At 51.8% G+C, this 286560-nt stretch overlaps 2 protein-coding genes across 2 annotated transcripts; one reads left to right on the top strand and one right to left on the bottom strand.

Annotated features, from left to right (window-relative positions):
* The first annotated feature begins 45909 nt into the window (after positions 1 to 45909).
* Positions 45910 to 274414, top strand: LOC149331039 (uncharacterized). The gene is made up of 5 exons (XM_089561761.1): positions 45910 to 46853; positions 179434 to 179598; positions 183610 to 183859; positions 245124 to 245304; positions 267792 to 274414. The coding sequence occupies exons 2-5, from the start codon at positions 179469 to 179471 to the stop codon at positions 268923 to 268925; spliced, it is 1695 nt and encodes a 564-aa protein (XP_089417887.1). The 5' UTR covers positions 45910 to 46853; positions 179434 to 179468; the 3' UTR covers positions 268926 to 274414.
* On the bottom strand, positions 138861 to 146780 carry LOC149331040 (uncharacterized). Its single transcript, XM_089559543.1, has 3 exons — positions 146696 to 146780; positions 142359 to 142452; positions 138861 to 140115 (listed from the first exon to the last, which is right to left on the bottom strand). Exons 1-3 carry the CDS (start codon positions 146778 to 146780, stop codon positions 138861 to 138863), a joined length of 1434 nt encoding a protein of 477 aa, XP_089415669.1.
* Positions 274415 to 286560: the final 12146 nt, after the last annotated feature.

Genomic DNA, 286560 nt, shown 5'->3' with positions numbered 1-286560 from the left:
AACATGTATTTCCCGTTCGTCACAGCGCGTGACACAAGAAGAAACTTCAAAATTCTTTTTATGGTCTGTCAGTTGGCTGAACGATGTATGAGCACTTCTTCGAGTATTGGAGCATATGCTGTGCTGGTTCGCGAAACAATTAAGAGCTGATGGACACAGCCGTCCTGTCTTGTGCATTCCTTTTTTTTTTTCTTACCCATGTTTGTTGGTGCTCGTTTTCGTTCATCAAGTTCCGCAATGAATCAACTAGCCCTCACTGGTACTTTAATTCAGGCTCAGATCATGCATTCAGCCATTCTCGCCCGAATGGATCCAGCAGTGTGCTTGCATCGAACGCGCTCGATAATCGGTGCTCGCTCGACGCCATTCTTCGCAGCGTTCGATTCCGGCGCGAGTCGCGGTCGGGTGCCGAGGGTCCGGAACTGCTTCATTAGGCTCTTCGCCGTTGCGCGGCGCTGGCTCTCGCGCCGAATCGGGCGCGTCATTCATCATTGAGCGATCGCGTCTGCGGGGCCCGTCCTCCCGCGGGAGCCTGGCAGGCAGCGAGGAGCGCGCTTATTCGCGTCTTCCTCCGCTAATCGCGTTCCATGATCGGCGGTAATTGCAACGAATCAGCCTCAATTTGCCCAACTTTTTTCTCTTTCCCCTCGCGGCGCACAACACGCGTCGAATCTTCCCCGATGAATTCGTCACGGCGCTCTTGTTTCATCGTTGTTTTGCAGCTAGCTCCCAAACGGACGGATTGTAGTATAAGCGTCCCCTTGGCAGGGCCTCACTTACTGCCTTAGAGCAATAGGCAGTGATAGTAATAGGCGTCCCAGTTTGCTACATCGTTATAGTAGCAGTTATTCTGGTATGCGTTTGTCCTTCAGTGTCATAAATTCAGAACACGTGGAAAAGAGAAAAACGTCTCAAGGTTAGGTTAGAGCGGGTTGAAGGTGCCGCGGGGTTTGCTGCATCCTCCGGACATGTTTATGTGGCATGCCAGCACGCCCAAATCTTGATAAGGCGCCAAGCAACATAGGAGGAACGGCGACTGAAACAAAGTTGCCAAATGAAGGGTTTTACTTCCCTCTCTCTCTCTCACAATGCCATAAAATCATCTACGGCAGCACTCTCTGGGGAACCTTACTTCCCGTACGCGCACTTTTTGTCGATCCTCGGCACAGGGAAGGGGTGACTCTGGTAACAGCGTTTCGCAGAATCCGCACACGTCGTCGTCAGGGCCAGCCTGACCAGACCCGTTGCCGTGGTGAAGATCCCGCTTGTCTCGGCATATGTTCTCGCCTGCTTCTTTACTACTCCCCGGACTCTTTGCTTAAGCTTAGACCAGAGTCGTTCAATACATTTTAACCGGTCACGAAGCTTCGCCGGGGGATCCGAGCGGAGCCAGCGGTAGATGGCACGTGTCGCAGCTGAGACACAAGCTTGTAATACATGCGGCTGCCCATAGCGTCATCCAAGTGAGATTGCGTGCAAGGGGTTCGTGTGGGACAGATATTTCAGTTCGACTTGGCGGCAAAATCAAACCTTAGAGGTAAGTTTGACGACAGCAAACGGATGCTATTTCTGTTGTGTGGTATAGCGGCGCCGTAAAGGGATGTGTTTCTTCAGCTGCATATTGTCAATATTTTATCACCTGACTACCATGCATCCGAGTTACCTCGCAGCGGCAGCAGTCACGCTGAAATAGTGCGTCCGATACCTGTACTCGGCTGGTCTCCTGGCCGCCCTTCTCAAGCGCTCTGGAGAAATCTTGTAAGGGTGAAGCCGCTATCAAAAAGCCCTAGGTGAAAACCAGTATAGAAACATTATGCGAACGGAACCAGTGCGTACGGAACCAGTATGCGCAAACGTTCTGGCATAACTCTGTAGCTGCACTAGCGAGCAGCAATCGCCACTAGTGAGCACGCATCTCACGCTTTTCTTCTCTCAACTTCGGCGTTTTTCACGAGCTGAGTTTGGCGGAATCTGATTGATTGGTGTCCAGCCTGTCTCGAGTAACGCAAGGCGTTACAGTGACACCCAGCTTTCTGCCCATCGCGTGGTCATTGATGCCTGAATGTACCATTTCGCGGGCGCTTAAAAAGAAAGGTTCCAACTAACCTGAGGTGTCTCAGCTTATATGGAGCGACTTGCTCTGTTCAGTTTGGGCATGTAAGTCGTCCTTTATACCAAGGTAACTAGCTGCTTTCTTAATTCAGTTTATTTCAGGCCCATATATGAGCGGTTTAAATTTCCAGCTACCATCCGAACTAGCATACCTGTCAAATCCCAATCACTCACGTTTATTTTCAGTCCGCAGGGGTATTTAGTGTCACATACGCAAGCTAAAAAAAAACATCAAAAAACGCTCCCACACTTTAGGCATTTCCCTTAGCATATGATTCCAGGATATGTGTAATACACCGGCACTACATCGCAATTCACCCACTCCCTCGTGGCACACTTCATTGCATTACGTTTCTGGACCACCCACTCTCTCCTCGCTACCGAATTTTCACGTTGGCATTGAATCGTTTTCAGAAGTGACAAAAAAAATGCTTCCTTCTGCGTTTAAACTACCCACTCAATGTCTCTATACAGCTGCGGTTTTATTATCAGCTTCGTGACTTAATTCAAGCCGACGATAGACGCGAGATAGTGTGCTGTTTGTGCTAGTCACATGTGAAGTAATGGTTGGTCTTTTTTAAGGACAGCTGTGCACTCAGCCATGAAATTGACGCCCATCAATGCTTCCCCTCCATGAGCGGGAATGTGCGCAGCTTTGCTACTCGTTCCCTGCATTCGCAACACCAATTGCAACAGCTAGCTGCTGATGTGGTATACAGGCTCACGTAAAAGATCGGTACAATACCAGCTGCCTTGCGGTAGGCAGCTTGATGCCTCTTGGCAACGTTCTCGCTGTGTTAATTATCGACCAACATCTCGATTTCGAGTCGGCAAATAGGCCGGGGAGGCCGTCGAATAACCGTGGTTCTGCATTCGGCTTGAGCTTCGGTATCCAGCGCTGCGTCATGACAACGTCTCATTGACGCCGTTTATTGACAGGAACAACGTTGACACTGACGTCAAAGTCGTTTCACAAACATCGACATGCGAAGAGTTGAACGCAAAAGCTCCGGTTTCTACCATGCTATGGACCGCTTCCACATTTCGAGCCATTCAGTGTCCCTTAGCAAACAAAACACATTTTAGTGCGCTCCTCTATAGCCGGAACGGCAGCCAGGTGTACAGTAGGTGTTCGGCGCCCTTGACGGCACTCAAACGCAGCATAATTGCCGTAGCACGAGGAATGAACGGCAAAAACTTAACGCGAATCCGCTTGCTGACAACGCCGGCCACCTTCTCTGCCGTCTGCTCGGTGCTCTGCAGGGCATTTAGGCTCTATATCGTCATACCATTAAAGGGGTCGTGAAACATTTTCCGAAAATTTTGAACGACGTGTGTATTTGGAATTCTGACCCTTCATTCAAATGTATACCTAGGTTCGTTTCATCGGCTGGGTTGATTGAATAGCGAAAAAAACTAAATTTCGGTTTCCCAGCGCGCGTCCCCCTCAACTCACAGCAAACGTCATTTTAAGAAGCCAATCAGAGGCTTCTGTCGTCAACACAACATGGCGGCTTAGCGAGGCCTGTTTAGCCATAGTTGACCGAGGTTACAGCACACATATTGACTCGAATGTGGCACTGTCGTCTGCTCAGAATGGAGTCTGCTAGCTGGCAAGCTGACATATGTGCGAAAACTTGGCCGGCGCGCCGCACCAGTCGCCGCTTGCGAACGGCCGCCTACTGTAAGCAGGGACACGGAGCGGAAAGCATCTTTGCGCCGCTAGACTCATGCCCGGGCCACATCCGGTGTAACACTTTGCCACCGCACACCAGCGCCTGCGCGCTGCTTGGCTACTGAAGTTCGCACCAGAAAAGACAAAATAGCGATGTTATCAGAAAGTATGCGGGCTGTACTCGGGCGGCGACAAAGCATGCCTGCCCACGTAGCGCGCTTTCGGCAACGGCGCTGGACGCGGGCACGCCGGGCGACGAACTGCACTGCTCTCTGGCTGCCCTGGTCGTCGCTAGGCCTGTTTCACACATCGAAGCCGCGGTGGACAGCGCTTCGGAAGTAGCCTGGGTTATAATAAAATGCCTGCTTTTGGCATCGCTTTACTGTCAACAGCATCGTCTCACAACAAAAAATATGGTCATTGTTGCGGTGCGCTCGGCAGCGGAGCTATATAGCGGACGCCAGGCGCGCAAGCCGGACCGCAACGGCCGGGCAGCGGCAGCTGAGCGGCGGCTGTGGCAAGAAATTTGCTCGTATTACAGTTGCTGCTTCTACCAGCAACTCGGCATTATTCAACGATCCTCAAAAATGATCTATTTTATACACTTCTTGCTCCCACAGTTTATTATTTACTTGAATAAAAATCTTTAGCTCATTTTTATGACGCCAGCGGACGGGATCCACGCTTGCCGGCCGGCCTGCAGACTCGCTGTATTTTACATTCGCACCAGAAATGACAAAACAGCCATGCTATCAGAAAGGCTGCCTGTGATGTTCGAGCAGTGGCAGCATGTAGAGCTTTCTGCAACGACGCCGCCTGCGGACGCGCCGGGCGATGAACTGCGAGGCTTGCCGGCGGCCCTGGTCGTCGCTAAGCCTACCTGGTTTTGCATCGATACTATCGATACCGCAGCTGAGGGAGCTTGGGAACTGGTCAGCGCTGTAAAAGGTACTACTCTCGTCACCCCTTGAACTGTGAACCTGTCCCATAATAAAATAAAGATATGCTCGATTTCCGCGACGCCAGCGGAGCAAGCAAATGCCAGCTATGCGAGCGGCGACCAGGCAGTAAATAAAGCGGTCATGAGATGAAATTTGCTTGTATCGCCGAATTAAATACTGCCAGCAACTCGGCATCAGCCAACGATCCTCAAAAATGATTCATTTTTGGCATTCATCTATTCCAGGGCTTGTTATGAGCGTGAACAAATAATACTAGCGTGTTTTTCTGACGCCGGCGGCCGGCATCCAGGCTGGCAGGCCGGCCCCGAGAAACGCGCCCCCGCGTCATTATGATGCTGGCGCTGTGCATACGTCGGCACCATGAGCGGTGGCTCAATCACACTCGCACTCATGACCACTCGCACTCACTACTACTCACACACACTCACACTCTTGTTCATTCACACTCACAACCACTCACTCACACTCGCACTCATGACCACTCACACTCACAACCACTCACTCAAACTCGCACTCATGACCACTCGCACTCACAACCACTCACTCGCACTCACACTCATGACCACTCGCACTCACAACCACTCACACGCACTCACACTCATGTCCACTCACACTCACAGCCACTCACTCACACTCGCACTCATGACAAGTCACACTCACAACCACTCACTCGCACTCATGTCCACTCACACTCACAACCACTCACTCGCACTCATGACCACTCGCACTCACAACCACTCACTCACACTCATTTCCACTCACACTCATACTCATGTCCGCTCACTCGCATTTTCGTTCAGTGTACTGTTTCCTTGTTTGCTGACAACGGAGGGGATGAGAGATTTACTGTCGCGGCGACTGCCCTCGTAGCTCCCCTAACATTATCCTGAGTCGCAAAGATGTGGCGGTGAGCTGCCCAGGCTTTGTCGGGCTATTTGGCCAATTTGCACAGTTTCGATGCTCGAAGAAAGTAGTCACTCATCACGCATATTCCATGCACCGAATGCAACGCACCTGTGCTCCTGCGCTTGCTGCTGAGACGATGATTGCCTGTATAGCGTCAGCAGCTGAGATGCTTAGAGAAGTTTTTGAACAGTGTCCATAGGCGTGCGCAGTGTTCTCCATGAGAATGAGCCAAGTTTTAGCGCAGTGCCCCCCCACCCCCCTCCTCCCCGCCCCCCACCCCAACCACCTCTCACCTAGGCCCCTGCCGCCAAAACGGAGAGCAAATATGAGGAATGATTATAAAACATTTATTTCCATGTGATGGAATTGCTAAATATACAGGATATTATAGAGGTGTAGTTTTTTATTTTAATCTGTAGCATCGGCAGAGGAATATAGGGTATAGAGAGGATAAGCGGCTGGTTTTTTTGACGCTCAAAATGTGAACAAGTGAGGGGAAAGATTTACAGTATTGCCAGCGTCTCCACAAGAGGTCTTGTCTCCACCCAGACGAAGACAGTCCTCTTGTTGAAACGTTCGCAAACACCCTGAGGCTTTCCCTCCCTTGTTCACCACGTGAGTACCGGCAGAGGAAGGCAGTCATTGCGTCGCTGAGGCATTGTTGTAGCATCGCGCTTCCGGAGTAATTTCCGTTCTCTCTAGACCACAGACACTATGACAGATTTGTTTTTTGGTTACTGTCACAGCAAAAAAGAAACTGAAAAGATTGCCTCCAAAATGACCTGGCAAGTAAACAGTTCTTGGAACGCAACATCAGAGGTCTTTGGCCGTTAAAAAACCTGCTTGGCGGTAGCACTGCACTGTAAACAATGACCGAATAGGTCCGACAGATTAAATGTATGGGGCAGACTTGGCGATTAGGGGGTAAGGGGGGGGCGCACCTCCTTCCCTTGTGCGTGTGCCTACGACGGTGTGCAAGTAATAATAATGAGTTTGCCTTGACAATATTCTTGGATGGTGTCTAATTACCAAGATTTGGTCTTCCTTGACAATGACGTGTCCGTGACTCTGCATCAACTCATTGGATGTAAGCGACGATTATGAATACTTTTCGCGGCATGGAAAATGGAGCGTGTTTTTCAAAAGATCGAGTGATTTCCTGACGCAAAGGAAAATGGCTGGAATGGGTCGCAAGTAGAGGATTTCCCCGCGTAATAACGATGCTAGGGGAGGTTGCCATTATCAATCCATTTACAAAACCTACTAAGCTTACTATGTGTGACCGATATGTGTACTGTACATATCTGCAGGCAGTACGTTTTCTGTATTGCCCATAATCCCTGTCTGAAGGAAGTTGTACAAACCAACGCGGTGTTTTTGAGGCCAGTGCATGCGGAGACCACATGCGCATCCGCGTGGTAATAGGGGGTGCTTACTTTGCACCCGATTATTCTCCAACGTCGTTCTCGGAAGAATGCATATGCAGCTAACTTGTTAGCCAATTTGAGCCATGAAATGATATGACTTTTTTGGGAAAAAGCGCTATCCAGAAGTTCTTGGTGGAAATCATAGTGTCTGCTTCAAATGAGGCCTCATGCTGTCCAGATATCAGTTAGGGTAAGATTGCTGAAATCGGTGCGTGCCAACAGAAGTTAATCCCCTTGCTGTACACGAAAAATGAACAAAATCGCATTTCACGAGCTCATTTCGGTTTCACTCGCCAAATGCCGAAGATTAGGCAGCACAAATGAGAACCAAGCCTCGCATACATGCAGCGGAAGCTTGTATGCAGTTGTTGACTTGTTAGGAGAAGGTAAGTGACGCCAACCAAGTAAAATACAGAAAAAACAGAAAAAACACCACGTTTCGGGACCGGCTCGGCCCCTTCTTCATGGTGTGACTACGGGCGAGCGCAGCTTGGCTTTTGAAGCCCCTGCGTGGAGGACCTCCGGGTCAATGGCCGCAGCCCATGGACATAGGATGAGGGGAGAGTCCCCAGGGAACGATTAACATTCTCTCGTGTTTGCTGAATGTGCCACGAGTCAAGTAGACGCCTCCTGCGTGGGTTAGCTTCCGTTTCCAATACAATGGTGCTGTCGAAGTCAATTGGATGGTCACACCCTTCGCAGTGTTCGGCCACGGCGCTGCGTTGACGATTGATGTGACGGACGTCCGCTTTGTGTTGGCTCATCCTTTCCGCGAAGTTCTTCGTTTCCCCTATGTACGACGCCGGGCAGACGGAACACGGAATTTTGTACACGACGCCCTGGGCCTTTTCTCTGGGCTGCCGGTTTTTTGGGCGGGGGAGAAGGCGACCGATAGAGCTGGTCGGTTTGCGTGGTGCCAGCACCCCTTCTGCCAGCACCCCAACCAGACAGACTTCTGTCGAATGTTTTCTTTTGAGTTGTTGACTTGCCAGGGCAGCCCCCACCTGCTCATATTGCCAACGGCGTAGTTCTGCTTACATGACGCTGACGGAAGCCTATTCATGACCAAAGAAAAAACATTTTTTTTTGGACTCCGGGGAGAGCGTGGGGGAGCTTAATATTCAACTCTTTCCTGTGCTGCGAGCACAGTCCAGAGTCGAATATGTCGGCACACTTCGAACTGTTTGTGAAAAGCTCCTGGCCCCCCTTCCGCCCGCCGCCCTCAGTTTTCTGTTCTCTTCTGGTCACATTTTTGGCTGTGGCGTCGTATGTTTTTTTCTTCAGTGCCTTAGCAGCACTCGCTTGCACAATACTTTTAAGCCAAACGAAAAGTGTCGCCCTAGCTTGATTCTTATTAACTTTCAGTCGCGTGTACTGCTTTTCTTCTGTAGTTTTTTTTTTCTCGAGCGAAACGGTGACAATACTAAGACACATTGTATTTTATATCCCTTTCCCGAGTACATAAAAATTAATTTCGAACTGTACGTCCAACCAATCAAAAAAGGTCCGGCAATTTGGTTGCCACCTCATATCCACTTCCGAAAATCGCCGCAACGTTTTATCACAGTTGAGTTTCCCTCTCAATCTTGTAGAGGTGAATTACGTTGATGATGATTATTGAAGGGTGCTTGACGTCTTGCAGATTCGATATTGCTCGATCACGTTGCCAGAGGACACTTCTGGAGAGGTTAACTTTTTATTACCAATTAATAAAACAAAGAAAGATGCAAGCAAGGAGAAAACTTGTTTACATTTGACTGACCAGTAGCTTTACGTGACGAAACCAGCCCTTCCCGCCCAAACACTTGATTTTAAACCCTATTACCCTGCCGTCGGTGGAGACAGTAACCAATTAGGTAACTCCACAAACATCAACGCAATAAATCATTGGGGAAAGGAAAACGTCGCTAATCAACAACTGTAAAAGGACAACACAGCCAATCAGTGATTTTGGAAAGAAGATAACTCACCTCCACAAACACTGCACAAATATGTACATTTTCCACCATCATGATTTCGGAGGTTTCTCCCTTCGTCCCGCGAGCTTCGCAAACATTCTCGATTTCCCACGGTGCAGGTTGTTTCAACCTCTGGTAAACTCAGGTTCGGGGAAAGTCACCTCAAGGCCCATCTGTTCAGTACCGTCACTTACAAACTGTCTTCAAGCCTGTAGCTAGCGTCGCAATGTCCTGTTGACCGCGCCTCAAGTTGTCAACGCGTGCTGCCATAGACATGGGACAAAAGCTACACGACGAGGATCCGCCTTTCCGCAAGAACGTGCCCAGTGAAATGCGACCTGACGTATATATTCCCGGCGGGTGTTTGACCTTTCCCTTATTCTCGGAATCCGTCGCTATCCCGCTCCCCTTATACCGCTGTGCAGCCAGTGTGACTCATCTCCCTCCCTGCAGTTGTGCGGAGGGCAGAAAAAACAAACTCAATGGACATTCCTTTATCGCGAACCCGGACGCGACAAACAATGCACAGGACCGCGAACTTCACTACCACCATCAGCACGAAACAATAATTTCTGGCGCAAATTAAAACATAAAATATTGCCGCTTTGGATATCTCCTTGGGCGTCAAAGACATTACCATGCCTGATGCTATGCATACAAAAAAAGAAATAAATTATAAAAGCCACATGCTGGATTTCCGACGCTGGGCTCTTTAAAGTACATGATAGAAACAAGAATCCTCTGGCGTTACCGAAAAGCGCACTTGGTTTTCGCGTCGTTTCCGGGCTTGAGCCGGGTTTGTGCAGTTCAAGGCCTGGGATAAAGGAGGTCGGGTTACCGCATGGGTCAGAGCCTATGAAAAAATTACGGCCAGATGAGAGCTCTGCAATGCGCACACCTGGGCAAAGAAAAAAAACCTAAGTCCACTGCAGCACCCGAGGTCCCAACTTACGGTAGTTATTGCCGAGCAGCGGACAGTCGTTGTTTCAGCAGTAAGCATTGTAACTCATATGTATACGAGATCGAGCCATGCGGGGAGCGTGGCAAGAGACATATATCTATATTTTCAGGACTGGCAATGCGAAATTCGATAAAGGGTCTCAAAAAAACTTGTAGCGGCTCTCTGCATGCGCGAAGGGCCTGCGCCCGTGCCAACGGTGAACTACAAAAGCAACGAAAGATTGCCGTTCCCGTGCCAGCGGAATCCTTTCCTTCGGCTGTCCAAAGACACCGGCATGATGCCTTATGCTGCCTCGAGCGTCTTCAGTAGTGAATATCTGCTTCCCGCAGCTGTCAACAACATGAAAATAGCTAAGCGGGCATCAGCGTCACGAAACATGGGCGACCGACTTCACTGTCGCTTCCACCCACCACTCACATCCACTCATTGCCACTCACGTCCATTCACAACCACTCATTGCCACTCACGTCCATTCACAACCACTCATTGCCACTCACGTCCACTCACAACCACTCATTGCCACTCACGCCCACTCACATCCACTCATCAATCATACCCACTAACCTCTAATCACGCTCACATCCACTCAATCGCATTCGCACTCATGTCCACTCACACTCACGTCCACTCACACTCACGACCATTCACTCACATTCACACTCATGATAACCCACACTCATATCCACTCACTCGCACTCACACTCACGTCCACTCGCACTCACGACCACTCACTCGCAATCACACTCAGACCACGCACACTCACATCCACTCACTCGCACTCACACTCATGATTACCGAAACTCATATCCACTCACTCGCACTCACACTCACGTCCACTCGCACTCACGACCACTCACTCACACTCACACTCACAGACGTGAGTGTGAGTGTGAGTGAGGCGATATGAGTGCACTCATGAGTGAGTGTGCCGACCTATGGCGCTGTGCGCGCTTGCATTCTGCCCCTTGTGAGTGCGACGCGCCGCGTGCGGCCTGTCATTGACATCGGTTGGGCGCAGGCGGCGAGCTGCTGTCAGTCGTTGTTACGCCGCTCGCAACGGCACGTCGCGCGCCCGGCAATTGTAGCAGTCATGCCGAGAGCCCGTGACATCTCTGCCTGCGGGAGCCCCGACCGTGAACCTCCGAACCCGGTCGTGGACTCGAGTCTTCATCTCTATCGCAAGGGGTGGGTTGACTCGCAGCCCCGTCTGCAAATTATGCCTAACCCTCTTCACGCTTCTGGAATATATTTTTCTGCAGGAAAGAAGAGAAGCGCGGAGCCGATGCGCGCCACGATAGCTGACTCGTTCGTATCGAGTTCATGTAAACAGAGAGTCGTCGAGATGGACTGACCTTGCTCAGCTCGATTCTCTGACTCAAACCACCGCTGTCAAGGAACACCGCCTAGATAGGTTCACGTAAGCAAGGCTATATCGAACCGCTGATACTTAAGCCAAGGAGGATGGAGAAGCAGAACCGAAACCGAAACTGGTCCCAGGTCAGTGATTGATGTATGACCACGCGCTGCAGTTTAACAGAGTGTAATTACGCGTGCAAATAATTGGAAAACATTGTTTCACTTTCTGAATTTCTCATAAAGCTATTATTTTAGGGCAAACGAAAGTTGAAGATATCCGTACGTTTCTGAAGTTCTTAAAATGACGTAGTCGAGTAGTGCGTGTTCCACCCGACGGCGGCGCATGGTCGTTTCATGAGCACAAAAAGGGAGCGATTTCGAACGGGCTTTATTAAATGCAGACTCAATATTGAGTCGAAATATTTCGGAATCAGCATTTCTAATGTTTATGGAAGCAGTAAAAATTAAAACCGGGCAGCTTCATTTTCTTTTCACAACCCCTTTAAGCTCCATACCATTAAGCTCTCCATAGGTTGTAGGTCTAGTTTCATGACCAGTAAAAGTATTGAAGGATCTATCAACGAGCCCAGTTGTCCTTAATAAATCAACTGCTTTTGTGAGCGGCAGGACCAGTCTGCGGTATTTATCCCCGTGTTATAGTATGCCAAGCTTGAGGCCAAATATTCACTGCAACTCTATTGTCATTTACTGTCCCCGTCCGAATCTGAAGCAAATATTATGAGTGGAATAATTCGAATATGCCACTACCTATGAAGAAACGCTCTGAGCTGGAGGGGTATCCCAAGCACAGGTACAGGAGAAGAGGCTAATTATGATGAAAACGCACTCTTGAGGCGCCAACAATGTTTCTTGGAGATGACAAACGCAATCTGAAAACTTATGACATGGTGGATGACGTCACGTGAGAACAGAGAGCATTCTGACTCCCGCGTTGAGTGCAGTCTCGTACATGTTACTCCCTCTTTCCTCCACGTGTGTTTCGCATTCCTCACACGGAGTTTCTCCCAATTAGAAAAATTCGGAGTGCGGGCTGTATGCCGGTAAGTCAAAAAGACTGCCGTGGAGACCTTCAGAAGCCGGCAAAAAGCCCTTCTGATCCTTCAATATAGTCGGATACAACGCAAGACGAAGCGGCAGATGGCTCTCAAAGGTGACCGTCTGGCCAACGGCGTCGACTGATTCTCTTGACGTTGGGCTCAATCCCCTTAGACTTGCTAGAGTGGTATCGCAGGGGTTCACTGATTAAAGGGAATTAACCAATGCTTAATTGGATCAACCGCGACGTCATTAAAATTGGTCCACACCATTGGCTGGAGCGCCTGCTCTGAGGGGCATCGGCTGGTTCGTTCTTGATTTGCATCGGTCTGTAGTATCCAATTGCGGGCAACCTGCGGGCTTCTTTCTTTCTCTACCTTGCCCTCTCACAGGACGGACCCGCTCGTAACACCCGGAAACTTTGTATCACGCAACCCCACATCCGGTCAGCGGCCGGGCTCCAGGTCGCGCAAATGACCATCGATCAAAACGGACACGCACAAAGGACGGCGACCCGCTTCTCCCTCTCGAAGCGTAACGCGGCTGAAGAAAGACCGAATCGGCGCTTAGGCTCGAACACATGTGCGGCTGTTCCGCCTTCCGGAGGCATCGAGTGTCGGCACGTCTCTTGCTCGAGTCGTCACCCCGAGCGCGCACAATGAAATTGCTTCCCCGCTCGCTTGTCCCCGATAATCAAGGCGCGCTTTCTTTTTGCACACGCCGCGGGCTCCTGTCCCAGTTCCTCCGCCGGATACAACGGCACCTCGCGGACGGTCATGCATTGAAAGACTCCGCGATACCTCGTCGTCTTGTACACGAATGGCCCAAGGGGTCCCGTCACACTTCCTCTTCAGGCATTCACTGCCTCGCCAGGCTGAGGTGCCCGGGAATGGCAACAATGGCAGCCGGCGGGGGATTGCCGTGCTCTGAGCCTCGCCAGGCTTCTCGAAGCCGTAGTTACTCTCGCTACCACCCTTCTCAGTGCCGCTCTGCTTTATTTTTTTTTTGTCCTCATCAGAAGGCACCCGCTGATAGTTATTTCTGCTACTTCCCTGTGTGTGCACCCGCAATTCACCGCTTGGGCGATGTGACTGGGGACGGGGGTCGACCGCAGTGGAAGACCGCAGAGGAGGCCCCAGGCAGCACAAACCGTTGGCCCAATATTGGGAGTCTGTTGGCTATGTGTGGCCCTATACAGGACCAATGTTGCCTTCATTGTCCCCATATTGGCACTGCCACAATGTGCCATTTCCAACATTGGCCCTACTTGTCCGATGTTTTCCCCATATTGGCAATGCCGCTTAGTTACACCTCCAACGATGGCCCTACTTGTCCGATGTTTTCCCCGTATTGGCAATGCCACTTAGTTACACCTCCAACGATGGCCCTAAATGTCCGCTGTCGTCCCCATATTGGCAGTGCCGCCTCATTACACCCGCTATGATGGCGCTACTTGTCCGCTGTTTTCCCTGTATTGGCAGTGCCGCTCCACGACACACCAAATGATGTCCCTGTGATTATATGTGGTTATTTCTCTCAATCCGTGTTTTTTAATATTCGGACTTGTTTATTTCTTTATTTTTTATGACCAACAACAGCGCTAGCGTCGAACTCTGACGCGAAATTACAATAAAAAGCGCGATGTAATTGATTGCGCGAAAGTGAGCAGAGGTCAGATTCATTCACGATGGTATACGAATTTTGAAAAGCGGCGTCTTTTGTAATTATGGTATGCAAAAATAAAAGAAAGAGAGAAAGAGGTGCCACAATCAAGAAAATGAAATTTCGATTCGAGGAATGATATAATAACGCACTAGTTAACGTACTGCCTCGCATATCTCTCGCATACCTCGCATACCACAGCCCCCGATTATAGGTTGCCGGTTCAAATTCGTGTCTCAAGATATAGGCTCAACTTAACTAATAAGTTTATGCTGCACGAAACGCTGAATCGTATTACACAATCCGGAATACAATGCCTCACCCACAGGATGCTCACCCTAGAAAAAAAACAAATAAATCGCTTTTTCCACTAGGTCACAAATTATTGCGTGGCGCATTTTGAGAGAAGAAACGATGTGAGTAAAACGGGATTTTGGTTTTATCGTAAATAAACAGTTGACGTGAACAACTTGCTGCGCATTTACTGCGTGAAGAAGCAGCAGACGAGAAAGAAAATGTAGATGTATGCATGGGCGTCCGGAGGGGGGGGCAAGGGGGGGCGGCTGCACCCCCCTGGAAAATCACTCACTCGAACCGTGAGTGATGGCCGCACGTCAGGGGCGGCGGTGCGCTCAGCCAAAAGAGTAAAAGCGGCCCTGCTTCCACGCTTTGGGTCACATCTGCAAAGTGCCGCGTCCGGGGACGCGTCGTTGCAGACATACAGCGGCACCGGCGAGCATGTGTTTCGAGCCGTCTTGAGATGTGTGCCTGTTTCTTTGATCTCTAGAGAGATAGCGACACGGAGGCAGACAGTGCACACCCCGGCCACCGATGAATTCTTCAGGAGGGAGGGACAAATCAGCCGTGTCCATCCCCGCTTTGTCGGACTGCTCAGGGGCAAGCGGGCGATGAGTTGGCGCCGCCGCCGCTCGCTGTCTCCTCCGATCCACGGGAGAGCGCAGTTCGGTACAAGCGCCGCTTTCAGAATTTTCGGCAAAGGGGATTAGCTGCTTTTGTTCACGGCGACGCAGTCTCCAGAGGCGCCCCCACACCAGCGTTCCTTGCGTCTTCTCCGGAAACCAGCGCCTTTGGTCAAGGCAGCCCGATGGCGCCTGCCTGGCTCGCCTGTCACCTCTGGCTGGGCCTCAAATCCCAACAGCGCCCATGTACTGTGCGATGTCAGTGCATGGTAAAGAGACCGTCCGTCCCTCATAGCCTGAGTCGTTTTGGGGCTCTGAACCTCATAAAAACACACAAAACAAATTTTCCGACCGGAGTGGCGAGTGTCCCTTCCCCTCGGAAGTCGCGCGGCGTTCCTTGCGTGTGCGCGCCTCTTTGTTTGTGCTTCGGTGTTTTTAGTGGCCGGTTGTCAACGAAGCTGAGAACAACCAAGACAGCGGACGAGAAAACGACGAGCGGCGAGTAGTGTGTGTGCAAATACTCGACTGTGCGGTTGCGCGAGCAAGATGGAGCGAGGTGTATGAAGCTGCGAGCGTGCATTTATCTTGTAAATAAGTTTTCGCTGCATACATAGTCATTTTTTGTTTTCAACGTACGCATTCAACCGTTTTTCCAATCAATGTGTATATATTTTTAACACTACCAACCCCGAGGAACTCCATAGCCAGCTTTGTCTCGCGCGGTCCCGAATGATGGATATTCGACGCTTCTTCAAGCGTCAGCGGTTGTCTGACGAAGCATTATCCAAATGCGCCCCTGCAGATTCTGGTGTGACATGTGACAACGGTGTAGCATTTGAACAGAGTGATGCAAGCTTTTATCACCGGACAGTAGCTGATGTCGTCGACTCCATGGAAGGGACTCTGTCAACAGTGAGTTCAGGTGATGCAGCAGGCCGAGATGATTCCATTTCTCCTTTCTTGGGATTCAAGTCCGGATTTGACCAGAGCGATGCAACCTTTCATCACCGGACAATAGCCGGCGTCGTCGTCTCCATGGAAGGAACTCCACCAGCGAGCTCCGGTCACGCAGTAAGCCGAAACGATTCCCTTTCTCCTTGCTTGGGATCGAAGTCCGGAGACAACATCAAGAAAACAAATAACTTGCCTCAAGAATATGACTTAGGAGAGTTTCTAGGCAAAGCTAAACTCACTGGCATACCGGACTTTTTGAAGTTACGTCTTCTTACTAAGCCATGGTCGCCAAATGTCACATATGATTTTAAGAAGGATGTAACACCTGGAAAGAGGCCTTTTCGACATCAGTGGCTGGGAGATTACGCCCCCTGGCTTGCGTACTCAGCGACAGCGAAAGGCGCCTTTTGTCGTTTTTGCGTCATTTTTCCTCCGCGTGTTCACCGGGGTACTCAAGGTAGTTTTATCGTGCGCGCTTTCAGTAACTACAGAAAAATGCACGAGGCGTGCAGGGATCACGTAAAATCCCAATGGCACCAGGAGGCAATGACGGCCTCACAGAACTTTATGGATGTGATGAAAGGCAAGCAGCTACCCGTTGTACAGCAGCTGAACAGAGCACTGCACGCGCAAGTTGAAAGGAACCGTGAGAAACTATTTCCAATAGTTTCCACCATTGTCTTTTGCGCGACGCATGACTTGCCGATTCGCGGCAAGCAGTCCGATAGTGGAGTCTTCAATGATCTGCTTGACTTTCGTGTAGAAGCTGGAGATACTCTACTTCAGGAGCACTTCGCTTCTTCTGCTGGCAATGCCAAGTACACTTCTGTCCGCGTCCAGAACGAGATCATCACAATCTGTGGCGACATCCTGAGAGAGCAGATAGTTACCGAAACTAACAAAGCGTTTGCTTTTTCCGTTCTTGCTGACGAAACTGCAGATATTTCAGGAAAAGAGCAGATGTCTATAGGCGTTCGCTTTATTGACAAGGCGGAAGTCGAAGTGTGCGTTCGAGAGCAGTTTTTGGGATTTGTAGAGCTGGAGCAATTAAACTCCGCTTGCATCGCCGCGGCAATCTTGAAGCTTTTGACGAATGTCGGACTGATTCTTTCGAACCTCGTTGGACAGGGGTACGATGGATGCTCTACAATGGCTGGAAAAGAAGCTGGAGTGAACAAAATTATACAAAAACAGTTCCCGAAGGCACTATTTTTCCACTGTGCAAGTCACAAACTAAATCTCGTCATCAACGATTTGAACGACGTCTCTGAAATTCGAAACACAATTGGGATAATCAAATAAACCATAAACTTCTTCCGCGAGAGCGTGCTCCGGAGAAAATTGGTGCCCAACATTCCGATGCTGTGTGAGACAAGATGGTCTGCAAAGTACAAGTCTATTAGGATCTTCTCTCAGCATTACGTGGCCATAGTCGAAGCACTCGAGCAGCTCGCGTCCACGGAATCATGCTCGAACGCTGCAACTAGACAACGAGCTCACATCCTCTACTGCGCAACAACAAGCTCATCTTTCATCGTCTGCTTGCATATTGTAGCGAAGTACAGCGCTCGGCTCGAACCAGCTACGAACATTCTGCAAGGTGTATCCATGGACTTCCATTCTGTGCATGGCCACATCACTGAGCTACAACGTATTTTTCGCGGCCACCGGACAAACGCTGTAGAGGAGTTCTCTAACATCATGAATGCAGCAAGGGAGGCAGCCAATCACTTAAATGTGGTGATATCTGTACCAAGACAAGTCTCTCGTCAGGCCCACCGAGACAACTACGTGATTCAGTCGCCAGAGGAATACTACCGTGTGGCAATATATGTGCCGTACTTGGACTCCCTCACTGCTTCTTTAGCTCGGCGCTTTTCTGAAAGCAATGAGAGGAGCTTCAAACTTCTCCAGCTGCATCCATCAAAAATGAAGCACTTGAGCCGTGTTGAGTTCGCTGTTCTCGCCGAAGAACTCCAGTGCTTTTACGGCATCGACAACTTCAAGGAAGAGGCCATCTCTTGGTACGAGATGTGGTGCAACAAAACTGGGGACCCATCAGAAATAACTAACTGCGAGCTTCTACATCAGGCCAAGACATTCTTCCCTGGTGTCGCAAAAGCCATTGAGGTGGCTCTGGCTTTGCCAGTTACTACCTGTACGGTCGAACGCTCCTTCAGTACAATGAGGAGAGTGAAAACGTGGCTACGCTCAACGATGACAAACGACAGACTGGACGGCCTTTGTATGATGAGTGTGCACCGAGAGCGTGTAATGAAGCACAGAAATGAATTTATCACCAGTGTCATCACGCAATTCGCCCAGAAAAATCCGAGGCGTCCACAGTTTCTGTTCAAGGAAGACTGACTGAGTGACTGTCGTTGGGTGTTTGTGAACATATTGTGCTGTGTGCTGGTCATCAATCCGGGTGTGTCGAGAACCCGTATGCAGCAAGACTGAGCACTCTTCTCCACGAAGTGATAGTATCTTTTTGCATTTTTATTGATTTTAATTGTTTCTTCGTTGATAAACTCCAATGTATCTCTCCTAGCCTCGCTTTAATTTGCTGTTTGTAATTTTTCTTTCATGTGTGTATTTTACTTATTTATTTTATTTGTATATAAATAAATAAATTTACTCCGCAAATAGTGCCTTTTTGCTACGAACATACCCCCCCCCCCCTCCGGCGCCAACAACCAATGGGGCCCCCCCCTGCAAAAAATTCTGCGGACGCCCTTGGATGTATGTTAAATTAAAAAAAAGAAATAATAAGCGAACAAACGGCTCTGCTTCCTGAAGCCGCGAAGCTAAGGTGGCTAGGTTTTTTTAATGTCGCAAATTGTTTTGTTATTCTGCTGTGCTTTTTGGGTATTCTATAACGACGGCTCTAGCATACGTTTTTGCTTTAAATTATCACGTTTATCAAATTAAAGATCGGAACTTTTTCCCGGTCGCATTTCCACTAGTTTTTTTTTTGCCTTTTCTTTGCGCGTATCCTTAATACCAATGAGCCATAACAGGTGCATAGCTGATTAGCGCGCCGCGTCATTTCGAGCTAGCGCAGACACGCACGGGTGGGCCGCATGACGGCTTAGACTGACCTGCCTACACTGGTGTGTATAAAATGTAGGGTATTCGTCGCTCTAGAAGCGAATCATTGGATTATATTGATGAATGGTGTTGCTTGGACGTATGTCATCCTACTTTGTCCGCCACAAGTATCATATATGAAACACTCAAAGAACACGCATTGTTCCCGCTAATTTTATTTATTGTTTTATATTTCCGGTATTTTCATAGTAACACGTTTATCTCAGCTTCAACCAAAGAGGCACACGACCGCAGAGATTACGCTAATGTTTGGAGCCGTTTTGACGAAATTCATGCCCAAGCTCCACGTTTCCACTTCCAACATCTCCGCATTGTCGTTTCCTTGCCGCTTTTCACGTGCTCAACGCCTATGGCGCACCCTCCGGACATTCCGGAATTCTTTCACTCATTTCACCCCCCCCCCCCCTCTCCACCCCCTTTTTGAAGTCCCATACAGCCGCCTTTTGCCGGGCCGAGCCTCTTTGTTGGAAGAGCGCTGGCCCTCACCATGCTAGGAGTTTTTTTTTTCTTTGTGATTTTAGGTACACTGACCTTCTCTAACCTGTTTTCCCCTCGCGCCCAACTAAGCGCAACGCCGCTCATCCACCCTGCCTAGATTTTCTTCTACCCCTTTTCCAGCTGCCGTTTCTCTTGCTGCAGCAAATTCTCCGAAAAATATAAGAAACCTGTCCCATCGTGGTCTCCTCCTTTCCCGAACACTCGCCCAACGAGTATCGCCTGTAGCTAGCAAGGCGGCGAAAAGCCACACAACCAGCGTGCCGACGAAGCATGCGCGCTCAAGCTGACGCCGTTCGTTGTCGAGAATCCGCACCCGATACGATTTGACAATTATGACGGAATTCAGTAGCCTGGCCTGCAAGATTCTATTTGTGAGTACCACCATACTTTTATATTGAAATGTGTTCGGAAATGAATATGGTTCTTGGCGTAATTGCCGCTTTGAATCAGCGCCGACCTTTTTTTTCTCCGGCAGGAAACGAGAAAGCGACAAAGCACTGGCGCCAACTTCTGAATGGCAACTTTCACAGCGAAATGTCTAGCGCAAAGGCATGCACAGAATGGTGAGAACTTTATTTTTCAGCTTTGAAAAAATGGATTTACCGAACGTTGACTATCTCTTCAATCACCGTGGCGGAGTGTCGTGTGGCCCGACTCATGTTGCGTTCATTACGACTCTGGTTGTCTATCGTTTGTGCAAGATGAGTACCAGAAGCGCTTATTCTTTCACTGCAGCAGTTTTCTGGCCGCGTGTAATATTCCCGTGCCGGGTGCCCTTGTCTTGGCCAGTTGCAGGCGTACGAGAAAAAGCGGAATTCCTGGTCCCAGCGAACTTTATCCTTGTTGTCTCGGAATTAATCACCCATGGACTAACGGAAGAGTGATTTCGTGTGGTTTTCAAGTAAGATTTCCGTCTGCCCCGTTACATGCATGCCAAGCGGCATCGATAATCTGCTTACTTTAAAAAAAGTGTATTCGGTCTCCTGCGTTCAGCGCATTTCGCAAAACTGTGCAAGCCGTCTTTGCATGGAATATTATATTTCATAGCGAAAAAAAAATTGCTCACAGCTGTTCGATAGGGAGGAGCTGCTACCACCTGTGCCATACTTTGCTGGAACAAAAAGGCAAACCAGCTCGCAATAGACATATAATTTTGATAGGAAATATAAAAATAGATTGATTTGTATTAAACACTATATTTATCTCTTTTTGTGACTTTTAATATGTATTTGAGGGTGTGACACGGCAAATTGGGATTAGAAATTAGCAATACGGTGGGAAAAAATTGTTAAATTCAATTCAACATTTTGCTATTAGTGTGGGGATTTATATTAAGAGTCATTTAGAAATTATACTTTCAACATATGTTGCGAGTACCTTCTCGCACACTGCGCGCCACTAAGATCAATGTGTTATTTTATTTCTTGTCTTTTTTCTGCGATGGTTGTACTTACACTCATGATCACATCATGCACCTCTTTGCAGCTGCGATGTACAGCCAGGTCATCGTGCAAGAGCTTGGCGAGGAATTTGTTTCAAGGCACAGCAAAAGTTCTCTTACAAGAGGAGTGCAACGATTAGTGCCGATATGACTCATCGATTCAGCGGCTCCGGCACAATGCATTTCACGATGTACTGGCACCGTAGATGCAATAAATTTTGTTCTTTGAATCCGTTCTTTCTTTTTTGTATGTCTGCTGACTGCTCATATGTAAAATGTTACACATACAAGCTCCGGCTGGTGGAAAACAAGCGGTATATGTCTGCATTGTTGCTGGCCAGCAAGAGGTGTGGTACAAAACTAGGTGGGACCCCCGATCGCGTACAATTTCCCACTGGCCTTGCAATTGATATGCCACCTATAAAAGTTAGATCAAGGGTGGAAAAGTGGGCACAAGTCGGAGCAAACCTGGGCTATTATTGATACTGGCGGAATGTGGGCATACTATTGGCGCGAATTTCGGGCCATTATTGACAGAGCGACTGAATGTGGGCATACTATTGGCGTGAGATTGGCTGAATATGGGCATAGTATTGGCACGAATGTCGGGCCATAATTAATAGATTGGCTGAACATGGGCATAGTCTTGGCACGAACGTTGGCCATTTGTGGATAGACTGGCTGAATGTTGGGTCAATGCTGGCAGCTAGACTGGCTGAGTATAGGCACAATCTTGGCATGAATGAAGGGCCATTGTTGGAAAAAGTCTCGGATTGCTCAAATGCCAGTGTAGGACCAATATTCATGCCAATTTCCGCCACTCTTTTGCCACTGTTGGACCAATCAATTTGTGCTGCTTGGGGCCATAATCCCCTGTTGACGTCCGTTTTTTTATCCTCCTCACAACTGGCCAAGCACTCCTGCTTTCTTTCTACATCTTATTTCATATCTTTATCTTTATTTTTTTTTTTTCATTTTCCGTTCGGAAGCTCTCCGTGCAATGCGACTTGCTCTTATGTCGCGTTCGAATACCGACGAAAAAACTTGAGAAATAACTAAAGTAATGGGCTGGTCCACTGCGTACCGGAATCCTCGAGACTGAAATAGATTTGAAGTACCGGATAATTACTCATTAACTTCAGGCGAAGCATAGCCACGCGGCTACGAAGTCATGCCGGCTTTCAGAGAACCTTCCTAATTCAAGAAAGATCCATCTTGGTGCGGGGATCGAAACCGAAATCATCACCTTTCCAGGGCACGCAGTCACTCAATAACATCTGAGTTGCACGAGTTGAACCACGAGTGCTTACAGCTGTGGAAACAAAACCGGAAATTATTATGTGCCTGGTTTTTTTAATGTATTTAGAGTAACTATGTGTGATACAAACTTGTGATATAAAATGATGAAAGAAGTAAGCAAGCGGGGTTCAACTCCATTGGTAATGTATGAGTTCTCATTTGGCTTCATTTACTGAATGGAACACAACATTTCTTCCTTCTGTGTGAATTTAGTTCTCGAATTTGTGCGGTATTTTTACAATTGTATAGAGCTTCATATCTTTCTCAAAAGATCTGTCACGCACTGCTTTAATTAATTAATTAATTGGTTCCAGCGTAACATACAAGGGAACTCGCAGCTGGCAGGGAGTGGCCGAATTGATCTACAACCTAAAGTAGAGAGTTCTAGATGGTGGAAAACATTTAATCAGGAAATGACAGTGTGCGGGCTCAAAAAGGACCTTTTACTTGAGTGGAGTCCTGAGTCCGGGACACCGCTGGACAAAGCCGCCGCCCTTGCTCACTTGGCCACGGGAACCCCTCAGTGTACAGTATACGTATTTATAATAACAGAGCAGTTTATAATTATAGCATCCACCCAAGTGCACCCATTCTGCTACACAGGCTATAAAGCTGCTTTGCATTTCTTTGTAGATGTACGGCTGCGCTTCTGTCCGGTGCTGGTGATAAATTATCCTCTGTTTCGACGTTAATGAACGCTTCACTCATAGCACCGTCCTCATTCGTATTATGCCTGTGACAGCATAAAAACTGGCTACGGAAATTTCCCGTCTATTGACCGTCAACAGACAGTCTTTAAACAGTCTGTCGACAGCCTAGATACTGTTTAAAGCCTGTCGGACAAAAGGAAATTGATAGGGGCGCAAAGACTCCTTCGACGTACGTTATGCAGTGAGAACATCACCTCGAGGACATAAGCCCCTTGAACAACTCTTCCGGGTGTAGATAACGATTTGCTAAACATGTACGAAGGGAAGTCCGTACGCAAAAGTTTGTAGCGTCTGCCAGGGATATGGAGGCATGACGGGCATTGCTTTCCGTAGCTTCCGTTTGTCAAAGCTCGTAATGAAAGCAGAGAGCCCAGGCCCTCGCAGCAGCCAGAATGCATTAGCTATACCGCTCCGCACCGAATGACTGAAAGCTCGCACACGGCACCCGCTAAAGAGAAACCGAGCTGCGGGAGGCCCAGTGCAGCTGAGGCACGGGAGCGTCGCACGAAATTCGCTCTATATTTCTCCATGCGATGTAGCGATCCCTTGCTGAGAGCGGAAAGCAAAAAAAAAAAAAACGAGAGAGCTGCAAAAGAACGAACCACACAGACGGGGCGGCGGTTGCAGCCCGAGATATGTTGCGATCCGAAACTCCCACACCATGCAGATTTGAACAACCGACAAGCGTGCGTCCCGCCCCTGTACACTGCCAACGCAAACACACGGAGTACATTTGCCGACGCCTATGCGGCGATGTATAAAAAGAAGGAAAAGCGAATAGACCGAATCAACGACAGCGGCAAAAGAATGGGCCTACAAAACTGTCACGCGCCGGGTGTCGGCTTACATGGCGGTACAAAACTGCGCATGCGCCGAGAAGAATGGAGTTGCGTTTGCCCGTTCGGGTCACCAGGCGGGGGAGAACATTTGTGTCTCGCGGGTGTCGCGGCGGCGTCGTTTCTTTTCACGTCTCGGCCATTTTTTTTATTCTTTTGTTCGTCATTTGTAGCTCACGTGTCGCTTTGAAGTACAGGGGTTTTGGAGCACGCATTTTCAGACGCGTTTCTCTCTCTCTCTCTATCACACGCCCGGCCTTGAACGCTGCACCCTGCCGAGAAGATGGTGCCGGCGTGCCGTCATGGTACTATGTGCAGACATGGAGCGGATGTCGGGTCTACGGGCTGGGAAAACTGTGCTGAATAAGCATGGCTGAAAGCGCGAGAAATGTCGGCGAGAGCTTGTGTTTGAATGGTGGCCTGCCATGTTTTGCTTCCTTTTCCTTGTATGTTCATTGCGCAAGCCCCGCTGGAAAAGAAACAGAACTGCGGAGTCCATCCCTTCTGTTTCCACAGCGGCACATCGTTTTCAACAATGACGGCCAGAATTAGAAGAAGAAAACAGGGTGCTAATAACGTTCAGGCGCAAATACCATGAGAGCGATGAAGTGCTGTTCTATGGAGTTATCATACGCTCGTGGTACTCTTTACAATCCTCTTCGACGTCAAGTGGTAAACCACTGTTAAAAGCTTGTCAATGACAGAGAAATGTGTTTTGTTCTTGTTCAGGTCACGTAGGAGTCGAATGGTCTATGAGGTGATTAGTTTGAGAACAGAACATTTGGATATCTTAGTGCACACGAAGCCACTATCCAGCCCAGTAGTTAGTTGGTAGTTGAACGCTACATTCATACTTTGGTGTCGCACGGGACGACCTTTCGCAATGCTCCCACTACGCTTTCCTACCAAATGTGTTCCTCAATGGTAACGAAGATCCCAGGAAGTTCCGCTACGCCTCCTTCCCATCCAGTCAGGTTGTGGCAAAATGTCGCAACCCTGCCTCGTCTAGGACAAAGAAGCCAGCGTATGCGCCGCAGTCGCAGCCGAAGCCGCAGCCACAGCGGCAGCAGCAGCAGACGACGACGCAGACGCGGACTGGCAGCATCAAGATAACAGAGAGAGGCAGACCCCGAACTCCGCGCGAGATCGTTGCAGCCCTTGCAGTGGCCATTATTCTTCCAGTCGAGACAGCTGTTTTGCGAGCTGGCGAAACAAATTTCAAGCGGCGCGCGATTTTGTCGCGGCGTTGCGACACAAGGGGGCGCCATTGTTGGCGTCTGGAGTAGTCTACGATCGGCGCGGTATGCCGCTAACCCGTATGCGGAGCTGCCTGCGACACCAGGGACTCTCTGCTTCCCTTCGCCCCCTTCTGACAATGCGGTTTCAGAAGTTATTTCCAATGAGTCTGCTGGTTGTTGCCCCCGTCTGCGACACAATGCCAGAAGCTGTGTCGCTACTGGGACACCACGTCTCTTACTTGTTTTTGTTTGTTATGGCTGCCCCTACTGGGCATGCGCGTGCAGCAGAATTCGCAAGCGAGCCGAAACTGCGGCAGTTCGATATGAAGTGTTAATATTACAGTATAAGCACTCCACCCACGTCAATGCCCTTTCTTTAGAAAAAAAGCAGTCCAGCTTTTTTTATTTATTTATTTGGTCATACTGTTAACCCTCAAATGAGAGTCGTTACAGGGAGGGAACAAAAACAAATACATTTCATAAGCACTTCAATGAACAATCATGAGTCAGAGCTTTCCTTTTGCGAGGCCGTACAAGTTCGAAGGATAAGCCTCCATAGGTGAAAAGTATTGCAAAATGCCTTGATGCTATCAGCTCACAAAGCCGCACAGTAGTTGCCATTCCAAGACCCATGCACTCACAGGAGTACTTTCACGTCCGATCGACACGATCCAATCGAATGAAGGAGACTTTGTGATTGTAATCATAGTTTTTCTGTAATTTCAAAACTGTGCTTCCTTATGTGCACATTAGGCCTGTCTTTTCATGGCCTTCAGCTCATTTGGTACCTCGTTTCGCTGCACCTTTTGCTTTGCTGGTTTGCGCAGATTAGTTACTGTCTAAAACTTACAGTTGTAAGTTGTTTTTGCGCTTTTAAAGACGTAATAGCTCCCGTCTCAAATATAAACAAACACCGACGTCTCAAGTTTTGCATCGTTGTCGACGAAATTAAAAGTGAAGGATTGAAGTTACAAGCGCATTTTGAGAACGGAAGACATTATTGAATGACAGACCCTATTCAGGTTTTTAACTGTATCTCGACAAGTGGCATTTTGGTATGCATTCACTGAAAGTGAATGTATCATTGTGAATGTTTTCCTGATGTGAATAAAGCCCTTTTTTTTTTCTTTTCAGTTCCCTTAATATAACTGATGTGAGCTAACATTAACATCACCCGTCCTGAAAAATGCTGCTTGCGCGATTTTATATTGTACACGATCAAAAACAAGCTTAAGCGGCTGCTAAACCAGCAATCAGAATCATTGCAATTTGCGGACTGCGCGAACAAAGCTTTAGCGTAAACTTGTTATTGTGTAAATAAAACATTACTGAAAGCATAAAGTCTTTTCTCAGCCACAATTGTGCTCGTGTTTCGCATTACGAAGTCAGCACCATGTTCAGTGCACCATTGTTCAAATAAATGGGCGGCCACTGAGTCTTCAAATGAGAATCAGGAGTCTGTGTTTCGTTGGGCTGATGTCTTACGCCCTGCCCACTTTGAGTTGCAGCAGTGGTCAATTATTGCTGAGAGTTTGCTCCAATACAAAACGAACACATCACTTAAATTGGTCGACAGTGTTCCACGGAGTGATTAGGATGATATCCCCACTGGATAATTGGCGCACTGTATCCAATTAACAGATCTCCTGGAATATTTTAGTCTGCATTATAAAAAACCCCGGCACTTGAGCACGTCGTGAAGCAGGAGAGAGACAGTTCGCAACGGGATTTTATGGTCGGCAGATTATTTGGAAACTTTAAGACATCTATTTTATTATCAGAAGCTGAGAAACGTGGACTCGGCCTATGCCACCCGGATGCATTGCAGCTTTAGACGGCCTCGTGATGGCAGAATGAAAGCAGCCATACGAACACAGAAAAGGCACACATGACGGAATGGAGCAGTGGTAAAGAATTTTGGCTTGCCAAACAAAAACTCTTTATTTTCGCTGTCCATAGTACAATGCCAGCACCACCAACCCAGGTAACCACGTGCCGAACGGGCAGCAGTCGAACCAATGACTTCGTAGCAAAAATGCCGCCAGCCAGTGACATGATAAGTAATCATATATGTACACTCGTCGTAAAAAGTAAATGGAAGGCGATTTTGTCCCAAAAAATTAATATAATATATTTAAATCTAAAGCATAATGGTCCATTTTTGTTGGTGCACAGTGCAATTCGCAAATTCACAATTAGGCTGCACATATGTATTCAAGGATGCATGAGTTGGGGGGGGGGGGGCAATGATTAAATTTTTTCGTTAATATTGCCTTCTTTTTACTTTCGACGGCACCTGTACAGTAAGGGACAGTGTGATTATTTCGCGGCTGATTTTAGTGGCCGTAATTCAGAAGCTGCAGTTCAATAGCAAAATAGTTTCATGCAGTTGTTTGTGTTGAACATTTTTAGCACTTTCAAAAAACATCCACGAAACTTGTTCCGTCGGTTGTTCGGACGAGCCCGTATTAATCATCGGCTGATCATTGACTCGCAGGACGGACTCTCTCCAACCGGTAAGTGACAGACAGAGATAGTTCCAGTAAACTGAGCATTAATGAACAGATTTTGATTATGAATGAGGCACGCACACACGCACGCACTCAACCGTGGTGCATCCAGCATGCGTTGTCACACATAGCTGGCTCGTTTCTGCACAAACCTAACTCTCCAAGCGGGGTAAGACGCATGGTGGCAGCGCCCCAAGAAGAGTGAACGTAGAAGCGAGCGCGGTATACAGACATATTAAAAACAGCGACTGAAAGGACGAATAGGAAACACAACACAAGAGTACACGACCAGCCCAAATTCAAAACTAACACGGGGTGCAGACGTCGGCTAGTGCCGCATTTTTCAGCACTGTAGACGCAGATCCCGTGTACGTGGCACGTGCAGCGGCGTATACGCAGGTGAACTGAGCGTGTCGCCGTCTCCTAATCCAATTCCGCGTTGCTAGCTGGATTCAATAGACATGTGCAAGTCCGCCAGAGCACTGCTGACAAAACCGCGTACGGGAACATTACAGTTCTTATCTTTTCTAGATGCGGATCCGCCACTGCCTCAGCCGCAGCGAACTTCATGCATTTGTCCTCTCGAAGGAGGCGAGGTAGAGCTACAGGCTTTTTCTCGTATGAGGGCGTATTCTTGAAGCATAAAAGACATAGGATGGAGGCGAATACAGAAGTGTATGTGTGTAAGAACCCTGATTTGCTTGCCTACGTGAGCAAGAGTCAAGTAAACCAAAAATTATTTTGTATATGTTTTGTATATCGATGGAGATGGAACGTAAAAGGTGTCTTATGTGTGCTGCTCGAAGTCAGCGCACGTTAAGGATCCTCAGGTTGTTTAAATTAATCCGAAGTCCTACTATACAACGTCCCTCATAGCCCGTGCACCACTTCGGCACTTCAACAGAATTTATTTTTATTTTTACCCTCTACATATTGATCCCTTGCATCCAATCTTTCCAGCCCCACGTCGCAGTACTTGCAGCTCTTTGGCGCGCGCTCAAACTCTTGCGATTTTATTATAACCTGCGCTGCTGGCACCGATTTAAGTTCAGTGAAGTAATCCGCACTGCACCTTAATTACCTTAGACAAATCCATTTGTCAAACGTAATCAGCCACGATAGCACGCCGAAGCAAACGCCGCTGGCATTTCGTCTCCACGTCTTCAGCAGGCTGCAGCAGGTGGCGCCACTGGCCTGAAGAAAAAACCAGCGCGAAACTCGAATAGGTGTCTTTGGAAACATTCATTTTTTTAACATAGAAGTAGGGGTTGGAATGAAAGGTTTAAATTGAAACAAATTAATAAACTTTCGCCAAATTCATTTCTTTACATTCACTTCAAGTGTACTCCACAGCTGGCTGGCTAATGAGCAAGAGGTACAATCGCTCACAAGACAGATTTAAGAAGGCGCGGAAGCTAGGAGCCAGGTGAGACAACGGAATCGTCGAATTCAGTACGCAGTTGTGCGTTTTTAGGAATTCCTCCGCTACTTTAGAAACAAACCGAATGCAGACCGAGATCCTCCAACACATCATCGGGCTTGGTATAATAGCACAGGGCCTTCTGCGCACAGATTGTCATAACCTTATCAGAATTGACTGTTTCTTTGTTCAAGACGCATATAAGGACATCGCCAACGTTTGTACCCGTTGCAAGCCACTGTCTGCGCGAAACCACGCGAAAGCGCCTCCAAACATTGTCTGGTTTCCGTGACATTTCAGCTGCACTGCCATCGATGCCGTCTTTATGTGGGCCACATAATCCACAGCCCTCTAGCTCCCGATTTTCCGCTGCGGTCGCTTTTTCTTTCTTTCCAATACCAGGCTTTGCTCCTGCTATGCGTTTGCTGCTTTCTGATTTCATAGTTCGTTTCGTTTGTGATGGAGTGGGCAGTGTGCCGCAGGCACCAATGTGTAACCAGCCGGAGGAACGACGCTTACAGCAGCATGGTCAGTGCAAGAATGAACCACTGTTTATTGAAGGCACAGCTTTTATAGGCACCAGCAAGAGCGCTGTACCGGAGGGACGCGCTTGCCGGCGTTCTGGGCCAGCCGAGTGGGACGCGCGCCGGCGTTCTGGGCGAGCCGAGCGGGACGCGTGGCGGCGTTCTGGGCAAGCCGAGCGGGACGCGCGCCGGCGTTCTGGGCGAGCCGAGCGGGACGCTGTAACACGACACGAACACGAACACGACACGTGTCCGTTACATCCTCCCTCGGGAAAGAACAAAATGAGACACTTCAATATAACAGTCACAGTTAGGGCACTTGATTAAAGTGTTCGTCATAGCGTAGCCTCTGTGGGGGCCGGGAGGTCCGAGTTGATCTTCTCACGGTGGGCGACGATGGGATGCTCGACGGAGAATTGTATCCACTTGCTGGTCGAGAAGATTCCTCACCGTTTGTAGCAGAGGCCACTATAGAGGATTGTGCACCTGATTCAGCTGGTGTCGTAGGTTGCTGTGTACGGGGCTGAGAACCCGAACAAGTGTCGTCGTCGCTTTCACTGGTGTACTGCTCCGCCGTCCTAAGCAGATGCCGGCGGTTCCGCCGCAGCATACGTTGATGTTTGGTTTGTACCAAGTAGGATCTTGGAGCGCTTTCAGCAACGACCTTCGCTTTACGCGACCAACCAGCAGCATCCTGAAGTCGCACCGTTGAGCCTCTGTGAAGTGCTGCCAAAGGCTGTCCAGCCCTGGCTTGGTGGCGTTTCCTTACTGTAGTACGAGTCACCCTGCCGAAGTCGGGAAGGTTAGAACGAAGTCGCCTTCGCTGAAGAAGCTCACCCGGAGAATGCCCATCTTCCAGCGGTGTAGAGCGATATGCAAGAAGACCAAGCCAGAAGTCCTCCCGGGCGTCGAGGGTCTTTTTCAGGATCCTCTTCACGATCTGCACTCCTTTTTCCGCCAAGCCGTTCGACTGCGGATAACGGGGGCTCGATGTTATATGATGAAAGTCATATGCTCTGGCAAACGTGGCAAATTCATGGCTCGAGAACTGGGGTCCGTTATCCGTGCATACTTCCACTGGTATACCATACCGGGCGAACATGGCGCTAAGGGCTGCGATCGTGGTTTCCGCAGTTGTGTTGTCGAGCGTGGCGACCTCGGGAAAATTTGAAAATGCATCATACGCAACCACGTACGACTTGCCCGCATAGGAAAAGATATCTACTCCAACCCTGTACCAAGCACATTTTGGAACGGGTCGCATTAGCAAGGGTTCTTCTGGCTGCCTGTACGCGTATTTTCTGCACGTTGCACAGCTTTCCACACGGGCAGTGATGTCGCCATTCAGACCAGGCCAAAAAATAAGTTTCCGAGCCCTCTCCTTACATTTTTGCATCCCAAGGTGGCCCGCATGAATTCTTTCCAACATGGTTCGTCGCATACTTTTCGGTATGACGACTTTAGTGCCTTTCAGCACTACTCCATTAACGACAGAGAGTTCGTGCGAAAATGGCTTGAGTTCACCTGTCACTGGCTGCCCGTCCACCAAGCATGCTATCACAGTCTGGAGGTAGCAGTCCCGTGCAGTTTCCAGCTGTAGCGACCGCAGCGTTTCGGAGGTGACCATGTAGCCCAAGGACTGGACGGCGTGAACCTCAACGTCGTGTGTTGCGCCAACTTTTACTTCGCCCTGATCCTTTGTTGAGCGTGACAACATGTCAGCGAGAACCAGATGTTTTCCTGGAATGTACTGCAAGACAAAGTCATATTTTAGCAAGCGCAAAAAGAATCGTTGCACTCGTGGTGGCATGTCAGCAATTTCTTTTCGTGCTATCGCTACCAGCGGTTTGTGGTCCGTTTCGATAAGCACGTTTCTACCGTACACGAACTCGTGAAACCTTTCGCAGCCAAAACATATCCCAAGTGCTTCCTTCTCAATTTGGGCATAATTCTTCTCGGCTTGCGTTAAAACACGAGATGCGTATGCTACGGGCCTCCACTCACCACTGTAGTCTTGCAGTAATGCTGCACCAACGCCGTCTTTTGATGCGTCACAGGTAATCTTGGATTTTCGTTGCGGATCAAAGATTGCAAGAAGGGGGGCGGTGGTCAGGATTTGTGTTAGTTTTTTCCACTCCTGCGCATGGTTATCTGTCCATTGGAATTCTGAGCGCGTCTTGATAAGCTCACGTAGAAGCGTTGTTCGCTCGGACAGTCGTGGGACAAATTTACCAAAGTAATTAAGTACACCCAGCATTCGCTGAACGTCACTCTTGGACGTTGGTGTTGGTATATTCACCAAGTTTTTGATCAGCTTGGGGTCAGGCGATATGCCCGTTCGGCCTATGATATCGCCAAGGAATCTGACTTCTTTCACCCTAAACTTGCACTTCTGGATGTTGAAAGTCAAGCCGGCTTTCTCGGCGGCTTTTAGCGCTGCTATCAACCGCTCATCGTGTTCTTGTCTACTGGAACCCCATACTAAAATATCGTCAATATATACCAGTACGCCGGGTAGGCCATCAAAGACTTGGCTCATACTCTGTTGAAATACCTCTGGTGCGGAAGAAATGCCAAAGGGCAGCCGGAGAAAACGGTATCTCCCGAACGGCGAAGAAAAAGTGCAGATCCTCGAAGTCCGCTCATCAAGCGGTATCTGATGATAGCCCGAATTTGCATCAAGGCAGCTGAAGTACTGGGCATTTGTTAAACGGGCTTCCAAATCTTCTCGCCTAGGAAGCGGGAAATGCTGCCTCTTTATGTACTTGTTTATAGCCCTGGGATCCATACACACCCTTAGCGTGCCATCTTTCTTCTTTGCCAAAACTAGGGGGCTGACCCAGTCGGTAGGTTCGTTCACCCTCACAATGATGCCAGCACGTACCATTCGGTCAAGTTCATTTTTAAGGGGTTCTTCTAGCGCCACCGGAACTCGTCGCGCTGGTTGCACTACTGGTATCGCTTCAGGTGACAAGACCATACTGTACGCCTGCTGCAAACATCCAAGGCCCTGGAATATGTGCCCGAAATTTTTCAGAAGGTCATCAGTTGCGGTCTTGTCTACGGCACATACCCTACGCTGGACTAGCCCCAGAGCTTCACTCGCTTCTAGCCCAAGTATGGCTTGACGCCCATTTTTCACCACAAAGAACTTCACTGTGGCAGAAGTGTTCCCAAGACGGACTTCAAGCGTACACGTTCCAAAACACGTTATGATGCCTCCGTTATACGCCCGCAGGATCGAATTAGTCGGCTTCAGTTCTTCTGCCCCCCGCAGTTTTTGGTAAATCGACATAGGAAACAAGCTTGCTTGCGATCCGGTGTCCACTTTAAAACGGATCGCACAGTTACGAACTTGAGCCTTGACCATCCAATCCCTCTCGCGCTTTGCCGTGGTGACTTCTAGGATGTCAAAGTCCGCGTCTTGCTGTTCTCGCACTTCACTGACCCCGGCTGACGCGCAGCAATTTGCGAAATGGTTCAGCTTGTGACACAAACGACACTTCTTTCCAAAAGCTGGGCATTGCTTAGGTTTGTGCCAGCGGTTGCACTTACGACAACGAAACTGTTTTTTTGCTTCTTTCCCCTCTTTCGAGGGAGCCGCGCGCCTCGAAATCGCGTCGACACTGTCGTCCCCTCTGTGCCAAACTTCATTCCGCTGTGCTAGCGTCTCTGCTGCTCTGCACATTTCCTCTGCTTTTTTCAACGTCAGCTGGTTGTCCCGCAGCATCTTCTCACGTAGTCGAGGATTACACGTGCCAAATACAATCTGGTCCCTTATCATCGATTCTTGCAGCGTGCCAAAGTTGCACTGTGCCGCTTGCTTTTTCAAGTCACGAACAAATTTTTCAAAAGGTTCTCCCTCCGCTTGTTTTCTTGAACGGAATACGTATCTTTCATGTACTTCATTGCTAACTTCGGCACAATAAGCATCAAACTTGCTCACCAAGGTGCTGTAGTTCGTCTTGTCTTCATTGTCGCCAAACTGGAAGTTGTTGAAGACGTCCAAAGCGTCGTCGCCAGCGATGCTCAACAGGAGTGCCGCCTTGGATGCATCCGATCTGGGCTGGTCCTTAGTGTCCGTCGCCTGCAGAAATAACTCGAATTTCTGCTTAAAACGCTTCCAGTTTTCTGTTACGTTACCAGTCAGCCGCAATGGCTCTGGTGTCTTCAGCAGGTCCATAGCACGCCGGACGCAGGGTCGATTTCCATAGGCCTCAAAGGGCCACTTCTGACACCATGTAACCAGCCGGAGGAACGACGCTTACAGCAGCATGGTCAGTGCAAGAATGAACCACTATTTATTGAAGGCACAGCTTTTATAGGCACCAGCAAGAGCGCTGTACCGGAGGGACGCGCTTGCCGGCGTTCTGGGCCAGCCGAGTGGGACGCGCGCCGGCGTTCTGGGCGAGCCGAGCGGGACGCGTGGCGGCGTTCTGGGCAAGCCGAGCGGGACGCGCGCCGGCGTTCTGGGCGAGCCGAGCGGGACGCTGTAACACGACACGAACACGAACACGACACGTGTCCGTTACACCAATGTACTCTTGCATTTTTCACAACCAGACACTAGACAGTTATAGGTTATTGTGATTCGCGTTCCCTAACGTGACCTGCTTCCGCGGGGCGCCATTTCGCACAGTGTCTGTCTCACTTATCTATAAGGAAGAGACGCCGTAGTGGAGGTCTCCGGAATAATTTCCACCAGCTGGGGATCTTTATAGCGTGCACTGACATCGCACAGCACACGGGCGCATTTTGCGTTCCGCCTCCATCGAAAGGTGGCCTCCACAGCCGGGCTCGAACACGGGAGCAGCCAAGCGCCCTAACCAATGAGCCACCGCGGCAGATCTTAGAGAGTAATTGAATTACATTTCTGATTACGCTAATCAAAACTGCGCAAGTGTAATTTAACGACATTACCAATTACTGCACAGAAAAATCATTAAATCACAATTACTTACGTAAACTAATGCAAATTGCTTTTTAATTTTCGTGAATACGAAAAACACACTGGATGCAGTAACAGTCAATTCAGAAGTGTCAATCAACTTCATTGCGAGAGCAGCTGAGCTTCAAACAGGGCGTAGAAATTTTTGCACTTCTTTGGTGATAGGGTGCCTACTCCGCACTGATTAGCGGTTCTACTGATGCATTTTAGGGCAACCCTTTCTTGTGCATGACGTAAAACTTTCCCAGGTTTCGGTACGTGAAAAAATTGCAAAATGCCGTGTCTGTCTATGTGTATTGGTCGCCAGAGACTATGAAGCATTCCCTTTTCCCAGTTCCAAGGGGGCGGCTAAGGCATGCGCGCGCATCACCTCTCATTCGCACGCGCAGCTTCGCTGCACTGTAAGCATGTATACACGATTCTTGGCAAGAGCGGTAATGATAAGGCAAGGCTCGTTTTAGAAGCTTATTATATCAGAAAGCTGTCCGAACGTTGTGTCAGTGACACGTCGGTACACATATACTCATCTGAATGTGCTTTTTTAGATTCGTTTTTTGATTAACTCGTTTGCTTGACGGATGTGCATTATCTGTACCTCGCTACGCGCATGCTCTTCATTCCCTTCCTATATATCCCCAGTACTTCAGCATGAATAAACAGTTGGTAGTTAGCGCTCGTGAACGTCTCAGTGTGTCTCTCTTTGTCCCTTGTCTGTATTTTTGCGCTGAATTCAGTTTAACATGCTTCACCTACTAGCCCGGCAGCTTGCTCTCCTGAAGCACGTATACGCCTATATGAAAGTAAAAAGAGGCTTATTCTCTTTTTACTCCGTTCTGCTTATGTTGTAGCTTGCTGGCCTAGGGTTTCACGCGTCGCTCCTATGCTAGAGGTGCCCTAGCAGGCAAATGGGAGGCCAAATATTTGCTGGCAGGGAGTAATTAGTTTTTCTGCTTAAACTGCCGAGAGTAAATCATTGCATTGTAAATTACCTGATCAGAAAAACAATTACATTGCAAGTTACCGGGAAAAGTAATTCGATTGCCGTAATTATTTTACTGGCATGTCTATTCTCTACCGTACTCACGCCAGAGTGGTGCCGACTTAGGCCGTGTGAGATTAGTGTTCCTGTACACGTGAGGTATACAGGGTGTTTCGCGCGAGGTTTTCCACAATTTTTAAAAATAGGCTTTTCAGTTATAATAGCGCTTTCTTGCCGTAGAAATACCAGTGGTGTGTGTAGTACATCAGAATGCAGCTAAGACGTGCTAACTAGCAGGCTGGTTAACTAATGTTTAATAGTTAACCTTCTAACTAGTACTGTTATGCTCTTTAATTATTGAGAGGCGTGCAGCAGTAATACTCATATCAGTTTTTTAGAATTTCGAAAACGCGGTTACCCTCAAGCCCTGTGACCCTGCAAATTTTGGCTATTTCGACGATTTTCGCGGACTGGAGAGATTGCTTTGCCTGCAAGCTTCTCGAAAGCGCATGTCATTTGGCGCGATGTAGGAAAAATTTGTTGGGCCACCGCGCCGAAAATAACCGCGTTTTCGGAATTCTAAAATCTCATATGGATATTACTGCTACACGCCTCTCAATATTTTTTCTTTCTTTATTTTATTTACAATCTCGTGCAGGCACACCAAAGCCACAAGAGGGCTTGTAGGGCGTCGTCCGGCAGCAGCGACAATCCAAGTACACAATTTATACAATAGCGAACGAAACACACAAAAAAAGAATATATACCTATGTACACGTGCACTGAACTTGTGCACTAAAATAAAGAATGATTTGATTATAGATACCAGAGTAAACAACAAGGAAACGAAAAGATTAAAGAGCCTAACAGAATAGTTAAAAGTTAAGTATTCAATATTAGCTAACGAACCTGCTGTTAGCACGTCTTTGCTGTATTGTGATGTAGTACTCTGCTACAATGCTATACCGAAAAAAGCGCTCTTCTAACTGAAATAAGCGTGTTTTTTTTTTCTACTATCTTAGGCGCGCCCTGTATACGTAGCGATCCCTTGCAGTCTGCTCTGTGAATCACCACGTGGTTCCATCTGACCGGCTTGCGAAAGGTTGGGCGTTTCTCGAAATGGAAGCCTGTAACTCGCCGTTATTACGCGAGTTATATATGAATTTCAGAGAAGAACGCACCAGCACCGACATCCCTCCATGGTGGGAGCCCGGCGTTAGGGAGGGAAAGTTGCGCAAAAATGCGCACTTAAAAGGTTGAGCGCCAGAATCACTAAGCTGGGCGGCAGAGCGAAAAAGAGCGCGAATACGGTCTCCCTAAAGTCCTCGAAATGCGTAACTCGTTTCCCCTTGCTTCTTCTTTTCCGAACGTCTGGTGCTCAGCCATCCGCTCTCGCAACTGCGCGCCATGCCTTCCATCTGTAGCTCCTCGGCGGAGGCTGGTTGGGTGGAGGGCGTTCGATGGCCCCGCTCATAGTTTCTTTTCTTTCGACGGGTATAGCTTAGTGGCCCGCGAGACTCGTACAAGCTGTTTCGCAACTCCACAGGCGGCGTTCCTTAATCCGGCGCTTTACGCAAGCGCACATTTTCTTGGGGCTGTGACCCAACGCCCGGAGCCGTGGTCAGCGATCGACACACTTTGACGCGTGAAATGGCTCGGACAGGTTGTCCATGCATCGGCGGGCACAGTTCTCCTGGGGCCCTGTTGCGCACAGCGTTGGGGCAGAGTCTTGGCGCGCTTATTGCGGGAGTTCTCCGTACGGCAATGCATGTCGGGAAGCGGGCAGCCCTTGCAGAAACGCGCACGGAGAGGGCTCAATGTACGTTTTTTTCGGGGTTAATACGGGTCAGTGGAAAGGCATGTAGCTCCTAAACCAGTTGAGGTCCGGCAGCCATACTGACCGCGTACTCGCACCAGGCATGGCCAGTATGGAAATATGTGCATCTCTAATAGTATCTTTCGGCACATTTTATGTATCGATATTAGGTATCCCTTGCCAAAAATGAAAGTATCGGAGTATCGTGCCGAAAATACGTTTTAAGTGCATCGGGTATATTAACGACACTGTAGATACTAAACAAAAAAGACCTGTCATTGTTTATAATATGTCTTCATTTTACGTCATTAGGTAATATGAATACTTATAGTATATTTTTGTATTTTAGTTAGCATTTTATTTTTTTTAATTCTGAATTGTATGCTTTGTTGAGCGTTATGTCGCCAGTTCCAGTGTTTTTCTTCCATTATGTCGAAAGGAATAGCCTGCGCCATAGTCCGGCACCGACGTCTCTCTGTATGTCCGTGTCAATAAAAAAAAACTGCGCCGCAGATTTTGAGACTGCTGTTATACTTTGGGCCGGCGGCGCTAGCTCAGGCGGTAGAGCACTGAAGAAAAAGGAAGAATTAGGAAGAGACGATGTCGGTGTCGTTGGCGCGGTGAATCGTGTTTCTTTCTACGTTCGTTGTCTTGCAGACAGACTACAGATATGTTGCTCTTCTGCCCTCTCGGTGACAGAAGAAACGGCGAGACAGGCTCACCGTTATGGTAGAAACAGCACCTCTTCGCCGCTATTTCACGTTGCGGTGGTTGCCAACATAAATGGAAGGCTTTCGCCGTCGTGCTCAGGAGCTTACAGAAAAGTTGTTGCTTACTTTGTTAGCACGATAAGGGTCACGCACGGGTCAGTGGGGTCTTCAGCGCCGAAAGCCTCAGATACATCATCTAGAGCATCCATTTCGTTCGAAGAAGCAAGCGCTACAACAAGCCATAGTTCTCAAGAGGCGCTAGTGAAACTTGAGTTTCTTAACTATGCCGCCAGGATCCTTGAGTGTTGGTCCAATATTTAGGGGAAACTCCCAAGGTGGAGTGGATGCCAATGAGTAATTTGCTCCCTTATTACAATCTTCCACAACACTGTTCCTACTTCGGGTTATTGATCAATTCGCTCTCGCCATAAAATAAGCTTGCCGTCCCGTTTAGCTCAGTATAGAGCGACTGCTCCGGTGAAGCGGTGGTGCCGGGTTCGTACCCCGCACCAGGACGAATTTTTCTTGCGAAGTTTATGTGGCAGCTGTATAGCTTTCCTCTGTAGCTGTATGGCTGCGCTTGGCAGATGTCAATTTGCTCCCTTATTACAGGATCTATGAGTCGACGTGAATATACGCTTCACTTATCCATTGATAAAAGGCATCTTCATAAAATAAAACGCAGCAACTTGAGCGTCTGCTCCTGTATAGAGGTTTTTTCCAGTTGCTTCACTTATAGCATGGTCGCATCGCGGACTCTTTCGGACCAGTGGTTTGAGTAAATGCTGTTACGTAATAACGCTAAAATGACACCTAAATAACAGACGTTAGCAAGATATGTTCTGCCTAATAAACCATTCAGCTCTTTTATTTTTTTGGTCTTTCAATTCCAACTTTAAACGCGGAATGTTGAAGTTCAGACATCTCCTAAACACAGTGCTGTGGAAATAACAGCTCGGTTTTCCCTAGCGCACGGAGCTGGCACCTTTTAGCACAGGGAGTAGGCACAGGCAGCTCGTAATCCTCACCCGCGATCTTACCCGTGCGGAGGTTGCGCTTCGGAGGATCCGGGTCGGGGCTGGCTTCATTCCTGCCATCACTCGAAAGTGGCCCCAATTTCGAGACATATCCTCCCTCCGGGTGTCCACTCTGCAAATCCAAGAATACGTACTGCGGCCGATATCCGCCACTTGCTGCGGGTTTGCTCGACGCTGAAGCCGACGGGAATTCGGCACCTGGCGGCAGCGGGTCTCTCGCCGAACTGTCCTCGCCATATAACGCTTGGACGCAGGGTCAGCATCATCGCTCACCCCTCGACTTCATTAGATCGGCCATCCTATTATTGCGAAAGCAGTACTACTCCCAAGAACGGCCTTTCGCGTAGCGGCGGCCACGTGGCACGTTTGACCTTTAGAATGACCGCTGACGTCATACCATGCCTAGTGACGTCACAGCGTGACGAAATAAAAGGAGCGAGGGACGGGCTACCAACTCGGCTCGTCGGGTAACGGCGGCCGCTTGGCACGGCGCGCCGCGCTCCTCCCGCTAGAGGCGCTAGTGACGTTATGGCGTGACGTCATACCAGGAGCGAGAGACGGGCTACCCACTCGGCTCGTCGGTTAACGGCGGCCGCTTGGCACGGCGCGCCGCGCTCTTCCCACTAGAGGCGCTCCATATGCAGTATAAAACACCTGCTTTCGCAACCTACCGGGCTTAACTAAAGCTAAGCCCCCACCAGTTTTTTTTTTTTTTTCACTCATTTAACCATCATTTTCTATCACCACCATTGCATACCCGCTTTATGCCCTGAAGCAATAAATATCGCTTGGCGGTGGTAAAAACTTTATTGGATGCACTGGGGTGGGTTTTATGGGAGAGTGAAGGGTTTCACCACTCCCTTGCCTAGGTGGTAGTCCTTATTCCGGGAGACCACTGGCGGTAGCTGCTGCCCGCGCTTTTTGAACCAGAGCCCTCTGGGGGTCCAGGTCCAAACAGTCGGACAGGGTCGCCTCCCAGCCCTCTCTTGATGGCTGATTTACTATTCTCACCCATTTTTTTTTTCCTAGCAGGCCCATATATCATAGACATTCGTCTGCCATCATGTCATAAAACTTACAGTACCCCGAAAAAGTCCTGGCTATGTGTTTTAAAATCGTGGCGCTTAGAAATGACCCCTTTTCCATCCTTCTGAAGCTGCGAACGGGGGAAGCGCTCTGGGAACGCTTAAAAAAAAAAGTTTTATCATATGTAGGCAAGTGCTCACGGGCGGGTTCCCATGCAGAACAACAGCCTGAAAACAAGATTTCTTATGGAAGTTGTAGTTTCCATGTCACCCCAGCTTCATTCCATTGCTGAAGTTCCAACGAAACCGGCTGCGCCGACACTGGATTTTAAAGAAATTCGAGCATATATAAATCCGCGCGACCGGATTCGTCAAAACCGCTTCAAGAACATTGCGCTATATCGAATGCTCTAAAGATTTCAGAAATAACGGAGAAAGATCTTAACTTAGGTAGTCATATTACCGGCTTTATTAATAGTTGCGTTTTTTTAAGTGATGTATTGAAGTATTGATGGTACAGTGTCGAGTATCTGTATCGGAAATCAATTTCGCTTCTGCATCTTGTGTCGGTATCAGATATGCAATTTTCGAGGCTATCGGGTATGGATATCGAAGATACTTGTTTGAAGTATCGCGACCAGCCTTGACTCGAGCTAACCTTTGAGCTCTAACTGTAGTTTTTCAGACTGCAATCGTTCAGCACTGCTGCACTACATCAGTTCATATCGCATGAATCTTCCGTCGAAGAAAAAAAAATCGAGAATTTCGTTCTTAAATGAACACGAAAGAAGTCCGATGAATTTCCAAAAATAGAAACCGGAAACTCCAACACGTACATCATATACTAAACCAACGTTTTCATACCAAAATTCCTCTCTGCTTGCATGAAATAGCCGTGCACTTTAATAATAGACACTCAGCTTTCCGTTCACTCTACTCCGGCCATTTTTCTTCGCACCTGGTTTCCTTCTGTATCAAATAAAAGTAGTTTGGTTGAAATGACTTCACCACAACGCTTTCTCTGAAGAACGGCTCCATAAACACTTTTCGTGCCAGCTCCGCTGATACGAATGCCTCAGCACACTTCGTCCTCGCCAAGGTGTGGTATAAAACAAGCAGCACGATCGGAATAGCGATGAGCAGTTTGAAATGGCGTTTCAAGAGAAACTCAATGCTTTATGCGTCGCCCTTACTTGACTCCTTTCATTGGGACAATTTGAGCAAGATCACCTTCCGCTCTGCTAACTTAGTCGCTTCCATTTCACCTTTCCTGTCCTCTGTCAGCTTGGCTACCTTATTAGAAATCTCCCTTGATCCTCGCCCTTTCACAGGGGCCAAGATCCTCGGTCCGTGGCCGCAACAGCCGACTGCCATCAAGGCTCACAAGGCACTGTTTTGTTTTTTACGAGAGACTGCCTTCATTGACAGATTGTGACTGTGTTTCCCGTTCCTTCTCTCTTCCCTCTTTAATTCCCCTCATTCACTTCCCCTGTGCAGGGCAGCCAACCGGAAACTGTTCTGGTCAACATCCCTGCCTTTCCCCCTCTCTCTGTATCTCTCTCTCCCTGCATTTAACCTTCGAACTTTCGCATTGTGATGTATGAAACTTGGTTAGGGCACACGCGGATGAAATGCGTAGTTATTTCAAAGGAGTCGATTTGCGCAGTCGCTAACTGATTTTGTTAGAAGTACTTGTGCCACAAAGTTAAAGAGGCGAACGCGACGGCAGATAAAGAGCAAAACAGCCAGGTTGATACTGTTTCCGAGGTTGCCATGGCAGCGCGTTCTTCTTCTTTTCCATGTCCCAGGTTTAGTGAGGCTAGCGACCCAAGCTCCCTCGAGCGATATATAAGGCCATTAACGATGTTCGTGAGGAGCAGCATTCTTCGAGCGAGCAGATAAGAACCAAACGACTAGAGACGATTCAGGTCCCGCTGGCGGCAGTGTTTACGATGAGCGCTGATTATGAGCTCGTTTCGAAGTTAGCGAGAGCAGAGCACGAGAGAGGAGAGTGCACTGCACATCGCACCAGCGACAACAAGCGCGCCCGGCCGGGAAAATGTCGCAGCGCGACACGCGGGTATCTCCGGCGGAGCAAACAAGGCGACTTAAAGCGGGGGCGGCGCGGGTCGAAATCGGCGAAGTGAGACGGGAAGAGCTGTTCCCGTTTTCCCTCCAGCAAGGGGAAGGCGGCGATGGCGCAAATCGAAATGGGAATGTCGTGTAAAGGCATAATTTCCTCATTAGCTTCTGGAATCTCGACGACAGCGCGCAGGGAGGGAGGCGGGATGGGGGGTTGGGCGAGGGGGCGCAGTCTTTTCCGGCGTGGGATATGCGCGCTTTAATTACATTCAACTTCTGTACTGCGCTTTTTGACTTTCTTCGTGATTTCCCCGAACAATGTTTCGGTGCTGATTCCCATTTCCGGCTGTGCTGCCTGGCGACCGCTTTTTTGAGGCTCTTCTTTTGGCGGCGGGTCGACGACTGGGCGCAGCTCTAACTTCGTGCTGAGAGGGTTGAAATCGCTATTGATGGGGCTGTGATTCGCTCAAGTGAAGTTTGCCTAGACGTGCCCTCCCTTCTGCGCGCGTGCCGTGAGTTCAATGTAGTTACCGTGTGCTCAGTGTACTCGACACTAAAGGGAAGGCGAACCCCAGGTGGCAGGATCGAATCCTGGGTAGACGTGCAGGCTAGTTGGCGAACCATGATTCCTTAAAAAAGACAAGGACACAGATAGAAAAGACACCCACAGCGCTGTCGGCGGCGTCGGCGGCGGCGGCACTTCGTTCCTGGCGGAATGAGATGATGTCCGTGCTGTGCGATACCATTCAGGGGCAGTTTTAAGGTGTCGGGGCAAGCTTGAAAATTTCTATGGAAAACCATGCTGCAGCCCATTTGTCACGAAAAAAGATTAGTAAAAGAATACATGATTCAAGTGCAACTATACCCCTCCCCCACTCCCCGAAAGAGCGATCGACCCGTACCAATGATATACCTGATACCAGTGCACGTTGAAGAGCCACAAATGGTAGAAATTAATTCGAAGCTCTGCACTTCGGCTTCCCACAACTTATATGTTCGCAGGCAATCAAGCCGGACTAGCTTTTCGTGACTTTACTATTAAGTAGAACGCGGAGGGGAAAGGCCCTGCACTCTCCCAGCGCCTATGCTCCCAGCAAGTAGGCACCAGTAGGCGCCTGCAGTGGGAGCGCCGCGATAGCGGAGAGTAGCCGCTCTGGCGGCCTGTGAACTTTTGACCATCCCTGTATTTGGCAGGAGAAATGAAAGGTATAAAATAACAGTAAAAAATGTTATCAGTGGCCCAGCCAACCACACCATTCTTGGCACTTCCTGTACGAAGCACCAGTGGCAGTAGGAAAATAGATTCCGGGCTCAGGTTGGACACTAGCGACAGCGTGCATGCGGAGGTCATTATTGAATTCAATGAATACCCGGGGGCGAGGCCCGAACAGTACGCAGGCTTGGCCGCATTGCTTTCGATTACTTTGCAGCGGATAAGTAATTGACGCTCTCAAGCCGCTGCAATGTGTTAAAAAAAAAAAAAGAGACAGCAAAGACGGAACGCATGCGCTGCATCACCTGAAGGACACGCATTGACGCAAACCTTCAAAAAGGATCAACCGAAACTGGGAAATATTTAAGCTATACTTTCTTTTTTTTTACTGTGCACTAAGAGCCTACAGCGTCGCACTGTGTAGCCTCTTCTTGATGTGATGGCAATAAAAACCTCGCGGGGAAAAAATTGTTTAGGCGGTTATAAATTTCGCCATATGCGGGAGGGAAGGGACGCCACCTGACCGGACGTGATGACACCAGACCTGAAGTGTTGTCATCCGATTGGAAGTGACTTCAAAGCTGGTAAAGGCATCAAACGCTTGTAATGCTGTAGCATTGACAGCTAATGTAATTATGTGTTCCCACTAGGCTTTTGCATAGTATTCGCTCACATGTACCATTTTAACACGGATTTGGATTCAAGCTTCCTTCTCAGGCAGAACCCGCACCCTTTCTTCGAAAAACAATGACCACTGAGGTGCGGGAAAGACTGCAAGCCTCTCGTTTCAAGATCCATCATATTGGGAGCAGCAGCGTTAAACTCCAACTGTGCGTCAGACACTTTAGTTCGTCGTAACTTGCGTGGTTTGCATACAACGCCGCATTATTTTCGAGACAGGTACTTCTGTTCAAGAGGTCAGAATCCCAAATGGAATCTCGTGAGAACTGCTATCATGCTGATGAAAGGCCTCTTCTTTGTGAGACACAAATAGAAGAAATGGCAGAATGCCTGATGAAATCTCTTACAAAGTTTGGCACAACAATAATTTTGCTTAGATTTGCATAAATATTGTCCGTATTAGTAGCTTCCGGCAGAATAATTTCGAGAAAAGGCTACAGCACGAAAGCGAAAATATTAAGCGATATCAGATCAGAAAGTAAGCCCATACAAAAAAAAAAAGAACAGCAGATGTCGATTTCTATATTTCAAGCGCCACACCGTTCTGAGCCAAATCCGTTCCTTTTTCATCCATGAAAGTGGCACTGAATGCTATCAAGCGCCCTGTGCAACCAAAAAGGTATTGACCGAATGGGCTATTTCCTGTTAGGCTAAGGCAGAACGTATAAAAAAAAATCATAACTGGCGCGTGAAATGACCACATGGCCTGACGGCGACGCAGAAGACAAAAAAATGTACCTTTTCGCCGCACTTCGTGGTGTAGTAGCAATAACCAGTGGTTAAACCCTTTATTTGGACAGTCCGATAACAGCCCTTGCAGATTTCACGCTGTGTGGAGGGGCTTTCCCGCATTAGAGCTATGCTATGCGGTATCACCCATTATACAGACCGTGGTCGAAAAAAATCTGCGAAAAAAAAAGGTAGAATGAATAATCGCCCGTAAAAGTGAACTGAGTGGCTGGAATCGGCGGAATTCCACCTAGCAACAGCGAGCTAGAATGCACGAGGTTTAATCAAAATCGAAATGAAAACTGTGGCGGTAGAACGAGGTGCGATACTCGGCGAAAGCTTTGCGCATGATGCCTTTCCCCATATTACGTAAGAACTTTTTGACCGCCTCGCCTCATCCCATCTCCCTTCAGTCCGCCGACGCAGGGGGCAGAGCGCATCAGCATAGCAGGCCCATGGCTTGCTAGTAGCAAGGTGAAGCCGCCGCTGAAGGCCCGCGCCTGCCGGCGGAGAAAGACCGACCGAAACAATTTGTTTTCTTTCTTTCAACCCACAGCCTCCCCGGCTGCCTCGGTATTTCTTGGCGGGGAGAGTGACTCCTTCGTTGCGCGTGGTTTTATTCCCTAGCTATTTTTTTCTTTTCCCGCCGAACGTTCGAACGAGGGGCTAGAGGATAGGACTCCTCCCCTCCCACCTCACCTGCCAACCTCTTTCCTGTGCCTCTCTGATTTCATCTCGAGAAAGGAACGACCAACGGTTTGGTGGCGTCTCTTTTTTCCTTTCTGCTTCTCCTCTCTCTGCTCTTGATTACTCCCATTTACTCGCGCCGCCGCGGCTTGCTCTTCTTGGTGCTACGTCTTTCTCTCCACCCTCCTCCCTATCCCTGCTTCTCCCTCCGCACCAAGCAGCAGCCCGCTTCGGCCCGCGTTCGAGTGGGGGCGATTCGCGGCAGCCCTCGAGCACCACCTCTTCCCTCCGCGGGTGCCGCTGCCAGCGAGTGGACTGCGCCCTCTCAGAGCCGCCCGCCAAGCCCGCCACCAGACTTCCCTCGCACCCCCTGGAATCTCGGGAGGGGGAGCCAATGGACTCGTCCATTACTCCCCGACGCCAGCGCCCTCTCCCCCCTCCCTCCTCGCCAGTGGCAGCAGCAGCAGCGTGGAGTCGCTGCCATCGCCGTGTGCCCCGCCGCCGCGCTCCCGAACCGGCGGCTGACGCTGCTGCCGCCGCCGAGTATTGACCGCGCGAGCCCAGTTCGTCGTCGGCTGTGTGGGGCCGCGACCGTTGTGTGTTGTGCCGAGGATTGAGAGAAGCCTCCCCGGAGTTACGCTCACCGCCGAGATACGGGATACTTGTGATTCTTCGATTTGTTTCTCCGAGTGAGCTACGTTCTGTGTTCTTACTGTGAAAACGTTTTGGATTCCGCGCCCCTGCTTTCAACTGGGCATCGTTTTGACGCGCTCTGCCTGTGATTGTTCAGCTCCACAACAACCTCTCGTGCTGTGCAAACCGGAACTATTGCCGCTGTCCACCTACGCTTGTTCCCTTCTTCCGGCCAGCCCCAGCTTTTGCTCTTCACGGATACATTTGTGTTCCTCCTCTGAACGGTAGCGAGAAGGTGCGCTTTCGCTGCAAGCGGCTTCACCTAACAGCTCCTGCAAAGCGACGCCGGCTGGCTACTCGCTCCGCGTCTCCCTCCCTCTCCGGCGTGCGGCTTCGGAAACAACAAAGCGGTGCCCTGTTCTCGCGGCCGTTTGCACTGGGAGACCGTGAACAGAGGGCGAGTAACGCTGTCAGCAACCACGATCGACAGCGCGTTGTAACCGTTTCTCTACGAGAGGGAGTTTTTTTCGGCTGCAGTGTGTGCGTTCTTCTTACTACTACCTTTGTATTCTCGCCGTGGCAAGCTAGTTCGCTGCGCTCGCGGTGGGATTGAAAGTCGCCGGCGTGGTTCAACTTGACCGCAAAAGGATTTTGTGGCGGCACGCTGTTCTCTGGATTGCGCAAATGTTCTTTGGATACGAGGTCATCGCCACGGGATACACGGCTCGCCGTTGTTGGCGGCGGTTCTTCGGCGCCTGATGGATATACGCTAGGCAGGTGAGTCGCTGTTGGATGTAGCGCGTGCGCGCGTTGCGCCTCGCATCTTGTCGTCTGCCGAATTGAACGCAGCTACATCAACACCCTCTCTCGAACCGATATGGTTATTTACGTCTCACTACAGGGGGTACTATCTGCTCGGCGCTTGCCTGCTGATAGTCGCTGTTGGTAAGGCGAGTCGGAGGCGCTGCGACTACGTCCACAAATATACCCCGAAAATGCGGACTCGGTGGCCGCCCGATAACGCGCGTTTCATTAAGCCCTTCCCACATACCGCAGAGCAGACGAAAAGAAATTTAAAAGAAGAGGGGAAAGGGGAAAGCGATGGCTTTGTTCTGGCGCTTGGCTTTCTTTTCCCCTGTGTGTCGTGCGATGTAGCCTTACTACTTATTGAAAACGGTTTATAGGGCTGCGAACATTCCAACTGTTCCGTTAGGCACTGGAATTCCTTTTTGAGTACTTTTTCCCTTGAAGGCGTGATATCGATCGTGTGAGCTTAACGCATTCTTGGAATACTTGTCTGAAATAAAACGCCGAGCCCGCTTGCCTGCGACGAATTTTTTTCCCTTTTTCCTTGGGCCCGGGCTGCCTATTCGAACATGTTTCTTTGCGAGGTAGGATGAGTGCGAATAATGTTGAACCTATCTCATTCGGTTACAGTTGTAGCGCAAGGATCATCTACCCTGTGTGACCGGGAAAGAAAAAACAGAGTGATGAAGCCCCGGAACGTCGCCCTTCTCGAGAGGGTGCAGTTATTCACAATTTGTGGGAAGAGATTGGTATGATGTTGAATGATGACGTTGTTGACTATGAGCGATTGCTTGTAATCCCTTCTACGTTGTGGAATCTATTTGCAGCACCTCGCGACATTTTTTGAGCGGCTCATTCGGTGCTTGATGGTTTGCTTTCACATTGTAGACGAAAGGCAAATAGTGCAGCAAAACTGAGCATATTTGCAATCATGTGACGCTGTAAGTCAGGTCTGTTAGCGTAGTTCTGTAGTAATTTGCTCACTGTCAATTGCTGAGGTCCCCTAACCACTTGAGCCAGAGCTTTACAAGAAGGGGGGATATGTGGATTACCCGCATTCAAACGCTAGGTTGTCGTTGCCTTTTCTGACCATCGTCGATCCTGTGAACAATCCGGTGCCTCTTTCGGTAACACGGTCAACATCAAAGCAGAAACAAAAAACAACGGCATCTTTTATGTAGCACCTGAGAACACCCTCGAGAAGTGGATGAAATATTGTCTCTTAGTACAAGAACGGTAGGTAGTTTATTTAGAAGTTTCCAGGAAAAAGAGACTTTATTTTCCCCTAGTTTGTTGACAACCTACCTTGAAACCTTGCCGTAACTGCACTCCGAGGTGGCTGAGGTTAGGCGTGCTCGACTCAACGTGTGCCAAGATTTCTGCTCGAAATGCGCCCACTATGACGTCACCTCTTCGAGGGCGGCTCCGTTAAGGACTGCTTCAACAGCTGTGAGTCATGCTCCCCTGTGGTGACTGCCTATCGCCTGTGTCTTTCGTACTTGCCTGGTCTTCCTTTTGCGTCTGCTTTACTGCGGTGTTCCGGAAACCGCTTTGCACCTGTCTTTTGCGAAGCCTCGCTCTTAGAAACGTTGCCGAACACGGAGCAATGCATGTTCTTCAGCGCACAATCCGCCGCTGTGACTCAGATATTTACCCGCCGGGTAGCTGAGCGCAGCAGGCTGCAGGGCCATCACCGGAGGATATCTGGCGCAGAGAGATTTGCGTCTTCAAGGGCTGGTGGCAATTAGCTCGGGACGTTCAACTTTCTGCGGGCGCGGCATTGTGTACGCCGCGTTGTTCAGTACGCTGTTGTCAGCACAGTGTAAGAATGAAAGTTCGCAATGACGAAAGCCTGCAAGTTTGGTGGGCTGGCGTGTGTCGAAGGGAGCATTGTCGTCTTGAATCCTTTATTTATTTATTTTTTGATTTCCCTTGATTTCGCTGTCATCAGCAGTTAAGAATGCGCGTAGGATATTAGAAGTAAACATAGTACGCCTTTCGTAGGTGTACTCTTCGAGCTGCGCAAAGTGCTTGATTACACAATTTACCCGGTAGGACAGATGTGTCCTACCGGGTACAGAGAGACGTCTGTGATGACCGTTCCTTTTCTTACACTATTAAATAGCCCTTCACACTTGTGAGTGTCCGCCGCGGTGGCTCAGTGGTTATGGTGCTCGGCTGCTGACCCGAAAGACGCGGTTTCGATCCCGGCCGCGGCGGTCGAATTTCGATGGAGGCGAAATTCTAGAGGTCCGTGTTCTGTGCGATGTCAGTGCAAGTTAAAGAACCCCAGGTGGTCGAAATTTCCGGAATCCTTCACTACGGCTTCCCTCACAGCCTGAGTCGCTTTGGGACGTTAAACCCCCATAAACCAAATCAAACCAACCATACTTGTGAGCTTTTAAAGGATCGCCGAGGACGACTGCATCCAGTTTTTCTTCCTAGTAAACATTGGTTCTGTGGTTCATTTTGAATATATTTATGTTAGTCCGGAAGCAAAGGACGCCTTTATTGACGACAGGATTGGAGTTCAAAATTTTCCAGCCACTTGGGTAAAACTAGTGGCGTCTACACTATAAAGCACTCCGTGGTCAACGCTGGGAAGTGGACGGTGCTGTAGCTTATAGCGCCTGCGATCAGCGCCCCAAAAAACTTTGATTTCGGAATGAAATGCATGTGTTTCCGAAATTGGCTAGTGGTGGCGCTTATGCGTCATTTTTTTTTTCTTTTCTAGCTTGTAGAACCTCCATCTTCAGTGAAAGTAGCCTCTTTGTCCTTAGAATGAGGTAATGTACAGCTACAGGTGAAGTTCAAGTTATCGTCAGCATCCCTTTAAGGTAGAGACCACCGAAGAAAAAAGAGAGAGACCCTCTGGGACGTTACCACCTCATTTCCCTCAAAGAGAACGGACGAGGTCTACACCATAAATCGTGGATGCCTAATTAAAGGAAATAAAAAAAAAGTTGTATGATCCCGCAGATGCAAGAATGGCACCAGCTAAATAGCGACAAATTTGTTCACATGCGCGTTTCCAGATGATTCACTTCGCGTCGATGCAAAACCAGGCCGTAGCGTAACATTCATCTAAAGCGGCGGTGCAAGCCACTCATTTTCAATTCACGGTCACAAGACACGGCGGTAACGACCCTTTCGATCACTTAGTCGACAGCGTTCAGCCACCGCCCCCTGCGCGCACAGATGGCGAGAGTCGGTTCAACGCTCTTCTGCTGCAGCGCTTGTTTTGTTGCGTGTGGCGGCTCCGAAGGCATCTCTCTCTCCGAGTGGCGACGCATGCGCGGATGAGCGCAAACACGCGCACCCCGTGAGACACGAAACAAAACGGACTCTGCAGCTGTCAGCACCTCTGCCTGCTGCGGGCTGAGTCAGCGTTTCGTTTCGACTGACTTCTCCAAGGCGTGGTGATCACCATGTTGACTGTTTTCAATGTGCGCTTTGTTTGCCACGGGCAGAAACGAACGCCGCGGACCTCGGGAGTGGCTTCTTCAAAGAGGGAAAATGGAGACATATACTACCGACATGATAAGAAAATAGCGTATGCGGAAAGCAAACGAAGAGGAAATGGTGCGCGCTCTGTCAACGGCAACGCCAGGCTCCCTCCTTCGTTCTCATATGCGCGCTTCATTTTCTGGCTTCCCTTGTCTTCTGTTTTCTTGTCTTGTATGTCGGACTTGATGTTTTCTTTTTTTGTGGCTCCTTGTTTGGAGCGGGTCTTGAGGACTCTTATGCTGATTGCGCCCGAAGCGAGGGCGTCGTCGCGATGATTTGACAACTGTGTGACAGCGTCGTCTGCTGCGCGGCTTCCGCGTCTCGGGGCGATGTGGGATTCGCGTAGTCTGCATCGCTGCTGATGGCAGTAGAGCACGACGACGCCGAGGACAACAAAGCGGAATAATGGGGGCCCCGCCGCCCAGCCTCGTCGGCACGTCAGGAAGCTGCAGTTCATTTCATCCGGGCGCCCGCCGGTGATTGACAAGCTTAAGAACAAGAAGAGAGAGAGAGAGAGAAAAAAAAGAACTCGAAGACGAAAAGGATGTGCGCGCTGAGAATCGATCTCGTCTAGCTTGAGTGCTCCGTTGGTGTTCTGCTGTTGCTTTGGCCTTTCTGTATATATATTTTTTTCTTTTTGAGCTTCACGCCTGCAGCGATCTTTTTGTCTTCTCTTTGCCTGCCTCGTCGCGCTCATTCTCGAATCACGAAGACGACGAGCGTCAGGCACGGACGGATAATGCGAGCGCATCGCTTCGCTCCCCGCGCTGCCGCTGCTCCTGCTCTTTTGCGCGAGCCTCGTCGGAGCTGAGCCGCTCGGAGTCCTTGATTTGCATGCATTGGGGACAAAAGAGTCTTTGCTTCGCGTTTTGCTCGTCGCCGCGCACCGTTTGTTCGTTTTTTTTTCTCTTTCTCTTTGCGCGCTCGTCGGCGCTGTCGAGGCGGCGGTGCGTGTGGGAACATTGTCGTGATTACGCTTTGACGAGGCCAGCCTCGTCCTTTAGACCAGCTGCGAAGCCGACAAGCGGGTTAATCCCATTCTGTCCGCTTCTCACTGGACGCGTTGGAAAGCCGACACCGCTGCTGTCTTGGTCGGCGCCGTGCATACATTCGCGCGCGCTGCTGGCTGCTGCTTTTTTGCTTCTATCCGTTCGCCCCCGCTCCGGAGCCAGGTGCCTGCATTTGGACGTGCCCGGAGTCTTGTTTGCGGCGGTGTCGTGATGGCGGCGGCGGCTCACCCTCCCCTCTCCGCTTATGTATATCAGGGACGGCGTCTTTTGAAGGCGCCTCCGCCATTGTGGCAGCTTGGTGTGCAGAATCCGGCCGAAACCGATTGAGGGAGGGACGCGAGGCGACCTTCCTTCCCTCTCTCCCCATTTGACACGAACGGTGGTCCCCCCTGTCGCGCCGAATTCGGACAATCGCTAAGTGGCGTCCTCGACAGGACGGCGGCGTGAGTCGGCCATAAAAGCTACCGAATTATGAGGGCGGGGCGAACGTGAACGGAATGCATCGCTTGGCTCCGCCGCCGCAAACGATCACGACGTTGCCGCGTAGCATTGCTTCATCCCCCCCCCCCCCCCCCCCTCCTCTGCCGCTCGGTTTTGGCCCCCGGGCAGGCCGAAGAGCTAGCTAGCCGCGTCCGGTCGTCTTTTCTTCCCTTTCTCTGTCTTGTGCGTGCCTGTGTACGGAACTTTGTTTTTTTTTTTTTTTTTTCTGGTCGAAGAGCCATGGCTTAGAAGAGCGCGCCTGCTCTCCGTGACGGCTTTTTGCTAGGTTTAATGTGCAATCAGGACCAGTTTACCGCGTGTTTTTGTTTTGGCGCTTTGTTGATAGCGGCCTGATGAGATCTGTACTGTTAAACTATGCCTTGTGAATCGCGATTCAGTATTAAGCATGAAATGCTTTTAGCCCCCGTTGTCGGCAGTGTGGTGACGTCACGCTGAGACCTAGAGCCATCATCCGGGCACTGAAATCCACTCATCCGGGCACTGAAATCCACTCATCCGGGCACTGAATTCCCGTCATCCGGGCACTGAATTCCCGTCATCCGGGCACTGAAATCCACTCATCCGGGCACTGAAATCCACTCATCCGGGCACTGAATTCCAGTCATCCGGGCTCTGAAACGAGAACATCCGGGCACCGTACGAGACTTAACGAGATTTAACGAGACTCTCTAAGCCCTCCTACGCGACCGGCATGCAAGCACCGGTTGGTCTCCAAACGAGACAAAAAATAACTGCTGCCAGTGCCTTCTCAATGTTTATCAAGATATCAGTGGAGCTGTGGGTTTGATAATGCACGGAATTATAATTTCCGATTTCTAATAAGGCGTGCAAAAAGCACATAAATGCCACGTTACACTTCGTTGTCATACGTGATCCGGGGGAGAAGCGCTGCGTTCAAAGGGCAAGGCATCGCGCCGAACGGGTGGTGGCGTTCCTCCCTTCCTTTACGGTGCGGTTCGGGTGTCCACCGAGATGGCAGAGAATTACTGCGCCATTTCCTTTCCTCAAAAAACCTTGCGTTCAAATGGCAAGGCATCGCGCTGAACGGGTGGTGGCGTTCCTCCCTTCCTGTAGGTGCGGTTCGGGTGTCCACCGAGATGACATTAGGCCCGTAAACATTTCATGCTTACTCTACTCTCGTTTACGGGAGAGGCAGAGATTTTTTAAAACGGTCTATCCCAGGAAAGTGTTAAATTCATGCGAGCTTAAGCTGTTATTTCAGACTCTTCTGGCATATGTGCCGACCAAAATGGTTGCTCACGCCCAGCAGCACAGATTTACGGACTGTGTGTGTTCGGAAACAAATTTATTGTAGCACTGCCTCGCGAACCAAGCGCCTGTTATTGATGTCTGCGGAGAAGGTATGCACGTCCGGTCTTATTCGCTAAAATTCTGGGCAGTTCGCCCGCGTGCCAGCACCGAAATTATTTTTTTTTTCTGGCGCATCTGCATCTTGTAAACATCGTTGCCGACCCTGCATTCGACCAGTGGCGTTAACTTGGCGCCCGATTAAACTGTAGACGAATTCAGCCTTCTTTAACGCGCTGCTTCCGTTCTTCATTTCTACACGCTGCCGTTCCGCTGTGGAATGGTCTGGCTAACGTGTTGCTGAATGTTGCTAGCCGAGAACATTTGTGTGTTCATTTTATGTCAATGGTCAAAATTGAATTACCATTCTTTTGTCTTCATCCCTGATGTGCACAGTATGTGGCAAGAAAAAAAAGGTGAGTTACAAAAGAATTGCGCACGTAGTCACACGAGTTAATGGCTTTCGTGGTACTTGGTGTGTCGACCCTTCTACGGAATTAGCGAAACGGTAGGGCGACGGTGCGCTCACGATCAGTTTGAATGTCCAGGAATTCAAACACATGCACGCCAGGGCCGGAGTCCGCAGTTGATTGGTGTGCAGTGTCGCCTCTTCTCGGAGATGGCTACTCCGAGTAGTAATTTCTCTTTGTCTTGAAACCTTATTCAGTGATTGGCTGTTGTGTAGAGAGATACGAAAAGCGAAAAAATGCTTGCATTTCCTTTCCATAGAGCGTAATTGCCGAGTGCAGTGCACATTTAGAATACATACCTGCCGTGTATGCGCTCGTTTGAAGCCTATCCTGACGGTTTGTGCCGCATGGTTAGGTGTTATCTGTATATATATATAAGTAATATATGTGCATTCTGGGAGGCTTGCTTTGCTTGCTTTGGCTAGAATGAGGTCTGAAGTCCATCGCCCTTCTTCAGGCTCAAATTCATAACTTCTCATGGTCGTCATGTCGCTTGTTCAAGGTTCCAGCTCGAAACACAGTTCAATTGGTTAAGCTTTTCCGTCGTGAGTGCCAGTAATCTAACAGGCGACGCCTGTTAGATTCGTTGTACTCAGTCTACGAACCTCCCCCCGAGCGCCCTATAAGCCGATGGCTCGGGTCTCTCCACTTGCGCCGGCGTAGGGAACTCAATTTCCATCAGCGGGAGCAGAGTTTTCGATGTACAGCGCTATCCGTTTATTACTACGATGCCTTCCGGCAGCTCATTATGCGAATAAACTTCGCCCGGTCCGGGTGCCGGAGAGGCCAGACTCTCTCTCTCCCAAACACGCCGGAGGAGGAGGAAACCAGCATCGGCGGAACGAAGAGGTGTTCGACTTGACGGAGGCCGTTGGAAATGAAAAGGCGCTACGGTGTTCGGCCATGCGTTTTTTGCGCATTTAGTTTTGAAGAGCTGCGCCGTGCCGCGATCTCACAGGGGCGGAATTTCGCATTCATCGCTTTCCGGGCCCTGCGCTCTCTGGGCCCGGCGCTCTCCGGACTTCCGGGGCCCCCAGTCTCGACCGTTGCCGCATCGATCAGCGAGGGAACGGAATTCGCGTCCGGCTTGTGCCAGCGTAGCCGGCGATATCGGAGCACTGAAAAAAAAGGATAATAAATAAATAAACATAGATTAAGGGAACGTGACGCTCACCTCGAAGTAAAAGCTAAAAAAAAATGTAATCCCCTGAAAACCTATCCTAATTTATCCGAAACATGGCTTTCTTTTGAATTCATTCTCTGTGCGCTTTTTTTTTTTGGTTGGGGGGGGGGGAGGAGGGGAAGCCTCTCCCTAATCCCCTATTTTTCGTTCCTTCCTGCCCCTCTCTCCTAAAGGCGCCGGCTCGTCGCATTTGCATACAACCTTGCCATTCCCAGTTGGGCCCTTGGGCGTCTGTCGTTTCGGGAGCGAACGTGCACCCTGTGTGCCGTGCCCATTTTCCTCCCTCGTGCGAGAGGCTGAATTGAGGGGAGCGGCCGGCAGCCTCCCCGTGCGTCCCTTCTGGGGTCTCCGGGGATTGAGAAAGCCCGCCATGCACGCCGTTCGTGGTGCGATTGTGAAATACGCGCCAAACGAGGGCTCGACGGCGTCATGTACGGTGAAACATGCCATAACCGAGCTGAATGGATGGCCCGCTGTTACCGCTGGTTTATCACATCCATAGAAGGTTAGGTTACGTAAGGGGCCGTGGGAATTACGCCTTCGTTCCGGAGCGTTTCGTCATAACAGTGTTGGAGTACATGTTGACTTCACGTTTCAAACTTACGCGTTCCCAACGGCTTAGCTCATTTGATCAAGGTGAAGCTCAATGGCATAATTACAGTCAACATTCACTGAGTTCGGCCGCGGCCGTTGCCGCGTAATGGTGACGGGCATAATGCCTGGTGCGCATCTTTCTTGCTTTGTTTTCCGAGGAGTTCGTGTGCGCTGTCTCGCTTCTTCGTTCCAAAGGGAGAACGAGAACGTCTCTTTCTCTCGTTATCCGTGGAGAGGTGACGGGGAAGAGGGCAGCAAAAGATGTCGGCCGCGCCCTGGAACTGTGGGCCCGGTTTACGGCCTCTGCTGGCGATCATCCGGGACCGACTGCGGGCCACGTTTGCTGCTGCGCGTTGTCGATTTCGACGAGAGGACGAAGCGGGCTCTTCCCCCTCTGTCGCCGTGCCTCGGGCGGCGCAGTTGGGAGGAGTGGGATGAAATGCGGGAGAGTTGTAGGAAAACGGGAAGAAATCGCCGCGCACTGGGACGCCTTTCTCCCGAAACGAAGGAACGAAGTTGAACAGGCGAACGGCTGGCCGTCGCGTCTCGCTGCTCTCCGGCTCCGTGAAAAGGGGCAGAATTGAATACGTTGAACGGAAAATGCGCCGGGAGGCTGGGGAAGCCTCCCTATTCTTGGCAAGGGGGAAAGCAACTCCCTCCTGAGCGCAGAATGTCGCTTGGCTCTTCGCTCCCTGGAGGGCAAATACTTTTTTTTTCTATTGCTTGTTTGTTTTTCCACCGGAACACGGCGCCACACTGGCTGGGAGTCTGGGGCAAGTGCGAGAAGCTGGCCGAAGAGCGCTTCTCATGTTCCATGCAAATGAGGCGGGATTGCCGGCTTCCCTCCCGTTGCCACGGTGCGACGAGGGCTGCGGCGGCGCGCTTCGCTTTGAATTTATAGTCGCGTTCGCAGTTGCGCGCAGCGCTATACGAAAGATGGCGTTGCGATCTGGCCCGGATTGTGCCTGCGCAGAAGGAAGTAGTCCAGCTTCCAGCAAAACACTGAACGATGGAATATCCGTGGCGTGCTGACTTCAGCATACGAAACGTTGAAAGCCGCCTCTGCAGTCGAGACTTTTGCAAGAATGCCACGAAAGTAATTTCAGCGAAGGCTGTCGCAGGATGGCGGCGTAATGCCCGTGCTTGGTGCGTTTCCGCTGCTCTCTGGGCGAGGCGCTGCCCTGGCTTTCACAGGAATGCGCACACCTAGCGAGGAGCTGTATACACTGGAACTCCGGTCGAAGCGCCTCGCGACTGCGGGCGTCCGAGCGCTTGTTGTCCGCACCGTGACACGCGCGCTTCTTAATCGCAGGGGACACGTCTTCGTTGCTTCAGGCTGCCTCATCTCTTGTTGTGCTGCGAAGCTTGCTGGCTCCGTTTCCCTTGCCTGCATACATGGATGAAACGGAGTCTTCTGTATTTATTTATTTCATAAATACTGCCGACTGCCCTCAGGCGGTCAAGGCAGGAGTGCACAAAGTTAAAAAAGAAAATTACAAAGTAGTAACAAAATAACAGGAGCAAAGTGCGATTACTGTACGAGGACATAAATTCAGTAAGACCAACGGAAAGCAAAAAAAGTACAGGCAAATCATCCGACGTCAACGAGACTGAGTAAACAGAATAAAAACAAAAACCGAAATAAGGATCAAGGATAACAGGATAAGGAGCAAGGATGACAACTAAAAGGCAAGGTTTCATATTCATGGAAAGATGGTCGATGAGCTTGTGTAAGCGTCGCTCCAAATACTGCGTGGTGTGTATGTGTGAGAGAGAGAAAAACAAATGCTTTCCGCTCCATTGCGCAGGATGCACAAGCGCTTTGCCTACTGTCTTCTTTAGAAGCTGTACTGATACAGATTTGGCAGAGCCCACGATTGCCGTCATTCGTTTTAATATGCTGTCATTAAAAACTTCGTCGGGGGATAAAAAAAATGTTTCGTCGGTCATAAAAGTTTCCCATTGGAGGGAAGGGGTGTCACACTCGGTTAAGGCATCTGCAGCTTCTAATGCGATCGCTTTGCAGCACATAAGGTGTGCCTGTGATTTTTTTCTCTTTATCGCAGGTCGCGTGCTATGCTTGTTCCACTTTGCTAGCGCACACGGAACTGTCTTCATCCTCTCATAGTGGGCTGAAGTCGTGCCGCAGAGATTGTAATGAGTACCTGTTGCCATCTGCAAGGCTCTATTCTGTCAGCTGGAGAACCTTCTTAGCACTGGAAGCGCTGACGAGCATTATGTATATCGGGGACAAAAGTGGTATACTCCACGCGGCGGGAGCTGGAGCAACGGAAAACTGCGTTGCAACGCGCTCTACAGGCGCCATCTCGGACCCAGATAGCCAATCTGTGATCTTTATTATAAGCAGGCCTGCCATTTGGCTCGTTTCAATGATTCAAAAATGCGCTGCTTACACGAAGTTGGCCACGCGCGCGCGGGCATTATTTGATCGCATCATGACGGTGCGCGCGCCGGCTCTCAAGCCGTATCTCGAGCGCGCGTTGAAAAAAAGAAGACACAAAATGAAAAGAGGGCCACCAGATTGCTACTGCTGCGGCGCCGCTCGGTATTTTGGCGAGCAAAAGCACGAAACATAGAAACGAGTCAAGCGACATGCCTGCTGATAATAAAGGTCACAGATTGGCTGTCTGGGTCCGAGATGCCGCCCTCAGATGGCGTTAAAACGCAGTTTTCCGTAGTTTGCCGTTGCTCCGGCTCCGGTCGCTTGGAGTATACCACTTTTGTCCCCGATAGTACAGTACATGTCGTATAGCGTCTATGTGACTGCAGCGCAGCGCACCTGTAAATTTCCATTTCCTTTCGAAGTTTCGAAGAATTCAGTTTTTTCTGCCGCTTCGTAGACGTTACCAACACACGTAATGCATTCGACTTCTCCAGAATTTCGTGGTGTTTGTTTTAATGCGACAACATTAAAAGCTCCGTCGGGAAAGAAATGTGTCGTCGGTCATAAAATTCGCTCATTGGCTAGTGGGAAGTGACGTCACTTCTGGTAACGACATCGGCAGCGTGCTATTTGCATTTCCGACAAATAATATAAGTGGGTGTCCCTATGAATTTTTTTCAGCACCATGAGTGTTTGTCGGACATCTGAAACTTGTGTCGATGTAGCCATGGAATCTGGAGGCGGACTGTCAGAGCACATGTTGGGTATGCGGCATAGAGCCGCCTTATAGCGTCAGTAATTGCCTTCTCGGCATTCAGCCATCAGGAAGTTCGCAGCAGTGGGCGAAGGGCTCCTCCCGGTGTAAAAATGCGCGTTGCTGTATAGCGCCCAATCTGCGCTTCTATCTCGGTTTTCACTTAGGCCCCAAGATAAACTGAAGCCCGGCCGGCTGGCACGCTCGAACGGCGAGCGCTGACGCCCTAATCACGAACAACGACGGCCCCGTTCGCCGCCAGCTCGGGCCGTGGCTTCCCAACCAGGGATAGTTAATCTTCGGCGCCGGGGCTTTGTCGCTAATCACCGAGCGGCAACTGTTTAACGGGACGCCGCCGAGCCGAGGAGGACACAGTGAATGAAGCACCGAGGGAACGGCGCCAGTCCAGACAAGACAAGAAAAAAAAATGCGCCCGAAGAAGAGCAGAACGGTGCCATCGGTTCATCGCGGGGCCGTTTTATCTTCCCGTTGGAGGTCGACGCTGCGAAAGAAACTCACTCGCCGGCGCTTTGCCGCGTCACTTGGGCTCAAAGGCGTCGCGTGCATTGGCCGCCATTGTTCGGGGAGGGGCTGCAGGACCTCGAAGCGAGTTGATAACGGCGGACAGCGTAATGGCCTGGAGTGTTGGAGAAAAGTGTTCGGAGCCGTGACTGGAGCACTGCGTGTATGTACACACCGTAGGCAAGCGCGAACTCTCCCAACTCTTTGTTCCGGTATCATCTATTGGCTGGCATTGTGTGAACTCCTGCGTTTCCTTCCATTTTAGCCAACACTCTCTCAATGGAAGCTAATGCTCTGTGGTGCATTATGATGAGTCGCTATAGCTTGACGCACTGGCTGGCGTCGTGCCTGCCCGTTTCCATTAGTGCAGTTAATGAGTCCTGCGTGTTTACCGGATCGGTTCAGAGAAAAGAAGCATCGGTGGCGTAGTCAGGAATCCGAAAGTGGTTGCTTGGTACAGCCCACTAATGTAGGGCGCAAGCTTGTCAGAGCTGAGTAGGCGATGTGTTGTGGGAGCAATGTACATCAGCTGTGTGCCGCTGCCAGTGCTCCAAAAGTAGCATAAAAAGAAAAAAAAATCCACTAGTTCAAAAAGCATAGAGAGTAGCCTAATGTGATTTAGCGAAAATGTGCGTAAATAGTGCTCTTTTTTTAATAACGAGAAATTTCGTTGCCGAAATAGTTTCGTTTGCCTCCGACAGGTGGCATTTCAGTTCTGGCTATATACGTGTATGTAGTTCGTGAATAGGTCCTACTGGTATTGGTCCCTTTTGAATCGAGGTGGTCACGAGCGCCTCTTTGTATAGTAAATTAGACTTATTGTCGGAGTCCTACTTTTTTTCTGAACTTTTAATCTTTCTTCTGTGTTGTTTTTTTCTGCCTATATTGTATGCTTTGCTACCTGTACTTCTGTGATGGCTACTGCAATTTTTTCAGTTTCTCTTTACTCCAGCCAGTACTCTAGTGTTCTATTTTTTTGCCACCTCTCTATCACATACGTGTTTTGTTTGTCAATAAACGTTCTCATTATTAAAGTGAAGCATTTCCATGAAAACCGCATCGGGCTATACTGCCTGTACTTTTCGAATGGCCGAACTTTTCTGTTACTTTTGGATCACGTGTAGTTTCGGCGTTCGCAGCACTTCCCGCTGCCTTGTGCACGTCCGCGTCTGAGAAAAATCTGGCTCCGCACGCCACCTCGCCAGCTGGCCGCTTTATCTCCCTCTCCGGAGTATATAGCCCCGCGCGCCCGCATTTTGTCTGCGCTGGACAGAGCGCGGTAACTCACGCTGGCGCACGCGAGCGACCAGAGAGAACACCTCCTCCGCAAGTGGCGGCGATAACCGGCGCGCGAAAGCGTTTACCTCGCCTCTTTGTTCCCGGCTATCCCGTGGCTGATATGCGCCTCGATTAGCGCACGGCCGGCGCGAATAAGCCGAGGCCAGTTTCTCTCTCTGCCTCCTTCCCTGGTTGGCTTTGTTGTGTCCTGCGGCCAGCGGTCGGTCAGAACGGCCAGGCAACAGTATATATGCACACACACTGGCGACGACGCCGGCCAGTCGTTGGGTAATTGCGCTCGGGTGCCGCGTTTTCTCGCATATAATACAGACGCTTGTTGTATCAGGGATGATCTGGAGGGCACACTAGCGACCAAGGTACTTCGGGGAAGAGAATCCCGCGAAAGTAGTGCGGTAGTCCTTACTGAAATAAGAGTAATAATAATGGTCTTGAAACCCGCGTAGCACGAAGTAAGGTCAGTGCACGGACACGTCTGCCGAACCGTCACCATGCGCCAACTTCTTGTCGCTCGCTGGAGCTTTTTTTCCGTGACGCGCTCTTTCCTCGTTCACTGAAGAACTTCGTGTTTGAAGGAGGCCGAAAATGGGAGACCAGTTCTAGCACTGTGCTCGACTGTTCTGCCTTCGTTGTTCGCGCCAAATTCCTCCGAGGAGCCGTTCTTTTGCTCGTTCCATAGTATGCGTACTTTGCTTCGTCCAGAATATTTATTATGAGGGTTCATTAAATAAACCTTGTCCTTGTAACAAACCGCGAGGTGAACGAACACATCGGATTCAGTGGATGTGGGAAGGGGTTTCTCACTCCCGTGTACTTCTTTCCGTTCCTGTGTTGACGAAAGGGTCAGGCTGGGAGATGCTTACAGCCGAGGAAACGCGGCAGCTGTGCAGACCGGAGTAGGAAGTGGGGGGGGAAGGGGGATAGCCGTGGCGCTGGTCGTCGTCGTCGGCGGCGCAATTGGGTCGTTGGCGGCCGTAAACGCCGGCACGTCGTCGAGTCATTGGGGTTAAGCGCGGGGCCGCCGCGCTGCTGCTGCACTGTTTGCGGACACGCCCCTCGACTGGGGCCCTTCTTCGCGCGACCCCAAACACTCGACGGCGCGGTCGTCCCGGCTTGCACCGACTCTCGCGGCGGAGTTGAGCGCGCTGCTGCAGCAAGCCTCTGGGGGTCGAGTGTCGTGCGAACTTCGTCGCTGCCCCGCTTCCTTATTTGATAGGTTTTCTCATTCTTTCTTTTCCCCCATATTTCGTGTTGTGCTGTATCGTTGACGATTATTCCCGCGTTCAACTATAATTCAACGACTGAAAGAAGAGAGGCGTGCCCAAACAGGGGACAAAATAATAACGGCTCAGCAGCAGGCGTTCGTTTCTCGTTTATGCGTACTCCCCGTATTGTCGCCTCGCAGTGTGTACTCTCGTTGTTACGGGGCGGCACTGACGTAAGCGCTTTAAAAGCGCGTGAGGATCGCTTCCCGACTCCCAGAGCGAACACTGTTCCCTCATCGCCCGGGATCGCACGTTCCGATATAGTCCAGCGAGCAAGCAGTCTGTCTTGTCCGTTGCCCGTGACGTCTCTCAGGGCACGACCGGTGGCGGGTCGCTGGGCGCCGTGTCCCTGTACGTGTACCAGCGCACCGTGTGTAGTGGGGGTGCAATCACGGCGTCGTTGTCACCACTTCGATCAATATGCTAAGCACCGGCGCACACCAGCCATGTACGCTCTCGTGGCGCCGTGCGGTGGGCGTGTCTGTAGCGGGGCCGGGGCGGACGTGGCTGCGATGCCACGCCGATAGCCGGACCTGCCCCGCGATTGAAAGCCTTTCGGGGAACGTACACTGCGGCCATTTGCCTGGCGGCTGCGCTCTTTCACTTTTCTTTTTGTTACGTTGTCTTTGGAGTATGGCCCATTTGGGATGTCTCAAACGCGCCGCGCTGTGGCGACCTGAAAGATTCTGGGCTTGACCCGTGGAAGCCGTTCTGAGCGCGACTGGGTACGGGTACGGACGCAGCTGCACCGTCACGCTGTGCGCGCAGCTCGTGAGCTGTAAAACGGATTACGAAATTAGGTACGGGCGGTGCATGCCAAGGTATAAAAGAAAGAAGTGTCAGGAAATCGCAGCGCCCCGCAACTCGTGCTTTCGCTTTCAGTTCATTCTAGGTCTGTGAGGCACTTTAGCACGGATATTGGCGGAGAGGGTGCTTTGTTCGGTGGTGCACGCTATAAGCTTGTGGGCAGCTAGATGATGGCTTGTTCCAGAAACGACGACTTGTTGCTCATCACTTACCCTCAGCGGACCACTTTATTGTCAGTGCAATGAGTGCAACATGTCGCAAGTTGGTCATAACGCTCACTACTGGGGCTCGGGGAAAAGTCAGCCTGAGCGTGGATGCTGGGCGCTGTTCCTCTCCACTGGGAAAAAGAGGAAGAAGGGAAGCAAGAGTGCGAAACGGAGAAAGATAACGAGTAGATGCTTACACACATACAGGGACGTTATTCTTGCTTCTACGCCTTAGTGCCTCCAACAAGGCATGCAAGCACGTGTGCGGCGGCCTTCGCGGCACAAACTTCACGCATAGTCATCTCGCGTTGTGAATGAAGGGGGCTAGGCTCCTCATCTGGCGAATCCCAGTCGCTGATCCGGAGCGTCGCTCGGAATCTGCAAAGAAGCTTAAGGGCTGGCGCGATGTATGATATCGACGATATAAACACTGGACGCGTTCCGCGCTGCGCTGCTATACTCCATCCCAATTGTCGTTTGCAGCGCTGTGGAGGCTATGGCGATCTGAAGTAATCAGAACGGCGCGCGCTGCAAGACGTGTTCCTCCGCTTCTCCCCCACCCCTGACTGGTGGCTCCATCACTGGGAAGGACAGAGCACCAGTGCTGCGCGCGGGAAACTCGGCCGACTCGGCGGACGCCGCATTTACGAACGGCTTCGCAGCACTTTGCAGCAGGCCTCCGCAGTGCTGGGTTCGTGCGGGCTTTCGCCCCTAATTTAGCCAGTGAACGAAACGCTCGCTGTACTTTCGAAGTGCCTCCCTGAATTACCTTTTCGATTAATGAAATAATTATTTGAGGAGTAGGCGCAACTTTTCAGATGTTTGGGGGACTATTTGAGGTCGTTCGTGGCCCTGATTGGACAAAACAGCTTTACCTTTCACAGTGCTAACGACATGCGAGATGAGTATAGCATTACCAGGCATTGGGGGCAGCGCACAGCCAGTGCTCCTAAGCCTAACGGCCTGTAGTGCTTCATTGACAGCCACTCGGTCATTCTCTTTCTTACGCCGAGGATCTTGTCAGTGCCCTCTGTTCGAATGTTCGAAGCCATGCGCCACGTGGTGGCTGCCAAGGGAAACGCTTGTCCCGAATTCCTGGTACTGGGTCCTTGGCAGGCGGGCGATGCTCTCAGATGCGTAAGTCGTGGGAAAGCGGAGGTGAGAAATCGAATTAGGGTACCGGCATGAGCTAAATATAGTGCGTGGAACTTGTCAGCTGTTCTTCAGCCGAAAAAAATAAAGTAAGTGTAAACATGTTTCGGTATCACACTGTTCGCAAGACGCGCTGTAGTTTTCAAGTCATTTCTCGTGATGGATAGAGGGGCTGTTCAAGGCACTTCTACCGGTTTTCGTTGGGCCTTGTGAGGTTAGTGATGAAGCCTGAGTCGTTCGGAAGCGCCCCTCTGTGGCTGTATCGAGGATAGAGCCACATGACTTAGCCGAGTGGGTACGATGGCCTGTGCTTCATTGCACAGGATGTCAAAGTCGTGAGCTGATTATACATTCCAAGTTTGATTCCTCGTGCACCGTCCGAGCAAATCACGCTTGGCCGCCGATGTCAAGTGCTGTGCACTTCACAGTGGTCGAGCGCTATATATACGTGTTGCGAAACTACATATCGCACATGCGCAGTGTCGCGACACCTGTGGACTGTAAGACGAATTGTGTTCGTTCTCTCCAAAATTGTAGCGCCTGTCAACAAAATTAGGGCAACATATATGCGGTGAGAAAGTGCATAGATATAACAGGCAGGGAGATAAATTTAGAGCTGCAACGGGCTACGCATTTCAGCGTTTCTGAAGTTAATATGGACGAGCAGCGAGAGTTTCTGTTTGCCACCCCCAGCTGGCACCTCTTGTCTGAGAGGCATGAACGGACACCAGCTTGCCCAGACGATAATTTTGATGCATGATGAAAGAGCTCCGGATTGTGGTGCATGATGTAAGCATAGAAAGGAGGGAGTAACCCTCCCTCCGCCCTTTAGCTTATAGACATACGGAAGGGGGGCGCAAATTTTGTACCGTATTGTTCCTTGCTGCCCAGATGGAGAGATAGTGCACGCCTATGGGTATAGCAATGCCTTATCGCAAAGAGCCCAATGTGTCCGTGCGAACTCGTCCGAGATCGAAATAGGTCCTATGGAAAGGATAGCCTAGGGTGCTATCAGGTCTTGCGTAGCCGCCCACGGGCTATTGTCGTCCCGTTTTCAGCGGTGCAGCCCTCGGCGGCAGGCCCGGTCAGTGGCGAAGCGCTCAGTCTCGTCCCTCTGTGCGGCGTGAAACGGGCCCTGTCAACTTAATTACCTCCCGGCTCTTCGATTACACGAGGAGGGAGGCTCGTCCGGCCACCATCGAGCGGACAATGAGCGCCTTGTCGTACGTAATACGCGCGGCGCGGCGCGCCGGCGTCGCTGCGCATATGCTTTGACAAAAGCACCCGCGCGCGCTTCGCCCACTTACGTCAGCCGGCGGCCAGCGACATCGGACTTTTGTTAAGCGTGATGGATGAGGCCGGGCCCGGCCACCATCGGCGGCCGCTAGGCTGTTGTTCATTGGCGCTTGCTTCTTCGCTTGTCTAGCGCGTTCTCTCGTCCGCCTGCCTGCCTTTCCAGGCGAAGGTCGTGCTTTGGCGGTGTCCCCACCCTTTCTCTGTGTGACTTAGCTTGCATAGTTCTCGCGTCATTGCTTATCGTAGGTTCCTTTTGTGGAGCGCGCGCGATAAGCCTTGTTGGCGGTCGTGATTACTACCTGTCTCCCCGGCGTGTTAGACCTAACGAGCCTCAGCGAGACCTCTCTCTCCCACTGCAGAGCTCAGCCGCGTTCCGGTTTTCGCCGATCTAGATCGGCCTTGCTTCTATGTTTGGAATTGGGCCGCGGGTACCCTCTCTCTCTCGTCTCTCTATTCATCGCTCCGAAAGGACGTTAATCGGCTGGCTTGTTTGATCGCGGTGTTTGCACAAGTGTTCCGCGATTAAACACAACAGAGGCGCACCGATTGGCCGAGCGCTTCTGCCCCTTTGAGGTGCTGTGTTGCGGACCCGTTCGTGCCCGTCTTGGAAGGCCGCATTCATCTCGTAGTCTTTAGCGTCCGCTATCTTAGGCCGCAGTGGTGTGGTCACGAGATGAGCGAGGTCTCCCTGCTCGTGCACACCCGTGTTGGGGAACCAGCATCGGGACGGAGGTGCTGTCATGCAGGTTTTCGCCCGGGGTGAGTGAAATAAACTTCTTTCAACCCGATGGCAGGAGCGCACGGCTACAGAAAAAAAAAAAAGAGAGGGAGGGGGGGGTCACTCGGGAAAAAGCCGCTGTGATGAGATTGACTGGCCGTTGGTTCCTTGAGATGCAGGCTCTAAAGGGCAAAGTTTAGAAGAGCAGTAACGGTGGAGATGTGCGAGCGCTGGGACCGATGCATGTCCGCGCATGCAACGCGCATCTGGTGTGACTGTACAGGTGCACACAAAGTTTTCGGAACCCCAAAATTAAAGCAAGGATGTGCGTTGAACTTCCCTGCGCGGCCTACATAGTGCGCCACTAATTACCTTGCGGGCACTCTGGTCGGCGAGGAAATTAGTTATTTTGTGGTTGCAGGCTTCCGAAAAGTTTTGTAGGCACCTGTACCACGGCCGCTAGATACAAAGCGTTTTGCGCTTTGCATCAAGCGGCCGTGCCTCTACCATAGCTCACCTTCGATTTTTTTGTTCAGCCTAGCTATGGTGAAACGGCTGAGAAGTGTAAAATGCTCCCAAAAATTTTGCGAGCGCTTTTAATTCTCTCCCTCTGTTCATTGAGAAACACACTGGATATTTGTTTCGGAAAATGGGTGAAGGCAGTGAAAGAGAGAGATTCTGTCGGTAGCACTAAAAAATTGGAGGGGACACTTAAGATCCTCCTTAATTAAAGCAGTAGGCCGTATGCGAAGTTGGTCATTCTCGACTTTACATTCATAGATCCCTCCGTGTCCTGGTACCCCTCCTGGCGCAGTGGTGCGGTGCCGCCACCGGTGGGGCTTGTGCGGCCCAGGTTGCTCTTCCCGAGCAACCTCTCGCGATCAGCTATTAATCAACTGCCACCTGGCAAGGGCGGACAGGTTGCTCACAGTCCGTTGAGCAGGTTGTGAGGACGCCACAAGGCCGCGTGACTTAAAGGGCAACTGAAGCGGTTTTAGAATTCGATGAGTTTAAGGTTGCCGAATGTGCAAAATGTGCTGGTAAAGCCTGCGAAATCGTTTCGCTCCAGCATTTGAAATGGGGCGTGATCGTGGAATAAATTCGTCGTCGGCGTTCAGCTTTTCTGAAGTGCACAGCGACGGGCAGAGGCCCCGATAATGACGTCACGTAAGACAGCACTACGTTTCCAGCGGAGAATTTATTCCGTGGATGAAAACCGACGCCATCGAAGGGGAAGCTCACAATGCATTGTTTGGCGCCATCTGACGACGCACAGCAGCATGCAGGCGTAGGAAGCGGACACCTGAAATTTCGGCAACAATGACGTCACTGACGAGTTTCCTCGCACTCCTCCCGCGTAGTGAGGAGAAGCCTAAACATCGTCGCGTTTTTAATCGACGATTATGTCACCATTTTAAATGCTAGTGCAAAAATAATTTGCATGCTGTATCTGGAAGCTTGATAGATTCGAATTCTTGAATAACCTCGAATTCTTCAAAAACCGTTTCAGCTCCCCTTTAAGTGGCCCGCTTCTCCGAGTATTTTTCGCTCACAGCGCAGACGACGACGCCGGGTTTTCTGCCGAACGGGAGCCTTAACGCTATTCCGTTAAAATGGGGAGTCATGGGTTGCGTGGGGAGAAGTAGAGAGAGGGGATGTACTTGAGAGTGTCGAGCTAGTGCGTCGAGATCGCGATCTCGCGGGCACAACAGAGACACATTTGGGAGCGGCAAAGTCCGCACCAGAGCTCTTCGCGAATAACCGCTGGCCTCTGTTCAACGCTCTCTGGTCCATGTAAACGACCTCCTGTTAACAGGCGTTGGCGGCATTCCAGTCTCGTCGTCGCTTGACCCCCTAGAAGAGGCTGTCCGTGCGCCGGGAATCGCTTGCATTTCTGTCCCGAGAGTAAAGATACCTGTTACGAGGGGAGCGTAAAAATGCGGCTTTATACTCTCACAGGGCCCGTCTCTGTGTGTAGTGGCCGCGCTTTCCGCCGTGCTCGCCCGAGCAGCTTCTACCTTTTCCTCAGCTGCCTGCGGTCACCTCGCCGTGCCCCGACCACTCTTGGTTTTGCTGCTCCGGCGGCACCGGTCGGTTAGGCGAGTCGTCGGCCGGCGCATCACTTACAGATTGCCTCCGCGCACACGTCACGGATGCACTCGTGCCGGTTCGTCCGAAAACATACACGAGGGGAGGCGACCTTGGCTCGCACGTGCACTGCTCCGGCAGCCCGGAGTTGCGTGCACCAGCGCCTTTGGGAGGCGTGGAGGGAGCGGCCCTGGCTAAAGTCATTCCAGAACTGGCTAAGGTCACCCTTGCATTGGCGCGCTTGACGTCACACCGAAAGATCCGCAATCTCAAGCCGAAGACGGTATACCTTGTTCGTTAGCATGGCTCTGCCGGACAGTGACTGCGCGTGGTTCTTCAGCGGTTGCGTCACTGGCCTGCTTTCTAACTGTGGCGCCAGTGGCCACGACGGAAAAGTAGAATAGTCTTCAGTGCACAAGTTTTGCGTTGACCCTGAAAAAGCTCGATACTTTCGTTATTCGGGAGCTGCGCTTTCAGGGGCTGCGCAAGCACTAAGAAAAGCGACGAACCAACGCGACGGGCTTAGCGTCAAGTATAATTCTGCTTCAGCTCCACGTGTCGCATTGTTTAGGCAGGCGTCGTTAGATTCAGGAGCGCAGTCCGTGGAGACGACGTGCGGCGTTCTCTGCCCGTGCCCGTCGCTAGTTCGCCTGCCGCCCGCTGGGCTGCGAATGTTCACCGGCCTGCGCGCCGCTCCGAGATAACTGCAGCTTGTTGCGAACTAGTGACAGCCGCTCTTACTGCGCGGCCTCAGCCATCGGCCGCAGTGCACCGAACAGTTGGACGCGGAGGGGGCCGGTATCTATGCATAACCCTGCCACCGCCGAGCGGCGCTGTTTGCGGCGGCGGCTTTGCAGCGCGCATAATCCCGCCGCAGCTGATGCCCGCTACGAGGAGGCAAATAAAAAACGAGTCGGAGACGAAGCGAGCCGTCGAGCGGACCGGACGCAGCGCCGTGCGGTGGAGAGCCCCTTCTTCCTGGCTGCTACGGCACAAGGTGCAGTGAAAACAAGCCCCGCAGCTCGCGAGACAGATGGGTTTGGTAATAACAATAATAGGCGGAACCGGTTCGTTGGCCCTGCGACGGCGGCCGCTTCTTCGCTCGCCTGTCCTCCTCTCCCTCTCTCTTCTGCTTCCCGCGAGCAAGAGCAGGAGGAGGAGGATAGACGTTCTCCGCCGACCGACCGGCGAAGTATCGAAAGTACACGAGAGAGAATGCGAGAAAAAAAGGAACAAGTGCAGAAAAGAACGCAGTCTGTTCTCGGGCAGCAGCGGAAAACCGAAGACGAAGAGAGGCAGTGCTTGGACCGGACGCCGCCGCTGCGACGCTCGCTGGCCGCAGAATGTTGTTGCTCCTGCGGCGGAGGACGCTTTTTTCCGCGTGCTGTGTGTGTGTGTGCGAGAGGAGGGAGTTGTGCTTTTCTGCGTCGTTTTGCTTTTAACGCGCGGGGCGGGCCGCTCTTTTTCTCTGCCGGCGCGTTCCGTCCGTGGCTGCGGGCGATCGTTCTCTCTCGGGATGCTCCGCTTGGAAATTGCCTCACGTTTCCGTGCTGCTCGCGATGCATGCGGGCGGTGTGCCGGCGTTTAGCGAGCACGCGTCACTCGCGGCTGACGGGCCGCAGCCAGCGGGCGCTGCTGTTGTAGTCTGTGCGTAGGGAATCTCGTCGCTAAATGGCCCGCTCGGCGACGCTCGCATTGAGAGTCCGCAGGCGGCTAATGAGATGGAGCAGGGCGCCGGGACTGATTTCGATACGAGGGGGGATGGGAGGGGGGATGCCGGGCGATAGCGGTGCTGTTCGTGCAGTGTTTTTCGAGCTCCCTGTTTTTGATGTGGGCGACGCGCAGTGGTGCTTAACTGCTGATTGTAACTGTCGGGGCATTGGGGGGGGGGGGGGGGGGGGGGGGGGGGGGGGGGGGGGGGGGGGGGGGGCTGGCTCGAGTAATGCTGGCTCTTAGGTTTTATTATTTAAAACTTGCGAATTAAGGGCGAGTTCTCGAGTAAAGCTGGCTCTTGCATCTTATTTAAAACGCGAATTAAGGGCGAGTTCTCGAGTAATGCTGGCTCTTAAGTCTTATCATTTCAAACGGGCGAATTAATGGCAACTGACCGCGGCGTTCCGTGAGTAGAACTTCACAGGAGCTTGTTCACCGAGTAAGACGGGAAGTTGTCCTACTTGGTACGTCATGTTGTGATAGAAAAGAGCGCAAAAGACACCGACAAGCAAGTAGCCGAGACGAGCGCTCACTGTCTCGTCTACTTGCTTGTCCGTATCTTTCGCGCTCTCTTGTTCTCTGACTCAGACTGTGAAGACAACTCTGCTATTTGCCCAGAACCGTCGGTGTGGTTTCCGAACGTCCCGGTGCCAGCCGACTTCTTTTGTGCGACGCGAATGGTTCGCTTGTTTCCGTCACTACGGTTGCTACTATAGTTTCGGCCCGTTCTTCGCTTGCATTCGTTTGCGCAGCCTTGAAGCGGTGGCGAGCTGCCGGAACGGAGTGCATCGGTCTCCGGTAAACGGGAGAAAGTACATGGGCTAGCATTCCGGCGGGCGTTTAGGAGGGCGTCGCCGCCGAATGCGGAGTAAACGCGGGCAGCTAGGCCCCTCGATGCTGCCTTTCGGTTTGGCCAGACTCGAGAAGGAGATGGGCGGCGGCGCTGTCGACCGGTTGCACCGCGCCGGTGTCGCCGCGCCGCAGAACCGCCGGCGCACGTCAGTCTTCTCTCGCGCATTAGCTGTCGCCGCAGTCGGCGAGGCCTGTGATTACGCGCGGCGTTGGAGGCCGCGGCTCCGGTCCTTGTCGGATTCTGCAAAAGCACCTCGCGCGTCGCCCGCAGCTGGCGCGCGGTCTCTCCGCTCGCCTCTCGCGCCGTTCGGTGTTCCCGCACTCGCCAATTCCATGCCGCGGGCGGCTGACAGAAAAGAGACGGGTCTGCGTGTCCTTCGCGTCCCGCTTCGAAGAAACACTTTTCCACTCTTTTTCCCCGTTCTCTCGAAAGGCACCCCCTCCCCGGAGCTATTCGTCGAGGAGACAGAGAAAACCTCGCTCTGCATCACGTGTTGCAGCAGGCCAGCATACATGCCTGTCGATGTCTGCTGTGACGCGTCGAACTCCGTGCGCGCACATATTTGCGTATACACCCGTTGGCTGTCGTGTAGCGTTAGGAGCGCTTGGTTCCCTCCTTTCTTTTTAACTTCGTGCCGAAAAAATAAGAAGAAGGTAAATGCGCCGCCGAGCGCAGCGCCGTATAGTTATGCGTGCGAGCGTGACGGCGGAGTTTCCGAAGGTGTCTTGAAGATGACGAAATACCCCCAAGAGAGGCAGGGTTGCGCCTCAAGGCGCACCGCGCGTTTCCCTTCGTTTCTTTTTTTTTTCTCGCTCTGTCGCTTTCTGGCTGAACCTTGGGATGCGGGCAGCAACTCAGCACTGAACGTTCTCGGCGCTTATGGCGACGCTAACAACATCTCCCGTCGAAGTCTCCCGTCGAGTATTGCGCTGTGCCTGTGCCAGTCGACCGCAGTGGCTCTCCTGCCAGTGGCCAACGAAGCCAGTGGAGGACAACGGTGGCCTTACCGTATTTTAAGGTTCTTCCTTCCGTCAGCGTAAACTTCAGGTCCAAAGTTTGGCTTAGGCTTGTGGGTTCATTGCAGTATACAGATGAAACCATCGCAACTGAAGGCGGGCATCGAAAATACACGTTTATAGAAGCACGTGCGTCTTGTTTAAGCGCATAAAACTTGGCTTATGGAATAAATTTCCGTAACACTAAGTGCTTAAATAGTACACGCTGTCTTTTATAGCGGAGATCCGTAGGTGGAACGAGCGGGCGACTCAGGGGAACTAATTTGTCACCCTCATTCATTTGTCTGGCCATTCTTTTGCCGCATTACTTGTGGCAGCCACATCCTATGACGTCAGGGTTCGTAGCCAGCTATATTCCACCTTAACTTTTCTTGGCAGTGCATCCAGAGATACAAAGCTCAAATACGCCTTCTTTTTGTGCACAGTGTTAATGTAGAGCCCTGTCGCCGTTAATAATCTCCTCTTAAAGCACAGTTTATTGGTAATTGTATCCATTTAACGTACTGGATATTTTGAGCTTAACTGAACACTTTAAAGGAGTCGCGGCAGTAATATTTTTTTTTTTTTTTTTGCTGCAGTTAATTGATTATTCCCGTCCGGTCACCAGAAGCGTCCATAGATGGCGCCAGCTATAATAGAGACAGAGCGAAGCAGCCTCGCAGACAGCAACCTGTCAGGTCATCGTCCTGGCGTCGAACTATCTGCTAAGGGACACACAGACACTCCGCCCCTGTAGCTTTCCTTTCGTAGCCAAAAAAAAAAAAAAAAAACCTCTTGAATCATGAGGCCGGCCTACCCAGCGACGGAGTGCCAAATGAATAGATAGATAGCGGAATCCTTATAAACCGGGGACGCAACATGCTTCCAGAGAAGCGTGCCTGCGGCCGTTCACAATCCCTTGTAGTACGTTCCCTTGCACTTCTGTTCGTGTTTGTCGCATTGCGTTCGTCACTCGCTTCATCGTGTCGTCAGTGGCATGGAATCCCTGGTCTCTCACTGATGTGCTCGTGAAATATCGATGGCGGGTTCGATTCCCGACCGTGGCTCCAGCATATCGATGGATACCAAATGTTGTCTCCCGTTGTTATTTGGCTCACGTTAACCGTAACCGGTTATCATCGTTAATCCGGAGCTCCCAACAACGGTGTGTCCGGCTGCGGTGAGAATCGATCAGAGTTAAGCCAATCCGAGACCGGTCAGCGCTGGACCGTTCTCCGGTGCACGGACCGTACACGTCGTGGAAGCTGCCAGCGCCCAGCGGCTCGGCTGCCTAGCGGTTCGGAACGGGTCGGCACCGTCTCGTGGCCTCCGGCAGGTCAGCCCCTTTGCAGGTGGGACGACGTTTCGGCTCTCTAGCCCACATTCGCAGTCTTTTCTTTCCCGTTCTTCGTTCCGCTTGCGCCGCTAATTGCAGGTTCCGTGTTGTGGCGGCCTCAGTGCTCGCGGAGCTTGACCGCCGTCGCCCGGAAGTGGGCGCCGATTGGAAACGAGGGAGAGGGGGAAATGCCTTTACAACTGACGGAAATGGCTCGCACGAACCCCCTTCCCTCTCCCTGCCGCGGTGAAGATGCAGGCCCAAGTCAACGCTAGAGCCTATGCTTGACCGCGCAGATGACTTTTGCTCTTTTTTTTCCCCCTCACCGCCTACATCCAGCATCTAGAGCTGCTCCTGTCACGCAGGTGTTTCTCTCCGCGACGGGAAATTCGGCCCCCATCCCCGCGGTTTCGACTCACCCCGGATTATTTTAGTTTCTGTTCAATCTCTGGAATTACCGCGCCGAAGCCTCTTCTGGTTTCCATGTTCTTCCACATCTTCGGCGGTGGCAGCCGTGCGGATATACTCCTCTGCGCGTCCGGTGTTATTTCGGCCGCGTCGGATTGCGCATTAGGTTAGGCGAGTCTGCCCGCGCAGATTGAGTATCGCACTTCCGTCTCCGAGACGAAGAACCCACGGGCTTGGGGTTTTTTTCGTGCTTGCCAATATTTTTTTTTCTCTTCCTCTCTTTTCGCTTTGCCTGTCTGCTTTGCCGTATGAGCTCATCCGGAAATTCCGGAAATCCTAGAGTCCGGTTCGTTCCCGTTGCTGTGCCTTTTCCAGCGCCCAGTCACAGGTGGTTGGACAGGTGTGATTTGTTGGGCGTAGATTTTGATCTGTCTGTGTTGCTCTTGCGGACCATGTTACCCTCACCTTTTCGCCGTAAGCCCTCTCGTGAGCCAACTATCAATGGATTTTTCTTTGGCCCCGAGTTCGTGATGGAACGGTAGCGTTGATATTTTAGCCATTTATGTGAGCCAACGCTATGTGCAGCAACACTTAAGTGGAGCAAGACTGAACACAGAGAACGCACAACGGAAACACACTGGATCACCACGAGACACAGGCGTTTGTGCCTTGTTGTGTTCGTGTGCCCAGTTCTTGTGTATTTAATGTGGCGCGAGGCCTGTAGACTTCATATGCCACACCAACCAGCCTGAATTGAAATGTTCTGCGGAACATTTAATGTGTTCTTTTATGACGAGGACATCGCTCTTCTCATGCGACCGATATTTTTCCCGAATCCCGGACATGCCCGCCACCAGTCGTTTATTAGGTTATGTCGGTTTATTTTCAACGCACGGAGTAATCTGTGTACAGTCGTAAGAAATATCAAAAGAAGGGGAGGAACGTTTTGCGCGAAATTTCGGATTTCCTGCTTATTTCTCCACTAAATTTGAGGGTCACTGTTGGTATATATTATACTCCAGGAGGAAAACCAGTTAGAAAGCAGAAAAAAAATTCGCTGTGGCTTAGCTTGGTTAAGCCCGGTAATTGCGAAAGCAATATCCGTACCTACGCCAGGGTACAGCTGGTAGTGTAGCTGGTGGTGGTGCTTGTGGTTAGACTTGTGGTGATGCATCGGTTATACAATCCAATCCAATCCATTCCAATTCAATCCAATCCACTCCTATCCAATCCAATCCAATGTAATCTAATGCAATCAAGGTCAAATGAAGGTCAATGGTGGTCACCGCCGCGGCACGGCAGAGGCGTGAAAGTGCAAGTAGTATTGCTTTCGCAATAAAACTGTTCTTGTCACACATAATTACGGAGTAATCAATAAGTGAACGCGCAAACCTTGTTCCGCCTCTCGTATTTGACACGTCTGTACCTGATCTCTGTCGGATGCTCGCCCTTGGGTAGAACACGAGCCGTATAACAGGAGCTTAGCATTCACTACTCGCTGCCGGGCCGAAGCAGCGAATTCTGGGGAGTGCGTGACGACGCAGCCGAGGGTTTTCAGAGCCGCCTTCCTTTCGTACTTCAAGGTTTCCCGGGTTCTCGTAGTAACAGCGGTACGGCACTCGACGCGTGTCGTCCTTCCTTTGAGGGACGAGGGGAGGGGATTACTACATGGCGGCGCGGCCCGGTGTCGCGTTGCTGGCCGAGCTGTCAGCGCTTCGTGAAGGAGTGGCAGCGGGGCCATCGATCTGTCTCGCTCCCTTGCTGGCCCCCGGGGGCTGACATCGATAATAACTAACTGCCTGACGATGTCCCTGATCGATATGCTAAATGCGCTATAAACTGCTGGCTTCGTTTGCATGCGTTTGTTGTTCTCGTCGTTTCCTCGAGCCTGCGGACTGCCTGCCGATGAGCTTGTCGCTTGCTTCGCAGTGCTGTATCCACGCTGTGTCGGCGATAACTGTGATGGCCCAGCGGTGTGACCAGGCTCTGCGGCGCTGTCGTGTTGCGGTGTGCAATTGCGGGCCGGACCACGACAGGCGGTGGAAGAGTGGACGGATATTGCGTGTGCCGCTGAATTAAGTTGTGTGGCTGCTGAGACACCGCTGGCTTCCACTTTGAAAAAAAAAAAGTAATACCACTGCATCGGGAAACCACTGCATCGGTAAACCACCTGGCTGAGCACTTTCACGAGCCTCGTCTGATGCACTTACTGTACCTTGTTCGCGGCCAGGTTGATAGTGTATGAGGTAGTGTCTGAGGTGTAGTTATTCTAGCGTTTTCTAGTGAATGAGGAGCTGGGGTCCTCAATATGTTCACACCGTTTTCGGAACGGTTGAGCTGCGCAGCGTTATTGACGTCTCTTCTGCCCTTGTGTACCGACATGTCTATGCGTGAGACTCGTGCCAGCACGTCTGTCTAGTTTGTTTCTTCTCTTCGAGCGCCGAAAGGCTTGTTTGTGTTTCGCCAGTCTTTCGCAATTGAATCGTTTCGTGCACGTGTTTGCTTTTCTTCGCCACCACTTGCGCATTCACCCTTTGTTTGCTGTTAGTTTTAATGGCGAGTGTATGGCCGCCGAAGCAGTGAGGCTTCCGTCTTGATCCAGCCTTGCCAGTGCCTCCCGGTGAGAATGCGAGCACCTTGGGTTCGCCGGCGTCGGGGGCCGGACAGCAGGCTCGGGCGTTCCCCCTGAAAGCTCTGAGACATGTTATAGCTCCCCTAGCGACGACGACGGGAAGCCTCGTGCAATAGCCTGCGTTGTTGTTGTTACTGAAATTTATTTACTCCGCTTATTTGACTATGTAAAAGGCTTCTACGTAATTCTAAAAAAAGTGAGAATGGTAGTGAAAAAATTGGCAGTGGTTTAGCTCTGGTTAAACCTGGAGGATTGTGAAAGCAACGAGGAGAGAGAGAGGCGACGGAGAGCGCGCGGTAGCGGCGGCGGCCCCGGCACGCTAGCTATGCGCCGCTACTGCGCATGCTTAATTGGCGAGCGCGGCGGCACCTCTGAGTCACCCGCGCAGCGACGGCGGCGGCGCGCCAGCTGTGCGCCGCGTGACGTCACTGCGCCTCGCGCATGCGCAGTATGGCCTTTCGTCAGCTCCGCGAAATGGCTCGGCGACTCGCGTAGTGTTGCTTTCGCAATAAATTCAGGTGCGCGTCCGTCAATCCGACTTCGAGCTTATAGCTGTCAACGCGAGAAGGCCACGGTGTGGTCTTCTTTGGCCACGTGTTTCGGCGAGCCGTGCGCCTGGCCAAGGAAGACGTCGTAAGCGTCGACCCGCTGATGCAGCCTCATCGTTATCATCATCATCCTCACCGTCTTTATTTTCGTGTGTTTATGTCGTTTTCAGTGTCGCCGCGTAGCGTTAGATTTCTACACTTCGCGCTTCTCAGTTCCTACATCCTCTCACTTCCTTCTCCTCTCCGGACGAGTGAGGCGTCGTTCACTTCACGGTGGCAGCTGCCAGCCTGTTCATTTTCTTCTCCATTCTCCTGCATGTATTGTTGCTGTTGTTGTCCTCAAGGGGTAAATGGCGCGTACCCACTGCGGGGAATTGGCCATGGCGCAGGCGGTGACTGGCAGATCGCTGCACAAAAACGTTTTTCAAATAAAAGAAATAATAAAGAATGCACATTAGGTGATTAAAATTTAGGCGAAAATGGTTGATGTGAGTTGGGCGACTGAAATTGGGAATAGGGCTATATATTCATGCCTTCGAGCAAATAGGAAGAAAAAGAAGGCGCAACAGAACTAGCTGTCCCAAAACTGTCTCCCAGAGGCGTTCTCGCAAGAGAGAGAACAATCTCTCAGTTTTGTATCTATGCATATTTTTAGGTTGAGGTATTTGGATTGGGTTGGCGAATATTTCCAGGCTCCCAATCATGCAGCCGCTCAACCAGTCGGCTACTGTGGTGCCGGTCTGTAGCACCTCCCAGGTGGTTGGGGTGTATAGGTGTTTAGGGGCAGCCTGACAGACCCGTGGTAAAGGGTGGGATAGGTGGCACAAAAGGAACATTGAGGCGTGCCACTGATGTTTTACATGGCCCCAAACACGGCACCCAAGGGCAAAGCTTGGGATGCAGGGGGACACGAGGGACGCGTTGACGCAAGCGAAGAAGCACTTTTTGTATGACGCCTGCTCTGGCTTTCCGAGCGTTGAGCTGCCTGAACGTGCAGTGCAGAGGCTTCGCAGACCCGGCTTACGTCGCGTTCTGTGGGAGCTAGGCGAACGTCGCCAGCGGCCGCAAGCCACGAGTATGTGCACCTGGTCGCGTATGCTCCTCTAACGCTGTGTATCTTATCACAGTTTTTCTCACTCGGCGTGTGCTCCATTCCACACGAGTTCTCGCAGCAGAGTCGAAGCTAGGCACGCGAGGCGGTGGCTTGGGTGAGTGTACTGTAGAAGCACACTTCTGGAAGGGATCGCCTCGCGCTCCTACATTTGACTCAGCTGCGAGAACTTGTTCCTTAAGGGTACGGCTGCAAACGGTACAAGCTCCGCAAAACAACGACAAAGAAACAGTCGGAAAAGGAAAAACGAATAATGAGAGCATTAGGCGCGTAAAAAAAAAAGGAAAGAAAAAGAAATGCTCGCGGTGCTGACTGGAGCGTTAAATGGTCCCCGCGAGGAAGGCCCAGGTGCAGCAGAGTTCGCAGTGAGGAATACGAGAAAAGGCGAAGCATGAGCAGCAGGAATGGCGTCCCAAGGCGCGCCCTAGCTCCTCAGTCAACGAAGCATTGCGGCCCACCGGAGACCTACGTTTGCCTAGCCACGTGTTTGTCGCTTTTCGTCTCCGTTTGATGCGCCGTGTCCATATTGCGGTTCATTACGCGGCCACTGCGTACCACTGCGGTGCTGCTGCTGCCATCCGGGCGTCCGCGAGGCACCCTGGTCCTCTCGCCTTTCCGTCTTTGCATTTGACTTCGAATGGGCGGGTTCTGGCTCTGGCCACTCTTTGTCCACGCGCAGTCAGGTTTCATCGATCGAGCTTTTCGCACGAGCAGCTTTACTTTGGCTGTTGTCGTGCCCTCCCCCTTTTGGTTTACTGTGACATTGAGGCCTGCTTCCCGAAGTTGTAGCCGAGGTTCCTTCGAGCGCCGTCCTTTGTCGCAGCCCCAGCGTGTCCCGTTTGGTCTCGAACCGGGCACGGGTGTGTTCCTCGCGACACGCGGCGCGGTTCCCGTGCCAGCGTGCCGCTTCGTGATTTAATTTCTCCGAACAAGTCTTGTACGTACGCCGGCGCACGCCCGTCTGCTGGAAGCCACTTTTTTTTTTCTCTCTCTGTTTGTTAGTTTCCGTCCCTGACGTCTCCTCTTTCGCGGCCCGCCTGTCTCTTGTTGGCGGTTCGCTTTTCCACCGCACTGACGTTGTCCGTGTGTCGTAACCCAACTTGGTAGATTGAGCCGGGTTCTCGGGTCGGAGCGGATTACGAAAGCCTGGCGGTCTTTGTTGCGTTGCTTTGTGGGCAGTTGCGCTTTGCTGAGCGAGACAGTGAAATGCGGAACGAATCGGTTGCTATCGACTGTTACGGCGCGAACTCTCAATTACAGGTGCGCTATAGGTACAAGAACCGTTTTTCGCTGTATTTGAAGCAAATAAGTTTTGAGCGTTAGCGTTGTCGAGACGTCGATAATCACGATATTATCGGCATGGTGCAGCCTCGTCTGATGCAAATTTCAGGCGGTGCACAGGGTACAGTCCTTGTCAAAGGTAACCGGGCTCCGTGGTTTGCTTCTCATTCGTATAACAGAGCCCTCACGGCTTCCCTAAAAATCAAAAAGTTCTTTGAAAGTGAGAAAAGGGGTTCTTCTTACCATACAGAGATTTAGAGCTCAAAGGCTGGCATAATAGCTTTAATATACAACTGAGAAGAAAAACGTGCAGCCTGGTTACTTTTGACAAAGACTGTACCTAAGTGACCTCCCTGACTTGTATGTGCAGTGAGAGCTTTGCGTTTTAAGACATTGCTGGCTCGCCTTGGCGATTTTATCTGCGCCGCAGTGACGACGTTAGCCAACGCCTGCACGACCGGCCTTATCTGAGAAATATCTGTGTCCGTGGTAAACTTCGCGGAACTGCGTATCTTGCGCTCGCTAAGCAGTCGTTCCGTTGTGTGTGAAGGGGCGCGTGAAAGCGAAGCTCCTATTCGGCTCAATAATGGAACGATCCAATAAGGAACCGCGATAAGCACGCTCAGAACGTATACGTGCGCTGTGACCCGGAAAGATAGCAGCGCGTGAATCGAAGCCGTGCTCGTGTGGCTTGGCCACGCGCACTGACAGAGGGCGAAAACCACACCGGCAAGAAGCGATGAAAATCGACGCGGACAGGCTGGAGGAATGCACAGCCTTTGTCAAAAGTAACCAGGCTGCATGGTTTGCCTCTCATTCGTACAGTGGAGCCCTTACAGCTTCCCGGAAGCTAAAATGGTCATTAAAGGTAAGGACTGGGGGTCTTCTTACCTTCCGACAACTTTTGGTCATTAGGAAAGTCACAAGGGCTCCATTATACAAGTTAGAAGCAAACCATGCAGCCTGGTTACTTTTCACAAAGACTGTACGTCGTGGCAAAGAAGTCAGGGAAGGAACGGCCATGAACGGTGCATAGTGAAGGAACTCAAAAAAAAAAACGTCGTCTCCACACGAAAATGGAGCGCACCTGATGGAATAGTATCTGGTCTAATGGAAATTGGGACTCACGCGCACGGAAGCACGAGAAGCGTCCCTGCGCACTTTACAGGCACGGCGGCCGTGTGCTGTCGCCGCGCAGTCTGCGCGCTCGAGATAACCCGCTTTTGGGCCTCAAATCCCTTTCATCTCGCCAGCTTTGCCGCACTAATCACGGCTCAAACCTTTAACTCGCGCCGTTGGCCTCTCGGCGTTTCCAGCACAGCCCAGGAAGGCAGCGGAGAAAGAGAAATGGCGACTCCGAGGCCGGCTGCTGCTTTCGATCAATAACGCCAAGGATGAACACACGCGGACTCCGGAAAGCAGCCCTAATTAAGACCAAGCCGGAGGCCCTGCTTTCTTTCTTCTTCTAACTCTCCTCTTTCTCTCCGAGCAGCCGCCAGAGCTCGCGTGTTGTGCGTGCTGGTCTTTTTTTTTCTATGATGAAAGTTTAATGAGCTCGCGAGCGGAGAACGTTCCTCGCGTGCGCTGGGCCTCTCCTTCTGCCGCTCGCGTGCTTTATTTCCCCGCGCGGCTCCGGTCCGTGCTCGCGGTGTCGTCTGCTCGGAGTGCGGACGATGCTTCTTAAGAAAACGCCTCCGGGTTTGCGTTTGCGTGTTCCTCTCGTTCGTCTTGACATTTCTGTCCGAAAGCGTGTGTGACGGCTCCGTGTTTTGTGCTCCGGAAGTGAAACCTTGCAGTCGGGTCGTTTTTTTAAGGCGAAAGCCTTTAATGCCTCATACTGTCGTTAGCAGACGCGTCGGCAGCCGTGTCGACAGACGTGTCGGCAGATTTGTCCGCCTTTCGGCGTCACTGCTTATAAAGAAACTGCGCCGAGGGTGGGAATCGAACCAGGGCCTTTGGCATTTGAAGAGGAGACGCTACCACTCCGCCACGAAGGCTCAAGGTTGAATAAAGGCGCATCTAGTGAATGGATAGGTTTCATAAATAAAATAAAAGGAATACAGTGAAGAAAAGGGAAATAAAAATAAGAAACAAAAATAAAAACAAAATAAAATATGGGAAAAATAAAAAAACAAGAAAAGGAGCAAACATAAACAAATATGAAAAAATAAAAAGTAAATAAAAACAGTGCGCCAGGAAACGCTTTCGCCTTGCAGCACTTTAGAGAGCCAAAGTGCCACCTGATTTTTTTTTTTTTATCGACTGCTTCTCAACCTCCGTATCTTCACCTCCGTGGTTCCGCCTTTGCCGGAAGGGCGCGCGCGGAGCGTGTGTTTTGCCGTCATACCCAACAATACTGGATAAAATCATTTTTGAGCTGGAAAGAGTTTATGAGCGCAATTTTTCGTATTTTGTAACATTTCACTATAACAATCGCTGTATCCGGAAATCTTCCGTCGACAGGATTGCATTTTTCTACTATTAAAGTTTTTGCGATGGATAGTACAAATACTATCCATCGTACTATTATCGCTGGAGCTATCTCCCTGAGTAGGCGCTGAATAAACTTTTTAAGAAATAGTGAAGGCATTCACTATTGTGTCTAAGCGCGGTTCGTTTTTTGTTAAGCCGGACATGTGCGGGGTTATTCGACCGCGCTATGCTCAGATTACGAATGTGTACCTTAAACGTTATTAAGTGCGGTATTGAAGCTTTTCTCCTTTTATGATGTCCCGACCAGACATATGTCGCTTATATGGGGCGACAGGAACAGCTGCGGAGGCCAAGTGGTCGACGGACTTCAGCGTGAAACTGTTGTGACATGTGACAGTGTACACCTTTTATACCAGCAAGCATGCTTGGGCAACAAACCAATATGAGCCCTGTAGGCCTACGTATAATGATTCAGGAAACAGAAATTGGGAATAACGTTAACCAGCATTTGGAGTTGCGTGTATCTTTCTAATCCTCTGCAGTCATATAGGGCATAATGAGAGTCCATATACGACGTTTTCGGTATGGGTCTCCTCTTCGTTTTTTTGTTTCTCACTGCTGACATCGCTTCCATTGTTTTCTGCCCGCAGCTTTTTCCGAAAGTGTGTTTCTCTAAGGAAGCTCCAAGTGCAAAGCCACCTTTGGCTCTGCGAAAGAAGACTTATATATATATATATATATATATATATATATATATATATATATATATATATATATATATATATATATATATATATATTGGGGGGGGGGGGGGGGGTTGTAACACTTAGGAGTTTTGACCTTCTCCGTCCTCTTTGCCGTGAAGTCCAAATAAAAAACGAACCACAAGACTAGTAATGCGAGCAGCTAGCTTTCAACGTTGGCACTGCGTCGGCTTCCCGAGCGTCGCAAAGAAAATTCCGGGTATCGTTTAGGGTCACATTAAGCAGAAAACCCGGCGTCGTCGTCGTGAGCGAAAAGTCCCGAGAGAAGCAATCTAGGTTGTAGAAAGGCCACCTAGGTCACGTTACTTTGTGATGTCATCGCAATCTGCCCAACGGACTGTGAGGTAACCGCCCGCTGTGGCAGTGAAATTAGTAGGTGATCGCGAGAGTTCGCTCGGGAGGAGCAACCTGCCATGGTTCGCACAATCCCCGCCGGTGGCAGCACCTACCGCCGCAGGGCAGTGGCGCATCGCGAGAGCTTTAATTCTTGACGTAATTTAACGCTGCATCGGAGCTACACGAAAGAGAAATATATATTGTTTCGGGCATATTTGCAGCGTACAGAAAAGAAAGAACGCGGCGTTTACACGAGAGTGCACATTACACGAAGACGGACGCAGCACTCATACGAGTTTTCACTGTGTGTATGGGAGAGTGCTTGCATCGTCACAAGTGACATCACTCTACTATCGAAGAAAACAAGTGCTGAAGAAGCAACAATATTATATTCACCAGTGTAACCCGACAGCTGTCGCCGATTCTGTGGTTACGCAGTTGTAATCGGCGTATTTTCTAGGTATACGCGCAACACAGAGGCGTGCTTCCTACCGGGAACAGTTGTGAGGACAGCATTCTCCCTTGCGCATAGCGTGGCCCGTTTTGTGAACGTCCTTTCACGCTCTAGTTATGACCGACAATCCCAACCAACTGGACGTATAGTGCTCGTTTCACTACGAAAGGGAAATCAGTGGTGTAACTGAATCGCTTCTGGAGCGCAATTTTGCACACGGAGCCGGTCACGTACACAGCGAGACGGGGCGTTTCTTGGTCGGCCGCGGAACGCGCCAACATATACAGGCACACACGCGTGCCTCGGCGGAGAGCGGCGATCAAAAGCGGTGAATTATTAAGAGAAGCGTTGCCGCAACTTGGCGTATCGGCCCTTCTAAATTGGAGCACGCGTTGCCGTGGAAACGAGCCCTGCGTGCCGCCACGCGTATGCGCACCTTCGGCAGCGACGGCATGCAAAACTTCGGGCTTTTTAATGTGGCGGCGTTCCTTTCCGTTACGCGCGCGGTACTGAAGCCTCGTTACGTCCGGGACACGCCCGGATGTTGCTGTGCGCGCATAGTTTCGCGTCCCTGTTTTGAAGACAAACTCTCCAGACTGCGCGCTCTCTGCGCTTACTCTGTTCTCATTTTCTTTCTTTTTTTTTGCTATGGTTTCCGGGAAAGCGGAGCAAGACGTCGGCGTGGTTCTTTGTATTTTTTTCTTCGTGTGAAGATTCTAAGGCGCTAGGAAAGCGGAAACTTCCTTTTCAGGACAGAAAAACAAAAACAAAAAACATGAAGACGAAATAAGGCAGGCGCATCTTTTAATCGCACGTCAGACATGACTGGTTCTTTCACGTCCGCCGTGCTGGTTTATTTTTTGTAAATTCGAGTCATCGTGGTTTGGTTAGGTTTAGTAATTGAAGCTTAGCGGGGCTAGGCTGTTATCGCTAGTGCATTTTTGTCCGTGCATTCTACCCGTACATAATTATCTCTGGTTAATTTGGGCTGGGCCAGAAGTTATGAAGGACGTGGCCGACGCATACCGTATAAAGCGTCTACCGAGAAGAAAGTGGCGCTGTAATGCACTGCAGCTTATCGTAAATTTGAGGGCGGCGTTATCGGGTGGCAGTCGGGAAGCCTGTTTCTTTGTTCGACCTTCAGCGTTAGGTGTTGAAACCTGTAGGTAGCCCTGCTTAGAAACATACGCCGGCTGCCCTTCACTGCGCGGGCCTTCACACCTCGGCGTCGGCTCTCTGGTTGCAACTTTACACGACACGTGACTTTTTGAAATCAAACCCGGACGGTGTCGCAGTTTCAAGCCTTCGGGATCGCTGGGCGACACATGCCTGCGTATCTGGAAAATCTTTGACGCTCGGAAGCAAGCAAAGAGATCGCTGGTTTAAAAGAAAGGGAGGAAGATGCGTCGTCAGCTGTGCCGACGGGCATGAAGCCACCCGATATCAATTAAGGGGGCAGAAGGCACGTGGGTATCCGCTATCTGTACTCTGTGCACGGTTTAGCTCACAGCGACGTAACCCGAGGAGAGACAAAGACATCTGCCCCCGTCCGACGCTGCTCTTGGGCTCTGGTTTCGCCGACGTCGGCGCCGGGCGGACAAATTGGAAGTGGGCGAGGCCGATGGGGCGGCGTTTGTCCTGCGCGACAGATGCGGCGCACACGTCGCTGGGCCGCTCTGCGATGGGACGACGTGCGGGAGGTTGCGGGGGCGTCTCGTTGAGCCTCGAGGCTGAACACGTACCGTGGAGGAGCCTGACGGCTAACGAGAAAGGAGAGTCAGAGAGAGAGAGAAAATAGAAACACGTGTGATCTTGGGTTGTAGATTTTCGCTGCAAAAGGAGCTGTTCGTCGAACACCCGTCGTGGCGTCTGCGCCCGGACTCAGTGCCAGCTTGAAGGTGTCCGCGCAGAATGGGGTTGTCTGGCGGTTTGTCTTGGCGTCTTGGGTGGCACGGACCTCGTCCGTGCTTTCATCAAGGGCCCCTAGTAGCTCGGAAAGGCATGTCAGAAGGTGGGGTCGTGCTCCTAGTTAACTGTAGCTCCGACGGGCGGTCCCCCTGTGCTGAAATGTGCTGGCCTTTGTGACGAGCAACCTTTCCCCGGGGGTGTGCAAAGCTGTGGAAGCAGTGCTCTGTTTCGGGAATTCGACTAGTTTATGCCCTCGGCGGTTCGTTCCTTTATGCACGTGTTCGCAATGTGTTCTCTGCCTAGCTGTCCCGCGTGTCCGCTTCCAGCAGGGTATACGGTACCGAACCGGAGGATCTTCTAGAGGCATGTTAAGTTCGCAGCCTTCCAGAGTCGCAACGTTGCACCCGAATGTTGCCCAACGTTGTCCACTGCGTGTAAAAAATGCTTCTTTGGCTCTCTCTTTCCTCCATTTACTGGGCATTTTTTTAGCCCCTCCCATCTCAAGGAACGTCCGGTCCCGCCAGATACTTTCCTTTCTTGTTCTTACTGGCCCCTCCCTCCGCCACCTCACGTGACGTCACGGGCGCCATCTTTGGGTACTGTGGCTAGCTTCCACAGGGTACGCGGGAACCAGTTTGCGATGGGCGGGTTAACAAAACGCCGAGGCTTTCGCTGCGCTTTCGGGACCCAGAGATGGCGGCCGCTATGACGTCGGTGAAAACTATGTATAGATATTTTCCATCGCCATCTTTGAATCCAGAAAGTGCGCCGAGAGCCTGGTCGATTTCCTAACCCGCTTGTCGACGACCGGTCCCTCTTACGCTGTGGAAGCTAGCCTGTGCACCAAAAGCTGGGCCGCCGCGGTTGCTCAGTGGTTATGGTGCTCGGCTGCATACCCGAAAGACGCGGGTTCGGTCCCGGCCGCGGCGGTCGAATTTCTTTGGAGGAGATATTCTAGAGGCCCGTGTACTGTGCGATGTCAGTGCGCGTTAAAGAACCCCAGGTGGCCGAAATTTCCGAAGCCCTCCACTACGGCGTCTCTCATAGCCTTAGTCGCTTTGGGACGTTAAACCCCATAAACTAAACCAAACCAAAAGATGGCGCCCGTCACGTCACGGGCTAACTATCTATTTCTCATCCCAAGAACGCAGTCCGGCGAGGATGTTGGACTGACAGCATCGAAGTCTGAGCTCAACCCAATGCGTTTGAAACTCGCCGCGCACTGGCCCGCCGGACGACGACTGCAGCGGCGACTGCTGCCGGTGTTCCGCGCAGCACGCGACCGCGCCGGGCATGCGTGACCGGCGCGAAACGACCGCGGCGGCGGTACTCGTTTCCCGCCGCCGTCCGTTTCGTGACACCGGTCAGTTTCTATCATAGCCTATGCACACCCCGAATCGTTCTCCTATTTATGCCCCCCCACCTCCGGCCCGTCTCGATGCGGTGCACATGCCTGATCGTCCGTCAAAGAAAACAACGCAGAAAGTGTTCCTCCCGGGTTTGTCGGTCTGTTTCTCTTTTTTTTTCTTTACTTTTTTTTTCAACCGACGCATGGTTTGCTCACCCGTCTGCTGCTTGTTGGTCGAAAAACGTTTCATGCACGCCCCGATGTCGAAGGGGGCGAACGCGGTACGTGACTTGGGGTGCAGGAAATGGCTTCTCTCTCACTCTCTCTCCGGCTTTTTATCCTTCTCTCTTCTTTTTCGGGTCTTCGTTCAGTTGGCTCTTTCTCTTTCCTGCTTTGTGTTTAAAAACCACGTAACGAACCCGAGGGGCGTTCTGGGACAGGTGAGGGGGACCTTTTTTTTTTGATGATGTCGAAGTTACGCGACCGAAAGGGAGCGAACGATTATGGCAGGCAGTTGAGAAGGAGAAGAATATATCTACACAGAGAGGGTGAGACCGACGCGAAGGCAGGATGGAAAAAAAAAATAAAAAAAAAACTAAGAGGAGAAAGGGACTCGGCCGGAGAAAAGCTTTATGGGAAGGAAACAAGACGACGGCGAATTGCTTCGAAACACCATGACGCATGGTCGACTGAGCTGGCCTCAGAAGAATGAGGCACCGCTAGACACCAAAGCGGGCAGTTGGCTGTCGTGTGTATCTCTCTTTTTTGCTTCTTTTTGCTGTGCCTGTATCTTCATGTTCAATTCAGGGCGCACCTGGATACGGGCTGAGTGGCCGCGACCAGCGGGGTCGGCGTGCCTCTCCGCCGTTTTGGAGAACACACGGAAGTACTATCGGATCCAAAAAAAAAAAAAAAAGCTGGATTGGTACAGCGAGAAAAGAAAGCAAAGGAATAGTAGAAAAGATCGTGGCTTCGAGGAGCAGGTGCGGTTTTGGGACGATGCGGGGATGTTCATTATTAATTCGCCTTCTTTTCAAGCGCTTGCCCCCTCGGTCAGCCGCTTATGTTCCTAAACGTCGCCGCCGACGGTATGCCTGCCTCCGGTGCCGGCTTTTGACGTGAGCGGCCGAACAACTCTCCATTATGCCTGGCAACATATTTTTCAAGTTTCTTTGGATACTTTCTTTCCATGGTCTACGTCGAAGAAAAGTGAACGCAAGAGGTATACGGCGGAAGCATTGTATAGCTCACCTTTTCGATTGGTTCCTGTTCGTCCTTTTCCATTTCATATTTTTTTTTTATTTCGCCGTTTTTCCATGGGATGTATGTAGACAGGCCGAGCGACGTATGGTAGCACGGAAGGCGGATGGAGGAATTTTTTCACGCGTGGAGTTTAATTACAGTGTGACCCAGTTGCGTTGCTTTGTGGCCGGTTTGTCTTTTGGGCGTTTGACTTCCGGCCTTGCGTGTTCGGATAGGCGCCTACGGTTGCACCTTAATTGCTACTGATGACGTTGCCCCCGGAGAGTCGTGAGTATCGCTTTGCCTCGCTTTATTGTTCCTATAGCTTCCTCATGCGCAACGCTGAGAACGTGCCGACGGCTTCGAAGTGTTCCCGGGGTGCTGTTTAACGATCGCCCTAGTTTTTGCTCCTGAACGCGCTTCAGTCGATGTGCTAAATGTGCTACAGCTTGATTACGCGTTAAGATTGGCAGTGCGTACGATTAAAATTTATTACTCTTTCTCCTAGTTGATAGTTTTTTATGCTGATACACTTCTTGTGTTTTGTTTTACCAGAGTTGATTAACTGAATTGTTGCATAACCACTAAAGTGGGTGTAGCAAGAAGACAAACATCGTAGTTGCCAGACGATTAACGGGTTATCGCTGGCCGTTGTCTAGCGCAGGCGGGACAGTTGGTTAGTTCATAATTTTTGAATTATAATAAAGCCTAATTATCAGCTCTTAAAACTAGAATCGTTGGAGAGCGCAGCCTCACAGCCACGATCGAAGCGACTTTTCAAGCTACAGCTTTGCTTGGAACGTGTCTTTTTTTTCTTTTCTTTTTAAGGACAGCGTTATTGGAACCGCCTTCTATTCACCGGCGAAATTAGTGGCCGGAGTTCTTCCGGGCCCCTGCAACGCATCTGACCCCCTTTCAGAAACACGAGTGATCCGTTCTTAATTTCTTCGGGCGGAAGAATGGCCTCTGTAGGGGGGAGCGCTGTCAGGCCGCGAAGGTTGAATGAAACCCTTTTCCTGCCATCGACTCCAAAGTCTTTCCCCGGGCCCTCTGGCTTACTCTGTCCCCTTCTGGCCCCGAGCTCTAGCGGCGTGCGTCTGTGGTGGAAAAAGTTGCCAGTGCGTCACACGGCGTGCCAGTGTCACGTCCGATGATTAACGAACAACGCCGCGCTCGTCTTCGGCGCTCCTTTCAACGCACCGCGTGCTGAAAAAAAAAAAAAAGAAAGAAAAAAGACCGCACTGTCTAGCGCTAAAACGGCGCAGCGTAGTGGAAGCTATAGTGATTTCGTTAGCGCCCGATTTGCAAAGTCTTTCGGAGGCAAAGATTATTCGCTGTTTGTAAGCCTAAATAAAGTTGTACAAAAAGGAACTAAAAAAAAAGTTAAGCTTCTGTAAAATGAGCTTTAGGCCGGCCTGCCTCTGCCAGTCACCATAACGGATGATAAGAGGGACTGGAGGCCAATCACGGACCGTTTTTCATCATTAAGCAGGTTAGCAAATTGAATAGCGCACTAGCATCACCAGCGCTGCACCCTTTTAAAGGGACAGAGCGGGCGGTAACGGCGGCGCAGCGTGACGCCATCCGGGAAAGGCGCCGGGGTGCAAGGGAGAGCCGTCCGGCGTTATACCGCCGCGCGCTTCATGCACGAAACTCGCTCTCTGCGCCTCGGTGAAAAGGCCTCGCGGAGGCGGAGCGGCATAGACATCAGGCGCAGTCGCTTCTCCTTTGGGCCGCCCTCCCCGGCGGACGATACAAAAGAGCGCGCTGGCGGCGGCGAGCATCTCCCGGTTCGGGCTTCTTTTTTGCTCTTTTTTTTGTTTTGTGTATTCATTATTTTTATGCGCGAGGTTCTTTCCGCGTCGTTCTCTTCGTGTGCGGCGAAGATCTCCTTTCACGTCGCTCTCCGCATCCATCTGGCCGGAGAAAAGAGGAGGCAGTGACGCCATATTGGATTGTGACAGTTATGGCCGCTGGCTGGCCCCGACGGCGATCAGATTAATGAAGCGCGCCCACGGCTCTTCAAAGGATCTGCCTGCGAGTCCTCCTCGCTTCTTCTGTATCCCTGCTGCGGCCGCTGCTGGGTGCGCTCGAGACTTTTTGCGCTCTTCTCTCTTGATGTGGGCACGAGGTGAAGTTTCCAGCTCGAAACTTGAAAACTTTCGAGAGGAGCGTATGCCGTTGCATCGGGTCGATATAGTGGATCCATACTTCGAGCCTCGCTTTTGAGTTCCCGCCAGCCGCTGGCTTATGCGCCTATAGCTCCTTTAGCACACTAGTGCGATCAAATTCATTCGCTCAGTCGTTGCCCAATCTGCGTGGCTATCCTGCGCTGAGCTTCGCCGAGAGCTCTCGCGGGAATGAAGGTTTCGTGAGCGTGTGTTCTGTTCGGCCGCGCACGTCGATGCGAAAAATAATCTACTTTCGTGTTCGTTTAAATTTTCGTCCAAAGCGAGAACCTGGCTTGGTGGAAACTTTGCGAGGCTAGCATAAATCGGGGCGCTCAAGCGCTCGTTAGCGCCAGCTCCGCCAAAACGCTGACCAAGTTTCTCTTCCGCACGGATGATTCTCGAGGATCGGCTGCGCATGCGAGCTCAGGAAAGTGCGGAGGGACAAAAGAACATGGACTGAGAGGAAAAGGTCGAAGAAAAGAAAGAAGGCAACTCTTGCTCTCCGAGGCAGCGAACGAAGGGTAAAAAGCGGGTCTAACCTCAGGAAATGCTTTGCCCACTTTCGGGGATACCGGCTCGGGTAATCTTTCACCTTACCCCAACATTCCTTCTTCCTTTACAGATTTTTATCCGCCCCGCGCGCTCCATTTTATCCAGAGACAAATAAACCTGCATTACGTTAGCTCATGGCAAAAAAAGAAAAAGTAAAGAAAGGGAAGAATGAAAACAGGACGAAAGATTTTGCAGTCAAACAAAAGGGAGCATACGATCCTCCGGGAGCAGAGATAAGAAAAAGTCTCAGCGGCCAGAGGCTGAGAAAAGGAGCAAACAAAAATAGTTATATCACCTGTACAAGCTTTTACGCGCTGACGCAACGTACAAATGCTGATACAAACGGCTTGGCGAAGCCGTCGGGTGGGGGGCTCTTAGTTGACCGCACCCGCAAACTCCCATTTTTCACGTCTCGGGGAGCAAAGGAAAAAGCACAAAAGTCCGCTCCGCTCCAGCCGCGTTCATTAACGCCGACTGACTCCGGGACTTTGTTTCTGAAGCTTGCTTTCATACCCTCGCTGGCTGCGCTCGTTGCCCTTTCCTTTCTTCCTCTGTTATTCTTTCTTCTTTCGTACCCGTCGGCTGCAGTTGCGCTTTCTTTCATGGCAAATCCTGCCTTTCTTCATTCACTCATTCATTCCATGTTACTGGTGGTTGGGCAAAAGAAAAAAAAAGTAATCTTTGAAACCTCCGCATGAATTAAAGTCCGAAAATTCTTTTTTTTTTTTAAACCCGAGGAGCGTACTCCTCTGTGGCGTATGCATATATAATATTGAAATGCTCACGACCGCGGCCTCAGAAACCTCCGCATAATGCGATGGGGGAAACTTTTCTCCCGTCCTTGCATACGCTTTCTTTCTGCGTGCATAAGCGGGGAGAGAGAGCGCGCGCTAATGCCTGCGTGGAACTCTCGGCTGGGTTTCGCACTGGCTGTAATATTTAGCGGCGGCCGTTCTGAGCCGACTTCTGCATTGTCGCAGTTTTATGGCCCGGAAATAACGCGCCCCAGCGAATCAGTCTGCTTTCTCCTCCTCCTCTGTCATCTGGTGTCGCTGCATGAAAGCCGGGATGAACTGCAGCGCTGCGGCGGCCCCTGATACGCGCCCACAAACGGGGCTGATCTGCACTGCCTCCTCTCTTACCGTTTCTTTCCCTCTTGTTTTTCCATCTTTCTCCCCGTTTTGACCCTAGAGTTTAGAGCTATATATTCGCCCTTGCTGCCGTGCTCATTCCCTGAAACTGCTTGTTCGTCCTCTCCTGACACTGTGAGGCCCTTTCTCTCGAACCTCACTGGCAGCGGACAGTGCAGTGTCTGCGCAGCTTCTCACGGCCGGCGATGCTTGAAAGAGGTCGCCGCAACGTTCGCAAGCGGCGTCGCCGTGTGGGTCTTCAAGCGCGTTGTCGTTAGAAAGTTTGAGGCAGCCTTTTCAGCGGAGCGCGCGGTGGACGTTGTTACGAGTAAAACTTTTTTTTTTCTGTGATGGTAAATTGCTATGACGAGGCGTCTTCATTAAGACGAGGCAGCACATATTGCCGCCTGCTCTTGCTGGAGTTTTTCTTTCTGTTATCAAAATGCAGGCCGGATACCGGCTTTGGGGTCGTCAGAACGAAGCACTGACTTTTAGGAAGCAGCCAACCTTTCAAAAGGGCAACGAGGAAAGCTCCATTCAGTTAATCTTCTCAGTAAAAATCGATGCTCCGCGTCCTTCTGGGTATGTTCACCTTTGTCCGGCGACAAAAGGCGCATTTAAGGGTGCAGAAATTGAATTTACAAAAATTTAAAAAATATTCCCAACTGTCTGCACGGAAAGGGACTCGTTGCCGCCGTTTTCATGTGAATGGCGTTGTAGCCTAGCCTCTGCGATCCGTACAGAAAAAAATATAGCTGTCGACGCATGCGTTTTACTTGCGAAATTGGCCGGTAATGGCGGCGCCTATGTTGCGCCATCAATGGCGACATGTCTGTTTGTTTTTGCGGTCTTTTCAAACTGAAATTTTAAAGGCTCCACTTTCGGTTAAAGTGTCCTCTTTTTAACCAGAACGCGGTAACCTGCCGGTAGACGCCGATGTCAGTTTTGTGCCCCTTTAAGATTGTGGTACTTTCCGGACTAATGTCGACTGGAAAAAAGAAAATTAATTTCGAAAACTTTCTGGTCACGTTTACTTTCGCCTTCCAAACTAGCAGCAGGTTGCAGAAATCGCTTCGTCTGTCTTTTTTTTCGAGCCAAGCCTTAGCAGCAATAGGCTAACGAAGGCTCTCAAATATCTTTCGATCACAAGTCGTTCCACGTCGTAACCAGATCCCTGACGCAGGAAGTCCCCATACGGATGAGTGGCCAGGCTATCTTCTCGCAGTTCAGCGGTGGCGTCTGGGGTTTCAGAGGTCAACGCCAACTCTGGCCTAAGCCGAGTCGCCCGGTGCGCCGCAATCGACAGTCGCACGCGCGCTGCGCCCCAAAAAAATAGGAAGAACAGGGCTCGGTCTGCGTGGGAGAAACTGTACTAACGTCAAATACGGTCGTCAAGAGCGGTAAAAGAATTGAGGAAGGAAGGCGAGAAGAAGGCCCCGCGCTCGAGTTATCCCCTCGCAAATCCATCAGGAACTGTAGCGCCGGTTGCCGGAAAATGGACCGGGGCGATGCGAACGGCATCTTCTGGTGCCATCCATCACCGCGCCTCTCTCCCCCTCCTTCATTGGCGGCGTAGAATTGTCCAAAGAGGAGCCCTTCTCTCTCTCGAGCCGGCAGGGAAGGCTGCTAAGCCGCATGCGTGCACCGGCAACAAGGGGCTGCCAGCTCGGCGTTGGCTGCGTGACGAGTCGGTGCGTGCGCGCACGGCTTTCTTTCGCCGTGCGCCGCTCTCTCCTGTGCGGAGAGAGCGCCGGTTGACTGGTCGATCCGTAGCTGTGGCTGCAGTGTAGCGTTCAGGAGAGGTCGCCATCGTCTGGAGCTGCGGCCTCTTTGCGTCCTCGGGAGACGCGCGAGGATGATCTGCCTGAGACGCCTCTTTGGCGATGGGCGCCTTGACGGGAGGAGTAGCGCGGAGCGGGAGAGGGCAGGATCGCGCTGTCGTCATCGCTGGTCACGCCTATCTCTCTCGTTGGTAGAGGAGCCCGTCCGCTGTTCGGTTTTTCTGCCTGCAGATCCCTTCGGAAGTTCACCGCGACGTGAGGCACCGAATTTGCATGGTACTTCCAGGACACAGTGCAGCAGCAGTGAGGGTATGCCGGAAATGAAACGCATATCGAAATGTGTGAATGAAATTAGTATATGCATTTGAGCAAGCCTTGTTGAACGTAGGCTTAACAGCCAATCACGGAAAAACAGTCGGCAGGTCACCTTTTCAGACTTGTCTGCAATACTGGCTTCCTTTCATTCTCTACAGCCCTACTGTTGACTGAGGACTTTCTTTCATGCCGTGGCGTTACATTAGGTGCTGGTGGAACTCGTCCGCCAGGACATACTGAGCCGTAGCCTGTGGCGTCGCGTGCCAGAACGGAGAACGTGGCAGGTAGTGGTCAAGTTTGCAGCAGGAAGTGTGCGCCTGGCATGCCATCTCTTCATGGAGGATACCGCACTGCGCCGTGCCAGCTAAGGTCGTAGGTCTTTGTCCTTCTTTCGGCGAATGCCACCATGCAGCCTTGCCCATGGGCAGTCTGCAGAGCAGTAATTCAAAGGATTCGCGCGTCGCTCACAATCGGTGGACGGTTCTCTGCGCGCCCAGTTTCTCCGAAGGCCTGTTTCACCGCAGCGCTGAGAAAAGGGCAAGTACGGGAATGCTGCGCGAGGGGATATTGCCGGACAGCGCACTGTTGTGACCCAGCTTGCATGGCCGGTGTCGGATGAGGAACGAATCGGCTGGAGTCGAACTGAGGCGGTAGCCAGTGTGTGCTGGAGGATTCTTCAATTTATTTTAAATATTTACAGCTGGGACTACAGTATCCCGTTAACACATCATCTCCGCGCTAAATGCCGTTTGTATTCCCCGTATCAATCGCTGGGGAATAAAGTTCTGTGAAAGCTGTCCATTGAGGTTGACAGTTGTGGACACGGGGGAAGGGGGGAGGGGGGGGGGGGGGAGGTACTGTTCACAGCAGGAGGTCGCGCTGATGCACTCTCGGAGCTCGGTCGATGGCAAAAGGGAAAAACCAAGTCATCGAACACTGTTGTGGTGGATATTTCATCATTATGGCAAGTCTTCCGTTCGGCTCCTCCGTGGGAACTTAATTTCATCCTGCCTCTCAGCAGTTGGACGAGTGACCGCGTTTTCCCCCGCAGAATGTCTGAAACAGATCTTGGTCATTTGATGCCGCCTCGTTGCAAGGAATTTTCACCAGGCTCCATTTCGCCGGTCTGAACACCGCCAACAAAGCGGAGATGCCCCGTCGGCGCGTCTGGCTGATGGCATCATTGCCAGCTCACGGGCCCCGCCTCATCTTTCCGGCGCTGCGAGTGGCACGATCAAAACAGCACTCGCTGTATATATGGGTGGGACTATTCGCTCCTTCAAACAATGTGAAGAAATATCAAGGCGAGCTTCCACGGCACTGCTTTAGTTCCAGTTCTTTTGGGCCGGCTTTCAGAATTGCGTATAATAGACCGTACGCCAGTCGCTCAGTTAATCGCAGTTCTGGCTTCTGGGTTTATGTCAGAGCTGTTGTCAGTTGAGCATCAGCCATAAACTGCTGGGACCCATGTCCTCTGCGGCAGCACTCTTGCTTGGTGAAAGCCGCAGTGAGTTGGGCGCATTCTCCAACCTTTCGACCGGACCAGGTATGTCTGTACTGAAACAAACGGGGCATGGTAGTCGGGGCATCAGAACGGTGCGCATCACTGAAACGCGCTGCGCCCCCCCCCCCCCCCCCCAGCTCGGCCCGATATGAATGTTATGTTTTCGTGTGCGTCGTTTATGGCAACGTCGCTCTCTGTACTTGCCAAGGCAATCATGGTTGTGCTCAAACAGTGGGAAAGTTGCGTCAAACGCTGACTGCCGGGCGGCCCGGGCTTTTCGATCATTCCGACTGGGGCCAGAAGCTCACTCATTCTTCTGGCCGGTCACACCGGCGTCGGGCCTTCGTCATCCGCGGCTAGCATCAGCGGATCGAAGACAGCGTTTGGCTGTTGCTTGCCCCCCAGCTTTTGCTGTTGAGCTTGTTGCCGATTTTCATTTCCTGCAGTACACCCCCCCACCTACTTCCTTGCGTCGGGCCGTCGGTTTGCGTGGTCAAGTTAGTCTTTGGCCGGTTATTTTACTTGAACAAGGGGCACCTGGTCATCGTGTAGAGCACGGTCCTCTCTGTGTCCCGTATTTGCTGATGCTGTCGCAGCACCAGCGGTGCGTCAATCGTCCAAGGCAAACAGCGGCCTGATTGTCCCGAGCTAATGATCTCTGCAGGTTTTCCACGGGTCGCGTTTTCTTGGCACTCTTCGAGCGTCGCTTCGCCGCGATGCTCTCTAAGGAAACCGTTGATCGCCATTGCTTGGGTTTGCCATAGGAAGGGATCGCCTTGAAACATTATTTAAAGGAAATTGCTTTTAAAGGTGCACTGAAGAGGATTCTGAACTTGTCTTTTTGCCGCGGGAACTCGATCTACACGTTCCTAGCATTCTTAGAAACTGCAACTTATTGCCCTGTATGGCCGATTTCCCTAATTAAATCGATTTAACGTCCGGCTCCCGCCCTTTCTTTTGAATTCTGCCTCGTACGATGGGCGGAGTCGACCAACGCGTGAAGTTCCTTTCAGCCAGCTCCGTGGAGGCTTTGCTTTCGCTTTATTTTGTTTTCTAGGTTTCCATGAATAAATAGTTTCATTCGCAGATAATATAGCCGCAAAATAAGCCCGCAGAAATAAAAATACGCGCGGACTATTTGCTACTACGGACTACTACGTATTACTCCGCCGATGGCAGAGCGGCAAGCCGCCACGGGACTGGGTGAAAGGCACTCCACGCGTTGGTCGAATCCGCCCACCGTACGAGGCAGAATTTAAAAAAAAGGGCGGGAGCCGGCCGTTAATTCGATTTAATTTGGGAACTCGGCCATGCAGGGCAATAAGTCGCAGTTTCTAAGAAAGCTCGGAACGTGTAGATCGAGTTCCCGCGGCAAAAAGACAAGTTCAGATTTCTCTTCAGTGCACCTTTAAGTGGTCAGTTTCTGAGGGATAAACTCACCACACGTTTTTTTCTAAGCAATGAATTGTTTCTGCGTCCTCGCTTAACTCCTTGGTCTTTAGTCGTGCACCCGTGCTTCTGGCGCGCTTAGGCAGCATGCAAATTTTGCGGTGAAACTTATTTCTCTGTCGCGGACCACTACTTGTTTGAAACGACCCAGTTTGAGGATCTGTGACTGGAGTGCATACTACTAACGGCGTTTTATATGATTTTAAGAACAGAATGTATTGACTGACACCTCATTTTGCAGGCCTAATCGCTATAGCAAAGAGAACAACTTTTGACTGAAGCACCACCACACCCACGAGCTTGGCTGGGCCCTGCTTTGTGAAAGAAAAGGGGGACGACATATGGCGCCCCTAATGAGCTGTGTGCGAAGGAACGGACATTTGCCACATGGCGACCCACATCAGAACGCGGGACGGCTCAAACGAGGGCCGGAGAGATACGTCTGTCAGTGCACTGACCCGCTTTGTTTGGGCAGCATGACGCTGTGACCCAGACGTTTGAGAGGACGCCTTATAGTATGCCTCGTACTTCATCTCCGCTCTCGTATATATGGCCGTTTCTCAGCAGTCGCGGCGGCTACGAATACCATTGTCCTGCTGAGCTTTGCGCTTAGGCCCACTGGATCAAACCTGACGCTTCACACAGGAATCGTCAGTCTGTTGCGACCTTGCCGTCATCAAGCAGAGGCGGGAACGTCGCCCTTGAAGCCGGGTCGGTGCGTGTGTATATAGATAGTATAGGCCTCTTCAGACGTCGCCTTACAGCCCGCTGGGCAACGCCTGGCGATGACTCCAAGCGCAGTTCGGGTACGAAAACACGCCCCCAAAGACACTGACCTTCTTTGTTCAGGCAGCTGGATCCCCAACCGCGATCTGGCGGTTGACCGTCCGTTCTTAAACGTTTGTAAGCTCGAGCACTCTGCCCGTGCGTGTGTGATGCTGCGGCAGAAGCGGCCGCAGCGATGCGCAGCAGCAGATGCACCCATTCAGGAAGGCGGTACGCGTCCATTTGAGCAGCGTGGGCGAGGAACCATTTTCCATGGCCGAGTCTGGGTCGTTGCGGAGCTGCCCTCGAAATCGACGACGGCGGCGGCGACGTTCGCGTCGCTCGCTTCTTCTTTATTGTTTTCACTTTGGCTTCCTCCCTTCTTTCGTTTCGAGAGCACCTTTTAACAATGGCCACTCAAAAGCGACGTTCGGGGACGGCCATTTCCGGAGGGGAGCAAAAAGCCCAGCAGCGATGCGAAGCGAGGAACGGCGCGCCACCGCGGATTTGTTTCTCGCCGGAGCAAAACGGGCGCCGTTCGTCGTCGTCGTCGGTTTGGGCCGTGAGAAAACTGAAGTTGACGGCGCGGGGCGTTTTTATGCTTGCGCCTGCCTTCAACCGTCGCCCTCCCCCCCCCGCCCCCAACTTCTCCAGAGTCCTTTCTTTTTCTTTTTTATTCGTGTGTTCCCGTTTTTTCCTGCGGTTTGTAGCGTGTTGATCGATCGCCGTTTTGTTTGTCCTTTCAGGAATCGAGAGAGCCAAACGGGGGGGGGGGGGGGGGGGGGGGGGAAGGAGGCGGAATGTTGTGACCGAGTGCCGTTGTTTGCGGGCATCGGAATGACTCTTCTACCCTTTCGGAGGCGCGAAACAAACGACATGCTTTTTATTTCGTGGTCTGTTTGTTTTTGCCTTCCTAGATTTCCATATGCATGTGGTTCGAGCTGGTGTGTGGCTTTTGCGATTCGCCTACTCAGACAAAAATCGGCATGGGTGTCTCGTGTAGCACGGTCCTCGTTTCTCACCCGATGTGCATTTTCGTGTTCTGGCGGGAAACCACGGCGGCATGAGCGCGGCGCGCGACTTTGCTCCCGTCCCTTTGGTGTTTTCATGCCTTCGACCCCGGAGTCTAGAGAGGTCTTATTCTTCGTACAAAAACTAGCGCAAAACACGACACACACAAGAAAGGTAGACAGGACAACGCGCTGTATTGGAAAGATACTCAAGTAACACTTGTTGCTGGGCTAGTTTACAAAAACTAGCGCAAAACACGACACACACAAGAAAGGTAGACAGGACAACGCGCTGTATTGGAAAGATACTCAAGTAACACTTGTTGCTGGGCTAGTTTACAAAAACTAGCGCAAAACACGACACACACAAGAAAGGTAGACAGGACAACGCGCTGTATTGGAAAGATACTCAAGTAACACTTGTTGCTGGGCTAGTTTTTGTACGAAGAATAATGCACCAACTAGCCCAGCAACAAGTGGTACTTGACTAGAGAGGGCATACGCCAGTTGTGGTTGGCCACCCTTTCCTTGCTGATGCGCCCACCACTGAGCGGGAAGGGGGGGCACGACAGTAATCGTGCGAGAGATCTAACGTGCCGTGAGAAACGGCGCGATATAAGCTGCGGCCGCTCACGACAGTTGCTCATCGATTTAACTCCTCAGCCGCGTGGCCGTCTCGCATCGAGGGCAGTTCTTCGTGCTGCTGCTTGCTGCGGCGACGGGGGCCCGTCGTAGCTGCGCCCCCCTCTCTTTCCCCGTGATTAAACGAGGGGAAAACAGGTCATGAGAATCGCTGCTTCCTTATCTGTCTCGATGTCTCTCGAGAGGAGGAGGCAGAGGTCTCCCCACGGTGGCCCCGACGCGTTGGACGACGTCTCGCCCGATGCCGTTGCTCGCCGAACGAGTTCTGATTGTCGGCGGCGGCGGCGTCCGCTCTTGGGCGCGCGTGTTTGGACTGGACAAGAGGGCTGTTCTCGGTGGGCTCTCGCCTCGCCTGCCACGTCTGCCGGTGGCCCCCAACGAGGAATGACGCGTGCGACTCTCGGTGCCCGGTCGTCTTTTCGGCAGCCGGCTGTCGTTAAAAAACGCGGCGCGGTTGTTTTAAAAGGCCCCAGCAGGGTCGAGCTCTCGTTGAGCCGTGCCGCGTCTGGCCGGCGCGCGACGTCTCCGAGAGTCCCGGAGAGATTCGTCTCGCCAGAGAAATGCAGATGCGGGCTTTGATGTTCCGCCGAGCTGACTGCGTGCACTGCTCTGGGGACTTCGCGGTGCGGTTTAAGGGGCGCCGGCGATTGGAAGAGCCGGCTTTGATTAGACCACCAACATTTCCCGAGGAACCTTTAGTACAACCTTTTTTTTTTTTTTTGGCCTGTTTTGTTTCCAGTGTTTCGGCTATCTACGGAAGAGCCGGTCCCGCAAATAGTCGAAGATTCGCTCTAACAGCGTCCATTAAAATTCGATTTTTATCGCGGGAAGTATATAGGTTTCCCCGACGAATTGCACTCGTCGATGCTGGTTTTTTTACACGTGTCGCGGTAGTAAAAGTAGATGGCTCGTAACTGGACGTTATCAGATGCCCAATTGGCGTCGTAAAATAAATGCAGCCCGTGGCAGCGTCGGGGCTCATTTAAGTGCGCTTAGCAGGAGGCCATCTTTTTTATGACCCTACGACGCCGGTCTTCTTTGGTTGGCTAAGATGAGGCAGTGGTCGATGCACATGCTCTGCAAATGACACTGATTTCCAGAAAGTGACATTGGCGCATTTGGAGAGGAGGGACGGGGTAGAGGGTCTGAAAGAAGGATTTCCTTGAGGAAACCTACATTGACGCCAATTGACTCCATGTACCTGTTTTTCCGTCAACTCTGTGAATTCTCGTGTTTTTCTTGTTGTGATATGCCTTGTAAATATTTACTTTAATTATGTCATTGCAAAAGTATGCACCTTCACATTGTATAATTATGTGTTACTTTTTTTGTAATGAGAATGTATGAAATCCTTGCTTCTTTTGCCGCTTGTCCTGAGCATTGTGTCGGGTGCTTGGGCCCCGTCAGGCAGAGTGCATCTGCCTTTTGCCCCTGTATTCGAGACCTTGCTGTCTGAAATAAAGATCTATCTATCTATATCTATCTATATTGAATCTATCCGATGAATCAAGTCCAAGAACTCAAGAAATCTATTGTGACACAAGCACCCTTCCCTGCCTCACCGCCTCCTTCAAGAGCGGCCTGTATATATCCGTCGTGCGGCCCGGACTGCGATTGTTAGAAATGTTCTCTTCTCCATACGTATTGTTGCGCCGATTAAAAAAAAAACGCCTTATTTGTACTCGGCCCAGTTATTCAAGTTGGAGTGGTGCGATAGCCGGGTATGCACATGCACTCGTAAAAAAAAAAAAAGTTAGTAAAAACGTAAGTGCAGCAGTCGAGCCAGTCGGCAGGCCCGTGCACTTTCCTTTTCATCCTTCTCTCACTCACAGCAACAACATGATTTCCCTACATGTGCACGCGCAGTACGCGAGTGCGACTCTTTCTGATTTGTGATTTTCCTGCATTCTGAATCATTGTGTGCGTACGGTAAGGTTGTTGATGCCATCACCTCGCATAATTTCTACATGTAATGCGCGGTAAGCTTAAACCTAAGTGTGATTTACGGCCAGCACGCCCTGATAGCTCTGTCTGGATTCCGGATTTAGTCAAATTGTCTGTGAAACTTTTTCATTTTTCGAGTACACATAAATTTGACAAGCCACGCCAACACACCGTACGATGAATCTAGCAGCATATGCGAGTTTCTATTGATATTCTTAGTAAATACATCTAGCTTCCCGTTACTCACTGCAGGTAGCAGCCGTTACTAAACCAATGGGTTAGTAACTGTTACTAACCTTCCCGTTACTAACTGCAGTTACTAATAAGGTAGTGACATATGTGACCTGTTACAAGTTGCAACTCAAAAGTTAGTTCTAGTACCTTTTTTCTGAGTGTGTAGATGCGGACAACCAGACTGCATCGCCCTCAGTAGCACTCCTCTCGACTTCGCCAGGTATTTACTATTGTGTGCTGCCACAGGTTTTCGGCCATGCGCGCGTTGACCGTTGGCAGTACTCAAACACTGCTGGGCATAACCGTTGTTGTTATCGTGCTCCACATTCTCCCCGTTTTCCTTCGTCTTCCCTCCTCCTCTAAAAGTTGTCCATTTTCTTTTTCTGTCAACGCCGGCATTAGCTGGAGACGTGCTAGCTTTATGCTGGGCACGTCACTTGGCTCGCTGCAACGACGCCCCCTTGCCCGCGCACCCTTTGCAACCCTGCTGGAGCAATTATGGCGGCGCCCGCAGTGCTTGAGGCGCACCGGACTCCTTTGTTGCAGCTCGCCTCTCGGCGTTGACCGACAGCTGCCGCGATGATCGCATTGTCTTGTCCACCGAGTGGCCGCTGACAGCGTGTGGAGAAAAATTGTGGGAACCCGCCGGCTGCTGCTGCGATGACGGGCCCCGGCCGCTTCCACGGAAGTGGAGACGACCCTTATTCGGCTGCTCGCATCGCTGAGCATCGGCCCAGTTTCGCTTCCTCCTCCTTGTGTGGCGTTGTTTGAGGAAGGGGCCTGTAGGTGCGCGGAAACGCCGACCTCAGTCACCACCTCTTTTCGTGAAAGCTCGGCTTTCTTCGGCTGTGTCTCGGTCGACTCCATGTGGGTCCCCTCTGAGGTGAATGTATACCCGACCCGCCGACTCTCAGTCAAACTGTCTACTTCATCGAAGTAGCATGGAGGGTTCCGGTACCGGTTATGCTGCATATCTGCGGCGCCATGGGCTTTATACGATTGGCGCGGGGACCGGCCGCCGCGGTGGCTCAGTGGCTATGGTGCTCGGCTGTTGACCCAAAAGACGTGGGTTCGATCCCGGCCGCGGCGGCTAGAATTTCTTTGGAGAAGAAATTCTACAGGCCCGTGTACTGTGCGATGTCAGTGCACGTTGTTATGTTTCTACCCCCCCCCCCCCCCCCTTAACTCTCTTTGTGTGTTCCCGTCACACCTGTGTCCACTCGGACCACGTGGGCCCGATCAAGCAGCTACCGTGAACAATCACCAAGGTCGACAACCTCGCGACGACCATGGGAAGTGAGATGCTTGGAATGCCCCTCCGAGCCTCAGCGGATTAGTGTAGCAGGAATGTCAAAGGCCATTGTCAGCAGTAATCCCAGCGAAATTCTTTGAGCAGTGTGCAGCGGCGACGAAGGCAGGCGAGGCCCAGGAGCTATTGTCCGAGCAACCACCGTGAATGCGGAGGCGACCTGGCGGCGCCGGTCACGCTGGCGGATAATTGAAGAATTCTGTGTCCCCGACTCGCGTTCTGGGCAATCGGCGGGGAGGCAAGTTCATTCCCCTGCTGGAGGACTTCGGGAGATTCCTTTCCCGCAGTGCTGGATGAGTCAGCATTCTCCCCCTCTCATCGGCCCAGCTGTGGGGAGAGTGGAAAAGCTCGCACCTGCCCAGCCGTGGGTGGTGACAAGAACGTCCCCTTCGGTCCATCCGATTGGACAGTGCTCGTCGACCATTATTCCCCAGCCAGGGATCTGGGGAAACCGAACGATATTTAACTCGGCCGTGAGTGTGGCCGAGAGAAGCCTGCTAGCTCCAGTCGACTACGGTTGACGAAGACGCTGCCCTTCCACTGAGAGCCATTCTCAGTCCCGCTCTATGTAAATAATGTAAATATGTGAATACAGTTTTTTCCTTCTCTTCCCCTACTCCCCGTCTCCGGCCCACGTTTCCTTCCTCCTTCGGCATTGCGGCGGTGATCCTGGATCCGATGCCTGGTGGGACACGCTTCTAGCATCGACAAATATATCAACGTTAAAGAACCCCAGGTGGTCGAAATTTCCGGAGCCCTCCACGTCTCTCATAGCCTTAGTCGCTTTGGGACGTTAAACCCCATAAACCAAACCAAACCAAACCGATTGGCGCGGGGACCGTATTACCGCCAAAGCTGCAATACACGAGTATAGGATGAAGAGAGCTTCCCCTCTGAAGCTGTGGACACGGTATTCGCCTGCGCTCAACGCAGTCTGCGCTCATGTGTTATGAAACCCCTGGCCTGAAAAGAAAAAAGTGCGCAATTGACTGTGCAAGTCAAGTACTGGCATAGTTGAGCGATTTCGATGAAGTAACGGATTGCGTTCCTTTGTGCTGCTTTATTTTCTTACCTTTTTCTGCCCTGGTATTCATCGCGTACAAGGTATATTCTGTTCAACGTGCTTTTATATAGGTCAACGATCAATCGGTTCATAGCACTGATAGCTACACGTCAATTTCAGCTGTATGCACTCTCCCTGTTCTAACCATGACCGAGCCGCTGCGTGTGATATCATTGGAGGTATATAGAGCTGAAGCTGTAAGGCGGGCGAAATCGTCTTGTACGAACATGGTTATATCGGGGCAGTCTGAGCCGTACTTGTTGCTAAAATGAACGAATATGCCGAGATGACTATCGAGAAACCCTAGTAATTTCGCTTAAATATTTATGTTCAATTCTCGCAGAAGCTCTATTTCGCCTGCCTATGACTTTACCGAGCGGACAGGTACCTCAGGTAAAGGCAGGTGCAGGCTAGAAAGAAACTAAAGGGCAAATAAACAGCGAAGCTTCTGCGCCACTCACCCCCCCCCCCCCCCCCCCCCCTTACTGCACTAAATGTTCTGTCACGTCCTGCCGCCATCCGCGCGCTGTCGTCGTGCCAGCGGCGCATTTGATTGCTGCTCATTACCCCGTGGGTCCGCATAGCGCCGTCGCCCGTGCTGCACATCGTTCGCTACTGCGCCACTACGGCCAGCTGATGAACCACTTTCGAAGCATGCTGTCTAGGGCATAGTCTGTGGCGCCCTCTGTGTGTACGCGTGTGACGCCGAGTGGAGCACGGGGAGTGTGTGCGCATACCTGTTGGCCCGGGTTTCGCCTTCCACGCTCGCGCGCACCTCACGCCCGGCGCGCATTGCAGCGGAGCGTCGATGCACGAACAGGCCCAGCCCCAGAAGAGAGCGCGCGCATAGCGTAATAAGGACGTCGCTATGGCGGTGCCCCCGCGTTAAGGAGCCTCCCCCCGACGACGACGACGCGGAGGCCGTGGTGTTGGCTGTTATTTTTAGCCTACCCGCCTGGCTGGCGCCGACGCGAAACGAGCTTCCCCCCGAAAGCAGCAGCAACACAAGCAGCAGCTGCAGAAGCACCCGGGTGCGCAACTTGGGAAGTAGTAGCGCACGAACCAGGGGGGTGGCCAGCGAGAAAGCCGCGACCGAGCAACAGCAGCAAGCGAGGATGCAGTGGCTGGTAGTGTTCGCCTCAGCGCCTTCGATTAGCTCCGCCAATTACAACCATCCCGGGCCGCCGGCCGGTGCAGCGCGCGCCGTGGTCGAGGCATGGCCGTCCTCGCTTGTCGGCGCCTGGAGAGATCTCTCGCGCGTGGGTCGCCCCTGCCCGGCCCGTTTGCGCGGCTCGGAACGTGACGGACCCCTGGCAGCTGCCGCTAACGACCGACCCGCCGCGTGCAGGCTTTCTTCTTTGGTCGCGCCCTGTGCGTAGCTACGACTTGCCCGGGCGGTTTTGCTTTCGCCCTTCCTCCGCCCCACTCTGCGAGCGAGACGGTTCGGGTTATGGTGGCACCCCCCAACCCGCTCGTGTCCCCCCCCCCCCCCCCCTCTCTCTCCGAGCTTGCATCCTGCTGGCCGCGGCCCCGACCCCGTGCGTCTGCGATTGCTTCTCGTTAGCTACGGTCCGGTTAATTGGGGAGGAGACTCCCTCTCAGTTCTGCCTTTTCTTCCAATTCTTCCGCTTCCAGGATCTCTAGCCCAGAGATAGGACAGGATGAAAGCAATGCGGGCTGCGAGGTTGCCAGAGTGCGTGCCAGGTTTCCCTGGCTGTAGGGAGTCGAGGTCCGTCTAGAAGAGCATGCCCCATGCACTTCACTGACCCATGAAGCAATCTGAGAAATGAGAGAAAGATGAAGGAGATTGCGTTTTGGGTAACCTGGCCTACGATTGGGGAAGGAGCACGGCTGGTTATAGGGAGCTTTCGAAATGGTGCTATTCTGGGACACAAAAGATTAGGTAAACAGCAACGGTGGAGGTTTTCCAAGGGTTGGCCGCTGTACATTGTGCACTCAGAAACAGCCGTTTCACTAGTCGGACGACGTACAATTGGTTAATGAACCTTGCTGTACGTTGCGAATCGTTTAAAGCTCATTTTATCTTAATTGAAAAATAAATAAAAAGTGGTAGTGGTTTAACGTAGCTTAACCGAGTAGACGCGCGAGAGCTTTAGGTTAGTGTCCAGGTATGCAGAATTGGTCCTTCTTTAACAATCATAGATCCCTCGGAGTCCTCATACCGCGCTACTGGCGCAGCGGTTAAGCGATGCGCCACTGCACTGGCAGGTGACAGCCACCGGTAGGGATTGTGCCACTCCTGCTCTTCCCGAGCAACCTCTCGCGATCAGTCATTAATTAACTTCCACCTGCCACGGTCGACAGAATGCTCACATTCCGGTGAGCAGGTTGTGATGACGCCGCAAGGTTACGTGCCGTGACGTCCTCCCTTTGGCTGCAGCTGGCGCGAAGCACCTCCGAACTTACCCGAGCTTCTTCCCATTGGCTGCAGCTTGTGCGACGCCCCTCCGAACTAGCCCGAGCTTACCCTGTGTGGTAGTTCGGGTAAGCTCGGGTGGTTAGCTCGGAGTAGAAGCCTCTCGTGCGGTGCTCTCTCGTGTGTGCTCTCATGCTCAAGACATTACAAAATTCTTGCTGATTGTTGGTACGTCTGTACTAGCGCTTTCGTAAAAAAAAAAAAAAAAAAAAGGCTGCATGACTATCGCAAAGAACGGAACTGCGCAAAACAAACGTGCACGAGAAGGGAACAGGACCGGCACGGCAGCGTGTTCGCCAAAAGCAGCCGGTACAACCAGCGATGACAGCGCCGCCCACCGGCAGGTAGCAGCCACATTAAGGCTGGTTATAAATATTCATTCAGAACGACGGCTCGACATCGCCGCTATGGCGCAGTGGATTAGAGGCACGTGTTGCGTATGGAAGGTCGGCCGTTCGACTCCGCTTTCTGTACTGTAATTTTATTGTTTTTTTAATTTCATTTTTTTCAATTTTTTCCCTTTTAGGTCGCAAATCGTGATGCTTAGTGGCACATAACGCCGTTTAAGAGGATTTATTATCCCTTTTAGGTAAGCCGTTGTGACAATCTTCAGTCACTGTGATCAATTCACCGTGGTTTCAAGCCTTGTGGCTGTACAGGCTGCAGTTGGCGAATACGCGGGGCCGCAGGTCAGTTCATTTTTTGTGACGACCGATTCGGCCAACAGCGTGCTGTATTAACCAGTACGACCCGGCCCCAGCCTGAAGTGTGGTAGCGGAAACCCGATGTGAACCTAAATCAACAGTCCCAGTCAGTTACTTTTCTTGCTTCGTGCTGTCCCGCGCTCGTTTTACCCTTAATTTGCCGTGGCAAGGCCGCCGACAGTAAGCATCCGTGCGTCGCTCAGGATCGGCGCTCGTTAACAACGGGAGTGGAACGAAAGAACGGTCGAATGTACGCCTGTGAAGCGTACACGCGTCGTCCACATGATAGCGACGGCACTGTATTAAAGGAGCATTACTGGGAGCGTGGTCGGAGTACTTTGGGGAGCGGGTCTCCCCTGTCTCGTCAATTAATCTTCAATAACACACCGCTGCGCTCCTGAAGGCATCGCGGCGCGCACCGCACGCTCGAATTTGTGGCCCGCCCGATCCCTGTCTCGAGATCCGCATGTCTTGCCCTCTGCTCTGCATTGCGGGGGTCGGTCGTTACCCGCTTCATTAGCGTCACTGCGCCCCGCTGCCGTAGGAGGGATCGCGGAGCAGTTACTTCTTCAATTAAGCGGATCTGTTGCGTCTCGCACGACGGCGCACGAAACGGGAGGTGCCTGCTTTTCTGTCAGGCGTGCACTACTGTTTCAACTTCGAGTTTCGTACTTTTGCTCTTGTTTTGTCAGCTTACAGCGCTCCTAGCTGTAACGTGCGCTTCGTCCACTCGTTGGCTGCAGCTTCTTGAGCGAAATTCGGTCGTGGTATGGTGGGGATGGCGTTCGCACGCAGCAAAACTGCGACGTGCGAAACGTCGAAACCATTATAGCCACATACGCGTACCACTGTGCGGGCGACCGTAGGCACGGTTATGACTCGAAGACGTTTAGCATAGCGTGTCCCGCTGCCGCTAACAGAATCCTGCGCGCTGACACTGCGCATGCGCGCGTCTTCCGTTGGGCACCAGACGGCTCCACGTGCCCCTCAGCTGCGCATACGCCTACCGGGTCGGCACCAGTCGCGGCGCACGGAGCGCGATGGGTATGGTAAGCTTTAGCGGTACGCGCCATGTTAAATGCCTCTAATTTCGCATCGGAAGAACAAACAGCGTAGGCTGGTCCGCTACGGTTGACACTACGCAGAGATGGAGCAGTGGGGTCTGAACGTGTGTCGTACTCTGTCGTCACAGTTTGTGCAACCATTGCACAGCCACTATAGTTGTTATAGTCACGTCTCGATCTGTGCTTAATCGTCTCTGCGTGTATACAGCCTTTGTCAAAAGTTTGGAGCCCAGGGGGTTTGCTTCTGAGCCACACTGTGTGGTTCGTAATGCATCTCCAGCGCTCCAAATTTCCTCTGGGTAAGAAGATTTGTAGTTCTGCATACTTCAATGGTATAGGGCTGCAACGAATGCTTCAGGAGTCACACTTCAAGGCTTAGAAGCAAACCCCCTGGGCTCTAAACTTTTGACATTGTACATTATTACAAAGAGGGCTTCTTTTGTCTTCATCATTATACGGCTGGCAATTGGTTTTGACTCTACATTTTCCGTACAAGAGGCCTCAGTAATGGCGTGCCTTTCTACACGGTGGTATCAGAGACAAATGAGTCCTCGAGCTGCGACCAGTGTCGTGCCGAGCGTGCTTCCTCTCTTCCGCGGCACATGCCACAGCCGCTTCCATGGCCGACCTCCGTCGCAGATATTCTCTCGTTGCCTCGGTTTGTTAATATTTGCCTCTTGTTGTTGTCGCCGCTTGTCTTAATACCGGCAGAATTGAATTACAATGTTTTCGTTCCCTGCAGCTGCGCCATAGCGCGCACGTTTAAAACCGGCTGACTGTACCAGACAGCTGCGTCACGCGCACGATTCGATTGAGTCGCCAGTAGTGTCGGCCATCCGAGCGGCGCATTCCTGCGCATCCGACGTGCTCGCGCGTCTGCTTGCTCGTATTGAATTTCGTGGCGGCGTATATCTAGTTTATACTTCCCTTTCCACGGCGGCACAGCGCGGCGCGTACTCTGGCGGCGGACCTTATTCCATGGTGGCGACGTCAGCAAACGCGCGGCGCCAACTTCTCGCCAGCGCTCATCCGAGCAGCGCAGCTCCCTGAGAACGTGTTGTCGCAGAAGACGGGGCCTGCCTCCTTCCTTGGCCGAGGTATATAGGACGGGGGCAGAAGAAGAAGTCGGGCGAGCAGAGATCAGGAGCATTGTTTTACGACGGCCATTGGGCGGGCTGTCAAAACCGTCTCGGTGCGCTTTTATTGCCCCGAGCGCAGCGCTTCTTCCTTTCTGGCGGCCCAGCTGTCAGGTCGAATCAGACTCCCACGAGGAGACCGTAAATCGCGGTCACGTTGGCCACACTGCCGGATGGGGACGCTCTTCACAGCGGGGCCTCATACTTCGCACCAAGACACACACGCGCTCCAGCCGAGTCCCTCCGCAGAAAGCGTGCCCTCGCTTCGACTTCTGCTCGCTGCGTCTACCATGCTTTGGGAAGGTAACAAGAGCAGCAGCAGCGGCTCACGCTGTGTGCATCGCCTGTCGGGGGACACCGGGCCAGTGGGCGCCTTGACGAGGCCAGTAGCTGCTGCAGCGGCAGCCATCTAACGAAGTGGACAGCCTCTCCCCCTCCTGTAAGCCTCCACGTGTGCGGGTCCAGTCATGGGATGACACCGGTGGTCTTCGCACACGCAGGTCACGTAGCGCAGAAGACAGGCGCACCGCCGCCGCCGCCAATGACGCGCCCCCGACGACCACTGCTGAAGTCACCGCCGTGCTCTTTCTGCTCTTCTTATTTGAGGCACGTACTTGTACTCGTCCCCCGGCTTTTTTTTTTGTTTCCTGTTTTGCTTTTTTTTTTTTAAAGAATGCTCCCACAGAAGAAGCCTTCTGCGGGAAGCATCTGCCAAGATCAGGCGGGGACCGGCTTACAGCTTCGGATTTGGTTTGGCTTTGACTCGGCTCTAGACGCCCCTGTCTCGGCGGGTCGGTCAATCTCGACTTCGTGGAAACTTCGGGCGCCGAAACGAGCAAGAAAACAACGAGACGAAAAAAAAAGAAAAAAAACAGCTCCTCAGGGCCCGTAAAATGGACGGATACAAACGACTTCGGGTGGAAAAAAAGAGCGGAGGCTGACAGTCCCTCCACGACGCCTCGTGTTGGGCTTCCGCTTCAAACATCTGGGGAATTTTTTTTCCCCGTCCTATCTTCTTTTTCTTCGTTCGACTTTTCGCGCGCTCTGATATGCTCTCGAGGTTCACAGTGATGAGTTTTCCTTTGCCTAAAATTGTGTTCTTCGGCACCCAGCTTCGCGGCCTTCACGATGGTTCTGCATGGCTGAAGGCTCTCTCCCCGCTTCTTCTCTCGCCACGACGAGAAAGCGTCGCGCCCTGGTACCACTCAGCCTGCTCGTCATTTCGCTTCGTTCGTCGTCGAGTTGCATTTAATTCCTTTTTCCAACCAATACTGAACGAAATATGACTCAGGCAGCATCTACACAACAGCGCAAAGTTCGATCGTATTCGTGTGAATCATGGGCGCTCGGCCGCCATATGCAATAGAACGCAATAGCGTGGCGCCGATATGGTGGTGAGATGGCTGGTGGCTGAGGCTTCATTCTTCAGACAGATAACACCGGCATTTTCGTCAAGTGCCTAAATTAGCACGGACGCGTAAAAGGGCAACTGCGACACTTTCAGAGAATTTCGCGATATTAAAGGATTGAAATCTGTAAGGCTTGTAGGTAAAGCATGACAAGTTTTTTTGCACTAGCTTTTAGAATAGTGACGTAATCGACGATTGAATTATGCGCTTCTCCTCAGAGCACCGGAGGTGTGCGGGGAAGTTCAGTGTGACGTCACGGAAGGTATGATTTCACATTACCGCTTCCGTCAGCCGCACCCTGCCGTGCCTCGTTGCATGCTGCCAAACAAAGTTCGGCGGGCTTTGCTTTCGATGGCGTTGCATTTTTTCCTTCAAAACAGGCGTTTGTGCGTTGGAAATATACAGATACTTCGATGACGTCATCATGCGCCCCAAACTTGGCGTTGTGCGCTGCGGAGAAGCTTGAAGGCCGCCGAAATTTTCATCGGCGATTACTTCACTATTTCAAATGCTAGCCCTAAAGGTATTCGCATGCTTACCTTCAGGTTTCACACATTCAACCCTTTCAGGCTCGTCGATTTCCAAGACCTATGCAGTTGCCCTTTAAGGAGCCCGTGTCGCACAGAGGCCGGCGTCGGCCTCGTTGTCCATGAGCGAAAAATTACGAAAAATCCCCAGGGAAGCTACCTAGGGGCGCTACCCAGGTCGTGTAACCTTGCTGTGTCATCGCAACCTGCCCACCGCATTGTGAGCAAACTGCCCAGCGTGGCAGGCGGCTGTTCAGTTAATGATTCCACACAAGAGGTTCCTCAGGAAGAGCAACCTGGGTGGCAGCACCTGCCATCCCATGACAGTGGTGCATAGTTTAACCGCTCTACCACTGCGCCAGGAGTCGTGTGAAGAATCCCAGACATCTATGAATGTAAGGCAGAGAGCAACCAGTTTCGCATATGCGGTCATTAACATATGAACGCTATGGCGTCATGGACACCTAATTTTTGGGTTCGTGCTTTCTTCTTTGTAATGACGCGTGAGGATATATGAATCAGCATGTGGTATTCGCCTGCGACCGCTAAATAATTTATGATCAAATTTCTATCTCATGCTGTTTCGGTTTCAACAGGCGGCTGTGACGTCAAAGCGGTGTTTGGGTGGTCGCTCGAGGCTTGAAAAACGCGCGATATAATCGCTGCTCGTCGTCTTTGATGAACTACTACACTAAATCCAGCCTGTCTCAATAGCCGGAATGACAACGAATGGAGAAGCAGCGATTATATTGCAATTTGTGCATGCCTAAACGCAACTTTGACGTCAGAGAGCGGTTGAATGAGAAACCAAAATAGCATGAGGAAAAAAATACGACTATAAATTATGAGGTGCTCATAGGCGCCTACTGCGTGGTCAACAATGTATAGTACTGTCTTACACAACACTTCAAAGAATAAAACATGCCACCAAAATGAGGTGCCTATGCTCCTTTAATCCCCTCCAGTTGTTGCGTTTCTCACAGTAAAACACAAGCGTGTTAGCTGTATTTAAAACTCGTATTAAAGATGTTTCATGGCGTTGGTACAACACTCCCCATTGGGTTCGAAGCATTTGACACCAAACTCTCTGCAGCGCAAAAAACAACAACAAAAAAACGCTAGTCCTTGAACGGAAGCTCTCACTCCTTGTAATGGTTTCTATTGGAATTTTCTTTCATTGCTGAAAATACATTGTTACCATGCCTTGCGTCTCGTGGCATGAATACGAAAGTCTCTTCGTATTTCTAATCTGCCTTTTGTTTTTATATTATTAACGTTACCAGACGCTGTCTAATCGTAAGCTTTACTCGTAGCACTGCGTGAATTGAATGGTAATGACTCGATGTTACTGCCGGCTGCAGTATTCCCAGGTCTAACTGCATAAATAGTTTACGCTTGAGAAGTTCAGCGCACTGCTATGCATATAACGAAAGGGAAGCGCTAATGTATTATCGCTGAGTGGAACCGGCTGCAGGCATGCTAGCCAATGACATCTCGAAACGACTATTGACGGCGCTCACTGTTGTCGCCAGATATTTTGCGCAGAAGCTCGTTGGGTTAGCGCTCCGAGACTTTGGTGGCAGTTGTTTCCGTGCCACCTTTATTGCATATGCGACCTTTAGAATATGGGCACCCTATCGATTAGGAGGATATATGGGAATAGAGGGGTGCCATTGCGCATGCGCTGTACAATAACCCGAGGGGATTATTGCTCCGTTCATGCGCACTGGCGCCCCGCTATTCGCCTACTACCTAACCGATAGGCTCCCTGTATTCTAAAACTCGCTATTAGGGAGTTTTCGAGTAGGGTGATCCAATCGGATATAAGGAAGTAAAGGGGCACCAGGGCGCATGCGCAGAACGGTAACGAGCCGTTTGGTTAACGTTCTGCGCATGCTGGCTGGTGCCCCGCTATTCGTCTCTCCACCCAATAGGTAGGATAACCTTATTCTAAAACTCGTTGATCTTTCTTAGGTAAACAGACGCCAAGGGAACCTCCCCAGACCTCGCTCCAAGAACGTTCTTGTGCTGGTTAACGCTAACATTTTACCGCGCCTTGTTTAATTCATGTCTTGGCCTCATCTCCGTTGTAAGCCTGATGACCTCCCTTGTTACCGTGGTATGAGTTGCGACGCAGTAATAACATCCTTCAGATATTTTGTCTCTCTTCGGGTGGCTTCAAAGCGCTTGTAAACGCTTCGGGAACTTTCCCTCGCCGACTTCGCTTGGTTCTTCAGCACCGCCGCTCCGCGCTCGTCGGTGCTCGGCTATTTTCGTACGCGCGTCGGCGTCAGCTTCGTTTGTAACAGTCTGAACGACTGTGGAGGAGACATCGCACGCATTGCTTCCTAACGTGCGCCCGTGTTTTGTGCGTTCGCACTCGCGCGTGAGGGGCGTCACATTCTTGGCGCAACCCGTGCTAGGCTCTAGTCGCCCTGACTTGCGTTCGCTTGAGCCTCAGCCCCGACATAAACTGTCAGACGCTACACGTTGCGTTATAGGTTCTCGAGGTATCGGTTGACAGAGTTTTCTGATTGGGTCTGTGGCTCGTTAAGCACTCAACTATCTGCGAGTATAGCGTATCACGCCTGATGCCGCATTTGGAGCTGGCGCTTATCGGCCGCAGCAAGATACGCCGAAATGTTTCGTGTGCTACTGATCAGTGTTTAGTCGCTCGTTCCCCTCCGCTTGCCGCCTATGGCCTTACGCGACATTAGGGGGCGTTGATTGGAGGCAGACTGCGCGGGCATTTTTTATACGGTATTGGAATCTGGCAAAGCGGGGCGCACAGTGGGACCATTTTTTTTAAATGACACATTACACCCTGAATATGTGAGTAAAAAGGGAATAAGCTGTCCTGCAGCGCACTACGTTTACAAGGGTGCACTGGATGACAGCTTCCTCTTTTTTACTCGTTCCTGTTTAGAGTGTTGGGCGGAACAACAAAAGAACGAAACTGGAGTGCGCACTGCCGGTCTCGTCCTTTTTTTGTCCGATCGTTTTGCGCCGTTATTATTTTTTAATGTACTTGAACCGAGTCACTCAAGTGTTCCACCCCACACTGATTGTGATCTCCGCGCAAGATTCCGTCGCTTTGGCAGTGAACAAACCAGCAGTTCCGGCATTGAGAGAGAGAGAGGGCAAGAAGAGATGCTGTCTGTACTAATTATGCAAGACCCTGCGGGCTGTGAAGCCAGCGAAAAAAAAATAAAAAGAGTGTCGCGACCGCAGCGCCGCCTACCAAGGCTAGGGCGCCGCTGCGTGCGCGCACGCTTTTGACTGTCCTGACCCCTGGCGGTGAAGAAGCGCGGTTCATTCTTGGGGCGTTTTCGTTCCTTTTATTCTCACCCCTCCGCCAGGTCTAACGCAAACCGCTTTTTTTCCCCTTCCACCGAGTGCGCGGCCAGCCGCCGCTCGGAACTCGCCTGCTTTCTTCCCTTCTTCGGCAGCAGCGCCACGAACCGGATTCGGCGGATACCTGCGCTGCAACCCGCCCTGTTGCGGCCATCGTTTTCATCCCCCTTCCCGGAAGACTGGCGACCGCTTGGCCCGCTGCTGTCGCATGCCGCGCCCTTTAAGCCTGCCCGCTCTGCTGCCCGCCAGAGCGGTATTCGCGAAGTTTTTGAATCTCCTGGCGAGACGAGGTGCCCGGAGGGGAGCATTGACGTCGCCGCAACGGCTGCAATGGAGGAAGGAACAAGCGCTCTGCTTATATTCTCAATTTTAGCCCCGATACTGATTTACTTGCGCCTAAGTAGAGGCCTCTCCGGTCCCTTGAATTGAGCGGAAATTCCGGCTGATAGTGGTAGCTTTCCTTCCTTCCTTCCTTCCTTCCTTCCTTCCTTCCTTCCTTCCTTCCTTCCTTCCTTCCTTCCTTCCTTCCTTCCTTCCTTCCTTTCTTTCTTTCTTTCTTTCTTTCTTTCTTTCTTTCTTTCTTTCTTTCTTTCTTTCTTTCTTTCTTTCTTTCTTACGTTTGCTCCGTTTCTTTCTCTCTGTCTTTCCTCCCCTTCGTTCCCGTTCAGTGGAGAAGCCGAGGCTTAAAACCAACTTTTGGACCACAGCATCCGTTCTAGAATTTCTCCTGCTGAAGGATGAGCTGCCGCGCACATGGACATATTGGCACGTCACGGCGGCTGGGGGCCCACACCCACGTGTTCGCGGTTACACCAAAGAATAAACGCGAGAGGTTAGGTTCTTCATTTCTGTCCACCGCGCCTACACACGGGCTCACTAAGGACGTTTCCCAGTCGCACAGCCTTGACCATGAGGCCCTCCTGCAGCCTCGGCACTCCCTTCCGTGTATCGGTTTATTCATCCCATCCCCGCGATCGCGTTTTGGAACGCACGACGACGGTGAATGTCAAGTTGTCCTCTGTGCGGACGCTACTGGAGCGTCTGGCCGTGCGTGGCAGCTTTCAGTCTCACGTTGTAAAAAAGAAGCGAAAAGAACCTGGCTGCTGGGGCTGGGTGGGCGGGGATCCTGCGGTGATGTCGAGTCGACTGTGGCGGGAGAGATTTCGACGGAGGCTCCGCCGCTGCTTCTAGCGTCCTCGCTGGCCTCCATCTGGCTCGCCTTCTCTTTTTTACGCCCGGTTGTAAAAAAGTTCCCCCTCGTCTCCTGCTGCGGGTGCGTCGGCCTCGGTTCCTCCCCCGTCTGCGCGGCGACAGACGCGGGGCTCCTTTCTTCTCGGCTCGTTCCTTATTCCGCCCGGCTTTTCTTCCGAAGCCACCCCTCGGTTCGTGTCCCTATATGGTCGGCGCGGCAAACCTCAGGGCTCTTTGTGCGTCCGTGTAAAGTTTCGTCTCAGCCAGTTCACTCGCCGCAGCAGTGGCTCACTGGGGACCCTCTGTGTACCGTCGGGCTATACGGGGTGCCCTCAAAATGGAAGGAGACCTCCGCATGTCCAGATAGCTCTTCAGCGAGGCGTTCAGCAGGCGCAGGAAGGCGTCTGTCGATGCCCGGTCTGGGCATATATGCCGCTTTGCTTTGGTACCTTGAAGCTGTGTCCCCAGTTCTTGTCTGGGTATTTCGTCGGTCTTTAACTTGTCCGGTATTCATAACGCCTCTAGCCCGACGGGGTCGCCCAGTGTCTATGGCGTTGTGCTGCTGAACACGTGGTTGCGGGGTTGAATCCTGGCCGCGGCATCCGCATTTTGGATGGGGCGAAATGAATGAACGCCTGCGTGCTGTGCGACGTCGTTGCACGTAGAAGAATTTCAGGTGGTCGAAGTCAGTCCCGGGCCCTCGATTATGGCGTTTCTCATGATCTGGGTGCACCTTCGGGACATTATCCCCGTCGTACCAAATACCACAAAACTGTCGCCGAAGACAGAAGCCGCGAGGACGCCGATTTGGATGTTGACCTCGGTCTCTGAGACGTTCTGCGCCGCAGGCGCTGATTACCTTGCCTTCGGTTGAAGTGCCACCGTATCTTTGGTGTAAGCGCCTTCTTTAGGCACCTTTTTCGAAATGCGCGAATGGTTGTGCCCACTGCGAGTCTCCGCGTGGCCCGTTCCCGGGCGTCGGCGCTTCGGTCAGCCGCTGGGCCTACTTGTCCTCGCCTGTGGGGCTCGTGGTACCCAACGCACCACATACGGCGCTTTGGAAGTGTGTTGCCCACTCGGGAAGCCCCTCTTCCCCAACAGCTACGCCACGACGAGAATAGCATCGGCGGCGGCAGCGGCGGCGCTGATCTGCTGGGTACACGCGCTCCGCCATGTGCTGGGAAGACTCGTGGATGAGCGCTCGAGGAGCGCTGGTTTGTTTGACCTGTGGATTTCGAGCGGTGCCAGGCGCCGGACGTCCCTCATGGTCTCTCTGCTGCCTCGGGCGGTGTGTACCTGCGGACAGGCGTCGTGTCGCGAGCAGCCTGCTGATCGCGCCTGAAGCGAGCAGGCACCTCACCGCAGGCATGCTGCTGAGACCAGGACGACTTTATTACTCTCCCATTGACGATGCTAGCTCCGAGCTGTGGGGCTCAGCAGGGTTAATTCCTCTTCATCAATTAATGTATTTAATTAAACTCGATCTTTGCATTGTCGGCTTTTTTGTAGTTTCATTTCGCTTATTAATTGTTTCTGTAGCCTGTTATCTTCCATTTGCAGAGTACCGTCTTTTCCAGTGTTGCCGCTCTTTTCTATTATCGGACACTTAGCTGACTGCAGGTCGCAAGTCTTATCACTGTGGTGCAGCTTCTGCGAGAACGGCGGCGTTTTCACCGTTACAAGGACGCCCTCTTGACGATGAGGGGTGGTGTTGTGTCCCTACGTGTTCCTTTCTTCTATGTCCCGTTCGTCGCGCTGTAATTATGGCACTTTGCGGCACCACAAAGCACTTTTGGCTGCTCTGAAAGCTGCTCCGAAGTGTCTTCGGCCAGTGACATCACTGGTAGCGTCCTGCAGGATGCTTACGTTTAGCGTAAGTAAGCCTTCATACGCTATTGTAAAACAACCTATTGGTTGCCCACCTACCCCTCTGTAATACTACCATGGCTGAAAGTAAGAGTTAAAATATAGACGCGCAACGCCCGTAAGCGTACACACACAGTCGCGCGCGGGGTTGAATAACCGCGCCAGCCCAAACACCGCATTCCTGGCGCAGCTGTCGGCAGAGAGGGGTCGGCCGCTTTTCTCTCTCCAGATCCCCGAGTGTCGGGTACACACGTCGTCCCCCGGAATGCTTCAATATGTTCTCGCGGCTCAGCTGCCTTCTCGGATGAAATTTCGTTCGGACGCTGTTTCCTCCGGGCCGTGTTTGTTCTGTGCCAGCGGCGTCACCTGCAAAGTCGAGGGTGATTGACGTGACCCACTTGGGCGCCTAATCCCTGCCCCTTGGAAGGGATTAGGCGTGCCGGAGGTGGCTCAAGTACTTTACTCCAGGGGTAGAAACTGAACTTCAGCGGCTCAAGCACCTCAGGGAACATAGAAACTATAAAACAAAAACCAAAATAGGACATTTCAAGCAAACAACAGGACGCTTAAGAACCCACTTCTTCTTTCCCCTTCGCGTGCCTAAAAGACGGGAGGCTTTAAAACAAAAACAATTAAATGAAAAGGGTTTTAAGAAACGGCTTCAGTGGCGACCTGGGTCACCTGGATACCTGTGCGTAGGAAGGTGCAAACAAGCTATAATGAGTGCTCGGCTGGAGCGTTTGGCGTTCGCAAAGCAGTAACGTAAACTTCGTTGAACTGACTCCTGGGTTGTGCACACCAGTGGTGTCACCGTCAGTTCAGTTCTTTAGCCTTTCTTTCAGCATCTTTGTGGTTTTTCCATTCAGAGCATATTTGTAGCGTCTGCACATTGTGTGCTTCCTAGGCGGCTCGATCTATGCTCATCCGGACAGCAGATGGGGCTCATCCTACACGGACCTAATGTTAGACGTGACTTACCTTGAAACTGCACGTCTTGTTATATTGCGGGCGGTCGTTTGTTAAAAAAATTCGCTGTGGCTTAGCTTGGTTAAGCCCGGTAATTGCGAAAGCAATATCCGTACCTACGCCATGGTACAGCTGGTAGTGTAGCTGGTGGTGGTGCTTGTGGTGATGCAATCCAATCCAATCCATTCCAATCCACTCCTATCCAATCCAGTGAAATCGAATCCAATCCAATGTAATCTACTCTAATCTAATGTAATCTAATCCAATCCTATCAAATCCAATCCAGTCGAGTCCAATCCAGTCCAATCCAATCTAATGTAATCCAATGTAATGCAATCTAATCCAACTAATACAATCAAGGTCAAATGAAGGTCAATAGTGGTAACCGCCGCGGCACGATGGTGGTCACCCTGGAAAGTGCAAGTAGTATTGCTTTCGCAATAAGAGCAGGTTCACCGTTTGGTAACTCACGCTGCAGACCTTGATTACCGTGCACAGATGTAAATAATGAATTTCGCTGTTTTGATATTTGTGCTAAGTAGGCCAGTGCTGTGGACCGTCAAACATATCCTAAGATGTTCACGTTAATTCGTTTTCGTAATTAATTTCGGAAAGAACGGGGCATACCTTATATTTAGCAACGACGGTGCGGGGTTGTTATAAACACAGTTCTGTCTGACGTAAATGCTCTTAGTGAGGTATTCAGTGTTTGATAAACAAAATGCCATGTTACCGATAAGTACTATATGCCGTATGCGCTGTTCTTCGTTTTGGAGGCTTCAAGACGGCGCTTTAAAGGTACGCGGGTTTACTGCTGCTACTCTCACCTGTCTTCGAGCCTTTCCGTCGGACACGTCGCAACTTGTCTACTTGTAGCATTTTAAAGGCGGCCATTACCTTTCTCGGTCTCGGCGCTCGACGAAACACAGCATTCGTTTTAGCCAGACGATTCTTTGTACGCACTAAAGTTTCCCCCCCGCAACATTTGCCTTGTGGCTCGACATCCGAGCATTACGACTTTCTTCCGCGCGTGGGGTCTCTGCGCACTCGTGTAATCTTGACGAGACGCGATGTGACAAGCCACTCTCGGTGTTCGGCGACGCCAACATCCGCGACGCATCTTGTGGTTCTCGCAAACGCCGCCAGGTGCGTAAGCGGCCGCCGCTCAACGCGCTCGGTGCCCATCGCCGCCGGCATACGCGATCGCGTGGATTGATAAGACCGCGACTGTGGACTGGACGCCTGGGACGGAACCAGTAGGAAAGGCATCGCCCGCCGCATCTCGGGACGGGCCGAAGACGGCGCCGTGACTCTAAATTACTCATTTTATGTTTTACGAGGGACACTAAAAACGTCACAGGGGAGGGGGGGTTATGCGTTGGTTCTCGGGCATCGGCCGATAGCGAGTTCGGCGTCGTCGTCCCTGCACGATGGACGACGGCGCTGCCGCAGATAACGCCGCGTTCTTTTACCGGCCAGGCCGTGAGCGGAAGGCAGGTCACGACGGACCGGGAGGAAGACGGGCATGGCGGCCAATAAAACCTGGGCCCGCGACAGGTTGCGGAGGGCCAAGTTTTAACGGGTGTACTGCGGACACGCCGGGCACACGGGGAGGGCGCAGCGTCGTTGTTAAACCGTAAAAGAACGCGCCGAGCAGCATCGGGAGCCGGGTGATTAGCGACGGCTCCTTCGAGCCGCGACGCCTTTGTTGCGCGGGCGTTTAGGCCGCCGGGCCTCGTGATGGAGTGGGGTCGAAGAGCTTCGTTTGTTTACAGTGGGCTCGTTATGATGAGCAAACTTGCGCCGTCCTTCCTTCCGCTTATGGTCGCGCTATTTGCGCAAGCTGTCGTCGATGGCTTGACGACCTTAAATCGCCGGGCGGTGCCCACGAAGCGTCCGGAAGGACGCCGACGTGTGATGACGCTAGGGTTCGGGAATATCTGGCGTTGGCGGGCGCTGTGACTTACGCTGGCTCGGGCGTGCATGCAGTGCCGCGTATTTTATTCTAGTTGAGCCGTGTAAAGGCGGTGCTTTTTGCTTGCTCGGGCTGTGCCATTCACTGAGGGGGTAATATCGAACGAGAAGACCCCTCCTACGACCCATTAGCGCGGTGGAAAACAACGCCGCTTTGGAGAGGCGAAAATCCCCCAGGGGAGCGAGAGGACAGCGGCTGAAGGAGAGAAAATAGGATGAGGAAAAAGGGAGACAATGCTCGCATTATGTGCATCTGCTCTCCTCCATCTTTGTGCTTCTTCTTCGCCCCGTCTCCCCTACTTTCTCTCCTTGGCGGAATAGGCTTGCCCTCTCTCCCACACAGCACGATGTCCAGGCTGCAGGAACTGCGCGCCGGGGTGGTGGCTCCCGGAGAAGAGCAGCAGCAGAGACGGATGGCTCCGTGGACGGATGTGGGCCTGCGTCGTGGCTTTCGGAGTGGAGGAGGGTCTCCTCCGCCTCGGCTTCCTTTTTACGCCGGCCAGCGCTCGTCCTCCTCCGGCAGGGGCTCGTCGTCGTCGTCATATACTTAGCCTGACAAGTTGAGCGCCCGAGACAAAGTGCCGCGCCGAGGCCCGAGGCGGCGACAAGTCTTCCGTTCTGCGCCCTCCCCCTCGTGCACTGGGCTCTGGCGTCGCGGCTCCGGCTCCCCCCTCTCCGCGCCGAGTTCTCGTATTGTTGCGTGCAGAGGCTCTGGGTGGCGTTGGGAGAGGCCGCGCCGAGGCAGAGCCACGCGTTGGAAAAGTTCCCTATGTGCAACACTTCTCTCGATTCTGTTCCGTTCTTCTGGATCTTCGCGTCGGCTGCCAGATCCCGGAGATCGTGAACGCGTCGCACCGCTCGCGCAAGTGAACACGGGCGGAGAGGTTATAAATAAAACGGAATTGCAAGACAGTCCTTGTGTTGTTCCCGTTTGGGACAGGAGGACCAAACAGCCTGTCTGGGGGGTCGTCGTTTGAGTCCGTGGCGAAGGGTTGACGGGTCGAATTGAATTGGGATAGACTGGTGATAATACCTTGCCCTTGGCTGAATAACCGAACGACTGACATCATTTCACTGAGGATTGCGTTTCTGCTGATTTACGCTGAGCTTTGTATTCTGAACCCTTCCGAGGAGCGATTCACAGCTTCCTTTCATGCGCCGAGAGACGGAGTGGTAGTCTGGGCGCCTCGGTGGGCGAATCCGTCGGCAAAAGTTCATGAGTTCATGTGGATTTTAACGTCCCAAAGTGACTCAGGCTATGAGGCACGCCGTAGTGAAGGACTCCGGAAATTTGGACCACTTGCGGTTCTTTAGCGTGCACTGACATCGCACAGCACACGGGCCTCTAGAATTTCGCCTTCATCGAAATTAGACCGCCGCGGCCGGCATCGAACCCGCGTCGGCAAAAGTGCTGAATGCGTAAAGCGCTGAACTGAAATGGAAAACACTAGCGCAAAATTTCACCTCCAACGCTTGATGAGCGAATCCACGTGACACGTATCTACTGGACGCAGCGCGAACAGTGAGGCGAGCACGTCGCATAAGGAAAGTGAACGCCAATTGATTGCGTTATGCCCACTGAAGACACTCGTCCGTGTGTGTGTCTGTTCCCCTTGTCTTTGTCTTTGCACAATCTCTGTCAACGCAGGCATTGTCACTTCCTTATGCGTGTTTCGCATTTACGCCCTTTTCGGGAAGGCGGTGCCTTCCGAAAATATTTGCTAATAAACGAACCCGGATATTTCGTCATGCGAACACAATGTCGTGTTGACCTTTCCCGTCAAGGCGAGCCCTGCATTTGCGCCGCTGCAGATTCCAGCGGTGCCGGACGTGAGCTTATCCTGGCGTTGGTGTCGCAGGCGCAGCAATTTTTGTTATGCTGCCGGCCACTTGATATGAGCTGTGTTAGCGCTCAGTGTTATACGTACAAACTTGATCAGCAGAGCGGTGAGCGAATTAGGTGCGAAAGAGTCTCGGCCATGCGTCGTCCATGAAGGATCTACTATAGGTCTTCTTTCTTTGCAAATTGCATGGCAATGTTTAGAGCGCAAAGGTAAACACAATAACGAGAACAAAAAGAAAACGCGGCATATGGCGGGAACCTATGGACCTTGTAACAGCTAGGACGCCTTCTTGTTAACTATACAGTATCCCAGTTTGGTCCTAGTCGGCCGGCAGTCCTTTCAATGCTTCTTTGACGACTGCGGCGCAAGTCGCTGGCGAAACAGCGCTGACGATCATATCTGCATGCTTACTCGTTACTCTCTTGATTAGCGTGATTGCCACATGGGGTGCAGAAGCCCACAGCATGGGCTTTTAAAAAGACCCGCCGGGCGTTCGTTCGAGGCGCATAAAAGTTGGCTTGCCTGGTCCGCCGCTGCACCGAACTGCGCGGAAGTGGCGCTGATGCAGGCGTGCAGTTTCCGTCGCTGATCCTCCGTTATTTGTGCCCCAGCGTTTACGCTTGCCATCGGCGCGTTTGTTTTGGGTGGGCCCGGCGGGGGTGGACTTTTCGTCGTGCCTGCATGCTCGCTCCCCTGCTCGTGTTTTTCCTCGCTCCTTCGTCGGCCTCTTCTTCGCTTGCTGTGCAGACGGGGGTAGCGCGCGGGCGCGCGCTCGTGTGTGTGTGTGTGTGTGTGTGTGTGTGTGTGTGTGCTTGCGTGCGCGTGTGCGCGTGTGTGTGTGCGTGTGTGTGCGTGCGCGCGTGTGTGTGTGCGTGCGCGCGTGTGTGTGCGTGTGTACGTGTGTGCGTGCGTGCGTGCGTGCGCCCGCAACATGTAGCTTCTTTACTTCTTTGCTCTTTTTGTATTTGTGCCTGCGCATTTGTGTGAGTACCGGGGAGGCCTGATCGGATGCTCATTGTTGATGAGGAGGTCGGTTACGGGATGACAGTTCGAAGCTACTTTCGCGATTCGTGCTTTAGAAATCCATGATAGAAATCAAGAAGCGCAGCCTCTATACCTGCACTGTTAGCTAGAAATAGCCTATATGAGTGTAAAAATAGAGTAAGCTGTTCTTTGCGCACTCTCTTTCGGGGGCAGGGTATGATGCCCAAGTTTGGGAGCAGATTTCATTCGCCAAACCTGCGGAATGCTTACTTTTGGCTGCGCAGGTATATTCCCACTGCAGAGCATAAATAAATGGGAGGAGGCCTTTAAACGCAGCATCGGAGGTTACCAAACGGGGGAGGTTGAAAACTGTGTTATAATCTTTGTAACTGCTAGAACTTTCCGTAGTTGGAGGAGGGAATTTAATTACGTTATAAATCATAAGTATTCCGTATTTTTATTCGTGGCAATGTCCGCCAGGGGTTGGAAGCATACGCTGCCCTTAAAGGGCCCGATTAACGAGAATAAAAACTGCATTTAAAAAACTAATCAACGACGCCCCCCACCCCCTACTCCCCCCCTCGTTTTCTATTTTCGTATCTACCTTTACTAGTTTTCCGCATTCCGGTCAGCAGCAAACTTTAAAGCCTTCGTTAATATTTTTTCCTAACTTTGAACCAACAACGACTGTTTGAACTGGCTTTTCGCGCGTTTGCGCTCATCACATGCTGTTAGCATAGCTCCGCACACAGGCCTCTGCATCCCTGAAATATAGGCATCGTTTCAGACCTTGCCGTTAAAAAGCGCAGCGCGCTTGAATCACAACACCGCGGTGCGTATTACCGCGCAAAAGTGCGTTGTTAGCATGAATAGTGCGCGTCGAAAACGTCCTGAATGTGGGATGGCATTTTCCTTCAGTAAGAGCTGTACGTACAGTCTTTGTCAGAAGTTTGGAGTCTAGGTGGTTTACTTGTGATCCACACCGTGTAGCTTGTTATTGCAACCTTAGTGATCAAAATATCCTAAGGTAAGGAAATTTCGGGTCCAGCCTCCTCCAATCGCTAGGCCTTCCACGGATGCTACAGGAGAGGACTTAGAAGCAAACAACTAAACTCTTGACAAAGGTTGTGCTGTGCTGTCTTCTTTTGAAGTGGACAGCTTCTTGGTACGGAAACAGTACACGCGAATGTGCAGCTTCAAACGAAAGAGATCCGGCAAGAGCTGTTTTTTTTTTCCCTTCCATGCTTCTTTCGCGTTATCATCCAGCCATGACACCTCACCAGCTCGTTTCTACCAACCATCTTGCACTGCAGGAATACGAGTTCTGTGCTTCTATTTTGCCCGCTTCCGTGCGGCACTCAGACAGGCGCTACTTTCGCTTCTCGGACGGCGTATGCCATCCTGATTAGCTCCGCCCGGCCGCGTCGCACGCTTCAGCCAGCCAGCGCGCTGCAGTCCGGCGGATCGCAAACACTGGACCACGATGGCGTCAGGTGACGAGGAGCGGCGAGCTTTTTGGCGAGCCCTTTCACGACGCGCGTGTGTTCTTCTCTTTTGTGCGTGCGTGCGTGCGCTTAATATAACACACGCACGCACGCACACACGCACAAACGCGCGCACTCTGAGCTCTTTCTCCGTGGATTCGCAGAAAGTCCCCGCCACGCCTGATTTAGCGCCGCTGCTCCAATCCATCGCGCACGCTCCACTGGCTCCGTCTTTGGATCTGGCCTTTGCTTGTCTGCTGCTGCGACTCCCGTTTCGTCTGCCCCGCTTCGCCCCGTCGTCGTCTGCTCTTCTTGGGGCGCTCTCCCCGCCATTCTTATTTCATCTCTCCGCGGCCTTTATGGAGCATGTCGTTTTTCTTACTCCGGTCGCCCGGTTGCTTCTATATCCAGATCTTCCTCAGTTGTCTTCGCTCTTTTTGGGTCTGTCCTTCTGGGCGGCGGGAGACAGTTTCTTCTTCTGCCCTTTCGGCTCGTCATTTTGGCCATTTCTCTTTTCCCGCCGTTCGCTCGCGTGTTTCATTTCTTCCCCCCTCGTCATCCCACCGTTTTCATCTGTCCAGATTGGGATCTCCCTTCTTTGTCTTTACGTTTTCCTGTCCTCCGCTCGCATTTATCCATACGACATGCCGTCGTGTGTGTCATTCCTATGTCTATCAATCTATGAGGAAGGACAAGTTTTCATCCGCCTCTACCCCCGCTGCTGTCGTCGCCTGGTGCGCGCGCTGGGGCTTTGGATTGCTGCTCTTGCGTCTCCCCGCGGCTGAATGGGAGACTCCTTCCGACATCTTTCTGCGCCGCTCCGCGTTCAATTCAATTTGCCGTATGCTCTCGCGCTGCCTGAATTTCTATGGGCTGCTCCCGATGAGCCGCTCGGGGGTGCGCCCCCTGCATTTGCGTGTGAGCTCACCGCATTCTTTTCCTCTGGTTTATGTCCCAATTCTCCGTTCTGTGCCATATTTCGAGGTATATGTCTGAGATTGTCTCGTGCCGTCTCTTCTGTTCGATGCAAAAGAAAACAGCTTGTGCCCTCGCCTTGACCAGATTTTGGTTCTCGAAAATGTCTCGAGACGCGGAGGTTGCTGGTTAGTGAACAGTGCGCCCCACCTTTCCCGTAGCCTTGGGGACGTTTTGATGTGGTGAAATTGAACTCAAGATGTAAAGTAAGAACAACGGTACGAGCGTGGACGCCTATGCAGGTACCTCACCAAGTTCTGTTTCCTTTGTCTTTGGTTGGTTTATGGGGTTTTATTTCCTAAAGCGACTAAGGCTATGAGAGACGCCGTAGTGGAGGGCTCCGGAAATTTCGACCACCTGGGGCTCTTTAACGTGCACTGACATCGCACAGTACGCGGGCCTCTAGAATTTCACCTCCATCGAAATTCCACCACCGCGGCCGGGATCGAACCCGCGTCTTTCGGATCAGCAGCCGAGTGCCATAACCACTGAGCCACAGCGGTGGCCCTTTGTCTTTGGAATTTCATAAAACCCTGTGACGCAATATATTGCCCGCATCTCTTTCGGTCCTCTGTGTTGCTTCTTATTCTAATTAAACACTAAGCAGAAACTGTCTCGGCAGCATACCTTAATTAATCCATGTAACGAGCGAAGACTTCTGAATGCACAGCTGGACGGTGTGTTTACTTGTATACCATTGCCTTATTAAAGCGGCCTTATGAAGTAAATCTATCCTTGGTCTCACTAACCATTGGAGTGAACATCGAACTCTTATTCAGTTGCGAGGAGGAAAGCGGTTTGCCGCTTCTGGCCCGGCCGTTCTCGGTCGGTGCTTGCGCGGGGGGGGGGGGGGGGCAACTTGTTTTCCGCTCTCGGACGACAAACCGCATAGCAGCGGGGGTCCGAAATATCTTCTGTACGAAGACGACGATGCGCAGCGTAGGCCCTTCAGTTTGAGATAGCGCTGATTCCGTACGAAATAAATAATAAAACAAAACAAATAAAGGAACAAGGAGCACCGACATGAGGATAAGGCAGGGGAAAACGATTGTGGACGCAGGCTCTACCGGCAGAAAAAATAGAAGGAATTGAATTGGGCCAGGCTGGAAGAAAGAACAACAACTAAACAGCGCTCTGCGCAGTGGGCAAGCAGCTCAACATCGGAGCAGCTGCCGCCGCCGCAGCCGCGCACGATGGCGGGAGCGGCGGCGACGGCCTTTTCCTTGCGCCGGGCGCACTCGAAATGAAATTCGTCACGCGATGCTGCCGAGGAACTGCGGGAGCGCCGCGCGCGCATCATTAGGAATAGCCCAGCGACCGAAGCGGCCGGAGTAAGCGGCCGAGCGCCCCCACGCTTCGCCCCGGGAATATATCATTGCTCGCCCGCTCGGGGGCTACTGTATTCGCCCGTCTGATAGTCCAGCCCGCAGATTTTTTAATTTTTTTTTCGCTTTCTTCCACTCGCGCGGTACGTTCGGAATGGGAACAAAGTTTGCTTGAATTTGGAATGGGGTCGCTTGCTTTCGTGTGCTAGAAAATCTTCCAGCGTTGGAGGTATGTTTGTCACTGCAGTGAGAATGCAAGCATAATCAGCTGTTATGTTTGTCATTGTAGTCGGAATGCAAACAACCATGTAACTGCCACCTCATGCGACTGTTTGTTACTGCCACTGCAGTCGGAATTAAGGATTAGCTCTCGCGGTAAGGAAAACCGAACTGGAAAATACCAAGCAAGAAAACCCTCACTTGTTGGTAACGATGGTAAACAAAAAATAAGGAACTGATGACTCAATGTCCAAATCAACCAGCGGTTCTTACCCGTTATGTGTGCGTCCTGTTCACTAAGCTATAATTTCATGCCTTCTTTTTCAGCGCGATTCCTTCAACGTATTAGCTTTGTGCTTAAATTACAGTGCGGAGCGGAGCACAGGGCGATATATATAGTTGAGACACTCGGAGGGGCGCTAACTACGAGGGAAACATTTTGCAGCTGTCCGTATCTTCCCGCTCCTATCACGGTTACTAACCCTGCCTCTCCGGCGATAGAACGATCGCTTCTGGCGTTCTATGAATCCCTGTAGGACGAAACCCGTTTACTAATACGCGTGCGCACCGTTCTTGATTTCCTGTTCTCATGTCCTTCAAGCGAACGCTGTGCTTATACCTTTCCACGTAACCGTTTCGCCTCAGCCATTCATTCGTGGAAGGAATAATGTGCTGTCTTAAACAGCGGGAAACACGGCAGTACTAGCGCACTGCGTTTTGTTCGCCTGTGTCTTACGCTGGGTTCGTGGCTCTTGAAATTAAACGAACAGGAAAGGAGGTGAGGCTTCCTGCCGTCGCTCCGTAGCTCGGAACTCGCCGACCATGAACAAGCACGCGGCAGCGAGTGCAGCGACGGATGACAAAATGCTGTTGTTGGGATCACATAGCGTGGAGTACGTAGTGTAATGGTTGCACGTACCTGTGGCGTGGTACTTTAAGAGGAAGACCCCCCCTCCCCACCCCCTCCCCGCCCTTTGTTTCTTAGCCGCTTCTCCGGCGTGGCTTTTGACTTAATTGTTTGCGATTCAATCGTTACAGCCCTCTTTCTTCGTCTTCCATGTCGTGTGTCTGCACGTGCGTGGCGTCCAGGCCTCTGCGTGCAGGGAAGCACGGACCAGTGGTTAAACGCAGTGGCATTTATGCTGCCTACAAAGGGCGCTTGAGCGCTCGTCCCGTGACCGCTGCTCTACAAGTCTTAACATACGCAGTGGCGGCGCGTGCAGTGTTTTAGGGCGAGTCATCTGGGTATTGCGGGTGAGCCCTTCGAAGAGTAATGCGGAGAACGGTGCATTCGATTCAGATTGAACGCAAAACAGCATTGACTCGCTGAATAACGTTCAGAGACAGATACGCATTGGCATACCGGACCATTCCCTTTTCGGTTGCAAAGACTCTCGTGTTATGTGGGTGTCCTGTCCGTGGCCAGCGGAAGAGAACTATACCCGCTATCAGACAGCGATGCTGGTGTGCAAGAATGGCGTTACTGGCTTTATTCGAGGTAGTTAACACAGACGGTTGGCCCAGTAGGTTAACTATCTTTGCGAGGGAAATTTTCCTCCCGTCTTTCTAATCAGTGTTCTGTTTTCATATCCTGCCCGCTATAGTATATGTGGCAACACTGGTGTGGCCGCATCGCGCTTTCGATGTCTCGAGTCCGCGGCGCGGCATGTCGGCCTCGGGGCCGAACCCGCACGCACTCTTGCGAGGGGCGGGGGGCGGCAGCTGACCCTGCCCCCATCTCTGCGTTCGAGCGCCCGCACGCGTGCGTATGCGTGCTCAGTCGCGTGTTTCGCGTGACCGGCGCCATTAGGCTCGCACGCCGCCGGCTCGTCCTGATGGGGGATGAAACTCGTCGAGATTGGATCCTCGGGTGAGCCCGGATTAACGCTGCGTTCTCGCGCAGCCCGGCTCTCTCCGCGGCGGCGTCCCTGCGATGAGCTCCCGCAGCGCGCGCTTGGAAGTCCGGCGTCCAGTCTGCTATGGGTCGCTTCACTTACGCGCTGCATGGTTGAACGTTTCGGGACGGAAAAAGGGCGCCGATGAATGTGGAGTTGACGACGTTCTATAGCTTTAATTAGTATCGGCCGCGGTTGGATAATCTAAGGTCATTGTAAGAAACGGCTAAGACGCGAATGGTTCTGCAAATACTTTTGGATTCCATAACGGTCGTTGCAGATGCGAGTTGACCGCGACGTCGTGACAATGTAGTTGCATGCCATTTGTTCGATGGCCTTCTTTGAGGGAGTGGCATTCGCCGCTGCGCTCTTGCTCTGATTATTACTCATTGCATTGCGCTCATCTGCACCATTGGGTTCAGTCCAGATAAGTAGGGTGGCAAAAGGCTCGGTAGAAACGCTTTTGATTTGGTCGTCCAAAATTTTGCCATTCAGCGGCGCTTTCCGGGTGGCTGCATACTTTGCTGCGATGGGATCCGTTCGGTGGCCCTCTGCTGCCGTCTTGGAGGAGCCCCATCTCTCTAGGAGGTTTCGAGTGAGCTGCGATAAATAGGATGCGGCATTGTTTATTCAGTACAAAATGCTAAAAATACAAGCGCGGAGCAGCTTCGAGAATCGTAGCGCGGCACCACTTGTGTGCATGTGCTCGAGCCTCTCCCGGTGGGCAAATGGTTGTGGGCAGGCTTCCTGTTGCACTCGCTGTGCGTCCGGCTCGTCACCCTTGCTGTTCTTTGTATTCTATCAACACTGGGCATCTTCGGTACGATGAAGTTGACGCCCAATTAACGCAGTAGAGGAGTAGTCTGGGTAACGGGGTATTTGGTTCCGGAGATAAAGATTTAGTTTTCTTTCTCCGCCGCTGAGGAAATCTGATGGCCTTGGAACTGTGCTGTGGACAGAGGCTACCCAGCGCTCTCCGCGAGCTGCGGGGAACAGCGCTCTCGCAGAAGCCCTGGCCTCGCGCTCGTACCTTGTGCCGGCACAGACGAGTCCTGCCAGAGGCTGTCTTCGCGGTGCATCCGGGAAATTGCGTGGACGTCGCAGAGGACGCTCTGTGGGACACGCCACTTGTTTCCGTCGGACGCCGCGGCTTTCTCAAGTCGCGCGGACACGCGTGCCCGCCTGCCTCGGCCTCGCTCGCCCGCTCTTCTCAATGTCAAGTTCATTTAGCGGCGCAATCGTTTGTTTCCAGCCAGCGCGCCGTGTTCGCCGCGCCTCGTCCCAGAACAGGTTTGACCGGCGCTCACGTCTTCCCCGGCGGCGTTTGGAAAGAGGAAGCTGCCTGTCGTCTTCCGGCTCCCGGGCGTCCTCGCCGCAGCTCGTCGCGCGATTAAGCTTGCTTGTTTCTTTTTTTTTTTCGAGAAAAACTTCGTGGAATCCGTGTTCCTGTGGTAGCAGAGCTGCGCGTCACCTCTTGTCTTTCTCTTTTTCGCATTCCTGCTTCCTGCTGACTTCGCGAGAATACCAGCTGCGAGAGAATGAGAAGGTGTCCCCGCTGTTGCCCTGTAAGCTGTGGGTGCCAGCAATGTTCCAGCCTCACGACGCTGGCCGCGCGCTGGATAGAACGCGTACAACTTTAAACGGGTGCATTTGCTAAGACTCATTCTGCGAAGATGTGCGATGAAATTATTCGTTTTCCCCTCTACGTTTTCTTTTCGTCGCGTTCCTTAGACGTACCTTCAGCCCGTCGTTTGTAATATTCCCCTTGTCATACTGTCTTCGCCCAGAGGGATCTGTTGCCACGCTGATTGCAGCTTGTTTCCCTGAACTTATATTGTGCTGTGAATGCCGTCTCGCTGAGGCGGCTGTGGGCCTGTTTTTCCTCTGCGCCGTTCCCCTCTTCCCTCTTTGCGTTTTCTTTATTCATTCTCTCCCTCCTCTCTCTTTGCCAGGCAGGTTTTGTGCCTTTCTGGCGGCAGTTGCCCTTTCCATTTGCTTCTGGAATCCTCCATGCTTGTTCCCAGTTAATTATAATAGCAACAATAACTAAATTTCTGGGCTGATTTTCCGTCGCTGTAATGAAACACTGTTATTATACGCTCCGAGACTGTCTCCTTTCTGTCGTCGTTGACTTCAACAATAAAGTACCACTAACGGTTGGTCCAGCCTTCCGCTTTAGCTAAGCCGCTTCAGGGCCGCCATGGTAAGTCCCTGTAGGTTATGTTCCTACATTTTCACTCAGCCAGCTGTTAATGCGAACAACGTTGCCCATATACAGTATAACAAATGTACAGACTAGAAAAGATCAAATAGCTTTACCCTGCAGCGATTATGCGACTGCAGCTCGTCTCGTCAATGCCGTTCTTCTTGGCTGCTCTGCTGTCTTGAACGCTGAGCTGTAAATAGCCCAATCAGTCGATGACCTTTGGCTCAGGGCGCCGTCTCCAGCTGGTCGGACGTTGATTGCCCAAAAGTGGCTGTAGGAGCAGAAGTCGCCCTGGGCAACTAACTGTAACGGCGTTGTCTGAATGAATACTTTCAACTTCCACAAGAGGAAAGAACACAATGCCGGAACTGTAACGCTGCTTACTCATAACGCTATCCGTGATTCAAAAGCGACGTGGAGAGAAATAGTTAACCAGTAGTGTTGGCCGGCCAAGCGCTGAGGCACACGAATTTTTACGAGCTGACACGTTGGGGTTCGAACCATTAAGCAGCCTTGGCACTATCAAATTCTGGTTTCGGCCAGGTTTCGTACGTTATGTTTCATATATGAAGAAAAGAGAAACGCTAATGTATCTTCACTGTCGTATTCCTGGCAGACACGCTTCCAACCAAACGATAGAAAATAAAGCCGTAAAGATGGTTTTAATTAAATGCAGCCCTACATTCAGGAAGAGCTTGACTACCGCACATCATTAAATTACGCGTGAAATCATTAGTTTTTCACCACGCCAGTATCAGAAAGAATTATTTTATAAACTGAATGCTTGATATGCCTAGGTAGCCACTGTCGATGATCCCACTTTGCATTGTCCACTCCATTTAGATGGTTCTGTTTTTATCTGGCAAACATTTTTTTTTTCCTTCCTTGTCGCACCAGGGGGAATGGCGGCATTTCTCGCAGTCTATCGGCAGCAGTTAGAAGCCGCGTGAACTTTTCGTCCCTTCACTCCTCCGCTGCTCTAACACCGCGGTCACTTCTTTTCCGGATGCAGCCAACGCCCACGGCGCGCAAAGTTTCTGTCACCTGCGATTTGACGGCCGCTGCAGCTACCGGGACGATCCCATGGCAGCGTGGGAACGCCCTCGTGTGACGCGCTAATCGCCGTGTTCGCACAACCCGTTACGCAATAAGTACACGGACGCCGTACCGTTCTTCTCACGTGTGCTGCACTCGCGAGTAGACTACGGCGATTGGAACGTCGCTGGAAATATAAATGGCTTCGGCGGCCCAACCTTGACACGGCCCTCGAGCGGCGGGCGCTTTGACGAGCCTGCCGCCATCCATCGCCGACCCCGTGCGAACGCCTGTTCCGCTGGCACGCGAGAACGTTACTCTCCCGCGCAATGCCCGTGCCATCCGTTCGGTCTGCGCCTTTCGCTTCACTATGCATACATTCTTCCGACGGCCGGCTTCGGCCAGGCACCGCGGAGCGGGCGAAGAACCCCGGACGGAGGAGGCTCGGCCGAGGAACAAAAGATCGCTCCCCGGCGAACAAAAGGGCCGCGCGAGCGCCATTTTGTTTTCCGCTCTCCTTATTTGCCTCCGCTGTTTGTTTCGCGGCCGAGGCGACGAGCGGCCGTTTCCTGCTCGCGATGCTTTGTCGTGGTAATACGTCTCCGCAGACGGCGGCCAAGAGGCTGGCTTCGGCTCTGGATTGGCTGGCGCTGTGTCTGGCCATGCAGAAGCGAAGCAGCAGACGGCGCTTGTCTGTACCCGCAGGAACACACGCACGATTATGTGCAGAAGGGAGGGAGGCCAAGATGGCGGCGTCGGGCTGTTTGGGGGAGGGGAGGGCGGGGGTGCTGTGGCGACCGTTATTGTTTGCAGCGGCGAGTAATTATAATGCGCGAGTTTGAGCAGGCGAGCCCTACATACGCGGGGCCTGCCTCTGCCACCGCTACCCTGTTTGCCGAGTCGGCGGAGAACAATGTCGATGACGCTGCTCTGGCTGTTGTCTTTGCGCGCTGCGCTTCTTGTGTCTTCTTTTTTCAGTCGGGATGGGAGAGGGGGGGAGAGGGGAGAGATAGAGAGGTGCCATTTGTTCTGGGCATGTCGATCGTGTTGACGGTGCCTTTGTGTATGCTCCGCGCTGATCTCCGCTGACCTCGGGCGCAGAGCTACGGCGGCCCGCTGGTCTTATACGAGCCGAACATCGGTCGCAGCGAGTGCTCGGTACTCGAAACAAAGGGTTGCTCTTCGTCGTTCTTTTTTCCAGCCTTCTTGAATGGGATTCAGCGCGCGTCTGCAGGGGATTCTGTTACTAGAGCGCCCGCCGATATTTGCGTAACAACATTGACCTGAGCGAGCTGTCGCAGCTCGTATTCGCCTTTGCCTCAACCGGTTGAAAATCACCTAACCGTGATGATATGGTGATGATATGTTCACGGCTACATGGACGTGGATGTTGTTGAAATCGCTCCAACAAAGAAAAAAAATCATAGGAGCACCTTATGGCATTACGTGTCGGCACTGCGATAGCATTAGACGCTGTTTATGCCTTTACTGGAAGTGGAAGTAAAGGCACTTCCTCCAGCCAAAAATTATTATTGATGTGATGACGTCACTTCCCTCCAGCCCATGGGAATTATCCGATGTGGTCATGTCACTTCCTTCTCGCGAATGGGCAAATGTCATGATCGACGACACAGCTTTTTCCCGGTGATGAATTTCATTCATATCGCATCAAAAAAAGAAAAGAAACACCATCATGGCCTCTGATTATATTGTCACGTTGTAGTGACGGCAGTCCAGCGGTCAGGAAGACAGCAGAAAGACTTGCAAACGAAGCTCTTTATTTGGGCTGACTTGCGCCCGCAAAAGAACTGAATCACTCAGTGGCGGCGTAAGCAACAAGCGTGCTCGTCAATCGTCGAACTACGAATGCCCGCCGCTCGCGGCATCGCTCAATTTAAAGCCGGCACGGAAACTTCCAGATAGCAGGACAAAATCATCTGCAGTAATCTGGAAAAACCTAGATGCAGCCTTTCATGGCTGCGATCATTCGAGATTATACTGGTCGCTGCTCGCGTCACGAACAAAAATGATAACAGCCCTTTCCTGCAGCCTTGAGCGTGAACGAACAAACAAACACTACAATGATACGTGGCAATATCCGCTTAGTTGGAGACTGTTCTTGATCCCTCCAGTGTGAACGTGTCCATCACCTACTACTGTCCACTACCTTTACGCCGTCGGCTTTAGCAGCGCGACTGTGCGCACCGCCTCGCTGCAAGTTCCACCGAGGCGCGCAGAATGTAAGCGAGGCGTTTAACCACTCGCCGCTTCCCGTGGCCTTCGGCGTCACCAGTCCTGCGCGGTGCATGCATGCGGGCTGAATTTTAATTGCCCCTAATCGCCGCTTGTTTTGGACTCGGCTGCTGCGCCCGGAGTGGCCGTGTCACTCCCCAAGGCCACCCACACCGCCTTGCTCCCAGGTGTGCTGGAAGCGAGCGAAATCCGAGGCGGCTGCTCATCGTTGTTGCCAGAAACACCGCCGCCCGCGGCCACGAGGAGGGAACGGACGAGGGCGCGCGCGGCTAATGAATAGGAGATGATCGCAGTGGGCACCACCACTCTGCCAACGGGACACGGGCCAGCAAAAAGTAAACGCGAGCGAAACGAGCGCCGCGCGCTCTTGTATGTATATGGCCGCACGTCCCGCTGTCGTTAAGGGGGGCGCGCAGTAGCTTAATCGGTGGTGCCCGATGCCCGTCCGATTGGCCTGTCTGGGGCGAGCGCCGTTTGTCATGCCTCGTCCCCCCCCCCCCCCCCCCCCCCCGCGAAATGACCAATCACGTCGTCCATTTGCTTTACTTTTTCCTTAGCGGCGTTACGTCATCACCCCCCTCCCTAGCCGTTGTCGGGCGCGTTCCGGACGACGGAGCCATACGCCACGCGGGTCGTTGCAACCTGCGCCGAGATGTACGGTGTATGTGAGTGTACGAGCTAGACCGGACGAGCTGGGAGGAGGAAAGGGACGGGTAGGCGGCACCGGGGTCTTCAATACGCGGAGGGAGGTAGGCGCACCGGTTTCCTTTTGAGATCGCGCACCCGTTAAATATTCATGCGCGGCCATTAGCCGCGCGCAGTCCCATGGCGACGAGCAGCTAGGATGCACCCCCCACCCCCCCGCGCGCAATGAACGCCTCGTTTGGGCCCTCGTCGTCTCGCTGGACGCCTGTTCGCGTGCTGGCACAGCGCCGCCCATTGAGCTCCGGAGCGCACCCTTTCACTGCTGTCGAAAGGGGCACCTCGCGCATTTTTGTCGCTTCTGCATATCTTATTTTCCTGTATGCGAAGATGCCCCACTAGTGCATACTCTTCGCTTACGTGTTGAGTCGTTGGCTTAGTTAACTGCGGCGCGAACGTGGCAAACACCTCGAGTGGGACCGTGCGGTGGTCCAGGGACCCAAGGGGTGTCAACATACTTGTCATAATAAAGTTCTCTCTCTCTCTCTCTCGCGACTAGTTCATTTCCGCCGTTTACTAGAACGGCTGCCCGATGACGTCAGTGACGCGGGGCGGTCGTCTGTTCTTTGGCAGAAATGCGTCATCACGAATGGAAATTGTTTGTGGTGAACAGTATATTTCCTCTGTTTTCTGCGCTACACTGCGGATCTGTCAGGTCAGCCTGACGCTCCCTACGCAGCTTTATGGAGGTCACTGGAAGCAACGGCTGGCCTGTAGGCCCTTGTGCTCCGTAGTACTGAACGAGCAGAAAGGCAACGCTGCCCGCGCATTGCTCACCAGCTGTCCGGCGGGGAGGCCAGCTAGACCGTCGCGGGGCCCCGTCATCCCTGACCCACTGAGCCCCGCTTCGTTTCGCCCCGGCGCGTTGGAGGGGCGCTGATGTCAGCGATCGCCGATGGCTCGGCGTGGGGGCAGACATCCCTCCCGAGTGCCGCTGTTCGGGGTGGCTGGAAACGCCGGCGGATGCATGCTTCATAGAACGAACGACGTGAGGAAGGAACGGTGTGGCCTCATTCTGGGGTTTGTTTGTTTGTTTGTTTGTTTATTGATACTGTTAACCCTTAGAAGGGTCATTACAGGAGTGGTAGGAAAAAAAAAAGACAGCAAAAATACCAACAAATCTGTCATCAAGCGCATTGTACACGTAACAAGTCATTAAAGAGGACGAAAGAAGTATACACAGTGCCCTATTACATTGTAGAAGAGAGCAACAAAAAACATAATCACGCACACTCAAGAGCATCTACACAGTAAAACACTATATAAAGACACGAAACACAATACACGGACTTAACTCAGTCATGTTAGCACACCGCGCTCCCGGAATAAATAAAAGAGTCTAAATTAACCAAAAATGCACTGAGCGAAGAAGATTGAACTACGGAATCGGGAAGCATGTTCCATTCTTTTATTGCTCTGGGGAAGAAACTATATTTAAATGCATCGTTACGAGTTACTGGAGGCGGAATATACATGCTATGGCGATGTCTAGATGATTCATTAGAACGAATGTCGAAATAATCGGTCCTATTGATTTTAATTGCGTTACTGATAATAAGGAATAGAAACTTGAGCCTGTCGAATTTGGTCCTTAATTCTAACTTGGGAAGGTCTGCAAGGTGACACAGCTCTGAGGGGGAGTGAACTCGGCGATATTTATTAAATATGAATCGAGAGGCTAACCTCTGAATCCTTTCTAGTTTGTTACAGTTTTTTTGCGTGTGAGGATCCCAGACAATTTTAGCGTATTCAATTATAGGTCTGACCAGTGTTCTATAAGCCAAGTTTTTAATTTCAGGAGTTGTACTATGTAGGTTGCGCCTCAGACTCCACAGCACTTTATTAGCCTTATTGCATGTTTCCTCTACGTGCCTATTCCATCTAAAGTCGCTAGTAAATATTAGTCCCAAATACTTGTGTTCATCAACCCTTCCGAGCACACTATCACGAATATGGTAAGGAAATTCTAAGGTAGTTTTTTTCCTAGTGGTAGACATACAAACAGATTTCGAGGGATTAATGGTCATTTGCCAGTCATCGCACCATTTAGTAATATTGTCTAGGCTATGTTGTATGTTCATTTGATCACTGGGAGAATTTATTCTATTGTAAATGACACAGTCGTCGGCGAATAATCTTATAGGGACAGAAACAAGGCTTGGCAAGTCATTAATAAAAATAAGAAATAAAAGCGGTCCAAGGACACTGCCCTGTGGTACACCAGATAAGACCGGTAATAAGCTGGATGTATGTCCGTCTATTTCAACGTACTGGTGGCGGCACTCTAAATACGAAGTAAACCATGCCGTTAGCTTGGGATTTTTAAACATAATATTGATTTTAAGTAGAAGTTTAGGGTGGGAAACTTTATCAAAAGCTTTGGCGAAATCTAGGTAAATTAAGTCCATCTGTCCGCAGGAATTAATCGTTTGTGAAATATCATGAACTAGCTCAACTAACTGTGTAATCGTAGACAAACCTTTACGGAAACCATGCTGCAGTGGTGATAACAAGTTATACGTTTCTAAATAGTTCGATAAGTGTTTGGTCATGATATGTTCTAGTAGCTTAGAACACGTACTTGTGAGAGAAATTGGTCTGTAATTGCTAAAGTCTGAAGTGTTGCCGGTTTTATGGATTGGAACTATTCTGGCTAGTTTCCATGCGGAAGGGAAGTAACCATTGCTAACAGAGGAAATAAATATTTTCGTAAGGAACTTAGACACCCACTCAGCATATCTGACTAAAAATTCATTAGGTATACCATCTGGTCCGGGGCTTTTTTTTGTGTTAATATTGAGTAACAGGTTCAGAACACCTTCTTCGGTTATCACAATATCTGAAATGGGAGGACGGGTAGAAAAGTCATAATGGCCTGGCAACGTGCCATCATCCTTCGTAAAAACAGAGGAAAACTGAAGGTTGAATTGTTCAGTGCTTTCTTGAGTGTTAACCTCAGCATTTGAACAGTGTTGCTTGGTTGATGGATTAACGTACCTCCAAAATTTCGCCGGTGCCTCGCAAAGAAACTTCCTCAGTGTAACATTAAAAAAACGGTTTTTTGACTCTCTAATTTGCTGTTTCAAGTCATGTCTCATGCGGCGAATACAAGCTGTGTCACCCACATTGCAATTTTGGGAACATGCTTTTCGTTTCCGCTGAATTTTCCTTTTCGAATGGATAATTTCTCTGTTAATCCATGGATTCCTGCGCCTGCTCTTCTTTTTATTCTTTGGTATAAAGTGCTCGATACAATGGGTCACGACATTGAAAAAGAAACTCCACAAAGCATCAGTGCTCAGTTCTGAGTGGTAGAGGTACATGAATTCATCGAAAGAAGATTCAAGATAATCTAGCACACTGACATCATCCGCGATCTGAAAATTCAAAACCTCTCTTATTGGTTCAGATGATGAGACAGATGGTGACATATTGAATGAAGCTATTGCCATTTTGTGATCTGATAATCCGTCCTCAACATGACAATCTCTCAAGTGCCTTATTAAGCCATGAGACACAAAAATTAAATCAAGAATAGATGATGTTGTATCACACAGTCTTGTGAATTCGGTTACTATTTGTACTTAATCATAACAAAATACCAAGTCCAAAAGTTGTTCAGAGCTTGCCACATCCATCTCCCCGGGTGCGTAGGAGCTCCAATTAATTCCCGGTAAATTAAAATCGCCTAGGAGAATTACTCCTTCTCCTCCTCTAATATTTCTTTCCATAAATTCCCTTATATTGGTAATTACGTCAAGTGAGGAATTTGGTGGTCTATATACCGCTCCAATATAAACGGTTCGATCGGTAAGCTTAGTTTTGATCCATACCGCTTCATTATCGCCCGATTGATGCAGGACAGTACACAAAACATTTTGCTTGACCAGTATGGCTACGCCACCACCTCTTCCTGCTCGGTCCTTTCTGAATGCTTTATATCCAGCTGGCACGAACTCGGCGTCCTTTATATTCTTATGTAACCATGTCTCCGTTATAACAATAACGTCAGGTTCATGTTCCATAGCTATTACTTCCAGTGAGTCGGATTTGTTTAATATGCTCCGCGCATTTATATTCACTATCTTAAACTCATTCTGCTTGCTTTGATCGTGTCACTTGTTGCCACTTCCGGTGGTGCTGGCAATTCTGTATCTCTCATTCTTAACTTCGTTCCAGCCATACAGCACGTTGTTCAGTTTTAGTTTATCAAAGACAAGTTTGCCCTTACGGCCATCTTTTCTTTCTTCTGCACTTGAATCCCAAAGCTTTTTCCTAATTTCCACTACTCGTTTGGAGTAATCTTCACTAATGCTTATTCCTGAATCTTTAAGTTTAGTACAATTACTCAAAATTTTTACTTTGTCCCTATAGTCCCCAACTCTGAAGATAATCGGGCGATTTCCTTCGGGTGAATACCTGCCAAGCCTGTGGATTCTTTCAATGGAACATACACTCACCTTAAGGATATCGCTACAAATTTCTTCTGTCACTTTCTTCATCAATGTCACTTCGTTTTCATTTTCGTCTTCAATTACACCTCTAATAATCAAATTATTTCTTCGAGAACGATTATCTAGTTCATCAACCTGTTTAGCAAGGCGTGACATATCATCATCCCACTTGTCAACAACCGTTTCAATGTTTGCGAGCCTGCTCTGAGTATCATCCAAGGTTTCTAGTTTCCTTTCAATTGCAAGAAGGCGACCTTGCATTTCAAGCATTCTTGTTTCAGAGGAAGCCTGATTAACCTGGACCTCAGTGAGTTTTGACAGAATCTCCTTTTGGTTCTGGATTAGTTCTGTGAACATTTCTTCTGTCACTGGACCGGGATTTTCCTCTACATCGCCGGATAATTTCAATAACAAACCCGCCAACGAGAAACACTCCAAAAAGCAGCGTAGCACAAGGTGTGGACACGGCAACACTATAAGACAGAGGTCGTCGCTATAGAAGCCATATTTCGAATGACTGACCTGCACATACAACGGTACGTTGGGTGACATAGTCACGACGGTGCCGCCGTGTCCACTGAAGCTGGTCGTCGTCGAGCTCTCATTTATAGGCAGCAGCCGAGCCTTGCTGTGGGCGGTTCCCGTTGTCATTGTGCTCGAGATGTGTGCGCAGTAGGCGGCATCCACGTGCGGCGGCGGCGACGGCAGCGTGGTGCGGTTTTCCATGAACGGTCCGGTGTAATCGCTGTCCGTGCGGAAGCCCGGAGAAGCGTTGACGCTGCTGCGAAGCCGAGAGCGACCATCGTCCCAGATAGCTGTTGTTCCTCCAAAAACGACGTTGATGCTCGCGAAGAACACCTGCACATACAACGGTACGTTGGGTGACATAGTCACGACGGTGCCGCCGTGTCCACTCCTGCCTGGACAGGACGACGCGCAAAGGGAAGGGAACACAAGACAACACGCACTCCCTTGCTGCGGGCGTTATTCCCTTTAGCGCAAGTTCTTCGCTTCAAGTTCACTCCGACGCCTTCCTCGCAGCGCTGAGTGCATCCTTGCTCGTGTAACAAAAAGGATGTTTGGCGGGAGAATTGCACAAAAGGTGACATCAAAGCAGAGACGCACTGTGGTTGTCCTGTTTGACGTTGTGCTTAGCACCATTTTCGTCGTTCACACAGGATCCTTCTGTTAAACTTGCTAGCGGGATGTATTTTCTTTGGAACAAACCATCAGTTCTACACGCACAGGAGGGCCGCATGCAGTCATGGAGATGCACAGTTTACGAGTAATCAACTACACAGCTGTTAATTATTCGGACGGACAGACACGACCATACATCAGGGCGATTGCTCACAGGCCACCAGAAAGGCCTCTTAGTAAAACATGTTGCGGTGCTAGTTGGTTATGCATTTTCTTTCGTTCAAATTTAAGCAGCGCTAACTTTTAGGACGAATACACAGAGGACATGACAGTACGGGCGCCGACTCCAACTATGTTTATTGAACACGTTTTTTTCGTAGAACATACAAGAAAAGGCGACCGTGAGCGCATGCGCATCTTCGACAGACCACAGAAGGAAAGCCCAGGAAAACGGGACGGGGGCAAGAGTAAAGTGATGTGGCTTTTTTTTTTCTCAAAGATGACAGCAAAGGTAGATTAACAAAGTTAGATTAACAAAACAGACAGCAAAGGTAGACTAAAAGACACGCAGAAAAGAAAGAAGACCCGAGAACGCCAAACCAGTGGTTATGCCATACATCCACAAGGTGTCCCATAACCTAAAGTGGTTGGGCAACAAGTGCGGCGTTCCGATGGTGTTCTCTGTGCCTTGTAAACTGGCCAAGATGTGCCCTAAAGTCAGCAGTTGTGGCCCTGCAACATCCGGCTGTGGAAAAAAAACACACTAAGCCCTTTGTCCGGTGTGCCACGGGTGTGGTCTATGAGATCCCCCTTTCTTGTGGCGAAGTGTACGTTTGCCGTACAGGGCGTTGTGTTTACGAACGTGCCAGGGAACATGAACGAAGTTTGGGAAACGCATCAAACTCATGCCTGAATCTACCTGCCTATTGCCATTCTTGCAAGGACCTAAACGATGAGAACTGTGAGCCAAGGCTTGACAAAATCAAAATTCTAAGCATGAGCAAAGATAGATTAGCTCGGGAATTCTCCGAAGCTTTTTTCATCAAAGCAAGAGGCGACATGTGTGTCAGCACCACTTCTGTCTCCCTGCATGCCAGCGAATTCAGATTGCTTGAAAATAAGGGACGAAATGCGTTCAGGGCACTTCAATCTACCTTTGCTGTCATCTTTGAGAAGAAAAAAAAAGAGAAAAAAAAAAGCCACATCACTTTACTCTTGCCCCCCGTCCCGTTTTCTTGGCCTTTCCTTCTGTGGTCTGTCGCAGATGTGCATGCGCTCACGGTCGCCTTTTCTTGTATGTTCTACGAAAAAACGTGTTCAATAAACGTAGTTGGAGTCAGCGCCCGTCCTGTCATGTCCTCTGTGTATTCGTCCTAAAAGTTAGCGCTGCTTAAATTTGAAAAAAAGAAAGGTCTTGCACTGCAAAAGGCGCACACGTGTACGTACGCACCGCGCGGCACAGCAGGCAGTGACGCTTAAGGACGATTGTTTCATTCCTCCTCCTCCCAACCTGCCTTTTCGGTGTACGCGCTCCTCGCACCTGAGCGTAGGCGTGCGCTAAGCTCTTCAGGACTCCGCCGCGGACGACGAGCAAGCAGTACGGGGACGCGGGTCGTGACTGAGTGGCTCTGTCTCGACACTCTGCTGATCCCAGTGCTGCGTGTTGCGCCCCGTCTACGCGAAGTGACGCGATGTCACCCGGCGCGGCGTCTTCGGTCAGCGGTGGAGCGCTTGCCCTGTCGGGGATGCAGCCTGAAGAGCTCAGCTGCAAGCATCGTCCCAGCGGACCGGAGACCGGCTTGATTTGCGTTTATAATGCGCCCGTCTTCTTCTTCCACCCGAGGTTTTTGCGAAACGCGTGTGCGCCGCGAGCCGCCGGACAAGGTTGTTTCTTGCGCTCGACGTTGTTGGCCGCGTGTGTCCCGCGTGGGCTTGACCGCCGCGATGCCGGAGTACGCGTGCTCGAAAACAAGACGCGAAACCTGGTCACGTCTTGTCCCGCCTGCGAGATGAGCGCACCCTTCCTCCTCCTGGCGCCAGCGCATCTCCCTCGTTGGAACCGGCTGCTTAGCTTCGTCCGCCCAGCCTCGGTCCTGGCTCAGGCGCAGCTCCCCTGCCGAGACGCAAGGTCGGAGAATAGAGTTACGGTCTCGTTATGCGGCCGCCACTGCGCGACTGCCGCGAGGTACAGAAACACCTGTGCCCCTTGGGTTTACTGGCCCCGTTAAAAGGCCGGCGGTGAAAGAAGCTAAATCCCAGCCAGCGTTTGCCCGCCGCGTATTACTAGTGATGTTCGCGCAGACATCTCACGCCTTTCATATTTGTGTTTTTTCTGTCACACGAATAAGAGTCCAATTTACGGGCCTGCCAAAGGCAAGCGCGACTTAGGTATAGTGGTGGCCGTCAGCGGGAAGCGTCAAGATTACTAGAAAGACCTAACTTCGTAACTGCTTTAAACGCAAAGAACAATTGTATACGCAGTTCGACTAGAGCCTGGCGGGAAAATTTCCAGTGAAGCGTCTACATTAAACATTATTTCTTTGATTTGTTTACGAGAATCAATGGTAGTCCGTGATGTAGGGATCGCCCACCGCGTTTAGTTCTGGTTGATTCTAAAGACGGGCGCCTGCCCCGTTGTCTTAAATTTATGCCTTCCTCGCCCTTGTCTATTTTGCGCCGTCTTCAGAATCAACCTTAGTTGTGAACCAACTAGCCCCAAACCAAAGTACTTCTTGCATTTTGTTGGCACCCCAAGCGCAGCAAAACGCCGGAACATACGAAACATGCAGATCTTTGGATAATAGTCTCAGTAAATGGCCTTTCTCTTTCTGACATTGTTTTTCCTTGACTGCTCCATTCTTCCCGCGTCCACTTATTTGTCGCTGCCTCGTAGCTGGAACACATAGCTCGCACCCCGTGTGAACGGCGTGTTAGACTGAGACCGGCGTTGTTGCTCATTTGCTGTTCATGTGCAGAGCGCCTTTCGAGTTGCATTCTGTCGTGCGGTTAAAGCACGGCCTGGCTGATGTCCCATATGGCATACGCTCACGGTACTTCCCAAAACCCGCTAGAGACGGATACAAGTCAAGAAATAAGTGCGTTTTCCCTATTAAAGCAACCCCTTTCAGCCAATGGCGTCGGCCGATTCCCACGAACCTGCTAGCTTGAGAAGCATGGCAATGCAGGCAGTGACGCGAAAATGCAGGAAGGGGCCTATCCGAACAATGCGGGGAGGAGATAATCCCCGTTCATCTGCCACTCCCTGAATCTAGCAACATCTTGCAGGTTTACGAGAATCGCCCGACGTCGCTGGTTGGGAGGCGGTCCTTTGACGGGGAAAAGCCTCTGCGTTCTTGAGTTCTATCCGACTACAATATATAGCCTATACATTGTAACAGCATACTTAAGGGACATTCGCTGGATGGCGATGAACGGATTGAACGATAAGAATTTTGAGTCAGCGTAAGAGGACAACGTACGGGATTTGGCGTTTAGCGCTCCAAAACGGCACGTGGCTTATAAGGGACGCCTTAGTGGAGGTTAGTAGAGGTTCGGGTTTATTTTAAGTGAACGAGTGTGTTGTCTTCTTTTATTTTCCCTGTTGGTTCCAGTTGTGAAGGCTCCTAAAGCATTAACGCTTGAAGGACCCCCCCCCCCCCCCCCGCCCTCTCTCACCTAATTTCTTTTTCTTTCTTTAACTCAAAGCCGTGCTAGTGCCACTGACGGCGAGAATTATGGCGGCAAAAGATGACGTGATGCCGCAGCCGCGCGTTCATGTCCCGCTGTGCGCCGAACAGCGGCTAAAAAGACACGGAAGACACGGCCAGGTGCAAGACATTGCGCACTACTCCCCCTCAGCGCCATTGCGCAGGCAATGCGAAACGCGTCGCGTCCTCGTGGACCTCGGAGGGCGACCGCTCTGGCGCGACGCGTGACTCCGGAGACTAATGGCTGACAGGTGATTCGGGGCGGCTGCCGCTGAGCTCCTGGCTCCGCCGCCCGCTTGGCAATCTCTCTAGAGGGAGAACGTGGCCAGGAGTCGGCCAGAAGAAGCATATAATCATACGCGGGAGAATGCTGGGCGAGTGTTAGTCCACGACGACTTTCTCTCTCTCTCTGTTTTGTCTTTGGCTTCTCCCTCCACCACGAACTCTCCTCCGGAGCGATTTCCCGAGAACTCGCGCGATCTGGGAGGGAGAACTGCGTGCCTCGACGCGATTGCTTTTACGTGGAAATGATGTGTTTCGCGCGCTGCTCGCACCGGTTTTCGAATCCGTTTACCGGAGCATCCTTGGCGTATCGTAACACAGTGCTAGTTTGTTGTTCTTTTTTATTTCGTTCCTGCTGCGCGCTTTCTCTTCCCTGCGTACACGCGTGCAGACAGACGCTCACGGACATCCTCCGCGCACGACGCGCGCCCTCTTTTGTTTTGGTCTTTCCCATTCGCTTTCCAATTTCGGGTTCACACACGCGCAGTGTTCGGCGGCAGCGTAATTGGACGGCCCACTTAAACCCGCTTGACCCCTCTGTGGCGGCAGACCTACGGGGGAGAGGTATTTCCGGAGAGGGCCGCTCTATTGCTGCGCTTGTGTGGCCGCCTAAAAAACACCAGTCTGCCCCTCCCTGGCCTACCCCCCTCACCCTACCCTCTACTGTTCTCGCAGTGTGCGTTCATTTGCAGTCGGAGATGTTGTTGCCTCTCAGGTTTTTTTTCACTCCGACGCCTCGGAGTTGTGCAGCCGGCTGGCAATCACAGAGGGAAACTTCTCAGAAGTCCTCGGGGCCAATTAAACGCCGATGCGACGTGGGCAGAGCGCGCGCTGCGATTCCTGTGCGCCGCGATTTAGGGGCGTTTAAGAAGTGCCAGGTGAGATCTGTTGAAGAAGAAAGGGCCATTCCTGCTTTCGTCATCCATCTTTCTTACGCGCTCTGCGCTCGGGTGTGTTACGTGACTCTGTGTGCCCTCAAGTAACAGCCCTCGGGAGAGATTCGGTCCTCGGCGAGGCGTTGTTTTCTTCGTTACCTCGGTTCGCGCGAGCGTGTTTCGGGAATCGGTAGTTGGTTGATTGGCCGAAATTAAAACGATCTCTCGAGCCGTGTCATTATACCGCCGTCTGCTGCGTGCTGTTTCGCCCGAGCGTTCATGGGAACGCCTGCTATTACCGTCGTCAGCTACGTCCTTCTTCCACTGCAGTTGTCTGGGTGCATCTCTTCGCCTGCAATTGGGGGGCACCAGAGCCCATAGCTGCTTACTTGGCTCTGCTAATGGGCTGCCCTATACAGAACGAGGCCGGGAGGTGGTGGCGGCCGACGCTTCGGCCGGGTTCGGAGGTCAGACGCATTCCGCTTGACCCCACGCCGCTCTCAGGAGGCGGCATGGGTTCCTCGCAGCCTCCTCGCGGGTCAGCCGGTTCTTGGCGCTGACGAGCGGCGCCTGGTACCCTTGGCCGCGTAAACACATATGGTGTGCACAGCGGACGCGTCGCAGTATGTGCTGTGTCGTGTAGTGCTTCTGGGGGATGTGACGATGTTTGAGGAGAATTGTAATTGTACTTAGCTTCGCGCATTGATTGCCGTTGGTCAACATTTAGTTTAAGCATACAAACACGTTGTGTCCGCGCAGCGTCCCTTTATGCGATAGCCTGAAGCCTCACCAGAGCAAGAAGCCGGCGACGACCGTTCGGCGTTGTGCCGAAGAATCCTGACTAGCTGGTGAACAGTGATGTCATCGGTGACGTCATGCCATCAGTGAGCGAGAAATCCCATTGGCTGGAGGGACCTGACGTCACCAAACCGGGAATGCCCACTGGATGGAGGAAAGTGACGTCACTAGTCCAGGGAAATTTGTGCGAAGCCTCTGTCCACCTTACAAAATTCGTTAACAGGCAGTGCCCCCCCCCCCCCTCCCCCCCCACCCCCGGGCCTTTCCAGTTACTTCCGACAAAGGAATCAGCAGTTCCCAATACTGTCGCATTGCCAACGCATAACGGAATTAGGTGTCCCTGTGTATTTTTCGCCTCAATTTTTAGCCCCTTTTAGCGTGTTGACATTTAGAATCCCTTACCGATTGCGAGTAAACGCGCAGGATAAGCCAGTAACCAGTAGCAGCTCGGCCGTGCTCAGAAAGTCGAGCGGTAAGATTATGACGTAAGCTTTGAGCCCTCGTAGCGTCGCAAATCCCGGTGCCGTAGCCCTAATGGACCCGAGCTCTAGTCGCGGAGTTATTTGTCAGCGCATCGGCGGTTACCGATGGGGCGGAGTGAGTGTGCCTAAGCCGTCAGCTTACGTCTCGGCTTATCACGCCGGAGCAAACTGGCCCGCGAAGCGAAGGCGCCGGCATTTCCATAAGCGCTTACAGTGCCTTGGCTGGCGCCCCTGTTCTTCGGCCTTCGCCATTAGCGTGTGAGCGGCCGTCTCTGCAGCGTGCCTATACTTTGTCATGTCGGTTGTTTGCGAGGGGTAGAGGTATACGTTTGCCCGAGCATCTGGTAACTGTCCAGCAGCGCGTTATGTACCCCCCCACCCCCATCGCATTCGCGTTCTTCTTTTGCTGTGGCGATCTTTAACTACCGTCTACTGCTGAATTAAGGCAAGCTGCCGTGTAGCATTCACAAGGCGGTTCTCTTTACTCTTCCGCTTGTTTTGTGGCTTGTAACAACACGAGGAAAACACTCGCCGTTTCGAGGTGTGATCGCCTGTGCGTAAGTTCATTGTCCGGCTCGTTTAGTTGGCCTTGTGCTTGATTGCGCTGCTTGCCGTGCTCATTTTAGCACTCAAATTAAACCTTGCGTTAGCTCCTAAAATACTACGATGGAAGCGCATTGGTCGCGAGCACATATCGCCTCCCGCACTGGTCGCACTTCAGAACTGCAATCATTACTAAAAACATAAGTAAAGCTGTGCTTCGAAATCAATTAAAGTACTGGTTTCGGCTTGCTGGTTCATGTTGAACTTGTAGAAACTGCGCGGGTAAAAAACGATCGCTTACTTTTGAGATAGATTGATTTTGCGAATGGGCTATGTTTGTACCTATAAATATGTCCTTTCTTGGCATAATCAATGAGCTGGTAGTCAGTGCCCGCCTCGCCTTAAGTGTGCCTTTCCGTCGTTGTGTTTATGTTCGAACAAGTTCTCTGGAATCAGGCCATCTCCTTTGGTGCTCCTCTGTGAGTTCCCCGATGTTGGTGTCGCTGTGGACAGCAAATAGTTTTTGCGTATATTCGTGCTATAGTCACTGGTGAAGACCGACGTATGCTATAATTGCTCTTCTTGTGGGTGTTCATTCCCAAGTAATACAGCGGTCTGCAGGTGTTCAATTTGGGCGTATCGGCGTTGCGTTTTTAACCTTGGGAAGGTGCATTCTGCAACGATTGAATCCTCCCGTTATCTGTGCTTTTGCTCGCACCTCACGGTCGCTACCGTTTGTCAAGTCAGGGTCGATGGCTATATTAAGCAACGTGACAAATCCGAGTCTCCGGCTGCGGAGCTGAGTGATCAATACCAGAGTGGCAAAGGAATGACTGCGGAACGAATCATAACAAAATACGCTTCTGGTCGTGACTGTGGGGAAAGAGAAAACACTTGCAGATACTCAATATATGCGGGCCCATATGTTCCTTGAGCTCGTTCCTCACATGCTGGACCGAAAGAGGCCAAATAATAGGCGTTTGCCTATCAGGAGAATTAAGTGTTTGCCAGGAGAGACAAATGTATGAAGTGCAGTTTGAGTTTACGCAGCAAAAGGGGCAGCGGCGTTTGTTGACAGAAGTGACTGCATCTTTCTGTCGTCTGGGCTCTGCTAAAGCATAGCTTGTTATGCTGCAAGTCGAAGTGCGTCTTCTGTGGCGCGACGATCTCGTCGGAGTTGATCTCAGTGATCTGCTTGGGTAGCACTGGGCGCAGACCACGTCAAAATGGTCCTGCCCGCATGGCGCCACTTTTGTTTGGCACGTTTCTCCAAGGCATCCTCACTGCTGGCAGCTTCGATGAATTGCAGTCGTCCATACCAGAACTTCCAGGAACTAAACCTGCAGTTGAACTGCATGTCAACAAACGCAGCCGTTGCCATAGCGTGGAGCTGGCGGTGACTTGCTATCCAGTTGTTGTTGTTGTTGTTGTGACTGAGAGAAGGGTGAAGAAGAAATTGCACGGGCCTGCTACTGGCTCGAGCCAAGCCACCACCGCTGCCACGTGCAGATAGGGGAGAGTTAAAAGATCAGAGGAAAGAGAAAAAGGAATGAAAAGACGCGCGTCGCAGCAACAACTGCGTCCGCCGGAGCGGACGCTGCTCAAAAAGAAGCGGCCGAAGCCGCGCTCGCCGAAGCGAGAACAGATTGCTATCCAGTAGAAGACGCATGTTGGTGTAGGAGTCTTCTAGCCCTACCTTGTCGCCTACTGTCATGTCGCTGCAGGGTGGCAGGCCTTGGCACGGTTTTAAATAAAACACTTTGGAATCAGCGCCAGCCAGCCGTAGTAGCTAAAACGGAAGCCGGAACAGTCCCGTGCAAGGCGCTCGCGCAGAACGCGAGCGGGTGCGCGGCCGTCGCCTCTGTCGCTGTTCGCACGCCGGATATAACAGAGCTCCAAGTACTCAGTGAGGAGCGCATGGTGCTAGCTGTCTGAGATTCGGATGGTCTCGTCATCGCTCGCAGCTTGCAGTTCCGGTCACGAGGGTTCGATCCAGTCGGTGGATGGTATTCGTGTTGCTCCGCGGCATCACTTCCGGCGTCAGACTTGCGCACCCCAGCCACCGGCTGCTCGTCGGCGAAGAAAAATCGCTTCTCGGGCGTTTTTAGGGGATGCGAGCTAGCCCCCCTCGCTGCCGCTCTCCTCTTCACCGAGTGCGCGGCAGTCGGCGTCAGTTCGTTCCCTCCCCGCTGGTTCACATCTTGGCTGCGCCGTGGATACCACGAAGTGGGCTGAGCCGGGCGCGTATGGAGTATGGGCGCCCGTATGCGTAAGTCGAACGTGGGGAAAATCCCCGCTGAAAGAACGGACGAATCGTGCGAGGAACTGCGGGTTGAGAAAGAAGAGCGCCACCAACACGTCGAACAAAATGCGAAACGGTGCTAGACCACCGCACGAGCAGCAGCGGGAGCCCCGCCGCTATAGTGGCGGCAGCCGCAGATAGGACAGCGAATTCTCCGGCTGCGGCGGGCCATTTCTCGTATCGCGATCATTTGTATCCCGACGCACAAACCCCCCTTCGTACTTTAGGGTTTCTGGGAAACGCGATGATTCGTCTCTCGCCGATGCGTAATTCGCTTTGTCGTCTCTCTCTCTCTCTCTCTCTCTCTCTCTCTCTCGCTCACGCGGATTCGGGGCTTCATCGACGCTCTGCCTCGTGCGCTTTCCGGCGTGCAGTCGTGAAATTGGCGATTAAACGCAAACGTGGAATAGGCCCGATTTTGTGTAACTTCCTGCCGACACCAACGAACCTCGACGAGTTGGTTCGGTGGTCGCCAGGTGCAATGCTCACTATGAGTTCTCTTAGTTTAGGGGCATTTTTTCCTTTGTTGATTGTATTCTAATGAGTCGCGTTCTGTGCCTTCTTTCGTCACGTTTTAGCGAAGAACCTAAGGACACCGTGGGAAATGGGCACGCTGACAAGGGGCTGTCTTCTTCAGAAGCGATATGTTGGGACACATTTTCTTCTGTTCTGAAAACGTTCTCGCGATGATGATAATTTTATGGGATTTTAATGACGCAAGGGCAGTTTGGGCAAGTAGCGGCGGGGATAATGCGTTTTCCTTTGCTCGAAGTGGAATGGAAGACGCAATTTTCCTAAGCCTTATCAATCACAGAGAACCAGAGCACCACGTGTAGCCAGCGGGCGGCCCCCACCGGTTCTTTGTCGGTGTTATTGTGGACAGCGCATTATAATGAATATGCGGTGGAGTCAATGTAGAACAGCTGTTCGAAAACGGGCCTTGTAGATGCAACTAGCACCCGTGTTGAGCCATTTTTATAGTGAAAGTTAGGCTTCTGTTAGGCCATTTGTATACCTCTGTTATGCCTATGTTGTATTTGTTACGCTGTCTGTTTCAGGTGCCATTCACGTGAACTGAGCGTTTCACTCGAAGGGCACTTGAAACAGGCAAAAACGCTAAGGAGCATCAAAACGATTTAAAAGGGATCGTCTGTAAAGTTCCAAACTGGCTAGTGTTCCTGGTTCGTAAAATAAAAACAAAACCGCCGCAGTGAGGCTTGAGAAGCGGACCAGCGCGCAGCCTCCGTGTATGCGCTGCTCCACAGTCGCATCTTGCTTGTCGCTGCATTGAAGGCGGCGCGCTGCAGCCAGCGCTATCCGGCTGGGCGGAAAAGCGAAACGAATGCGACCATGAATCTCGGCCGGGAGTTGGCCCCGTCTTCGCAACCAGCCGAACGACCCTGAGACGCTTGAAAGAAGAAGGCGAACAAAAGCAAATCCCGTGCACACGATATAAGCCATTCATCGCCTGCAAACGATGGCGCCGAGCGGAGGCTGAATTCTTCCGAGGCACGTTTCCTGTGCGTTTCCCTGCGCCTTCTTTTGCTGTGCGTGTTTTCTTCCTCTTTGTGCGCGTGTGCGTGCTTGCGTCTTTGCGTTTGTGCGTGCGCGCGGAGCCTCATGGCCTTCCCCCGCTTTGGGCGCCTTTGTGAGGTGGGATTCACCTCACGGAGGCATAATTTACGACTGGCCTCCTTAACGCCTCCCTGGCCACCAAGTACAGCCCCTTTATTTTTTTTCCTTTTTTTTTTGTCTGTCGTCCGCGCCGCTGTTGTTCTGCAGTCCACTTTCTTTGGGCCCTATAACTTTCTCCGCTCTTTCGCGTGGCTGTTGTGGCCGGCGCCGTTTCCTTGTTTCTTGCGCGCAGTTGTCTCTTCGTTCGTGCGCGCTGTTGTCCAGCTGGTTAGCCATAAATTGTGCGCGCTACGCGGCCATTCCAGTCGCGAACCAGAGCTCCTACGCCGCCTTTGCTTCAACAGCAAAGCAGGGAGGAATAAACTGGGGCAAGCGAACTTTAAGATAGAAGACGGATATTATCAATCAATCAATCAATCAATCAATCAATCAATCAATCAATCAATCAATCAGTCAATCAATCAATCAATCAATCAGTCAATCAATCAGAGCATGCTTAGTGACACTATCAAGTCAGCTCAGATCTGTTTCGCAAAGGTAGCCTTCCGTAGACGGAATAACAGGTTGGTCAGTGTGGCGGTTGGTTCGGGCTCTGCCGTGTTTGCAGGAAGGGAGTGAGTGGTGTAATGGAACAAGTGAGCGGCGGGCTCAAACGCCATAGCACAGTGTTTGCAGCAGACGCTGTGCTCCCCTGTGTCTTGCTCAGTTTATGCTCTGTACATATGTTTCGCAAACGGCTACACGTCCGTGCAGCAGAATGGAAAGTTGAGCTAGTTGGAAGCTGTTCATGATGAAAATGGGGCTCGAGTCCTCGTTGTAAAAAAGGCGCTCGTCCTGTTGTATTTTTTCTGTGTCTCCGTTTTGTTTGCGCCCCCATTTTCATCATCATACGAGGTCTGTTAGAAAAGTAGCCGCCCTTTGGCCGAAGAAAAAAAAAATCGCATAACTGAAGCGTTGGAAACCTAATTACCTTCAAAGTAGTCTCCTTGGGACTCCACACACTTCTCCCAGATGTGCTGCCACTCTTGGAAGTATTCCGAAAAGGTCTTTTTCGGAATGGAGTTTAGCTCATAGCTGTCGTTGCAGCCATAATGTCCTCTCTTGTGTAAAATCGCGCTCCTTTCAATGGCCTCTTGATTTTGGAAAACAACCAGAAGTCGCAGGGGGCCATATCAAGAGAGTAAGGAGTCTACCGAACTACAGGAGTCTGGTTTTTCGCCAAAAAAGGCTGAATCAAATGCGAGGAATGTGCAGGAGCATTGTCATGATGGATGCGCCAATTTCCTGTTGACCTCAACTCCGGTCTCTTGCGCCGCACAGCATCGCGTAGGCGACGGAAGACACCCCTGTAGTACTCTTTGGTCATTGTTTGACCCTGGGGTGTGCGTACTCGTGGTGTGCCACACAGCGAGAGTCCAAGAAAGCAGTCAGCATCACTTTGACGTTGCTGAGCATTTGGCAGGCCTACTTTGGTCTTGGGGACGTAGAATGCTTCTACTGTGACGACTGGGATTTGGTTTCCGGGTCGTACCCGTACACCCAAGACTCGTCACCAGTGATTATGGTGTTGATGAAGTCGGGGTCACTGTTTGTGGAATCCAGCGTGTCCTGTGAGACTTCAACACGAAGCTGCTTTTGCTCCACCGTGAGCAGCTTCGGCGCGAATTTCGCCGCAACTCTCTTCATGGCCAAATCTTCGGTGATAATGCAATGTGCAGAAATATACTGATGTTCACCTCTTCCGCAATTTCTCGGATAGTCACACGACGGTCCCGCATCACCAGAGCGTTCACTTCGGCAATGACCTGGCCATTTCGGCATGTTGATGGCCGACTGGAGCTTGGCTCGCTTTCCACCGATGTGCGGCCATCTTTAAAGGCCGGGATACATGCGACGTTTTTTCCGACGACATTCGCGCGGCAGAAAACGTCGCGGCGGCGCGACGCCCGGCTGGAGATACATGGAGCTGATATATTTGTCGATGCTAGAAGCGCGTCCCACCAGGCATCGGGTCCAGGAGCACCGCCGCAATGCCGAAGGAGGAAGGAACGTGGGCCGGAGACGGGGAGTAGGGGAAGAGAAGGAAAAACTGTATTCACATATTTACATTATTTACATAGAGCGGGACTGAGAATGGCTCTCAGTGGAAAGGGAACGTCTTCGTCAACCGTAGTCGACTGGAGCTAGCAGGCTTCTTTCGGCCACACTCACGGCCGAGTTAAATATCGTCCGGTTTCCCCAGATCCCTGGCTGGGGAATAATGGTCGACGAGCACTGTCCAATCCGATGGACCGAAGGGGACGTTCTTGTCACCACCCACGGCTGGGCAGGTGCGAGCTTTTCCACTCTCCCACAGCTGGGCCGATGAGAGGGGGAGAATGCTGACTCATCCAGCACTGCGGGAAAGGAATCTCCCGAAGTCCTCCAGCAGGGGAATGAACTTGCCTCCCCGCCGATTGCCCAGAACGCGAGTCGGGGACACAGAATTCTTCAATTATCCGCCAGCGTGACCGGCGCCGCCAGGTCGCCTCCGCATTCACGGTGGTTGCTCGGACAATAGCTCCTGGGCCTCGCCTGCCTTCGTCGCCGCTGCACTCTGCTCAAGGAATTTCGCTGGGATTACTGCTGACAATGGCCTTTGACATTCCTGCTACACTAATCCGCTGAGGCTCGGAGGGGCATTCCAAGCATCCAACTTCCCATGGTCGTCGCGAGGTTGTCGACCTCGATGAATGTTCACGGTAGCTGCATGATCGGGCCCACGTGGTCCGAGTGGACACAGGTGTGACGGGAACACACAAAGAGAGTTAAGGGGGGGGGGGGGGGGGGTAGAAACACAACAGCACGTCCGCCGCCCGAAGAGGTCTCGTAGTGGTTGCAGCCAACGCTGCTGCGCGCAGAGACCTGGAGTTGTGTCCGTTCGGCCTTTGGTCACAGCTGGGCCCAAAGGTTCTTCTTGCTTCGTTGACAGCTGTAACGAGCTCAACCAGCAAAGTCCAAAGCCCAACAAGCAGAAAGCGCCAAACTGACTTCAAGAACTGCCAAGCTGTTTTCGGTCAACAAAATCTCTTTAGAGAAAATGAGCTGTAGCGTGAAATTTACGTCCTCCTCCGAAAGTTGACATGTTTGACCAAACCAGAATACACAGAGCTTGTTTAGCCAAAAGGGAGGAAAATTTCCTAAAATTTTGGGGGGGTGCCGTAGCACGGTGTATGTCACAGAAAGCCACCGCCCGTGAGAGCACAAAGGGAAGGTGGAGCTGCTGAACACACATACAAAACAGACAAAATGATTCCCGCTAAAGCAAAAAACAAAATACAAATTTGCATAGCGGATTAACGTCCGGGGAGTCGGGAAAGGGCATTACACGGGAAAGCCTCGGCTGAGGCCATCAGCGTTTCCATTACCTCGCACTTTACTGCAACGCATGTAAACTGAGTCCGGCAATGCCAATCTCCAAATTTTCGCTCCCATTTCGCATAGGAGAGTGATATGAACAAAAGACAAAAAACAAGCATTAAACTCAATATGAGATTATGCGTCATATCTGCCCCTTGCGCGGCCGCGGTCCGACAGCTGCTTTAGCAGATGAGACATTGCATAATGCTAGGAATTTCAGCTTGCATTTCTGTACAGGAGAGTTAAATGAACAAAAAGAGACAAGCATTCAACTCAAGAACAGATTATTCCTCGAATCTGCCCGCAAACAGCGGTGCGACTCAGGGAATTTACTGGTTCCTATTTTTCAGCCGCCCCCTGCGCGGCCGCGGTCCGATAGCTACTCTAGCAGGTGCAAAATTACACAAGGCTAGGAACTTCAGCTTGGGACCCTTAACTGTTCTTCGTCCAAGTCTCGCGGTTCTGAAGTTTAGCTGACGCTCAGAAAGCAGAATGCGAGAAGGGAACGAACGAGTGCGAATGCCGTGCCAGCGTATCCGTCTCTCTCGGATTGGGTTCGCGCGTTGCGTCCCCTTAGCCTGTGTTCCCTTCATGCGGTGCGTGCGATCTCTTGAGCGCTGAGGTGCCAAATTGGGGCGGTTACACGGCTGTTCGGTTTTTCGTGCAGTAGTCAACATGAGCCGCACTTTCCCCTTCATTAACATTCCCCGTTTGGCCACCTCTATACGCTGCCGCTCTGTGGAAAACCTGGCTGTTGGTTTGCGTGGCGCGTCACTAGGAATCGCGAAACCGTCACAGGCAAAGTCGCTGGCGTTCGCCTCATCATCAGTTTGTAATCCAGCCTGCTCTGGCTCACTACCGTCAGAGTTTATAAGGCTTACAGGGCCACGTTTGCCCTCTTCACCCGCGTGCTCTGCTGGCTCTGCGAATTCTGGAGCCTTCGAACTGGTAAGGACCTGCGCAGCATTATCTCCAAAACAAAGGCCTTTTTCTTTGGGCAGCATATCCAAGCGATTTGATAAAATCGAGGGATACTGCATAGGCAGGTTTTGGGAGACGGCTGCCTTGGTCAGACGCAGCTCGAGCGGGCTCTCGTTCGCGACGCGGGCAGTAAGTTGGTCGTATTGGATACCTTTCCTATCCTTATACTGGCGGTACAGCAGGCCAGAACGGAGCTGGAAAGGTATGTTCTTGCGTGACACACCCATGTCACTTTGGTGACTCAAGTTTCGTAGAGTCTGGTCTTTCTCTTGCTCAGCGGTGAACGTTTCTCTGTCCACACGAAGGAGTTCGAGAAAGCCATCTGAGTGGGGCAACACTAGATTCGTTTTCAGTTCCTCACCTAGCCCCAGCTCATCATTTGCGCCTGCTTCGGAAGACTCACTATAGCTTGCACTACTATCGGTGCTCTTAACCCCTGTGCTAAAAGTGAGTAAGTCCTGGGCTGGCTCGTCATTAGGTAGCGCGGAGCCGTCACAGTTTAAGTCGCCGGCGTCCGTTTCATCGCCAGTCTTTACTAGAGCCGGCTCTGGCTCACCACTGTGAGAATTTATAGGCTTCGGGCTTACAGGTTCAGGTTTGCCCTTTTCAACCACGTGCTCTGCTGGCGCCGCGACCTCACGAGCCTTCGAAATGGTAAGGACCTTCGCAGCGTTATCTCGAAAACAAAGGCCTTTTTCTTGGGGCAGCATATCCAAGCGATTAGGGAAAATCGAGGGATGCTGCTTAGGCAGGTTTTGGGAGATGGCTGCCTCGGTCAGACGCACCCCGAGCGGGCTCTCGATCGCGACGCAGGCAATTGGCAAAGACACGCAGTTTTCATTGACGCATAACTCGTTTTCGGGTGTTCGGTCGCGAGCGGCTGTCGTTCCCTTATCGCTGAACTGATCTTTGTTTCCAAGCAGCGATGAGGCGCATTCCTCGCTTACAGTAGAACTTTCATCTGTCGCGTTCAGCGCGCGACTGCTTTCTGGAGGACTACCTTTTTGCGCTGCGCCTACGCCTATCTGGGTTGCAAGGACAATCTCTGCGGCATCCCGCTTTTCAGCAAACGCTGCGCTCTGGCTTGGAGCGCCACAGTCGCTGTCAGGTGACTGACAACGACGCTCTGTGCTGCAGATTATCGCTTCAACTTCCCGACTGCCACTGTTCTTCTGAGCAGTTAAATTGTGCGTAGCTGACCAAGCGAGGCTCTTTGGCTGGTCACTGACGCACTGATGGGAGCGCTGCCCGCTGCTATCACTTCGGCTTTTAGATACGGTCTGTACACGAATTCCGAAGTATCGGAAGAGGGCACTTTTGGCTTTGTCGTAGTTGCGGGCATCCTCATCGGACAGTCGCGCTAATACGGCAGCGACATCACAAGGGAGGATAGCCAGCAACATCATTGACCATTCGCCCTGATCTAGTTCCTCCTCCGCACATACCTGTTCAAAATTCGCGAGGAACGTTCTGAAGCTCTCGCCTCTCTGAAAAGTCCTCAACCGATCTCGGGCCCTTTTCCGTCTGAGAAATTGAGTCGTACGTATGAGCTCCTGCTGCTCTCGTTTACGTAGTTCCTCGAGCTCAGCGCGTCTCTTACGGCATTGCTCCTGCCATTCTTTTTCAACCCTGTCGGCCTTCTCTTTGCGTTCCTTTTCAACCTTGTCGGCCTCCTCCTTGCGTTCTTTTTCCACCCTGACGGCCTTCTCCTTGCGTTCCTTTTCAACACTGTCGGCCTCCTCCTTAGCGTTCCTGATTCCTTCCTGAATGACTTCCCAGGTCTCCCAAATTTTGTCACCCTCCTTAGCACCACATTCCTTAATAGCCTCAATCAGCTGCGGCTTTCTGTGACTCTTCCTGGCCTCAATACCCAGCTTTTCACACAGCAACATCAACTCTGGCTTCTTTAGCTTGCTCAAATCCATGGCAACTTCCGAACGAGGACTTTCATAAAATAAGCTGCTACGTGAAATGCTTAAGCGAGCACGTGCAGAAAAACAATCTACAGGAAGTGATAAATTTCCAGAGTTATCAAGCCTGGCAGATTCTTAAAGAAAGTCAAGCGCTCACCACTGCTGAAGCCAGGACCAAGCGTGGAAGATCCCACCGCTGCCACCAGTTGATATATTTGTCGATGCTAGAAGCGCGTCCCACCAGGCATCGGGTCCAGGAGCACCGCCGCAATGCCGAAGGAGGAAGGAACGTGGGCCGGAGACGGGGAGTAGGGGAAGAGAAGGAAAAACTGTATTCACATATTTACATTATTTACATAGAGCGGGACTGAGAATGGCTCTCAGTGGAAGGGGAACGTCTTCGTCAACCGTAGTCGACTGGAGCTAGCAGGCTTCTTTCGGCCACACTCACGGCCGAGTTAAATATCGTCCGGTTTCCCCAGATCCCTGGCTGGGGAATAATGGTCGACGAGCACTGTCCAATCCGATGGACCGAAGGGGACGTTCTTGTCACCACCCACGGCTGGGCAGGTGCGAGCTTTTCCACTCTCCCACAGCTGGGCCGATGAGAGGGGGAGAATGCTGACTCATCCAGCACTGCGGGAAAGGAATCTCCCGAAGTCCTCCAGCAGGGGAATGAACTTGCCTCCCCGCCGATTGCCCAGAACGCGAGTCGGGGACACAGAATTCTTCAATTATCCGCCAGCGTGACCGGCGCCGCCAGGTCGCCTCCGCATTCACGGTGGTTGCTCGGACAATAGCTCCTGGGCCTCGCCTGCCTTCGTCGCCGCTGCACTCTGCTCAAGGAATTTCGCTGGGATTACTGCTGACAATGGCCTTTGACATTCCTGCTACACTAATCCGCTGAGGCTCGGAGGGGCATTCCAAGCATCCAACTTCCCATGGTCGTCGCGAGGTTGTCGACCTCGATGAATGTTCACGGTAGCTGCATGATCGGGCCCACGTGGTCCGAGTGGACACAGGTGTGACGGGAACACACAAAGAGAGTTAAGGGGGGGGGGGGGGGGGTAGAAACACAACAGAGCGTTGAAGCGGCGGCGCGCTGCCACGCATCCCTCGACGCGAAAGCAAATGTGATCAACAAGTGGCAAACACCAACTGTGCAAGGAGGTCTGTGAGAACAGCGACGCTGACCATTCTGTTAAAATCAGGAAAGTTTCACTTCGACACCACTGTACAAAATTTAGCACGGGCGCTTAAGTACCTATAAAGATTTGCGTGCTCGAATGCATGCCGTCGCGTACCTTTCGACGCCCGCTCAGCCGCGGCCACCAGCGGCTGCGGTTTTCTTCGACACATTCGCTTCAGCGAGGGAGCGCAGGCATTCCGATCCAAGATTCGGCCGTGTTCTCTAAAAAAAGCGACATTTCAAGTCTGACGAAGCGTTTATTTTCACGATAAAAACATTTCCGTGCCGAAAACACGGCGTAGCTCGTCGGCCATAGCGGCCATGTTGGCGGCGGCAGGCCGAGGACCGGAAGAGCGGGCTACTGCGCTGCTATTGGCTCGCTTCAGTCGACGCTTCCGGTCTCACCGGACGCCGCGCGTCAAAATCTAGCCGGTCCTGATCGGCGGCGGCGGGCGTTTTTCTCGACGCCGGGCGTCAAATCTGCGCCGTCGGGCGAAAATCGACGACTCGCCGCGGTAAAAACGCTCCATGTATTCCGGCCTTAAACCAGTTGTACTATTCCATAATTTGTGTGCTGCTCTAAGCATCATCACCGAAAACCGTCTGAATATTCTGAATGGTTTCCACTTGGCTGTCGCCCCGTTTCTGGCAAAATTTGATGCATTAGCGCTGCTCCTGTCGCACCGCCATTTTGCTTGGACTAAAAAACCGACGAGAGCACTGCGCACTACCTCACTCAAACGCTGCCTGCCAGCGACTGACGCTATCGGCAGGCGGGAAAAAATTCGTGCATGCGCACGACGGCTCAACGTCTGCTGGTGCAAGCGCGCTTGTTTCATATCCATCAGGTGTTCGCAAAAAAAAAATAAGGTCGGATACTTTTCTAACAGACCTCGTACACGTCCGTGGACACTCGCGCGCGAACGCCGCTTACTTGTTCACCTCTTTTTTTTATGTTTTTGCTACTAGTGTATAAGCGTGTCCCTTCTACTCTCTCGCTATTGCTTCCCTCTGTATACGTCGCCTTGCTCTTTTCTCCCTGTCCCTTTATTTCCGAAGATATCGGGTACCAATATCCACGTCGTGCAGCATCGTTTTCTTCCTTTTGGTATCTTTGTGATGATAAAGCGCTTGTGTACTACTGCGCCAGGTTGGAGCCCGCTCGCGCCTGCCGCAGTGCGGAAGCCACGTTTGTGAAGATACTCGGAATCGCTGCTGTCGGGCGTGCTGGCCATTGGACAACAAAGGAGCTAAGACAATGGACATTGTCACGCGCTTTCTCACACAGCGGGGTCTTTGCGGAATAACAGACCGCGGTAGATATTTTATTGCCATAGACAACGGGGTAACAGGGCTGCTTTCTCCTTGATATGTCGCTTGGTGTCCTGCTGGCAGCGCCCTTGGTGCATATCTCTGGGTGTTTGTGTCGTATTAGTCTGTCGCACTCTATCGCGCGGGTCAGCCGTTCACTGCGCAGTTGCCGCTAAGGAACTGCGAAAAGTAGGCTGGTCGTGACCAGTGTAAACGGTTGTGGGAAAACTTTTTTTACCTGCTGTGTCCGTATAGTTGAGCTGTAGGGGTATATGGTTTAGCAGGCGTTGCGGGCTTTGCGCCTTGATTTTGCGCCGCAGACCATCTCATATGGTGCGGCGACCTAGCAAGAACTTCTTCTGGATGCTGCTTCTCTTGTGCGCAGCTGATTCATTAATTGTGCCTTTCTGGTCTACTGTCAGAGCTGAACCTCTAAAGTCGCATTTTCAAAGCCTCCTGTCTGTGTAACTGTAAACGAACCGAGCTACGTGTCATTGGCGTTAGTGCGTGCGCAGGGGCGTTTCAGTGGCGATGGAGGACTCCCCATATTGTAAAACGTTTGTCTCGGTCGTCTTCAGAATCCCCGGCCAACTTGTGCGTGGTGTGCAATGCTATTCTCTCATTTATCCTACTGTTTCGTGCGTTGCCTACAACGTGAACCCACCCCCCAAATGTCTGTAATCGAGGGCGTATTTACGGTTCTCTCTCGGAGTAGCCGATAGGTGCTGGCCGTTGCCACCTGCATTTGAATCAGCGCCATAAATGGGGCAGCATTGTCTTCTGAAACGCCGGCGGAGAGGGCAACCTGGTGCTGAACATGCACTGTCGCCTTGTGAGCTTTATTTCATCACTCTAACGGATGTCTAGGGATGAACTCGAGTTTCGAGTACGTTTGCTGGCCACCATATCCTTCAGTGCTCCACCTCGTAGCGCTCGTTGAACGCACTGATATCTGATGGGAGTGACAGGCGGGTCCATTGTAGGTGGTCATCGCCTCAGCAGCAAGCTGGCGCATTCTGAAAGAAACAGGCATTTCCTCGGCTGGTAAAGGAGACGGCTGTAAGCGGCGGTTTTTCTGTACGCGGCGGAAGTCCGTGGCGCCTCGTTGGCAAGCAGCTGCATCCGAAAGCGCGCCTGTATGCGGGAGCGTCGCGACTGCTGAACGAGCAGCGGGTCCCCTTCCACACGAGCTTCGGAGTATGCCCGGTACGCAACGCACTCGGGGGACGAGCTCGCGAATGGCCCGCTGGCCGTTCTCCCGCGGTTCGCAGGCGGGCCGGTCCCGGCACGTGTATCGCCGAGGCCATTTTTCACCGCCTGGCCCGCATGGCGTTCGCTTGGCCCGTCTTCTCCCTGCGTGTGCTTAATAGCAGTGTGGCCTGAGCGCCCGCTGTGCCGTGCGCCTGTGTGTATGAGCCTTCTTGTAGCGCGAAATCATTACGCCTCGACCTTGGGGGCGCTTGTTTCCTTCGGGAGCTTTGTTTTGGCGCCATTGTTTCACTTCGAGCTCTTTCTCTGAGCAGTTGGCGGCTCTCCTATCAGGTGCCAGTGAACTGAGAGACCTGTGCTGCGGTGCTGGCCATGGCGCACAGTTTCTACTTGGGGACCTCCTTCTGTGCTAATTAATTTATGTACCTCGTAAACGTACTTCTTTTTCAATAAGCAATAAAAAATCCCGTGTTGCGTCCGTGTCGCCCAATGTACGGCACGAACCCAAATAAGCGCAAAAACAGTGCAAATTAGTTATCAGAACCTCGCGCGCTTGAAAGCTTCGGATCTCCGTAATAGTGGCGTGGGCCGCATCGGTTGTTGTAGTCACTGAAGGCGTATACTTACGCTGTGGTCCCTTTATCGAAGCATGGGAGTCGCATTCATTCAGCTCACACACACGGAAAGGGAGTCGAATCGAAGTGCCATACGGGGCTGCTTCCATACTCTGCGTTAGCATATTTAACAAACGTAGTTCTTGAAGGAAACGAGCGCGCACACGCTTCGGCCCGAGCTTTTCTTCCCCGGCATCCTTCTACGTCCTCCCTTCCTGATTCAGGCTCCCCCTCTCCGCTAACGACATATTCAGAATTATTGCAACATTTGCGCCTTGAAAGGCAGACACTCCCGAGGCCCGCTAAGGGTCTCAGTAAATCAGAGGAATGTCACCTTCGCAGGCTACAAACTATGTCTTTCAATAACCCAGCTACGCTTCACGCCATTGAGCCCGAGTCCTTTTCGGCACAGTGCAAATTTTGTGGCCAGAAGGCAAACCTTGTGGGCAATTCCTCTGCGCGGGGACGCACAGGCAGTCACTCGAGGCAGGACTTCGTACAAACGTTTATTCTCACATGGCAGGGGGGCCGGTCGTCGTCGTGGCAGCTGGGTCAGGTGGTCCTTTCGGCAGGGCTGGTCCAAGAGCGAGAGACCGCGAGCCTCTCCGGTCTCGCCTTATAAAGGCTTTCTCCTCGCCTCTCTCCCCCCGCCCCACCACTCGGGAAGAAGGGTTCCAGACTACCCGCGGTGAGCGGCGCGGGATTTGACTTGCCCGCGAGCAGACCCTACATCTCCCCCCCCCCCCTCAAACGTCCGTCCCGGGGTCCGCCAGTAGGCGTTCGACGACCTCCGGGTCCGGGTCCATAGAGTCGTCGCAGGGGGGAGGGGTGCTCGCCGGGGGGCCGCTCACCGCTGGCTGGACGGGCTCCTCACGAGCCGCCCGGGGGGGCGAGGCGCCTGGCTCCGCTGGGGGCCCTGCCGGCAGCGCCCTCCACAGCTCCTCGGCCGCCGGGGACAGCAGGTCTGGGCGGCTGGACTGGAGGATGCGGAGGGCCGCCTCCTCCGGGCTGCCCCTCTGCAGTGGCGCAGCGGGGGAAGGCGCTGCAGCCGCCAAGAGCTTCTCCGCCGCCTCCCTGCGCGCTGTATGCAGCGCACCGGCCTCGTGGCGGGGCCGGTGCACAACAAGTGTGCCGCAGAGGGAACACAGGCCGGCCCGCTCCTCGTCACTAAACACGGCCGGGGGCTCCTGGTCCCTCTCCTCCAGGGTCAGGCCGCGGAAAGGCAGCGGCACTTCCTTGAGGTCACCGCCGCGAAGGGGCTGCGCCTGGTCCCGCCACCTGGACCGCGCGCAGTAAGAGATGGCCGCTCCGTTGGCGACCGTGGTCCAGGTGGCCACGTGCCGCAGGACCCTGGGCCGCTTGGGTTGCGGCTGCTCGGCGGCCGAAGCGCCGGCTGGGTGCTGAGGGGGGCCCTGCGCCTGGTCGTCACTGGCCCTCTTGCGTTGTCCTGCACCACTGGGAGGTTCTCTCCAGTGGGCAGGCGCGCGGTTAGACTGGCGGTGGGGGCCACCGCAGCCGTGGAACCGGCGCCACTCGCGTGGACCCTGCCGCCGGCCGGGTGGCGCGCCTTGATGGCGGCCACCGTTCGACGGTGGTCTGCCATCCCTTCCGGAGTCCGAGCCCCGGGTGTCGGACCGCTGGAGCTTCCTAGAAGGCATATTGAGAGGGCGAGAGCATTGCGAGTGACAATTGATCGAGAGACACGGGTGCTACCTGGTCCTCAGGTTGTAGCGTCGGTTGCGAACCGCACTGCTACCTGCTCGTCCTCCCGGGGGTGAGATCGCCGCATCGCGCTGATTTTCCACCGCTTCGCAGCCATCGTCCTTGCGAAGGTGGAAAGCCTTCAAATCAGCGACATGCACCGGACCGGCGGTTTCGCCGTTTGTCAACAACCGCAACTGGTAGGTGAGCGGCGTAGTCCGTGCCGTAACTTCGTACGGCCCAGCCCACTTGTGCGCTAGCGACGCGGCGAAACCGCGCGCTGCGTTACTAAGTGGGTGCGTTCTCTTGAGTACTAGGTCGCCCGTGTTGAAAACGACGTGACGGCGACCTTTGTTGTACTGATCCGCCTGCTCCATGCGCGCCACATCGAGGTTTTCGCGGGCTGCTCGCTGCGCTGCCTCCAGGCGCTCCCGGAGCCTTGCCGCGTACTGCGAAAGCGGAGGGGGCGCAGGCCCCGCCGCGTCGAGTAGGGCATTCTCTAGCGGAAAAGCGATCTCACTCCCAAAATTCAAGTAAGCGGGTGTAATACCCACTGACCTGTTCACGGTTGTCCTTGTAGCGAACGCCAGTTCGGACAGCCGCGCGTCCCAATCTCTGTGCTGCTCGGTCGTCGCGACCAGCATGCTCTTCAGATTTCGATTCACCCGCTCGGTTATGTTGCTCTGAGCGTGGTAGGGACTCGTTCTCCTGTGGCGGATTTGAAGCGCCCGACAAGAGTCTACAAAGACTTTGCTTGTGAAATACGAAGCATTGTCTGTAATCAGGTCGGAAGGGAAACCGAAACGAGTGAAAGTCTCCAACAGTTTTTCCCAAATTCGTTCCGACACAAGCTTCCTAAGGGGGAAAACCTCAACCCACTTGGAATAGTGGTCCGTTATTACCAGGATGAATTGGTTTCCGCGCGCGGACCGAGGGAGGGGTCCCATGATATCGCACGCGACCACTTGCCACGGGTAGTTGCTAACTACCGCCTTCATCATGCCAGCGGGCTTGCCCGCCCGAGGCTTGGCTACCTGGCATACCGGGCAGGTACGGGCGTATCCCAGCACATCCTTTCTCATGCCTGGCCAGGTCGCGACACGGCATAACTTGTCGTAAGTCTTACTGCCGCTGCCATGGCCTGCCAGCGCTGAGTCATGGAAGTACTGCAGGAACCGTTTCCGCAACCTTCTCGGGACCACGACTCGGAAAGGGGATGCTATCGCCGCTTCCTCGTCAAGTTGGGGAATATCGCGGAGCAGCAAGCCATCATCGTCCAGCAGATACGCGTCGTACTTGCCCTCAGCGTTCCCGGTGCAAGCTGCGCTGCTCGCAAGCTCCTTCAGCACCCGCTGGCAAAGACCGTCTGCTTTCTGGGCCTCGATCAGCTCTTCTCTACTGACCGCTACTCCCCAAGACAGATTTCTTTCTGCCTCGCTCCTAGGCAGGCGAGCGGTCGCCGCCACGAGCTGCTGTGTTTCCCTTCTCTCACAGCACAGTGCGGGACCTTTGTCCGCCTCCTCCTTCGTCAAACCGGGCGCGACACTCTCGTCCGCCCTCTCTGCTCGCCGGGGGGCCGCTCACCGCTGGCTGGACGGGCTCCTCACGAGCCGCCCGGGGGGGCGAGGCGCCTGGCTCCGCTGGGAGCCCTGCCGGCAGCGCCCTCCACAGCTCCTCGGCCGCCGGGGACAGCAGGTCTGGGCGGCTGGACTGGAGGATGCGGAGGGCCGCCTCCTCCGGGCTGCCCCTCTGCAGTGGCGCAGCGGGGGAAGGCGCTGCAGCCGCCAAGAGCTTCTCCGCCGCCTCCCTGCGCGCTCTATGCAGCGCACCGGCCTCGTGGCGGGGCCGGTGCACAACAAGTGTGCCGCAGAGGGAACACAGGCCGGCCCGCTCCTCGTCACTAAACACGGCCGGGGGCTCCTGGTCCCTCTCCTCCAGGGTCAGGCCGCGGAAAGGCAGCGGCACTTCCTTGAGGTCACCGCCGCGAAGGGGCTGCGCCTGGTCCCGCCACCTGGACCGCGCGCAGTAAGAGATGGCCGCTCCGTTGGCGACCGTGGTCCAGGTGGCCACGTGCCGCAGGACCCTGGGCCGCTTGGGTTGCGGCTGCTCGGCGGCCGAAGCGCCGGCTGGGTGCTGAGGGGGGCCCTGCGCCTGGTCGTCACTGGCCCTCTTGCGTTGTCCTGCACCACTGGGAGGTTCTCTCCAGTGGGCAGGCGCGCGGTTAGACTGGCGGTGGGGGCCACCGCAGCCGTGGAACCGGCGCCACTCGCGTGGACCCTGCCGCCGGCCGGGTGGCGCGCCTTGATGGCGGCCACCGTTCGACGGTGGTCTGCCATCCCTTCCGGAGTCCGAGCCCCGGGTGTCGGACCGCTGGAGCTTCCTAGAAGGCATATTGAGAGGGCGAGAGCATTGCGAGTGACAATTGATCGAGAGACACGGGTGCTACCTGGTCCTCAGGTTGTAGCGTCGGTTGCGAACCGCACTGCTACCTGCTCGTCCTCCCGGGGGTGAGATCGCCGCATCGCGCTGATTTTCCACCGCTTCGCAGCCATCGTCCTTGCGAAGGTGGAAAGCCTTCAAATCAGCGACATGCACCGGACCGGCGGTTTCGCCGTTTGTCAACAACCGCAACTGGTAGGTGAGCGGCGTAGTCCGTGCCGTAACTTCGTACGGCCCAGCCCACTTGTGCGCTAGCGACGCGGCGAAACCGCGCGCTGCGTTACTAAGTGGGTGCGTTCTCTTGAGTACTAGGTCGCCCGTGTTGAAAACGACGTGACGGCGACCTTTGTTGTACTGATCCGCCTGCTCCATGCGCGCCACATCGAGGTTTTCGCAGGCTGCTCGCTGCGCTGCCTCCAGGCGCTCCCGGAGCCTTGCCGCGTACTGCGAAAGCGGAGGGGGCGCAGGCCCCGCCGCGTCGAGTAGGGCATTCTCTAGCGGAAAAGCGATCTCTCTCCCAAAATTCAAGTAAGCGGGTGTAATACCCACTGACCTGTTCACGGTTGTCCTTGTAGCGAACGCCAGTTCGGACAGCCGCGCGTCCCAATCTCTGTGCTGCTCGGTCGTCGCGACCAGCATGCTCTTCAGATTTCGATTCACCCGCTCGGTTATGTTGCTCTGAGCGTGGTAGGGACTCGTTCTCCTGTGGCGGATTTGAAGCGCCCGACAAGAGTCTACAAAGACTTTGCTTGTGAAATACGAAGCATTGTCTGTAATCAGGTCGGAAGGGAAACCGAAACGAGTGAAAGTCTCCAACAGTTTTTCCCAAATTCGTTCCGACACAAGCTTCCTAAGGGGGAAAACCTCAACCCACTTGGAATAGTGGTCCGTTATTACCAGGATGAATTGGTTTCCGCGCGCGGACCGAGGGAGGGGTCCCATGATATCGCACGCGACCACTTGCCACGGGTAGTTGCTAACTACCGCCTTCATCATGCCAGCGGGCTTGCCCGCCCGAGGCTTGGCTACCTGGCATACCGGGCAGGTACGGGCGTATCCCAGCACATCCTTTCTCATGCCTGGCCAGGTCGCGACACGGCATAACTTGTCGTAAGTCTTACTGCCGCTGCCATGGCCTGCCAGCGCTGAGTCATGGAAGTACTGCAGGAACCGTTTCCGCAACCTTCTCGGGACCACGACTCGGAAAGGGGATGCTATCGCCGCTTCCTCGTCAAGTTGGGGAATATCGCGGAGCAGCAAGCCATCATCGCCCAGCAGATACGCGTCGTACTTGCCCTCAGCGTTCCCGGTGCAAGCTGCGCTGCTCGCAAGCTCCTTCAGCACCCGCTGGCAAAGACCGTCTGCTTTCTGGGCCTCGATCAGCTCTTCTCTACTGACCGCTACTCCCCAAGACAGATTTCTTTCTGCCTCGCTCCTAGGCAGGCGAGCGGTCGCCGCCACGAGCTGCTGTGTTTCCCTTCTCTCACAGCACAGTGCGGGACCTTTGTCCGCCTCCTCCTTCGTCAAACCGGGCGCGACACTCTCGTCCGCCCTCTCCTCCTCTTCAACAGCGGTGACGCCGCTTTTTACAAAGCTGGGCTGCGCCTCTGAAGCGCTTCCGCCAGCATTCCATGGTGCGCGCGATAAAGCATCGGCCACCTTGTTCAAGCTGCCCCGGCGGTACTCGATGGCGTACGCGTAACGTTGCAACGTCAGCGCCCATCTCGCGAGTCTGCCTGCGGGGTTCTTGAGCCTCTTTAACCAAGACAATGCCTGATGATCTGTCTGCACGGTGAAGACCGCTCCGTCTAGGTACATGTCGAACTTCGACAATGCGAACATGATCGCCAGGCATTCTTTTTCGGTCACGGAGTAATTCCGCTCCGCCGATGTGAGCGTGCGACTAGCGAACGCGACAGGGCGCAGTTTGCCCTCGTGTTCCTGCAACAAAACAGCTCCAACACCGTAGTCACTAGCGTCTGTCTGCAAGACAAACTGCTTGTTCAGGTCGGGGAGGCGCAGACTAGCGGTATTCGCTATCGCGCGAGCCAAGGCAACAAATGCGTCACTCTGTTCCTTGCCCCAGACCCACTTCGAGCCTTTACGCAACAGCAGGTTCAGCGGCCTTGCAAGCTCCGAACAGCGCGGGATGAATTGCCTGTAGAACGCAACCATCCCCAAAAACCTCTGCAAGCTTTTCACATCCATGGGGCAGGGGTAGTTCAGAATTGCCTGCAGTTTGTCATCATTCGGTCTCAGTGTGCCATCATCCACGACAAAGCCCAAGAGGTTCACTCTCTTCGATGCCAACTGCACTTTCTTTGGATTTATGGTTAGACCGGCACGTCTCATTCTATCGAGAACGGAATTCAGGTGAATGAGGTGCTCCTCGAACGACTGTGAGAATATCACAACGTCGTCGAGGTACGCCATGGCGTAGTTGAACCTTGCATCGCCCAGCACGATGTCCATCAGTCGCATGAACGTGCTCGGGGCGTTAGACAAACCAAACGGGAGTCGAGTAAATTCGAAGAGCCCGCGGTGGCAGGTGAATGCGGTTTTCTCAATGTCACCTTCGGCCACCTCAATCTGCAGGTACCCTCTGCTTGCATCAAGGACTGTGAAGAACCTCGCGTTCCCTAACGCGTACATCACAGCCTCGATCGACTGAAAAGGGTACGCAACCGTAGGCGTCAGTGAGTTGAGCTTACGATAATCAACACACAGCCTGACCGATCCATCTTTCTTCGGCGCTAGAACCACTGGTGACGCCCAGGGACTTTGTGAGGGTCTCACCGCACCGGTATCAATCATCTCCTCAAGGGCACAGTCGAGAAGCTGCCTCTTATGCGCACTTAACGGCCTCGGGTTACACCTGAAAGGGCGCGTATCACCCGTCTGAATCTCGTGCTGAAGCAGGTCGGTTCTGCCCGGTTTCTCCGTGAAGCAATCCGAAAACGGGAGTAAAGTTTCCGCGAGCCTTCGGCGCTGACTACTGGGTCCTGAGAAAGACGCAATAATCGCTTCTAACGGGCCACCGTCTCTCAGCGTCTCGACGGAGCTCACCTGCCTTTCTGTCGCACAGGTGTGGACAACCACCTTTTGTGCAGGACAGCCGGGCAAGGATGCGCTTTCGAAGGGAATGAGGGGGGCGAGCTGGCTGTAACGATAGCCATTCTCCCCCATGTCGAGCACAATGCCTTCGCTCGAGAGAAAATCCCTTCCCAGAATTACTGGTATCGACAAGCCAGGCAGATAGACGAAGCGATGTCTCCGCTTTCTGCCGTCAAAACGCATCGTAAGACGCACTGCTCCCTTTGCCTTTGCCGCCCCAGCTGCTAAGCTTAACGGGGTTTCGGCCGATCTGACACGGATGTTACCTATCCGGCAGGCTTCGTACACCTCGTCACCGACCAGTGACAGCGTTGAGCCCGTGTCTACGAGTGCAGAGTAGCATCGACCCGCTAACTGCACTAGCATAAAAGGGCTTGAGCGCGGAACGACTCCCTGAGTTCTACAGGCGAGCGGGACAAAGGCCTCCCCATCGCCGGCGCGGGAGTTCTTTTCCTGACTAGCGCCTTGACAACCATGAAATTCTCCCGCTGACGGTGAAAGGTCGGTGCCACCAGACATCACCGCCAGCGCCTGGCGTTTCCATGCATACGCCTAGCTTGGCATTCGCGTGCCACGTGGCCGGGCTGGTTGCAATTCCAGCAAAGCCGGTCGTTGACCCGCCGCGTGGACGGAAGACCCCTCGTTCCACGAAGCGGTTGGGGACGGCTCTCCCCTTTCTCCGCGCATTCCTGACGCTCGCTCCGCGCGTGGCCTGTGAGACTGGCACGACGCCGCTGCTCGAATGCGTACGGGTCAAGCGCACGAGGGACAACAGGGGGTTCCGCCTGATTTTCCACGGCCATTACCTCGGCGCGCCGAGCCCTCATCGCGCATTCTCGGCCTCCATCCCATGCGCATCCCGGTTCTAGCGATTCGGCCGGCCTGGGGGGCGGCCGGTAGCGCAGTTCGGCGAGTAAATCCGCCTGCACGGTCTTGGCCTCCTGCGCTAGGGCCTCGAGGTTTGTAAAACTGCGGCCCCGCAGATACGGCTTGAAGCGTGGATGGCACTGCCTGATCACACGCGCAACCTGATCTCGGTCGGTTGCCGTCGGGTCTGCCCTCTTGTACAGCTCTTGCATTGCGCGTACGTACTCGAGGAGGCTTTCCTCTGGGTGTTGGGTGCGCAACGCGAGCTCATCCAGCATCCGGCGCTCATAATCAGGCGGCAAGAACTCGGCGCGGAAACGGTCTTTGAAGTCCGCCAGCGACTGGAAAGTCGGCTGGCAGCGCCTCCATCGCGCCGCGCTCTCGACGAGTGCTACAGGCAGGACCTGCCCTAGCATTACGTCATCTGGGGCGCCCAGAGCCGTCTGGTAGTCCTCGAGTTGTTGTAAAAACTCGTGGACTGATTTCGCGTCCGTGTACCCGGAAAAGGAGGGGACCTCCATATTTATCCGCGGGCGCGATGCTGTCGCCGATGCTACCGATGCTGCGGCCTGGTTGGCGCCAGCCACCGAACCGAGCTGACGGGCTAATGCGGCAAACATCTCAGTCACATGCCCCATTACGGCCGCCGCGTCGGCCGTCTCACTACCGGCTGCCCCGCCATCCAAAGCCGTGGCTGAAACATCCTTTCTGGGAGGCATAGTTCGCGCTAACTGTCCGGCCGCACCGGCTAACTGCTCATGGCAACAAGAACATTCACATACACAACAATCTATCTACAAACACGCGGAAATACACAACACAAAACGCCCGAAAACTACATAAATAACACAAATCCCCTAACAAATTTACAACACTACACAAGTCGCTACCCCGCGAACATTCCGCCTGACCCGCTCCTTAACCCTATCGGTCCGGCGTGGCCCTGAACAAAGAGGGCCTGCCACGAGTCTGGCTGCACGTCCCAAAATCGGCAGAGAAATCGTCCACAAGGTGTTAATTAAAGCCCCACGTTGGGCGCCATTATTTGTGGGCAATTCCTCTGCGCGGGGACGCACAGGCAGTCACTCGAGGCAGGACTTCGTACAAACGTTTATTCTCACATGGCAGGGGGGCCGGTCGTCGTCGTGGCAGCTGGGTCAGGTGGTCCTTTCGGCAGGGCTGGTCCAAGAGCGAGAGACCGCGAGCCTCTCCGGTCTCGCCTTATAAAGGCTTTCTCCTCGCCTCTCTCCCCCCGCCCCACCACTCGGGAAGAAGGGTTCCAGACTACCCGCGGTGAGCGGCGCGGGATTTGACTTGCCCGCGAGCAGACCCTACAACCTATACCATATTGTATGGGCTTGTCAGAAAAATGACAGCATTGACATCATAAATCAGCCAGTGCGGGAGGGCTGGGAGGCGACCCTGTCCAGCTCGGACGTCGAGGAACAACGAGCCCTCGTCGCCAGAGCACGGGCAGCGGCTTTCACCAACGGCGTCCCGGACTAGGGACCCGATCAGCCTTCCCTTCAACTAAGGCATTGTGGCTTTCAATAAATGTTTTCATCATCATCATCCACAGAAATGGCTCACTGCTTGCAGTTTTAAAGGGGTGGGGACACCAAATTTGTGGTTGGCGCGTTCTTAGTTTCAAACGTTTCTTATGGCTCCAGGAAGCATGATACACACTCAAAGATTCATATATTCACAGTGAATAATTTATTATCGCATCTTTAGGTGAACGATTTTCGGTTTCGGAATGCCGAGTTGGACAGTGACGTCACAGAGGGGGAAGATCAACTGCTTCGCCTGGTCACGTGGGCCCACAAAAGTTGTGACGCACCTACTGCTGCATCGTCTGCTTTCTCACACACGTGCTGACCAGCGCATGAAAACGAACAACGGCATGGCTAGTCCCAGCAGCTCGGATTCTCACGGATCTGATTCCAATGAGTGAAGACATCGACTTTTTTTTGATCGCACGCTAATATCGCCTTCGCGGGTTCGCGTGAGGATGCGAAACACTTTGCAAAATGCGAGTAAGCATCGCTGCACCGCTCTACCCAAGCTGCACCCACAACCGGTGTCACACTTCGCCGCCGTGCAGCTTACCTGAGCGCTGCTTGGGATGGCCGGTGTACAAATATCACAAGAAAAGATGGTTTGGTTTGGTTTATTTGGTTAAACGTCCCAAAGCGACTCAGGCTATGAGAGACGCCGTAGTGAAGGGCTCCGGAAATTTCGACGAGCTCTGCTGCAGCCTGGCTTCCGTGGTCGTCGCTAGACCTATAGCCTGTTTCGCAAGCGGCCGGCGCTTCGAAAGTCGCCTGCGCTGTAATAGAAGGCCTACTTTTCACATATAGCTTTAGTGTCAACAGCATCATCTCACAATAAAATAATGGTATGCTCAATCTCCTCGACGCCTTCGGCAGCGGAGTAGCGGGGGCCAGGCGAGCCGGACCCCAACGTCGGGTCAGCGGCAGCTGCGAGGTGGTTGTGGCAAGAAATTTGCTCATATCACAGTTGTTACCTCTACCAGCAGCTCAGTATTGGTCAGCGATCCTCAAAAATGACACTTTTTCACATTTCTTGTCCCATGGTTTATTATTTACGTTACCGAACACTCTTTAGCTCGCTTTTACGACGTCGGCAGACGGTATCCAGGCTGGTGACCGGCCGGCAGGCTCGACGTACTACGGCCGCACCAGAAAATACAAAACAGCCATGCTACCAGAAAGGATGCTTCCTCGATTCGAGATACGACAGCATGACTGTGCGAAAAGTGGATCTTTCGGCAACGGCACTGCCTGCGGCAACGCCGGGCGACGACCTGCGCGCTGGTCCCAGACTGCCCTAGTCGTCGCTAGGCCTAGATGGTTTCGCATCGACTCCGCAGCTGAGGACGCTTCGGGACTGGCCAGCGCTCAGAAACATGCTCCGCTCGGCATCCCTTTACTGTGAACTCGTCCCATAATAGAAGATAAGTTCGATTTCCACGACGTCTTCAGCAACGGAGCTAGCAGACGGCAGGCGAACCGCACCAGGCAGCAACAGCACAAAAGCGGCTATGGGATGAAATTTGCTTGCATCGCAGTGATCACTTCTACCAGGAACTCGGTATTTGCCAACGATCGTCAGAAACGATGCATTTTTGATATTCATATATCCGTTTGCTATGAACGTGAACAAACAATACTATCGCGTTCTTCAGACGCCGGCGGTCGGCACGAAGACTGGCGCAGGCCGCCCGGCTCCAAGGAGTGCGCCCTATGTCGTCATGGCGCTGCCGCTCTCCGCGCTCACACCGGCTGCCGCTTCCCGTCGCGTTTGCCGCGAGCGGCCTGCCGTTGACATCTAGCAAGCTGGACGCAGGCGACGAGCTGCAATCGGACGTTGCGACGCTGTTTGCAGCGGCGCGCCGCAGATCGCGCTCACTTTTCGCACAAAACTAACCGAGCGAGTGGCGGTTAGCAGCAAATGCGGCTCGCTGGTGCGTCGACTGCGCTCACGTGGCTCTGGCTGTGCCCCGCTCATCGTACGTCACTGTATTTTGGTATGACGTCACTAAAACTTTGTTTTTCTACATACCTTTTGACGTCAGCGTTGATGGCGCTAGCGATGGGTCTAGATCGCGAGAAGTGAGCATTTAGGTAATATTCGGAACCGAATTAAAATATTGTTTAAACGTTTGTTGTGTCCAACACGTGGCCGTGAGTGCCCTTGCATACATAGGAATCCCATAGCAGGCTTTTTATAGGTTCAAAATTTGGTGTCTCCACTAAGCGCTTGCGCTCCGCTTCACGAATAACACAATCTGGCGGGCTGGTTGGTGGGAATCCATACGTTGGTGGGAATCCATAGTCAGCGCTCTGTCCTGTCCGCCTTCAGTCTGTTTTTTCCTAACCGTGTTCGCGCTGCTGAAATCGTATGCTTCACGAATGTTCTATGTTATGGAGAAAAAAATACAATTCGCGAACTTGCCGTTTGTATTTTTGGTGCGGTTACCGCAGCGTTCTTTGCGTGAAACTCTAGCTGTCGCCAGAGTTCTTGCGCTGATGAGTTGTGACGCTCTGCCTTTTATTGGTTTCTGTATTACTTTGAGCTCAGTGCCCATCCAGACAATCCCACACTCAGCGCTGTGTGCGCAGTACTGTGCGCACGTAGCCGACGAGAGTGCCTTTCTTTTTTCGGCATTCACTATTGAAAGAAGAGGCGATCACAGAACCTGCGTTCCTCTTTCTTGCGAACCCGCGATTGTTTCGCCCCAGTCCTTCATATATATATATAACACCCACCGCCCGCCTCTCGGATCGCCGCGGTCGTCGTCTCCCTTTCAGGGCGGTTGATTTCTCCGGGCGCAAGCGGTGCGCAGCCGTTCCTTTTGAAAACTTTATCTGTCCCCAATTTCCCCCCGGCCGCTCGCTCTCGATACTTCCAGGCCGCGCGTCATTCTCCGTGTTGTCCCCTTCCCCCTCTGTCCCCCGATTCGCTTTTGGCGTTCTCGCTCTCTGCACTTCGCCTCGCTGCCATCAACTCGAGCACAAAGAGTTGTCGAAATTGGAGGATCTTTTTCTTCTTTCTTTCTCCTTCGCACTCTCTTTCTCCCTCTTTTCTTCTTTCTTTCCCGTCGCACTGTGCGCACAACGGCGCTGGGCGCGCTTTTGTGCCGCAAGGTGTTCCCCTTTCTGGCGCCCAAAGTGGGGAGCGCAACAAATGAAACATTACGCCGTCAAACCATGCACGCCAGGGTGAAGACACAAGGCGAAGAAGAAAAAAATGAACGAAAGGAATAAGGAAAGAGAGAGAGAGAGGAGAGGAAGAAAATGTTCGCGCTCCAGTCGGGAAAGGAAGAAGGCCCCGGGTCTCGTCTCGGTTGCGATGAGCGGCGCCCATTTCGGGCTTCAAAACTCCTCCGCTCTGAACAGATTGCGATGTCAAGCTGTTGCACTTTCGCGCGAGGGGGAAGGCGTACAAAGCGCGCTCGGGTTCCGCTGTAGGAGGAGGAAGGGAAGTAAAGTATAACCATACGGTAAACTAGAAATCACAATGAGCATTATGCCCAAGAAAGTGCGACTGCTGGTGCTTTGTTTACCAGACTTGCGCTTGCGCTGTAGACGTTTCCAGGACTCGTCGGAAAAGAGTTTCGGCGTTTGTAATTTTCCCGGGCCTCGCCTTCAGAGTTGCGCCTATTATGGCGCCTAGCGCTCTGCGTGCTCGGAACCCTGCGCGGCTGTATAAAGGATTACGTTCTTTCATGCCACCCCCCCCCCCCCCTCGTTCCGAGGGAAAATAAATAGTGCTGTGTGTTTTAATGCTTTCTAATAGACTTGGTCTATGAGTGTATGAGCCCGCACAGTAGCACATAACTGCCATGATTAGCTCAGATATCGGAAAAGGGCCAATAGAGATAGCTACTCCGGCTTCAGTCGTTCTCGCCACGGTGGTATTTTTCCCCATTTTTATGAAAACTGCCTCGTTTGTACACTTTACGCTTTTCTTGAAACGCGACGAAGCCCCTGGTGGCCCTTCTATCCCTCAATTTCGGGAAAATATGGACCTATCACATGGATTATCAATCTATACAGCCTGGAGAGTTCGCTTATCTTGCATATTTTCTAGTGAAGCAGCGCAACGGCACAAGGCCAACGGAAGAAGAGGACAAACACAGCGCTGACCGTTGGCCTTGTGCCGTTGCGCTGCTTCACTAGAAAATATGTCAGACCAACTCGCCCACCAGTTCATGTTGTACAACTTTATCTTGCATGTTCTGCACTTCCTTCGCGATATTTCGTTCCTTTGCGTGTAACAAGAGCAGCAGTGCACAACTTTCATTTAAGTTTCGCTTGCACTATTTGTGTGACTTTTTCTCAGCCTTCGGTTTGCATGCGGAGTGTTAGCTTTATGCACATCACTTTATTATTTACAAGTTCGGCAAATGTAGCTGATCTTGGGGCACACTTTCAGGTCTTTGTGCGCTTGCCACTTCCAAATGGGTAGGAAAGACTGAAGATAACCAATATTGTTCTGGCGGTTTAATCTCCGTACGTTTAATATATCCTCGAACGAAAGAGAAGTGTTTTCAAGTTCCATGAAGAAAAATTTTAAGACAAATTTCTCCCTAGTGTAAGCAAAGGGATGTCGTAAAATGCCAGTTTCCATGAGAGCACGCCCTGAATTGCATCACTGCACGCAACTGTCTGATCAGCTCAAGGGAAGCATGAACGGCGACACAGAAAACGCTTTCCCGAGGGAAAGGTAAACCTTTCGAATCCGTTGGCCCACTTACTTGTGCGGACGTTTGCTACCAACCTTGACGCTATTACAGCCGGAGAAGGGGCAATGGCCTAGTTTGAGTGCATACTTTGCTTCATTTGGAAATAGCGGTGTGTTATTATTGTTAGTCAGTAGACGGCCTGTACAGTGCAACAAGCCAAAAATCTCCCGCTGAACACGGTTCTACTTAATGAAGTGGAGCGCACTGCGCAGCTTTAACTTTATCTGTAGCAAGGAGCAGGCATGATTACTTAAATTTAGTCATTTATTTACTTTAGAACATATACAATATGGTGATAAATAAATATTTTGCGGTACATAAAGCGACAAAGCACTTCTTTTTTTTCATCTCCTCGGTACTGTTGATGCAGAGTAGATTTTGCCGGCAGCGCAAGTAACGTCTTTGAAGGCCATTAGAGTTGCCTGCGTGCGACATAATTTCCCGCGGATACGGCATGTTCGCCATCCCACTGGCCACATCACCCCCCCCCCCCCCCCCCCCTTCCGGCAACGCAAATGCGATGCCGTAGCGGTGTTCCGCAACGTTACAGTGCACGACTGGTGGCACTGTAGTAAACTGGTGCCACCTGTTTCGTATTTCGAGGGGAAGTTTGAACATTAAACTCGCGCTGCAGAACGCACGTATGGCCTATGCGTTTCGGCAAACTTTTCTCCGTCGAATGTGTGTGTCGCTTCCTTTAGACTGCGTCAGACCGCCCGAAAATACACGGTGCCCACCTTCGAGTGTGCGTGCGTGCACGGCTCCCGAAATCAAGCTTTATTGCCCGACGTTCACCGGTGCCGGCTACCATCGTAATACGACGGCCGTACGCCAACCCACTTTTTTTGTGTGTGTCTGAATGGGCCTGTGGCGTGAGCAGGCGACATAACACTCCGACGCTTCCCTCTGGCGGCTGATTCCGCCATTAGAGCCGCAAGCGGGCGGCTGGAGTGAGCGCGCGCCGACTGCCTAGCTTTGTCGTCCACGGCGTCTGCTTTCTCCCTTTCCCCTCCCCAGCGTTCTCCTCCTCATTGGCCGACTCTCGCACCCGGGTGCGCGCGCCTCCTCGCTCGTCTGCTCTCCGCATGCTCTTCGGCATCTCCCCGGGATGTCGTCCGCTTTCGTTATGGAGGGCCTCCTCGGTCTGTTTCCTATCTGCGCTTGTGGCGGGCAAGGGCGGCAGCTTCTCTTTTGCCTTTGCTTGCTTGATGCCCGCGGGGGATTAGGCGTCGTTTCTACTTTTGTACCGGTGCCTCCTCCCCGCAGCTCCCACCCAACGTGGTGCGTGTGTTTTCCGATGCGCGCTTGCGTTTGGTATTTCGTGCGTCGGTTGCCTAGCGGGGCCCAGAAAGAAGTGCTTTGGTGTGTCCGTCCTGACGACTGACCTTCGCAATAAGGCAGTCCTGCCTATTGAGGAACCTGCTGGCAATTTCTGGTTTCGGCTTGGATGGGGGGGGGGGGGGGGAGAAGAGGGGATCTGGCTGGATCGCGGGGAGAGCCGGTTATGCGAAGGAGAAGCCGAAGCACGCGCGATGGCGATCCTCGATAGCCGGCCGATCTCTCTTGTCGAGACTGCTACCGTTCTCTCCCTTTCGATCGAAAGCTCGCTGATAGCATCGCGCGGAATTCATCTTATTCAGTGACATACCATGGCTGGAGCATTTTAACGATAGGTGGCACATCAACAACGTGTAGTCTGTAAAAAGCGGACACTGTGCTAAGCGTGGAAAAAGATAGAAAGAAAGGGGAAGAATTCCAACCTTGCAATGAGGCGGCGTCGTTATACGCGTTTTGTTTTTACGTGTTGGCATAGTTGTCGCCGCCCAGACAAGGTTCTGGTGGACACTGGATTTCAGAATGTGAACACCCTTTTTGCTCACCACTTTATTTTTATTTTCCAGCTCGTTTTGTTTTTCTCTCACTCTCGCCGTACATAGTGGTTAGATTTTGAAATTCTTGTTGCATGTGCAATGTCCGCGTAAGTGCTGCATTCTTGTGCTTCATTTTGCTTGTCTTGAAGAAGGATTTTTGTGGTCCCCGTATGGGTGCGTACAGAGGCGTAGTGCCGTCGCGCTATGTGGATAACGAGCTTATTAAAAAAAAAATGTGGCTGCAGTAGAAAACGGAATGTTTTTGAAATTTTACAGCTCGTTTCTGTATTTCATGTGTTGAGCTTTTTGATCAGTTGCTGATTCGGTTCGCCGGCAACCCTCGTCTAAAGGGTCCGGATAAGCAAAACCAGGAAAGCGACCAGACAGCCAGTGACAACTTTATTTATCCCAAGAGGGAAGGGGGCAGCGGGGGAGGGAGAGAGGTCCTAGGCTGAGTAGGCCTCCGCTACCCTCTGAGCCCAATCAAGGATCTTGTACTGGAGATCAGGCGCTGGCTTGCGTAGGACAGCCTCCCACTGCTCCTTTGAATTAAAGTTCAGGGATTTTCGTTGCGCGGGGGGGGGGGGGGGGGGACACACACAGTCTTACATTATGCGGACGAGGTTGGCTCTAGCGGGGCAGAAAGTACGAGCTGAAGGGGGATAGACAGCTGTGTGGAGGAGGCAGTCTATTCAACAAACGAAGCGATGAAGTAGGAGGATTCGCGGCGCTTACGATGCAGGAATATATATCTCTGGTTTGATGATGTTGCTAATCGGTAGTCGTTGTTAGTCTTATTACGCGAGTATTATCGGCCTCTGCTCCTCCTCTGTCGCGCACTACTGTCAACAATTTAGGGCGCACAAGTTGATTGCCTTTGTGTAAGGCGGCCCCGTCTTCCTCTATTCTTTGTGAACGAACAGAGTGCGTCTCCAATCAGTCGCCGCAATGTTGAGCTGCTAGGTTTTTTAGCTGTTGTCATACAGGAGTTCTGTTGATGAAGGCATATCAGGCATTGTACTGAACAGGATTTAACAACAACGGTACTAACTACTCAGGTGCTGCCTAAAGCTGAAATTCTTGTTTTCTTAAAAAAATATGCCAGTCTCAGATGTGCTAACAAAACGTATAAACGACAGTTCTTGCGTCAGCTCTTTGTTCAAGTGGGACCAGTTTGTTGTTAAAGTCCGTCCGCCATTTTGTTGCTGACTTGTACACAAAGGGGCGCCCATAGCGGTTCTAATGACTTCGGCTTTTCAGTAAACCCTGCTGTGTGAAGTTTGCCTTGTATTATTGCGCGGCGCTTACAAATATAGGCTGCGTTGAAACACTTACCAGCGCCTACGAACCGCCTTTGGGAAGAACATGGCGGACCTAAGGGGCTGTCAAGGACTGTAAGGCTGCCGCTGTTGTGCTTTCTTCTTCTTTTTTAGCCCGAACTAGGGGAAGTTGGTGCAAACAGTGCCTTATAGCATCTTAGGCGCCTAGTGCGTACGGGTTCGCGTCGTGTGGCGGCTGATCCGTCTCACGATATGCTGCGTCTGCCGGTGCGTGAATGTGTTTTTTTTTTTCTCCCTTTTTGTGTCCGCAGCCGGAGCAGCCATCGCGGACCAGGCGGGTCCCAGGATGTCGTTTGAGTCCCCGCGGTTCCCGGAGCCTCCGGACGAAGGCGGCGGAGGCCCGGGCGACTCCGCGGCCGACGACGACGACGACCCCCTAGCGTCGTCGTCCGAGTGCGGGGACGACGTCGGTCCAGGTACGGCTTTTGTGCGCTTGTTGGTCCATATAGTCTTGAAAAAACACTAGCCTAGCAGAAGACGTAATCACAAAGAAAGAAATGAACACCATGGCGCTAACTGCCAACAACTTTTATTCTTCACGAGCAGCCTGTTTATGTGCCAGAAAAAAAAAAAAAAAAGACATGTAATCATTTGTGCGAACAGTGTGGATTACTCAGAAATGCCGATTCCTCTGCGACAAAGAACTTGCATTTGTAAGTAATCGACACTATATATATATATATATATATATGTATATATATATATATACCAGGTGTTCCAGCTATAAGTAACCAAGCTTTTAAAAAACACGGGATGTCCTAGCCGTCTGAAACCAAATGAGGGATGTTTAGAGTCGCGTGACCTAGTCTGCAGTATTTTTTCGTTATTCAAGGTTGACTAATTAGTTAAGCTTAATTAACTAACTTTTTAATTATTGACTTGAGGAACAAAGTGTCAATGGAAACTTTGTAGATCGCTTTGAGAAACACCTTACTGGGACATTTGCAGCAAATTAATATTTACGTAAAGTAGTTTTTTTACCGGCCTTTAACCAGCTCAATCCTTGGATCACTAGAGAGATCATTCAGTTAAAGCGCAAGGTAAAAAGGCTACGAAAGCAAAAAAATAGAGCGACAGAACTTTCAAACATCAAAAAGAAGCTCAAAACAGTGTTATTGGATTCGAAAAAAACTTTCTTCAATACAACACTGACTAATTTTCTCACAAGCTCACCACAAAAGTTCTGGCGATATTTTTCAGCGAAAAAGAACGCAATCACACAGGTAAGGGATGGGAACGATGAGGTGACTGATAAAACCGATATTGCAAATCTGTTTAATGATTTCTTCCAGTCGGTCTTCAGTAGGGATGATAATGACATTGAGAGTGATCATACAACAATTTACACGTTGCCATACTCAATGCACGAGATTCGCATCAATAGGGAGGGCATCTGTCAGCAGCTGCTGTCTCTGGACCCGAAGAAATCGAGCGGTCCCGATGAAATACCGACGGAATTCCTTAAACGGTATGCTGAGTGGTTATCATATTATTTGCAAATTTTATTTGAAAAGTCATTGCGGGATCATTCTTTACCTCGTGACTGGCGCAGCGCAATAGTAGTTCCGGTATTTAAAGGCGGTAATCGACTTCTTGTAAAAAACTACAGGCCAGTTTCACTCACTTCCGTATGTTGCAAGGTTTTTGAACACATAATAGCTAAACACATCCTTCATTTTTTGGAAATAAATGACCTATTGTGTCCATTTCAGCATGGTTTTCGGACCGGCCTTTCGACAGTGACGCAGTTAATTGAAACAGTGAACGACTTTTGCAAGGCTATAGATGAACGTCAGCAGGTAGATGTGGTCTGTGTAGACTTCTCGAAGGCTTTCGATAAAGTTCCGCATCATAAGCTTCTTTTTAAACTACGCAGATTAGGAATCGCTGAAAATATAGTACTATGGATTCAGGCCTATCTAAGTAACCGCTGTCAAGTCGTCAAAATAGAAAGTGCAGTATCGAATAGGCGTGAAGTTCTGTCGGGGGTGCCACAGGGCTCCGTTTTAGGTCCGCTTTTGTTTTTATTGTATATAAATGATATTTCTGCTATCGTCGAATCGCCTGTCAGAATGAAACTTTTTGCCGATGATTGTTTAATTTACTCTCCTGTGGCTTCCCCGGCAGATCAGATGAACATAAATAGATGTCTTCAGTCGTTAAACTCGTGGTGCCTGAAATGGGGTATGGAAATAAACTACCAAAAATCTAATTACATGCAAGTAACAAGGAAGCAAAATGTTATGATGTTTCGATACAATATCGGTGAAAATTCCTTAGATCAAGTAAAGTGTCTCAAGTACTTGGGAGTGACATTAACAAATAATCTTGACTGGCGCACCCATATTGAAAATGTCTATTTAAAAGCCTACCAGAAGGTCTGTTTCCTGAGGAGGAAGTTGCCGAATGCGACTAGAGAAATTAAATTGATTGCGTACAAGACATTCGTGCGGCCAATCATATGGTACGCAAGTGCAGTGTGGAGTCCTCATCAAAAGGGTTTAAAACGGAAACTGGAAAGATTGCAAAGGATGTCAGCACGTTTTATATGCTCTAAATACCGCCGCACTGATTCAGTCACAGCAATGCTAAAAGAGTGTCAGCTAGAATCACTAGAAGTAAGAAGACTAAAGCAGAAATTGAAACTTTTTTTTCTGATAATGAATGATAAAGTCAAAGTTAATAAACATCACTATGTTGCACCTCCCCTGAAGCGTTGCCCTCGGAAAAATCACAGTAAGGTAGTACAACCTATTATTACACGTACTGATGTCTATCGCTACTCCTTTTTTCCCGATGCTGTAGAAATTTGGAATCAACTACCAAGTGACGTTGTGGACCAAACAGATGTAGACAAATTTGTGATAGGTGTGAACGCGTTCCTGGAAGATTGCTGTGCAAATCTGTAATTCTGTGCATTTGAGTGTTTCTTTTTTTAGCGAAGAGAATTGCACTTGTGTCTGTATATGTTTCCCTCCCTGTAATGACCCTCATGCAGAGGGTTAACAGTATGAATAAATAAAATAAATAAAAAATAAATAACCCGCGCAATAACAAAAAGCTTCCACATGAAAACTGTGCCACTTCAACGTCCCAAGACGCGCCTTAAAGAATAAAATCCTATTTTATCTGAAGTCCTCTCCTCTATGAGACTTTGGGTGCACATTGGGGCAGAGAAATGAGCGAGCAGCTGGTCACGTGATAACTTTCTTTTAAGGCCAACAAATGAAGCTACGTAAATCGTAACTTGACGGAAACAGCACTACTAGCGGTTTCTCGAGGCGATCTAAAACTTTTTCATTGACACTTTCTTCCTGATGTCAATAATTAAAAAGTTAGGTAATTAAACTTGACTAATGAATCAACTTTGAATAGCGATAAAATACTCAAGACTAGGCCACGTGACTATGAACAACCCTGAGTTGGTTTCACTCGACTATGACACTTCGCCTTTTTTTAATGTTTGGTTACATTTAGCTGGGACACCCGGTATAGGTTGCACGTGAAGAATAAAAGTTGCCGGAAATCAGCGGCCGTGGTGTTCGTTTCTGTTCTTTGTGTTTACGTCTGCTGCTGCGCTACAGTGTTTTTCAGGTATGGAACCACTGAACTTGACCGTAAGTGTGATACTGTGCCGGCCAGTGGGACAGGCTCTGCATTCGTGGCTTTAAGCGCAGGTCTCAATAAAAAAAAATGCATGGTCTCGGAACGAGTGCATTTTCCCCCCTTTCTTCGTCCTTTTGCGCTGAAAACCACGAATGCTGCACTCCAACTCGCCCACTGTTTTCTTCTGCAGGTTGTGTAGCTAGAGAGTGAGTGCATAGGCGAGAATACGTGATCAATATGACATTGAGTGAGTGCAGTAAGTTAGTGAGTGGGAGTGAGCGAGTGAGAGAAGGTAGGTGTGCTTGGGCGAGAGAGTGAGCGGAGTGAGTGGAGTGGGTAGGTGTGTGTGAGTCGTTGAGAGTGCACGAATGAGAGTTAGTGAGTGGTGGGTGAGAGATTAAGTGAATGGGAGTGAGTGAACGAGTAAGAGTGAGCGAGTTAGTGTAAGTGAATGACATTGAGCGAGCGAGTAGAATGAGTGGAAGTGAGAGTGAGTGAGTGCTAGGGTGAATCACTGGGATCGAGTGAGGGGGTGATTCAGTGAATGAGTGAGAGTGCGTGGGTGGGTGATTGAGGTAATGAATTCAGTGAGTGAAAGTGCCGCCGAGGGAGTCTGAGTCAGTCAGAGTGAGTGAGTGAGTGAAGTAGTGACTGAGATTCTTACATGCTCCGGTGAATTGACATGCAAGTTATGCCTCGCTGTTCACTTTGTGTCTGGCATCGTCGTCTTGTGTTCGAAGTGTTCCTTCCTCTGTGTTGCTGCCGGAACCCTCTATCCCGGCAACTCTCGACTTGGGCGTTTTGTTGTTCCCCGCATGCAGGCTGCTTCCCTCGGCCGCCCGAGTTCGGCGTGCCCCCTCCGCCGCTGCCCCCCGGCCTGTGCTCGTCCGTGGCGGCCGGTCGCCGCGGTGCCTCTTCCTCCTCCTCGTCCGACGACCTGCAGTTCTGCGAGGTGCGGCCCGTCGGCGCCGAGCTGACCACGCCCTCGGCGTTCCCCTCGCTACCCGTGATCGCCGTCTGCTCCTCGGTCGTCCTCGTCGCCGTCCTCGTCGCTTCGTTCCTCCTCTGGAAGTGAGTAGTATAGTGCCCTCCCGCATCCGGGCCCCGCAATGCATGCCACCTAGTCAGCGGGACCTCAGGGCTGCTGAATATGGATACGTCTTGCTCAAACTGGGACGGCGAGGTTTGCATAGAGCGCACCCGGCTGTTTGTTGCCCCGCATCGCAGTGTGTTATACCGCTGAGAAGAGTGGCTACCATATGGAAAGGGAAGTACGGAGCGAGCGGCTGCACGTATGTGCACTCTTGCTCGGAAGTTTTGAGTAGAGCACTGCACGGGCCTCAATCTGAGGCCCGAGCCCGGCCCGGGCCCGAGACCTGGAGCCCGAGCCCGGCCCAGGCCCGGCCCGGGCCCGCTAAATTATAGCTCTAGCGAGCCCGGCCCGTGAATCTCGGAGTGAAGCCCAGCCCGGGCCCGGCCCGGCCCGTTTCACAGTAAGCTTGAGATTTACTGCTCACTCTGAGCAAGTAGGCTGCTACTACACCGATAAGGAACTGGCCGACAAAGGTTCTGAAACGGCAGTTTTGCTTCCAGAAAGTTGCTTCTTTTTAACCGAGAAGGAAGTGGTGAAGAGTAGTGCTCGCCAGGCCCGTCTTTTGGAGAGTGATCTCGTGTAGGTGGGCAAAGATTAATCCGGAAGTTCCGAGAGTTAAATAAAAAGGTCTGTTGCATAAACGCGTAGTAGTCTAATTTGCGTTGCCCGTGATTTTAATAAGTTATATTCTGCCGCCGGCGAAGTATAAATATTAAAGCTGCCTTTCAAGCAGTAGGATTACATTTTTTTAGTGAACGCGATCTTACACGTTTAGCTCATAGCAGAACTGATCACCTTTCAGCAGAAACGAAAAGCTAAAAGGCTAGAGTATTTCACGGTATGTCCTTGAAGACTACAAGCGTCCTAAACTAATATGTTTATAACGAACGGATTTCTAATAGTGTATAGGTATGTTTTCGGATGACGAACAATCAATGGCCAATTAAGGCCGGTTGCATTTTACTCTTACACACCACGGCGTGGAAATAAGGAAATAAATAAGTCAGTGAATAAAGCTTAGTTTTTCTCTCAGCGCGTACTATAACCAGTAGCTCATGCGTGTCGCTGCTTCAATGCCGCAGTTGTGTACTTGACTCTGCAATAGTGAACGAAAAGTCGGACACCAGCCATTTCTGTACGGACCCAAGCCCGGCTCGGGCCCGCAGCTTTAAGCCCGAGCCCGGCCCGGGCCCGTAACTTCAGGCCCGGGCCCGGCCCAGGCCCGGCATAATAAATCAGGTCCCGGCCCGGCCCGGGCTTTCGGGCTGGCCCGAGCCCGTGCAGTGCACTAGTTTTGAGGCCAAAGGCTTTGAGCTTGAGCCGCGTAATGGTGTCATCACGGCATCATTTAAAACCGAAGGGCATAGAAATGCCAAAAGAAGGTTCCTTTTGGCGGTAGAGAAGCTCGCTGCATGACGTATACTTTGAATGCTTAGCTACACAGATCGTTCAAAGGACATCCATTCCACTTCAAGTGAACGCTGTGGCCTAATAACTCTTAACGCAGAGTGCGCGTTACAATTTGAGGCGGGCCGAATTGCAACATACAACTGGCGATGGCAGGCTAAGTGGCTATGCCCTGAAACTGTCCGGGCTGTACAGCGATTCGCTGTTGCCAACGTATCGAGCATTAGCGATTTCCCAAGTGGCGGCTCAAGCCAGTTACGAAGAAGTACTTCGATAATTGGGTTTGTCGGGCGTTCTTCGGCATCAGTGGTAGCGTATTTCGAACAGAACGTAAGCGATAAATCTTTATTATAGGGGGTTCACTTTAAGCCGTTTGCTGTTACTTCCATGGGCGCTGGTTTCGAAAGCACGCCTCGGCGATCCGTTGATCTGGCAGCGCGGTGCAAGACTGGACGAGATGATCGGCCTGTCTGGAGACGAATTTTTCCAAATTTCGTCGATGGATATTTGTGCACGCTTAATATCAGAATTGGTACGAGTTGGCCGGAACGCCATAGATGGCGCTGCATTGCCCGCGAATGCCGGCTGGCAGATCGACCACAGTTCGCGTGAGGTTTATTTCGCACACGCTTCTCCATGGACTCGGAAACTCGTCTTAAACGTGTCCCTGGAGCATTATGGTGGCCACCGTTAACTAATGGGGAAACAAGCTCTCTGTGTAGTCATTCGCTTGGTTGCGTTCAAAATTGAACGAACCAGTCGTGCACCGGCTCCCGCGAGGTTGTTTACGGGCAAACAGAGCGCAAATTCCGTGAAGGCGCACACGGAGTCTGAGCCACCTCCGCCACTCTAGATCACCATCGATCTGCACCACCTGCTCATTTCGAGATTATCGATCAAGTTTCATTTGTCCGGTGCGCTATTCTACTTCTGATGCCGCGCCCCTACCCAAGGCGCATTCTGACGAAAAAACAAAAAAAAAGAGGAAAATCTTTCCACCGGTTAGTACGCCTGTGTAACGCAAGATTGAGCGAGGGCTGTTTACAGTGCTAATTTTGCCGGTCGCTGTGCCATCGAATGACACCTTCTGTGCGCGGAGATAGGAACAGTGCGAGCACTAGTTCATGCCGCTGCCCACAGAGGACGCCACAAATCCGTGGTGTCGCGAGTAGTGTCTCTCCCCTCTGGTTATCTCCTTCGATCTATTTTGTGTTACGTCGACGCAGGAGAACCGTGACACGTGGCCTTAACAGCCGCTGCTGAAAAATGAGACTGCAAAACTTGATGCTTGTGACATCCGCGTGTCCACGCATCCTGCGAGCGAAGAATGTGGCCCTCACGCGGCCAGTGATCCTTAGTGCCGTCTGGCCTCTGTATCGGTTGTTTCGAAGCTGCGCTGTAGTAGACCAGACGGCGGCCCAAACTCTGCTGCAGTGCTGCAGTTTTCATCGAAAGCTGTAACTGCCTGATGGGGCCTCAAACACGCAACGTCACACGCTACTAGTTTTCTGTCACATTCATTGGTTGGGCCGCAACCAGCCACAATCTTTGGTGTGCAGGAAGCGTGCGGTCATCTGACGGGAGCTGGTGTGAACCAACTCCGGCTGCCTTCTGTAGTCGTCTGGGCACTTTGTGCGTGCAGGAACGGCTCGTTCGTTTTGCGTTTCGCCGTTTGCCGAATTCCTGCGCCTTCTCACCAAATACCGTCTGCCGTGCGGCGAGGGGAAAACTCGGTTCGTGCCTGATGAAGACGTCGATGTGACGCTCTGACATCCGTCATCTCGCTTTTCGCCGTCGCACCAGCCGCATGTATGCACTCGGCGCGCAGAGAAAGCCCCGTGATTAGTGACTGCGACGACGCCGAAATCATGACCGAGAGGCGCGAATGAGAGGCTCGCGTGATTGCGGGGCCCCGAGGCACGCTTGACGGATCTCTCCTGGAGGCTGTGGGCAGAAGAGGAGGAGGTTAGGGGCCACAGCTGGAGGAGAGCTGCAGGGACGCAGTGAAGCCTCGCTCAGGAGTAAGATGAGTAAAAGACAAAAAATAAAGGGTAACGGAATGTGCGCATCGCCTACTTAGTTGCGTTTGTCGGCGGTGGAAAGGCGTGGCGTGACGCGACAAACAGCTTGTCGCATGTTACAAGAGTAGTGAGGACGTCAGGCGTGCAGCCCGCCGTCCTGTAAGGGTGGTGCGCTGACCGGGGAAATGACGCGTGCGTGTCTGTGCACCGTGCGCTCGCACACGTTCCTTTTTTTTTTTGCTCTTCTAGTTTCATCCGGTGTCGTCACATCCGCCGGGGGTGCATTCTGCTTCCGGCGGCGCGTTACGAGCTGCCCTTGAACCGTAACATCCGCCGGCCGACATCAAAGGTCGCATAGACATTAGCATCCGGGGTGTTGACGCGAAGTTTCATGTGGGACTGCATCCAGGCGGCTGAGCGGAGCTTCTGGTACGCTGGGTTGTTACGTAACAGACGCCTGCCTGTGCACGTTTGCGACGCACAGCAGCAGCAGACACCTTAATATTGCGTTGTTTTGAGGGTACGATCCAAGGCATGCTTTTTCTTAGTGACAGGCACTTATTGACGTTGTTCAACTAAGAACAACGCTGCGAGCTATGGAAAGGAAAATGATAACGTTAAGAGATCGGAAGAGGGCAGAGTGGGTGAGGGAACAAACGCGGGTTAATGACATCTTAGTTGAAATCAAGAGGAAGAAATGGGCTTGGGCAGGGCATGTAATGCGAAGGCAAGATAACCGCTGGTCCTTAAGGGTAACGGAGTGGATTCCAAGAGAAAGCAAACGTAGCAAGGGACGGCAGAAAGTTAGGTGGGCGGATGAGATTAAGAAGTTTGCGGGGATACAGCGGCGGCAACTGACAAAGGACAGGGTCAGTTGGGGAGACATGGGAGAGGCCTTTGCCCTGCAGTGGGTGTAGTCAGGCTGATGATGATGATGACTTATTGACGTACGTGGGTGAGTGGCGGTGGTACTGGAAGTGTAGAAGTGAGCATTAGGAGGGTTGTTTTGCGAACATTAGGAGGGGCTTAGAGGTTGTAACTTCCGTGATGATTAACGCCATTGGACGGAGGACCTCCTTTCGGGGGCATTTGCAGCTACGTTCTTGAGTTGTATCGCGCCTGCGATCATATTTTTAATCGTGTCGGTTTAGAAATTCCTGTCGCACATTGTGGTCATATGACCAGACGTTGCTGCGGGAGCTATAACACGTAGGCAATGCATGTCACAGATTGTGTGCAGCCGTATGCGAGAGCGCAAGAATTCATTTATCCACCTGAATCTGGCGCCATACATCGTAGACCCCAGGTTGTGCACAACGGAGCGATTGCGTTGCTTCTCGAAGCGCAGCTGTGCTGGGGATTTTGGCGGAAGCTGCGATTAAAAAAAATGGAGGCTTATCAAGGTTAAGCCCAGTTAAGCAGCTGCCTCAGTGTGGATGTGGATGGGGCTGTCGGTTGGCAACATTTCTCCCTTCCTGTCTCAGTCGTTCCTTTTCGAGTCGCTGTTGTCGCTCTTCGATGGTTTCCATGGCACGTCTCTGTCGTTTAGTGGCATTCCAGCGCTCCGAACTGGTAGAAATGCTGACGGAGTCGCCGATTCCGCTAGTTGAACCACTGGTTGAGGCTTCACTTACACCCTCGGAGCGTTGTCGTCGAGCCGCATATTGAGCGCGCCGCTTGGCTAGGCGTTCTTCGCGTTCTTCATCGGTTTCCGTAGCACGCTGCAGCCTTCGTTTTGCATTCCTATTATTAACGTCCTTAACGTTTGGAGGCATCTTGACCGCCTACACGCCCGGCGCAAAGACGCTGGCGCGGTTGCGGGCACAGACACTGACGCGACGGCGGGCGCGCGCCGCTTCATCCCTGCCGTGACGTCACATATCACGTGATGCAGCGATGGTGGCGCCGCCGCCGCGAAGTCATGTCACGTGACCTACTTGAAGGTCACTTGAAGGTCAATGGTGGCCACCACCGGGAGGCGACCGACGGCGCGATATACGGCCCCATCTGCAGCCGGTGTGACGTCATCACGTGACGTCATGTCACGTGACCCCACTTCAGGGTCAATGGTGGCCACCGCCGGGCGTCGCGCGAAGGCCGGAAACATACGTAAATATGCTTCGCATAAAACTCCGAACCCTCCAAGCGCTCCTTCTTCAAGAACAGCGACGGTCTGCTCCGGGAGATATCGCTCGCAGAGACCCGCCTGTGAAGAATGGTCTGGTTCCCGATGTTCTTGGCAACACGGACCGCCAAAAGGCGGCAGGTGGGGGGGGGGGGGGGGGGGGGGGGGGGGGGGGGGGCTCTGTTTTGTTTTCCGCCCGTCGAGACAAATCGTGGGCAGCAAAGCTAGCCCATGGCTCCAAAGATGAGCTACCGTGGGCGCCGTGTACCTGCAGCGCGGTAACGGGAAGAAAACATCCCAGGATGTCTTCAGGGGAAGGAGAGCATATAGGGGCCCTTTTTCGTCTCTCTCGAATGTGTCTTTCTCGCGGCGGCGGCGGCCATGCGCACAAACTCCGGGTTCTCGCCTCGGCGTAATCTCGCCGCCGCGGTGCCGTCGCTGCCGCCTGACTAGCTGCCACCGCCGCGAGAAACTTCGCAACTTTCCGCGCACTGGAGGAGAGAGGCCTCCATTCATCACGGCCGAGTCTCTGACAAATTGACTGGCGAGACTTTTAATCTTCTTTAAACCTTCGCTTTTCTTGGCGGTGGTCAGTCTTTCCGTTTCCTACTCGCGCCGTTTCTCTTCTTGCATCTCTTTTCTTTCCTCTCGGCGTGTTGGCTCGTGAGATGGCGCTGCTGGCGGACGATGCGAAAGTAAAGTCGGGCCGTGATTACTTTGGAGCTTTTGCCTCGCCGCTCTCCAGCGCCCGCGCACTGAGCGGCTGCGGTTTGTGATAGCTGCGCGCTTTGTGGTGCTAGGCCGCGCACCACCTCGGCCGGAGCTCGGAGGAGCGCCGTGTCCATTATTTAGCGGCGTACCAGGGGACCGGCGCCGCCTGCATTAATCTGGGTGCCCGGAGGCGCCATCAGTCACTGGTCTCTGTTAGCGTGACTATCAGCGCGGGACGATTGCGTGTTTTCAGCCGCGAAACATGTGCGGGGTGGGTGGAGTGCCCGCGGCCTAATAGCGGGACGATGTTGACCAAGCGACGGAAAGTGGACCGCGCCTATCCAGTGTGGGCACCGTGTGAGGGCATCCGCAGAACGGTACAGGCCTGGCTGCCGCTGCTGAAAATTATTGCGTGCTTCGTAGCAGTACACCCTTTACCCAAAAGGGGTAAAAAGAGGGAGTCACTATGAAAGACAGTACGAATAGGTGAATCGATGAATAAAATGAGCATCAAATTGGCCGGACAGTTCCCCTTCATTTGAAGCGCACGAAGGGGCTTCATTTCCTTTTGTAGGCTTAGGACTGACGGGCGGACGAACGACATATGTTCGACACTGAGGCCCCGAGTGAAGAAAAAAAAATGGATTTGACTCGTCGCGCATTGCGAACACTACATAACCGATGGTATTTTGGGGAACAGCACAGGGTTCATTGGCGACGATATGAAAGCCCTTTCTTTCTGTTAATTGCTGCAAACGTTGGCTTCCCTAGAGTGGCGCCTAGCGGATGCATGCTGGTGACATTAATTCAGCAATCAGTTCAGGCTCTCGGGTGGCCGGTATTCTCGGATCATGAATAGGAGCTTCCCAGCATCCCTAAGAAGAAAACTATACTAATAGTTGTGTATTGCTAGTGCAGACGTTTTGGGCGGAAACCTGGAGGCTAGTGCTAAATATTTCAATTAAATTGAGGACAGACCAGCGAGGGCTGCAAGCAAAACTGCTTGTTGTCACGCAAGGAGACGGGAAGAGAGCACTGTGGGTCAGGGAACAAACGCGAGTGATAATGATACCCTAGTCGAAGTCAACAATAAGTGGCCATGGGCAGGGCATGTAATGCGAAAAGAAAGTAACCAGTGATCCGTTAAGGTAGCGCTGTGGTTTCCTAGAGAATACTGGCGTTCCTGAGGCTGGCAGTAAGTGACGTGGGTGGATGAGATTGTAGGAGGTTGGCGGGGATAACATGGTCGCAGCTCGCACAGGGCAGGGTTAATCGGAGGTGAGTGGGGACGTAGTTAGTCCTGCAGTGACGCAGTTAGACTGATGATAAGATCAGACTCACTCATTCACACACACAGGCAGCCAACGCGGGCACTCACTTGACAAGTGATCGCTACAAAAAGCTTTTTTTTAAGTTCACTAAACTCCAGTTAAAGTTTTCTCGTCGCTCACTACCTTCTGCCATACCAGTTATTACTTTAGTAAACCATTTGGCCCCCTGCACTGCCCCCTATGCACGGTGCCCGTTTTTCACCCACGTAGCCGAACCATCCTTTCGTGGACTTTTTGTTACTCAGCGCATTCACTCAGTAACTCTCTCGTTCGCTGGCCGTCCACAGGGTTGATTAAACGGCTACCGTGGTGAGAATATAACGAGTCGGCGGCAGCTCGACGTCAAAATGTGGCCGCTTTTCCTCCAGGCGAGCTAAGCTGCTCCGCTCTCGAGCATGGGTCCTTCACAGCACGAATCAAGCACGGCGAGTCGAGCATCGGGTGGAAGGCGGGAAGAAATGGAAACGAGTGCTACGCCTTAGCGCGCGCGCACCCCTCGCGCACCTGAGAAAATTGAAATCGCGTTTCCTCAAAACCGCCAATCAGCACAAGTTCGTTTCGCGGGCCGAATATTGCGCGATGCGTTCGCGTTGTCCATCTCGATGTCCCTATTCTTCGTATTTTCGCGCTGGCCGGCTCGCGCAGAGTTTCCGCGCCCGCGATGTAGTGCGCCGCTCGCCTTCTCTTCGCCGCGCGGTTGTTGATTTCGTTTCCGGGAAATTAGCTGAGAAAGCGCACCTGCTCGGAGAAATGAGGAGCGCGGGCCGGTGGTGTATGGCGGAAACCAAATTACTCTGCGCTCGCGTGTGCGCGGCTCGCTTGTGGTTTTAAACTTTCTTCCCTTTGCTTTCTTGTTACCCACTTTTGCATTGCGGGCTGCCGTTTCTTGGCGGGCGTAAAAAATGGGCTAATCTGGCTCTGCCAGGCTTCGGCGGCTGCTTCTGCGCGGGGGCGTTATTAGCCTCCATTTCTCGGGGCTTCGCGGTGAATAACGATTGTCCGCCCGCCTCGAAGAAGCTACGCTCCGGTTTTAAACAAGGAGCGAGGAATGATGAATAGCTGTGTGTGTGTGTGTGCGTTCCGCGAAATTGCCTTCACGAGCCGCTGAGGAAGAGGGCGAGCGAAGATATGGGAAACAGAAATGAAAAAAAAAAAAGACCGAAACATACACAAATCGAACGTCGTGCTTTTGTAGAGCGTGGTCGGAAGTGGAGTTTTCTTCGTGTTTGTTTTCCTTCTGCCTCCGCGGAGCCGGGAAGGCATATATTACCTGTATCTGGCCCGAAATTACACAGTGTATTGAAGCATCCCACCGGCGGTGAAGGTTCCGATCGCGCGGGCATCAAAATCATCTTTCTTATCTTCTCGCATAAATTCTGTTCTGCGCTCGGTGTTGTCCGCTCGCTGTGGTGCGCTGTTTTTCCTTCTACTGTTCGTATCTGCGTTGCTCTTCGGTTTGATAGTTCGCTCCGGGGACGAACGCGTAAAGGAACAATTTCCGCATGGCGTTTACCGCTTTATGTGGCTCGCATACACTTCATACCCTCCAAGCTTAACAGCGAAAAAGATTTGTTTGCTTCTTCATGCTGCTGTCACTCGGGTAAGGAGAAGGTTTCTTGTTAACAGTGTCCACGGAGTTCCCTCAGATGTTTGTGCCCCCCCCCCCCCCCCCCCCCCCCCTCCGCGTGTTCGATTGTCTCCGAATCTGCACGCCGTTAGTGTTACATAGGGCTCGTAATCAGTATCCGTGTTCGCGGTCTTGCCGACGCAGGAGATTTATATCTTTGTCAAAAAAGCTATGGAGCAATCAACAAAGAAACTGTCACCGTTAAGAAAAAGCTGTATTCTGCCTGTCCAGTTTTGCCGTGCCTTTGATTAAATACTGGTTGCAAATGGTAACTGCGTCTAATTCATGAATTAAGGGCTGCTGTCGGTTTAATAAACCCTTCTAGCTTTTTAATTGCTTTCGCAAAGTCTCTGGTTAAGCTCAAATTTTTCCATCGGACTGTATAATGCAGCTCATTTCAGTATTATATATTTTGAAGATTGCATAAAAAAATTGCATGATGCTTTCCCTCAGTCACAAGTGTCCCATCCGTGAGTCTGAAATCAAGAAAACTTGGGAAGCCTCTAGAGCAGGAGCACATTTGGGGATTCTTTGCCTAATGTGCCTGCACGTCGTGTTACTTTTTCTCTTACTGACGCGTCTGTTCACGCTTCCATGTGGAGACATTTTGCAAGCGGCATAAGTAATGCGTAAACTTTACCAGAAATTCCACCATTGTTCGCACCGCGTCACCAGGGAGGCAGAGTCGCACACAATACCACGGCGTGACATGAGGCAAAGTCTGATTCATTTTGATTTAAAGAACGAAAAGAACTAAGAAGGTTTACCTCCCAGAGCAAAGACGTGAACTGAATGCTGCACTAACTTGAGAAATAGGAGAGCCTCATCTGATACTCATCTGAATCGCAGCATGCCATGAATATGTCTTGCTGGCGCTTTCGCTCTTCGGCGTCAGTTCATTCATTGCGGTCATGCCTAGCCTCTAGAGGTCACACAAGAGTGGCGGCAAAACAAAGTTGGCGCACACTTCGTTCAACAGTCGCGGCGTTATTGGGTGGAACTCGCTGTTTCCAGGTCTCTGAGCTGCGAAAGTGCGTGGGCGGTTTTCTGTAGCTGCGCAGGGCTGACCGGCGTATCGGCTAACACCTAACCGCAGTACTTAACGATTGCCTGACAGTTGTGGCTTCACAACACATTTTGGCAATCACTGATTGGCTTTCCACTGCAAGAATGAACCTTGTGCTTCGCTTTTACGCAACTGCAGAAAACTAACGGCAGTCTCAGCTCGAATCCCAAGTTAAATGGTGGCTGAAATTCGAGAAGGGTGGCATGGTGAAGAGGAGCACGAATGAGTTCGAACCACGATCTCACCGTCTACATGACTTGAATATTTGCAGCTCTGTATTGCCACTCAGTAGTGTAACAACCAGGCACCTGTTATGCTGCGAGAACAGTATGCGTTGGAATGTCAGTAACGTCAGGAGAGCACGCTGCCGGGCTAATTGGTGTTACATGACGCGACGAAGTTAGCGCCAATATACTGTACGTGGCACAGAAGAAATGAGACCTATAGCAGCACAGCGACAACTGCTGATGAGCATCTTCTGTGTTTCCCTTTTCTTTTGTCCCTCGTATAATATTCGCATGAACTTCTTCACGTCGCTAGCTGTATACACTGAACCTGCATGTTTTTGTTTTTCTCCTTTGCAGCGCAGTGGCATTGTTTCGCACACCACGAATTGCAGTGTTCGCTTGTGGAGACCCAACCCGGCCGCTATATCGCTACTAAAAACGGGAGGAGCCCTCACTTGTGCTGCAGCGTAGTTGGAGGACAGAAATGGGAAAAAGTAGAAGGGAATAAAATGATTCTGGAAGGATTTGTAAATTTGATCTATAACAGCGCTGTTAGTTTTGTTTGCTCATGCCGTCCGACTATGGCGCACCTGCCTTCCGCCGCCCTGTTCTGCGGCGGCTGCAGTTGGGGGGAAAAGGCGTCTCGAGTTTTCGATGCACACCCAAGGGAAACTGCAGCGTCAACGTGAGTACTCCCGGTACATCGAGGCCACAAAAAGCAAGGAAGGAGCGCGAAACGATGCAGCGTTGTCCGCCGCCAACCCGAAAATGGCTGTGGTGGCATAATTCGTGCGGCTGCGGCGGCGGCTAGCAGGGGAAAATTTATAGAATGCCCACTGCGCCCGTGGCGGAAATTAACTTAGGAGTCTCCTCTCTCTGCCGGCTCAGGCGCCGTCCGCTGGGGGCCTGGACCCGAAGCACGAATTACGCCGCGGGCGTAATACAAAAAGCCGGAAATAAAAGAGGGTAGAGGGATGGGGCGCTGCTACTCAAGGAGAAATAGAGCTATGCAGAGGGAGAAAAAAACAACTATAAATTGAGAGCGACTATAGACGAGCGTTTAACTTGGAACCAGGCGGCGGAATCGCCATGCGAGGCTTCTTCCAACCGCAAATTAGCACGAGCGCAGAGGGGCGGGCAGTTTTCGGTTCCTAATTGAGCCTCGCTTTCCGAGAGGTTTCCTACCGGAGCCAGAAGTATGGGAGGGCGGGGTGCCCGAAACGAAGGCAGAATGGGAGCCAGCGATAAAAATGCTGCGCCGCGCGAGCAAAGCGGTTCTGTGCACCGAGGGTGGAGGGGGAGTGCTGGAGGGCAGATGGAACAGCTTAGCGGTTGCTTCTTTTGGTTGTCCCTCCCTGCATGCTCTGCATCTCCCCGTCACCTTCTTTATTATGACTTTTTCTTTTTTCAGTTTCTTCGGGTTGTTTTCGTGCCCCCTCATCTACCGTTTCGCCGCATAACTAGAGCACGTCTCCGTGTGCGCTCATTCTTGAAATTCATTGTGTCCCGAGCAGTGGGCAAGCTCTCAGCGCAGGAAACAGTAGCAGCTTGCTCAAGGCGCTCTTAGCGCCGAGGGCAGTCTGCGCGCATGCGCCCGGAACGAGCGCCCACCAATCTCCCCTTCTCCTCCCGTCTAATGATGACGTAATAAGCAGGAAGGGGGGGTTCTAAACCGAGCTCGCTTAACGTCCTGACGTCGTCGCAGTCGCCGCGACCTGTGCACGAACCGGGGGTTAATTGTTATGCGCGCTTTGTGGCCACTCGTCGCGGATGCTCGGTTATTATGCGTCCCCGACGGCAATTTTCTTTTCTCGTTTTCTATATTCCGCCCCGGTTTTTGCGTCGCCTTTTAAGGGCTGCGTGCGTAGCGCTTTTCGCGGGCTATAGCTGATGCCGCCGTCAGCGTGCTGCTCGATTTGCGCTATGTGCGACACCTGTGGCGCTGCGCTCGTCGTGGCTCGGTTGAAGCGCGACTAGTTTACTCGGCGTCCGCTCTGGCTCTCTGCTGGTTACTTCCCAATTAGGAACCCCGTTGAAGCGCCTGCCCCGTGTCGCTACGCCGCCTCTTGCCGCTCAGCTGCGCGCGCACAGAGGACCCGTTATAACCCGCCGCTGCCTCGAACCAGGCTTGATATTATTTTTTACGTGCTTTCCCGGCAGTCCGCTATCCCTGAAACCAGTTACGGAGCTGGCGCATTAAACCGGTATCGTTTATCCTGACACCCTTCATGTTTTTGTTGCCGGCTAGATGGTCGTCGCTGGAAGAGCAACGGGTGCGTAGGGGCAGTATAGCTTTCTTGAATTCGAACTTTGAAACACTACAGTCGCTCATCGAGGAATGTATCGGCAAGTCTTGGTCGCTGCGTCCGCACCAGATGTCATATATGCTCAACTATTACATTTTTACCCCGATGTGCTGCAAGCTAACCTTGCCATATACGAGGTCTGTTAGAAAAGTATCCGACTTTATTTTTTTTTTTTTGCGAACACCTGATGGATATGAAACAAGCGCGCTTGCATAAGCCGACCTTGAACCTTCGTGCGCATACACGAATTTTTTCCCGCCTGCCGATAGCGTCAATCACTGGGACGCAGCGTTTGAATGCGACAGTGTGCAGTGCTCTCGTCGGTTTTTTATTGCAAGGAGAATCGCGGAGCTACAGGAGCAGCGCTACTGCTTCAAATTTTGCCAGAAACTGTGCGACAGCCAAGTGGAAACCATTCGGAATATTCAGACGGCCTTCGGTGAGGATGCTATGAGCAGCACACAGATTAAGCAGTGGTACAATTGGTTTAAAGTCGGCCGCACATCAGTGGAGAACGAGCCACGCTCCGGTTGGCCATCAACATGCCGAAATGACCAGGCCATATCCGAAGTGAACGCTGTGGTGATGCGGGACCGTCGTGTGACTATCCGAGAAATTGCAAAAGAGGTGGACATCAGCAATTTTGCTTCACATTCCATTATCACCGAAGATTTGGCCATGGCGAGAGTTGCGGTGAAATTCGTGCCGAAGCTGCTCATGGTGGACCAAAAGCAGCTTCGTGTTGAAGTCTCCCAGGAAATTCTGAATTCCACAAACAGTGACCCCGACTTCATCAATACCATAATCACTGTTGACGAGTGTTGTGTATGCGGGTACGACCCGGAAACTAAATCCCAGTCATCACAGTGGAAGCATTCCACGCTACCAAGACTAAAGAAAGCCTGCCAAGTGCGCAGCAATGTCAAAGTCAGGCTGACTGCTTTCTTTGACTCTTTTTGGGCGGCACACCACGAGTACGCACCCCACAGGGTCAAACAATGACCAAAGAGTACTACAGGGATGTCCTCCGTCGCCTACGTGGTGCTGTGCGGCGCAAGAGACCGGAGTTGAGGTGACCAGGAAATTTGCGCATCCATCACGACAATGCTCCTGCACATTCCTCGCACTTGATTCAGACTTTTTTGGCGAAAAACCAGACTCCCGTAGTTCAGCAGACTCCCTAATCTCCTGATATGGCCCGACTTCTGGCCGTTTCCAACATCGAGAGGCCATTGAAAGGAGCGCGATTTTAGAGAAGAGAGGACATAATGGCTGCAACGACAGCTGAGCTAAACCACATTCCGAAAGGGCCCTTTTCGGAATACTTCCAAAAATGGCAGCACCACTGGAAGAAGTGTGTAGAGTCCCAAGGAGACCACTTTGAAGATTATTGGGTTTTCAACGCTCCAGTTTTGTCAGTTTTTTTTTCTTCGCCCAAAGGTCGGATACTTTTCTAACAGACCTCGTATGTACGCTGTTCCTTATGCTGCGAATAGTTTTTTACTAGGGGAATTATCTTTACCGACCGCCTGTTTAGGCGCCCGACTTTCCAGCCTTTTATAACTGACCACTTTAAGGATACATACTCAATTTCATTACCAAAATGTCGTTTTCGCGACGCTCTTCCGCGGTATTGTGTGTAATGTTTGCTGCTATATTGTTCCTTTTTTGTTCAAAGGGACTGCGCTCTGAAGGTCACGCCGCTGGTGGAGATGGCCAAGCCATATCCACGCTGACGCTGTTCTCACAATATATGTCTGGCTTCAGCGGTGCGCCTTTTGAGGTCTTCTTGTGGACAGAGTGATGGACAGCTGTAAGCGGTGTGCGCCAGGAATGTTGTCACGCTCCGAGGTGTGGGAAAAGTCCGATTATTGGAGCTATACTTCTCGGCACCTTGGCGCCACCTCACTTGGTGACTAGGCCTTCAAGCCATGTTTTGGGTTAACCGCTCTAGTCAGGCAGAAACCTTTAGACGTCCGCGTGCCACGTGTGCGTGCTTGGTCCTGGTGCAGGACAGAGATATTACTGCGTGCGGTTTTGACCTGCAGCTGTTCGTTCAGCAGGAAAGTTTGGTGTCGTGCAGCTTTGTCGGCTGGTAGCCGATGCGCGCTGCAGTAATGAGTGAATGTTTGGTTTTTAGGTAGAGTGCGACGGTTAGTTAAAGCTTTGCGTGGCGGCTAATATTTGAGCTTTTCACTCGGGTCATCCAGTTTCGCTTTGCTTTTAGACGTACTGACTCGGAGCAACAAGATGAAAGGAAGCTTGAAGCTTGCGTCGCGTTCATGGAACGGAAATGGCACGTCTGCTGCTTGAAAACTACAAATACTGGTGTGCCCGGCGCGACTGTGTACTGAAGTTTTCTACTTCGAGCAATAATTTGCTGAAGCCAGAGTTCGATGCGCAGTGTTGCTTCGATGAAATAACGTGCCGTGAAGCGAACGCGCTCTCGCCCGTTAGTCCGTGTATGTGGGGCTGCTGAGATCTGCGCTGAAATTTGGCAGTAGCCCCCGAAAGACTATGTTTAGTTGCTTACACGGGAAGTACCAAGCACCTCGCGCTCCTAAGGAGTTCAATGCAGGAAAAGTCTGGAGGTCACTGGGTCGCCGTCCATGTGCGCTCGGACGCTAACAGGGTATCGAGTGATGGAGCACGCTGCCAGCCCACGCCTTTTCAGCCCAGGCTCGAATCCGTCTTTGCGGGTGTCGCGGAAGCCGCGCGTCGTCCCCCCGCCCACTTTTGTGGCGGCCCCGTGTTGTCGACCTGGGTGGCGTCGCACGCGACCTTGTCACGGCTGCGTGAACAGCGAGGACGCCGATAGCGCTGCGCCCACGCCCTCACTGCCAGGAATAAACAAAGGCAGCACAAACAAAGAGAAAAAGACCGTTGCCTTCATTGGCCTCCCGTATAGCCAGCTGTAGACGGCAGAAATCTAGAGAGGGAAAATTAAAACGGAGTGGCGCGCTGTGTGCAACCGAAGCACGTCCCCTCGGACGGCGCCCGGAGAGGCGAACCGGCGATGAACAAGCGGGCGGCGCTGCGATCGATAAGCGAGACCTTAGCAGGGAAGCGGGTTCATGCGTCTTTGGTGCGCGGCCCGAAGAGTGGGGGAGAAGAAGACGAGGCAGATGAGTAGAAACAAAACTGCACGAAATTACAAGGCAGCAAGTACGAAACAGGCAGAGACACATGGGTAAAGCAAGCCTGGGCAGAGGACGGAAGAAGAAGTGGTCTGTGTAGGAAGCGGAGCCGGTCGTGGTGCGACCGATGATCGATTAGTGCTGCCGCGGCGGTAGCTCCTCCTCGGCCGTAATCGTTCTGTCATTCCCGGCCGCCGCGACGGTCGGCCGGGACGACGCCGCGGCGCTTCGATGCCTCAACGTGCCGGCTCAGGAATTCGTGGCGAACATCCCGGCATACGTTGCGGCTACGGTGGCTGGACGACCATGTCCCGTTGGCCCGGATGAAACTTCGCTTCCTTCCTGCCTTCAGAGGCCTGAAACGTCGGAGTGCAGTTTGAGGGCGTTAAGCTGCCGATGAACACGCAGGATCAGACCTGCATAGCCGGTTCCGAAAGTTCGTCCGCTTTTTTCCTTCCTGAACATCTGAGTGTGAAAGCTTTTTCTCCTCAGTACCACAATGTAATTTTTGCTGTTCATACTGTGAGCCTGCTACAGATGCCCCAGGCCGTTATGGGGAGTCCACGGGCCGGGGGGATCAGCCGCCATATGTGCATAGCGTGGAATTACGCGCGAGCTCTCTCCGCTCACCGATAATTGCGTCTGTCGTTCCTTTGTAGGAGTCACCTCCTGCTTTCCGTTGTTCTCGAATGTAATTCAGCCTTTGAAACACTTAGCGTTCCGGTTTGTTTACAAGCTTCGCGCATAAACCTGTTTGCTAAGTCGGAAGAAACTTCAAAGATTGGGACCGACGCGCTGCTCTCAGGCGAAGAGTGATTGCAGGGCCTGACATAATTAGCTGTGACCATTTAAATCGAGTTACCTCGGGGTCGCTCGGTGGCCAAAGCGTGAGCTGAGAGCAGGCGAGAAATGCGACTCGCGCTGCCCAGTTCCCCAAGTGGCGCAGTCGTCGTGTTATTGTGCGAGACAGATCGGCGGATGAAGTCATCACGGACCAGCGGACAGCGGCTAGTTGTTATTGCATGGCGCTGGAGATTATCTCTGGATGGCTCTCCGAAGACGGATGGCCGATCATCAGCGTCTTTCACGGTCGGCACCATCCCATTACTGCCGCAATCAGGTTCGCCCCTGGCCGACGCTCTTCGGCAGAGATTCGCACACGCGTACTCGGCGAGTATGTCCGCGTCGTCGTTGCTGCGCTAAACTGGTGATTGATGGGATCGGAAAGGCGAACGCATGCAAATAATGTGTTTGTGTAATGTCGCCATAACTCCGAGGGCACGCACTGGTCGCATATGTTTCAAGAATGTACTGTAAAGAGGCTCCTACGGTCCGCGGCTCTCCTCACGGGAGGAGTGCAGCTCTTGAGCGTTGCAGTATACAAAGCACTGAAGTGAGGTTTCCTTGTCTGAGCTCAGAATTGTGTTCTGCAACACCTTGCATTCTGGCGAATCCTATTCGATTTGCGTTTCTTCAGTGGGTGATGTTGACAAAATCTATTCAGTGTTGCTGACCATAGCACGTATTGCTGGCGTAGTGTGAACGCTTGACTCATGTATCGGTCTGAATGAGCTATGTCCCCTTTTATTCAAAGGGAATTGAGGTGCTTCTGGCTATCAAAAACTGCGTCTGAACTTGGGCATTTAAAGTCCACTGTAACCGAAGCGCAGCGTGTCCTTGTCAGTTGTGCGCAGCGTATCCCAAACTCGCCCGAATCGCGCTCAGGGGCAGGCTTTCAGAACAGCTGTTTGATTAAATAGGAGATTCTTGGAAGTGCCAGTGAGACTTATCCTCTGATAGTGAGGAGCCCAGTTGACTGCACTGAAAAGTGTCAGTAATATTTTAGGCGAATTAGAGTGGTATAAACTTGAAATTAACTTTTTTAACAGGCACGCATCCGGATGCGCAACAGCTGAAAACAAAAACAGTTTGCCAGCATGACACGAACTGCAAGCCAAGCCGCGTCTGTTTCTAACGCAGGCGATCAAAACTACTTATGTCTGCTGCCTTTATAATACACGAACTACGTTGAAGCTGCGTACGGCGTCACCTCTTTTACCCCGGCTGTGTGCTTAGCTTTATGTGTGATAACGAAGGTATTCCGTCATCCATTGTAAGTTACTTCAAGATTACATTTTAGTTGCCTCAGTTTTATCGACAGTGCCTGCGTATCACTTTTGTTTTGCATGCGATCGCATAACAGCCGGTGAAGCTGTAGAAGACACAATGAGAAGTATTCGAAGCCATGTTATTTGGTTCAAAATATTCGAAGTGGCCATTGAGTTCGACCATCAGAACGCCAATACATGCGTCTGAATGGTTAATCATTCTTTACCTGTTCCTAAGGCACTGGTTATGAAGATAATGACAGCACACGCGTGTGCATAGCTAAAAAGGAGTGTTTAGCACGTATAGAACCGCTGTCAGAGAGAGAGAGAGAGAGAAACAACTTTATTTGCTCGAGCTAAATGCGACGTCTGCTGAGACGCCGTCGATGGGAGTGGCTCCCTCTTCACGGGACCCATACGCATCCCTGGCCGCCTGGCCCCTGGAGATCAGGACGAGCTGGTCTTCCACGGCGGGCTGGTTAGCAAGGTCTCCCATCGCTCGGTAAAGGAGGATGAGGGATGGAGTGGGGTAGTGGGGCAGGTAAGAGGTGGGGGGATTTCCTTGATGAAGTTGCATACTCCAATGACATGTTGGAGCGTGCCTAACTCAGTCTTGCAGAAATCACATTCCTTCTGGCACCTTTCCGGGTACATCTTGTGTTGAAGGTAAGGGTGCTGGAAGGATCCTGCCTGTAGCTGCCTGTAGATCGCTTGCAGTTCTCTGGTAAGCGATTTGTGAGGATCGGGGTAACGTCGCCTCTCCGTCTTGTAATAGTTCGTAATTTCCTTATAACTAATAATGGACTGTGGCTCACCTTCCTCTGCCCGGTGTTCCATCTCTCGGGCGAACTGGTGGGCAAGCTCGTTGCCCTCCAGCCCAGAGTGAGCCGGTGTCCATATCAACTCAACTTTCCTTTCAGGAAAGTCAGAATGCCAATAGTTTGATCGAACATAACATGTTAGTGTGTGCCTAAAATTCACATGCTGCTGGCGTGAAAAGCTGCGGGCCCTTTCGCAGTATTGCTCACGGAGCGGTCAATGTGTCCTGCATTGAAGACCAGCGTATGTATTTTTGCCCTTCTAGCCTCTACGTCGACGGTGGCACGTTTGCTGCTGGCTTTTCTTTTCCGCGCCTCCACTCGCCAGCTTCCTTTTTCCTTCTCCCCCATCCTTCCCTCTGCTCCTCGGACTCCGGCGTCCTCCCCTTGGCGTCATTTCTTTCTGTCCGGTGACAAAGTGGTCCGACGTGATGTTTGGAAACACGCGCGTCGACCCACTCGCCTCGGCTCCTCTTCCTTCCAGCTCTGCTCTAGCGGCAACGTACTCTCCCTTCCGTTCTTCCCGGGCCTGTCCCGCGCTTTCGTGCTTCCTCTCGCTTTTTTTTTTTCCTTCGGTACCTTCTTTATCTCCTTTTCTCGATGTCTACCCCCCCACCCTCTTTTCTCCGTGATTCCCGTTTTCCCCACTTTCTTGGGCCTCTTTTCACGTCCTGCCCTTCTCTTTTTGTGACTCCTTTCTTCCCCCAAAACTCTTCGGGAAGAGAGCGTGCTCTGCGCGTCGGCGGCGTCTGCTGCAGCTCTTCATGCATTCGAGCGCTGTGGAGGACATAGGAGACCCGTTTTCGGTTTTCCATCGACCGAATGCGGCGGCACCGACGCTCCGAGGCCAGGAAAGCTTTGCTGTCGCTTTTTTTCCCCTTCCTCCCTCGGACGTCGGCCATATGTCTCTTGGCCGTGGTTCGAGCGGAAGCGTCCTGCGCCTGCCTTGTGTGACCGTGCTTTCAGATTGCTGCAGTTAATGCATCCCTACCCAACATATATATATAGTCGCCATTATTCCGGGATGTCCTCCTTCCACTATCCCCGACATAGCTTCATTTCCTTCCTACGGCCCGTTTGCTACTGGCAGTCTTAATGGTGGGTTCGCACTGCGAATCGCGAACGGACTGCGGCCCTCTTTGAGGCCACCCAGGAGCGACTCCCCGTTACTGGCGTTCACACCGGAAGGCCCGATCTGCGAGTCACCATCCCGAGGGTGTGTCGTTAGGAACAAGGATTGTCGGGGTTGCGTTGGTGAGAAGTGGTTTTGGAACAAAAACCACGTTACTACCGTGGCGCCGCTGATGATTTCAGTGTATTTTAAACTGTGCGGAGCCGCAGGGCTAGAAGACAATACACAGTCCGACGGGCAGGTTGTTATGACCTCACAAGATCTCGTGGCATCTCAACCTAGTCAGGATACTTCGTGGGGAATTTCAAATTTCGCGGTCCTCTCTGATCGCTCAGTCGGGGTCACGCGACCCTTATCACTTGATCAGGGTATTGACCAATCGGGCAATTTCTTCGCGGAGAAGCTGTAATTTTTTTTTTCTGACGACAGCCTAAATGCCATCACGACATCGAATTCCATTATGGGTTTTGTATAACATTCGAAGCTCTTGATGCCTTTGCCGGAAGTGACTGGTGGGGCTTTTGAGACTGAGGTTACTCTTGCCGAGCGGTGTTGTTCCCTACACCACCTGCCACGCTTGGTAGATGGAGGCTTCACACAGACGAACCTGTTCGAAGACGTCACTTCCCTCCAGCGAATGGGCATTGCCTGGTCTGGTGGCCTAACGTCCCTCCAACAAGTGAGATTTTTCCATTCTAGTGACTTCACTGATGACATCGCCGAACAGCATTTTTCAGGCAAATGCCGGGCGGTCGCCGCCTGATGTAATCGCATAAAAAAAATGATGGTCTATTTGCGTAGTTAGGCCACACGCGAATTAGGTACGCTAGCAGTTCGGTTTCAGATCGGTTCCGGTGTTCAGATCCAGTGTTCACGGATGACAGATGTGCGGATAGTGATAATGGGCTAATGTCCATGTATGCGGAATTGGTCAGTCATCGGTCCCTGGGAGGCTTCCTACCACTCATGACGCAGTGGTGCAGCGGTCAAGTCTCTTTATAGTTACCGCCTCCTCTACCACTTTTATTTTGCTAACGAAATGTATAAAGAATTCCTTCTCTCACTCTCAGGCGCAACGTTGCGCTGTAATATTTCTAAAACACGTGCCCCTGAAAAATGGTTGATTCCACACCACCGAACTAATTACCTTCTCCAGTCATTAAGCTATGCAGTGCCAGTGTTACTAAATCAGATCAGTCTATCTAGTTTTAATAACGCTCGAATAACCCGTAAGATTTTGCGTTCAATGTTTCTGGAGTGTCCCGTGTTTGCTGTTTCTGGCGTAAAATGGTAACGTGCTTAATAAAAACATACACATCGTAGTTTAACCTCTCATATGTGCAATTATCGCTTTTTTTGCAGTTTTATGTGCATGTTAACCTTGGCTTTTGTACATCATCTCTATATCTTTTTTTGATTAGTTTACTTCACCTCTTATTTTTGTAAATCTGTGATAACTGTGACCGTGATAAAATGTGTGTGACCGTGTGTAATAGCAATTGATATCTTGTGTATATATTTTTTTTGTACCGCTGTCACTGCTGTCTGCCGCCGGCTTCCAGGCCTCGTCAAGCTGTTACTACAGCTTTTTGCTTGGGAGACCGTCAACATTGTGAAAATGTTGAAAATACAGGTGAATTGAAATTGAATTGAATGTGCTGGGGCACTAAAAGAATGTCGACGCAAGCGTGCTCGTGCCGTGATCGCCGTGTTAACCCATGCAATGTTTTGGTCGAGATGCAAATGCGTCCTGCGGTTTTTCTTGCGGCGTGCGGCAGTTGGCTCTGGGCCCGACACAGTCCCTCGAGTCTCCGCTCGCTCCGCCCGTGCGTTGTTCCGGTCTCCCCAGAGATTCCGCCGCGGTAGCAGCGATCGGGGAATGGAATACCGCCTACGCCGTAACCGCAGCGCCAAAACAGCCGCGGGTGCTTCGGGTGCATATATGGAGGGGAGTGACTGTTCAAACAGCGCCCCCCCGCACTCACCCGTCCCCGCTCCCGAATGCAGGCGGCAGAGTCGATGGGGAGCCCTGCATCGTTTCTGGCCTCAAACGTTATTCCGTGATAGCCATCGAGGGGAGGACACGCCGAGGGGCGACCGGTCGTGACTCCCGCCGCCGTTCCAAGGAGAAAGACACACGAGGCCGGGGGAACGGTGTTCTGCACGCAGATCGCCATTTGGGTGTGCTGGGCTTTGCGTGAGTCGTCTCGCCGTTGTTTACAGGGGGCGGGGAAGAGCTGGCCCTAACTGAAGGAGCACTCTTTGGTAGAAGGAGCTCACTGCACACATACATTGTGACTGTGGTCGTAAAAAAAAAACGGAAAAAATCATATTCCCATGTACTATATATAGCGGGTCCACGTCGGTACAGACGTAACAGTTCGGTCGAAACGCTGAGTAATCTTCAGTTTTCCTTCTGTGCAGACATTTTTTTTTTTTACATTTGGTGTGCATTTAGAGCTTTGTACACCCGCCGTAAACAGTAAATAGATGGCGAGACTGTTGACAAAAAAAAAATAATTTCTTTGAATAGACATCGCAGTGATCGACATTTTTGGCGCACTGCTTAATTCGCACAGTCACAATTAGGCTGTATATTTCTGTTCAAGGGTGCATGAACTGAGGGTAATGAATTAATTTTTTTTTCTAATACTGCCTTCCATTTATCTTGGCACCACATGTACGCTCGCCAATCGCTTGTACCTGGGTTTGTTGTGCCGTGCGGCGTCATCTGCCCACTCTCCTACTTGGGACGCCACATGGAACTAAACGTTCCAGTTACACAGTTGCATTCCTCTTTGTCTGTAGCTGTCACAGCGTTGCAAGCGTTATAGGGGCAATGTAACGCAGGTGTTGAGAGCGTGAACCCGTCAACATTGAGCGCATCCGCTCGGCACCACTAGTGACTTGCTCGCGAAACGGCGCTGTCTTACGTTACGCAGGACGTTACATCTTCATGTGTCCTTTCCCTCCCTGCCCATCGTAACAGGTGGCAATTACTTCAGTTATTCACTTGCGCGCCGTGGCACTTCACATGATGCGATTTCGCGCCCTGCATTAGTCACGAAAATTCCTGGTTGATCGAGAAGGCGATGACATCACAAGGTCATGTGATTACGGCGCAGCAACTCAAATCTGAAAAGCAAGTGGGGAGCGCACAACCAGGAAAGAGACAGAGAAGCAGGTTTGAACGGATAGATACGTTGACAGTGACTACATTGTATATTCGGTGAAATAACTAACACAGACACGCAAACATGCAGCAGCAGCTTTGCTTGTAACGCTGTCGCATTCCACTCTTGGGGGGGGGGGGTCCTCGCGCTCTACTGGACTGTGCGCTGTGCGTGCCTTCTGCGTTCATAAAAGCTATGGCTTCACTTTTTCGACTCCGCTTGCCGAGGATACGCTTGCTCTGTTGACGAAAGCTTAAAGCTTTGCAGCACATCAGCAACCGAATAGCGGCACACCGTGAATTGTCCGTGTTGCAAATCTTTACGTTGCATCAAGTCACTAAATCCGTGCCCTGCTGAACTGGGCACTGGAGGCCAATATGCACACTGCACAGGTGTACATTTTTAAGCAATGCTTCGTGAGCGGCTTTCCTGCCAACAGCATCTGTCGTGGAGGCCCTTTTCCGGGTCACGTTTATTCCAACTCGTTTTTTTTTTTTTTTTTCTGCACCGTTCTTGGTTTCGTTTCGCATTTAGGGCGTGCGTCGCCGTCAACGCTGGCCGGGCCGAGCCGGGCGCGGTGCTAGTCTCAACCCAAAGCCACTCGAGGCAACGGCCGTGAGGCGTCACCGGGCTGCGCTACCCGCGACGAGGCTCGGTCATTTTGGCGCGCCGAGAGCCGCCTAAAAATGGCCGCCATTGCTGGGTGTTGGCGATGGCGATGGGGGTTGCCCTTTCCGCGAGTTTTGACCCGTGAGAGAGAGAAGGATGGAGGTGAGACGAGTGAAAGAAGCGACTGCCGCCCCCTAATGCTTTCGAAACTGGTCGCTTTTGAAGATTGCTGACTAGGCATGCACCGCCCCATTGCGATAGAAAGAAAACGCGGGAAAAGAAAGAGAGAGAAAATAGGAGAGCCGGCGGTGTAACGACAGTGCGGAAGGCGAAACGAAAGTGCAAATGGCAGCAGTGCTTAGACAAGCTCCGGCAGAACCGGGCGCCTGGGGAGTTTTTATAGCTTTTGCGCGTCTCTCCTGTCGCGTTTTTCGCGCTTTTTTTTTTTTTGCGCTCCTCTTCCTTCTTTTGTTTTCTGTTCTTTTACCCTGTTATGGTTTTCGGAAGCCCCGCAGCCTCAGCGCTTTATCCGAGGCCTCGGTTTGCCTCTCGCGGCTTGAGTTGTTTTTCCCCCTTTGCACATTTTGCGCGCTCTCCGCTTTTTGTCCCAGGAAGAGCGCCGGGTTGTTCCAGGCATCCGGGTTCTTTTCAAATATTTACGGGCGCTTCCATCCTCCTCCGCTTTTAATGCTCACGTACGGTTTCCTACGACGCCTGTACTCTTTAGCCGCCCGTGCGCTGTGGCTGCTGCCGCGAAATCCGGCGTCGGGGACTCGGCGTCGGGAGTGGTCGTTGTCGCGCCCCGCACACGACCCTCCCCCGCGCAAGATTTGCTTCGCTTTCGGCGGCGCCCCAAACCGTGCTTGGCTTCGGGGAGGAAATTAGGTGGCCGCTATCGTTCTGGCTATCGCGGCCATTCTCTCTGAATCTCTGGCTTATAGCGCTGGGCTGAAACCGGAGGTCACTGCATGCCAAGGGCTCTGGAAAACGGAGCTCGGTGGTGCATTTTAAATCTTTCGTGGCGCAGATCGTAACGAAACCAGTGCCCGTGTGGGTATTGGATGTATTTACTCTGCGATTAGAGACATATTGCAGTGATTATGATAGTGGAAATAACACGAAAGGAAATTCGGTACGTTGTTTTCATAAGACTCGTATCGATCCAGCAGGCAAAAAAAAAAAAAGCCTTTTGTGTCATGCAAAAATGTTGAGATCCTCGATCATTACACTCTTGTTATCGAGCTGGTGCACTGCGTGAAGTGAATAATAATAATAATAATATAATAATCTATCGTAAGTATGTGTGCGCAAGTATGCCCCCGAATCATCCGCAGTGGTCCATCAGCAAGCCGTGCTCTCACTGGCTGAACCACCGCTGTCTCATACCGTCGCATGAAGATCCGTAGTTTTGCTCTCGCGTCTTCGGGCCTGGCGGGCCTGCGACTTTTACCCGAGCTAGTGCACTCCGCGGTGCTGTTCTCAGTGTACAGCACCCTGTAACATTCGCACTTACTGCACTCTTAAGAACGCATCGCACCTCAGTGGATCATTCTTACTGGCTGGGACTCGTTGGAGGGAATGCCAACTACGCGTATACGGCGCAGCATGAACACACTGAAGAATGTTCCGACGTGTGGCCCAATGGGGAAATAGTTGCACTACCAACATTATAACCTGCTGGCCACTCCTTGCAAAGTTGGATCTTCTTCAGAGCTCAAACGAGAGTACAGATTGAATGAGCTAAAAGGAGCCATACGGATGCGCGAGTTGTAAGCTAAGCCGTTTTCACAATCTTCGCACAGCTAGCCGTACTTGCTGTGGTCCGGGGTTCGAGACCGGCCACTCGGTGTGCCATCCAATCACGATTGGTAGTAGATGGCACTGCGGGAATAAATATAGCCATCTTGAGGAGGTACCAGTTTGATTCGGATGTGCTGAAGGAGTTATATGTAGCCTTATAAATTGCAGTAGAGGTTTCATTGGCAATGCTTATGGCTTCTCTCTGATGCATATGACCCGTTCGACTTTTGAGCGGGTTTACAACAACACAAATAATAAAATTTGTTCCCTCTCTCTCTCTGAGCAATGCAATTTTGGGCTCGAAGTTATCCATTTCCCGGTGTGGGCGCATCTGCTTTACGAGCGCCTCACGTCGGGCATGGAGACGGGAGGAGCGGCGGGGCTGTCGTCTGCACCGCGCCCACTCGACGATGCGGCGGGGTCGCCACGCCACGAAGAAAGAGCCTTCCTCGCAGTCGGGATGGTTTTTGACGGCGATGAGGAGTTTGTGTGTGTGTGGATATACGAAGACGCGTCAGTGTATATACGACGCTCAACAGGGGCCGGGAGGAGATCTTCCCCGAATGAATGGCAGGAGCGTGGTCGGGGGAGCGCGCCGCGTTGCCAGGCAACCCTATTTGTCAGGCAGAGCAGAGCAAAGAGGAAGTCAGCGGGCCAGCTACAGCCTGCGAGTCCTCTTCCCCGCACGCCTCCCTTCTGCTCCGGACAGCGTTAACGACCACTGGGAGACGGGCATCCACTCTCATCTGGCCATGCACGCGCCCGGCTCTTGAGGCCCCTGCCAAGGAGTACGCTCGCACTGTAGAAGCGTGCAGCGGTCGTCACCTGATGGCGGTAGATGGACGTGGTGAAACCATCGGGACTTGCCAGCGCCAGTGTCCGGGAGGCAAATCACAAATGATTCGTGCGCGTTAACAGCGGTTTGCATAACTCGGCCTGTACAGGGTTAGTAGTTTCGTACCTGGAAAACAGGGGAAAGAACGAGCAATTTGTCGCTGTTACGTGGGGCAAATTCTTTGTGCGTTTCGTATTTGACGCCTGGCTACGTAACGCTCGCTATCTTCCGCGGCGCTGCACGCTTCTAGCTTCCGGGAGAGAGCGGCATTGGCGGCGGGAGGAGGAGGACGGCGCTGGAGCGGACTCTTCCGTTTTCGCGCGTTTTTCCGGGACCTATCCCCGTTTTCTTCCCTGTGCCGCGTTTGCTGCGCGTGTGTGTATGTAGTGTGCGGAGTCTGGCGCGCGGAACGCGAGCGCGCCTCCCTGGTCGAGACGTGCCGCCACGGGTCTCCTCCCTCTCGGAATGTCTCTCTCGAGGATGCCCTCTCCTCCATGCCGCCGCTGGAGAAGTGGCCAGCGGGTTTACAAGAAGTGGCCAGCGGGGGCCAGCCTGCGCGGGTCTGGCCGTGGCAGAGGAGCGACCTCGCGGTCTCCCAACGTAATTCGGGTTGGTTCTCCTCAATGGGCTCGTATCGGCTGGTCCCCGCAAGCGATGGCGATTTTTAACGCACGAGATGGCGTCTCGCGAGTGTTGTCTCTAGAGTTACTGTATATACGGTAACTCTAGTTGCCCCTGCGATCCCGCTCGCATCTGGGAGAAACCTCAAGAATCCTGCTAGAGCTCTCGAAAGAAATCTACGACACACAGTGCGCGTCCACCTGAATTCAAGGCGACATGGGGCATTCCAGCGTAATGCCCGTCGCATAGCAAAACGCAGTGCGTGAAGCACAGGTACGGTAGCTCACTTGACCGTCCCGCGGCGTCTCTGCACATGACAGGAAGCTCTTTAAGCACGTCGTAGATGTCCTGGCTTCGTATCGCTAAATATGGCGTTCCATTAGGATCGTTTCATCTCTCTCTCGGTGGCGAGGTGCACTAGCAGGAGTTCATTTCGCACCGTTCTGTGGACGCGCGGCTTGAGCAGTGGGCGAAAAACACGAGAATGGGAGCAGTGGTTCTGGGGGATGCAGGAAGTCGATCGCGCGTGGTGTCCGCGTCCACTGGATACTGCTAGTCCGGACGTTCGATCTGTGGCCCACGCGACATGGAGGCTAGTCCTAGAATGGCCCCTGCGCCATTTCGTGCTTTTGGCAACATGTGACGAGTGCGTGTCATGGTGTAAGCTGCTGTACACTTCGGTGCCGAGAGTTTCTCTATTGATCTACGTCGTGCGTTGCTCCACGAGCAACACAAGAAAGTGCACTTCCGAGTTATTTTATAGGGAGGCAGATTTTCACGTTTGCTCCTGTAACGCCCAAACGCAATCACATAGCCCCAAGGCATACATGCATTGCAGGGAAGCGGTTTTGCTCTCGATTGCTGTCTGAAGTTCACTGGTTCGCCAGCGGTTCTTATACACTGCTACCTTCTTGGACGAGCGCACACTTCTAGTGAAAGCTTATTCAGTGTGTAAAGCGCGCTATTTTATTTGAAGTTTTCCCTTATCGTTGAAAACAAAGAGCTCGCGACTTCTCGCGATAGCAATAGATGGCGCCACCAGCCCACATGTTGAGCACTGTTCAAAACTAGTTGAGGTAGCTATTGGTTCAGCTGGCGAACTACTAACAAGCTGTGTTCCTCATTACGGCAGTATTATTGGTGCAATAAGGTACGTTCGACATCGCGGAATCGGCGCGTTGAGAGGACACCCGCTCTAACCGGCGCACCAAGAATGGCTCCTGCATGCAAAAAGTTGGGGCTTTCCCTCATAACTTAGTTGCTTCAAGTGTAGCTACCCGCAACTCTGCTCACGTAGGCAGGAGGTGCAGCAGCTCAGGTGCGCTTAGCTATGCAGCGTCATCAGCTTTGTCGCGTTCACCAAATCTAAAAAAACAAACAAAGAAACAAAATAATTAATTCAAGGTATAGGACTCTGTGGCATGTTTCCGGTGCGGTCTCAGCTTTCGGCAGGGCAGACCAGGGTTCGAATGCTTCACTTGTGTCCCTTAAAATCCGTTGCAGTTTGAGTCGAAGGTGTGGCTCAGAACGCCATGCCTTTGAAAAATTGCAGAGGGGCGGATACCTATTTTTGATTTCTTTTTGCTTGACGCGTGTCAAGGAGGCCAACCAGACCGCATACTAAAATGCTAAAACTTCTTATGTGGCGTAGCTCACGGCCGCTTCTTGCTCGTGCGCCGCTTCCTCACTGCCCTTTCAAAGCGGCTGTTTCGAGCCCGGGTCATTCCTGCGGAGCATTTCACTCGCACCTTCTTCAAGGGAAATTGAAAAGCTTGCAGTTCAGCTGTATCTCCCTTCTTTTCTTCCTTTAGCGCTTAGTGAGCACTTCAGGCTTCATGTCGCGTGCGTGAACGCAGTGAGAAAGAATATGTATTGTCATCATGCCCGCTCGCCTAAGAGGGGGCCATTTCTAAAACTTTTAGCCACCTAATGTCTCGAAAATTAGCCCAGTTCCGCTTGACGTGTTTGAGGGCAGTCAGAGCCAGAGAACCGCTCCTGGAAGTCGTGGGGAAAATTAAGACAGACTAGGGAGTTTCGCGTGATTGAACGAGGCGCGTGTCGGGTCATATTGAAACAGAAAAAAAAGTTTGGACTGTTGCAAAAATTTCCAGTATAAAGGCTTCGATGGCAGGCACAGTCATTTTTCATCAGAGAAGAAAGTTAAGAGTTTGAGGCGCTCTCAGAAATGCGCGTTCCTTCCCCCGCTTTTTGCGTGAACGATGTTTGGCACTCGAAAAAAAAAAAAAAAAACCAACGCTGCCGCAGGGCGTGACTGAGTGAATTAGTGGCGCCATCTTTCGCCGCCTCCTGGAACGACTTTCGCGACCTGACGCGTCCTTCTTCAGTGATGGCGTGCTGGGCGCGCGATTCAGTGCCGCAAGGAGGCGAGGCAGGCGGAAGGCGCCAAGTGTTCGCAGGGCACCGATAACGACGTCTTATTATTACATCGCAGCCGAGTATAAATAGTGCACCTTCATGCTGCTGCTGCTACTTTCGCCTTTTCCCTTTCGGAAGAACCAGGGCGTGGAAAATGGCCACGTTTGTAACGAGCGCTTGCCGTGCTGCTCGAAATCGCGTGCGTTGGAAAGCGCCTTTGGCATACGTCACGCCAGTGAGGAAAAGAAAGTGACTTTTCCTAACTGCCCCTGCGGCGCGCGGGGTTTTAAACTACTATGATTGGGCAGGTTATTTTGGACGTACGACGGGCTTTGTTTTCAGCTAATCTGTCTACGTCTTCAAGCAGACGGTTAGCTTACAGGTTATCCGTAGTAGCTTCAGCGCTGTTCGTGAGCTGAGCAAGTCCAGTAGCGCTATTGCTATTAGCTGAAAAAAAAAACATGGCTTTTTGGCGTTATACGCATAGACGCACTGGCTTTGGACATCGTCGTCTGCAAATGTTATCTGCCCCTTGTGTGTGTGTGTCGGTCTGGTCCCTTTGACTGCAGGTGACCTGCATGTGGGCGAATTCTTTCGCAGAAACGTGCTACATGGCATTTTGAAATAGCGTGTTCGGGGAGTCGCTTTATTGGTGGGCAGCAGCATTGCACGTTGCCTTTCAACGTGATCTTTTACGACACTCGGTGAAGCTCAAACCGCGTCGGTCGACCTAGCGGATAGTGAGGGCTGCTAAATCTTCATTCATTGCTCAGTCTTGATTGGCAAGGATGGCTTGATGCCCAAGGGTGGAGGTGTGAGGGATAGGTGAGGGTTAGGCTGCCGTACTCCGAAGCGAAATCCATCAGGGCACTGGCTGGCAGCGAAGGTCCTACTGCGTCTTCCAAGGCGCAAGCGACACTCTCGGTGGCACCACCAGGTGGCGGCACACACCCACGGGTTTCGTCTGCGTTACTCTTGAAAAGCTTGCCCCAGTTTTGCATTGATAGCATTGCATGGGGCATTTTTTTTTCTTGGAGGGGGGGGGGGGGGGGGGGAGAGAAGATCGACTTAATTAGCAGAAAGGAACTAGTCATGGGCATTCTTTTTGCTCATTCAATTAAATATATGTAAAAAAAAAGTGCAAACTAAAGCTGCTTGGGAACCCGAATGGTCGCCCATTCACATGCATAACGAAAGTCAGCAAAATTCCCCCGCTTCCATATTGCCGTCCAGCAGCAGTGTCCCGTTTTCCTTGGCGAAGACGAATGGGCCCAGAAGAGCGCGGCGCAGGTAAACGTGATCAACCCTTGCGCAAAGATTAACTCCGGCGGCAAGAGCCGGAGTCAGGGTAAAGGGGGGGGGAGTGATGCGGTGGCCTGCATGATTGGTCCTGACGGTAAGCGCCAGCATGCAATATGAAAAGGCCCGCGGACACACATAAACACACACACACATATAGGCGGATTGGGCCTTGTCTCTCTTTTGCGTCGGCGGCCGTGTTCCCCCTTTCAATCTGCGTGCTTCTTCTGCGGTGCTGGTTGCGTGCCTGGCTCGCAGGAAAGTGCAGTTCCGCACCCGAATTGGGTTCGACGAGCTCTCTCTCTCTCTCCCATTCCTCTCCCTCCACTGCCGTCTGCGGCGCTCGCTTTCCCTCCTCCTCGGCTCCCACTTCGCTTCGTATCTTTCTTCGCTGTTCTTCTCTCGTGCCATTTGCGTGCATGCGTGTTGTGTGCCCAGGTGTGTTCTCGATGCTTTTCGTTACTGCGGGCTCTCACTCGTTGCCGGCGCCGCAGCTCGCTTCCTTTCACGCCAGGGAGAGCGCAGTGAAAGCGAGGGCGGCGTTGGACCACGCCGCGTGCTTCTGGCTCGCCGAATCACCGCGCCTTATTTGTGCCGTAGCCCTCCGGGGAATGACGCGGCTCACGGAGCTGCGGTTCGGATTTTGGCACGTGCGAGAGCACTCGGCGTCCGCCGAGTGTGAGGGACGAAAAAATTCGCTGTGGCTTAGCTTGGTTAAGCCCGGTAATTGCGAAAGCAATATCCGTACCTACGCCATGGTACAGCTTGTAGTGTAGCTGGTGGTGGTGCTTGTGGTTAGACTTGTGGTGATGCATCGGTTATACAATCGAATCCAATCCAAACAAATCCAATCCACTCCAATCCAGTCCACTCCAACCCAATCCAATCCACTCATATCCAATCCAATGTAATCTAATCTAATGTAATTTAATCCATTCTAATCTAATCCAATCTAATGCAATCAAGGTCAAATGATGGTCAATGGTGGTCACCTCCGCGGCACGGCAAAGGCGTGAAAGTGCAAGTAGTATTGCTTTCGCAATAATAAGTCGAGGCGCCCTGGCTTTACGAACCGACGATTGGGAACGCTGTATGAATAGCGGTAGTGGTAGGCCCCTAACTGGTTGCCTTTAAATGGAACAGCTGTATGCGCATCGATCTTAGTATTAACGGCGATAGTTCAGCTGTTGTGATGTGTTCGAGGGGTGCAAATCACATGTTTTCCATAATCGATGACGCAACGCAACGGAGTCGAGCTGGTCGAATGGCTCTATATGCTTGGGATGTCTTTTCCCATGATAGTAGTTGTCCTCTACGCGACTTCCAGACAACGCTCTAGGTATAACTGCTTATCCAACTTTCTTGTGTTCATTTATTTTTTACTGTGAGGCATTACCAAAAAGAAAAAAAAAACAGCCAGGCGGAATGAAAATAGAGAAAGAGGCTCTGGACGTAAAGAATGCTTTGCTTCAGATCCGCGGTCACAGTGCCGCGCGCGTGTTGGTCGAATCCAGCTTCTGACAGAAAACATCAGTGCGCTGTCTTCCTGAACCCCTAGGGGACCTCTTGAGACTGGGTCCGGCGCGAAGTTTGTGCGCTAGGCTTCAGCTTCGGTCCAGCGCGGTGTCGGCGGTGGCATTACAGAGCGCGCACACGCGATTGCCTCCGAGGAAGGAAGAACGCTGTGCAGGCGGCGAGACCGATTGGCCCTGGACACGCGAGGAGCAGCTCTCCTCCTCCTTGGCGCCCTCGCGGCGGTGGAGAGGGGTGGCGCCGAGAGCGCGGCCGTTAACCGAGAGAGCGATGATGGTGGGCCCGCGCACGGCACATCGGATGCCACGCCTCGGATGGCCCGCCAAGGAAGGGGACGTAGTACCTCTCTCCTCGGCTGCTTCTGCTGCTTCTGCCGAACCCGTGGCCGGATCGCTTCTCGGGGCGGCAGGGGAGAAAAGGGTTCTGGACCCGAAAGATGGGCTTCCTGCGTTACTCAGTCAGTAGGGTTGGCCGCATCGGCTTCCCCTGTGGCAGGCTAGATTTTTAAGGCGACAGCCTTTAATGCCTCATACTGTCGTTAGCAGACGCGTCGGCAGGAGTGTCGACAGACGCGTCGGCAGATTCGTCTGCCTTTCGGCGTCACTGCTTAAAAGGCTCAAGGTTCCAGCATGAATAAAGGCGCATCTAGTGAATGCATGGGCTTCATAAATAAAATAAAAGGAATAAAGTCAAGAAAAGGAAAATGAAAAATAAACAAAAATAAAGGCAAAATAAAAATAAGACGTGGAAATAAAAATAAAAACAGTAAAATTAAGAAATGGAGCAAAAAATAAATAAAAACAAAATATGAAAAATAAAAAAGTAAATAAAAAACACAGTGGCCAGGAAACGCTTTCGCCTTGCAGCACTTTAGAGAGCCAAAGTGCCCCCTGAATTTTTTTTTTTCTACAGCGATGTAGGTCGTCTTGGGGTACTTTTTCGTAAGCCCGCTGCAGCGATTCTTCGTTGGTGTAGTATGTCGCGGCCAAGTACTCCCGCATTCTCCCCATCCGCCAGCGAGAATGAAATCCGGGCGGTCGTCGGCCGCGGGGTCCGGGCAGCGGGCGCTGCCGAGACGGGGCCATCAGTCAACCACGAGTTATGTGACTACAAATGATCACGTGGACCTGCTTTGTCGCCCCAGTGGAGCTAGAATGATAACCTTGAAAGCTTTTCTCTGCCAGTGCACGAAAGCAAGCCCGACCCAAACATGTGTGTGGTCACTCTTCCGAACTTGATTGAAAGGCTGTAGCGTGCGTGACTCGCTGATCGAATCAAATACATTAGTTTCACTTCGTGTTGGGAAATATTCGCATTTAAACGAACCTAGACGGACTATGTACTGTCTTTGTCAAAAGTAACCAGGCATGGTTTGCTTTAGCTTGCATAGAAGCAAACCATGCCTTTGTGGCTTTTCGAGAGATCAAAAGGTGTTGCAAGGTAAGAAGACCCCCAGTCCTTACCTTTAACGACCATTTCAGCTTCAGGGAAGCTGTAAGGGCTCCACTGTACGAGCTAGGAGCAAGCCATGCAGCCTGGTTACTTTTGACAAAGACTGTACGTCTCTTCTCGGTCATTGCAAGGCTACCAGAGGCTGGTACCTTCGCGTGGTTGCCGAAGTCCAAGAGCCTGCCTACTCTAGGCCAGTGCTCTGAGCATCGAGAAACTGTGTTATTCTCATTTTTGCTCGCACTTCCTCTACTCGCTTTAGTTTCTTGGAAGGCAGAAAAATTGTCAGGACGGTTACCACTGGTTGATGCGAGATTCAGTGACAGCCATCAATCAAAATCTTTATTTCAGTTTGTACACGCAAACTTGGGATGGTGAGAAAAAAGCAGTGAATGATACACCGCTTGACGGGCCTCACCATCCTTACAAGTCGGCAGTTGGCACGAGGCAAAAAGAGAGAGAGAAAAAAAAAACACTGTTGAAAAGTGGATACAAGTCCGCTTATGAAGAACAATGTATTATAGGAAACAGATATCTAGCAATTGGCAGTAATAATTATAATAAAAGACAGTGAGGTTATTACACAGAGTGGCGTAGTACACCCAGACGCTTCGCATCACTGTACCACATATTGCTGAATAAAGCTTTTCCGGATGGCAGACAAAGACAAAATATTCACTTGGTCACTGAATGAGGTATTGAGGAACTTTGGCACAATATACCTTAACATACAGAATCCATAGTTTGTTCTGCATTTTGGTAGTACAAACCTACATTGCAATCGGATGTCGTACGATGATTGGCGATATGTCAATGGCACAATCTGAGAAATAAATGAATCACCCTTTTTTACCACTGTTTTGTAAAAACATGCAAATCTGTAGTCAAATAGTTTGTTGACAGGTATAATATTATAATGTAGGTAAATGTGTCTAGTAGGTGAATCATATGACCCATTGACGATTGCACGAAGCATTTTCTTTTGCAATGTTTGCAGTTTTAGGACGTTAGATGCCGTTGTGTTGCCCCAGACAAGGAAACAATAGCTTAGGTGGGAATAGAAAAATGCATAATACAAAGTAATTTTAGTTTTGGTAGGTAAAATATGCCTGTTACGCAACGTAATTCCGACGATTCTAGAATTTGTGCATTTGTGCATTCAGGCATTTGTGCTTTAGGATGTGTTTATGTAGAGAATATGGGAGCTGCCTTACATCTGTATAGTTCTGGGGCGCTTGGTTTAGTTTTGCTAACGTATTCGTTTTTCGTCTAGGTCTGCTGTCCAGTGCGCCACTCTAGAAGCGCAGCGCCGCCGATGATCCTCTCATCGGGCGGAGCGTTTCGCAGCAGCTGTCGCAAATGGACCGTGCTTCTTTCATCCGCTCTCGCCATACCCTCTACCTCCCCCTCCCACGCTAAATGCGTTCCGTGTGGTTACCGTGGTATGCGCCTTGCTACACTGTTGCCATAACCTCCTCTCGCCGTACCCTCAACTACAGACCTGTGGCGCCTTACGCTCTCGCCATACCCTCCTCTTTCTAGGGTAACCATCCTTCGGTCGGAGATTCCTCCGCTCTCCCGGTGCCCTCCTCCTTCTATGGTAGCCATCCATCAGTTACGCATTTCTCTGCTCACGTCATACCTTCCTCCTTGCACGGTCTCTGAGTGGTTCCCGTGGCAACGCACTCACCGGTTACGTATCTCTGTGCTCACGTTATGTTTTCCTCGAACGGCAAGTACCTTCCGTGGGGTTCCCATAGCAACGCACCGATCGGTTACGCCTACAACGACATCCTACTACGGCGCGAAACCCAGGAACAGGCGCTGAGCAGCTGTCGCCGCAGAACAGATGGAGTGACTTTGGATTCTTAAGCCGTTCCATTTGACCTCCTGTTCCCATTTTATAACGCGCTCAATATGAGATGCAATGCACGAGCGGTGGCAGGAGCTCGGTTCACGAAGCAGTGCGAGCCCTGAAAATTGATACATTCAGCTGTCTATGCTAAGAACAAAGCGCCCTGAACGTTTGTGCAGGGTGGGAGTTGGATTCCCTCTTGATCTCGTAGAGGGAAATTTAGTTAATGATGATTGTTATAGGATTCTTGACGTCTTGCAGATTCGTTTTGCTCAATCACATTGCAAGAGGACGCTTCAGGAGAGGTTAACTTTTTATAACAATTAAAAGCACAAAGGAGGATACAAGCAAGGAGAAAACATATTTACACTTGACTGGCTCGTACTTCTACGTGACGAAACCAGCCCTCGGTCCTGCCGAAGCAGCGGGTTTTAAATCCGATGTCCCCGCCCTCGGTGGGAGAATAACCAGTCAGGTACTATACAAACATCCACCCAATAACTTATTGGGGAAAGGAAAATACAACCAATGAATGATTGGGGAAAGAAGGTAGCCCCTCGCGACACCGTACACATATGTACACCTTCTACTATCACTGCTGCGAGCTTCGCGAACATTCACTTTCCCACTTTCCCAACGTCCTGTGACCCAAGTTCCAGGAAAGCCATTTCAACTCATCTGTTTCTCATCGTCGCTCCTCATGCCTGCAGCTAGCGTGACAATACGTCAAAGCACGCCGCTGCCGACATAGCACAAAAGCCACGCACTGTGACGCGGGTCAGCCTCGCTGTACACACGTGCACACAGGATGCCACCTAACGACTCCGTCCATGAGGGGAGTTTGACGTCTCCTGTAATCCCCCGCCATTCGGCGCCTCCCTCTTCTCCCGCCGGGTTGACTGACCCCTTTCTGTGCGGTTGTGCGGAGGGCCCAAGAAAAAGGACGTAATGGGCATTCCCATAAAGCGACCAGATGCAGCAAACAAAATACGGCACCGCGAACTTCACTGTGGGTGTGCGAAGTCGCATTGTTTTTCTACCAACGAAAAACCTACAAGTCATATTGAGCTCGATATAGGTTCAAGAAAAGAGCGCAGAGGGGCAGCTTGTTTTTCTCAACAAGCGACGACATGAACTGCGTCCTTCTAGTCGTTGGGGCTGCATATAAACAGCGTACAATGCCATCAAAAACGCTGAAATAGCTCGTTATATCTTGAGGGAAATGTCCGGAGCTTTCTATAGCGCCAAACGTAGAGGTGACAAGTTTGCGTAGATGCTAGATCACTGGCCTCATTCAAATGGGACACAATTTTGTCTCCGTGCATGACATGAACATGCATGTTTACAGGATACATTAAAGAATCTGTGATTTAAGTGACATTAATAAAAAAAAAGATCATTGTTTTTCTTTCATGTTTTCTATAGGCATAGTTCAGAGCTGTACATGCGCTACGGTCGCTCTGGCGGACGGCAAATGTCCAGAATTTTTTTTTTTTTTTGAACTTGCGGGGTGATGCCGGGCTGAAATGGTCCCTCCTGTTTCTTTTTTTCTTTTTTTTTTGCGTCTGTACATTCGCTGTACTCTGAGGGAAGTATTGCTTAGTCATCTTCTTGGTTCCGTGACATGTTGTGTTTCTCTTTCGTTGAATAACCAAGTGAGTCTTGTACTAAGTTTCTTTCGTGCAGCGATAACGCGCTGTTAGCTATACTTCCAGATGGCCCGCATTTCTAACCTCGTTTTTGTAACCCATTACACGTATCGGCGCTTATTATTGCAACAGTTTGGCTAATTTGTGTCCTTTTTAGCGTCACCTTCGTGGAAGCGGGCGTAAACGTAGAAAACATTTATGTCTCCTCAGCGCTGCGCGAGGGGAGAGTTATAATGCCGAAGCGTTTTCCGTACTGTTGTAACTGCGATTGCCGATTGTAATCAGCATTGTTAGCGTGGACAATGAACGAAGGGGGGCAGAGAGCGCAACGGATAGTAAAACAGGCAATTAACGTGGCTCAACGATAATCCGCCCGAAGAAGTGTTAACATTTACTTTTCCCCCTCCTGAGGAAGGGCTTATCCCGCGCACCTTAACCAGCGGTGTGTATGCATGCATGTTTTCACGAGCTGTCAATGGCAGAAGGGCAACGAAAAGATAAATCAGTAAGTAATTTATAACGAGAAGGAAAGGAGAAAAGAAGAGATTAAGAGAGAGTGAATCGAAGGTGTGTAGCAGCTGCTTTGCCGGCGCCTGCATGAATCATTAACCGCACATCGGACCCCCCCGAGCGGCATCCGAGCAGGTAATGTCCCCTCCCCACCTCGTCGCTGTGTAGGGCTCGGCACAAGGCGACGACCGGGATCGGTTTTGGCTTTTAACGAGTTGACAGCTCCTAATGACAGAGCGCTCTGCGCCGAGGCTGCCGCGAATTAATTCTCCGTTTCCACGCGAACACTTACGTCTTCCCGCCGCTGCTCCGCACTGCAGAAGGTGCACCTCTGCGCACGGAGGGGAATTGAGGAGGAGAAAAAAATTAATTAACGTGAGCTCCGTAATTAAGGAGAGCGCGCGCACCTATTTAATTGGAGGTCGCACCTTGCGCGACTAACTTGCTCGATTTGTCTTTTTTTTTTTTTTATTTCCGGAGGACGTGAGAAAGTCGAGGAGAGACGCCCCCCCCCCCCCCCCCCTTTTTTTTTTGTTCTTTCGAACAGTCCGTACGCGGCGGCTATCAGTTGCCTTGTTACTTCTATGTGTCTTTCTTTCTTTTCTAATGCTTCATTTATTTTTACCTGTCTTCAACCTCTTTCGATTCCGTCGTCGAAGGTAGAAGTGAGTCGTGCCGTGCAGCCAAAAGGAAGTTTGGGCTCGGAGAAGGTGTCTTCATTTGCCTCTCGGCCTGAGCGGCTGCAGCGTTTTGCAGGAAAATGTTTCCGAGGAAAGCGCGCCGACAATTTGTCACGAAGACGGTGCCGGAAGTGAGCAGAGTGTTGAAATTCTCGGCTGCCAGTCGCCGAGGCTGTTAATCAAAGAGATGGCGAAGGCTTCCCTGCACTACTTTCCAGGCGGAGCCGCCGTTCGCTGCGCCACTTCCGCTTCGGCCTTAATTCTCTTGTCACGGTGGTACGTTGGTGTGCATGCTGCTTGTTTTTTTTTTTTTTTGCGAAAGCAATACTATTTGCACTTTCACGCCTTTGGCGTGCCGCGGCGGTGACCACCATCGTGCCGCGGCGGTGACCACCAAAGCAATACTACTTGCACTTTCACGACTTTGCCGTGCCGCGGCGGTGACCACCAAAGCAATACTACTTGCACTTTCACGCCTTTGCCGTGCCGCGGCGGTGGCCACCATTGACCTTCATTGCATTCGATTGGATTAGATTGGATTGGACTGGATTGGATTAGATTAGATTAAAGTAGATTACATTGGATTGGAGTGGAGTGCATTGGGGATTGGAATGGAATGGAGTAGATTGGATTGGTTTGGATTGGAATGGAATGGAGTAGATTGGATTGGTTTGGATTGGATTGGATTGTATAACCGATGCATCACCACAAGTCTAACCACAAGCACCACCACCAGCTACACTACCAGTTGAACCATGGCGTAGGTACGGATATTGCTTTCGCAATTACCGGGCTTAACCAAGCTAAGCCACAGCGAATTTTTTTCTTTTTTATCTTATGTATCCTATTTGTATTATTTGTACGAGCAATGGCTGTCTTGAGGGATGTGTATGTGCGTACAGTGTGTCGGCAAGCTGAAGCTTAGGTGATAAGGAATACTGTGGCGTTTATACAGTGTCGGGCAAAACTTAGTTGGCGGGTACACGAAAGCTGGATTCGCGTTCTTTCCAACCACAAAGGTTATCTTATGCACGGCCTTAATTTGCTCTGGTATTTTACGCGCTGGTTAGTTCATCGTTCCGTAGTTTCTTTTTGTGCCCTTCGCTCTCAATACTGGACACTTCATGCGTATGACGTAGTAATTTTTTTTTTTTTTTGCTGAAATTATCGACAAAGTCACCAGCCCAGAACACAAGGCGCAAGCGTACGTGCAAAAGGTTTTGTGGTCGACATAACTGCCCAAAACAAGGCTGAAACCAGTGCATTGCATCAGTTCATTTCTTTATTATTTTTATTGTTACATGATTTATGCTCACAGTTAAACCGCAGGCGTACTATCACGACGGAAAGAAAGGCGAACAACGCGGCGACTAAGTGCTCCGCTGTACGAATTTCCTTTCATCGCGCTTTTACATGGGTGGTACGAAAAAGACGTCAGCGTCGTACTATAATGCATAATGGACGACTGTAGCGTCTTTTTGCTATCACCGAAGTAACAGCGTGAGGGAAGAAATACGAGCGGCCGAGCGTCTATGCTCTGTGCTCTGTTGTCTATGCTCTGTTCGCATTTCGTTCCATCGTCCCTGTACATGTTACCTAAACAGAGCTTATTAACCGATATTGTTTTATTGATTAATATAAAAGAGTGCGCTTGTTGTCAGTTAGCGGGCAACTTTCTAGCTGTCGTGTGCGAAGTATTTGTTCACTTTTCATTGTTACCATCGCCGTTTCTGCGTGGATGAAGGTGATGTAAACGTAGCCCGGCGTGTGGTGTCTCTTCTCGTAAGGAAAGAAGCATTTTATTAGTGTACGCTCGGGGTTAGGGAACTGAAGATAACAATATAAGAACTTAAACGTTTACGCCATAGTATCTAAAAGGCGCCGCGGTGGCGCAGTGGTTATGGTGCTCGGCTGCTGACCCGAAAGACGCGAGTTCGACCCCGACCGCGGCGGTTGAATTTCTTTGGAGGAGAAATTCTAGAGGCCCTGCGATGTCAGTGCACGTTAAAGAACCCCAGGTGGTCGAAATTTCCGGAGCCCTCCACTACGGCGTCTCTCATAGCCTCAGTCGCTTTGGGACGTTAAACCCCATAAACTAAACCAAACCATAGTATATAAAAGAAAATTTTTTTCAGTAATTTGTGAGGAAATAAACTTTTCTTATATCTACTTCAAAGCCGAGGACGTAAGCCTATGTACTGATATAAAACTCGCTTCGTAAACAGAGCATATTTCCATGATCTCGGAGTGGGGGTGTGCGATGTGTTTGAAACTGGGAAGCGGTCCTGAACTTATGACTAAAAGCTCGCATATATGCTCGGCAATCCTGCCTCACTCCGGTGGTCGACGTGTGGTTGTACGTTGATTTCAGGACCATTGGCGCTTGCTTCTGACGCCGCGTGTAAGTCTGTCTGAGTGGGTGCGTATAATTAATATTCGTTTTGCATGGAACAGGCGCACAGGGAGCCGAATGCACCACCTGCAGCAACCGGTGTCCAAGCGCCTCCCCTTCAGCGCTGTGGATTGTTTCGGCGTTTTTACTGCGACAACAGTTGAATGCGCGTTTCCCGGTTCTATGGCGTCGGCGTAACACGAATGAGTTCCCGAAGCAGAGAGGAGGAAAGGCGCCTCCATGTGTGGCTTCTCCAACTAGCGCTTGCTTCTTTGCGTCACGCCCCCTCTGTGTGGCACCCTCTGTGTGTAGCGGCGCGAAATAGCGCTCGCGCCGTTTGTGCGCGGCGCAGTCTCGACTGCTACGCCTAGTCGCGGCAAAGCCAATACACTACATTCCATCGCATGGATTACAAAGGAGTGCTTCTCACGTTGAGGGCGGCAGAGCAAACAACGAGAGCACTAGAGACAGCACAAAACAACAAGTTTAGAACAAGAAAGAAGACAGAAAGGAAAGAATACATAAGTAAAAAACTCCGCAGAGACGCCTAATTCCCCTGCGTGTTTGCAGTGCGTCAACATTAGCAGCTGTTGATTCCTTTACTGGGAGTGACATCACTTCCGGACTGGTGAGGTCACTTCCCTCGAGCCAATGCGAGCATAGAGTTTCTTACTGTTACCTAGAGGGAAAGCTGGCAGCCCGTCTATGGGAGTTTGCATGGAGACCCCTCGAGACCACTCCAGCCACCATGGGCGCTCAAAGCATCATGGGGCGGTGAGCTACCGACTGCAGAACTACAACTTTTGGCCAAAAAATAATGCAAAAACAAAGCTGTTGGATAAATACGAATGTCCTAGCATTCAACATCCTTTTTGTAAATTGCAACAAACGAACAGAAAAGCATTTAAGTGCGAAGTTTGCCCAAAATAAGAGACGACTCGCTCTCCTATTGAACTCTACAAAAACTAATATTTCGCGCTTAACAGGCGCATTTTTAAAAGTAAATATGTTTAAAAAAAATGTTGTTGCTTAGATATTTAAGGGGCTTTTTAATGGCATTTCGTAAAAGTGAAACCTTTTATTGGCGTCGTGTGCTGTTGCGGTTTCACTACTATGGCTTTTGCACACTGCGTCCGCGCGAAAGTCGTCTGGGGACACACGGACAGCATTTTTGGAATGAAACGTCTTAGTAGTGCCACTCCGTGTTCCCCAAAAAAATACGACTGTTCCGCACCAAGTAGCTCGCCGGCCCATGATGCTTTGAGCGTCCATGGTGGCTGAAGTGCAGCGCCGCCAGCTTTTCCTCTAGGTAATAGCAAGAAACTCTATGAATGCGAGTACTCATTCTGGTTACGTCGCTTCTCTCCATCCAGTGGGAATGCTCTGAGAACAGAAAACTGGGCAAGTTGGAACGGATTCATCTTAAAGCAGCGCGATACACAGGACGAGAGAAAGAAACAAGAGACAACACGAGCGCTCTGGTCGGGTGACGTCACTTCCCTCCAGTCAGCGGGCTAATTTTATGATCGACGGGGCATTTTCGTTCCATGGGGCTTCTAATGCAGTTGCATTAACAAATATATATACTCGCGGAATGTCGCGTTACAGAGGCGTGGCAACCGTTGGCGAGTTTTCTTCTTTTTTTTTCTATTTTCCAAATCTTCCCGCACCGTTCGAGTTAGAAACCAGTGGCGGTAGCAGTTGTTTCTTTTATGCGCTCCGGTATTAACGGCAGTGAGATGGGCATGCGCGTGGCCGGCTGGTGAGTATACCACTACGCCTCGATAATAGTATGTAGTAGCGGAACTGATTAAAACAACGAGCGACCGGCGCCCGGGGCGTTCCTGCATCCGCCGCCACGCGTAATTCTGTTTAAACGGCACCTGTTTCGCGTTTTCCCTTCCCACGAGAGTACGCTCTTTGTTCGTTTCGGCGGAGGGGGAGTAACACCGAGTTTCAGTGGCTGGCTGCGGCGCCAGCCTCTCCTCTTAATTGCCCGCACTGTTGCATTGGCCAGTCCGCGGGCAATTCACTTCTGTCTTCATTTTATCCTTTCCTCTTTCTTCTTTCTCGCCGCTTCGCTAATCGTGCGTAATGGAAGCTGCAGCTTGGATCGCTTCCGTCGTTTCGCTTGAATTGTTGCGCGCCGGAGTCTCGGGCCTATGCGCCGCTTGTTTCTTCGCTTTTCTTGTTACGCATTCAAATTGCCCTGTGGCCCTCTCCAGAATTGGTTTGCGCCTGTTATACTGCCGGGCTTGTAATCTGCGTTATTAGGCGAGCGCCATTAGCTCGCTTCGAAACTATCCAATCGCCGAGGTATAAGGGAACCGCTGTGTGTAACGCTGCCGGCATTATAACACGAATTTTTCCTCTCTTGTTCATTCTCCCACGCGTGGCCCTTTTGGAAGCCTAGTCGGGGCTGCTAAAGACGGTGGCCGGTTTTCTGGCATTAGTCGAGACGCCTTAAAGGCATTCCTTGCGCTCATTTTCGTGGTACTTTAGGATAAGCATTACCGAGCTGGCTTCGGAACTACCGTTTATCCCTGTTGCGTGTCTTCATTGTGATGTCATTAGCTATAGATATGCCCGTGTCATGGATTGTCTTTGTTGAAAAGTTTATTATGTATCTTCTCGTTTTTCTGTAAATACGTTATAGTGCAAAGGTTAGGGCTAGGAGGGGAAATTTAGCGCGCTTAAAGTGACCTTCGTGCTGCTGACCCCCTGCTGTAATAAATCTGAAAGGTGCTGTTCTTTCTACCCAGCAACTGCTTGTTCTTTTCTTTCCAGCAAAGCCTACAGCGTCGTTGTCGAGGTGCGCGATCGCATGGCGCCGGAGCTTTTTTTTAAGCCCGCAAGGCTGGGAATATTGGCCGAAGACATTGTCTCGCAGTAACCGCCCGGAGATCCTGCACCTTCAGCGTACATTTCGCCGGGCGTGAACTGCCGATATGTGCAGAAGTGGCCCATATCAGGGCTGAGAGACGTTCACGGAAAGCAAAGGACGCGCACGCGAAGTGTAATTTTGTATTGCTGTTTTGACCCGGAACAGATATAATAAGCGCATGTAGTTTACACCCTGTCACGGCTGTTGTAAAATTGAATGCAGAAGTCCATTTTTAACGTTAGTGTTACAGGCTCCCTCTTCCACATGGTCTGGAGGTTAACGGCGATTATAGTTTTTGTTCTATCTCACCCACAACATGATCTTTCTCGTTCTCGTGTCCGCCTCGCGATTACTGACATCTAGGCCAGATATCACTGTACGGCAACCACATTGTGTGCTGGGTAAAGAACATATTTATTCAGGGGGACACCAAATTCCACTATGCGTTAGAAACACGACTGCATTATACTCCCGGACAGCCTTCTGTGGCTCTGCAGCCAAGGCTGGACATGAGAGGGAAGGAAACCTGGCCTTTGTCCCCGTGCCGTGGGTAGTGGGCTACCTCAGCCCTAGCGACTCTGAACCGTCCACCCAATTTCCCTTCACCCCTCCGCACCTCCAGTCCCAACAAGGAACTGCCCACTCCTCACGGCATGGGAACAAAGGTCCGTGTTCGTCCCTTTCCTGCCACCTAGGCTTGACTGCAGAGCCACAGATAGTTGTCACTTTGGATCTAGTGGCGTCACTTCCCTCCAGGGAATTTTGCATCTGACGACAAATTTTCTTCCATTGAGGCGTCTATTGCTTTAGCATTAAGAAAGGCGGGAAAAAGGGCGGCGGGGGATGCATTAGGGAGCTTTCGAATAGGGAGAACCCTATCGATTGTACTGCGCATGCTCATTCCCCTCGTTCCCTTCCCCTGTGCAGGGTAGCCAACCGGAATCCTTTCTGGTTAACATCCCTGCCTTTCCCTCTCTCTCTCTCTCACCGGGCGGTTCTCTATTCCTATATGCTCCTAATCGATAGGGTGCCCCAGTACTAAAGCTGCGTATTCTATTCGAGCCTATTGCTACATTTCTCGCAAGAGGCACTAGTGCGGAAAGCGGTGCGGGTCTTACGGGGCCCTTCGCCCCGGCACACAGCGCGTCTCAACGCACCGGTGTTCCCCAGCGGAGCGACGTCGCTTTCGATGCCTGCATCGCAGCAGATACGGGCGGACAGGCGTCATCTTCCTTCATTTATGGCTGGCACGTGACGCTCGGGAGCTGGCGGAATTGAGCCTTCCACGATGGGGCTGACAGCTCGAATCCATCCGGCAGCAGTTCATGAGACCGCCTTTTCTTGAGCGGCGTTCTCTGCGCGTTTCAGTTGCCTGATTGTTTTGTGTTGTGTGCTTGCGTGCGTGTGTGCGCGCGTGGCTGCGTGCAGGTACAGTCGCGAGCAAAAAATATTAGCACAGATCACTGGCGATTAGAATTCGTATATCTCACCACGCGGCGCTGCGGTACGCAGACCTGCCTAACGGACCGCTTCCATGTTTTGCAGCCTAGTTGGGGACGGCAGGAAGTAAGCTTTATCAAGCGTGCACCGCCCGAGCGTTGAAGTGCCGACCCTACGTGACTGTGCTTGCGGCATTTATTTTGGCTCGGTTATCATGAGGAAAGATTGCTTCTTTTTACTACTGTTTTTTATGTCCGCGATGGTTTGTCGAAAGGAACTCGCGGGAACAATAGATGATAGCGCTGCTTTTAGCCAGTAATTTTGATGTCCGTGGCAGTCCACTGAACCCCCCTAATACTGTAGAATGGGAACGGCCCGTCACTCTCGTTATCAGCCTCTTCGCCACCCGCAGCGCCACGCGTTGTCATTCCGGCACTCTGGTGTTCCGTTGTGTGTGCTTATCTTTTTTAGCCGCGACTGTACGTACAGCTACTTTCGCCAGCGTGTATAGATTGTCTCTCTGCGACAATCGCTCCCGCTCAGTTGAAAGGTATGCCGTTTACGGGAGGCATTCGCGCCAGCGCGTCCTGTCCTGCTTCCAGTATTAGTATAAGGAAGAAAACATATGCCAAAAAAAGGATCATTGCTTCAGTTTCATGTCTGGAATGCCCGCGCAATGGGCACTGAAAGAGGGGATGTTTCGTTGAATTGCTTAAAGAATTAATGTTTTTCATCTTCATACATGTAGCACGATCTGATTCCTTTTTTTTTAAATGCCTGTACGTGTCGCAATTTGACAACATCCACCTTTGATGCGTTTGGTAGCGGTGTTAGAAAGTGTTTGTTTGTAGAAAGGTTTCCCGCTAGGGTTTTATGACTGCTGCATGCTGTGTTACAAAAGAGTGTGGTCAATTGGTAATTTTGTTGGGGCAAGTTAGTTTATAGTTTGAAAAGTACGTTCTTGAGGAATAAGACAAAGGACGAAAGACACATATGACAGGTACAGTCATGAAATTTGTGAGCGTGAACACGGCAGCGCGTGGCAAATAGCCTCCAGCCCTACTTGTGGCGATACGCGGCGGCTGCTTTCCGCAACGTGGTGGAAAGGGTTACGCCGCGTTGCCAGCTTCAGGCAAGCCGAAGGACAGACCTCCCTTTCCACTTTGTTTACGAAAGTGGCCGCTGCGTATCGCCACGAGTAGGGCTCGAGGCTATCTGCCACGCGCCGCCGTGTTCACGCTCATAAATTTCATGACTGTACGGAGCGCAACTTCCAACTGTTTATTTTCTTGAAAAACGGCTACATTTATACCATCCACGCCGATAACAAACGGTCAGGAAACAGTCAATAAAATAAACAGTTGCAAGTTGCGCTGCGTACCTGTGATATGTGACTTTTGTTTTTTGTCTTATTGCGCAACAACATACTTTTCAAAAGAGTGAGATATGCATCGTATACCATCCTTGGCCACAAAACTTGCCTGACCGTAAATATTTCGGGAAAGCTCTGCATAGTGCGGTCGCTTGTTGTCCTAGTGAATTCCAAGTGAAGCGCGGCGTGACGGTTGCGTTGTTAGCAGCAGAACAAATATCGTACCGTGTCTGGGGCCATCGTTGCAAAGCCGCCCGTGACGGCTCCAGGCGCTTCATTCGCGCACTGGCACAAATCAGAACATTCTCAATGCTCTGAGTGCTCAATGCGTGGTCCGTATGGTTGAACAGCACGTGTTACATCTGGTTTTCCTGTCACCCTTGTGGCAGTACTGGTTCCCACCTTACCGTTCGGCCTCGCTTTCTGTGCGCTAAACCGCTGCTGCATACTGTTTCTGACAACAGCATGCGCCGCAACACACGGTGTGGGTTCCAGAACCGTATACGGCCGCGAAGGTCTCTTTTTGCTGGACCCAACTTTGTTGGGAACGTTTCCGTAACTGCACCTTTACACCTTTACCACTCCGTAACTTTCCGTAACTGCACCTTTACCACTTTACAAGATGACTGTGTTAGTACACCGTCCATTTCCGTGTCTAAACGAGAGCTGGCCTTTTTGGGTTCAAAACATCCGTGATCTCCCATTTCTGATCGCCTCTTTTTTCAATTCATTTTTTCTTTTAGGTCAGCGCGTGCGCTATACTTTTGCTCAGGTTCCGTTCACTTGGTTCGTTTTGGCTTTCTTCGTCAGTCGGAAGTTAGCGCCTGTGTTGTGGGTTTGCGTTCTCTCCCCTTTTGTCCGTCGTCCTGGTTTCGCTCTACTCTTTTATGTTGGGCACCTTTGAATCTGACTCACCGCAGCAGACGTATCGTTCCTGTTTTTCCCTGTCACACTCTTTTAATTACGATAGCGTAGCCCTCATCAGTGACGGAAGCTCACGACACGCCGAGAGCGGTATAGGAAGAGTGGTGTAGGAAGCGACGAACAAACGTTGTTTCCCTTCACCGCGGTTGCACTAAACTTCAGGACTCTCGGCGTCTCCAGTATTTCCCATGGCACAGCCTTGCTTCTTTGGATTGAGCGCGATAGATCGGGCGCCCTCAGAAAAAAAAATGGCCTGGCTTGGCTTATGGTTAAGCCTAGGATGCGAATCATACCGCCGGCGGAGGCTGCGCGTCCGCAAGCGAGCGCACGAGTTGAGCCCCAGCTTTCACAGCTGTTGTGACGTCAGCGCCCCTAGCGGAAGGAGCGGGAGTTAGGCCGCCGGTGGAGGCTGCGCGTCCGCAAGCGAGCGCACGAGTTGAGCCCCAGCTTTCACAGCTGTTGTGAAGTCATATCACGTGGTGCGTCGATGTAGGTCAAATGGTAGCTACGCGGCCGCGCGCAGCGCAGCAAGGAAGAGCTCGGTTGTGCGGCTAGTATGCTTCGCATAAAAAATTCTCGGTGCGCACCTCACCAGTCGGCACGCGCGTGTCGTCGCTTTCGGCCACGTTCCGTCCTTGCATCGGCGTCAATTGCTCGGTGCTCTCGGGGCAGGTGCAAAAGAGCCCCACTCGCTGCCTCTCTTCTAGGCACGATTGCCGTAACGATTTGGCGTTTCGGCTGGCAACGGCCGGTGGGCGGCGAGAGGAGAAGCGCTGGCGTGGGTGGGGTGCGTTACCAGGGAAGGAAGAGGTGGTCCTTAATTGAGCAGCGCCAGAGAACGCGGAATCGGGAGGGCAAGGCTACGGAGCGTCGGCGCGTGCATCCGCGGTAATGGCGCGTTAATTAGCTCGTTCGTAACCTCGGTACGGTGCTCGCCGCCAACGCAAAGCGAAACAAAACTCGCCCGGCGGGTTGACGCCCGCGCGTCGGCCGCCGCCGCCGCCGTGAGGCGCTGCAGGCTCGCTGCCCGGTCGGCGCTGCTCTACCGTAAACCGTGTCTTCATACCCGCGCTACAGAATGGAGAAGCGCGCACAAGCTTCGAGAGGGGCCCAGGCTTTCTGCACGAGGCGCTCAAGATTAACTACTTTGGAATGGCTAATTAAAGCGAGTGCGTGTGTTGTTCCGCGGCGCGGTTGTTGCATCGTCGCTCGAAGGGGTTTGCATATCGACCTGTGATGGAAGCGGGCGTCGAACGCATGGACGAATCTGCTGCGTTTGTTAATTTGTCGGGAATGGTTCGATTTGAGCGCGTAGACCTTGGCGCTGACGTTCTAATGCGGCCGAGGAACGGATGAAATAGTCGTTGCTGCTTACCGCAGGCTTTCTTGAGCAAATGAAAATAGCGGAGAGGAATTAGCGTTTGTCGTGCAGAAAGAAGCTAACCATAATGCGTGCATAACTGAATATAGGGAAGACATTTTATTTTAATACGATAACACTGGGCGTGCCATATACGCAAAAACTATCCGGCGGCGTCTGTGTGAAGCCTCGGTCTGCCAGATGGTATAGGGTTTACGTCTTTCCACCTGTCAACAGCCCCCTCTCCACTTGTAGGGGATAGGATGGAGACACCGGACGAAGAATGACACAAGAAAAATGAAGATAACGAGAAGAAAATGACTCGGACAACAGCAGGCCTACGTGCAAAATAGGCAGCTCCCCTTCGAAGAACTAGCTAGGCAGAAATGAGGCTTGCGGAAGTTCTTCCTTCTCTCGTTGCTCGGGAAGAGCAACCTACGTCTCACAAGACTCACTGGTGGCTGTGTCTGAAACAGCCACCTGCCAGTGTAGTGGCATCAGTAGTGGTATGAAAACTCACCGCAGTGTAGCAATGCGACACATTTTGTGTAGGTGCGTATAGTGAGCATTGGAATAGAATCAAAATTGGAACAGATTGGGAGTGAAAGATAATGTACTCAGAATTGTAATAGAATCAGAACTGAAATGGATTGACGACTGAAACGAGAATGCTGTTGCGTTTCCACCGCGTCAGTTCTGTTGATCGACTCTATTTTTTTTTTTGCTTTCGCTGACCGACACCACTAACCTTTTGCCGCTAACCTTAGCACTTCACGTTGGAGCCTTCTCATATGCATGGTTATAACCGCAGAATGCTTCTGCCTGAATTAAACGTTCCAGAGGTGAACTTTTGCTTGCCGGTAACCGGGCTGAACTCTCATGATTACTGTAATAACGCCACCATTGGCAGTTTCGGGGTGTAACTCCAGTGCAAGTCAAGGCGTTTTTTGTGTGTCTGTGTTTCATTGATTTTTGATCGTCCAGGGCGAGCACGAGTATCCTACTCGTGGTGTCTATATACTGCGTCCACTTATGAAAAATGGAAAAGATATTCTGTAGGGAGCAACCTTCTTCACTCATCAAAATTTCAGCACGGGCGCGGATCACCCGGAGGATGTTGCTAATATCCATAATGCATTTCCACCGCAAATTACGGCAAAAGTATCATTTTGTGCATTTTTTCGTGCAGGTTCACCGGTCTACGGGCTCCACCTCAATACTTTGTTCCCCATTTTTCGAAAACGAAATACAATTCTGTCCGCGGCGGGAATCGAAAACAGTCGGTGGCGTTTCCATGGGCGGACTCGCTAGTGCGTGGATCGGTTCATGCAATTGCGTTTTTCGTGCCCCCCCTCCCCCCCCCCCTCCCCCCTCCGGCTTCGGACTTGGCGTACTGCCGAGAGCAATTGAAAAGGCCCGGCCGCATTGCGTTCCCAGCAGCGGCTGTATGGAAAAAACGAAACACCGTTGCAAACTTCCCCTTCCCGCCAGTGCTTCCCGGATCGGCGCGTATATATGTACTAAATATCTCGGTGGCCAGGTCCGCAAGAGTCCATATTTCAACCGACTCGGGAAAGCAAACAAGTCAGGTCAGACTGTGAACCTAGTGAGGCGCTGGCTCTGTAAGTAAGAGGGGGAAAAAAACGCCACAGGGATATATCGACGACGGCGAAGGCGGTTGGGAAAATGAAGTAAGCAAGTGGGAGGTACAGATGGAGCCAGGGGGTATATTTGTCACGACTACTAAACTGCTTTTGCGGGTCTTGGGGGGAAAAATGGGTGAGATAGGGAGATGGAGGGAGGAAGGTGTGAGGCAGAACGGGGTTGAAGAGGTGTGGCTTTGAGTGGCCGTGCGCAGAAGACCGCTGGGACTGCGCTCTTCTGCACATGTATTTGGGGAATAGGGAAAGGGGACCCGCGACGAGAATGAGAGTGAAATAGAGCGGAGCGTAGGGAGAGTACCGGGCGAGAGGGAAAACGAGTGTTGCGAAAAGCGCCTCAGCAGCATATCCGAGCGTCGTGTTGTTTCGGCAATGAGCGCACTCCGAGTTATTGGCGCCGGTCGGCTGTTCCGTTGCGTGCTTCTCCTCCCTTCGCACCGCGCTGCCCACTTTCGACCACCTCTCCCCACATTTCCTATATCGCCTCTCAATCTTCCAGCATTTCTTTCTTTTTGTTAGCGGGTGTGCGGGCGGTGTGAGGGCGACGTTTAGACCCAGGCAGAGCTTACTTGGGGCGGCGCCACCGTGCACGAAGCAGCTCTGATTATTTCAGCTTTGCTGCTGTGCTTTTTTTTTAATGGGGGGGGGGGGGGGTCGTTATAGCATGGTACCGCGAACACTGCCGCTCGGTGCACTTTCCCCCACCTTTAGCGCGGTTTCGATAACTGGCTTTGTTCTTGGAATTTGTGCGCATGTGCGGGGGCACGAAATCTAGCCACACGTTATACGTAGATCGCAGGAAAAGCGCACTGAAAGTAGGCACACCGTACTGGTTGGTGCAGACTGGCTTTCTGGCTCATGTCGTTGGTGACGCAGAGTTTTCAATCGAAGTCTCCACTTCTCGCTCGAGCACAACAAGTCGCTTGTCACGTGCACCGTTTCTCAGATTTTTTTTTTTTTTTGCGTCGCTGTTTAGTGCCTACATCGTCTATGGCTTACACCGCCACTCATCTACAATAGTGGTTATTCTCAAAAATAATAAGCCGTGGCACAGGAAACGCCAGCTCACGCTCTCTCTTGTTGTCCGGCATGAGGACGTGGTTGGGGGCCACTCCGCTCTGGCGCTGCTCACCGGCGCACCTCCCGAAACTTACGAGAGTAGCGGCGCCGCGGTCACCGCGCCGCTCGTTTGTCCTGCTTCCCGGTCGGCCTTCTTCCCTTGCGCGATCCTGCCCTCTACCCTTTTCCCGCGCCGTTCTCCGCTCTTTCATTCCTTCTCCTTCCCCTTCGCTACTGCTGGCCTTCGGTGGCCACCCGGGTGATTGATGCCGGCCGGCGCATATAAACTGAGTCTGCAACCCCTGCCGCCAAATTGCGAGTGGCCACATAGGGTGCTGTGGGGCTCACCGTTATGCCCGCCGCCGACTCCGCTGTCCCGTTGCAGTGGCCGCGCAGCGACGCGCCGCGCGTTTGCGATTACAGTGGCGCACTTCCTCTGTTTCTGTGGTGTTCGTGCACCACGCGTACAGTCGGCGCAGTGCGTTGCGCGTGGTTTTCCCTCCCACTTGAAAGTTGCGCTCGATCTTTTTCCGGCGTTCGTTTTTTCGACACAGCGTGCCCACTGGCGGCTTTCAGTAGCAAGCCCAAATTGCAGAATAACAACATCCAAGATGCGTTTTATCAGAGTGAAAGACGGAAAATAGTGAAAGCTGCCTGCGAAAAAGGAGAGCAATCATGACGCTCAGAGATTCGTACAAGGGCACAACTTCATTATTCGAGCCGCCTTATTGAATTCAGTTGTTTATATAATTAATTTGACAATTAGCTAATCCATCAACTCGATTAAATACCGATTAATTTGTGAATTGACTAATCCGATTGATTAATTATCTCGTACAATTAATCATTCATTTAATGAATTTTTTGATGACCCAAGTATTGATTCACGGTAACTGCATAATTATTCAATTGGCTATTGTATTAATAACCCTTATAACGGATGATTGACAGTTCGTGCGGACACTGATGACAGGCCCTGTACACGCCACTCATAAACACCGTACTCCGAAATCAAGCCCAGCACTGCTTGCGCTTGCCGTCGTCACCTGGTGGCGTACAATACCCGCTGAGCAGGGTTCATTTCTCTTTTCACAGATGGCGCCAGTACAGCCGTTGGCAGCCTGTTTGAATTTACTCTGGATAAAACGAATGTGGCACCGATAACGCGGGTGAATATAGAAATAGACCGATACGCCTTACGCAACTTTTGCGCAAATAGGCGTTTTTAGGTGAATGCGTGTTTCTACCAGTTTCCGGTAGCTGCGGTACTGCTCGCGCAAACCAATCTCTGGACGCAATCATATCCGGCATTGGCAGTCGAGCTGGGGTAAAAAATCTGTAAATATTCCTTAAGAACGTTTGCGTCGAAAGCTATGTAAAGCTGTGCTGCCTTGGCTATGCTGGTGTTCTTCTTACGGCATCGCTTTAGGTGCCCATGTGTTCTATCAACGTCTTCTTTTTTTGGCTTCATCGTGCACTCGCACATGGATAACCTGGATAAACTTCCTTCCTACCTGCGCGACGGTGTTGATACAGCGTATACGCAATACTAGGTCTGGTGTATACTACACTGTGTACGCTCAGAAAGACACGGGTGCGCTTTACTCTCGTACGGGTGAGTTGCAACGCCGCCGCGAAAGTCCGCGAGAAATGCGACGTGCTTTCCCCATAAAGCAAAATGAAGAAAAGCAGGATTTCGCTCACGCTGTCAGGTCGAGACTCGCTCGAGTGCTGCTTTTCTACAGTGCTGTAGCAATCCGTCCCTGGATGCGGGACCTTCTCCGCGTGAGCAGAAACTGCGCGGGAAGGGAAGAAGGGCAAATGGGCCGCTGATTGCCCCATCTGCGCCCCACCTTGCCCCCGTCCGGCGCGACGAGGATCCATCTCGTCTCCCGGGGATCCCTAGGTGAGGAGGGGCTGCGCAGCCGCTGCCGCTGGCCTGCCGGCTAGAGATAAGCGCCGCCCTAATTAATCTCGCCGGGACATTGTTCCCACGCGTCGTAACTCGGAGGGGGAGGCAGCGTGAAACGAAATAATAAGGAGTCCACGCTCGCCTAGTCACCGCCCCAAGAGCTGGCCTGTCCCAGGGGCCTGATTATACTGGGGCTCCTACTCCGCGCCGTTGCGATGCTGGTAGCGGTATATTAGTGCAAAATTTAAAGAATAATAATGGAGGAAGATATCTTGCTGGCCGCGGCAATTGCTGTCTAATATCTTAAGCACCCGATCTGCGGCCGGCGGAATTAGACGACGAGGGAGAGGATGTCAAGGAGAAGCACTGTGAGTAGCGATAGCGAGAAAGGACAGGGCAGGCGCGATAAGTGTATACCGCGAGCACCGCTTCCCCTGTCACCGCGGAAGCTTGTCCGAGAGGGCAGGCAGTCGGGAGAGGTTGGAAAAACAGTGGCAAAGGCGAAAGAAGTGCGGGGCGCGTGATGACAACAGTGGCGGGCAGAGTATAAGCAGAGGATGTGTCTTCTCTTATCGCCGGTGACCCACTTGAACAATATAATAGTGCAATAGACTACAGTGTATTACAATACAATGCCTCAAAATTCATTTTAAATAGCGTATAATGCTCTATTGGAGCCATCTATCATAGCGCGTTCTGCGATCCACCACTTAGAACCGTTCCCACGAGGCGCCAACTGCGCATGTGTAGATAGCCCCTGCGGAAGCGGATCACTAGCGGACCGCCTGTGCTAAATTTAGCATAGCGCGATCCGGCTCCTTGATCCTCCGGCTGCGCATGCGCAGTTGTTCCTAGGGTCACATTCCTGCCTCTGCGCCTGCGCAGCTGGGGGTAAGCGGATCACCGCAGCCAATCGCGGATCACGATGTGCTAAATCGCTCTGTTATCCGAGGTCGCGGAAGCGTCGACCAGATTTGGTCCACTTTGTCTCTCGATGCAGTGGTTGGTACCGTATAGATACGGCAGGGATTGTCTCAGCGTTAATCTGCCGCGTTCTGTTCAGTTCCTTGTGTATTTCTGTGCTGAACTTAGGGCGTCATTGCGCAGACTCGGGACGAATTTCTGCATTCCGAGTCTGCACGAACGTCTGAGGCAGCTGTCGCGCAAGACTGCAGTCACAGTTCAGTGACGCAATGGCGGCCGAACGCGACACCTGGGTACAGTAGACGGGGCCTGTGTCCATACTTTCTTACCGCCAGGCCTTGGCGACTGTCACAAGCCCCTTTGGCGATGAAACTACATCTGGTGATAGGCACGATTTCTGGTAACTTGCCGTGGTTGAAGATAACATTGTTTCGCTCGGCCATAATACTAGCGGAACCAGACCTTCCGACCATTTTCGGTAATGTAAATAGAACAGGTACGATCGCGTGCGAGCTACAGAGCCAAGCGTCCGAGTACGTCCTTACAAGGACTCTTCAGACAGTTCATAGAAAGTTTGTATACTGTCTATAAACTGCCAAGGGAAATTTTTCTAAGGCCGATTGTCTTGTTAGGACTGGGGCCGCTTGGAGTGTACGGCGTGGTGCAAAACGCGAACGACACGCATGCCGTGTTCGAATGAATTCGGTTCATACCGTTCCGGGTAGACATTTACGCATTGCGAGGAGGGCGCGTGTCGATGTGGTTCCTTTGGACTTCGTACTGCATCGACCGGCGGCGACGTCCCCAACTGCGCCCCAATATTTTCGATTCCCGCTTGGAATCTAATGACACGTGCTTGAGCTTGCGGACAGTGTAATGATTTTATCGCGCGGTCGAACAGACCCATTTTCTCGGTGGGGAAAAAGAGGGACGCGTTGTTCTTTTGACCCAGATGCTCGCTCGTGTCGGCCGTTTTGGGCTGGGCAGTCGAGCAGAGCCGTTTCCGCCGCTGCCCCCAGCAGTTACCGCCTACAAGACTTGCGTGACGTGGCTGCGCATCATCTTGAAAGCCATTAAGCCGAACGCCCTACACGAGCCACTGTATACGATGGAGAAAACGCATCAATCGTCCCTTGCAACAAAAGCAATAAATGAAAGAAGGAGGAGCGAGAGAAAGACAATCGAAGGGCCGAAGCAACGAACGCGAACCAAATTATATTGCCAGACACTGCTCGGACATTTTGCCTCTCGAATGAGTCGAGGAAGCGTGTTATTGGTGCCGCTACATTACGGGGATGCGCAGTATTCTTCCCCGGACGACGACGATCGCGTCGCTCTTTTGTAGAAGACAAAATGAGAGCGGCCGACTCAGCGGCGCAGTGTGTGTGCGAGCGCTTGTTGACTCTGCAGCGTGCGGCATCTGAAGACTCCATCGACGCCGAGGAGCCTTTCTGTCACGCATAGGGCTGGCGTGCTGGGGTCGCCACTCTTATCTTGATATTGCTTCGGTGTCAATCGAATTCCGGCCTCGCGGGAGCGCCGTGCGCACACCTGGACGAAAAAAAAAAAATAATCACGAAACCCGACGCAGGAAGCATTAAAGAGAAAACAAGGCCGAAAGAGGGGGGGGGTACATTCTGAAGCGTCTCTTTCGCCGCGCTTGTACGGTGTCCCCCATGCGCTGAATGCTTTTAGAACGGCGGAAGCACGGCCCGAATCTTAATCGGCTTTCGCATTCCCCTTATCGAGTCTGGGCTGCGCTTTATTCTGCGAGGCCCCGGTCTGAGCCTTCTCCAATCCCGCTTCTGCTCTCCGCGTCCCGGCTTATTCATTTTCTCCCGCGGCACGCGAGGCCCGAGAGCCTCCTTCCGAAGAAGTGTTCGTCAACCCGTTGTTGGCGGGCTCTTAGCGCCGTATTTCCCGGAACAGTCCTCCTTCCATCGATCGGGCCTTCCATCGCGCGAGGGCACGGGACGGACGAGGTCGGCGCAGATTTTGTCTCGGAGCGCTTGTGCGATCGGTGGTGCGACGAGCAAATTTCGATCAGCTCGAAAGAAACTAAGCCCACATTGGTCTTGTTGGTACTGCTCATTCCTTTTGATCGCGTCGTCAGCCGTATTGGTTTTCGTGGGGAGAGTCGAGGTGGCTGAAATTTCTTTCTAGTGGGTAGTTGGCAACATTCTGCCTCGATTACGTGCACTTTCGTTTCCTTCACCGCTGAGATTTATATCAAAATAGTATCTTTGGTGTATCTCGGTTGGCAGGTGACTAAGTGGAGACTGGATAATCCCCCTCTCCACTTTTAGGGGAGCGATGGGAGAGGGAAGAGAGTTGGTCGGAGGCTACGGGCGGTTAGCGGCTTGGGCGTCCACTTAAGCTGCGGTTGATGGTTGGTTTGAAACCCACCGAAACCGACTGCCGAGTATCACTTCAGTCCTGGGCAAGTCCGGAGTCACCTTCGGCTATCTGACTTTACGAGGGAAAAAAAAAAAGCAGAACACATCTGTGATAAATTGTTTGATGTCACACCACAGCGAACACTTTAATATTAACTTTAAACACTCGTGATCGTTCTGTGATCTGTTTTATTTGGTCTTGTTCCTTGCTCTCTCCTTTGTAAAGCTTTGGTGTTGAGTGCTTGCGTTGTAGAAGTCATTTGGTCCCCCAGTTTAGCTAAAGCTTATTTCTTTTCTTTATTTCGAGGAGGCTTATGGAATTGTTTGATGGCGATTTGTTCGTGGCCTGAAAGTTGTTTAAGTTGTTTCCTTAGTGGGGATCTAATTTTAACATATGTGCAGCCTCAATGTCAAGACGAGATTTGCTCCCAGCTTCCAGGTGTTCGGAACGCTGGCGCTGTATAACCAGCTGAACATTATGACCCAAAGGCAGGCGCCTTAGACTCTAACTTTTGACGAATACTGTATAAGTTTCCCTTGAAGCCCTTCTACAACATACCTCCACGAAATGTGCTGAACTATAGGACGACGTAGAACTTAATTCAAATGAGGCGTAGTCTTGACATCATTTCGCCCAACGTAAACGCATTCAGGACTCAGCTAGAACACATCCGCCTCTTTGGTTTCTGTATGCGAGGCTCGTCTCCTTTTTTCTTTTTTCCTGCATATACAGTTCAGGCGCTAGGCACCTCATTCATGGCAGTGTGCGGCGTATGTCGTTTCCCTGCCGCCCTTCAAAGTCTCCTTCGTCGCACTCCAACCGCAGACCGCAGTGCAGCTCGTCTAGGCAACGACACCCGCAATCATCATCGCGAACCAAAAGGTTTCGCGAAAGAAAAACGCGGATTGCCGCTGTAATGAGACGGCGCGAATTTCTCGCGAAACTGTACACGTGGGCACAACACCTGCTCTAGCTGTTAAGATCGCATTACAGCGCCTCCCCGCATGCTGTTGGTCGATGCGACGCAGAGGCGAAGAAGCACGGTCCGCCGCGCGCGCGCTTATTCAAATCTGGGCTCCGTCGCTGTACCCCTTCTAATAACGACGGTAGCAACGACGAGTCAGTTCCATGTGTGCGCGCGCGCGCCAAGGCCCATTTCATCCGGCGTTCATCGCCGTCGCGCAGAGCAGATGGGCGCAGTTTACCCGCGCTCCCTGTTTTTTTTCCCCTTCACTTTCGACTCGCTGCGATCTGAGAAAATTGACTGGACTGCGCGAGCCGAGCTGCGCCGTTAATATGCGCGGGCGGCCTGACTGTGGGCGCCCATGTACACCGGGAAAGGTATAGGGGCTCTGCATGCGCGCCCTGCTGTCAGCTTTCTTTGCGGAGGAATTTTCCGCGAATCTTTATCTGGCGCATTCGGGCTGCCGGTGATTCCTGCAATGTGCTGTACTACAACGCACACCGTCGACTCCGGCCCTATCTGCGATCATCGTTCGCTGCCGCCGGCATTTAGGGATTGCTTGCGGGCGTCTCTTCCCCGCCACCTCTTCAATAAAATATGGAGGCATCTGCGTGTGGAAGAGCCTGGCAGAGGAAAAATGGGCCGATCTTGCGAACTTATCGCGTGCTTGGCGTAACGCGCCTACGAATCGGAGCGCTTAGCGCTGGCGCACGCTCGTCACAGGGCGCGCGTGTACGCTTTGAGAGTAATAACGTATACGTCGTTTTCCGCCGGACGCGCACCCACACACACAAAAAGTGAAGCGGAGCAGCGTATCTTTTGCGTTCCGCGTCCGCTGCTAAACCCCTGCGCACATGCTAAAGCGTAACAACTTCACAGAGATCACGGGCGCGTTGCAATAATGGTCTTGTGCTGTGTTTTCATAATCCGAGGGTTCTTATGGACTCCACTGTCAAGCATAGGAAGGCCAACAGAGGAAGCTTTCTCTTCTCTACATACATCATCCTCACCTTATGCCTTCCTGAACCACCCAGGCAGATTTTTGTTAGCCCTTTTGGCCTGCAGTACAGTTAAGAATAATAATTGATGCAGACAGAGCGGCTATTGGCTAATGTCTATTTTTACCCAAATCATTCGTACTTATTCTTTTACGTCACCTTATTGCAGTCGAAATTAGTTGGATGAAATTGGCACCTTTCGCCGAACGCCCAGCAGCGGACTGCGCTAATCCGCAGCTTGTGTTTTTCAGGTTGTAGTGGCCTCCAACCTGAATTCGTCTTTCCGTATAATTTGGTTAGAAACGGTGGAGGTGTTTACTTAGCCTACAAGTCAGTAACTACAGCCGTCCACAAACATTTCTAGAACGCTCGAACGTCGCACTGGGGTACACTTGTCTCATTTACGTGTGGCCTAGGGCTCGAAACCTGGCCTTATCGTGCTTGCACATTCTCATAGATCGTGTTTAGCGCCACATATAATGGAAAGCTGTATCCGGCTCGCCAGACAACGGCAATTTGTATAAACGCACAGCAGAGCGCTCCGCTCGAGCGCTGTAGACAAGTCTGTGAACAGCTGCGCATCGCGACGTACATGCTGCTCGAATGCTAGTTCGTAATTGTCGTCAGGGCAGTGTGGAATCGCGCCAGTGGCGCCCCGCAGCACGTTTTTCTCAGATGGCTGATCTCCAGCGTTCTCTCTCTTTTGAAGAGAGTGGGCAGAGGCGCATGTGGTGCAGCTAAATACGCGGCAAGGCATCGCGTCTGTCCAGTCACTGTCTATCGATTTCCAACTTAAGACTGTCCTGAGTCGAATTGGGCACCGGAATATAGCGCGCTGGTTCACTCATTTGGAAGTCGAAACATTTTGGTCATTTAAATATTTTGCGCGCCGAGCACTTGCCGCGCGAGTTTCTGCTCGTGCTTCCTTTCTCTTTGCTGTTCGCCCTGATGAACACTCAGCTTCTCGCAGTACAACCCTGCCTAATGTCCCCTGTCCGGTCGACTCCGCCACTTCCTTCTCCCTGCTGGGGCTATTCGGTCCTGTCGACTGCGCCACTGTGCTCTCGCTGCCCGTCTCAAACCGCAGCTCGCGATTCCGGCCCTCTCTTTTTGCGCCGACAACGAAGCAAGCCATCGCGGCCGCGTCTGCTCCACCAATGATGACCGTCCTAAGGAGCCGGGGCTCATTTAATTTGGGCCTGTGGCAAGGCGTAGGAGTCTGCACGACGACTGCCTGCCGGCTCTCAACGAGGCATGAAAAGAGACGGGCCTGTTCTCCTCTTTTTTTTTTTCCCCTCTTCTCAACGCTGTCCAAGGAGTCGAGCTGCACGACGACGGGAAACCGTCGGGGCACGTTATGGACGCCCGCTCGTTTCCAGCGCGATTTGGGAAGTGTCCCCCAAGGGGGCCATTCCACGGCTCGTTGTCTTCGAGTTAGGTCTCTCCTTTGGGCTGACTCGTTGCTGTGTAACTCTTAAGCCGTCGGGGCGGGCGCCTATTGTGCGTTTCCCGCTCTCGGAGTTTGCCGCCTAGTTTGTTTCGCATGAGCTTGAGAGCTGGGCGTCACCCAGTTTGTCTTGTGGCAAACTGCGTTCTTTCATGCGCTCGGGTGCGGGCGAGGCGAGCATCATCTCTAGGGTGCCTCGGCGCCCGCGATTCTACGCTATACTCTTCACCCCCCCCCCCCCCCCCCCCATGCTTGGCCTCAGCAGTTTTAAGCCTACGAAAAATTCATATGCATGTCTAATTTCATTAGTTGTTGGCGAAGCGATAGCATCAGCAGCTGTTGCCTTTGTCGGGAGTGAATCACCTTCCTGTCTGGTGACGCCGACTCTGTCCAGACAATGGAATGCTGCCGTCTAGTGACGCCACTTCCCTCTCCTGCCAGTAAGAAAGCTCCCATTTGGGGACGTGCTTCCCTCCAGCCAGTGGCAATGCTCCGCTCTGGTGACGTCACTTCCCTTTCCTGCCAATGAGAATGCTCCCATCTGGTGACGGGCTTCCCTCCAGCCAGTGGGAATGCTCTGCTCTGGTGACGTCACTTCCCTCTAGCCTGTGGGCGAAATGACCGTGAGGCTACCAATGCTGTCGCATTAGTAATGCCGGCAGAAAGAAAACAGGGCTGCTCGTTGCCTTGCTTTTCGCACCCGCTGTGCTCTGCGTTCGCAGCAGGTGTATATAGCGGCCTTGTTGGGGCTGGCAGCCGTAAACCGTTGCTATTTAACGGCACCGTAGAGGAGCGTCAGAGGCGGCCCCTTTTGCTTTTGCGGGTTTGTTGTCACCGCCGTCCCTACTAATAGCTATCCAGCTGCTTCTCAGGTGTCTGCGCCTTACTGGCTGCATCAAGCTTTTAGCGGCGAGCATCTTTGCTTTCATGTGGCCGACGAAGTGTTTCTCCGGCCGAAACCCACTTAGGGCATTGGCCAGTAATCGAAGTGACGTTAGTTCACAAAAGGGTGATCTAATTGTTGCGGTCAGCCCGCACCTGTTGTGTTGTCTTGGAGAGAGAGTGTTTCTCAAAAAGCCCCCTTGCTGCTCTTTTTGTTGCAGACACAAGAAGAAGGTGCAGAACTTCTTGCCGTGCAAGAGCCCCCACCAGGGTGTGCCGTGTGACCTGAGCGCGGCCAACGGGGCCGCGTACAGCGACATCCTGCTCAACCACCACCACCCGACCAGGCTGCCCGCGCACCTCGTACACGGAACCGACACGCACACGCTCACGCCCATTGAGGTGAGCGCTGTTCTCTTTTTTTTCTGTTTGTTTTCTACAGTGATGGTATTTCATTCTGTCATAGAGAAGGACGTGCGGACCTCTTAGTTCGGCATTACCCCTTCCTGTCCAGCTAGGGCTTGTCCAGCTTTCTAAGTAACAAAAGTTCCTTAGAAAATTCCCTTTCCATATAACCGGCGTGAGGCCTGCCTCTTTCGGCCGCATTTATGATGTCCGTCTGTCGAGCCGTGCTCAGCGCTCTTATATTTCAGCACAATTCGCTAGCACTACTAATTTAACGACCGTACGGTCTCGCCGGCTTCTGCTTTCTATTCCAGAGTTCTGTTCCCACGAAGTTTCTGGTGTCTGTTGGAAGGTAGTGACGTCGCCAAGAGTACTCAAACTTTTATTTCATTCACTTTTGCCAGGCTTGAAATTTTGCAGCAAAGGCACGTAAACACGAAACCCCCGGTGCAGGAGCCGTCTTACCCAATCGCCATACCCGTCCTTCGTGGCTTCGTTGCGCTCTGGCGTTCTGCTGCACCGCTGCTGGAGTCCCCGCGCGCATCTACTGCGGGCTGGGCCATCAGGCTTTCGATCAGCAGCAGGCGCGACGCTGTAATGTGATTCAGTTCGGCGCCATTCTTCTTGAGGTGCCCGCCCTTCCCTGGTAGTGGCCGCATTACATGCACTCGCTTGTAGCGCTTCTGTTGTCGTCTCTTTCATCCTCGTGTGCTTTGCCCGGTTCGCGGCCTGTAATGGCAGCTAGAGCCAGCAGTAGGGACGGAAACCGTGTCCGTTGGTACACTGGCGCCCTTACTCTAACCAGTCCTAGCCCGAGAAATAAACCCCAGCCGCACAAAGATTCACTTGGAGAACTTCTGGTCATTGGTCCGGCCCAGGGCCCTGTCAGGTCAAGCCTTCTTGCAAAGGGTCCGCCTACTGGCTGCTGTTTGGACACACATAATTCATGGGTACCAAGTGGTGCTTCAGGTCGGTGTGGGTTTATTAGTTACTACTACTGTGTCCGCAAAGTGTATATTATTCAAGGGTGTTTTAGCTTTGGACTCAAATGCGACACGATCGCGCGACTTCGGTATTATTTGCTCCCTCGCCGCTGTGATACCTCGCCAAAAATGTTACCGGCGTGGCACCCTGTAATGTACACGGCCATAGGGAGCAGCGGGCGCTGCTATGTGAGGATGTTCTCTCATGCGTGTAATTAAACAAAAGTCAAATTAACCTTTTAGCTTATATGATCAAATGGTCGCACACGCAGGCAGTTTTGTGTCTGAGAACTTGGGGAAAAGATAATAAGATCATTGCGCCAGTCCCGTCTCCTGTGTTTGTCTTTTGTGTTAGCGCAATTTGTTGTTAATTTTAAACCATGCACCAACTCGCCCAGGAAGAAGTACTTTTAAGATGCTTTGTGGCTCCCAAGCAGCGGATCAACTTTTGTTGCCGCTGTACCTGTGCATAAGCGGTCTCTAGCGATATCTCTAAAACTTGAGGCAGGTTCACGCTGGAGAGTCGCTAAGTTCGTGCGACCGTTTTCGGTCAGTTAGTTACGGTTTTCGAAGCACTAGGAAAGCAGGGAGGGAGGTGCTCACCTCGTTGGCGCTACGATTTCATTCGTAGTGCCTACGAGGTGAGATCTGGTTTCTTTCTGTATGAAAGGAGAGCTGAATCACCTGTATTACGTGTTGCTTATTCCATGGGCGCTACGGGCATACATCTTTTCTCTCGCTTTTTTTAGGCAGTTTCCAGCGTGTGAAAAAAAATCCTTCGGCTCTTAGAAAAGCTGTACTGGAAAAAGCCATTTTGTTCGCATTTTTTGCTTTCGAGTATCATCAGGTTTTAACGTTTTTGCTTCTTTTTATTTTTCCTTACGACTGGCGTGATAGCTGTCTCACCTGAAAGGATTATCGTCCCTGTCCCCGCTTGCCTTTTTTTTTTTAGGAGGAAGACGGTCCATATGCGCTCGTGGGGCCGTGTCCCTCCTAAAAACAGCCCGAGGTGGCCCTTACGGGAAATTCTGTCCGATTCCATTTATGTCCGAGTCGGCGATTCGTGCAGTGCACCCGGCCAAGCTTTCGTGGCGTCAGTCGCGTTCGATGTCCGCGCCAGCGCACGCGCCGCCGTTCGATTCTGCGGCGAGAGGCCCGTTGATCCCATCCCTATTCGGGAAGCGAGGCAAAAGAGCCCAACGGCCGCGCAGTGTTGAAACAAGAAAACCAGCTCGCGCCAGACGTGCCGCTTCGGCCGGCCGGGCGTTGTACGCGCCCTGGTTGGCTGACACGCAGCTACGTTACATGACGCTCCACGCGCACGAGCTGGCCGTGTTCCCTATTTCCCTCTTCGGGTCCCGTTTTCCCCTTTTTCCCGCAGAGTCCTTTTTCCCTCCGGTCAGGGGCGCGCAGGGCTCGCTCGCCTCGTTCCATCGGGCCAAGTCTCGGCTGGCGTGCTTTTAATGGAGCGGCGGGTCATTTATCACGGCTTCGCCCGCCGCCGGCAGCGGAGCCGATTTTCGTAGGCCGGCGCGCTGCTGTTTCTGCCCCCCCCCTCTTCTTCGCCGGACGCCGAGGGTCTGTCTTTCGCGGCGTCTGTCTGTACGCATCCACGCCGGCGCTCACACGCTAAAGTGGAGGGAAAGTTGTGTGCAGCGGGCGGCTGCGATGGTCCCTGGTGACGTGGTGTTCGACTCACCAAGAGCCGTCCATTTCGACAATGGCGAGGTCCGCCTTGCCACTGGTACTTCTAATGGTGCGCTGGATGAGCGTGTCAGCGTAGGCAGTCGACGTCACCTTATTTACTACGCCGGTTGCCTGTTGCTGAGGGTGTTTTTACCCTATCTGAACAAACAAGTCGACTAACCGCCCCCTTTTGCGCCCAGCCCACGCGTCGCGCACCGTGGTATCATTAGATAACGGACCGTATGATCTTTGAGAAGTACACACATGCAGTCACCCTTAGTTTAACTGCAACAGATCAACCACTGCCCGTTGTAGCCGCAGTGTAACTGCACCTGTACGCGCCAAGCGACTCGTCCATTAATCCTCTACTGTCCTGCGTAACGCATGCGGTACAATACGAAAAAAAAACGTGAAAAATGTTCATATGTACCCTCAGAGATAGGTGAACTGCTAATGAAATTGAAGAAGCGGCGCTTTCTGACACATTTACCATAGCAAGCTCATAGTGTCAGGTGCCAGAGATGCGGGAGAGCTTCTGGAAGGTATTCATATAGGACCGAACCTTGATTGCAGAAGAGCGTAACATTTTTGCGGCCATCATGCTGCATTGGCAGATGATGCAGCAGATTCGGATTTTTATCTTGGCATGCTCTAATCTCCTGCTTATGTGTACCCTGTGTTATAGTCCTCAGGCATTCAGAAAGCATCAAAATTTGCTAAATTATTTATACTGTATTCACCTTCACTGCGTTAGCAGCATCAGCGACATTCTTCCAAAAAGGTGCCGTGTGAAGCTTCGGCAAGTGAAGCATGCACCCCTTCATAAAAACCAGCCACCCAGCCACCCACCTGCCTACCTCTCCTCACCACAAGTCTGTGCAGCACCGGAACGAAAAAAATGGCGGCGAAATCAAATTCAGAAGCGCAATCGAAATCGATCATTTTGAAAACGAAATCTTCAAACAATGCTTAACGATCTCCCATCACATCGCATGATCTGGCGCCGTTTTTCTTTGTCTGTTGTGTCACTTGATCTGCGTGTTTTAAACTTAAGTTCAGTAAAGGGGCAATTAGGGATGAAATCCCGGAAGTTCATCGCTTTTATCGGATATTTTCGATACCTATAGGCATTTCGCAGTGAATGTTTAGCAGCTCCATCGTTCGTATATAGTGGCCTTTTTGAACGTGATGGTTGAATTGTTCTAGCCATGGAGTTCTTTTCTTATTTAGCTCTCACAGGGAGTAAGCACAGGCTGTTTATTACGCACAGCTACTTTCAGCAACGCTTCCTAATGCCCGGTGCACATTTTCGCGGTCGCGCAGCCTTACGTCATCGCTTTCTCTAAGCGCCGTGGCGGGCGTGGTTCATGGCGCTGCCGAACCTAGGGCTTCGCTGCATCCAACTGGCGTCGCAGGGGTCGGTCAAAGTGTGTGTTTCTGACGTCAGCCTGTTTCTTTGTATCGGCGCCAGCAGTGCTCACACGGCGTTGAAAGGAGCCTGCGCGAGGTAGTAATCTTCCTTATCTTCTTGGATCAACTTCTCTTCTTTCTGTTACCTTCTTCTCTCTGGTGGCCGAACAGGAAGTGGGGCTGCGCTTTTCCCTCGATGGAGTCACTTCGCTAGATTCCATGATCGCCGTTTTTCGAGTTACGTGACGCTATCGCACCTTTGTGCAGGCTTGTTAAGCAGCGTCCATGGGTGGCCTGTGCTGTACTCGGCGGGGGCTTTTCTTGGCAATGGAGGGACGGCTACAGGAGCAGAGCGTCCGTCACTAGACACCTTTAGCATACCCTGTACAGCGTTACTGTTACCGGTACCGAAGTACCGAGTGCCGGGAGCCCGCGCGCAGCCAATGCGCATGCGCAAATCGCCTTCACGGCGCCACGTGCCGCCAGGTACACAGCTGCTGCGCACGCGCCTGCAGCATATCTGGACCAATCAGCGCGTGCTCACCGGCGGTGGACGGGCTCCCGGCACTCCGGTAACGGCAACGTTAGCACAGTACAGTATATGATAAAGGTGTCTGCTGTCATTCCGCCAAATAGTCCGGCGCCACGTTGCTCTCCCCGCGGTGACTTGATCCCATTGCCGGAGCATCTGGCGCCATCTCTCGAAGCTTCTTACAACTTGACGTTCGTAGCAAATTTGATGTAATCTAGAAAGCTGTTTTCTTTTTTTCTCATTTTGCACGTTGAAATTCGGCAGTTGTTTTAGAAATATGCCTTAAGTAACCAATATGACACTCACTATAGGGAAGCGCACCTGAAGTTTGCTCCCACTGCACCAGCGCCACTTCTCCCCTGCCGGTCATTTTGGCGTTCCTGTCCGGGCACGTCGCGGGCGGAGGAGCGCATTGAACCAGCAGCCTGTCGACTGGTACGCGCGTGCTGCTCGCGCAGCTGGCACTCTCTCTTTCATTGTGAGCACGTGCCGTCCTGCTCGCGGGCGCACGAAAGTGTTGTTGCCGCTCGCTGTGAATTCCGCGACGTTCTAAGAGTGGAAAAACTTGTTGTGTCTGGGGCTGTCACAATAGTTCTCTGAACATCGGCGGCCAAGGACTGCCCGTGGAATTCTACAGATTTCCTGGAGATGTCCTACATTCTTGGGGAAAAAAAATTTAATATTGGAAAATTGTAACGTACAGTAACGGAAATATTGAAGGTAATGGTCCACCCTTTCTATATGCAGCAAAATCTTAAATATTTTTCATCGCTCGTATCGAGTAGTTGACGATAGGAAAAACGTTAATACTGAAAAAAAATGCAAGCCTATCGATGGGAGATTGCTATAGTGAAATCTTCCAGTATATGAAAAAAAAATGCGTTCATACACTTTTTCCTATTAAAAAATGTTTTTGTCCGGAATTGTTGGGTATGAAATGGATGAGAACGAGAAACGGCAGGTCTCGATAACTGCTATGGGCAGGGTGAAGTAAGCTTTTTCCTGTTGCTAAACACGTTTGGCATGTTGCACGCGTAATATTATTTCTGAGCACTTTTTGCTGTAATTCACTAAGCATGCAGTGTTTAGTAAAGCTCGCGTTAACGAAACTCATTTCTTTTGCCATTTTTTCTTTTGGAGACTGACAACAGCTAGCGGCGTTATGCAGACGCGTGTGAGGCGAGGTCAGTGATCGCCTCAATGTTCCGACTTGTGACGCCTGGCTCAATTTTCGAAGCTGCTTTAAATGTAAAAAACTTCTTAAAACAAAAATAATCAAAATGTTTGCTTGCACATGAATGAGCGTTTGCATATGAGCGATGGCTCTGCAAATAAATTGTTTTGGGGATGCGCGTGCGCTGTAATCGGCATTAAAATAAATATACCAACCGCTTATCTCCGTTGTAGCGATTGACCAAACTAGAACATTTTTTCCCTTTGCCGTACATAGCAAGAAGCTGGTAGGCGCATTTCGTGAGTGTTTTTGTTTTTCTCCTCAGCCTCGCGTGTCGCCTTAAGGCCACTTTATTTTAAGTTAAAATAAAAATTATTTCCATTATTATTCAGTGAAACACGTAACAAAATCCTTATTTGGCCAACAAACCTGCATGCACCTAACTGCTAAGCCACCCAACGAAGTTAAGCATTTTGCGAAGATGCCCGCGCCAAAAAAAAAATGGTATTTACATCGAATTCCACGTCTTAAGTGACCTCGTCATTTGCTTGCGATACACATTTCGCCGTTACGGTACCGGCTTTTTCATCAACAATCTGCTTCACGTAGTGGGCCTGATCCACTAGCAGTTCATTTTTCAAGTTTGCGCAGCGAAAAAAAAAATTCACTGTCCACTATTTCTTTTAACCTACATCTCAGAGCGTACTGCCGCGACAGAAAGAAATGCGAACAGCGCAGTGCCTAGGCGCTCCGCTGTGGGAATTTATTTTCGTCACGCTTATACTTGGCTCGCAACACAAATACGCTAGAGACATCCGTGATACAATAATGTACCACTCTAGCGTCTTTTTGTTACTACCGAGATAAAAACGCGTTGAAGATAAATTCCGACTGCGCAGCGCGTGGGCGCCGTGCTGTCCGCATTTTTTCCTAGCGCCCCTGTACATTTTGCTAATCCTCTGAAGCTCGTCAGCGTTCAAGCAGGAGGGAAAAAGTTCGCGACTGCAAAAAGAGATTTGCAGGCTGGTCAACACGTGCTAGTGCGTGCAGAACTGGCTTTTTTTTTTTCAGGAGAAAGCGCGCTGCTCGCGTATCTACTGAATGGGAGGGAGACCGGTTTGCCCGGACAGAAGTGCGGAGTCGTTCGGAGAGGGCGCTTTTCAGTGGCGTCCGCAGCGCCCCCCTGCGAAGCTGCGGTCCCCTATACTACGGTGTAAAAGAAGACTAATAAATGCAAGGAGGGGGCCTATATTACGCTGTGTACGAAGGGAAGCGCACCTGAAGTTTGCTTCCACTGCACCAGCGCCACTTCTCCCCTGCCGGTCATTTTGGCGTTGCTGTCCGGGCACGTCGCCGGCGGAGCGCATTGAGTCAGCAGCCTGTCGGCTGGTACGCGCGTGCTGCTCGCGCAGCTGGCACTCTCTCTTTCATTGTGAGCACGTGCCGTCCTGCTCGCGGGCGCACAAAAGTGGTGTTGCCGCTCGCTGTGAATTCCGCGACGTTCTAAGAGTGGAGAAACTGGTTGTGTGTGCGGCTGTCACAATAGTTCTCTGAACATCAACGGCCAAGGAATGCCCGTGTAAATCTACAGATTTCCTGGTGATGTCCTACATTCTTGGGAAAAAAAAATTAATATTGGAAAATTGTAACGTACAGTAACGGAAATATTGAAGGTAATGGTCCACCCTTTCTATATGCAGCAAAATCTTAAATATTTTTCATCGCTCGTATCGAGCAGTTGACGATAGGAAAAACGTTAATACGAAAAAAAATGCAAGCCTATCGATGGGAGATTACTATAGTCAAATCTTCCAGTATATGAAAAAAAAAATGCGGTCATACATTTTTTACTATTCAAAAATGTTTTTGTCCGGAATTGTTGCGTATGAAATGGATCAGAACGAGAAACGGCAGGCCTCGATAACTGCTATGGGCAGGGTGAAGTAAGCTTTTTCCTGTTACTAAACACGTTTGGTATGTCGCACGCGTAATATTATTTCTGCGCAGTTTTTGCTGTAATTCACTAAGCATGCAGTGTTTAGTAAAGCTCGCGCTAACGAAACTCATTTTTTTTACCGTTTTTTATTTTGGAGACTGACTGCAGCTAGCGGCATTATGCAGACGCGTGTGAGGCAAGGTCAGTGATCGCCTCAATGTTCCGACTTGTGACGCCGGGCTCAATTTTCGAAGTTGCTTTACATGTAAAAAATTTCAAAAAATAAAAATAATCAAAATGTTTGCTTGCACATGAATGAGCGTTTGCATATGAGCGATGGCTCTGCAAATAATTGTTTTGGGAATGCGCGTGCGCTGTAATCGGAATTAAAATAAATATACGAACCGCTTATCTCCGTTGTAGCAATTGACAAACTAGAGCATTTTTTCTCTTAGCCGTATATAGCAAGCAGCTGGTAGGCGCATTTCGTGCGTGTTTTCGTTTTTCTCCTCAGCCTCGCGTGTCGCCTTAAGGCCACTTTATTGTAAGTTAAAATAAAAATTATTTCCATCATTATTCATCGAAACACGTAACAAAATCATTATTATTTGGCCAACAAACCTGCATGCACCGAAGTGCTCAGCCACCCAACGAAATTAAGCATTTTGCGAAGATGCCCGCGCCAAAAAAAAAATGGTATTTACATCGAATTCCACGTCTTAAATGACCTCGTCATTTGCTTGCGATACACATTTCGCCGTTACGGTACTGGCTTTTTCATCAACAATCTGCTTCACGTAGTGGGCCTGATCCACTAGCAGTTCATTTTTCAAATTTGCGCAGCGAAAAAAAAATTCACTGTCCACTATTTCTTTTAACCTACATCTCAGAGCGTACTGCCGCGACAGAAAGAAATGCGAACAGCGCAGTGCCTAGGCGCTCCGCTGTGGGAATTTATTTTCGTCACGATTATACTTGGCTCGCAACACAAATACGCTAGAGACATCCGTGATACAATAATGTACCACTCTAGCGTCTTTTTGTTACTACCGAGATAAAAACGCATTGAAGATAAATTCCGACTGCGCAGCGCGTGGGCGCCGTGCTGTTCGCATTTTTTTCTAGCGCCCCTGTACATTTTGCTCGCCAGCGTTCAAGCACGAGGGAAAAAGCTCGGGACTGCACAAAGAGATTTGCACGCTGGCCAACACGTGCAAAGTACGTGCAGAACTGGCTTTTTTTCAGGGGAAAGCGCGTAGCTCGCGCAGCTACTCAATGGGAGGGGTGACCGGTTTGCCCGGACAAAAATACGGAGTCGGTCGGAGAGGGCGCTTTTCACTGGCGTCCGCAGCGCCCCCCTGCGAAGCTGCGGTCCCCTATAGCTTCCCCTCAATTGCTAGAACAAGTTGCTGCGAGTGTATAGTATAGTAGCGGTAGCAAGGTGACGTCCGCGGCTGTCACCGACACGCGAAGTCCGCGTACGTTCTCGAGCAACTTTATTGGCGTTGTCAACAGCTCGCTTCAAACATCGTTCTGCGTGGTGTGAACTGGGAATTGATTTTGAAGAAGAATGAAGCTCGAGCAGAAATAGGAGAGACTAGACGGGACTGGAAATATCGTAGCGCCTCTGCTTGCCAGGTGCGTCGCGCTGCAGGTAAGTGAGTGAGTGTCGACACCTCTCCCCTCCTCCCACTCTGCCTTCCTTTTCAATTTTCGCAACCCGTGTTCTTGTTACCATCTCATTCCACGACCCCACCTCGATCGCGTGCTGCAAGGCGGAGATGAGAGAAGAGGAATGAAACACGCCGCGAGAATACTGATATTCAGCAACAAAAAAAGGGCGCAGAAAAACAAACCACATTCCTGATCGGGAACTAGGCAGAGAAGTAAGGGAGGCGAACGACAACGTATAAGCTGGGAGCCGTCGCGCGCGCTCTGAAAGACGCCCGGTGACGGTGAGTGTGCGGAGCGTGGATTTTTCAATTTCGGCAGTCCCCCCCTTCGCCTTTCTTGCTTTTCGCATTTGCAGTGACGGGTGTAGTACGTATGTGTGGCCCAAACGCGCAGTTCGCACCGGTGCGTCGTTGTCGGCGCGCCTCCTGCGTTGACTCCGACCGAGCGCCGCTGCTGTTTTTTTTCCCGTCAGTTTTTATCTCCTCTCTTCCATCGCTCCCCACGAGAAAGAGAGGGAAGCGTGCGAATAAAAAAAATACGCCTGACATCCAGTTCACTAAACAACGAGAAATCGAGGGAGAAGCAAAGAAACAAAAGAAAAGTTTCCTAAGCGAGTTCGCGCACGCACCAAACGAAAAGGAAAAAAAAAAAAACGGACATCACTAACAGCACCCGGGGACATGGATTGTGCAAAAATTGAGGGCCGTTCGCAGACAAGGCAACACAAATGGCTGGGGTTCAAAGTGGCTTGACGCTAGTTATACGAACGAAAGCTCTGTTAACATGGTCTCCACTGTCAGGTACCCAATGGTCATAGGGTCAAGGTCAGGTACCCAATGGTTATAGTCATACTATCATATGGTCATACTACCATACTTGTGCCATACTACCACGTCGGTTTGACCTTGTGAGGCACCGAAGGTCATTGCCTCATCCACATCGAAATTGGAAGTTGTACCCTAGTAGTGGAGTTTTCGCTCTGAAGGACTTCTGTATGCTAGTAGAGAGGTAGACCGCCAGCACTGAGGGAGGGAAATGGAGACGGCATTTCCCTCCTGCGTGTTCTCTGTGTTCTGCTTTTTTTTTTCCGGTGTACGCGCTCTATATGCTTACGTTTTGCAAGGCCTCCCCGATGGATTGCTCCTGCGCGGATAACGCGGTGCTGCATTATTTGTGAACCAGTTGTGGGCGCAGAGCTTCTTGAGCACGCCCCTGTGTGTGTGTGTGTGTGTGCGTGCGTGTGTGTGTGTGCGTGTGTGTGTGTGTGTGTGTGTGTGTGTGTGTGTGTGTGTGTGTGTGTGTGTGTGTGTGTGTGTGTGTGTGTGTGTGTGTGTGTGTTTCGCTTTTTCCCCCGGCCACAAAGACCTTACTTACACTAATCGTAAGAGGAGCAAAGCTCTGCGTTTCGCTTTCTCTTATACGTTCCGTTTTTTTTCGGCCCCGCACGCTGAAGGGATTATGGGAACAGACTTCAAGGGAAGAAAGGCACCTGGCACTCAGGGGAGAGCGTTTTGCCGAAGCCTAAAGGCGGAGGACACGCCAGACGCAGCGGGCTTTGCAGCGGGGTCGAGGAGGTTCCGCAAACCATCAAAGCCCGCGTGTTTGCTTGGGGAGACCGTGGCGAGGAGTTGGCTCCGCGTCCCTGATTCCCTTTTATTGTCGTCATTACACTCGCCTTCCCCGAGACGGGGTTGGTGGGAGACAACGAGAAATTGGTTGTCGGAAGAAAAAGGGCGCAAAGGAGGAGGGAGAGGATAGTTGTCTTGCGCCGCAGTGGTTGTTCCTTTTGCCCTACGCCTGGCACAGAGCAACGTCGTCCCGTTTTTCCCGATTATAGAGTACGGGCTCGACGAAGGCCCTTTATTTCCGGAGGGTTCCGCCGCCGCTTCGCTCTGTACAGGCGCTCGAGGTTTCCCCAACGACTGTGGTCATAGGAGAAACGCAACGCGGGGGCCCGTCGAAGCGCTGCCGGAGGAAAAGGCGACCGCTGTCCGTGCCGCCTTCCCCAGAGAGCAATTTATGATTGCCCGCGCAGCGTGTTTCTTGTGTTGTTCGCTTCTTTCTCTCTTATGTAAGCCGCGGTGCTTCGATGTAGTGTTGCTTTTTTTGAGCAAGGGTTGTTTCTGTCCGTCTGTTGCGTCGTCGTCGTGGCGCTGAAAGCAAAAACTGCCGGATCGGGCTTATCTTTTCCCGTTGTTGTGGCCGTTTTGTTGTTCACGTGCAGAGCAAGCTATGCTTAGCTTATGCTATGCATGTTTCGATACCTACTGTTCGTACCTTCTCCCACCATACTATAATGCCCTGAAAGGCGCTATAGCAGGAGCAGCCAGAAGGCAAATACAAAGAGTGATAAAAAAAATCTTTTTAGTGAAGAGCCGTAGTATGAAAGAGGGGCCAGATTGAATATTTTTTTAATTTCTTGCACGCATTATTCCGCGGATTCTGAGCAGGATGGCGCCAACCAGCAACAGCTGCCTGCGTCCGCTTCTCTTTCAGAACATAGGGGAGCTATCTTTAGAGGCAGAAATGGGAGACGGGAGGGGGGGAGGGGGGGGGGGGGGGGTAAAGATTGCCAGAGTAGTGAGCAGCACTTGGAGCCGCGTACAACCGCAAGTTGGCCACCCCTGCGCGATAGGTACCTGATTGAATAAATAGTTAAATTAATGCATAGATAAATCAATTAATAATTGAAGCTGTCTTTAATCTTTTTGACCCGACTACAACAGCGCTTACTTATTTTCTTTTTTGCACGCCATCGAAACGTCCTCTGCCAAGTCCGCTGTTTTAGAACGTCTGGTTGTCTGGCAGTCCGTTCACATGCGCCCTTTAATCGTCGTATTCGCGAAGAGAACACTGAGGGGAAGATGACGTTGCTTGCTGATCCGAAATTCGTGCATCATCTAAATCCTTTCGTGTCTGGCTTGCAGTCTGCTGCTTCGCTCGCTTCCCTATACCGCTTCATTCTGCCGACACCGCGGTGTGGGAGGGGCTAAAACCGCAGCGCGTAGGTGTAGCGAGGTCTGCTGAACGCCGCCCTGGCTCCAAAGCTGCCCTCCTCGGCGAGTGCGCCCTAATCAGCCGCCCCCACCCGCCAGCAGAGCGTAATCCTTTTCCTCGGCTCCTTTGGTCGTCCGCGCTGAGAACGGCAGCAAAGCTGCTCGCCTCTGCATCTCGCGTGGTCTTTCCTCCTGCCGAGCTGTTGTGGCGCGTCCTGTGCGATGATGATGACTCGGCGGCGAAAGAAGATTCCGGGGGCCGGACGGACCAGAAGCTGGCTGTGCGAGTCCCGTAGCTCTACTAATGAGGGGAGGGCGCGCGCGCATGTTTTCTGCCGGGGCGTATCTTTGTTTTTGTGCGCGCACTGTTCCTCTGCTCGTGTAAGCTGATTACGGCCGCCGCTGAGCTGCTCCCGCTGGTCCGCATAGAAAGGCAAGTGGGCCGGATTCTCCAGCTCGCCAGTTGCCGGCTTGTTTCCCCGACACCCTTTTGCGCCTTTCTTGAGGCCCCGCCCGGGAAGAACAGTCATTAGGGAGCGCGCGCGCTCGTTTTTGCCGTGTTCGTTGCCTGTGATGCCAACCGCCAGGGGCGACATGCCAACGGGACTGGTTGCCTGCAGCTGCCTCGAAGCCGAGTATGACCTTCGACGCTGGCGAGTAGCCCGTCCACATCCTTTCGGCCGTGTATTCAGGTTGCACGGATGTCTCCCCTTTGTGGGTTGCCTATATCAATCGTTGGTTGAGTAGAAAACAGTGGCACTAGTATGTGGCCGACGTGGGGCTTGGCGATCCGTCAGCGCGTTCATTTGCGGGTGTCCCTGGAAACCGGGTTGCCTGCGATTCGCGGAAGGCGTCGGAGTTGTACACCGTCATTGTGTGGCGCTGAGCAGACTGCTGCGCACAATTCCGGGCCCGCTCGAGTGTCCAGGCGGCGTCCTCTTTATATCGCGCTGTTCTCCGCTGCGTTTCTTTTCCTCCCTTCTCTGCGGAGGCGGCTTTCGCAAATCCTTTCGCGAAGCGGGTCCCCCGTGTTTAGGCCAAATTGTGCCCCCTGGGCCATTCCAGCCCATCTGTTGTCCCTTAAAGGCTCCGCTTCTCTTCCATTTTTGTGTCATCTTTGTCACTTCGCCGCATACATCTTTTCTTATGTTGTCGCATGCTATCCCTTCGTGAGTTTCTTGCGAATTTGTGTGTTAGTGACGTGGAGGCAACGGATCAGTGAAGAGGAGAGCGACAAAGTCGGGGGGAAGAACGACGCACTCACAGAAGCCCCCCTCAAGCCTCGGGGGAGACGCGGCGAAATTGCGCGATCTCGAGTAAGCTAATTAGGAGTTCACAGCCCAGTGAAGATTGAAGAGTTGAGCGTGGAGGAGAGTTTCCGCCCTGTCGCACTGCTGCTGGGAGCGTTGCTCGGGGAAGATGCGGGCTTTCTGCGGCGCAGAAGAGTCTGCAGGGGTGACCATGTGGATGCGGTATGGTCCAGGGTGGTAAAAAATGTTGCCATAACGAGGGGGAATTGCAGGAAACGGAAATTGGAAAATAAAGATTAACATCGCGCCACTTCTGACACATGTATAGGCTTATTGCTAACTCTGTTCGCTTTGTTTCATTTGAGGTTTTTCTCTTCAGCGGGGTTGGTTCTTTTTTTTTTACTTGCTCTGTTAGTCCAACCGCTCTTCCAGAACGAAGTAGGTGATTCGGGCAGACCTCGCCGTTTTTCATTCTAAGACTGAAGATAAACAAACGAAACAAGTGGAAGGGGGAATAAGAGTGCCGGGAGTGATTGAGGAGGTGGGGACGTGGCAGGCGATGCGCGCTGTTATATACACACACACACACACACACACACGCACACGCACACGCACACACACACACACACACACACACACACACACACACACACACACACACACACACACACACACACGCGCGCGCACGCACGCATGCACGCACCTTAGCAAGAATGAAATAAAATTAATTCGCGGGTTCTGAAAATGGAGAAAAGAGGAGAGTGAGGCGACTTTATCGACCTTGGCGGGAGCCGAAAGCCGCCGCCACGGCGCAAATGGAAATTGTGCCTTCGGGCGAGTTGTCTCAGTTCAGGGCGAGAAGGTCGGCAGAAGCCTCCGGAGCCCTGGACTGAGGGCTCACCCACATGCGCTCCAGCCACCATCCTCTTAAGTCAACGTTCACTCACTCACTCACTCACTCACTCACTCACTCACTCACTCACTCACTCACTCACTCACTCACTCACTCACTCACTCACTCACTCACTCACTCACTCACTCACTCACTCACTCACTCACTCACTCACTCACTCACTCACTCACTCACTCACTCACTCACTCACTCACTCACTCACTCACTCACTCACAACGGGGAAATAAGCTGTTCAATACGAATGCAGAGAGGGAAATTCTGGCCTCAGTTTTCTGTAGCTTCACTTGGAGCGACTTTATTCAAAAAGGGCGCAGAAAATGCACAAAACGCGTACACTGTGCACATTGATGGGCAAGCAAATAGCTAACGAAATAACTTTGCCTCTGCTGTTTTGCTTCTTTACTTTGTTCTTCGTCGAGTGCTGGTGTCCGAAGTGTGGCGCAAAAAAGAAAACAGGGCAAACAAAAAGTGCTTGAAGTAAGCAATCATGCGGTCCAAGTAGCCGTAATGTCACTTCGTCTCAAACTTTGTTTGCTTTTTTTTTCAGCCGTATACTGCCGTTTGCTATATCGTGTGGGCAACTTCGACGACCACTGCGGCTGATGCAGTTGCCGCTATAGTGTAGTTGGTGTAGCGGGTACAGTTATCGCTGTATTAGGACTAATGTTAGCTGTTGGGGGTGTGATTGCTGGTGTCACTGGCGCCACGTCACTACAGTCGCTATGACCATAATAAGTGCATGGTGGTGCTTATTTCTCGCCGCGCTTGCATTTCGCGTTCCCGTTTTTCCCGGCTCTGTATGGTTTGCTCAACCCATCTCCCGAGAAACAAGAGCGGGTTTGGCCGGGTGGTTCGGAAGCGTCCCGGTTTCCCTTTTTCTTACCCTCATTCCCGAACCGGGCCTGAATGCAGCTTGCTGCTTGGGAAGAGCGCGGAGTCGGGAAGAGGAGGCAGGGAGGGGGGGGGGGGGGGGAGGGGGCGACCCGAGCGGCGTTCAGCACCGCTGTTTGTCGTCGTTCCCTATTTGACGGCCCGGAGAGCGACGCTGATGACGTGGCAGCGTCAGTGCTTTCGCCTGCACCCTAGGCCTAACAGCGACCTGGAGAGCAGCAGCAGCCGGCTGTTTGTTTTCCCGGTTCTGTCCGGCCGCGCGGAAGTTCGCAGCCCCGGGGCGCGTGAAACTCGCGCGCGCGCTCGAGCCCCCCCCCCCCCCCCCCCCCCGCCCCGTTTTTTCCCTCGTTCCCTTTTCGCTCCCGTCTTGTCCCGGAGAATCTGGTTTCTCTCGACGCCCGCCTGCCTGTCGCCCCTTCTTCTTTTCTCTTTCTTGCCTTCTCGCTGTTGCGTTTGGTCTTTCTGCGCCTAGCTGCATCGGCGCAACGTTTGCTGGGCGCAACGAACCGTGATCTCGAAATGGTTGTGCCCCCCACCTCTCCTTCACCTCCAGCGGAAGAAAGGGGAAACAAAAAGCAGCAAACCTGACTCAGAAAACTGCGTTGATTACTGCATCACTTTTACAGCGCGCACAAGAGCAGTGAGGGCTGGGTGGTGTCTGGAGGAAAATAATGTGACAGGCGGTTAAGCTGTATCAGCCAGAAAGGCGCCTTTCTGCGAACGTTGGGCCGGAGAGCAAGCGTCCCGTGTATTCTCTCTCTCTCTTTCTCGCACACTCGCGCAGGCACAAGCCTACGCGTGCGCGCACAATAGAAATGTTAACACTGAAGTCTGATATGCCAGCAGTGTTTCCCGCGAGGCAGCCAAAATGCGAAACTAGAGTGCTGGATTACTTTGCATATAGTCAGGTGCGTAAAATCCTTCTGACTAAGACAAGAAGTTACCCAGAAGTTACCCTGTCGTGATAAAAAAGTTAGCTGAGCTATTTTAATCCACTGTTGACCGTCCGCATGACGCATCTTGGCTGTTGGTGCTTCTTACTCTGGTTGAAAACTTTTTATTTTGAAGTCGTTGAAATAACCGTCATGCGTGACGTCTCTGAAGAACTGTTTGGAACCTAGCTATGCGTTTTTGTTGCCACGGAATTTATTTCCCCTGTCATTGGCACTGCGCTTCTGAGGCGGCTCGCCATTGGTGGGTTTACGCGAAGTACGGGGGGAGGGGTCCTTTTCGTCTCAGCCAAAACCATAAAAACTCACTTTATGGTCACGACACCTGGCAATGCGAATTTTCAGCGCAGGTGTTGAAGTATTTTGATCTTGCGATATATTGAGGTAACTGAGACGTACATATATGCACAATTATAGAAAATTACTTTATTTTCCACACATGCTCGTTCTTGAACTAGCGCTCCTCTTCAATTCTGCACCCGTAGTGAGCGCCGCCGCCGAGCCTCTCTCCATGTGGCGCGTTCTGCAGCGACCGTCGCGTGCGTAGCGTGCCACATACTCCCAGTTCTTGCCAACCCGCCCTGTAAATCACCCTGCATGTTGCGTAACCACGGTAATCTCCCTAACCGGTAACAAATGGTGATCACCCTCCTGCGCTCGCTCTGGCGGTTAGGCCCACAACACCGGCTCTCAACCCAGAGGACGAGCGTATTACAACCGCGCTGTTAAACCCAGTTTCTATTTTTTGAAGCGAAAAGCTTCACTAGGCTAGTCAACACCGAGTCTGGCGTGCGCCGTGATCAATTTTAGCCACAGCGGCGCATGCGCGAGTTCGTCACGTGACGTCACTGGAGAGGCGCAGGTGGTCGGCGGAGCCGCCGCCGAGCGTGGCTCCGCTGGTCGGCCTTCACCGTCGTTCGCGCGCTCTGCGCGTGTTTACCGAGTGTGCATCGGCGCGCACTCGGCTTCCTCGTACGACACTACTTGCAACCGCGTGTTTCCACAGTTACTACGCATGCGGAAGGAGGGCTATATAACGCGCTTGCCTACACCGTTATTGTGGTGCTCCCAGTGCACTGTGCGCGAACTGCGACAGCCATGACGTCAAACAAAGCATAACTGCAGCTTTTCGCTTGTGTATCCAGGCTTAACCAGAGCTAAGCCACTGCCATTTTTTTTTTTTATCGGACGAAATTCATTAAATGCGCTGCACAGTAGGAACACTGCTGACAACTTCTGCACACTGGCGCTGCCACCGTTGGGAGTAGTAGTATTAGTGGCAGTGTTTAGTGGGGCTCTGCAGCTTAGGGTGGTGCGCAGCTGCCGGCACTTTCCGTGCGTGGCGCCCAAAATGCAGGAGTAATTGTTTCCCGCGGAGGCGGTGAAATTCCTCGCCCGCCGAGCTCTCGGGTGAGCTCTCGTCCGTGCGCTGTCCGCAATCCCGTCTGAACGAGCGGCCACCGCGTCCGAGCGTGGTGGCATGCCCTGTAGTGCTGCTGGCCTGGCGGGACCCATTAGAGGGCGCATCGATCCGAGTTCATTGTCTCCGGCGGCTTCCGTCGAGCGGATCGATGGCCATTATTCAGAGTTGCCGCGGAGGCGGCGGTGGCTGCTCGCCGAGACACTTCCTCCCTCTTCTTCTTCTTCGGCCGGCGGCGCTCGGATTGGCTGACAGATTGCGCTAGACTTGGGGGGGGGGGGGGGGGCGGAAATGCTGTTTGCACCCTTTTCTCCCCCTCGTCTTGGACGGCGCGGCTGGCCTGCTGACCTGATTTGGCTTGGCTCCTCTTCTCGCCGACGACATCGGAGATTCGCTGATCAAAACATTCCACCGCCGAGCACCGGACCGCGTACTTGTCTACGGAATGCGAGACACTTGCGTTGTCGTTTGGGTGCCTGGCGCAGCGTCCCAACTTCTGTCCACGCACGCACGAACGCACGCACGCACGCACGCACGCATACAGAAGAGAACGAGAAACTGCAAATTTGCTCTGTCCAAAGAAGTGAAATCAGTCGGCGTGCCGAAACACACGAAGGTTATGCGAGGGTTGAGAATTACCATTTCACAGGTGTTATGATGTGCGGTTATGTTGAGAAATGTATTTTTGCGCATAGCCTAGCGAAAAATGTAAGACATTGAAAGACCGCACTATCGCATTTCTGCGGAATTGTGTGTGAAACTCTCGACTGATCTCGTGAAGCCTGAAGGGTTGCGCGGACAGAAGCGCGTTCAAAAGAATAATTTTTGGCGTCCCAAGCTTACCAGTAATTTTGTGTCCCAAGCGGCTAGTGGCATAAGCACTGTAGACCTGGTGCTCGGAGTAAGAGTAGGGTATGGCCGCTACTTCTCAGCTAGGCTTGGTGTCAGTCGGGCTGTCACAAAGAATCCGTAACGCTTTTCGATTTTGGCATTTTCTTAATATAAATCATAGCTCGTCGATTAAGCCTGATCGGGACAGTTTAAGAGCTGATAAGCCGCTGTTTTTTTTTTTCTTGTAGTGTGTTTTAACTGTACTTAAAGGGGTTGCGAAACACTGCTTGGGGGGATACCGGCTTTACTTCAGGTGGATTTTTTTATGTCACACAGATGCTGACTTAAAAGGAATTACAGGAATCGATGCACAGGAACGGGAGTTATTCAATGAAGAAATTTCAAAATACAAGCAAACAAAACTCTGCCCTCAACTCGATTTTGGCGGGGCTTCCCACTCGTATTTCGCTCTCCCAATGACGGCACCTGGCGCAACCAATCAAAACAGCCTGCCAGAGCACGTCGCGGAAGTTTGCACTCCACTGTTGCCTGCTCTCTGTAACTCGTTCTTGCTGAGCCTGGCAGCGTCATTTCCATGCCAGAGCCCCTGGTGGTGTATTTTTATTTTACTTGCTTTGCAGGGCTTTTATCTAAGACAAACAAGTTGTTTTTGTTGACCTAATATAAAACGCAGACAGGTGACAAAATGTTACTCTATTTATTCACACAATTTGCAGTATATTCACTGTTCGTAAAATCATCTAGCTCGCGCCAGGTGATGTCATATCCGCTGCTAAAACCCGCCACTGTGTGGGGACGCCATCAGAGCCATGAATTTGTTTTTGGGAGGACATTAAAATATTAAAAAACGGAATATACGCGCTATTACCGACGCTAATAGCACCATTGTAATTTACTGTACGCGTTCAGCAGGCAAAATAGTCAACTAAGATAGTGTTTCTGGGCCGCTTTAAGACACGTCGTTGCGGCCTGTGCATGACGTTGGCTCCGCTTTCGCCGCAGCCTTTCACTCGGAAGTTGTCGCCGACCGAACCTTCGCGTAGCAAGCTCAAAATCTTTCCCGATCTGCGGTGCAGCCCTCGAAGCAATTCCGTGTTGAAATTTCCGCGACTTTGCCAGTTTCAGTGCGGAAGCACTCCTTCACGGAGTCAAGCCAAGAAACTTGCGTGAAGCTTGACCATGAAGGCGACCCTCGTTACTGGCTTGGCTGGTAGGTGGTGCCACGGCACATAGCTGTGTCGCTAGGGTGCCTCAATGGCCAGCGCCGCGCGGCCATCCAGGCACACCATGTGTCGCCAGCGCGCGCATTACGCAACGACGGCAGCTCACGCGGCGTTGTCGCCTCGCTCAGCATGTGCCACCAGGACTGGGCGTGCGCCTCTTGGGCCTCCTCCGTCCCGTGCGGCTGGCTTCGCGTATTACGAGACTCCGAAGCGGTGCGTTGGCGGCGCGATTCAGAGACTTGCTCAAATCGTTTCGATACCATGATAAACACATGCTTTCGCACTTCTACTAGATTTAACTGCGTTAAGACCCTACCACATTTTTTTTTCTTTCGTGGCGTTTTCTTGATTACGGGGCGGGTGCTACGCGTGTCATGATGTGTGAGCAGCTGAAGGCAGAGAGATGACTCCTTTTATGAATTGAAGACATGCGTAACACGCAGTGAAAAGCGCTTACGGGGTAGCCAACACACTATACACTTCATCATTTGCCCCTCCGAGGTCTCAATCGTATTTGCGAAAGCCGAAGAACGCCACTGCATTTTTTGTTCGTTTTTCATTTTTGTATCTTTAGCTCGGATGTCCAGTGATGTAGCGCCCGAAAATTGAAGCCGCTTTTCCTTTCACGTTTCCACTTGCGCTCCTTCAGCATCCTCTGTAGTTTGGCGACGCTTTTTCCTTCTTTCAACTTTCCCTCCTGGCGTTCCGCTCCAGGATCCCGGCCAGTGTCGTCCCACTCCTCCCGCTTCACTTATCGGCGATTGGCCGGCGTCCATTTTCCTTCGAGGCAGAAGCGCCGAGTGGCCTCCCGTCCGCCGCCGGCAGCCCTCGCTGTCCGCCCGTCTCCTCCGCAATAAAATGCAACTGCGCGTCGGCCCGATAAACTGGCTGCCTGAGCCGGCTCGCCCCGCGGGCCTTCAAAGTTTTCGCCGCGGTGGCTTTCTTTCTGCCCCGGCGTTTTTCCCGCGCTGTTTATTCTTGACGCGTCGCTTTCCTTGCTCTCTTCTTTTTCTGCTCCCCGTTAACAAGCTTCTACTCTCCAGTATGACCCCCAGGGCTTGGAGCGAAAAACCTATTACGATCTCGCAGTGGCATTTTCTTCTTTCAGGCGGGATTGATGTTGCTACTTTTCTTTGTTACTCAGCTGTTGGCAGCGATTTTGATCTACCGCCTCCTTTCAGTGTGGAGTATCGTTCTGCCGTTTGTTTTTAAATCCCCTGCAGTGTGCATTCGTGTCACTCCCTATTTCCTCGGGAAAGCGTTTCTTTGAGCCTTTAGGCGCTTGCCATTGCTGAAGCGGGGCATGCGACCTAGCACGTGGAGTTTGGGATCGTCCTGCGTAATAGTGTAGCCTCCCTCACCCGTAATCAACCCGCCAACGGACTTCGATTGCCAGAGCATCGCTATAAAGCCGGGCGTTTTTTTCTTGCCCGCGCACTCGGGACCACAGCCCTGGAAGCGACGAAGTCGAGCTCCTTGTTACGCAGCCGTCAGTGACGGTTTGCTCAACTCGGCGCCTCCAAGTGGCCCGAGACTTGGTCGGAGGATCCGATGCCTTCTTCCCATTGTCTAAAGTGGCGTCCAGCACCTACCTAAGACCATGTTGTTAAGCAGCCGATAACAGCGTTGCCGAAGGTTGATTTCGCCTTTTTACTTCGTAACGGCAGCCTGGTGTGAACGTCGCGTAAAGAAATTTCCACAAGACTCGGGCATTATGCGGAACACTTTGTTCGCCTGGCTGTATTACATTTATCGCAGGCTATGGGTCAGTGAATATCACACCATAAATGTGCATCTGACATCTTCACGCGTTAGTCGTTGAGAGCATACTTTTGGGCTCATGTCATCGGTGAGGTTCGCGCCCCGTCCGAGCGTGAACATGCGTACGAATAGCTAGGAAGAACGGATGTTAGTTTATTGCTCACTTGTACAGGAAGACCGCGCTTGTTTAATTACGAAGCGCTGGAGGTTACGAGAAGGACGTCCTCATTTCGTAACAATAAAACGGAGAGTTGAGCTAGTTGGTACATGTTTCTTGGAAAAAACAGCGCTAAACGAAAGGACAACGAAAAAACAGCGCCGGTCCTGTTGTACTCTTTTTCGTTGTCCTTTCGTTTAGCGCTGTTTTTTCCAAGAAATTTCGTAACAAGCTTAGCGCTTTTTCTTTGAATAATGGAATTGAATGGGCGAGTTGGTTTTCCATCTTGACAGTGAAATCGCTCAAAAGGACAAGGAGGACAGAAAAGGAAAGACATACAAAGCGCTTACACAACTTCTTCGCTTTTGATCTTATTTTTGAAAGATTTACGCCTTCTTGCCTGTCAAACACGTTCTCGACAGCAGAATACACTTTTTCGTGAAACATGTTCCGTGGCATCACAGCATCACAAAGTGCCAAATGAGTGACGCATGCCAAAGGGAGGTAGGTTGAGAGCCTTCCTGCGGTAAACATGTCTACTGTGGTAGCTACGACCTTACGTTTGATGCGGCTACTACACAAGCAGTGCTACGGTGGCAATGGCAGAGCGTTACCGTACTGGCCACTAGGCTGTCCGCCTGTGCTGAAACTGTCTTTTCTGTTCTTCCTCTCGCAGTTGCTGGACGTAAAGTATGGCAGCTACGGCGCCCCGCACCTCGCCCCGCTGACGCAGACCAACTACACCTTCCGGCCGGCCAGCCTGCGGCCCCAGGACTCGCAGCAGAGCCGCACGCCGCAGGGCGGGAGCGCCACCATGCACCACGCGAGCGGGGCGGCGAGCAGCGGCCGTCGGTCGGCGCCGGGCACGTCACAGCGGCCGCACCACCACCACAAGGCTTCCAGCAGCCGCACGGCGCCGTCGCGCCGCTCGCACCGGGGCGGCGGGGGCGGCAACAGCGAGCAGTTCAACCCCATCTACGAGGAGGTGTCCGGTCGGCCCAAGCCCAGGAGAGCAGGCTACCGACACCACGACAGCGAGGACAGCGAAGAGGACGAAGCGAGGAGCCTGGGCAGCGAGGACGAGTTCGCCGAGGACGAGCTCAGCCTGGGCGAGTACCCGCGGCCGCCCGAGTCGGGCAGCAGCAGCCTGCAGGGCTCCACCGGGGGCGACCTGTGCCCGCCGGACGCCGAGCCGAGGCCCAGCCGGAGGACGAAGAAGGGCGCCAAGCACAGCCACTCGCTGGAGCGCAACCGGAACAACGCCAGCGGCCTGCAAGCCAAGCACAACTACTACCTGAGCAAGTCGGCGCTCGCGTTCGACCAGAGGAATCTGGCGGCGCCCTCCGACCCGACGGCGGGGGCGTACAGCTCGGTGGACCTGATGCACCAGGACAGCTCGCCGCCCCCGCCGGAGCCGGCCCCCGGGAACCCCGTCTTCAGCTCGGGCTTCGGCATGCCGTCGTCGCAGGCCGCTTTCATGATGGGCCCCGACTGCCAGTACCCGCCGTCGGCTGCCACCGTGCCGCATAACGTTGCCCCCTTCTCGACGTTCCTCCTGCAGCCGTGTGGCAGTGCCGTCCAGGAGGACGCGGGCGACGCGGAGAACATCTACGCGTCTATCGACGACGATGACGTGTCGGCCACGGGGCCCTACACTATCGGCGGCGGCGGCGTCAGGGCACCCGTGGCCAAGCAAGGTGCGACGGGTCGGACAGTGGCGGGCGGCAAGGAGGCGGCCATGGTGCCATCGTACGGTGACATTCGGCCCGTGTTTCCCACCGACCAGAGCGGCCGGACCCTGTGCACGTGATCTGCGCGCTAGTGCCATGCGCTGGGCTGTGCTGTGACACCTTCTCGTCGCTCGTGCGCGCTGTGCAAGTGTAGATGTGTAGGCGAGCACAAGGAACTCCTTTCCCCGAGACTCTCGCAGTGGTTCTTTCTTAGCGTCGGGAGGGACGATTTTTCGCCTGTTCGAGCGACCATTGTTGCGTGTTCCTTTTCTTTTTTGCAGAGAAAGCAAAGGGGAGGTTTTTACTGTGGGGAGAACAAGGGAGTGTCGCTTTTTTTTTTCTTTTATAGCGTGCCTCCCTGCAGTAGCGGGAAACGCCGTTCTGTCACCTCTGTTGTCGATCGAGGCACGATCGTCCCGAACAAGTCCACAGTCCTCGAAGCATCGAAAGCGGTACCCTAGTCGTCGAACTGTTTCTCGGAACAAGAGTCGTCTTTCGATTTACTTCTGTGTCCATCTGCCTTCGCATCTCAACACCGCGGTCGCGGGTATTCTTCTAGCCTGTGGGTGCGTGTTTCATAGCCCTCGCTGTGTCCTGAGCGTGCTCTTTTAGCCGACGGAAGATGTACATGCCTCGTACACCGAGAGAGCGGCTAACTCTTCGCAATAATCGCCCTGCGCGCGATGGACAGGCCGTACGCAATACGCCTGCCGCGCAGCCAGTGCTACGTTTATTCTTCATTTCTCTGTTGAAACTGGTTCTCGGGAAACGGCCCCGCCGTTGTGAGGGGGCGGCAGCTTCTCCCCGCCTGTCATCGGTCTGTTTCTCCTCAACCTCCGACCTTCTGGAAGTTTCGAATCCTCGCGGAGGCGCGCGACCTTTAGCCGCGCAGTCTTAGGACGAGCTGTAGGTGCAACATTTGTCGCTCAGTCGCGACAAAGCGTCGCTCCTCGGCGTATACTAGTGGTAGTAACGTATTCAGATAATTTAATATCTTACAGAACTATGCAGCGAATGAGTGTGCTTGTATACGGTTGTGTTGCACCGCAGGGAACATTCACAATGGGGGCTCACCGCGGTCTAGAGGTGTCTGTCGTAATGCTGATTTCATTCGAAACATGCTGCTTCAGAGCTCGTACACACAACGTCCACTGAACGGGTGCGCTCTGTCGACCATTGATCGGAGCACATCAACGCTCTACCTTATCGTTTCTCAGGCTGTTTTGTGAACGGGCGCTGGGTCGCTGCTTATTCGCACGCGAGGCCGGCACTTCAGCAGTCCCAATTGTCAGCCCATGCTGAGTGTATTATTTGGGAATTGTTCACTTCAGCCAAGGCCTAGGCTTGAAGCTCTCCTTTTCTCCGTGCTCGCATCCAGCCCTGGGCCAAGCATCCAGCTCTTTGTTAAGATCTTCTCTCATTTACGATAGTTCACCCGGACCTGTCGGCGCTAGAGGTCAACAGCTCAAACAAAAACGTAAGACACATCGTCTGTGTGTGTGTGAAATATTTTTATTGGCCGCATATGCGTTCCGCGGGCTGTTGTAGATGCCTCCCGTGAGCTTGCCAGTTCCTTCCATCAACGATCGGGGCTGGCTAATGAACGGGGCCTGGAACAGGACTCTGTGATAGTTTCCCGCCAGCACTCCCGCAGTCGTTCCGGCCAGGCCGGCAGAGGGAGCCACAAGCAGCAGCCACTTCCAAATTAATCAGCGTTGGTGTGCCCCTCGGCACTCCGCAGCAAGCGCCGCCGCGTTAATGTTTCTATCCCAGTACACAACGGGGCGGGGAATGACCTACCGCCTGTTTAGTATGCAAGATGCGCGTTAACGACCCCAAGGAACCGGGGAGGACGCGATCGAAATGGGTTAAGCGCAGTTTGTCTCAGGCGCCGATCCGGCACTGTGTTCTGGATGCTATAACGAGGTCTGGGCGCGCGCCCGTGACGCTTAATTGCTTCTCGCCGCATTTCTTTCCCCTGTTTCTCTGGCGAAGTACCTTAGAGAGAGAGCCAACCCTTGTGATACCGTCGGCAAACCGTTGCTTGTTCGAGACAATGGCTTTCAGCGCTCCACTAAGGACGGCTGTCTGGGCGCATATCCTGCGTGTTTCCGCCAAGTCACGTTAGGTCCAGTTAACTCTAACCATCTGCTGATGTTGCTAAAATCGAGGAAAACGACTGCTTTTTATTTGTTCCACGAGCGCCAGAATAAAGTCTTAAAGAGACAAAAGGGGGGAAAATATCGCAAAATGAAAAGCGGAAACGTGGATCCAATGGCTCCCCTTTTGCCAGGGTGGTTGGTTCCAATTCGAAATTGCTTGTGGGCATATAGAGCATCGATATCGAGATTTCACATCTATTCATTGTCACGGCATGCCTTGTCATTCACGCAAAATACACAACGACATCCTGCTTTTCGACTTGTGGACGGAATGTGTCGTCCCAGAATGTCTCGTACCCAAGTTCAGGCTATCAGTTGTGGTATTAGGCAAAAAAAAAAAATAAAAAATAAAAAATAAAAACGGAAAGCCAGTGCGGTTTGAAGCAGAAAACTTTGCAATCCTGTAGTGCTCAAGAGTGATTGGGTGTGAGTGATCACCAAACTGTTCGCCGAAGCCGTGGTCGCGCTGTTTGGTTGTTCAGGGCGAGGCGAGTTGGGTCGTGTGTGTGTGTCGCAGAGCGTGAGTGGGGCATGTATTTAAATTCCAGGATGCACGTGTCGCCGCTTAATTTGCATTCGCGTCGTTTTCTTGTGTTTGTTTAGAGTATCTGAAACTGCTCGTGTCTTGTGGTTTTGTGGTCGCAAAGGTAGTGAATTTTAACACTGCGTACTAAAAATCGCAGTTCTGTTCCAGGGGCCCGCGGCCTTCTGCTTTGGTGGAACGGTGGAGATAGGTTGCGTTTTATTTATTGGGGATACCAAGCGCCGCTGAAGATGAACTGTAAGGTAACGTGGTCGTGTGATCTCAGTGCGTGCCATTGCCAGTCTGTCCGCTGCAGTCTGCGAGAGGACAGCCTCGCTAACAGTTTACAAACATCGGGATACGAGGTCACCGAAATGCTTGACAAGCGCCAAGCAGAGCTCTTGTGGCTTTTTAATACCTTGTGCATGATCTCTAATTCTTAAAAACAAGAAAAAATCCCTGTTCTGTGTTTACTGGACATGATTAGAACATGGTTTCTTCAAAGAAAGATGCCCACAAGTGGTGAGCGATTAGCCTTTTCTTCAGAACACAAGCTTTGTGCTGTTAAGCTAGCGCCTTTGTACCTTAATTGATCCGGTCGCGCTGTTTTTTTCTCCTGAATTGTAGTTCATATTCTGTTCAGGTGAGGTGACTTCATTCTGGGTTTAAAGTTCTTTTGAAGGATAATGTGCTCAAGAGGGCCCCGCCGGTTTAGCCCTTATCAGCGACCAGTACATCACTATTCGCTCAAGCCTAAAGCAGATAATTTATCCTTAAGCAATACTGAACCCCCTGGGGTGGTAACGTTAAAGTTCGTGCTCTCATTTTTTTTTTTATTGAGAGAGACTCCAGCGGCACGTTCTCGCGCTTATCTATACACCTTCCTTAATATAAGGTTTCTCTATTTCTGTTTTTGTTTTTGCATTCTTGGTACCTACATATTTCTGTGGAAAAACGTGAAAACACTGCGCCCAGATAGGCGCCCCATTCCTTTTAAGGGGAAGCAAAAGAATCGCGCAGCAGTGACGTGCATTTGGCACTCAAATCGCGAGATAGCTGGCGGCGTAAAAACTTCACAGCAGCAGCGACACGGAGGCTCTAGTCATAAGTTTTATTTCCTTTCCTGATCGCTTAGCTAACGTCCTGGCTTTGCGTCGCACCTTGAGACGCCCCTCGACACAGCTTTTGTTGCAACAAAGTGTCAGATGCTGCTGCACTTCACAGCTGCAGGAAAGGAACGATTCGTGCCGCGATGTCTGTGTCGTGCAAACCGAGGCTTATATTCTTTCCTCGCGAAGTTTAATTTCAGCTGTTCTTCCTGTTTGAAGGGAACATAGAGAATTTGAAACGGGCCATTTTTATTTCTTAGTGTTACGTTCACCTGAACAACACGAGCTGTGTGCTATTTGCGAAAAAAAAAAAAAAAGAGTGCATTGCTATCGGACGTGGCAGTGTTTGCTGACGCCACTGATTTTAGTTCCCGCGGGCTATGGGGAACGATTGGAATATAATCGCCTCGCCGTCTGACCCTAGGTACTTTTGCAGATGCAAGGTCGAGTCCCGTGACACGGCCGCTTCTACTTTCGCTACTGTCAGTGGGAGCGCACAAATCCACAAATGAAATACGTGGGAGACTGTGAAGTTACGGAATACTACGTTTCTTTTGCCTTGAGGGTCATCGATTTTGGTTATTTTCAGTGCTGAATTCTGAACGTTCCATCGGCATCATGACGTGTAGAGCTTTTCATAGAAAACAAGACAAACAAGTAAGGCGTCGGTACAGCGAACTGCAGGCTGCGTAGCAGTGCAGAGGGCAACGCTAGAACCTGCTGCCTTTTGCGTTCCGTGTGGTTTACCGCTGCTTTACGCAAATCAGCAGCGTGTGGGTAAAGCAGTTTCCGAAGATGTTTCTGAATACGTTGCCGAACAGTTTCCATACATGTTTCCGAACAGTTTGCGAACACGTTTCACAATAAATGGTAAAGTAGGCGAACCCTTCCATTCTTTCTTCTAAGCGACTCTTCAGAGTTGGTCAAATGTTTTAGGGGAATCCCCCAAGGTGGAGTAGATTTGTAATAAGGAAGTAATTACTCATTCAATTGTTATTGATCAATTCGCTCTCGCCCTACCATAAGCTTGCCGTCCCGGTTAGCTCAATTGGTAGAGCGACTGCTCCGGTGAAGCGGTGGTCCCGGGTTCGAACCCCGGACCAGGACGAATTTTTCTTTAACTACGAAGTTTCTGAGAAAGCTGTATAGCTTTCCTCTGTAGCCGTATGGCTGCGCTCAGGTGGATGCCAATGAGTAATTACTTCCTTATTACGACTCTTCAGAGTTGATTACATTCATATTGCGGTCTCGCTTTACCATATTTCCTCCAGTTCTAAGCATGGAATTGCGTTTTTCCTTCGCGGTTCTTCTATGTTCTCTCTGCCTTTGGTTTTTCTCCAAGTGCCCCGCGTAATGTGCCATTTGTGTTTCCTAGACTTGGTCATTTGCCGCGCATTTCTTTGTGCATATTCTTTCATTAAGTGTGACACGTGGTTGGGACGAATCCGACTGCTTCACTCCGCTTTTGAGGGAGAGAGTGTGTCTCTCCGGTCGATGGCGATGTCTGTTGTGCGCGTGTTGAGTGACTGACGTGTGAGCGTGGTGCGTGAATCACTTTCAGAGACGAGTGAGTGGGTGGTGAAGAAGGCCACGAAGACGAAGAAATGAAAAACGACAAACAAGAAAAAAATGTCACGCTCCGTGTTGTTCCTCGTTTTGGTACCTCAACTTAACTCTTGTTTCGAGCTATTTCAAATTTCCCTTCGTTCTTTTGTACATAAGCGTGACAGAGATGGATTACGAGACAAGAATATTAAAAAAGAACGTCACCTCAATGCCTGCTGTCGTGCTTCCTTTCTCACTTGGCTTTGCTCCAGTGTGCACTGTTGTCTCTCGTTTATCATGTTACAGCCGCTCTGAGAGTATCCTTCACCGGCTTTGTATGTGAATGAAATATTGAATAGGGCCTGCAGTGAACCTTCTGACGCATCCGGGTGCTGTGCTGAAAGTCGCGTGTTAGATCGCGGTCTCGGAGGGTGCATTTGGATCGAGACTAGATGCAAATAAAAGGTCGCGTACTGAGGTTTTGGACCATTGAAGGACCTCTGGTGGCTGAAATTAGTCAGTTGTGCTCCACTGCGGAGCGTTTCCTAGAGAACAATGTGGCCTTGGAAAACGCTACAGAATCAGTCCAAAAGCAAAACCAAAGACGCACAAGGGCATCTAATGCATTTTTAACCTGGGATATAATCTGCATTCGACGAAAACAAAAAAAAAAATGTGCGTACAAGAAACAACGACGACCGCTGGCTACGAAAGGGACACGGTCGCTCAATGTGGGAACAAACTCGGAGCGCGTGGCCGCCTCGCCTCGCAGTACATGGTGCCCAATACGGCAGTCTAGGATGTCCCGCTCCACCTAGCTAACGGTGCTGTAACTTACCCTTGTCAACACCCTCGGCATTAACTACCAGGATGTCCACATCAACCACAATCTAGCTGTACTGGTTGGCTTTTTTGACTGGGATGCATCAGAAATCGCACCTTTTCCTTCTGTTATGTGCAGGCACTTTATTGCGACGAAAGGAGTAATTTCTCATTAACATTTTGGTGAGCACAACCATGCGCCTACAGAGGAAGGCTGTACAGCCGCATAGCTGCGCAGGTAGGCGTTAATCAATACTTGCTTCCTTCTTTGAAATCTTCTACAACTTGAGGCATACCGTTCCCGCTTCAAGTTCATCAAACCGGCCTCGTCCTGGGAACTCCTCCCGTCCTTCTTCTTTCTTTGCCACTGGCCCGAATAGGTTGGGGCATAGGATGGTGCAAACTTCCTGGCTGCTGTCTGAAGAGGGGGGCTTCAGGTAAGTTCGTCGGGAGAGCATAGCGGAGTAAAATTATACTTTCCGCGCGTGCCTAAATGGCCGGCAACTCTGTGGTGATACCACACTCGCCAGCCGGGCACGCCAGCCTGAAGCTCGGAAAGCCGTGTGGCGTGCTGGCGGTGTTGCGCGTTCCTCTGCACTAGAGAGCTGCGCGTTTGCTTTACCGTGCGCCGCTCGCGATAGTGTCGCCATAAAGCATCCATGCTCTGTAGTGATGCCGGCACCAAAGCAACGTTAGGCACTCGACTGCTGCCGGAAGGCCATTGGTTTACTTTATTCCCTTGTTCTGCGGTCTTTCTTCGCTCACATGTGCGCATTTTCATTAAAGGTCTTTTTTATGCGAAGCATATTACTAGAGCTGCACTACAGCCCGTCGAGCGCGGCGGTGGAGCTACCATTGACCTTTAGCGTGACCACGTGACACCACGTGACAACGTGATGTCAGAGCAGAGGAGAGATGGGCTGCCGGCTCGCGCGGTCGGCCACGGCGGTGGAGGCTCCACATCAGAGGCGCGGCGGCTGACCACGTGACAACATGACGTCACAGCAGAGGAGAGATGGGCTGCAGGCTCACGCGGTCGGCCGCGGCGGTGGAGGCTCCACATCAGAGGCGCGGCGACTGACCAGTGACAACATGACGTCACAGCAGAGGAGAGATGGGCTGCCGGCTCGCGCGGTCGGCCGCGGCGGTGGAGGCTCCACATCAGAGGCGCTGCAGCTGACCACGTGACGCTACAGCAGCGGTGTAAAGCTGAGCTTGCCTCGCTCTCCTGGCACTTACGAGGCGGCCAGGTGTTGGGATGCCGCCTAGAAGCAGGGCTGATTTGAACGAGAAGCGAAAGCTTCAGCGTGCCACAGAGACCCTTGAAGAGCGGGATGAACGTCTGGCTAAGCGGCGTGCTCAATATGCGGCTCGGCGACAACGTTCTACAACAACTGAAGAACAAAGCGAGGAATTTTACCAAGCCTAGCCATCAATATGCTTCGCATCTGACTAGGCTTAACCTTAGCTAAGCCTCAGCCATTTTTTTTTATGTGGAACATGGAGCTTTTTTAGACTTCCCTCTTCGGAAAGGCACCGTTTGTGATCTCTGACATATACGTCAGATTGAGCCACCGATCCGCATGGCTCGCGTTCCGATGCGACCACGCAGAGAGATAGGTCTTCGTGCAGTTAGCACCCTACTGAGAAGCTTTCTCACTCTCTGGAACAGCATCTTTCCCGGAATAAAGCGGGTTCTACAGCTAGAATGGAGCAGATTTAGCGAGCATAGGCTCTAACTGCGGCGCCAAGAAAAACTCTTGCATGCAAAAGCAGAGGCTTTCTCTCATAACTTGGACACTTTCGGCAGCAAGATGGCGGATTGTCGAGCAGATGTGCTCCAGCACGGAGCATGTGCTGCAACTCAACCCTACTGAAACGGTTTCACGAAAGCTGGCGCCATCCTCAGTGCAAGTTTCTTATAAAAGAACTCATCCACTTCTATCTTAGCCAAAGGAAGCATCCACTCCATAAAATAAAAAATGGCTGAGGCTTAGCTAAGGTTACGCCTAGTCAGATGCGAAGCATATTGACGGCTAGGCTTGGTAATACATGGCTTTCCTTGGTTGAATACTTGGTCATTTTAATACAACCACTAGAAGTGTAGCAAGGATTTCCGTGGCAGCTATATACGGGATCATCGGTGATTTCAATGCAGAGTGTACAACCGCTGCCCCAGCACCGGCTACAACAGCATTCTTGGCACCCACGGAAAGTACATTGGAAACACCCTTAGTTATTCCACCACCGCCACCATTCCCTATAGACTGTATTGATGTACCCCCAGCAGCAGCCGCCGCGCCTCTGATGTGGAGCCTCCACCGCCGCGGCCGACCGCGTGAGCCGGCAGCCCATCTCTCCTCTGCTGTGACGTCATGTTGTCACGTGGTGTCACGTGGTCACGCTAAAGCTCAATGTTAGCTCCACCGCCGCGCTCGACGGCCTGTAGTGTAGCTCTAGTAATATGCTTCGCATAAAAAAAAATGGCTGAGGCTTAACTTGGTTAAGCCTGGAGAATGCGAAGCATCATCGTGTCGCGTAATTTGGAGGCGCACAACCACAGCGACGGCGCGAGGTGGGCCCCCGTTTCTCCACTGTGGTGACGTCATCAAGTCACGTGGCGTGACGTCATGTATCACGTGATTTGGAGGCGCACAACCACAGCGACGCCGCGAGGTGGGCCCCGGTTTCTCCACTGCCGTGACGTCATCGTGTCACGTGGCGTGGCATCATCGTGTCACGTGATTTGGAGGCGCACAACCACAGCGACGGCGCGAGGTGGGCCCCCGTTTCTCCACTGTCGTGACGTCATCGTGTCACGTGGTGTGACGTCATGTATCACGTGATTTGGAGGCGCATAACCACGATGAAGGGCTTAAGTGGTAGCTAAAGTAGTATGCTTCGCATAAAAATTGTGAGTGGCTTAGCTCTGCTTAGCCAGGATATACGTCGCGTGAGATGAGGGCGAGGTGTCCACATCTCGGTGGACACCTGAACCAGAGGGAAGGCGCATAACTGCTCTCTTGGAACAGTGGACACCTCAACCGTTCTCTAAGCCCTTTAAGCTAAGTGGCGGTAGTAACAGGTGGGCGCTGCATGCGACAACGTTGTGCCAGAAACGCGGCGCTGAAGCCATAGGCCGTCGGCGTTCGTTGTGTTCATTGGCGTTGGTGTTCACTTTTTACACTCCGATCATTGTAAGGAAAGGAAGGCGAGCGCGTGCGGCGAGGCACGCCAGCTGTGCGTAGTTACATCACTTGCTCCTCGCGCATGCGCAGCATGGTTCTCCAGGAGCCACGCGAAACTTCTCAAACTCAGCCAGTGTAGCCAACGCTACATAACACCGAACGCCTTAGTGCGAATGTCATACCAACCGATGTTCTGGGGATAACAGTGGATATGGTTTGGAAACGTCTGTGATAGGGCTGATCTTGGCAACCCACCCTATCACCTTGCCTGGTAGCGATGTCTGCTTGCTGCAGCCGCAACCCTGCGTACTCGCCGTCGCCAGCAGTGCATTTCCAATCCCAAAAAACATGTCCATAGCTAGGCTAAGAATTCTGGCCTCCTGTCGCCGCTGCCCCCACGTACTGGATAAAGCTAACTGATGGGCGAGCTGATGTGACAGCATGGCTGCACTATGCAGCGGCACAAGAACAAATAAATTAAAAGACGTAACGAAGCGCTATGTTACTACTTTTTTTTTCTTTGTCCTCGTGTCATTGCGCTGTTTAGTCAGCAAGAAGAGAATGCCGTAGTCAAAACTGGTAATGACAGATGTCAACTGTAAGTGTCCTTGAGGTATAGCAGCACTACGCAGCGGCCATTTCCACTTTGTATTTTCGTTTTGGCGTCGAGCAGCCATATGCTAGGCGGCTCGGTTAGTTCAGTTTCCTTACATTTCATTCATTCATTTATTTTCGACACAACGAGATAACGTATACATACGCGTATACATAGACTCCCATGTCTACATTTACGAATATGTGACTGTCCGATGTGGCAGTAATTGAGAGTTCAAGAACAGAACCAGTTCGCGTTTTTCTTTCTTCATACGCTGCTAATTTTTCAACGGCGTAATTGTACTCATGTACATGTTATTTATTATGCATCCAGATGACGATGTACTCAAACGTTCGGATGTGCCGTGTCTGCCTTTTTTAACTAGAAACTGCACTCATCGATTCGCGCTGGCAAAGGCGCATGAATCAGTGGGGGTACTCTGGTGGATTCAATATAAGGCATGACGTGTTGTTGCTGCAATTCGTACGACTTCTGTAACTGCACGTCGGCTCTCACCGGTGACTTCCCTGGTTACGGTGCTGCGGCAGGCACATCTACACGGAGGAGGAACGTAAAACCGTCCGTGTGCCTATTGATGATACGTCCTCCGTTGCACAGCATTGGAATTGTAAATGCGTGACAGGAAAAAACCGGAAACTGCCTGGATGGACGACCCGAACTGCCCTCTCTAAAAAACAAAACAAAAAAAGCCTTCATCACAGCCGCGCACTTAACATTGACCGCAGAAAATTTGAACTGCACAAAAAGTACGTCGCAAGGGCGGGCTTTGGGGACCCCGAAACAGGAGTAATGGCGTCGTATGTCAGGGCGAAACGCGAAGGAGTGCTCCGTCCTGTTAGTTGGTCCGGGCAGTTGCTCAAATGGAAAGTATTTCGGCGCGAACTGGACGAGGAGGCAAGAGAAGCAAACACGGGCGCCGTCTCCTCGTCTTGTTCGCTCCGAAATTATTTTCGTTTGAGGAGGGATGCTCTCTGCCGGAAGCCGCCATTAGGCGCGTGCGTGGCCGGTGCTGAATGGGCGGCGGGCTTCGGACCACGCCCGCCAAGAACTTATCGCCGGCCTTCCTCTCAATGGCCGCCGCGCGAGAGCCGAGATTGCGCTCAGCATTCACGGCGCTATGCTGCGAAACTCGGTGTTTAATGAATACCGGCCGGCGGAATGATGAAGCCCTTCTCTCTGTTTTAATTACGGCAAGGAAACAATTACGCGGAACCGGTTCATCGAACGGCACCGATGCCGAGGCACGCATTGGGCCACCGTATACAAGCGCATTCTGGTCGCCCAAGCTTTCATTCTTTCCTTTCCGTCGAAGCCTGGGTCCCGCAAGTGCGGCGAACACGGCGCGCGGTAGCAATGGCCGCGTGGCACCCTCCTCGCCTCAGCTCAGCGCCGCCTCCGTGACCGTGCGTTACAGCCGAGGATGGCGACCTTTTGCATGGGCGACCGCTGAATTCGCTCCTGCTGCGCCAATCGCACTCACTCTAGAACTGAGGCCGAGCACCGCGCATCATATATTTCTCATACATAGGGAAAACTGGCGACGCGGAACGTGATTTACCGAAGGCATCCGGAAAGATGCGGCTTTGTATTTGGCTTGCTGGGCTGAAAACGTGGATTCAGTCGCAACCACAAAACTTTTCCAGAGGCAAATCTCAAAGGAATGCTTTGATAATTTCCATACCAGCCTAATACCGCGCATTCACTTGCGTTACTTTTCTTAAATAAGTTAAGGATGATTGAGCAAAAGAAGTTAATGTGCTGGGGGAGGAGAGCATTGCGGTAGTGGTGGCTAGATCTAGGCGCCGCAGCCATGATTTCGCCCCCGAATCGGCGTTTTTAAAAGCCTTTCACTTCTAGCAAAGCCAAATCGATACCTGGCCATCCCGGCCTCATGTTATTGAATGAAGCACTCTTTAGGAAACGCGTACAGACGCTGGCTCCACTTTGTTCTATAGGTAAGTTCGGGAAACTGTATGCTGCGGATATAAACCCCTGCTGTACCGGCAATCAAAGGAGGCGACTTGCCTTCGGCTCTTTTTTAAACTCAGTTGGGTTGTCTAGCCTGCATGCCTTCACCAGGTAAGTAACGACGCGCCCCAAACGAAGCGCCCTAGGAGGAGTGCAGCATCTTGACGCGCTGCCAAGGTAGGTCTGCACTGCAGAAGCCGACGAGGGCGCGGAGGAACGAGTTAAGGAAAGCGAACGCTTTAAATTAAGTAAGGTGATCTTGTAAACGGAGGCAAGTGGCAATTGGGTGGCTTCTCGCGCGTATTTCTTTAACGAAGCATGGAAATATGGTGCGCGTATAATCAAATTGTAATAAGGGAGTAATTACTCATTGGCATCCACCCGAGCGCAGCCTTACGGCTACGAAGGAAAGCTAAACAGCTTTCTTAGAAACTTCGTAGTTAAAGAAAAATTCGTCCTGGTCCGGGGTTCGAACCCGGGACCCCGCTTCACCGGAGCAGTCGCTCTACCAACTGAGCTAACCGCGACGGCAAGCTTATGGTAGGGCGAGAGCGAATTGATCAATAACTTGAAGTGGGAACTGCTCGAAGTGGGAACTCGAAGTGGAACGAAGTGGGACTGTTCCCGTTTCGAGTTATTGATCAATTCGCTCTCGCCCTACCATAAGCTTGTCGTCCCGGTTAGCTCAGTTGGTAGAGCGACTGCTCCGGTGAAGCGGTGGTCCCGGGTTCGAACCCCGGACCAGGACGAATTTTTCTTTAACTACGAAGTTACTGAGAAAGCTGAATAACTTTCCTTTGTAGCCGTATGGCTGTGCTCAGGTGGATGCCAATGAGTAATTACTCCCTTATTACAATTTTACTCCACCTTGGGGGATTCCCCTAAACATTTGACCAACACGTATAATCAAATTCTTTGCACTTTTTTTCGTGGCCATGAAAAACGGGTGCGCGTTAGAATCAAATGCGGGTTAGAATAGAGCAAACAGGAGAACTCGTCGCCCGAAAGGTATATTCGCATCCTTCCTGTCCATTTTTCTGCTCTCGCGATAGTGTAGAAACGCTGCAGGATGCCTTGTCACGTGAATGACCCGTTTCTGCGATAGCCAAACATGCTCTGTTGTCGTCCTTATTATTACGAAGAAGTGACTTGGCAGTCGCATGCGCCAGCCTGAAAAAAAGCTAAGCAGTCGAGCTCGACTGGACGAGGGCCTGAAACGGAGATAAAACACTGAGGTCCACCGCTAAAAAATGAAACAAAAAAGTCGCTGACTTCACTTGGTCGCTGCCCTCACGTGCGAATTAAAAGATTTCAGATATGGCTACCCGCTTCTTTCGAGCCGGCGGACGAGAATTAGCGAGACGGCCTACGCCAGCCGGGCTGCAACAAGGCAGCAGCAGCACGGCTTCGCCATTACAGCGGTGTTGGGAACTCATTTCGCTAGTTACGCGTGGCGTTGTTCGAAGCTGACCTTACTTATCGGACTAATGAGCCCTTCCATCTCTCTCCTCGCAATGGAAGTGCTGTTTCTGTCACTTCTTTTAACTTATGTTTGACAGAAATTCCAAGGCTCCCGCTACTACCGGCTCCTGACAACGTCGTGTTCGTGTGAGCTGTTCTCCTGACCATCGGCAAACAAGGTGGATCATCTCTTTTATCGCGAAGGAACAACTCCTGCCAAAGTGACACTGTCGGCTTGTCTTCTAAGTGCGATGCTGTCGGCGTCACCTCTTCAGTGGATGAATTCTTGACCGGCTTGTATGAACGAAGCCGTCCAGCCCCTGCAGCAAGAATGGTTAGTGCGATTGCAGTTGGCCAGTTCTTATCGCATTGCTGAATACATGTGTGCTCCAACCCTAGAGCTTTTATTAGCGCAGGAAATGCGTTGAATGCTGATGCGAAGATGCCGTAACGACCTGTATTTACCCCTGGAGATTCCCGGAAACACATGTGCAAGCAGCGATGGTAATATGTTCACGCAGTTCAGTGAAGTGAAGCTGAGGAGTGACCGCGTGTATGTTGTGGCTGTTCTCGAAGTGAAAGTCACGCCCGGACGCGGTCGCGGGCCGTCTGTTGCAGAATACAGGGAAGGAAGTGCGCCGTAGTCGTCGCTCAGCGAGTACTGCAGGTTTCGAGTCTAGAAGCAATGTTCTTCCCAGTGGTTAACCCAGGGAGGTTAAGGCTGTTTCACACCCCAGCGGCTGAGCGGCGCGGTGCGACAAGAAATTTTGAACTTTTTGTTGTTAGGGGAAGAAATGGGTTTGGGCAAGGCATGCAATGCGAAGGCAAGATAACCGCAGGTCTTTGAGGGTAACGGAGTGGATTCCAAGAGAAGGAAAGCGTAGCAGGGGATGGCAGAAAGTTAGGTGGGCGATTGAGATTAAGAAGTTTGCGGGGATACGGTGGCGGCAACTGACAAAGGACAGGGTTAATTGGAGAGACATGGGAAAGGCCGTTGCCCTGCAGTGGGCGTAGTCAGGCTGATGACGATGACAACATCGTCGCTTTGGCCGCTCTAGGCGCCACGGCCTCTCGCAACAGATCTTTGGGCCACGGTGGCAGAAATTGCGAGCGTTTTCGCTTGCTTGTGAAACAGGCTTTAACGGGGTGAAGAAACGGGTTTGCCATCGTGCAGTGTGGTGAAGGAGTACAGTCCTGTTTTCTAAAGTCACTTACATTCCTAACATCTAACAAGATTTCAATTTTCGGGTCATCTACAGGCGCGTGATCGGCTCGTATCTGCATGCTTTCGGTTGCTCTCTCCATATCGCTGGCACTTGCATGCACATGTTGACAAGGGGGCGCCTAGTTTCGCCTGTAGTCTTCAGCGTACTGATTTTGTTGTTGACTGCCTGCCTAAGCTTGATGTGTCATTTTAAGTTCGTGCCGAGGAGCATGTATGCAGCTTTTCGGCAGCCAACAGTTGGTGCGTGCAAGCAGAGAGCCTTCGCAGAATTAAAAAAAAAAAAACAGTCCCCACAGGATTCATTGACCGAGAGCGAACAGTCTGAGTGCTGAGCAAGTTCCGTCTTTAAATTTCAGCAATCGGGGACCGGAATAACTGCGATATGAGAAAACAAACACATACGGGCGAAAAAACAAAATTGGCAGAGGCTGAGCTTGGTTAAGCCCGGAAATTGAGAAAGCAACTTCATCCGTTCCTTCAGCCCGCCGTCGTTTCCTAGCTTGAGCGAATCGTTGCAGCCTTGCCGTGTGCATGTCGGACGACATGGCCTGGTTGAAACGCACAGCGTGGTTACGCCGGGACGACTGCCACGAGACGAGTTGGCGCCAAGGTGGATGTAGAATGGTGGCGAAGGCTGGGCCCAAAAACGGTTTAGCGCGACTGCAGCACAGCCACTTTGGGCGGCCGAAACACTCATATAATGAAATTCGAAAACACAAATAAAAATGCTATAAAACAACAAAAACAAATGAATATTTTAATGCCACGTTTTATAAAATAGATAAACTATTTCAGCAAAACATATTAAGCCGAATTTTGTAATTTTTGCAACGCTCTTGTTGCGCCCTCTGCGCATTTCCAGCGCGATTTTGCAGGCCTTGTTTCGGAACCCGGCCCCCCCGACCACAGTGGCTGCGGGAGCTTACGAAGCGATTTCTTATCTCCAGCTGCCTGCTATGGCGCGCCTTGGAAAGCGTGCAAATTAAGCTCGCCGGTCTCGAAATGGCACCTTTAAGAAGTTTTTGTCGTCCTTGCCCGTCGCTTCTCTGTCACCGTTTGGCAAGATCTGCACCCCGCTGCACCGCTGCAGCGTTTCCTTCGGTGTACGGCCAGTGCGAAACCTTTTCCCGAGGCTTCGCGCTCATCGTTTCAAGCGCTTAGCTCTGCATTTCAAGATGAGGTTGCGGCATGTGAAGAAACCTTGCTCCGTGGCACATTGTGACAGCGTGGGTTGTACCGTGGGTTACCAAGCCTGCACCGCTTCCCTCTGGACTTTCGCAGGTGAGCTATTGCCGTTTTCGTCTGCTCTAGATAAGCTTTTATCGGGCTTTCCGCGCCCATTCGTAGCTGTAACCGCTTCATACGCACTTGGCTTCATGTTATCATCGGGATATTTTAGTAAATTGACTTGTCGCATGGTCAATTTAAAACCAACTGCGTTGCCTAACAGCTCTGAGCATGACATTAATGGGTTTTGCAGCATCGTGAAGCCAATTTGAGGATCCCCTCGCAACTGACAGTATCGAAACTCAGCCATGTGTATGTGCGCCGCATTGACTGTGCCTTAACTGAATTCGCCCAATAGTAGTTATTGCCGTTCTACGTATACATGACCGTCAATGTAGTTTTAGACTCATTTTGCTGCATCGATCTCGTCACTCTTTGAGCATAGATAAGTAGCTAGCCGCGTGGTATCAGGCGAGCTTAACCGCACTCTGAGGCGCGGAGGCTTGGCGCGAGCATTTTCTGCCATAGTTATAACGTACTGCATTTAGGTGAAATGAATCTTGGCGTATTGACGTTTGGAGTATATGGTATTCATTTGGGTGCAGTTGTATAACGTGTATGCTGCTTCATGTTCAGGTGCAAAACGTGGGTGGAGTTCTGCCTCAACCTCAGCCTGGAGAAGACGCCGTGCCAGCTGCGAGACCTGAGGGTTTCTTCCAAGCACTTCGAACTGTTTGTGTATCTGCGGCCAGGATGGCTGCGTCTCGATGCTGTGCCTACTCGAGGAAGGAGTGGCTGTATTGAATATCCCTGCACTTCACTTTAAACTGCACTTTATGTATATTTTAGTTTGATTAGAATTGCTTCAAATTACTTCGGTTAGCGACAAGAAGGAGCTGTTGAGGTTGTGCGCAGGCCCTATGTATGGTGTAATGCTCTAGCGTTGAGCAGATTTGTTGATGCTAAAACTTGTTAATACTGTCATACAGGTGTGAACATAGCTGCTATATTCTTTCAGTTGAAGAAATGAAATGTGAAGAGTAATCCCTGTGTGCTGCATGGTCTATGTGTTGATGCGCGTACTATGTCATGTCACGTTTGCCTCAATGGAAGCTGTCGTAGCATTGTTTTCTATACTTTTCAATTTCCTACCTGGCAACGTTCGTGAAACTTAAGGGCTTTTTCCTAACCGCACTGTGACCATTGAGATGAATAGCCAGCTTAAAAAAACTACTGCTTGAGCTGCCTGTGACGCGCATTTTTTGTTGGTGTGCTTTATCGCTGTATTTGTTTGGTTGCTGTAATAAACCATGAATATGAAAACCATACTTGCCGCGCACTGTATTGCAAACTGTGCACTTGAGCCTGTGCTTTGTGCATCATACCTTGATATACTCAAAAGTACTAGCACCAGCATTTCCACCAAGGTTTCCACTACGAATCATGCATGCTTACCCAGCGTCTGCAAGTGTTGCTGCCTTTCTGTGCTGCCTTCTTTGCCAGTCACTTTCATTGGGTTCCCAATTGCACATTAACAAGGCCATAACTAGCAGGAACTCGAGCACATTTGACTGGCAAAGGTTGGTGCGCACTGAAAGGCAACCTTAAAGCGATACCGGCTCGAAAATGCGGGTTCTATAAAAAGACCACTTCATAATTCGCGCCAAAAGCGTACGTATGCGTGACGTCATTCAACGTCACTCATACGTAGTTTGCCCCCCCAAATTGGGGGCGCTGGGGTGCCCCCATGAGCCGCCATGTTTTAGACCAATGGGCGTCTATGGAGCCTTCGCTACCATGGTATATCTACCTTGTTGGCGCTCTGTCTCTCTCCGTCTGGCGTGACGTCATCACAGCGAGCGCCTCCTC

The sequence above is a fragment of the Amblyomma mixtum genome, chromosome 9 (assembly GCF_055824585.1).
Source record: "Amblyomma mixtum isolate Tamu chromosome 9, ASM5582458v1, whole genome shotgun sequence".
Lineage (NCBI taxonomy): Eukaryota > Metazoa > Arthropoda > Arachnida > Ixodida > Ixodidae > Amblyomma > Amblyomma mixtum.
Note: the sequence above shows the minus strand (reverse complement) of the source record. Positions and strands in the feature narration are given on the sequence as shown.

Bases quoted from the DNA above. Each gene is read 5' to 3' on its own strand.
- LOC149331040 (XM_089559543.1), bottom strand. From the start codon at position 146,780: ATGACAAAGTATAGGCACGCTGCAGAGACGGCCGCTCACACGCTAATG. The intron at 142,453-146,695 runs GTAAGCGCTTAT...GCGTCTCGGCAG, and splicing joins GGGGCGCCAGCCAAGGCACT to GGGAGCTGCGCCTGAGCCAG. The intron at 140,116-142,358 runs GTGCGCTCATCT...CTGTCCAGGCAG, and splicing joins TGGCGCCAGGAGGAGGAAGG to GAGTGGACACGGCGGCACCG.
- LOC149331039 (XM_089561761.1), top strand. From the start codon at position 179,469: ATGTCGTTTGAGTCCCCGCGGTTCCCGGAGCCTCCGGACGAAGGCGGC. The intron at 179,599-183,609 runs GTACGGCTTTTG...CCCCGCATGCAG, and splicing joins CGGGGACGACGTCGGTCCAG to GCTGCTTCCCTCGGCCGCCC. The intron at 245,305-267,791 runs GTGAGCGCTGTT...TTCCTCTCGCAG, and splicing joins ACACGCTCACGCCCATTGAG to TTGCTGGACGTAAAGTATGG.